The following is a 288,358-nucleotide window of genomic DNA, read 5'->3' on the forward strand; positions in this document are numbered from 1 at the left end:
TTTCTATTGCAATGAGCTAAATAGGCATGAATAAACATTCTATTTTTCAGGAGTATTTTGGGCAAGGGAATGAAGTAAAGATTAACTCTGAGCCCTATGAATAGACTTAATGAAAAAACAAGTCTTTCATGTTTCTAGTTCTGGTTTGAAAGTGATTAATTTCAAATAGATTTTTTTTTCTCTTGATGAAAGAAAGTGGGAGTGTGAAAGTCACACAGAAAAATATTTCTTGGCCTTGGAATCTAAAGGGATGAATATCTTCAAAGGCAGCCCATCAAATGGTAAATTTGCTAAAGTGAGATAATATCTTTTCCACTCATCTTGTATCCCTACTGCCCAGCAGAGTAGCTGGAGCATAATAAATATTTGACAAAAATTAGTTGTATGAGAAAGCCAAGTATTTACAACATGTCTTCCTTTTATTTTATGCACTATTATGAGGTCCCATTCAACAAGATGTGCAGTTTGCTGGATGTGTTAGAGGAGCTTCAAATACCTATGTTTGAATTTGCATGGGCTAAGTCCACATAGTATTCAGGGGCTGACCTCTGTCTTACTTTTTTCCCCATAAATCAACATTAGGTTAAGCATGCACAATATTGAGATTTTACTTTTAGTAAAACTTGTGCTAAAACTCTCCAATGTAAGGGTGCAGTCTGGTTCCATTGTTGAATGAGATTGTGGATAATCTATTCATTAGTACCATGCATCACTTAGGCAGAAATAAGCAAGAAAAAAAAACTGGATAATTTTATTTAACTTTTTATTTTGGAATAATGTTATATTTATAGCAAAATTGTAAAGATAATACAGAAAACTCCCATATACCCTTTAGCCAGCTTTCCCCAATGTTAACATTTTACATGACCACAGTATTTTTTGTCAAAACTAAGAATTTAGCATTAGTACAATGCTGTTGATTAAACTACAGACTTATTCAGATTTTACCATTTTTTTTTCACTGAAGTCCTTTATTTATCTGGGATTTAATCTAAATCCAGGGTAGTACATTTTATGTAGTCTCTATATCTTCTTGGGTTCCTATGATATGTGACTGTGTTTCAGTCTTTCCTTGCTGCGTTTTGTTTTTGTTTTGTTTTTGTTTAAGATCTTGACAGTTTTTTTTTTAATTTTTTTTTTTAACGTTTATTTATTTTTGAGACAGAGAGAAACAAAGCATGAACGGGGGAGGGTCAGAGAGAGGGAGACACAGAATCTGAAACAGGCTCCAGGCTCTGAGCTGTCAGCACAGAGCCTGACGCGGGGCTTGAACTCACGGACCGCGAGATCATGACCTGAGCCGAAGTCGGCCGCTTAACCGACTGAGCCTCCCAGGCGCCCCAAGATCTTGACAGTTTTGATGAACAATGATCAAGTATTTTGTAGAATTTCCGTCAATATGAGTTTGCTTGATCCATTTCATAATTAGACTGGAAGTAGGACTTTGGGAGAAGAATAATGCAGAGGTAAAGTGCCCTTCTCATTTGCTTCCTTTCAGGGAATGTAGGATATCAACATGACTCAGCACTAGTGATTTTACCCTTGATCACTTACCTAAAGGAGTGTCTGCCAGGTTGTCTTCACTCTAAGGTCCAGCCCACACTCAGTAGGATGAGAATTAAGCTCCACCTTCTGGAAGGGAAGTATGCTATTGGGAGTTCCTCTGGAACCCTATTTTTATACTTCTCTCCTATTTATATATGTTAATATGGAGTCAGGGATTTTTATTTTATTCTTTGGGTTATAGTAATTCAATACCATCATTATTGATTCTGCTGCTCATATTGTTCCAGCTTTGGCCATTAGAAGCTCTTTCCAGGTTGGCTCCTATCTCTTTCTGACATGACCCCATCTACCATTGCCCCTTGTTTTTTTACTACTTCCCTAATTTCTGGTTCTGTAAGATGCCCCAGGAACATCTTATATTTTCCTTACCTTAATCCTAGAATCAGCCATTCTCTAAGGAGCTCTGTTTTCTTTTCTTTTCTTTTCTTTTCTTTGCTTTTCTTTTTCTTTTTCTTTCTTTTTTTTTTTTTTGAGAACAGTATTTAGAAACCAAGATCTGGGTATGGATGTGCTTATTGGTTCTAGGCCCTATAAGTGGACAGAACTAAGAAAGATATGTGTGTGTGTGTGTGTGTGTGTGTATGCTATAAGCTATGTACACACAAATATATTTATTTTTATATATATTTTTTATTTACGTGTTTAAATAAATACTTTTTATTTAAAAAAAAAATATCTTTAAAGCTGCATACTGTCATTGTACACAATTTGAGTAAGTTTTAGCCACATCTAGCTATTATCAATTCTCAAGTCATGGGGGAATCCCTCCATTTCATCCTTAGGTTTCTTGCTTTTATCCTTATTACAGCAATAAATAAATACAAATGAAAAAGGAAAAAAAAAGCCAGAGCTAGTATAGTGTAAAAGTTCATGTATAGCACTTTATTCATGAGAGGATGAGAAAGTAATTAATTATTTTTAGTAATAACATCAATGTAATTTTCCCCCAGAGACCAATTTAATAGTATAATCCTCTCTTGTGATTTTATGGCTTTATAATTGGAAGAATTGTCCCTTTTTAGTTGTGTCAGTAGAGAGTGCCGACCAGGCAGTAAAAATATACTTTTTAAATCCATGTTTAAAATTATATCCAGTTTGAAAATAGCAATGTATTTGAACTTCTACTGAAAAATAATTTAGAAAAATCAAATCCTATATCTAGTGTCATGAATCCAGTATTATTGTGATGGTCATTTGTTTGAGCAATCTTGTGGCCTTGCAAGAACCTGTAAGAAAAATTAGTTAATTATTAGAATGGCTCTTAAAGCAATTTTATTTATTTTAATTTTTTCTAAAGTATATTTATTTATTTTGAGGGAGAGAGAGAGAGCGCACACAAGCTGGGGAAGGGCAGAGAGAGAGGGAAAGAAAGAGAATCTCAAGGTGGCTCTGCACTATCAGTACAGAACCTGATGCAAGGTTAGAATTCAGGAGCTGTGAGATTGTGACCTAAGCCAAAATCAAGAGTCTGATGGTTAACCAACTGAGCCACTTAGGCACCCCCTTAAAGCAATTTAAAACCATGCTTTAAATTCCAATAGGAATTTGCCTTTTTTTAAATCAACAGTATCTATCAAACTCAATTTTCTATATTTCTGATTAACTTAAATGTAATCCAATTGAGATAGTCTAGGAGAAATGTTATATTTTTTTAAAGTTTTTTAATGTTTTTATTTATTTTTGAGACAGAGAGAGGCAGAGCATGGGCAGGGGAGGAGCAGAGAGAGAGGGAGACACAGAATCCGAAGCCAGCTCCAGGCTCTGAGCTGTCAGCACAGAGCCCGACGTGGGGCACAAACTCACAGACTGTGAGATCAAGACCTGAGTGGAAGTTGGATGCTCACCTGACTGAGCCACCCAGGTGTCCCAAGAAATGTTATAACATTTTGCTGATGCACATGAAACTATCCTAATTCAATTTTAATGCTCTATAAGCAGAGATTGTCTTTGTAGAACAAGGGGGATAACTGATTAATACTTAACAGACTTCATTTGTATTAACTTAGATTAAGTTTGGATACATTCAAACCCATAGGCAAAGCAATTGATCCAGAATATCTGACACAGCTCTAACAGATTACGAGCAAAAACAATAACACTGATAATTTATGTTCTCTGTAATTAAATATAATCCTGTGAATGTCTTGGAAGCATACAGTGGGATGGTATGTGCTTGGATTTAGAGTTCTAACAGTGAACGGAAATGGAGGACTGGCCAGGATATGCTCGTCAGTTATATTTGGCTGGCTGAGACCACCAAATGTGTCCAGTATATCAGCTCTTACTGTAATATCGACTGACAACGCCTTAGCCACAGAAAATGCTGTGTTTGCAAGGCTAGAGATGGGAGAAGAAAGACTGATGTCAACTTGTCAATTTTCTTACTTTACAAAAACATAAATATAAACAAAGGATTCAACTGAATAAGACATGACTTTCCTATCATTGAAAAAAATGCAGTAACTTTTCTAGATTCTCTGAAAAAATCTGGATGAGTCTGGCTTTCTTTTCCCAATAAGGTTTTATTTTAGGTACAGATAAAGGGGAGGAGAATGAAAGGGAAGGGCAAGGAAATTGTTTAGCACAGGCCATGTGCCAGGTTCTAGACCATGTCCTTTACAGATCATTACCTCAGTAACTCCTCACGCACATTGCAATGTAGATATTTTGACTCCTTGACAAATGAGCAAATAAAGACTGAAGTTGAAAATGGAAGGCTACAGCCCATACAAGCTAGAATCAGTGCCTTAATACAGTAACTGTCTCTCTCCAAAGACTTTGCTCTGTGTACACTATCATACTATTGAGAAAAAAAAAATATTAGATGAGGAAAAATGTAAATAAGAAGGATATCTTCCACAAAAAGATGCCAAGTAATTAATGTTAAAGTCAAAGAGGAACAATCTTTTCCCAGTACTCTCTGGTTTGGCTTCTATGAGTAAGTATTAAATGCAGCCTCTAGGTCATGATTTTTATAACAAATGACATAATTAGATTCTCTCTCCATGGAAAATCTATGTGTAAATCAACTTCTTCAATCTTTATTGAGTTCATCACAAAGACTAGCATAGTTAGAATTCTGGAAAACAGTAAAAAAATGGTTTGCTGCTTGTGACACAACAAAATTAATTCAGTGAGGTGCAGATGTTGTATTCTTGTGTACACCAATTTAAAAATCAAGTAACAAGATCACATCACATAAATACACTGTATTTATTTACAGCAATGTCTAAAATAAAATTCACTCAATAAGTATTTATTGAGTGGCTACTAATGCATTGTTCTATATGCTGGAAACCAAATTCATTTCTTTATCTTACGGAACATATAATATCTTTTAGAGAGACAACAAATAAATATATAACATTATGTCAGATAGTAGTAGTGCTTTGAGAAAAATAAGCCGGTGTAAGAGGACAGAGTGACTGGAAGTCACTTTTCAGGCCATTGGTCAGAGTTTCCTCTGAGAAATTGATTTTGGACAAAGATCCTAAAAAAGTGAGGGGATGAGTATTTCCACATCTGGAGGAAGGTAATACCAGGCAGAGAGAATAGCAGGTGCAAGTGCCCTAAGAGTGGCATGTGTCTTGTGTGTTAAAGGTAAGGCAAAGAGATAATGTGGCTGGAAAAGAGTGAGCAAGAAGGAATATTGTAGGAGATACATTTGCAAGGAACATGTTTGTAGTATGTATGGCTGTGGTAAGAATTTGAGATTTTAAGTATGTTGGGAAACCACGAAGGTGCTTTGAGTAGGATATAATTGAGTAGGATATTAAAGATAATATGACTTATTATCTTTAAAAATTACATTTTGGCTACCATACTGGAAGCAATCAAGAGGAGGACAAGTGTGGAAGCACAGAAACTATCCAAGGAAGCTATTGTAGTAGTTAATATATGGTAATAATTTCCACCTGCCCCCAGTGAAACCCTAATCATGTGGAAATGAGTAATTAAATTCTCCAAATCCTTTCTTAATAAGTTCTTACAATTTTGAAATTACTTGCATTTTTGTTTTTAAATTTCCATAGATTTTACTCAGAATAGGGAGATTATCGAATACCAGCTGATAGTGAGATTTCCCAATGAATTTTCAAGGCATTTGCTAACCAAGTACTCTAAAGACTGTGACATTTTATATGCATGTTAAAAATCCTTGTGAAGAAATATGACAAAGAGAAAATGTGACATTTTTTGAGCCACCGGGAGCATAGCCTTTGCCTATAGGAAGTTGAAGGATCCCTTTTTTTCTTCTTAGCAGTCTTTAGTTCGTATGCTCCTCTCAGGGATGTTTCTGGCAAATGATTCTCAACTAGGTTACCAATATCCAGATGTAAAGCAATGTGACTTCTGGTATCTCAGGTACCTTCACAAGTCATTAGGTTTTATGGAGTAGCTTATAAATTATAAGTACTTGTATACATCCTAGTGATTTCAAGGGGATGTTGGCTTTGAATGCCAAAATTTCTGGTTATGCTGCTGACTATCAGTCTCAAGGTATACAAGGGCTTATGTTCTGTAGAGATGATAGAAAGACCCATGCTCAGAAAGAGTTGGCCTTGAGTGCCTAAGTCACCAGAGAGTGAGCCAGGACTCTGGATTAGACACTCCTTTCTTTTCAGTATTGTCATAAAAAATAAGAAGTGCCTGTGGATAAAATATGAAGAGGAAATGGGAAGAGAGATGTTGAACTACTACCAAGTTCAGATTTGCCTGTTCTGGGAGAAATTTTGTGATAATTACTCAAAATGTAGATACTGAGATAGCATGTTAGTAAAAATAAAACATAGAGATGATAGATAAGTAATAAATAAATACAAAATACAACTTGTGGCACTGTACATCTATGCAGGAAACAAAAAGAAATTCAGTGCTCCATGCATGCCACCAGGGAATTGAAGAGAGCCTAGAAAAGTTAATTAAGCTACAACTATCTAACTAGCAATGTCTCTGACTTTGCTTTAATGTTATTCCTCCTACCTGGCTTCAGATTGGTGCAGAGGCAGCTCATGAGGCCATCTTCTCCCAGTGTCACACATTTAAAGCAAACCAAAAGTCCCCTATCACCATCACCCTACCCTACTGTTTGTCTCAACATAACTCATGATTGTCACTTAGTCTGACCTAAGTCTGAAGGGTGAACAACCAATCCAAAAAGTAGTGCCTCATTCTTGACTGTCTTTTTCCTTTTAGCTTCTTCTTCTATATTCCCCCTAAGCCAGAGGAATGGAATTTTCTCTTACTTCTCTTGTCACCTAAATTGAGGCCCTCTTGACTAAAGAGTCATCATTAAGCCTTAATGGCAGTGAAGAGAGACAGATCTCGGCTTACCAACAAGCAGACCTACTACACCTATAATAGGCCTCTCTAGTTTCTTCCAATTTCCATGGGTTTATGTTTATAAGTCCCATCAGAGAAGCAATGGTGATCCTGTACCACTCTCCCAATTTTGGTGTGATCTGTTTGATCTAACATTTGTGTTGATAGATTCTGGGTACTGTCTCTGGAGTAGGGCATGCTTCACTATAATAAGAAAAATAAAAGAGACATCAAAATAAAGAACAAAGATTAACTTGCCTGCATGTGTTTCTTGCTATTTCAGTATCAAACTACAGCTGGTAGAACTATAGAGGTCAGAAGGCCGGCTAAATGTGTGCTCGCTGGGTCAATGCTGCAGAATAAATGTTTATTAAGTGTTTCTATCAATAGTATTTCCTTTGTACCTCATTTTTCTTTCATGAGACACCATGGCTGACTTAGAGTTCCATTGATTTTATACCTAAAAAAAGAGTAATTGGGTTATCTATGATTTTTGGCAGGGGGAACAGACAGTGGGTCAGAATTTGCTACTGAAGGGTAACATAATCTCACTTTGATTGGGTATTCCAAAAACACAAATAAAGTTAGTTTCTGGACTTCTAGTTCTAAACTCCTGAAGAATGGTCAGGTAGGGTGGGGTTGAAAGTCAGTGAGAAATGCATGAGGGAGAAAAGTATTGAATTTGAGGAGGCTCAATAAGTTCCACTATTTTTATTCATTAAAATTTTCTACCAATTGATAAATGAGGCCAAAAGTTAACTTTATACAAACAAAGGTGATAATGAAGAATGTGACTTAGCTCCTGATGGCATTAGGTTCTTACCCTCAAACGTGCATCCAATAACTTGCCTGCTGGGTCAGGCAGTGCTGACCAATATACGCTTCCATATGCGTACAGCATGAATGCCATACAACTCAAAGGAGCAGAGCTCTCTATTGGCAGCTTGGCTGGCAGCTTGGCTTCTGGGAAAAAGTACGGAAAATCTCCGCAAGCTCAGTTTCTTTCTCTAAAGTTATGCCTTCAGGTTCAGTTCTTCCTCCTTCTTTACTGCAACTCCCTTCACATGAAAGGAAATATTAGAAGCCTGGAAAAATTGTCCCCCACCCACTGTCAGTAACTGTTATTGAGTGATTCTATCCTTTTGTTGAAATTTTAACATTGAAGTTTAACTTATGAACCTTGCCCCATAAATATTATATATTAGGAGAGGGGAAAAAAAGGCCAGCTGGCGGTAGGTGAAAAGACAGAGAATGGAGGTAGATAAGACAAAGATAGATACAGTGTTAAGCTTGGATTCAGATATATGTTTTTCTTTGGTATTTCTAATAGCTAGCAGCATGACATATGGCCATTATGAAATCATAATTCTAAAGAAGAAAATTAATGTTGAAAAGAAAAAATGAAGAAGAAAATAAATTTTTTATTATATACTTTGAAATTTTTTCTCCTGAGTATGCAAGGACAATATTCTGGCATTACTTGCCTTCTTTGGGGGCAGAGCATAAATAAATCCTATGAACTGTAATCAAAGTGTGAGGAAATCTCTTCTTGCCAAAAATGAGTGAGGTATGAGAGATATCCCGATAACCAGCCATTGAGAATAGATTCCGTTTTCCTAAGGGGCAGTCCCAAACTGCCAGGAATTCTTTTCCACATTCTTCAAGTATAAGAATTCCCCACTTTTTTGGAAAGTTTTCAGTATGCCACTTCTTTTTTACAAAAGACCTACATTAGTACCTGTTTTTGCTAACTGAAAGAAATCTGAAGAAAAAATTCACTTTTACAAAAAAGGTACAAAGCTTAAAAGCTAAAATAGCATTCAGCCTTTGTTTTGCAGCGAGCCTTTACAGAAGCACCCCAGCAGCGAGAGCAGCACCCCAAGCTCCTTCCCAGGAACTACACCTAGCAGCTCAGCATCAGGCTGCCATAGCTTTGAACTGTGTCTGTTACCATCTGTGCTTAACCTCTATTTATTTTGTACATCCATTAGCAACATGTGTCCTAAGGTATCAGAAAAGCCCAAGAGAGGTTATTTTTTGAGTCTGGGAATGTTCAAAAATTTTTCAATATAAATTAATGGTAATTACTTCTTTGCTTTATGCCATTTCAGCTTATGAAAAGTTTCACAGGAATGCTCTACTTTGGGATAGTGGGGAAAACCTGTACTTAAAAATGTACAAATATACATATCCCAACATTTTATTTAGAAAATGTATTGATGTAGATATCACATAAGTTATATTAAACTCTCCTATTAACAGCTTTGTTCTTTATGCAATTCAATTGAAGAAATCTAAAGACTTTTTGGTTGTTCTGTTTTTTTTAAATAAAAGGGAAGTTTAAAAGAAGGAAAAAGTGGACTTATGCCATTATCTTGAACACATTTTAGAAAGTCTGGAGAACATAATGTTACTATTGAAACCATATATAAGACCAATGAAGCATAATAGCCCATTTGCTTCATAGTTTCTTAATTAGAGATGGATTAATTTTCAAGTAGTTATGGTCCATTTACCACTTAACATGACATTTCCTAGTTTGGGTTGTTTTTGTATCAAATTAAAGTTAAAGGAAAATATATTATTCTATGCAAATTTTGAATAAGAAAAATTATAGTAATTCATTGAAATAACAGATTCCATTGGAAATTACACTAATAATTTCTAGAGGATGAATAACAGATTGAAACCAGAGTCTGGTTTAGAGAATATGTTGAAGAGGAATAAAAAAGGAGTGACTTACACACATTATTTTATGGCTCATCTTTATGGCGTGACCCCTGGTTCATGGTGGATATATGGGTTAACTTGGCAAAAAAATGAGCAGACTCTGAAGGGCACCTTTAAGTCACAGCTTGATAACTATCCGACTACACAGGAATCCGACTACACATAAATCGTATGATTTATGACTTATGTTGGCTGAATTTTTGAACTCTCTGGGCGGGGGGGGACATGTTGTTACTAAGGAACTACAACTCCTTAACCTAAAGAAAAAGCCAAATAGATTTTATTTTTGGCTAATAAAGAATGCCTTGTGGATTTCAGTCAGATCACGTTACTCTTCTCTCCCTAATCATGACGGGACACCCGATTTACTCTGGCAAATATGGCTGTCCCCTCATTTAACTTGTGAAGAAAATGAATAACAATAAGACTAGATATAAGGACAATAAGATTAGAAGGCCGTCTCTTTCCTTCACCAAGTGTCTGTGTGTTTTTGAAATTCTTTTAATAGAATGAAAACTAATGTCATTGGAGGGAAAAAAACAAACTGGTTTATTTTTCTGTCCTTTGGATAAAAGTAATTGGCTTCCATTTTTACGGTCCAGTCAGCTGCATGGTATCAGTCTTTGTGGAGATACACTTCATACTGAACAGTTCTCCCAAATCAATGCCATAGGATTTAAATCTGAAATGTATGGTCTTGATTATTTACAAAGTTGCTTTATGTCTAAAAGAATTTGCACATGTGCACAAAGAATTTTCTAAAATCTTCACTTGGTTGTATGGATATGGAAGAATTTGTGAAAAAGCCATAATTTTGATATTATAAGCTCATTTTTATATTCTTGAATGTGAGCGTGATCCAGTTTCAATTTTCTGTGAATGCCTTCATTGAGTGTTTGCATTTAACCAGCTGATATGGCTGCTGTCGATTCCTTATTCACCTCCCCATGTACATTGGAAAAGGATATCCCCATGGATTGGAACATGGTTCTTCAGCCTCAAGTATGGGACTAACTGTGTTTCCTGTCATACTCCATCCGATTTGTTGATCTGCCTGGTTCCATCAAGATGACAATTAAAACTTCTGCTTCACTTATGTTTGGAGATGCCATTTCACACTGCCACCAAGTTATCAAAGTCCACATGCCCGACATATTAGGAAATGTGGTAAATGATGCAGACATTAGTTCTGCACAAATGTCAGTTTCCTGAAAATTCAGCCACATCACACCTCATGGCTTATCATCACTATCAGCCTTTGCTCCCAGCCGGCCTGTTCCAGAGTGTACCATTAATAAATGAGCTAATTCGGGCTATTTGACCCTCTCCATGAGTCAAGGATGAGGTCATAGATCAGCAAATCAAAAGCCCTCCCAGCGCCAATGCATACGTTGAGATGTAGTCTGCTTGCTATTACCCCAACAAACTTCTGAGCCACGAGTTCCTGATCTCTCTCAACTCCACATCAGAAGGCTTTTAGATTTAGTTTTGCCTGCACTATGCAGACAGTTTGTCTCCACCAACTTTCCCAGTGGGGAACTCTATTTTAAATACTACTGTGGATGGCCGGACCATTCGATGGGCCCCAGCTGAATACCAGAGCTTCTCCTTCCTGACTTAAACAATGCCCTGCCTCCATCAATAGACCTAGCTGCATCCCATTTAATTCTTCCCCTGCATCTAATCACCGGGAACTGGGGTCTAGTCAGTCTTGATATTTGTGTTTCTGCCTGGAAAGGAGTCCTAAAGAGAGGGGGCTTGAAATTCAGCCCTTAATTAATTTTCTCCTGCATTTCTGGAACTGTCTATTCTTTCACTAGCCCAGATCAGATCTCTACTGCCACTTTGGCCCCTACCTCACCATCTCTCTTCCCTCTACTTGTCCCTAAGCCGAGTTCATAGACTGATTCTGCTATGCCTTTGTTGAAACTTGATCAGATTTTTGGTCTTTACCCCAAGCTTCATGGTTCAACCATTTCTCTAAATCTCAGGATTCTCCCAACTGTTTTTACCATGAATGTAACTTTCCCATGGGCTTGAATGTGGTCTGCAGCTGTGTAGGCAATACCAACATTTTACTGGACACTTAAATAGGAAAAGAGCTACTTACTGCCACCCTGCCCTGACCTCTACACAGATCAATTTCCCTGACTAACTTCTGGGTGGGTCTCTTTCTTACCAGAAATTTCTCTGTCTGTGCCAAGGCACAGGAAATTATTGAGAAAGTAGGAAGACTAATCCTAAACTCTAGCTACTAGCTAGGGGCCTATTTTACTGCTAAGCCCATTTTCTGTGGGTTGGGCCTGATTCATTTCTCAACATTACTGTTTTTGAGGGACTCTTGGAATGGCTTACAGCTTGCCATTATAGGAGTTATCTGATAACCCCTATATCTTTCTATTCATTTCTTTTGTTAAAAAATTATTTATTTAAATTCAAGTTAGCTAACATACAGTGTAGTATTGGCTTCAGGAGTAGAACTTGGTGATTCATCACTTACATATAACACCCAGTGCTCATACCAAAAAAGTGCCCTTACCCCTTCCATTATCCCAGAATTTGATAAATTCCTCATACCCATTCTGGTCTGAATCTTCTATGTCATTGTTCAGACAAGCTTTCTGACATGACATCTTTGTTTGAGTCCTGAGCTTTGACAGTTTGTTTACTTCCCTGAATTTTGGTTAGTATCTCTTCCACCAATCACCAATTCCTGGATATAGTCTAACTCATTGCTTTTCCTAAACCCCACTATTGATTAGGTGAAATAAACTTAGAAGCACTTCTTCCTTCACAGTAGCAAACTGATTAGACATAGTAGATTTATTTTCATTAACAAAAATAGATGAGGTTAGCTAATACTATTCCTTTAATCTTATTTTATGGGGAACAAACTCTGCAAGAGGCAGCCAAATGATGGCTTTAAGAAATTCCAGAAAACTGCTACTACTCACAGCCTAGAAATTCCTAGCAAACCTAATACCATCAAGGGATATAACTATGATCACATAATTGCACAGCTCTCTTTTCAAGACTTTGTAATGTGTTTCCTAAATTGATATCATTTGGCAATAGCTATAAATTTATGACAAACCAAAAAGGTTACAATTATGAATTATGGGGTTTGTTCCTAAGGATCCCACAGAAAAACTGAGAACTCAGAACCCTTTTGAAGGAAATAGAATAATTTCAACCATCATTTTTTCCATATCTGAGACCAAATACATTGTCTGTCTTAAAACTATATAATAATGGTGTCTTAAGGCTTACTCAAATAGCCACAAAAACCTTTGAACAGATGCATAGTTCCAAATAGGCATTATAAACTATGACAGAAATGGAATTGATTTTTTTTTATTGGTAATGAATACTTTGTATAGGGTTGGTTTAAAAATGCTGTATAGACCACCCTACTAAAATAGGTCATCCAACCTGTTTTTCTGTTTTTTTTTTTCCCCATTATCAGGTTTATCACACATTGTAATTGTATATGTATTTCTTTGCATGTATGTTAGTTTTCTGTCTTCACCACTAGGTCATAACTTATGTGCTCCATGAGACTAGATATGATGACTATTTTATTCACCAGTATATGTTCAGCCCCTATGCCTGTTGCTATGTTAGGTGTTGAATAAATATTTGTTAAATACATTAGTACAAGCATTCAATAACTCTTGAATTGTGATGGATTTAAATGAGATTATATAAATACTCTCTGACATAATATAAAACAGAGATAACTAAATTGAAATAGATTCATGTATGATATATACATCTGTCATATATATACTGCATACAAATGAATAGGATCATAGAATATCTATGATATATAAATCATCTCTACACACACATATAGAAAACATTATTTCTACACATGTATTTCCCTATATATATATATATATATATATATATATATGAACAAGTAGAAATGATTTGGTAAATAATCCCTTGGTTTATTTACTTTTGGTAGTAAATAGATCTTGAGAATATTTTTAAAATCTGAAAATGTGCCAATAATACTTTATATAATATTTCCTCCCAAAATGAGAGGTCCATTACATTTGAGGTGTGATTCTTGGAAGGAAAATTTAAACACTGGAAAAAAAAGAATCATTCTGTGAACTGAATTATTCAAGACAAAATAGATTAAAATCTATCAGTAAATGCATTTAGTAGTATATTTACATTTTTAAAAATTAAAAGAACCAGTATAGAGTGCAGGAGGCTTGCCTAAATACCAGCATGGAGGTGGTATGTGGTAAGGAGAGACCTAAAAGTTTTAATTGACTTTTAAGTCAATGTGAATGTGAATATTATTGTGAATATTATTGTGATGATTGCAGTACACTAATGAACGAATGAGTGAATGAATAGAATTTTAGGTTGTGTTACAAAAGCACAATGTCCAGGACATGTCCAGCCATGCCTAGTGTATTCTGTTCAGTTCAGAGGATCACATTCTAAGAGACATGAGTAAATATGCACTTTTCCAGAGGCAAACACAGTGAGGATTGCAGGGAGCTTGAAAATGTCACTGGGAAGGAATGTTTGCTGGGTCCAGGGACATGGGCATGAGCATTGTCTTCAATTATCTGAAGGACTTACCCTGTAGGTCTAGGATTAGTATCGATAATAGTGCACCATAAAGTGTATCCAGAACCAGCTATGGAACCTAGAAAGTGACAGAATTTGGCACAACCCAAGGAAGAACTTTTTAGCAACATAAAGTATTGAAATGGCGTGCTTTAAAAAAAATTTTTTTTAATGTTTATTTACTTTTGAGAGAGAGACAGAGAATGAGCAGGGGAGGGGCAGAGAGAGAGGGAGACACAGAATCTGAAGCAGGTTGCAGGCTCTGAGCTGTCAGCACAGAGTCAGATGTGGGGCTAGAGCCCATGAACTGTGAGATCATAACCTGAGCCGAAGTTGGAAGCTCAACCAACTGAGCCACCCAGGCACCCTGAAGTGGAGTGCTCTTTAATATAAACTTCATGAGTTCTGAGATCTTTAAAGAGAGGGAAGTCAGGGAAGAAATTCATTTAATTACCTAAGATACTCTTTCAACTATAATGTTCTAAAATTGAAAAAACAGCTAACATAATGGACCTTTTAAGCTGTAAGTGGTTTCTATTAAAAGTCATGGGCTTCCTCGCTTAACCTCTGCTCATTTCATCTTATTACTTTAGTAATTTTCTCCCATCCACTGGAGCGTGTGAGTTTATCTTTCCTTTTACTGGGTTTACTGAAAGCATGAGCAATAATCTCAATGACCTATAATTTAAACAAGAGGGGAATTATGACTTTTAACAAAAAGGGTAACATGTTGACCTGAGGGAGGCTGTTGACACTCTCCATTGTTTACCAGGACTTCCCAACCTCCAACCTCTGCCTCACTTTATACAAGTCCGGCAAACTGCAACCTAATGTCAGAACTGGGCCAACAGAAAGAAAAATGGGCAATCCAACAGCTTGTGAGTCACCTATGATCCATTTTTCCAGGGACTAGGGTGATGGTGGTAGAGATCACTTATCTTTACTACACAATTAAACAGCTTTCACTCACAATAGCTCCTGGTCACAGAGTCAGTAAAAGTACACTTTCAGCAGCTAGCAACAAGATGGGGGTGCGAGTGGGGTAGTGAACGCTGGTGGAGGCATCTGTTGACTGGACTTCAGGCAGCAGGAGAGTGTGAGATTTGATGCTGTCCATGCAACCGTGGTTAGTTTCATACGGAAGCATGAGAGCAAATATAAAGAATGAAGATTTTATGTTTATATCCCCCAATGTCTCTCATAAGAAGTAAGGAAGAAATAAGACTTACTAAAAGCTGTAGATTTCACAGCACCACCTTCAGGATTTCAATTGAGTAAGTCAAGGACTGAGCTTGAGAAATCTGCCCTTTTAATAACTCCAGGCAAAGCCCAGACACTTAGGTCACAGACTTCACACTGAAAACAACTACTGGTTTAGGCAAAAATGACAAATTTGGTCCTTATATTTCTCAAGTGTATCTCTTGGAACTCAGAACCAGTTAGAGAAAAGCGCTATTGCAAAAATCAGTGTGGGGCTTGGGAGAGGGCATGTGCATTAAGCATTTGAAATATGCTTTGTAGACTACTATAGGTAACATAAATTTTTAGATACTGGGAAATAGTCAGAGAAAAGTAGGAAAAAAAGAATAGTATTGAATTCCAAACTTCGATAACAACAGAAAACAACTCAACAGTAGGCTAGAGCTACAGTTTGCTTTGGGGTTGAGTGTCAAACTTCTATGTAATAACTCACAGCAGGATGGACTGTGCAATTTGCTTTGGGGTTAACAACACCTATGAGCTGGAATGGGAGACCATTACCCTTGCTATTACACTGCCAGCCTTACCTGGACAAGGGGACACATTGCTATTCAAGCCATATACCACTCTAATGCCTCCAGTGAGCTTAGGAGGCAAAAGATATTAAGAGGAAAATGATCACATAATGTTTGATGCAGCTTCTCTGTGCCGATTGCCTCTGTAGATTTTGATGAAGTGTTTATTCACCTCCTCCCAACCATTCTTGGAATAGCCACATTCAATAATGCAAGATCACAAAGGTGATTTGCCTCCTGTTCTCCCCCCACCCCCATTTGAGTATAAACGAGAAGGGTGTTGATAGAATCATGGTCAGTAACCACTATCTTCTTCTTGTTGCTATGCTTCTGCTTTCAAGTCTGAGGAGAAAATCATATGAGCACTTCAGTGAAAACTTCAGCTTGAATCATGTCACTTGGGGTAATCTGGATACCAAGAAGCAAACAAAACAGACTGAATAAAAGCAGCCTGAAGTTCATCAGGTTTACTTTGCCTCCACCTGCTCTCAGAGAGACATAAATGTGCAATGCTTGACTGCAGTTTCATATTTACAGGAATGGATTGGAGACAGAAATCATCCTCAGCCCTTAATCCCAGGGAAACCAGAAAAACAACTTCTTATAAAGCTACTTAGGGTAGCAGATGTGGAGGTATGTTTTGGATCAGACACGGCCTAACAAATAACTTTTAAAAATGAAATATTTCACTAAACAGCTCAAAATGAGCACTAGAAATTTTATGAACTCTTTCTAAAAAAAAATTTTTTTAATGTTTCTTCATTTTTGAGAGATAGAGCAGAGTGTGAGCTGAGGAGGGGCAGAGAGAGAGAGAGATAGAATCAAAAGCAGGCTCCAGGCTCTGAGCTATCAGCACAGATCCCAACGTGGGGCTCAAACTTACTGACAGTGAAATCATGACCTGAGCCGAAGTCGGTTGCTTAACAGACTGAGCCACCCAGGTTCCCCTATGAACTCTTTCTAAAATAAAATACTAAGAATGGTGAGCATTTTGGGCATTGCCTCATTCATTCATTTCTTCTTCCTTCACTGTATAGGATTCCTCTGATGTTAATTGTGCTGGGAAGTTCTCTGTCTACCTAGGGAGGGGAGGAAACATGCACAGTGCCCTGCAGTGGGTATGTAGGAACCTGTAGTCCCAGGGCTGTTCCTTGTCAGCTGCAATCACTACTCTTCTACAAATGCACACAACTCACTGTTCCTTGTGGAAGACCTTTTGAGACACTCCTAAGTATGTACTCTTTCAGAGATGGTGGCCATTTTACAAATTTGGGGGATCTGAACTTTTTTATTTAATTTATCAGATTATTCTTTGGCTTCATTCATTCTTTCATTCTGTCTGTAATGTCCCACACTTTGGAATATATACATGCATTTTTAGCTCTGGTATTGTTTTCAATACCAATGTTAGAGTTTCTTACCTTTTACAAGAAAATAAATTGTTAGCTTTTAAAAAGCACCTCTATTTTTTCCTGAAATGAAAATGTTAGAAAACATTAAAGACATATTAATATCACTCTTAGAGCTTGATTGATTTTATAAAAGAGATAGAAATTAGACCACTCGGGGAATCAAAAGAACTTATTAATAGGTGAGTGGCATTTGAGTTGGGCTTTGAGAAGGGAGGTAGTATTCCCAGTATCATAGATGAGCAGACCCATAATGGCTTAGCAATAGATATTCTTAGAAATAATGAAATACGAAAAGAAGAAAATGAATTGCTTAAGAAGGATAAGGCAAACGAGTATTTTCATTAACAAATTTCCAGGATTGAACCAGTTCAACAGGGAATTAATTATTACCCCAGAAGCTTGTCATTTACACTTCTCTTACTTTATTCCCAAATTTCTCTAAAAATGAGAAAACAATTTTATTATCCATACCCTCAATTCCATTTCCATTCTACTGTAACTCTTGTCTCCCATTTCATGGGAATCTGCCCACTCAATAGACAAGTAAGTCCAAAGTCAGTAATATAATATGACAAAGTACAGTGTGCACAAAACCTTAGACAAATGATGCATGACTATTTCATTAAGCTTAAGGAAGCAAAGATCATTCCATTTCTCCCCACTGGAACAATAGCATAGGAAAACATTTGCCACCTTTTGCTACTCTAAAGGGTTTGGTCCCACTAATATCCTTGGCATGACGGGCATGTTTCTTTCCCACAGGAAGGCTGACTTCCAGTCAGCAATTCTGTTCTTTAGAAGAGGCTACTAGCTCACTTTGGAATGATCAGAATTTTCATTATGGATTGAAAAGTATCCTTTATCAATAAAGATTTTGGATTCTTGTCAAGACTATCCCAGGATTAGAATGACATTTCTCTTCATTGAGAGCTGCCTTACAAGAAACTCAGCAGGCAACTACCTTTGACAGAGTATATAAACATTGCTTTTTCTGTGTCTAATTTAAGATAACTTTTAGACCTCTTCTCTGGCCAATTGTTTAAAATTGTTCAAGATTGGAAGAAAACTTATAGAATAGTTTATTCAAGATATTCAAGCTTAAAATATGAATCTTTTAGTTTAATAAAAATTTCCAAGGAATTTTAATATTTAAAATAAAAATCAATGTTACTAGTATCACTTTCATTTATAAATCAATTTCTGTAATATTTTGCAAAGTCAGTAAAAACAGGAGACATTTTTGACAAAGTGAATATTTGATATTGCACAATTCTTTTCCACATGGCTCATTATAAAAGTATTTGTAGGGACATATATTTAAAGTCAAATTGGTGAAAATCTCAAGATTTATTTCTCGATTAAATACAAATGGCATGGCATGCTTTTTTATGAAGTCAATATAAAACAAGATAATCAATGAGTTGGTGGACTCGATATTATAATTAGAAAAAAACACATATTTAAACAGGTATATTGCTTTTTGTTTTCACTATTTTATATGTAGAGGGGTGTGTGTGTGTGTGTGTGTGTGTGTGTGTGTGGTTTTGCATGAAGCACATATGTGAAACCCTACAGTTATGTAGAATTTGGTTGGAAAGCATTTTACTTGTCCTATCAGAGAAAAAAGAAAAAGAAAGTAAGACCCAGAGAAGCATCTCATTCTAGGTCATTTCACAATCTACTGACAGTGAAGTAATTAGAATGTACATTGCCTGCCTCCCGTTGTGTTCTTCCAATTATTTCCCAATGCCTCTTTCCTCTTATTATTGTTGTTATTATTGGTATTGTTGGTGTTAATATTGTTATTATGGTAAAGCTGAAGCATCCAAGAAATAATATGATCATAAAACATTAGCACTGGAAGGGACTTTGGAGATAAACGCTAATATCATAATTTCCTAAGGTTGTAAGGTGAAGTGAGTTACCTGCCTAAAATCACATAAATTTTTAGCAGCAGGGACCTGAGATTTCTAACTTTCTTCTCAGTGGTTTTCCCTCTCTTTCTTATTGCTTCTTAGTTTAATAGGAGTGTTCTTGAGAAATAAGTTTAATGAAGAGGATTTATATCATCTGAAGCAATTGCACTTGATTTTTTAATAGTATTTAGTTCATTCTATCAAGAAACAATGCCATTTGTGGATCTGGTTAAATTTTAAATGCAACAATGAGAAGTTCCATTTTAAAACGTTTGAAAAATCCTTATCAGTTTATTCTGAGAAGTAAAAAGGAATATAACCATTGTCAAACATGTTCTCCAAATTGGACCTAGATTCTTACAACTTTTAGCCCAATTTCCTGTACACCTGTTGCTTAGAAGACCAGACATTATTTTAAATGCTAGACAAATGAATTATTGCTCTATAGACACAGATGAACAAACAGCACATCCATTTTCTGTGCTCCTGAACTTTAGGGTATCTATCCTCTCAATAGGAAAAATGCACACATATGTAAAGCATTTTCCATTGTACTTAAAGATGTTGGCTTTGTGACTCATCCAAGGCTTCAACTTTCTTTGAATTTACCCTGCAACCACCACAAGCACCTATTAAGTATCCCTCAGCACTACTGAATTTGCAGTCAAAGTGGAAATATGATGCCTTCTCTGGGTTTGAATACCAAAAGGAAAATTTCATAAAGAAAAAATAACATTCCAGTTTGGCTTCTTTAATGAAAGCAAGCGATGCATACTGAGTTTGTAATTAAAATACTTTCTGTCATTTTAGGGAACTTAAATGTTGAATGATGTCTGTGCTATATTTATATTCACTTTACTCCCCATTAATAATAAAGCATTTACAATTGGGAATGAGTGTGGCCATAACTTCTGCTTTGTCTCATTTGGGATTCCAGGATCTAAGGCTTTTCTCTCTGGCTCGCTGTGTGTCTTGTATTATAATTTCATTACTTTTCTGTCTGCTTTGAGAAAATATTTTATCAATAGTCTTGTTTTTGTTCATATATATATATAATATATATAATTTAATTTTTAGAAAGACACTAAAATGTACAAAGTATAGCAAATAGTTGGATTATCATGGTTTGGAGGCATTTAAAATTTTTAAAGATTACACTTTTTTTTTTTTTTTTGCATGTGACAGAAAGAGTTATAAAGTAAAGAGACTCAATTATGTATTTTCAGCTGCCACGTTGATTTGTCACTTTCAAACTAAGTTCCATGGAAGTCTGGGACATGAACCTCTCTAGTAATTTTTTTTAATGTTTATTTATTTATTTTGAGAGAAGGGAGGGGGTGGCAGAGAGCAAGAATCCCAAGGAGGCTGTGTCTTGTCAGCACAGAGCCCTATGCGGCAGATCATGACCTGAGCTGAAATCAAGAGTCAGACACTTAACCATGTAAGCCATTCAGGTGCCCCTAGATTTTTGAAAGAAATGACTGAAATTTTTCTACTTTGTCCACTTCCAGGTTTGTTACCCCTAGGGGTTAGTATTCTGATGCATGAAAAATACCCCCAAAGTTTTTGCAACTTCACAGTATTGAGCCTTCTGTACAAATAAAACATGAGCCACAACACAATATCCTACATAAGGTCTTGAACCTCAAAAGGAAGTGAAATGGCCTTCTTTTTCCTAATGTTTTCTCCTCTAAGTTAAGAGTGAGATTGTACATGCTTTGGAAAAAGAATGAAAACCTAAAACTGTATTCAGGAAAAAATTATATTTATATGTATATATCAGAATACTGCTTTTTCAACTCTACTGGTGGATTGTTACTTAAAACTGGTATATCAGTTAAACTGTATCCCAATTTTGTTATAAACATTTACTTGATAGTCTGTGTTGTTTTTCTTTAGTAAATACACCATTTACCTAAGTTCATCTGGATCTTTATTTATCCAAAATCAGATTTTGGGTTTTGTATACTGGGATTAAATAAAAATAAAAATGAACATTTCTTTGAATATATTTTGTAGTAAAGAATAAAAAAATTGGCATCTGCCATAATCTGATGCATTTTGTGATCATTCCCTTTCACATTACTTATTTCTGTAGTGTTTATACCTACTGGTTGAGGGTTGACATCAGGTGAAGGTTGGTGCTTTGGTTATAAATGTATTCCCAAATGTGGTTATACAAAAAATTAGAGAAGAAGGTTTTTTTTTAATCACACATTTTTTCCTATAAAATACGTAATACTTTATGTAAAAAAAAGTACCAACTAACTGCATTTCTTGCCTTACTACAGGTAGAACAGCAAACAGAGAAGCGAGAAAAAACCTACTTTCATTTTAAACTTCAAATGATATCAGTCTTTGTTAATTAACCTTTAATACTCACAGTGGTGATTCTAGGAGCTGCTGTAACTCACCTGGCCATTGGGAACCTGGAGGGATTGACCCACAACCCATAGTCAAGCTTCTTGGACATGACCAAGTCACTGTTTCAGAGGCAAGAAAATGTTTCCATCCCTATTATGGCCTCACTAGATGCACAAATAGTGGGTTTTTGATGACTTTTTTTTATAATTTTCTAATTGTATTTGAGGCAGTTTCAATGGTGGGACAGAATCACAACTTTCTAACTCTTTGGAGCATCTTCTTTATGCCCTGAAATATAGAGCAAGAAAGAAAACATTATTTCTGGACCAATAAGGAATTCAGGAATTTTGTGTACAATGCACAATTCTACCTTTGTTGCATTTATATCTTCTGTGGAAGGATATTTCTTGTTTAAGAATAATGATCATAGATTATAATTCTATTTATTTCCTATGAAAAGGAAGAAATGTCCCATGTCAAAGCTCAGTAGTCTGCTCCAATGAGGGCCCTCTGAGGATTTTCTGTAACAGCAAGAATCTCCTTGCCTTGGGGAACCTAATGCTCACTAACCCTGATGTCCCCGAATGAGGCTTCATCAAAGTATATGGACAAAGAAGTATGGACACTTCTTTTCATTGCCCAGTGCTTCCTGTTAGGAATAATTTATCTTGGAACACGGTACTGTGCCACCTCATGGCACTGATTAGTTCTTCACCTGTTGAGAATAGTTAGTAATTATTTTCAGTTGAGTACAAATGGCAGCGCTTGGCAGTCAACAGGGCTGATTATCCTAGCTCTGCCATCTACTAGACACATACTTGGGTTAGTCATTAAAACCCTCTAAACTTTCATATCCTCATCTTTAAAATGGACATAGTGCCTGCCTGTGGTACAATGAAGATGAATTAGGGCTCAGTGTTTCTCAAGCATTGCTTTTCATGAGAATCACTTGGTAGATTCTGATTCTGAAAATCTGGGGAGAAGCTTGGTATTCTGCATTTATCACAAGCTCACAGTTGACCCCCAACACTGCTGGTTCATGGATCACTCTTTGAGTGGTAATAAGATTATAAGTGAAGCCTGAATATACAAACAGATAATGGCCAACCATATATCAAACTAGAAGTGTGACCCAAATCTTCAACAATCTGCCCCAAAAAACCAGCTCCTTATCTTTAATAACCCATCCAGGAAGCTGGCCTATTTTAAGTCAAATCTGCAAGAAGTCAGACTGCTTTCTTTAGTAATAATTCAGGAAGCCAAACTATAACTTCTGTAGCAATCAGACTAGAATGGTCAGGACTTGATTAATAACAGACAGCTTTTCTAATTATTGTCCCCACTTCCAGGTTAAGACCTACCTAAGAAAGCCAAATATGCATCCCTAACCAATTACATAGGATACTTCACTTCTAGTTAGCCTGCCTAAAGCATCCCTATGCTAAAAGCCTCCATTCACAGCATACCTGATGCCTTCCCTATTTTCCACTATAAAGCTTTCCTATCCCTCTCCCTGCCTTCAAGTCTGCCAGAATGCAATTGATGGTGGTTGACTCCTTTGCTATTATAAGCTCTGAATAAATAGCCTTTGTTTATTCTCATTTGTTAGGTCTTTATTTCTACATACACAGCTTATGAAAGGTGCTGGTCATTTAGTGAGGGCCCAGTAAGTGGTAGCCTTAGGTCTCTAGAGGAGAGTGGATCTAGAGGCTTCTCTCCTCACCTCAGGAGAGCTTTTCATTCAGCTTTTTATCTCCTACTCCCTCCTTCCCTGCCCTGCCCCCGAAAGGCTGGTTTAGTGATATCATTGAAGTTCATAGACACCCTGCCTCATTCTTTCCATGGTACTATCTTCTGAATGGGAAAGACCTTGACTATTTGCTTTTGGGGGTGTTGGGGCAGTGCTTTATCTTCTCCCTTCATCTAGGTTGCACAGAAGTACAAAAAATCCCTAATAAACATATTTCACCCTCTGTCTAACAACTATGGTAATGGGCCGAGGGTATCTCTCACCCACCCAAGGGAAGGCCACATCATTTCTCATTAGTGAGCCCATCACTTCACTCTTCGTTGTCCTATCTGATATGTCTGGGCTCAAAGGTGGTAAAATGGTCATATTTAGGTTTTGGCTGAAAAAGAATGAGAGAAGCTTTCTTAAGCTTAAATCGTGTACTCTGTCCCAGGCTTTTAATAGCAGCTATATTTGAGTTTAGGTCATTTCTTAGCAAAACTTGGATGGCATTTTGCTTTACGTTACCATTTTCCTTGTATTTATATCTCCTTTGGGGACCTCACATGAGGAAATGGCTGGTACAAAGGTAGATTTAAGCTTTCTTGGCCATTGTCTCCCCAAAAGCATTATAATCTCATATATTTTCTTATACTGATCATTTAAAATATAACTAGATGAAAACATGATTACCCAAGAGGTATCTTGACTGAAGGAATATAGATATCTTCCAACAAGGAAGAGAAGGGAAAGGGTGACTAAGATTTCTAATAGTCCATGCTCAAATAAAAATTCCATGGCCCACATTGGCATTGAAAATTCTATTTGGCACAGTAAAAAGAACAGTATATAAGTGCTATGCAAAAGGAATATTTCAAACACAAATGTAACTGGAAATGGCTGCCAAGCATCTGAATTGTTAGAGTGTGTTTACCTTTAAACACTTTCACCAAAAAGGAGAAAATATATTTTAGAATTTTTATCTTTACTAAGAGTTTTCACCATGTACTTGAATAATTTAAGTTGCTATCTCAATAAACTTTTTAGTATACTTTTGTTATTTGATGCAGTCAAAAATGTATGATAGTTCAATGCTTTTTTTTTTTTTTTTTGATGAATGCTCTTCAAGTCACCCTACTTCCTGCACTGTGCCCTATGAAATAGAAGAGAGTCTGAAATATTCCTAAGGGGTATCTCTCTATTTTCTCAATAATATAATGAAATTTAAAAAATTCTACTAAAAGCCCTGGTATAGGTGAAAATTGGCACTTTTCAAAATACCATTTCTCAGGCTTTTCTGCAGCAGATTCTGATTTAGTAGATATGGAGTGGAGCCCTTGAAACTGTATTTTTAAAAGTTTTGTAAGTGCTTCTGATGCCTGCCAGATCTGGCTTCAGAGTTAAAATTAGATGGATGCCAACTGGCATGATTAAAATACTTCTGGATTGGAAAAGCCCACAGTCCTTTACAAAGCAGAGCAATTTGATTCAATTCGAAAACATTTATTCAGTGTCTACTCCGTGTCAGACACTTTGGTGTATGCTGCAGAACAAAAGTGAACATCACATAGTTCTTGTCCTCGATTGGCTCAGAGACTACAGATAGGGAAGGAGAGAGACAAACAGAGAGAAAGAGAGTGAGAAGGCGAGAAGAAGACATAAAGCGGGGAGGGAAAAGGAGAAAAAATGGGAGCGAGCAGGAATGAATTAACCTACCTGCAGTGTGGCAAAAAATAAAAATAAAAACAAATTCCATTGAAATTAACAGAGGAACAAGGAGGAAAGAAAAGGGAACTTTGGATCTGCCTTGAGGGGTTACAAGAAATACAGCAAAGGGTTCTCAACCAGTATTGAGTAGCGTGTGGGGGCAATTGCAGTTGTGGTTCTGTGGCTGTGACTGGCATTTAAACACCATGGGGTGTTCGTGCATAAGGCGTCCATAGCACTCCTGTGAAAAATCCTGCATTGACTGACAGAAGAGAAGTTAAGGTCTTGAAAATCAAAAGTGCTAGGAAATGTGAGATAAGAATGCTGGTTTCGATCACCATTGTGATACCCTTTATGACAAGAACAGTAACAGAAAAAGTAATTAATTTGTATGAAGGTTTTAGATGACAAATTTTGACTACTCTGATAATTGAATACCTATCACTGTCTCAAGTTGGAGATGTAGAACGGATACTAGCAACTGTGAAAATGCTAATATCGCATCAGTTTTTATTTGGAAGAAGCATAGAACAATGCATTAACTAATCGCTTTATTGCTTTAGCATCTACTATTTCATGAATAGGATAGAGTCCTCTTGAGAATGTCCTCAAAACTTCATCAATTTTCAAAGATTTTTTGCCTCCAAATCAATAGCATTTCTGAAATATGCTTTCTTTGCTCAGCTGTGCATGAAACTATTGTTTTTCTTTTGACTATAAACCCTATTTCCAGGATCTTTGAACAAAACAATTAACTGGTAGGTTTTCTAGTGACCTGGAAAATCATAATGTTAGGATCAGAACACTTGCAGCCGTCTACATGGTGAGAGTGTATATTGCATTAGAAACAGAGCTGAGAGAGCAAAAGGAAAGTGTTACCTACATATTTATTAAGAATAATTCGTAGGATATAGAGCAAGTCCTTTTAAAATGGCATCTGGAGAGGTTCTTGAATATCATTCCTTACATTCATCCTGAAAAGATTAATCTGTTTTCCTATATTCAACAAATTCTGTGTGCTTACAGTTGCCTTGGTACACTCACCTGAATGAAACTTGAAAGACTTTTAAAGAAAGAAGACTTTCTTATTTTTTAAGGTTTTACATAAACACTCCTACATAGAACTGAATAGTTTATATTAAGTATTTTGCAATTATTGACATCTTCCTATGATACTACATTAATATTATGACCACAGTATAAGAAAATTTTTCTCTATGATAGCACACAACCAACATGCCTATATTCTAATAAAATGACTGTAAGATCATTATCAAGACACTTAGTTAAAGTCAAAAATCATAGACATGGAATTAAGAACTCTAGGGTTTTGATTCTGAGCTAAGTGACCCATACTTCTCAGAAATGGGCCTCTTCCTCAATATTCCACTTAGATTCTCTAGCAGGGCACAGTCTAATATTAATCAAATATTTGTGCCCAAGTTTCACCAACAGCACAAACACCTATTACTTTAAGTCTTGTCTTACTGTGTTAGGACATTTTGAGCAGTGAATATGATGATGGGCATGACCCTAGGCCCATTGGTCTCACAGTCGATATGAGGCTGTCCATGGAGACTGACTAAAATAGTGTTATGAATACTGTTATGAATAAAATAAATTTGTTTGGAATTATTCACCATCTAAATCCTGACCCAGGGTCCAACTTTTAAAACAAAACCACCTTTCTTTTAGTCATTTAACATCTATTATAAACTTTGGAACATACCATTGTCTTCTCTGACCGTGCAAACCACTTAATTTGTAGAAGTTCTCTAGTCATTCCAAGACCAAGGACATGCCTTAAATCTTGGCTTGGCCAATTAGATCTGTACAAACAAAGATATCAAAGGCTGGGAGGAAACCATCTATCCAACCTTCATTCAGCCAAGGAAAGAGAGATCCAGGGGTTTAAACACAAACCAAAGTCATGTGACAGAATCAGGAGTAGAACTTGGAGACTCTTACTTCTTATTGTTATTTCTGCTAAGTCACAAAATTCCTCTCTGGTGTTGCAGACATCACCTCCAGATCTGACCTTTAGATGGGTAGTGGCTAACAGGAGTTAGGTTGAGACTGTACATGGGTCACTAAAGGTCATTCTCATTCATGTGGTATAACACAAAGAACACATTCTCCTGATGGAAGGTCAGAAGCATAACCATCCTGCATCAGTATCTTACTTGTTCTCAGCACATTTTGGGGTACAGAGAAGATATTAAGGTTTAAACTCTGAATTAATATATACACTTGAGGCCAAGATAATCATTCTGCCAACTATAGATATGTGGTATTAGGGAAAAGTATTTATTTTTTCTAATTCTCATTTTTCTTGACTATAAAACTGGGTCAATAATATTACTACTATGTGGGATTTTCAGGATTAATGAAATAAATGGCCTACCTTAAGTGTTTTATTAGTGAATTCTCCTGCTATTAATAATGAAGCTTTTCTCTAGGAAGTTCTTCATGGATTTTAGTATTAAGAATAGGAAACAGGGGCGCCTGGGTGGCTCAGTCGGTTAAGCGGCCGACTTCAGCTCAGGTCACGATCTCACGGTCTGTGAGTCCATGAGTTCGAGCCCCGCGTCGGGCTCTGGGCTGATGGCTCAGAGCCTGGAGCCTGCTTCCGATTCTGTGTCTCCCTCTCTCTCTGCCCCTCCCCCGTTCGTGCTCTGTCTCTCTCTGTCTCAAAAATAAATAAACGTTAAAAAAAAAAAATAAAAAAAAAAAGAATAGGAAACAGACTAAGAATCTTGGACATAATTTAGTTTAATATGTAACATTTCTTTCTAGGTAAACACACTAAGAAAAATACATAATTGTATACATAAGAATTAACTACCCTCAAATACACATAATTTCCTTCTTTTGTCGGGGAACTCGGACTCAGACATTTAACAATTTGTTTTATAACTATGTTTACATTATTTAATGATGTATTTGATATCAAAGCAATAAATCAAACTCTAAATGGAAGAAAAGCATACTTTATATTCTTTTAATGTATGAAATGCTTTCACTTATTCTCATCACTCAAAGAAGAATTTCAAAATTCATGAGTGCTTTGAGACTTTTTATACTGAACAAGAAATACCACTATCTTTTCCTTAGCTCATGCTTTTATTCATGCCACAAATTTTCATGGAGTTTCTTTTAATATGAATTTATAAAGCACAGTAAGTTATTTAATTTGTATGGATTACTTAATCATACAATGATTATTAAATGAACTAAACAATTACATTTTATCTTAATGAAAAACTATGTATAAGTACTTTTTCCATTTATCTTGCAAAATAGCTATGCAACACCATTAGAATCATAGCAAAGTATTAGTTCAAAGAATGCATAAATCATGCCTCTCTGTTTCCGTGGTCCATGGCTGAATGAATTTTTCATCAGCACATCTCTTTTTTAATGTGTGACGTTTCTTCATGATGACATGGAAATTAAAGATTTTCTAATTTGAGGATTATAGTTAAACATTTATCAAATGACATGAAAGTAAGCCTTTTTAAATTGTGCCAAAGGAGAGTGACAGTCCAATAGGGATTCTCTCAGGAAGACAATTCAGAGCCATTTTCCCTCTCATCACACTCTTGATTTTAGTCTGGCCCATAGATACATTGTGTAGCATAGAATTTAACACTGGCAGCTGGGATGGGAGACCAAATGTATTATCCAATGCATGAATAATGTGTGATATAATTGTGAGGGGATTTTTTTTTTTTGAAGAGTTGAAGCATATTGCAAGTGGGACAAGTTAGATCGGCCTAGTTTCATTTCACTTAAAATGTTGCATCTGAAAATTGAGAAAACATTTATTGAATGCCTCTTTTATGATAGGTACTGAACTCTTATACATACCAAGTTGCTTATGAGACATTCAAATCTAAATCTAAGAGGCCCATCTAGAATTTAGTAGGTCCAAAACTAAGCTGATTCTTTCCCACCCCATCATCCGACCTGCTTCTTTTCCTCTACTTCCTAAATGTACAGCCATAAACCTAGAGACCCAAGATAGGATCTATGTGTCATTGAAATTCCTTCCTCTAATTTACTTCCCTAACATAATTTATCACCAAATCCAATTGATTTAGTCTCTGAAAAGCTTCTTGAATTCATCCCCTACTTCACAGGACTCCTTGACTAATGTGACGCTTTATTTCTGTCCTGGACCATTTCAATAGTCTATGTACAGTCCAGTCTTTCTTCCTCTAGTCTCACCAAATCCCATTTTTCCCTGAGCACTGACACAAAGCAGCTTTCTAAAGTACAGATCTGAGCACAGTATCACAGCACTTCATACCTTTCTTTGGATCCCTATTGCCTATAAAACTTGAACTATGTCCAAATTTCACAGAGCCATTGCCTTGTCTCCTGCTACCATCTCCCTTTCTGTTTATGCCCTATGCTCCAGTCACCTTCTTTGTCTGCTAATTTGCCATGGGGCTTTCAGGTCTCTGTGCCCTTGACACTCCCCCTGCTTGGAAGTCCTTTTCATCGCGTATGAATGAAACAATCTACTAAATCCTCAAAAGCCAGTTTAAAGATTACTTCCTGAATAAAACCTTTCTTGATGTTTCTGTTTAGCTAATTTTTTTCTCTTCCCCCACCTCACTGCATTCTACACACATTATTGTGATAGCTCTTGCCATAATTGCAAATACTTTCTTATGTTTTCTATTAGTGACAGTGGCAAGAATTTTTTTTAATGTTTACTTATTTATTTTTAGAGAGAGAGAGAGAGAGAGATTGAGAGCAGGGGAGGGGTAGGGAGAGAGGGAGAGAGAAAATCCCAAGCAGGCTCCACACTGTCAGCACAGAGCCCGACGCAGGGCTCAGTCCCACAAACTGTGAGATCATGACCTGAGCCTAAATCAAGAGTTGGACTCTTGACTGACTGAACCACCCCAGCGCCTCCAACAAGAAGCCTCTAATGCTCCTCTTTCTCGCCTTCCTTCCTCATGGTTTCTAGATTCCCTAAAAACCTTGGATATTCCTTCATTGCTTATACTATAAAGTCCAGCTGGTGAGCATAGTATACTGAGCTTTTCACTCTCCATTTCCAGCCCCAATTCCATCACCCATGCCATTCACCCTACATTCTCATAGACAGTAAGTCACTTCTAAATGTACCATGGTAGCTTATACCTTGTTTATTTTTCCTTTTCTAAGAAATGTTTTTTTTCCTTCCTCTCCAGATGGTCTCTCTCTTATTATTATATGAAGGCTCACAAGATACACAAAATATCTACAAAGCCTTCCTTGCACTCTAGTGAGTTCATCTACTTTTGTCTTTCTACTTCCAGAAGATCTGAACAGGGCCATGTTGTCCTTAGAATCTTGTAATAGCCTAACTGGTCTCCTCCTTCCATACTTGTCAATCCTCAGCACAGTGACAATAGTGAGTCATTTAAATGGAATATCAGATCTTGTTAGTCCTCAACTCAAAACCCTTCACTGGGTCCCCATCTCATTCAGTCCTGACAAGGCCCTACATCTTATGGCCTGTGTCACTTCCCTGACCTCTCCTCATACTGTCAGCTGGCTGCCTTACCACCTGGCTGCCTTGCTCTTCATTGAACTCCTCAGACAAACTCCTGGCTCTGGGCATATGCACTTGCCTTTTTCTCTACCTGAAACGTTCTTCTCCAAATAATCACATGGCTTATATCTCCACCCCTTCATAAATATCAAACTGTCATTGAAACTTCTCAGCTTTCCTATTTGACACTGTACTTAAGTCTTTTCCTACCCTCATTTCCTATCCCCCTTCATTGCTCTTACTTTCTTCAGATCAAATATTTTCTATTTTATTTCTTGTTGCTTTTCCTGGAAAACAAGCTTCACAGAGCAGAAATTTTTTCCCCTATTGTGTTTTCTGAGATATCCCTAGAGCTTAGAACTATTTCTGGTTTACAATAAGTCTCAATTATATATGTTAAATAAATACACACATTCATGCTATAAAGTACTTGAATGGAGAGGTCATGTTTGACTCAATTCCATGATTCCATCTGGGAATGATCCTTGGCACATAATCATTAATCCACAAAAGTTTTTGATTAATAAACAAATGTATTTGCCAGCCCTTGGATACAATGTAGGAGAAGCTACTTAAACTTGCAGCAGTATATTTGCTAGATTACTTCCATCTAAATATAGTTAGATAAACAACTTAACCTAGGTGGAAAAATGGTCAGCTATTATTGGCTAGTGATTAGAGAGTTCCTCATTTATCTGAAAGATTATTGGAAGTCAATCCACTGTACATGTCAATGAGATTTGTTGTTGTTCCTTTTAACAACTTTATTCTTTTACATTGTTGAAAGACAATGTTGCTTTTCAACACTGGCTTTAAGGTAGAACATTGGGACATTACAGAAAATTCTGATGCCGCATATCCAGAGTCAGGAATTCTTATTCAATTAGTTGGGGTGCAACCTGCGCATGGTAGTTTTTAAATAGTCCCAGAGAAATGAGAATGAAGAGACAGAATCAGGGGCCACAGTTTAAAAGGGCTGTATCTTAGGCTAACTGGCCAGGTGTCAATGGTTGCCACATACCTTACTCTCACCACGACTGGTGAAGTTGAAATCGTATTTTACATAAACTCAACAGGAATCAATAAAAGCACATATGTAGTCATTTTTAACAAAGGAAAGCAGCTAACTTTTTTTTCTGATGTAAATGATAGATTACTTCATACTTTTAAAAGTTATTTTAGTGAGTTTATGGCTATATCCTGTGTAAAATACATTTTTCCTTTAGCTATTAAATTGTAAGTATGAATAGAGGAGAAAACTGGCATACAAATGGACAAATTCATTATTTTCTTCTGTAAAACTAAATCTTATGAAAGGTTCCCTTCTCTCTGTGAATCAAAGTCCTATGGATTAATTTATCATCAAAACTAGCATCAGCTTAAGGGAGAAACTTGAGAGTCAGCTTAAGAGAAAGAAATGAAATTTTCAAACTGGACATGAAATGATTTTAGACAGAATTTTTTGTCTGCTACTGATTCCTTCCTAACAGAACAGTGAGGAATTGATGGTGATGACATCCTAACTAACATAAAATAATCCCATTGGTATGTATAGTGACTTAAATTTGTCTTTCTAGGAAATCAAATAGTGATTACAATTTACTATGCATGTAGAGCAAATATAGAATATAGAATTAATTTTATACAAATACTTCAATTTCTGTATTTTTACACAGAATGAGTTGTATACCACACACACATTATTGTATATGTATGTATTATATATATATATATATGTTTATATTTATATATTATATATATGTAACATATCTATAAAGAGCACATAATCAGCAGTGCCTAACTTAGAGGGTAAGTTTTACCTACAGTTTATAGTAGCTGTGGCTCAAAGAATGGCATTTTTTTTTTCTTTTTGGTACTAAGTCATTGAAGAGACTTATAGAGACAATTGGGTTTATTTCCACAGTTACACGGTCTGTGTTTTTAGTAACACGTGGGCCTTTGCTTCCTTGTTGAAAATGAACCTTTCCCAAAGCCAGACTGTGTGGGATGTGTTGGAGAAAAAGTGACCCTCATGCTCATCACCCAGTGAATAATGACACCAGTGATGTTAATATTAGTGGCACTTGAAGGAATCATGGTCCATCATCATGCCTCCCTCACTGCCCAGTGAAACTATGTACCCACAGCTGCTGGGGAACTTCCAGTTTTACAGCACAATCTGAAACTAAGGTACATCCAAGTTGTAAAAAAAACTGAAATACTACACTGCTACATTCTATTACTAGGACAAATAAGTCTGGCATGTTTAAGTTCTGTAATCTGTGTTTAATTCACTCCTCTCAGGCCATTGTATTTAGGCCATTTTGGTCCTCACTTTTAGAAGATGAATTTTTGGTGCCTTTAGGTAGACAAACCTAGATGCTTCTTGTTTTCCTAACTTCCACCTCTGTCCATAACTCTCATAAGATAAATAAGTCCCTATGTCATGAATTTACTTGATTCTTAACAAACGAAACTCTTTATCTCTTCTGTCATGCTCTTAATTTCATTAGGACCCATCTCTATATACCAAGACAGATAAATAACATTGAATTTAACGAGAAACATAAATGTATATTCATGAAAGTTTATTTGTACATAGCTCAATACAGAATAAACTCCATTTGTTTTTGCCTTAACGTCATGAATTAGAGAGTTCAAATAGTTGAAATTCCATTTACTTACCCTGCCATTTTTCTTAGATGTTCATATTTAATCTTTGTCTTACCTTCTTCTTTTTTTTTTTTAAGCTTGTTAAAAATAAGGCTTTCTGAAGATAAATGTGGAAAAAAACCTCCTCACTTCTGTGACTTTCTTGCATCTTTGTTGTTTTATTTAAATTAACAAAAATTTTTCTTCCTTCCCTTCTCTTTTTTTGAAACCCCAAGTATTTGTTTGATTTAAATTATGTTTAAAGTTAATCAGTTTCAAGGAAAGACATTTAAGGTCTTGGAAGAAAACAATTTTTTTTTCTCCATTTGAGTCATCTTAACCTCTTCTCCCATCCCTCAAATAGAATTGAGGGTGTTTTTTCTGTAATAAAAGGATGCTTTTTTAAGGGATAAGACAATTTAGACAGAAATCAATAAGGTGTCCTGAAAAAAAAAAAAAAGCACAGGGCCTTAGAGTCAGACAGACCTGGCTGAGTAACCTGGGTAAGGACCTGGGTATTTCTGCACCTTATTTCTATTTTTTATAAAAGGTGAATAGTCCTATCTCATGCTTTCAGAATATTAAGTGTAATTAGAGAACATACAGAGTATGTATTATATTGTAGGTCTTTATTCAAAAAATAGGAATTCCATTTCATGTTGCCCCTTCCAATGAAAATGCCAACATTATTTTTATCTAAGATCTTGTTGATTCCTATACTTCTAAGTGACTGCTGTTATGTTAATAAATAACACAGGTTTAAGAAATACAGCTTGACTATTTAGTGTCATCAGTCGATGACTGCTTCAATGGAATAAATATTCAGTGACCTAAAGCTGTTAGGACAGCCAAAGCACCAAAGAATCCCATACAAGCAAAATTTCAGATCAAGGGCTTAATTTCTTATCAAAGCAAAACCCATTGATTCTTGGCCCTAGGCGAGAATATCTTCAGAACAAACAGCTCTATATTCAGTTAAGTTGCCAGTAGCAGTTATTTTGAATTGTCTTATACCACTTAACTGAAGACATTCAATTGTCACTGGTGGGGATGGGTGATTCTGAAAGCAAAGAAAGACCCCAAAGAAGAAACCTGTGTCAGATTTAGTGTCAGAAGGAAGTAGATAGAGTGTCTCCTGGACCTATTTTGAAGGGAACCAATCCAGATATATTATCTGTTTAAAAACAGTGTCTCAGCACTGTCAGTGTCTGGAGTTGCTCTAAAAACATAGAAGATTTGTCATAAAACCTGAAATAGAAGGTGTAGTCTCTGGCTGCAGAATGCACCCTGGCATGAGATGGCCATCTCAGCATCTGGTTAGTAAATTACCTCAGCAGAAAACACTCTCCTTTGTTGACAAATGGTCTAGCTGCTTTCTCAGTGAGACTGGAGGATGAGAAACTTCTGGAAACATAGTTTGTATTCAGTCCCTAAATATGGAAATATGGTGAAAAGTCCACTAGTCCAGGTGGAATCATGAACCAAATATTATTATAAACAACGACAATGCTTCTCTTCATTCTTTTCTTTAAAAGCATAACTGAGCTTCAGAACCCAAATTCTAAAAATGCTTTTGCTGCAGTTTATTAATATCAAAACCAATAAGAAAAAAATTTTGCATGGCATTCTTATTAAAATAAATTTAAACAATGAGATTTCTGAGTTGAACGATTGAGTATTTCAAGACGTATTTATCAAATAATACTATCTAAGGCCGAGGCAGTTCTTTGCCAAGGTAACAGTAAGAGAGAATTAACAATGACCTTTCCTTTTATTTGGACTATGTCAATATCAAAAACAAATACACTTTGGGAATGCAAGCTGGTGCAGCCACTCTGGAAAACAGTATGGAGGTTCCTCAAAAAACTAAAAATAGAACTACCCTACTATCCAGCAATTGCACTAGTAGGCATTTATCCACAGGATACAGGTGTGTTGTTTCGAAGGGATACATGCACCCCCATGTTTATAGCAGCACTATCAACAATAGCCAAAGTATGGAAAAAGCCAACATGTCCATCGATGGATGAATGGATAAAGATGTGATATATATATACAATGGAGTCTTACTCGGCAATCAAAAAGAATGAAATCTTGCTATTTGCAACTACGTGGATGGAACTGGAGGGTATTATGCTAAATGAAATTAGTCAGTCAGTCAGAGAAAGACAAAAATCATATGACTTCACTATTATGAGGACTTTAAGAGACAAAACAGATGAACATAAGGGAAGGGAAATAACAATAAGATAAAAACAGGGAGGGGGACAAAACAGAAGAGACTCAAATATGGAGAACAAACTGAGGGTTACTGGAGGGATTGTGGGAGGCGGGATGGGCTAAATGGGTAAGGGGCATTATGGAATCTACTCGTGAAATCATTGTTGCACTATATGCTAACTAATTTGGATGTAAATTTTAAAAAATAAAAAATAAAAAAAACCCAAATAAACTAAAAGTTGAAACAAAAAATTCATTTAACTAAACAATGTTAGAATTTGAAGAGAACTTTGATATTCTCTATTAAAACCTATTCATAATACAGACAAGAAATATAACATATGAGGTCCAAGCAGGATTAGAAACCATGAACTCCTCAAATTTTTGTCTTCTCGTGCTTCTTCCATCACATCAGATCTCATCTTCATGTTCAGTGAGCAGTAAAAGGATTTACATGACCAAAATACAAGGGGCATGCGGGAGATAGTAAGGCTAGAAAGGCAGGTGGTATAAAGTTGTCTATCCTTCAGTAAAGTAATAGGCTGAATAGTTGGGACTTTATTCATTGTGTAAGAGGGATTCTCTGGAAATAGTATGGCAGCTATATCAGAGGACTATCAGGAAGCCCATAGGACAACCTTACATCTGCATGTTTATGCTCTGCCCATAAAGCTCAGATAACAATTTGCCACCCATCTCACACACTATATGAGTAAATTCATCTTCTTCATAGTGCCCGGGTACCATGGCTATGAGAAGACCGCAAGAGGTATATACAGGGAAATCACACTCTCTAGAAGTAAATAGTATGATGTAACTGGAGAAGAAAAGGACACAGCATTATGCAAGCCTGTTTCTTTCTCCACTTAGTTCTCTTATGAAGACTGAGGTTCCTCCTCCTAAAACCCAGTACTCCTTGAAAAATGTGGTCAAAAGCCACAATTTCTGAAACAGTGTGGGAGCTAGCAGAGCTGCAACCATTCGTAACCTCTGGCAGGTCTTTTAGCTTGAATTTATTCATATATAGAAAGAGAAGAATATTAATTGCCTATATTAGTATTGTGGGTGCGCTTGGGTGGCTTATCGTTTGAGCATCCGACTTCGGCTCAGGTCATGATCTCATGGTTCATGAGTTCAAGCCCCACAACGGGCATGCTGCTCTCAGTACAGAGTCCACTTAGGATCTTCTGTCCCCCTCTCACTCTATCCCTTCCCAACTCGTGCTCTCTCTCTCTGTATATCTATATCGATATCGATATCGATATCGATATCGATATCGATATATAGTGGACCTCAGAAGGTGGTTGTGAAGTACCAATGGGACAATGTATGTGGAAGCACCTAGCCTGATTAGATTCACGACTTTCATTTTTTAATAAATCTTAAATTGGACGGGTCATTTTATTCTGAGAACTATGATGCAAATATCTGTTTAAGGGTCAACCATAGGTCAAATAAATAGAAAATCTTAAAAATCACTTCACCTAATCTAATATTTTATCATAAAATATTTAAACTAAAAAAAAATCAATTTGCTCTTTAAGAAAGTGATAGTGCAAGGAAGTGTTTAATATGGAAGAGCTCTTCATTGTGTTGTAATTCTTTCTCATCTCAGAACCTTAAATATATTACCAAGGAATTACAAAAAGATTACGTGGGACTTCTGGTTAGGATATAGAAAGTCACAGGAAATCATTGCTTTCATCCTAACAACCAGAAGAAGCTGGATAACCTTCAAAACCACAGAAGTCTTTTTTTTTTTTTTTTTTTTTATGATCCTTCAGAGAGCTGAAGATGCAGTGAAACCTAAATAAACTAATTTCCAGAAAGATGACAAGCCCTTCACAAGAGAGAAGAGTTCCACAGCTGTTTGCATTTCAGGCCAAGGAGCAGAAGAGGAGGTACCTACCATAAAAGCAGGTAAGGAGAAACCAGCTAAACTTTTAATGAACTTTTAATGGCTGTGCGTAGGCTGGCATGAGAGATTAGACTTCCAAAGAGCCTAAAAACCACAGAGCAAACCTGCAACCACCCACCAACTATTTCCCACTAGTCTTCACCTTGTGCTTGAAACTACTATGCCAAAAATCTGGGACGAGTCAGCAGAGCTGAGAGAGAGACTCTCTGAGGCACAGAGCCTCCTGTAAGTATAACACAGCACCCACTGGAGGGAAAGGGGACAATGTGCAGGAGAGCTGAGATGTGCAGGTCTCTCAGAAAACACACTGAGGCGGGAAGGAAGGAAAACCTTTGTGACATTCCATTTTTTCATAGCATGTAAAATAGCTGCCCTTGCAAGTCTGGGGAATGGGAAGAATAGAGTTGGAACCAGGGGTGACCCTGGATGTCAAAATCTTCTGCCCAGTTAATCAAAAAGTTGGCAGCTAAGCTATAAAGCAGAGGTATACTGTTCTTAGTACAAAGAGATGGTGGCTCAGTTCCAAAGACAAAGAAAACTCCTGAATTTAACCAGTGCTCAGATCCTAAGCCACGCTCAGAGGAAAATCTAGATCCTTCCTTAAAACATGTGAAGCCATTGACAAAAGTTGCCTCAGCCCAACTGTGTATCATACTGGTATAGTCTTTCACTCTAGAATCCAAATGAAAGAAGGGGGATAACCTTTTTTGGAAGTTAATATTACTTCAGGCTCTTCTATTCTTTTACACAAAATATCTTGCATACAATAAAAAATAGTGAGATATTAAAAAAGCAAGATAAGGAGTCCATGGTCAATAAAGAAAAAAAGTCAATAGAAATACACACAGAAATGGCCCAGATCAGACAGACACTTTAAAATAGCTAGGACAAAATTGCTGCAAAATATGTTGAAAAAGATATTATAAAAGGCAATCTATTGTACTTGAATATGGTAAGTGTTATAATAGACATAAGCAATATCACAACATATATGAATAATTGAACTGATAAAGAAACAAAGGCAATATTTGATTAAAGAAGCACCATTTTAGTCATATCTCATACTGTGTTTAGAAACCAAAGAAACAGAGAACAGCACTTCAAGAAGATGGAATAGAGAGTACAGAGACAGGCAGTTATGAAGTGGTATTGTGTAAAGCAGTGAGAATTTCCAACTCAAAGGAAAAGACAATTCTAGGGGTGGGGGCTGGACAGCTTCATGGATGTGTAACCTGTATATTCACATAGAGTCCTATACACCAAAGAACGCTTGCTTGGGTTAATGCTTTGTGGTGACCAAATCGAAATTCTTAAATATTTTACTTTATTTTATTTTATTTTATTATTTTAGAGAGAGAGAGAATGAGCATGGTAGAGAGACAGAGAGGAAAAGAGAGAGAGAATCTTAGAACGCTCCACACTCAGTGTGGAGCCAGATGTGGCTCTATCCCATTACCCTGGTATCATGACCTAACCCAAAATCAAGAGTCAGTATGCTCAACTGATTGAGCCACCCATGTGCCCCAAACATTTTTTTTAAATAATCTCTTCACTCAACATAGAGCTTGAACTCGCAACCCCGAGTTTAAGAGTCTCATACTCCACCAACTGAACCAGCCAGGCTCAGTCTTAATTAAGAATTAAGAAATTCTTAGTCTTTGAAAATAGAACATCACATTTTATTTTGCATTGAGACCTGCAAGTTATGTAGCCAGTCCTGAGAGGAGGGGGCCATCAGGAGAAGATAGTAAAGGGCTTTGAATATAGCATTGGACAAAGTAAAGTGATCACACATCACAGGCTCCCCAGAACAGGCCCAGTTTATACTTGTCTCATCCTAATTTTTCCTGTCACTTTATAGTGTTCTGATTTGAGCATACATTGTATGGCCATGCTGTGCTGCATGAAGGAACCTGGGAATATTTTTAAGCAGTGATGTGTTTTGAGTATATATGTTTTTCAAGTATACTTTATAGATTTCAGTGTGAAGAGCAAATTGAGTATGGGGGAAAAACCTCATTAGAGCAGTTAGGGAGCTTCTGTAAGCCACAAATAATGGTGACCTAAACCAAAGCAAGGGCTGAGGGGAAAGAAAGAAGTAGAAGATATCAGATTTGGTAAGTTTTTGGAAGTGAGCAGTAATGAAAAGAGAAGAATCAAGGATCACATCCAAGTTTCCAATTCGAAAGATCAATACAAAATGATGTTCTTATGCCAGGTTTGAAGGATAAAAGTACAAGTGATGATTAAACAAATGAGTATACTGGTCTGAAATTCAGACTAAAAGTCAAGACTGTAGGTATGGATTTGGCAAATGCATGAGGCCTATTTGTCCCCGGGTTTATTTGTGGCTATGGGTCCTCATCTTGTCAAACAGGAACTTGTTTATAAAGGGAATTACCCCCATTTCACATGACGGTGAAAAAAGTGGGGGGAGTCTTAAAATCTGTTTCAAACTCTCTCCAGTGTTGATGGCAAACGTAAGACATCATTTTCAAATGTAATCATTCGGTATCTCTACTATCTTGCTTTTTTCCTTCTTTCCATCTTCCTCTTTATTTTATTACAGAGGCATGTTATGTTGTCAATAAATATCTTGGCATGTTTTGGACTTTTTTCCCGCCTTTTTTTTCCCTGAGGTATGCTCCTTGCTGTTATTTTCTTATTTCTATTTTGATCTATAACCTACTGCTTTCATTTTAGGACAGTTCTTTGCCTTTAATTGTTTTCTTAGAATATTTTCTTATTTTTTCCTATTTAATTTATCAAAAAAATTTCCTTTTACTCATTTTAAAGAAAAAGAAAATGCTTTAAATGCTCCTTTAAATTTAAACTTCCAAGTTTAATTTTATTTTTTAATTCAAATTTTGTATTGAGATAATTGGATCTTCACATATAGTTATAAAAATGAATACAGAGATTTATCCAAGCTCAGATAGTTTCACTGGAGAATTTTACCAAACATTTAGAGAAAAATTAATAGAGGAGAGTTATGTCCATGGGATTAAGAGGATCTACAAAACAGCTAATGATGTTTAAATCAATCAACCAATCAATCAGTAAAAGAATGAATGCTTTCCTCCAAAAATCATTGGAGGTTGTCTGTTTTCACCACTTTCAATCAACATTGCACTGGAAATTCTACCCACTGCAAGTAAAAGAAATAAAAGTCCATACAGATTGTCTATGTGGAAAATCCCAAGGAATTTACAAGAAAAAAACCAAAACAAAACAAAACAAGAACTAATATATGAAGTCAGCAAGGTTCAATATTAGTTCTGGGAGGTTTTTTTTTTTTTTTTTTCTTTTGAGGTTTAAAATTATAAATCCAATTTCTTAATTGATTATAATGCTATTTAAATTGCATATTTAGATTTAGATTTTATCTTGGTTGAGTTTTAGTAGTTTGTAATCTACAAGGAATTAGTCAATTCCTTCTAAATTGTTGAATTTTTTAGTGTAAAGTTGTTCAGAGTATTTACTTATTATCTTTTTAATAGATGCTGAATCTGTAATGGTATACCATATTTAATTTCTTACGTTAATAATTTGTGTCTTCCTTCTTTACTTTTACATGTCTTGCTAGCAGTTTTTCAATTTTATTGATTTTTTTCAAAGAATGCGTTTTTTTAGTTGCACTTCTCTATTATTCCCTGTTTCAACTTCATTGATGTATTATTCTCTTTTCCTTATTACCAGAGGAAGGAAATTATCAGAGGGAGGAAATCCTCTGATTGTTTTGAGTTTATTTTGCTTTTCTTTTTCTAATTTCTTGATACAGCAATTCAGATTATTTATTTGAAATCTCTCCTCATTTCTAATCTAAATATTTATTGCTATAAATTTCCCTTTCAGCACAGGTTTAGTGGTAAACCACATATGTCGATATGCTGTGTTTTCAGTTTCATTCTGCGTATTTTTAAGCTTCCTCTGACCCATGGATTTTTAGGGGTGTTCCATGTGTTTAGAGATTTTCCTGTTGTCTGTTATTGATTTCTAGTTTCATTCTATTATGGCCAGAGAACATACTCTGTATTATTTCAATTATTTTAAATATGTTGAGCTTTTGGATATGGTCTGCCTTGATGAATGATCCATGGGCACGGAGTGTTTTCTGCTATTGCTAGGTGGGATATTCTCTACATATCCATTAGATCCTATTAGATAAGTATTTTGTACAGAACTTCTATATGCTTGTTTTCTATTAGTTCTATCAGTTGCTGAGAGGGGACATTGAAATCCCCAGCTATAATAGTGGATTCATCTATTTCTCCTTCCAGCTCTATCAGTTTTCCTTCATGTATTTTGAAAGTCCATTGTTTGGTGCATACACATTTAGTGTCATTATATCTTTCTGATGGGTTAATCCGTTTATTGTTATGTCCCTCACTGTCTCTTAAAATTTTCTTTGCTATGAGATGTACTTTATCAGATAGTAATATAACCATACATGCTTTTACTTGCTTAATATTTCCATCAATGTTTTTTCATCTTTTTAATTTCAATATAGTTATGTCATTGGATTTGTACAGCATACATTACAGACAGGTCATAGTATGTACCCATTCTATTGACCTCAGTCCTTTGATTGGTGTATTTGAAATATTTACCTTTAATGTAATTATTCTTATTTTAGGGCTTAAAACTTCTGTTATTTATTGTGCATTTGTTTCTTTAAGTTTTCATTTTTCTGTTTCTCTTTTCTTATGTTCTGATAGATTACTTCAAACTAAAGAATACATCTTGATTTATATATAGTGTTTTTGAGTGTGTCTCTTTGTACAGTTTCTGCAGTGATTGTTCTGGAAATGACAATGTATGCATGTGACTTATGCATGTATCAACATATGCATACATATGCATGTATCAATATTTTACCACTTCAAGTAAAGTGTGAGCACCTTAACAATTTTGCTTGCTCATCTCACAGTATCTCTTGACAGAATGGGGAAGTCTCAGGAATAGCACGGAAGACAAGTGCTGCTCCTTTCTGCTTATTACTAACAGGACTTCCAATCCATCTCCTTGCTGGTCATGTCAGCCTCACCTGATGTTGTCAGACAGATTTGTGCTTGACCTGGTAGAAAAAGGAGTCTAGCTGGGCTGTCTTCTTTTGGCAGGTTGAGCATTGGGAAATGCAAGGTCTGGGCAGCAGAAGGGTAGAGAAGGGTGTCACCATCCTATTCTTCTGGTCCTGGGATCCCAAGCCAGCTTACCTTCTGTAAGAGATTCAAGCAATCCGGGGACTGATCAAGAAAAAAGATATGACAGGATGGGCCATAACACACAACAAACTTTATTGGTGCTTGGATAGCGTTGCAATGAGAAGGGAATTCCCTCACAGCTTATGGTGAAGATGCCACTAACTAGAAGGGGAGGAAGGCAAGGGAACTCCCAGGGAAGTAGGGGTATTAAAGAGGGTGCTTATATGTCTGGGTGATGTCACTCAGAAGCACTGTGGAAGTCTCTGGGTCAAACAGCACCAAAGAGCAGCAGCAACTTAGAGCCTTACAACCATAAGGCCCTATCTTGTCAGTAACTGCTTTGGGTGAGGTTTGGTAGGGCATGCAAAGTAGGCAAGCTCTAAATGGCTAAAAATTGTTTACTTGACCTATTTTTAAAATAATTGGATGTATAAAAACTTGAGTTTGGCACTGGCCAACTTTTGAGCTAACAAGTCTTAGCCTGCAATGAAGAAACAGACAACCTAACCTTTGCCTCATTTATAGAACACCTCTTTCCCACCTTGCAGAGTATTCCTTTGGTTGCCTCTATCTCTCTCAGTTTTATTTAGGTATCATTCACATATCATGCAGTCAATCCACTTAAAATATATAATTCAGTATCTTTTAGTATATTCACAGAGTTGTTGCATCGATTACAACAATTTTAGAACATTTTCATTACTCCAAACAGAAACTCCAAGCTCATTAGCCATTCCCCACCAATCCCTTCCCTTGACCTGCCAGCTTCCATCAACCACTAGTCTACTTCTGTACTTCCTATGCCTATGCTGGAAACTTCAGATAAACAGAATAATACAATATGTGATCCTTGGTGACTGACTCCTTTCACTTAGCATGTTTTCAAGGTTCATTCATACTGTAGCAGTACTAATTTTTTTTTTATTTTCAGATAATATCCCATTGTATTCATAGATCATATTTTATTTATCCATTCATCATTTGATGGACACTGAAGTTTCTACTTTTCACTATTATGAATAATGCTTCTATGATATTTGTGTACAAGCTTTTGTGTGAACATACATTTTTTTCATTTCTTTGGATATATGCCTGGAAGTAGATTGCTGGTTTATATGGTAACTTATATTTAGTCATTTGTGGAAATGCCATATTAATTTTCTAAAAAGCTGCACCAATTTACATACTCACTACTACTGTAGTGAGAGTTACAATCTCTCCACATCCTTTGTTTTTTGTTTTTTTTTTTCCTTTTTGATTACAGCCATCCTACTGCATGTGAAGTGGTATCTCATTGTGGTTTTGATTTGCATTTCCCTAATGATTGGTGATGTTAGGCATCTTTTCATGTGCTTATTGACCATTTGCATATTTTTCTTGGAGAAATGTCTATTCAGATCCTTTGCCCATTTAAAACCTTTTTTTTTTAATGTTTATTTTTTGAGAGAAAAATAGAGAGAGCAGGGGAGGAGAAGATAGAGAGGAAGACACAGAATCCAAAGCAGTCTCCAGGACCTGAGCTGAAGTCGGATACTTAACCGACTGAGCCACCCAGGTGCCCCAATCCTTTGCCTATTTTTTAATTGTATTTTTATTATTGAGGATTCTTTGAATATTCTGGATACAAGTCCCTTATGAAGATTTTCTACATATAAAACCATGTCATCGGCAAACAGAGGTATAGCTTACTTCTTTCTTTCCAACCTGGATAGCTTTTCTTTCTTTTCTTGATTACTGGCTAGAGCCTCCAATGCAATTCTAATTTCCTTACCCAAGTCCATTTATCATCAGAAATACACCCCATGGTGTTTCACATGGTGTCTTATTTCCTGTGCATCTTGTTTAAATGCTTAGTTAGGGGCGCCTGGGTGGCGCAGTCGGTTAAGCGTCCGACTTCAGCCAGGTCACGATCTCACGGTCCGCGGTCCGTGAGTTCGAGCCCCGCGTCAGGCTCTGGGCTGATGGCTCGGAGCCTGGAGCCTGTTTCCGATTCTGTGTCTCCCTCTCTCTCTGCCCCTCCCCTGTTCATGCTCTGTCTCTCTCTGTCCCAAAAATAAATAAAACAAACAAACAAAAAAAAAAAAAAATAAATGCTTAGTTAATTTTATACCTTGAGATATGCTAACTTTCATGGATAATAGAAAATGCAATTTACTAAACGAAAGCTATGTAATATCACTGTTTTAGTTCTGAATGAATGTTTCACAAACATTCTTAAATTGTTCAGTTTGTGCATTTTCTATTAAATTTGCCTCGGCAAAAGTCTCCATGTGCATGAATATTAATTTTTACCCAATTGAAGAGATTAGAACAGGCTAATAACATCACCTTTTAAAATCATTTGAGTTTCCCTAAAAATGTCCTCTGTAAAATAAGAATGCAGTGCACTTGAATTTCCACAATCATATTTTGAAAAGGTCATATACTATTATTGGTTATAAAATTGATGAAACCACTGAATTCTTTATTGTATTACAAAGAAAGAGAAAAAATAATTTTGCCATGGTCCATATATGTCTCTGTGATACATAGCTCCATACATGAACATACATATTTAATGTTTATTGTGTACCTGCTATAACACCGTATGCAGTGAAGTGAAACATTCAAAAAGGTTAAAATACTCTGATTTTAAAGAATGAAGGGGCGCCTGGGTGGCGCAGTCGGTTAAGCGGCCGACTTCAGCCAGGTCACGATCTCGCGGTCCGTGAGTTCGAACCCTGCGTCAGGCTCTGGGCTGATGGCTCGGAGCCTGGAGCCTGTTTCCGATTCTGTGTCTCCCTCTCTCTCTGCCCCTCCCCCGTTCATGCTCTGTCTCTCTCTGTCCCAAAAATAAATAAAAAATGTTGGGAAAAAAAATTAAAAAAAAAAAAAAAAGAATGAAGAATCCCTCCATGTTAAAGGAGATCAAAACATGAAAATTAAATATACCATGTGATCTTGGACTGGATCCAGAATCAGAAAAAAAGTATTTGCTATAAGTATCACTATTGGGACAATGTTAAATTTCATGATTTTGGGAATTCTATTATGGTTATAAAAGTGAATGCAGTCAGGGGTAAAGGGGCAGAAAATTTGCAGTTTTCTTTTAAGTGGTTCAAATAACAACAATGCTGATGATACTTCTATCTCTCTGTATGTAATTATCTCTGTCTATATATAATAATTATCTCTGTCTCTATATTTGTATATAGAAACACAGATATAGATATAATGTGTAGGTAGAAGAAACAGAAAAAAAAAAAGAATGACATGGCAAATGTGACAAAATGCTAACAATCCATGAGGGTAAAGGACACACTGGAGTTCCTTGTCCTAATTCAACCTCCATAAATTTGAAATTATTTCAAAATCAAAAAGTTAATACATAAACTGTTTTTTTGCTGTCTTCAGGGAGTTTACAGTCCAGTTGGGGTTACAAGACCTACTATAAACATGAAGACTGTTCAAATTCAATTGGTTACAAGACAATACAAGAGATAATTCCACCAAATCAGTGACTGACATTAAGTCTCTACTACATGCCAGTCACTGTGCATGGCCTCAGACTGTGAGAATGAAAACACATAAACCTCTTCCTTTATTATCTTATAGCTCGGTAGGAGAGAGAGAGACTCCCAAACAAATATTTCTACCTGGGAGAAGAAATGTACTACTAGAAGTATCTGTATGCTCCAAAGGAAGAACCAGTTCTATCCAGGGGTGCTGTGGAAGCTTGAGGAAGAGGTGAATTATGTGCTGGCTCTGAAGGGAGTGGCAGTATCAGAATGGGCCTGCAGCGCTGCCCGTACAAGGAGGCAGTTGCCCTGTGCCCCAGCTGTTGACCTCAAAATTCACCACTCATCATGTTTCCAGAGGCCAAGCACCCACAGTGCTTGTACAGAAGGGAAACTCTGTACAGAAGGGAAACTGAGGGTGACTTTGGCCAAGGAGCCCCAGAAGACCTTACCAAGACTTTCATAGGCTGCCAGGCATCCAGGGTGCTTCCACCCAAATTTCCTTCCTTTCCCCAGACTTGTGCTGGAGTCTGATGAGGCTCCCAGCTTTGCCCGACCCCCTTCCTTATTTCCTTTTTCTCAGACATTTTCTTTAATGCAAATTTAAAATTTTAATTTATTTATTTATTCTTGAGAGAGAGAGAGAGAGAGAGAGAGAGAGAGAACATGTGAGCTGGGGAAGGGCAGACAGAAAGGGAGAGAGAGAGAATCCCAAGCAGGCTTTGCACTGTTGGCACAGAGCTTGACGTGGGACTCACCCACAAACTATGAGATCATGACTTAAGCCAAAATCAAGAGTCGATGCTTAACCGACTGAGCCACCCAGGTGCCCCCCTTCAATGCAAATTTAATAGCATCCTGGTCTCTGATTCTGGGAAAATTAACTTTGGTGGATAGGAGTCTTATGAAGTCAGCAACTAGGATAAAAGATGTTTCAATAGGTGGCAGAACATCATGCCGATGTTCTTCTGGCTGCTGTATGCACACCAGCGGGGAGAAAAGGAATCTTGCTATTCTTAAGAGCTGATATGAAGAGGACACATTTTCCACCTCTTGTGAACTTCAGATTATCCCCCTTTCCTCCTCATTTGGGAGCCCTCATCTTTTGGCAAACCATTTCTCTCACCACTCTGAATCTAAGCTTTTGACTAAAAAAGGAAGGGAGAGTTCTAGAAAATAAATGTTGGTTTTTCCTAGAGGATATGCAAAGATGACAATTACACTGTCATTCTCTGGAGTCTCCTATAGTAGCAACTACACAGCAAAATATACCAATAACTTCCACTGCCATAGAGGTTTGGGGGGAAGTTTGTGTACTTCTGACTTTAGACCTTCACTCGTCATTGACCAAGGCATAGAATCAGCCTTCTCTATGAATTCCTTTGGCTGAACAGTCAGGGCTTCTTTTATGTCCACTTCTTGGATGGGTTATGAAATTTCACAGCTAGTCTGTGATATGTCTTAGACAAACCTAAGGTCATTTTGAATCAATTTCTGAGACTATTTATTTCTCATCCTGGATTTGAACTTACATATATTTTTCCTATTGGTTATGTTTTCGTTACATTTACTGGAAATTTTTCTGAATTTTTTCCCTTTTATTTTATCATGTTTCTTGGTATCTAGAAGGTTTTTGATAAATTATTCTTTTCATTTATTTTATTTAAAAATAAATGCCTAAGGGCACCTGGGTGACTCAGCTGAGCGTCAGACTTCAGCTCAGGTCATGATCTCATGATTTGTAGGTTCGAGCCCTGCGTTGGTTCTATGCTGACAGCTCAGAGCCTGGAGCTGTTTCAGATTCTGTCTCCCTCCCTCTCCGCCCCTCCCTGACCCATGCTCTGTCTCTCTCTCTCTCTCTCTCTCTCTCTCTCAAAAAAATAAATATTAAAAAAAATTTTTTAAATGTGTGAGCCTAAATCACAGCCTGATAATCTTTTTTTTTTTTTTTTTTTTTTTTAATTTTTTTCAACGTTTTTTATTTATTTTTGGGACAGAGAGAGACAGAGCATGAACGGGGGAGGGGCAGAGAGAGAGGGAGACACAGAATCAGAAACAGGCTCCAGGCTCCGAGCCATCAGCCCAGAGCCTGACGCGGGGCTCGAACTCACGGACCGCGAGATCGTGACCTGGCTGAAGTCGGACGCTTAACCGACTGCGCCACCCAGGCGCCCCACAGCCTGATAATCTTAATAGCTTTGTATTATACATTTCAGTCCACACAAATTTTAAAATATAAATTATAAAGTAAGGCTCTGTTTTCCTCCCATATAATAATCACTTTCCCAGTACCCTTTAATAAATAATTTTTCCCCACCAATCTATGATCTCACCCTTATTATACATGAAAGTTGTATCTATGATAGGTGATTTTCTGATCTATTTATTCTGATAATCTTACCTAGCCATCAGTTCGCCTGCCAAAATTGTATTGTTTTGATTATCATGGATTGTATTGTACTTTGATATCTGGTAAGAACAGGGCACATTAGTTATTTTTATTTTTCAAAAAATTCTTCATTGTTCAAAACCTGCCCTCCTTTCCTGAATTTGAATTGAAATTTCTTGAAGCCCATAAATTACTTTGGAAAGAATTGACATCTTTACATTGACTAAGTTTTCCTGTCAAAAAATATAAAAATATCTTTATGAGCTTATCAGCAAAAGGTGATACTTTTTTTTATACATTTCAGTTTGGGTCAAGAGTAATGTTAAGTATTTTATGGGGCACCTGGATGGCACAGTCAGTTAAGTGTCCAACTCTTGAGTTTGAGCCTCACATTGGGCTCTGCACTGACAGTGCAGAGCCTGCTTGGGATTCTCTTTCTCCCTCTCTCTGCTTGTGCATGTGCTCGCTCTCTCTCTCTCTCTCTCTCTCAAAATAAGTAAATAAACATTTTAAAAAAGAGTAATGTCAAGTGATTTATATTTTTGTTGTTTCTGCATAAATGATAATCCCCTATTACATATTTACCTAGATATTGCTGATAGAGAAGAGATTTTTTTTCTAATCTTCTCATTTGACTGAACTCTTGTATTTGATTGAATATTTTGACTTGTTTCTCTCAGGTTTTCTTATCATACTTTTACACTATTGTGTACTAATAATTTTGTTCGCAAAGGGTCTATTTAGATAGTATCTTGCTTGTGTAATGTTTCTTCCCTTTTTTCCTTTTGTACATCTCTGGAGTTGTGTGTCTACTGTGTGTTCATGTTATGAAATTATTTTGAACTTTTGAATCACATGCCTGAAAATTGGTTTCTGTAGATTGAGAATGAATGACTTCCATGAGAGAAAATAAGACTATGCTTTCTTGTAAATATCTTCAGAAGCAATGGTGCATATTTCAAAGTCGTACAAAACAAATGATCTATTTTTTTCCATGTATATTGTGAGAACCCTCCATGAATCATGACTTACTCTTAATAATATATCAGAAATCTTTAGTGGGCTCTCTTATCAAACTTGCTACTAAGGAGACTACATGGAATCTTCTTGTATAGGGCTGGATGATTGCTGATTGGGGGCTCCTCTGTGCAGGTCACACTCCTTTAATGTCCGAAAGAGGCCATATGAAACTTCAGGGCACTTTGCTCTTGTGACAGCCATTGTCCTTTGTTGCTAAACAAAAAATCAGATTGCCTTCTTTAATCATGTTTTTTATAGACCTTTACTTCATTTGTTGGACAACTAATGAGAAGTAGGGAGTGACCATAGTTTTAGAGGTTGAAAAAAAGAAAACAACTTCACTTAATTTACAAAGAACTGAAATGTCACTGGAGTTTCTGAGATTCCTAATTTCTACAGAATTCTATTGTACCCAACTCCAGGGTTTTCATCCTCCTGGGAATCATAGAAAGTCTTCTCAATCTTTTATAGTTGTATTATACTGTATTTATTTTTTCTTCTTTCTTATGCATCATAAACACAAGCATTACTGAAGTCTATAAAGTTGTTGGCTTTACTGGAACTGAAAGCTGCTGAGTCATCACATGAATCCTAGTTGCCAAACTGAGAGCATTCATTCTGCACTTGAATAAATCCTACAGAGCTTCAGAGGCATATTTGAGAAAGTGTACCAATTTTTTTTTTCTTGAGGAACTTAATTTTTGTTTGTTTGTTTTACAATTATAATTTCATCTTTCTCAATTTTCTTGGGACATAGGGACTACACAGCCCAGGTTTTGTAAATGATAACATTGTACTTATCCAAAACCATCTAGAGTCAACGACGATGGTGAAAAATGTGTCCCGTATTTATTCCCACCGCCATGTAATGGCTCTCAATTATTCAATGGCTCTGAAGGGCTCACAGGTGCCCCCCAAAACTATAGCACACTTTTAACCAAAATTAAAAACTTTCAGTTCACCTCACGATACTAAATGGTTCTGAACTGTGAATCCCCTCTTACACATCTTGCCCTGAGAAACTACTGGTACTAATATGTGAGCTATCACTTCCCTCTTTGTGAGTGTCTTTCAGATGTAGCTAGAAAGTCATGCTTGTTAAATCTACTATGTCATTGCTGGGAAAAAGTCTATAGGCTTTGGTTAACTTAGAAGTATATTCATTCAACATTTATTGAATGCCTATGATGTTTAGATCTATGTACAAGAGAAGAGAAAAATGAATAACACAAAGACTTGACCTAATACATAGATCATTGTGTGCTTTTGTAGGCTGAGCAAAAATAATTTTTACAAAATAGCCCAGTGTGCAGAAGCTTGTTGTCCTCCATAGTCAAAACATGGGCTTTCAGGCCATGTATTAAAAAGCAAGTGAAATAGCACTGCCATGAAAGACCAAAGGACAATGGGGCTGTTCCAGAGACCTGTTTAGAAAAGTTGCTGTCTGGGCAGTTTTTGTTCAGTAGCTGCATGCATGGTTAATGACCCATGCAATCGTGGACCTTGACAAAGTAAACAATTTCTCAACAATATCTCCAAAAGACTAGACAGAATTGTTCAACTTCTGTAACTAAAAGTGGAATTTGAGGTGGTATAACATTATCTGAGTAGTATGAATTAAGACCTTCGAAAACTGTAGTTCCAATTTCTCAGTTATCTTTTGTAGAACACCCAAGGAGAAGGGCACATTCACATCTCAGGCTGTTCAACCTACAAAATAAGAGAACTAGTTGGCATGATACAATCCTATAAAGAATTCCATTCTGGAAAAGTAGTAATGAGATGAAAGAGACATAAAACAGCTGGCATGACACCGAAACTTTCCCTTGGCCACTGCTGCTCCCCACTCCAAACATGTCAAGCTCAGCACAACTCATGTGTACAAACCGTTCCTCAGAAATGGCCAAGCAACCTGCTAGCATGTGCATATCATTTAGTCACAGGTTCCCTTGAAAGAAAAACTTAAAATGATTGTAAGTATATTTCTTATTGCTTCCCTCATTCCTTTGCTCCCTTCCTTCCTTTTTCTCTGTTTTTATTCCTTCTCAGGCTTCTTTAGTATTATGTGTCAGGTATTGTCAGAGATGTTGAGGTGGTGGTTGGGGGCATCTGGTGAAATGTAGAAAAAAGGGAGAAAAGATAGTAAAAATGAATAAAAACCATTAAAACAATAAATAAGTTTTGGTCTTCTTCATCAAAGTTGAATCAGAAAGACAGATGCAAAACAAAACAAACAAAAAACCCTCAAAAGTGGACAAAGTAATAGTGCATAGAATGTGCCATGATAACTAGGCAGGTAAGCAACTGGATCACGAAGTTTTGTAAATCCTTGCCTGGATTGTGCAAAATGAGAAAATCTGATTCCACATTTGCTAGAATCCCACCCAATGTAACCATCTCCAGTATACTGGTTTTATTTGTTTATTTAATAAGTATTAGTACAGCACTTACATACAAGTCTTTCACTAAGAGCTTTGGAAATCACTGAGATTTGGAAGAAAGACCCCCAAATGTAGGGACACAGAATTAAAAGTAGGCAGAGGACAAACGGACACATAATCACCACCAAGACAAGGAAATATATAGGATGCCTATCTGGTGGGTGGTAAAATACAAGGTGCTTTGGAAGTTGTAAAGAGGAAGAAATCATTGTGTAATTTAGGAATGTAGAGCTGGGTATAGGAGTCTGCAGGGACACAAGGACGTGTACCTCGTCTTTCCCTGCCCCAACCATGTGCACTTGTCCCTCTCAGCATTCTCTGACCACGGTACTCACTGCCCCAGGTCTCTTCTGCAAAATGCGTCTTGCTCCTTTTAGTTTTCTTTGTGGCTGAACCCGAGTTTGCTTACTCTCACCAAAATTGTCTTGCAGACCAAGCAAATCCTCGCTGATATAAAAATGGAGGATAGTGAGTCAATATGTGAGAGCTGTGAGGTAATACATTTGCATTTTAATGGGCATTTTGGAGATAATGTCCCAAAGGAATGGTGAGAAATTTTCTGGGAACACCGCAGGCTGGTGGCAGAAATAGTTTGGGGTAAGTCGGTAGAGGTCTTTCAACTCTTACCACATTAGAAACCACTTTTTCTGCCATCATGCAGGGCTGTTCCTCTAAGTATATTTACCTTTTAAAAAACTAAGAAGACCAGCTGTAGAAGACTCTGTTATTTAACTGAAACCTAGTTGTGATACCACCCACAAAGAGCTCCACACAATTTCCCTTATGCACCCACAGTCTAGCCCTGGGGATTTGATGTCTTAGGAAAACCAAAAGTGACCTGTAATTACAAGCAAACATCACTATTTTTTATTTCGTGTTTACGCTAAATGTTTCTTCTACACTTTAAAAAGAACGATTGTATCATTAAAGCGATTCCTTTGGGTGGCTAGGACTTGATTTTCTCCCCCCATTTTTCAGATGGAAGTGACTTAAAGAGCCATGGGGCCCACTTGTCACATGCTCCTCCTAGAGCATGGGCGACCAGACTTAGGTCCAGATGTCACACACAATTGCTTTGATGCTCTACCACTCCTTCCCCATGGCCACCATCTCCTAAAAGTTTTAGATATCATATTTTGTTTAGTTTTTAAAATTAAGAAAATGGAGGCACCTGGGGGTCTCAGTCGGTTATGTGTCCAACTTCAGCTCAGCTCATGATCTCACGGTTCGTGGGTTCAAGCCCCATGTCGGGCTCTGTGCTAACAGCTCAGAGCCTGAAGCCTGTTTCAGATTCTGTCTCTGGCTCTTTCAGCCTCTCCCCTGCTGGTGCTCTGTCTCTCTCTCTCTGAAATAAATAAACATTAAAATAATTTTTTTTTAATTAAGAAAATGAAGCATAATTTTGTTTTGAATATTTAGAAGAATTTCACAATGCCTTTTGAGAACATTGCAGTGCTTGGTGTTGCAAAATCAAGGTGGGAGATAATTGACACACAGGTCAGATGAGGGATATAATTTTTTTTTCTTGCATGATTTTAAGCCTATAATAATTTCTTCTCAATTATTTCATATATCCTTATGCAGGGTCTGTTTCTAGATATAAAGCTATCATTAAAAATGATATGTGAGAGGTGCCTGGGTGGCTCGGTCAGTTAAGTGTCTGGTTCTTGGTTTCAGTTCAGGACATCTCATGGTCTGTGAGATCAAACCCCTCCTCCAGCTCTGCACTGGCAGTGAGGAGCCTGCTTAAGATTCTCTTTCTCCTTCTCTCTGCCCTGCCCCACTCTCTCTTTCTGTCTCAAATAAATAAACAAACATTTTTTAAAAAATGATATGTGAATGTTAAAGACCTATTTCATGCTTTCTTGTCTAAGCATTAACAGGCTGGAGAGAAAAAACAGGGATATATATATATTATATCTATATATCTATATCTATATCTATATCTATAGATTTATATATATATCTATAGATATAGATATAGATATAGATATAGATATAGATATATAAATATATAGATATATATAAATGTTTATTTATTTATTTTGAGAGGGAGTTTTGGGGAAGAGCAGAGAGAAAGGGAGAGAGAGAATCCCAAGCAGGCTTCAAGCTCAGTGCAGAGCTTGATGCAAAGCTCCATCTCATGACTGTGAGATCGTGACCTGAACCGAAATCAAGAGTCAGGTGCTTGACCAACTGCGCCACCCAGGCACCAGTGTGATATTTGTATTTGGAAATGTCAAACCTTTATTTGGAAGCCCATATGTGTCAGGTTTTAAACTTTTTTTTTTTTTAAACTCCCCTTACCCTCTACACAGACCGTTGAGACTGTTTAACTCTACAGATTTACACTTGTCCGTCAGTCTGCTGATGAAAGGATTAGGTCTGTCAGGATGGTTGGCCTCAGAAAGAGAGTACCTTGTCCTGACTGATGAAATCAGACACATTGTTGGCCGGCGTCCCATTATTTCCTCTAGCATTAGGAGTTGTTTCAGGCTGATTTTGCAGTTTTTTGTATACTTTACCAAAAAATGGAAAGAAAACCTGGGGTGTTATAAGAAAGTCTGAAAATTTTCCTGGATGAGAAAATTTTAGCATCAAATCATTAGTTAAAAAAAATCTTCCTGCATGTGGTCTAGGCTTTTTCTCCCCATTCTTCTCACCAGTCACTAGAATGTTGTTTAAGAAGAATAACTGGCTAGGCCATCAAAATGAGAATCAAGGTGGCATTTGTCTGACCTTTTTGGCAGGATATGCTGTCCTCACACATTAACTCTGCAATAACAGAATTTTGCGTTTCCCCCTTTTCCTGCCATGGAACAACCCCAAAGGAAAACTGAGAAAGATTCCACTTGGATAAGTCCTGAGTTAAGTATTTCAACTGGATAGGGCTCACTTCTCCTTCCTTGCTGTTCCTCAATTTTTTAATTTTATTTTGTCACAGTATAGTGAATAATGCCATATGATAATTAATTAAGATTCATCCATTTTTGCCAACTCACTTCTTTAGTCAATACATTGGGGACTTAAAAAGCTATCAAAATATAGTCAAATAAGCTTAGAACTCCAACTATCGGATTGAAACGTTAATCACTAATTGTTCAGTATATTCACACCGGCATCCACATGTGAACACACACACACACACACACACACGTGAAAATAGCAAATATAGAGTGAGCTGTAGAAAAATAATTTGTAGGAATTTTTTTAATGATAGAAAAAACGTGGCTGGAATGTTCAACACCAGATTAAGCTTTAAAATTAAGGAAGTTGAAATTGGAAATCATATAAAATTAATACTTTCACATTGCTTTCAAATTTATATAGTATACATAGTTTTTCATATTTAAAAGATTTAAATTATAAGCACAGAAATACCTCATCTGTGATGATCTAGGATCATAAACAAGTAAGATACAAGTTTTGATCTGTATTTAACATTACATCTTCATAAGAATATTTTTTTACAAATGGAGCAAGAAGAAACATCTATAAAAAGAAAATATTTTGGTATTCAAATTTTACAGCAGGCATTTGTTTAACTAAAAAAGGAAGAGAAAAGGGAAAAATAAAGGGATGGAAGAAGGACTCGAGAAAGAAGGGGAAAGAGAAAGAACTAAGAAGTGGAAGAAGAGGAAAAAGAGGAGGAAGCGGAGAAGGAGGAAAAGAAGGGGTTTGGGGAAGAGAAGGGGAGGAGGAGGAGCTAATGAAGGATTTTTCCAATCCTGTGCCGTGATGACCTTTCATAATTTGTCATTCATGGTATGTCATCCTGAGTTAAACTTGGCATCACAGTTTAGAGATATACAATTAAATACAAAACAAAACACAACAAAAATATTTTAGTGATTTGGTAAGTATTAAAATTCCTGGGCTATATTTTCTTCATTATGGAAATAATTCTGTGTGCCTTGGACATCCCCAAATAATTCAGCAATTTATGGATTTAATAAATAAGATAAAATCTGAATACTCTAAATGCTTCTCAGCCACAAGAAACATACTCTACCTTGGGTTTGAATATATGTGGAAATGTAGCCATGTAGCATTATTTATGGTGTTATATTTTTTAGGTTGTTAGGACATTATTAAAATCAGATCTGGAATTTTTAAGCTATATAATGCTTGCTATCTGTTGGTTTCAGGAAAAAAATAATCACTACTTTTTCCCATCTCATTTAAAATATAGTAGAGTCAAACTGCAGAAACTAAGCTAAACCAGAAATGCATTGTATAGCAGTCACCTTTTGCATTCGAGAAAAACTCTATTTTTTGCAGCCCTGAACAATTGTTAAAAAAGTCATGTGTTGCCTGTCAGGTCTCAGATGTAGATTCAGCTGAATACTTGCATTTAAAATAATTAGCTTAGATGGCATTCGTTTCCATACTAATGGGCCTTTAGTCCCATTAGCAAAGATCAGGTGGACAGTTTCAATTCAGCAAAAATCTTTCATTTATAAAATTAAACAAGAATTTCAAAAATATGAGGTGCCAGTGACCATCAAAAGTACACTTTGAAAGCAGTGGTGTTGGGCTACAGCCTGATTCTTCTGTTTGAAGCTATAATTATCCTAGTCATTGAGAAATGAAGATTCTTGTACTATCTATTCTGAAAGATGCATTGTAAGGACTGCTTAGTCCTGGTCAAATACGAAATTTAGATGAGCATAAAATAGACTTCTTTCTTAATTATGTAGATTTTCTGGTTAGTGACAAACCTTCAGAGGTGCAAAGATGCACTAAAATCTTTTTTATGTTTTTTTTTAAACCAATTATCTTTTCTTTATACCAATTCATTAAATTTGTATCTTAAATGTTTCCACTGTGTTGTGATTTCGAAAATAAATCTGGAGACTTATCATATCTTACTTGCAGACAAAAGTTTTTTTAAACACATTATTTCACTTAATTTTTCCCTAATAATATATTTGCACTTGATATTATTATTGATTAAAAGGTACTAAATTAACAAAAATATTTAGTTTCCTTAATTTAAACTGAGGTAACATTTAGTAATTCAGATAAGAGAATAAAATATGTGATGTAGAAAGAGGTTAATTAATAGTATTTTAACATTGGAAGGGACCTCAGAGGTCATTTAAGTTCTTTCTCAAATCAGGGAGCTTCACAACAGTAGGCCTAAGTTTATTCATCCCCTGGTTGCTTACTTTCAGGGATGGAGAACTCATTTCTTCATGAGACAAGCATTTACATTATTGAAACTGTTATCTATCTTCTTGCATCTCCTACCTATTGGTCATATTTTCCTTTTGAAACATTGGGGAAAATAAGTCTATTCCTCTCTACACATGATACCTCCCAATATTTAAAAATTCTATTCTGTTTGGGGCGCCTGGGTGGCTCAGTTGGTTGAGTGACCGACTTCAGCTCAGGTCATGATCTCACAGTCTGTGAGTTTGAGCCCCACATCGGGCTCTGTGCTGACAGCTCAGAGCCTGGAGCCTGCTTCCGATTCTGTGTCTTCCTCTCTCTCTGCCCCTCCCCCACTCATGCTCTGTCTCTCTCTGTCTCAGAAATAAATAAACCTTAAAAAAAATTCTATTCTGTTCTTAATTAGATCTTCCCTTCTCTAGTTTTCCAACCACTCTTTTATGGCACGATATTCAGACCAGATTCTAAACTATCCCACTTAAATTATTCTAAATTCTCTCTACTCTGTCCTGTACCATGACATCTAAGACTTCATTCGGTATTCTGGATGTTGTCTGACTAGGACCAAATACATTGATGGAGAACATCTCAATCTATTTGAGCAACATTTTCTCTCTCAATGCAACATATAAACATATAGTTGGCATATTGGAGAAAAGGGTTGGTGGTGGTGGCTGTTGTTCAGTGACATCATCTTTGGTTTGGTTGCTGCAGTCTGTGGTCAGCTAAAGCACTCTGATCTTTTTCAAGTCAATTGCTGTCAGACAGTCTCTTTCATTCTGTTTTGTGTGCTCCTTATTTTTGTTGCTATTGTTGTTTTTAATCTCCAAGCAGGAATTGAGTGTTGATCTTGTTAAAGTGGCAAAATTTTGATTCTGTCAAGGCCAGTTTGAATCTTAATTTTGTTCTCTTCTGTGTTAACTATCATGCATATGCTTGGAGCTCTGCCAGTTTGATAAATAAACCGTCTTTTTTTTCACAAAATCTGTGGATAGAAAGTTAGACATGACAGAATCAGGAAAAACCATAGAATTCTACATGTCCTTAGAAGTCTTGTGGCATATTATGAAAGATCCTTTTCTAGTCACTGATTAGCACACCTGAGTATGGTCATTCAAAGCTAAGCTATCACCTGTGAGGAACTTCATCAAATAGCTTTAAAATCAAGCAGCAGAGTGAAAGGTGATATAGACAGCATGGAGGTTAAGGGTACCAAGCTCAGGCCCCAAAGTGCCAGGGTTTGAACTTGGGCTCTGGCTCTTGCCAGTTATTTGAGCTTGCCTTTATTACTTACCTTCTCTGGATTCAATTTCCTCATCTCTAAAGAAGAGTGATGATGATAATGAAGAAGAAGAAAGAGGAGGAGTAGGTGGTGGAGTAGGAATAAGAGGAGGTTGAGAGGAATAAGAAACAAACCATACATAGGGTTGTTATAAGGATTAAATAAGTAAATATATCTAACATACTAAGGAAAATACCTGACATATAATAAACACAAAATTGTGACTAAAATTAACCTTACATTTCATAGCATTGTTTAGACCTATCAGCTTTTGTGAAACATACTCTTAGCAATCATTGATTTAATTTTTTCAAAAGTAGTAAACCTTAGGATTAATAATTTATTCCAAAAATTTATCTAAAATAAAAATTAAGCCTACTATTGATCATTTAAAATTTTTTTTAATGTTTATTTTTGAGAAAGAAAGACAGAGCACGAGTGGGGGAGGGGCAGAGAGAGAGGAAGACACAGAATCCCAAGCAGGTTCCAGGCTCTGAGTTGTCAGCACAGAGCCCCAATGTGGGGTTCAAACTCATGAACTGTGAGATCAGGACCTGAGCCAAAGTTGGACATTTAATCGACTGTGCCCACTCAGGAGCCCTGTTAATTTTAAAGACTTTTTTTTAAAGTTTATTTATTTTTGACAGGGAGAGAGAGGTAGAGCATGAGTGGGGGAGGGGCAGAAAGAGGGAGACACAGAATCTGAAGCAGGCTCCAGGCTCCAAGCTGTTAGCACAGAACCCGACGCGGGACTCGAAGTCACAGTCCGGACCGTGAGATCATGACCTGACCCGAAGTCTGACACTCAATTGACTGAGCCACCCAGGTGCCCCAGGAGCCCTGTTAATTTTAAAATGCAACTTTTCCATTTTTTTAGAGTACATAACATGATGTAAAAGTGTTTTATATATTTTTTTAAAGGCTTATAAGAAGATGAAAATTTTAAGTGATCTTATTCTTTTGTATATATTTGAGACTATATTAGTAAAATATATGATTTTAAATGTAAAAAAAGAAAGTATGCTTAATCTTGATTATAGTATATTAGAAAGAAAACTTCACTCTTTTTTAAAATTTTTTAATGTTTGTTTCTGAGAAAGAGAGAGAGAGAGAGAGAGAGAATGAGTGGGGGAGGGGCAGAGAGAGAGGGAGACACCGAATCGAAAACAGCCTCCAGGCTCTGAGCTATCAGCACAGAACCCGCCACTGGGCTTGAACTCATGAACTATGAGATCATGACCCGAGCTGAAGTCGGACACCCAACAGACTGAGCCACCCAGGCACCCCAACTTTACTGCTTCTTGAACACAACTATCTGGTATTAAAACTGAGACATGCATACCCAATAGTTTTAGATTTTTCAGTTTAAGATTATTATCTCCTTAATTCACATTATTTCACCATAATATTATCAATTCCAAAGTAACCTTTGCTTAAAAATACTGCCTGAATGAACTTTAGGAAGAAAGCTGGCATTGGAAAGCTTCTTTTGAAAGATTTATGAAAACCCCCAGCACTTCTGGGTAATTTTGTGAACAAGAAGAGTGCACTGTTCTTGTTGGAAAGTGCTTGGATTAAATGCAAGTAACAGATTACTTGGAGTCAAAACCAAAACTTTCTTATGTGGTATGAATTCAGCCTACAATGACAGAGGTCAGCAGAGGTCAGACTCAGCTGAGCAGACAGTTGCTCCTTTCTTGGAGTGTAGCAAGGAGGTACCGATCTCACACTCTATCTGTTGCTTTGTTGCTTGCTTTTGAAAGCCAGCAGAAGGTACCAGAATAGTTTTTTGCCTTCCTTTTTCCTCTTCTTCCCCAATCCAAGTAATCCAGATACCTAAAATGGCAATCCCCAAATCTCCAAACCTAAAATGATACCATGTATAAGTATTGTCATAATTTTGCTATCATTTATTTCTTGTGTGGAATGAATAGGGTACTTTGATATGCTCTTTACTTACCTCTTTGGTTGTCAAATGACTTATCTTAAAATGGTTATCTTGTGATAGCTTCATCTCAAATGTTTATGCTGTGATGACAGAGTTAAAGCCAAATACCATCTTCTTTTTATTTTTTATGTTTTAGAGAGAGAGAGAGAGAGAGAGAGAGCATGAGGGCAGAGGGAGGGAGAGGGAGAGAGAGAGAGAGAGAGAGAGAGAGAGAGAGAGAATCTTAAGCAGGCTCCATGCTCAGTACAGAGCCTGACGTGGGGCTCAATTCCATGACCCTGGGATTATGACCTGAGCTGAAATCAAGAGTTGGATGCACAACCCACTGAGCCACCCAGGCACCCCCAAATACCATCTTCTTAATCATTATTAACCAAGAAGAGCTATAGAGAACATTCATCTGTCAGATCTGCAGACTCTCAACCTTGGGTGGAAAGCTACAGAGGCATAGAGGTAGCTTACCAGCTAGTTTACGTTAAAACTGCCAACACTGATGCCTAGCTCTCAATTCTAAACTGCACAGGAATGTTAAAATTAAATTTCCATGACTACTGTATTTTCAATAGTGAATTTTCCTTATCTTAGTTCTCTATCATCTTGAACTCATTTCCCCTCATATTTGCAATTCAAATAGGTAGAATGAAGGGCACTGCAGGTATAATGAGATAAGGAATAGGGTGAATAGGAAAAGAATCTGTGGGTAGATATGACTATTGACTTTTAGCCATGTAATTGATTTAAAGACTAACAATAGAAGCCAAAAAACAAAAGTGTTTTCTTCAATAAAGTATCTGCTTTTATGTTAGAATTTATGGAATTCTTCACCTAGATATCTTTAGTGTAGTTGGTATTACTAGTCTTATCTTGATACGTCTTTCTTATACTGTGCTGAGGTAGGTCAAGGGCAATTCACAGGTGGGAACACATCAGAGCACTGTAAACAAAACTTAAAAATGAAAGTAAAGAGTATAAGTTTTGGACCCACATCTAGGCAGCCTCATGTGCATGCCTAACTCAGCCAGCTTCCTGGTGAGATTGAATAGTTCTTATCCTTATTAATAGTCTCAGCTTTTTTCCTTCTCTCTTTTCTCTCTAAAACAAGTATAAGTCCTACTTCTCAGGATCTTGATGAAGATTTAATTAACTGGCATATGTAAAATTTCTAAAATCACTAGATACTTCATAAATGTGTCTTGCCTTCCTCTGATGCCCTGATATTTTTGGTAAAGTTATACTGAATACTTATTAATTAAAATTACATTTTCATTTTATTACAGTGTATGCTAAACATTTAACCTTTGGTTTAGGAAGTATATATTTCATCTTACAATATGAAAATCTACATGAAACAAATGTTGCTGGTTCAGAGTTAATGCTGGGCACTTTCAAGCTGAGAGTAACAATTTTAATAATAATGAACTCTAAGATAAAAATTCCAAAACTATATTATCTCGGTTATGTGTATTTACACAGAAAGAAACCTTTTCTTTTCTTTTTTTTGTTTTTTTTTTTTTACATTTCCTACTGATAATGAGGGAAAACTACTTAAAATTCATATCAATAAGAAAATGCTATAATGAAAGTGTTAATAAAAACTAACAGTAGAATTAACAGTAGAATACGGTTGTGTATTTTTTTCTTTCACCAAAAGACATTTGATTTTTCATGTCAATACATTGACTTACTTTAAAATGGCTCAGAAAATAACAACTTAAACTACAATTATTTGAGGTTTAACTTAAAATTTGTTAGCTGAAATAAATACAAATCCCTTATTATAGTTGCATTATAACAATGTGTATGGTACCAAGAAAACATGATTTTTTTGTTTCTACTGAAAAATACATCCATCACATCTCAGATAATCCAATAAGTGCAACCAGATTGAAACATTGTCAGAACACCAAGATTTAAAATTAGAAATGGGAAAAACTAGTTTAGAAGTCATTGAATATCTTTAACCAAGGGTTGATGGAAAATAAGGAGGAGCACATGAAGTCCCAAATGATAAAATTACTATTTGTTCCTTTATAATTACTCCTCACTGGATGTCCTACCATTAAAGTAACTGGGATCCAAAGTATTACAGAATTATTTTGCATAAAATGAAAAGAATTTCATATCCATAAATTTGTCGAAAAGTCAGTAATGACTTTAATTTGGTTTAACAGATTCTTTTGTACATGGTGTGATAGAATTAACAGCTTTTTTCACTTTTGTCTTTTGGAGAAAAAAAGGAAAAGAAAACAGCATTCTTTTATTTTTTTAAATAATGATCTTAAGTGGTTGGTACCTAGAATAAAATGAGCCTAACTTACTTCTTACAAACAACTTCCCCGATAATTTCTTATGAAATTCAAATTACTGAAAAAGTTATTTAATGGAAGAAATGGGGTTTTGAAAACATTTAGAGCATTTTGAACATTATTTTTAAAGAAGTTGTTATCCTTTTGCTTAAATTCCAGTTCGTTTTTGGAGAGAAACACATTGATCTCTCAACCACACCATACTTGGAGTCTGTAGTTACAAACCCCTGTCCTTCACCCTGCTATACAACAGTTTAATCTTAATGAAATAGTTACATTTCATTAAGTAAAGCTTTATATCAATATTTTGGAACATGAGTTCCTTTTTCATGAAAATAATAGCCATTAAATTCCCAGTTTAGGTCAACAACCTCTCTGGAACCAGTGCTATATAGTAAGACTATAAACACCCAAGGCTGTAGAAGCTTCCTCAAGAGCAGAAATACAGGATGAAGGGATGCACTGGGAGGGTGGGGTCACAAGTGGCAAAGATGATGAAACAGAAACCAGATTCAGTAAAGCATTAGAGACAGTAATGCTGCCTAACAGTTAACAAATATTTACTCTCATAGGTACTACTTCTTATGACTCTATGTACTTTACATATACTAAAATATTTAATCATTATAAAATTCCTATGAAGAAGATGACATTACTGTGCCTATGGTCCAGGGGAGGAAACTGAGGCATATAGTAGTTAAAAAACTTACTCAAGTTTACATGTCTATAAAGTAGTAGGACTAGAATTCAGATCGCGATAGCCTGGTGCCAAAATTCCTGCTCTTAACCACTCCACCCTAATGCCTCTTGGCATTATAGCAAGTACCATGATCACAGTGTCTTCTCTCTTTCATCTCTCTAGAGTCACCAGAAGTATGCTGACCCACACCTCTGCAGTTTCTCAAGACAGCAGTCATTCCTCACTTGTTCTTAACTGGAGAACTTAAGGTATGTTTTTTTTTATGTGGGATGAGGGCAATTCTCTTTGTGCCAATTTCTGTGTAGGTCAAGTATGGAAGTAATCTCATATTAATATATACACATATACACACATATGCATACATACATGCATATATGTACATACATATACATGCGTGTACATATATGTATATGTATATAATGCATATATATGAAACACCTTAATAAAAATAGTATTATTTGGTGTTTACTATGTGTGAAACATATGACTTAAGTGGATAACCTTCTCTTAATAAATTGACTCAAAACTGTTTTATAAATACTTTTACCTTGTGTTATTCTTTCAATCACTTCAATTAGTCACAAGCTTTGCCATCTGAAAGTTACCATGTCAGATTTTGTGAATCCGTGTAATACGATGAATGTGGCCTAGTTTCTGCCTTCAAGAAGTCTACACTGTATTTCTCAAGATAAAACTTCTAAACAAATACATATTGGGCAGAAGGTAATGAGTTTTGTAAGAAATATACACATTAACTATTATAAGACTTTTATAGAATAGAGACATTCTTTCCACATAAAAATACAAAGCAAAGATTTCACAGAGATGATGAAATTTGATGTGGGCCCTAAGTAATTTTGGAAAGGATTTTGATGGACTTTGTATATAACCAGGACCTCTACTTTCAGAAACTTACTCCATGAATTTGAGCAAAAGAGTAACTTGCTAGAAGGATATTGAGAAGCAGTGATCTCTAGGAATGCTAGAGAATCATGCTACAGTGCAATACAGCCAGATGTAAGACCTCCCAATCATGCTTTGAGAATGAGCTCCTGTTCATGCCACAGTATACTACTGTCACAGCAACCTTGGGAACACTTTCTTGCTATAACAACCTCTGCCACCAGAGAAAATTCCTCCTGGTTCTTCTTTTTTGCATCGATATTCACAGATTAAAAAAGCAGGGACTATCACGAGTGTCCATATTCATGCTACAAAGGAAAAGAAGAGCAACTATCTGGCATCTTTCCAGTGAGAGGATGGCTGAGCACCTTGCCAAGATTCCCAGGGGGTTCAGATGTCCTATGATCTAAAGAGTGGCCACAGTTAGTCAAAGGTGGAGGGAGAATAGAAGAGTATTCCCTGAAGCACAAAAGGCATCAGAGAAAGCATCAATATAAAGCTGCCTGCAGTGTCGCCGGAGAAATGAGCATCATGTGGTATTTCTGCAGTGTAAGAGTCCATGGAAAGGGTTGGAAGAAGTGATGGGAAAGCAGAAAAGACTAGAATGGAAACTAGGTCAGATTATAGACCTTGTTAATTATCAAGCAAAGGAATTTAGTGTTTTTTTTAAAATCTGTAATGGGGAGTCATGGAGGCTTTGAGCGGGGGAGGGGGGAGATTTGGCTTGGCGCATGTAAGCCTTATTGAAAAAGAGAAATTTATTTGACACCTGGTTCTTTTTGATGCTAATTTCTGCTGTTAGGATTTGCTTTGTGAAATGCTTTAGTCTGAATTTCTAACAAGATAACTTGGAGATTTCATCTTCTTCCAATATGATTTTGATTTTGAATAATACATGAGAAAGAATGACATAAAATCATTTTCATATCCCATGTCTCATGAGATGTTTTAAAAAAGTCCTCATAGTAAGTGACATTTCAAAGAATTTGGCTGGTTTGAGTATTAGCAGATGCCCCCCACCCAAAGTATGACCTAAAAGGGCATTTCATCAACTGCTATAAATTATAGTTTTCATGGGTCTTTGGTCTCTTGGAAAATCACTTTGCTATTTCATTTTTTCTTTCTTCTCCTCTTCCCTTTTTTCTACCATTAAATTAAATTTGAATATGACCACTGTGCACTGTTGCTGAGCTTTAGTTTATTATCCATTTAAAACATCTGTTCTTCTTTAATTTATGTGTTATTTTACTTCATAAAAAGATTTTGGAGGGAAATATCCAAAGCAAGTCATATCTCAGGTTAGTAAAAAAAGAAACGGAGGGGACAGGTTAGAATGGGGACAAGAAGAAAACATGCTAAGCCCGAGGGAAAGGTAGTTTCTGTGATGCTGCTTCACATTGACGCAACTTGCTTGAATTTAAGGCAGAAAGAGAAACAGTGAAAGAGATTATCACCACAGTTGAGCTTCATAGTTTTGAAGGAACATTTTCTAAGCACTAAAATCTCAAATGTGTGACTTTATGCAAGGCACGTGGAGTGGTTTAAAGAGCAATCTCATCAACATTTTAAAAAATACAGAAGCAAATTTCACAGGATTAGTTATTGAAAGTTCATTTTTCCGTGATATTTAGAAATAAACAACTTCTAGATATTTGTAAACAAGATCAGTTCTGGGAAATGAATACATGTATGGAGATGTAATTTGAAAATATTTGTATGAAGGAAGCAAAAACGAGCCTGAGAAAATATGCTGTAGAGGGTCCATAGGTAAGATGTTAGCTTTTTCATTCCTTCCTTCCTTTTTCATTTCTGACTCTTATTCATTTCTTCTGTTAGTAGTTATACATTTATACTATTGGAACTATTTCTGATTAATAAGAAAACCATGGTGTCATTAACACATATGAAAGACTTAATCTATTGATCGTGGCCAAAGGAAAATGTTTTTAATCACAGACAAGTATTTTGGAGAGGAATTTCCTATCTCTTTAACTAGCTTATGATTACTTTTATCCCTTAATATACCACAGCACATGTGGTAGGCACTTATATTTTCGAAATAAATGACTATGTTTTAACTGTCATTAACCATAATATGTTTTTAAGTTTTGTCTATAGGATACTTTTCTCATTTGCTTCATCAGATCTAATTCAGTTATAAAATAGCTATAAATTAGAGTGGTCTAAATGTATTTTCTTGAGATTATCAAATAGGATGTTTTCCACATTAACAATCATGGCCCCACTTGATTTCACTTGATGCTAAAAGCACTGTTGCATTGATGGAGATTAAGTTGCTAGATGATAGAGTTCCTCAATAAGGACTCCTGTTAACTTTTACTTTCCTGTGGCAAAATGAACAAAGACAAACATGGAAATAGTAATTTGGCTGTACTTTTTCAAGAGAAAGATCATTTCCAAGGCTTAGATAAATGGCACATGTCACCAGTCCTATGCTATATTTAATGTTTAATTCCAAATGAAAGTTCATATCTTTCTAACTGTAAGCATTAGACCTATAACAAACCTCAATTATGATTATGTTGCCTTTTCATTGGTTTTTTTACTTCTTTGGATATTTTCTCTAAGTGACTTATTTCACTAACTTAAGCCCAGAGCAACTTCCTGTTTATAAAGAACTTAATGGAACAAAAATGGTCACTTAGGTTTAGGGATTTATTGTCTTAGGATGGTGACCAAATAAATTAAGCTTCAGTGGCATTGCAAAAGGAATTAATGTCCACTGAAGTTTTTAAAAATAGTTTACATATTTTAATCAAAGCAAGGTTCACTTTGAATTTAAACAATTTTAAATTAGTGCAAATTTAATTATACAATCCATATTGTAAAGACACTTAACTGACAGAACCACCCAGGTGTCCCTAGGTTTAACCCTTTTGTGTAGTGACAGTCCCTGGAATGTGCCTGTAGGGACTGTAGAAGATTATGTTGTTTATCTATTAAAATTTCCAACACTATCCTGTACCACTTTTAGGATTCTAAATACACATACACACACACACACTTATATTATATATAAATTATTATTATTATAAATTATACATAATATATTGTAATATATATTGCAAATATTAATATGCAATATATTATATGTTATATAATATATTTTATAATATATATTATATAAAAATATATATTATATAATAAAATATTTAAATATATTTTTAAATATATATATTTATATTTTTATATATTTTATATATATTTCACTGAAGTTTCCATTAGTGATCTCTCTACCAATATATATATATTGAAATTTGAAAGCTGGTCATGAAATGAAGCTTCATGTGGTCTGTTTACTAGCTCATAAAATACTAATGACTATCTTACACATAATAGTCTCTTAGTGTTTATGCATTTACTAGAGCCTGAGGCCTTTCTATGACATAGACTTTAAATACACAATTAGTTGAGACCATTCCAGTAAATAGAATCATTGTAATTGTTAACCTCTATACATTCTATGTATTCATGTGGACAGAGGACCATCACAGATTGGCACCTGAAAAGTGTTAACAGTAAAATTGCCTTTCATGTTGACTGTATCACCCTAAATATCCTTGTGTTTCTGCTGAAAATCCATCTCTTTAGAAGTGCTACTGTGTGTGTGTGTGTGTGTGTGTGTGTATTTAGAATCCTAAAAGTGGTACAGGATAGTGTTGGAAATTCTAACAGGTAACCAACAGGATCTTCTACAGTCCCTACAGGCACATTCCAGGGGCTGCCACGATATAAAAAGGTTAACCCTAGGGGCACCTGGGTGGCTCTGTTGGTTAAGTGTCGACTCTTTAAAAAAAAAATTAATGTTTATTTATTTTTGAGAGAGAGAGAGAGAGAGACAGAGTGTGAGCAGGAGAGGGGCAGAGAGAGAGGGAGACACAGAATCTGAAGTGGACTTCTGTCTGAGCTGTCAGCACAGAGCCCGATGTAAGTGTCTGACTCTTGATCTTGGCTTCGGTCATGATCTCACCATTTGTGGATTCGAGTCCTGCATCAGGCTCTGCACTGCCAGCATGGAGCCAGCTTGGGATTCTGTCTTTCTTCTCTCTGCCCCTACCCTGCTTGCTTTCACTGTCAAAATAGATAAATAACCTTTAAAAAAAGGATAATCCTAGAATAAGCTGGCCTAGATGCTTTAGCAGACAAAATTCAGGAGATGGGAGCTGAGTGTTTTCCAAGTAGTATTTCTGTTATGGTGTCCAAGAAACTGCTGGCCAGTTAGTAGTGGGAAGGAAATCAGAGTAGATATCTATCAGAAAATGTCCAGGAACAGTTAGGAAGGGAGGAGAATTAAACCAGGATGATTTCAATGTCAGGGTGGGTTTAGAGGGAATATCATCAAGGGGTATGACCTCCAAATTCAGAATTCAGGTTCTTACAAGGGCTAATAGGCCAGATGGACGATTAGGACTCTGAAGGCAAGGCTCTCAAAACCTGTTTTACCTGTTTTCAAAGTGGCCTGACCCAAGGTACCTGGTCTGGAGAGCCAGGTCAGACACCTGGGAAGCTGACAGTTTATGAGTGAAGAATGCAATTTTAAAACAATCTGTTCTTTGAATGCCTTCATGGGAGATGATTGATGGTTGCTTTACTGATTGTGGGGATCAGGTCATTCCTAGTTTCAGGGCTCCCTCTACTTTCAACTAATTATCAGCTCAATTGTGCCTTTCTTATAAAGATGGCATTCACCATTTTTCTCAAACAGAAGATAAGTGAGTTTAAACCATGTTTCCCTTTGGTAGAGTATAATGTTTCAGTGACAGCAAGGATTTTTTTTTAACGTTTATTTATTTTGAGAGAGAGTGCATGTGCACGACGGGAAGGAGGTGGGGAGGAAGAACAGAAAGAGAGGAGAGAGAATCCCAAGCAGGCTTTGCATTGTCAGCTCAGAGCTCGAAAAGGGCTGATCATGACCTGAGCTGAGACCAAGAGTTGGACGCTCAACTGACTGAGCCACCCAGGTGCCCCAGTAACATCAAGGATTTTTAATTTTCATTCCCATGAAAGATTTTCTCACTGAAGTTTCCGTTAGTGATCTCTCTACCAGTTATGTGCCTGCTCACCACTATTTATTTCTGCTGTACCTACGATATATTTTCCAGGCTCAACAACAAGTCCCATCTATGTCAGCTATGCCATTGCTACCAATTGCTCCACTAATGTGATGTCCAGAGTGACCACAATGCTGCTCTGCCAGGGTGGGCAGCTCTGCTAAAACCTAGAAAGTGCTGATGGAGCAGAGGGGAGACACTGCCATGAGTCAGGAGGAGGCAGCATGCATGGCTTTTTTTTGGATCTGCACTGTGCCATAATGCCATACCACCACCCTCTGCCACCACTGAGCTTGGGACACTACTCTGTTAGATATGCTTGTTCTGATACCACTAAGAGACTGTTTTGCAGACCCTAACTCTGTATGTCTTTCAAGTTTTATGCAAAGAGGTTCCTTCCTTTAAAAAAAATCCAATTTTACAGATGAAAAGTGTATAATTTGAGGAATTTGCCAATGGCCATATAATATAGAAGTGATAGAGATATGATTTACAACCAGCCATCTGAATTAAGAGTGTCTATGCTTGAACAATTATGCTACTTAGTTCCAGGTAATCTGTAACTGAACTGAGCTACTCCATGGAAGTTTCTTCTCTTACAATGATTTATTTCAGTCCCTCATTAAAATAGATTCCTATTAAACCAGACCCACTTTAAAATATCCAGAAATACCCAACGAGGGCTTGATTTCAATAATTCCAGTATACGAATATTGGAAAATATTTATTGCCACTCCATTTTGGGCCTCTGTCTATTGTGCATTCCTGCAAGAGGATCATACTTCCTGCCCTTTGATGTCTGTCTTTGTTCACGTGACCAGCTTTGGCCAATGAAATTTAATAGAATTTGTTTGAGCTATTTCACAGCAGAAGTTTGAAGAGTCATCTCTATTTTCTCTCTATTTCAAGACCAGAATGTACAGGTAGAATTTACAGCCTGGATCCCAGCATGAAAAAGATGTGGACCAGAGCTGAAATTGACTGAAAAAAGACATGAGGGAGGAAAGAAACTTTGATTTTGTAAGGACTTTGAGATTGTTTATCATCAAGCATAACTTAGCTTAAGTTGGCTGAGAGAGGAGTCAACACAATCTTAGATCCCTGGGAAGGTCACTTGCTGCCTAGGTCTCTTCTGGGTCTGATAAAGGATCATTCTTCAGAGAAACAATCATCCTCTCTCTGAAGATATGGCTTCATTCTTCATTCATTCATTACTCAGGTAAACGTAATAGGAAAGAGCAACTGACTTGGTTGTGGTACAGGGAAGTAGAGGAAGAAGTCAAAGGTGCCGTCCATGTTTGCATGAGATGTTCAATTACTAATTTGCCTTCTCCACCCTGCTCCTTCTTGGTCAAGTCCACCACAGTTGGATTTTCAATGATGTTGATTCATCCTTGAAAACTTCGTGTTAACAGATTTTTGACCATAAAGTATGTAAGAACTAGATAAACCTAGATCTGCAAATTGCTAGCTTTGTCATCTTAAGAATGTTAACTATCATTCAGACCCTCAAGATTTTCTTTTTTTTTTTTTTTTTTAATTTTTTTCAACGTTTATTTATTTTTGGGACAGAGAGAGACAGAGCATGAACGGGGGAGGGGCAGAGAGAGAGGGAGACACAGAATCGGAAACAGGCTCCAGGCTCTGAGCCATCAGCCCAGAGCCTGACGCGGGGCTCGAACTCACGGACCGCGAGATCGTGACCTGGCTGAAGTCGGACGCCCAACCGACTGCGCCACCCAGGCGCCCCCAGATCCTCAAGATTTTCAATGTGGACTACTGCAATAACCATTTTCCTTGTCTTCATTTCAGCTCCCTCTAGTCCCTCTCACTCTTGCCAAGTTTGTCTTTGTAAATAACATATCTGTTTATATCACTTACTTGCTTAACATCCTTCAATAAGTACTTATTGCCTACTAGACAAATCCTAAATTCTTTGACAAGGCACACAAAACTTCCATGAACTGGCCCCTACCTACACCTTCAATTTTATGTCTTGATGTTCCTTACCTGAACTTTGTGTTCTAGAAATGTTGAACTATTTGCATTTCCCTAGATGAGACCAGGGTTTTCTGTCTTCCATCTCCAAACCTCAATATATGCTGCCCCCTCTGGCTTGTCTGCCCATCCACTCAAAACTCTTGCCTTCCTGACCTTCAAGTCTGTAATCTCAGCCAGAACTGCTTCAAGCATGTGGAAAAACCTTTCTTATTTCCCATTAGTTAGTGTATATAGGATTGTGCTTTCTTAAACACGGGGGGGGGGGGGGGGGGATCCAAGATTTAAGTATGAGATTAGGGATGGCCTTTGCACAATGAAAAGAGGCAGTCTAGACTTCTCTTTTCAGACAAGTAATGTTCCATGAGGTTCAATTAAACTCCTTAGTGTCTTACATTTAGTAAAATATATTTCTCTAACTAACTTTGTGATGCATATTTCTATCAAAGACTTCAAGCAGAAGGGAGCTGATACTGTGACTGTTATAGACCTGGGATGAAGTCATTCTTAATGTCACCTAAACACACAATAAACTGTTTTGTAATTCATGATTTGCAGGCTTTCCCTCAATTGTAAACTGTGATGAGCTTCAAGATATTAAACAGGATCTTTTTTTCATCTTTGGAACTCTAGTGCCTAACTGATTATAGGTTATTTATAAATATTTTATTTTGATTTATCTCCAGAATAGAGTAAAAATCAGATTTGACTAATATTTACTGGATTCTGCTTACTAGACACACTGTATTAGGCACTTTGGCATGTTATTTTTACAGAATTTTTAGAAATTCTATTCTTATTTTTATTTTATAGCGAAAGAAACAGAATCTTTAGAGTATAAATTATACAAAATCACATAATAAAAAAAGAGCCAGAATTGGAACTCAGGCCTCTCTGGGTCTGTGTTTTGTTATTTTTACCATATTAGAGTCTGACTTTATTACTGAAAAAGACTACTCACACAAATACCTTATGACCTAATCTCTAAAAGGAAGAAAAAAATTAACAGTTCAAAGTATTTTTCAAGTTTTTTAAAATAAATTTGAAACATCAGATTTTCAAGTTAATGCTCAAATCATACATTCAAAGAAACCTCAAGAATTAAAACAGCCTCTCAGGAAATACTACTTGAATATTTATAAATTCCATGGCTGAGCCCCAAGCAGAAGGCAGGAGGACAGGATCATCACTTAATGGGCTGGCTCCTGCCTACACACTCAGCAGTAATTGTCCCTGTGGTATCAGCACAGGTAAAGCTCCCTAGCCTTCATTTTCACCATGGAGTAGCACTTGGTTACATGTCAGAAATCTAAAATACTCAAAAAGATACGTTAGCTCCCCCATTGCTCTCTTTCCATCTGTCCCTCGTGATTTCTGTATGCTTAGGAGGTGGCTTCCTACATGCGAACCTGAAAGCATTCATAGGTGACTGTCATTCAATATACCCTGAATGGGGGACCTCTGTGAGACCTCCTCAGTGCTCCAGTGTGTCTTGCTGTAGGCCTGAGAACCAAGTAGCCACAGACAACTCTGTCAGCAGTAAAGTCAGTCACTTGGGTCATGCTGCGCAAGGGGTTCGAGAGGATCAACACAAAAGAGCCTGGGCTGTAAAAGAAAGATACTGGCTTTGGGGTTTGACAGATTCAGCTTTTACCTCTGCACTGCCACCCATTCATTATGTGACTGTGAGGAAATGCCCAGAAGGCTCATTCCTAGACAAGATGGAGGCTCAGTGCACTGGAGACAACAGAAACACTGATTGTATCGCAGTATTGATTCACACATATTTTTCTCTGATGGAATTTTCATAGTAGGTAGAAGGTCTACCAACAAGGAAAAGATTACTTAGTGGTCTTTCCTAAAGGCAATGATTGAAGGTTAAAGGAACAGTGTCAAGAAGGGCAAGAATGTTGAAACTCATTAGGAAAAAAAAAAAAAAGAATAGAAGCTTAACATTTTGTGCTTTATAGGAAATCAAAGACTATAAACCAGGCACTATGACAATAAGACAGCAAAAGTCTTCATAAATTTTGTAGACTGTCCCAATTTGTTCATTTAGTTATTACTTTTTTACCTTCTCCATTATTATTCACATGTAAGCCTTTAAAATCTGAAAAGGAAGTGGAGAACACAAAAAGAAAGAGGGGAATCAGAAATGTTACATCTTACCATTTCAACACAGTCAGACTTGGAAGAAACATATCTTTTGCAATTGAGACATCTACAGAGAGGAGAAGAGAAGGGGATGAATTCCCCAAGACCCATGGAACAGAAAGAAAAGAAAGAAAAGGAACTAAGAAATAACGAGGCTCATGTGAGACAACCAGGCATTTCTCCTGGAGGATAACTTGCCATCTTTAAGCCTCAGTTCTCCCCTTTTTAAAATGGGAATAGTCACTGCTCTGTCACAGTGTTTCCTTGATGTTTATTGGATAACATATGTTGCACCTAGAATTTTTCCTGTCACATAATAATTCAGAGCAGAATTGGGTTTGGTACAGTTAGCAAATATTAGTCCCCTTCTCTACAGTAAGTGTTTATTTCTTTATTTGCTTATCTGTGGTGATATTTACTTATTTTAAAGCTCAGGTCCTAGTGGAGTCTTGTGACTTTGTCTTTCTTTCAAAGGAAGCACAGTAACTGGATGGACTGTCTCTGTGGATTTGCTCTTATATGACTCTTTCTCAAGACCTCATATACAGCCATATCCCTCAAGATTCTTAGTAAAGAAATGAAATTCTTTAAGAAGTACCTGTACCAGTCTCTCTCTTCTGCAAGACCAGTGCAAGGGGACAAATGGAAGCTCGTATATCTTATACCTAAACACTTAAATTCATAAACAGCCAAAAAATATTTTATAAATTATATTCTACTTTCTCCCCTTGAGAAAATATCCTCATAATAACAAAATGCATTAAGCAATGATTTTTACCTGATTAAAACTAATCAAAATACTTCAGACTACTGAATTTAATTTTTATTGCACATGTCTGAATGTCTTGTTGATGTACTAATATTCTAATGAGTAACTTCAAAAAGACAAACATAATCATAATTTATCATACATTTGTTCATAACATTTATTTTTATTGCCTTCATTTTAGCAAAATCACTAATTGTGCTGGTCAAAATCAAGATTTCTATATAATTTATGTTCTACTAATAGTAATGCCTAATTAGGCATCCATTACTAAATTTTAGATAATTTTGTTTAAAGAGCTTTAGTTTGGAGAATCTGCCTTGTTGAGACAGAAGCAACTAGATTTGTCAAAAGCCATACTTAAAGCTGTACTCAAATTTGAAATGAACAAAAAATTCTAGATATCACTTTAAGATATCACTTCAAAACACAATAATCAGGGTCATATGTGATAAATGGTTGGTAAGCAGAAGTGTTATGAGATATTTTGATTTCATCACATAACTTTCTATATTTGACTTCCATAAGTACTTAAAGCACTATCTCCATCCATACATAATCAGTATTACACTTCACATATGTTTTCAAGGTTTAATGTATACATAAATATATAAAAATACATGTACAAATGCATACATAAAATTTTAGAGTAACATGAATTATTTGATATCACAGATTTTTCTTAATTGCCATTTGTAAAATTATGCCAATTTGTGAGTATCTCTGGAGCAACAGATTAGAAAATAAAGCAAGAAATGGATGTTTGCCACTACTAGAAAAATACACTTCTTCATGCAAGAAACCACATTCATGCAGTTGAAAAGAAAGGATTTGACCAGTTAATGAATTTGTCTTTTCTCTTACTTGTGCGCTCTGCTCATCTTCTGCCCTGAAGCAGCGTCGGCATCTGAGGTTTTCAGTGACTCAACCCACAAACTTCCAGCTCATTCAGACACAGGTACTTGTCTGAATGGTGCTAGTCATAAGACGAGATATTTAGGGTTGTGGGTCATAGTATATTAGTACCGGTGCTGGGTCCTGAGTGACAGAGAACCCATGGGCATCTCAATAAATTTATTTTCTGTGTGTTTGTGATATGTGGGGCTTTCTACAGTAGTGATTCCAAGATAAGGATCCTGTGGAGAACAGTGTTATAGTGTTAATAAAGTGGTCAAATTAGCTCATTGAGGAAGTGATGGGGCCAAAAGTTATGAATAGATGGAGTGTGCCATGTGGCTATATGAAGGAAGAGAATTGGAGGCTGAGGGAATGGCCAGAGCAAAAGCTGTGAAGCTGGAAGTGTGACAGCTGTGTTGATGGTTTGGCATGGATTCCAGTATGGCTGAAGTTTATGTGAAAGAGAGTGGTAGGAGAGGGGAGGCCACTGGAGGGTTCAAATCAGAAGGTTGATAGGATTTTATTTATGTATGACATCAGCAGGCAGAGTCATCTTCCTAAAGCACAGCTCTGATCATCTCCCCTCTTCTCCAACCTTTAATAATTCCCTACTACTTAAAAAATAAATGTATAAATGTTCATTCTTTCTAGGCTACCTCTTAGTCCAGTCCATATGCATTGAGATTTTGTTAACTAACTATGTGGGAATGTGTTTCATTGTTCCAAAGAGTATATGAATCATGTTATTGTGTTTATTCCTTTAAAGGTAATTTGCCTTAGACACCATAAACTTGTATAATACCATTGCTGAGAAACAAGTATTATGCAGTTATTTCAATAGAAGTTGAGTGCTTGGAAAACACAAGACCATTAGTTATTTAACATACTGAGAGATGGTAGCTAAATGACATCCAAAGTGATAGAAAGTTTGTTTCTGGTGAGGAATAAAGTGCACAATTCAACTAACGGGAAAAATACCACAAAAGAACAAGGTTATAAAAACTCAAATTGTCAGAGGGAAAGAGCAAATATAGTATCAAAATAATGAGATAGTTCTTACAGGCAGCAATATCTATTTCCACCAAACTGAAAACTTTCAGCCAAATACAGCAAGATACTGTTAGAATTTTAGTATTTTTATGAATAGATGGTTTAAACTATTTTGGATGCATTAGCTGCCTAACATTTCAACTGAGAGATATTCTCTAACATTTCACTCAACATTAACACACTTAGAAGTAGAAACACCACTTTCACTTGGATGTGGTTATTGTGAAGGCTGAGAGAAAGAAGCATAACTGAATATGAAGTATAGAATAGGTAATCAACCATTGTTTAGTCTATTACTAGTCTATTAAGACAGTTCTGAGTAATGGTATACAGCAATTATTTATTTTCCCCATATAGCTTCCCATTATCTACATATTCTCTCTTGCCTTTTTCCCTTGTCCTTGTCCCCCAGAGCCTTCAGGGTTTTAACCCTTCTCCTCTCCCTGGGGTCTTGAGTCTCAGGGTCAATAATTTCCATTTGGAACTGGAGGTCCATGAGGAGAATGGGGATTGGATGGAACTGGTAATATTTCAGATCCTTCTGCATGAGAGTGAAATATTTACAAAACAAGCATATGTCTTCCTTGTTAATATTGACTAGCTATCATGGCATAATTACAATGTATAATTATGCTAATTAAGTCATCCTTGCTTTTCTCCATTGTAGTAAACAGATTCAGTTCTATTATTTTAGCATTGCACAGGTTGGGACTTTAGAAGGGATATAGAAAAGGACCCCACACCAGGATGAGAAGAAAAATGTATTCAACTACATGTCTTATTAAATGCCATAGTGATTACACAAAAAATAATTTGCAGTCCCTTTTGGGTAGAGAAAAAATAGCTATGAGAACTTACAGCCATTACTTTATATATTTTAATATGGCTTTAAAATATTCTAATTGGTAATATTGAAACCATCAAATTGACTAGAAGGTTATCTTCACTTTGTGTTTAAATGTAGCCTTTCCCTGAAATACATAGACGTTAAGAAATAGAAAATTGGGGCGCCTGGGTGGCTCAGACGGTTGAGCATCCGACTTCGGCTCAGGTCATGATCTCACAATTCTCAAGTTGTGGCCCCGGGTCGGTCTCTGTGCTGACAGCTCGGAGCCTGGAGCCTGCTTCCGATTCTGTGTCTCCCTCTTTCTCTGCCCCTCCCCTGCTCATGCTCTGTCTCTCTCTCTCTGTCTCAAAAATAAATAAAACATTAAAAAAAAAATAGAAAATAACTTCTAGTAATCACAAGGACTGAAGCAGTTCTGAATTGCTCACCACAAAGTCATCTTAAGAAAAACGACTTCTATGGAATTGCTTTAAGAATGTGAAATCACATACTGAAATAATTCACTCTTTTCCAAAGAAGAATATACTTTGTATTTTGTTTAACACACCATGGCGCTTTATATAAAGTGATGTACTAGGAAGATATGATGAAATGAGCAATGAAGCTAAAAGTAGGGCTCTTAGATTCTCCTCCCCTTGCTACCATCACTCTCCTCTACATCCTTCAGGTTGCAGGTCACTCTCAACACATCAGCTCCTTACACTGAAACTGAACAGGTTGGATTAAGGCATTGTTTTCTTGGGTTAGTATTTGGAAATTTAGGTTTCCACATAAGAGTCCCAGAATGGTGAATAGTGGGGTATGGGAGGAGTGGCAGGTTGAATAGTGGATTCAATCCCCATGTCAAAAAGGTAGCTCCACTTTATCTTTTTATTTTTGGACTTCAGTTATGATTTTTTTTTTTGGAAAAAAAAAATTCCCCATTAAAACTGCTTACAAACCACAATTCTCTTTAAACTTTAAATTTAGTTTACATCTGTCTTTATTAATTAGCATACAGTGTTGATGTGTGATAGACATAAACTTTGTGAAGGCAGAACAAGTGAAGGCAGGCAGTAAAAAACCATTTCAATATAAATGAAGAATGAGTCCTTTAAAATATAGTTTTTCTAAGAATTTTATTCCATAAAATGTTTTCATGATCAAATAAATTTAGAAAATGCTGTAAATCTCCTTGAGATTTGCAGTGTACATTAACTGATTAAAGACACTGGTAAGTCTTTTATATTTTGTTCAACCCAGAGTTCCCCGGTCTTATTAGATGACAGAACTTCATTTTAGCGTATCTGTTACTCATTTATGGAAACATGCTGCCATAGGGAAATAGAAGCGAGGCAGAAAGAAGATACTTTATTTTCCACTGTCTCTGTAGCCAATACTTGGTGAAATCATCCAGAACATTAGTGAGCTTTACATTCACTTATTTTCTGACATAGACGTCTTGGGTTCTTGCTACAGCATCTATGCCAAATACTGCCTGACATACTGACACAGAAGCTTCCAGTATTGGTTAAAGATGACTTAATGCAGAATCCACTATACAGGACTATAGATTGAAGAAATAATTGTGAGTTTCTTTTCATGTCATGTCTTTTTAATAATAGAAATGGAATCCATTTACAGACAGGAAAAATACTTAGTTGCCATAAGAATGATATGCGTTCCTTAATAAAGAAAAATCAACTGAAGTCTTCAGATAAGAAAATTCCACTAATTAGTGGTTTCACAAACTACTGATTGGTCTTCTGAACTTAAAAATATTAAATGCATTTAGCTATTAGTCTAATCGTGTGTTATTTTAATCAAGATTTTTCTTGCATCTGTAGTGAGCAACAGCATTATTTTTAAAAAAATTTTTTTAATGTTTATTTATTTTTGAGACAGACAGAGTCAGAGCATGAACAGGTGAAGGTCAGAGAGAGAGAGACACAGAATCTGAAGCAGGCTCCAGGTTCCGAGCTGTCAGCACAGAGCCTGACGCGGGGCTCGAACTCATGGACTATGAGATCATGACCTGAGCCAAAGTGGGATGCTTAACCAACTGAGCCACCCAGGTGCCCCACAACAGCATTATTTTATGTAAACTAACATAAATTACTGTGATTGTGAATTGAATTATTCTACTGTAGCAAAAGAGGTAGAAATGAATCAATTGCCAGTTCAAGAAATCACAAATGTTATCTCTTTGAAGTTCCACCATTTTGTCTAGTAGTAAATATCCAAACAAGAATAATATTTAAAAATATTAAAAATTTTAGATAAACTGTTCAGATTATAGGAAGAGATAGTAAAAGATATTAGATTTTTCCTATCATAACTTATGGAAGAAATTATTGTTTTTTCAAAAAAAAAATTTAACGTTTATTCATTTTTGAGAGATGGAGAGAGAGTGTGAGCTGGGGAGAGGCAGAGAGAGAGGGGACAGAGGATCCCAAGCAGGCTCCGTGCTGATAGCAGCAAGCCCAATGCAGGGCTCAAACTCATGAACCATAAGATTATAACCTGAGCTGAAGTCAGACACTCAGTCAACTGAGCCTCCCAGGTGATGCAAAAATTTTTAAATTGAGATGTAACATACACAAAGCTTAAGAATACACCTTAGTGAGTTCTTAAATATGGATGCACCTGAGAACCACCAATGAGATCAATACATAGAACATTTCCAGCACCCTACAAGCTTTCTTAGGGCCCATTCCTAGTGGATACCCATCTGCAGCACCACTAAGATAAAGATAACCATTATTCTGATTTCTTTCACCATGGATTAATTTTGCTTTTTCTTGAACTTCATATAAATGAAATCATGTAGTATGCCATATACACTTGATTTGTGTCTCACTTTGTCATACTGTTTGTGAGGTTCATTCACGTTTTTGGGTGGAGATATTATAAAAAATTTTTTAAACGGAATAAAAAAAAATGTAATGATGCAGACATTCCTGGACATGTCTTTTGTAGAACACATACACTTACGTCATAGGTAGACATGGGTGTGTAGTCTTAGTAAACAATGGCAAACAGTGGTTTTAGTGGATGCGGCATGTTTATTAGGAAAAAAGACCATGTGAATCAGTGTTATCCCATTTAAATGTTCTTAAGAACTCATATAGATTGAACCTCTTATATTAATTAATTGGAGAGGACCCAGGGAAAAAGTGACATGTTAAAATTCATGTAGCTCACAAATGCCATATCTTTATCTGATACTTTCATGTCTTGTTTTTTTTTTTAAGTTTATTTATTTATTTTGAGAGAGAGAGAGCATGGGAGGTGGGGGGAGGGTGGATGGAGAGGGGGAGAGAGAGAATCCTAAGCAAGCTCCACACATCAATGCAGAGGCTGATGTGGGGCTCAGACTCACAAATGGTGGGACTATGACCTGAGCCAAAATCAAGAGTCAGACTCTTAACTGGTGGAGCCATCCAGGTGCCCCTCACTTCTTGTTCACTCCTCTCCCCCAGCCACCATTCCTACACTCCTCCCCTTGAGCTGAAGCATGACACATAGATAGAATTTGAACTTTCGAGTCTGGCAAGTCTGGATTCAAATCCCTTTTCTGCAACCCTCCATCCCCAGTCTTGATCATCTCCCCTGTACCTGATACAACTTAACTTTCAAGTTCTTGTGAGAATTAAATGAGTTAATGTACGCAAAAAGCCTGAAGTATAACATGGTCTCAGATTTTTTTGTTCTTACTGCTTCTACATTCTTTTGCTTCCTGAAATATATCCTTAGGCATATTACTTAAAGATTTAGAGACTTTAATTATTTATTTTTTTTAAATAAGCCATAATTCTATCTCTTCTGCCAATTCCATATAACTCATATGAATATTAACTGATAATATAGTAAAAAAAAACAATTCTCTTACTTCATGCAATAAAGATTCACATTTGGGAAATAGAAACAGCTACATCCAGGGAGGAATTAAAAATTATATATCAACTGTGCATATTTTATTTAGTGTAAATTTAAATCTGTATTTATTTTTCAGTGTTTAATTTCAGGTCAGGACTTTTCCTTTGTCTAAGGGTCTACTTTGGAATCCAGACTTTGTTGTGTAGAAAATACCTATAGGGTGAGGTCAGTGATAATGTTGGAGTAGGGACATCTAGGGACTATCCCTCCCCAGAAACACCTAAGCACTTGTCAAAAACTGTAAAACTATCCTTACTGGAATGCAGGAAGATAGTCAAAAGTTTGGAGCAACTGAGAGGATACTTCACCAGGAGAAAGGTCACTGAAACAAGATAAGATGTTTTAACTAACCTAGATCTACCCCTTACCTTGGTGCACCAGCAATCTTGAAAATGACAGCCTATCCCTACTGTAAGCACTTGGTTCCAGAGGTAACAGAGTGAGTTTTGTTCCCAAGGAATTGTGCTTATCTGGTTTTGCCTAACCAGGAGTCTCCCTTTGTTTTGCTTAACTCAAAACTCTACAACACTGAACAGTAATAAAGTGCTCAAAAAACAATAAAAGCCAAATGAACAAGCCACTGCTGTCTAGTGTGAAAAATAATAGTAGAAATAAACAATAGATGTGCCAAAAGCCTGGAAGGAAAAGCTGAGTAGTGAGGTTTTGAGGGAGAATAGGAGGTTTGAAAAATTGCCACATATACAAAGGAACCTACAGTCCTACGTACATGCTCAGCATAGGACACATACTCAGAAAAGATCTGAGGAGCCCAAAAGCTTTCAACTGTATCTGACCTTTAGTATCAGTGCAAGCTGGAAGTGTAGACTAAGACAAAGTTGTAAATGGCCTGGAGAAGTATTTAGGGAATGCCACAACACAGAGTCAATATGAAAAGACTTAGAGTGTGATTTTTAAATTTCTTTTTTTCTTTTTTGTTTGCACATAATAAATGTTCACTTTTCAATAAAAGATTGTGAAGCATGCAAAGAAGCAAATATGGGCCATACACAGGAAAAAATAATTGAACAAAAATGGTCTTAAGTAAACCCATATATTGGATGTAGTTGACAAAGAGTTTATATCAACTCTCTTAAATATGCTAAATGCACATATAACTAAAGGGGTGGGAAAACAATGGCTCAGTAAACAAAGAATAATCAACAAAGGGAAATTATGAAATGGAATGTAATAGATTATGGAGAAGAAAACTACAATGGCTGAAATGAAAAATCACTAAAGGGGTTCAACAGCAGATTTGAGCAGGCAAATGAAAGAATTGGAAAAGTTTATGGTAGGTCAAAAGAAATTATTCAGTTTGAGGAGCAGAAAGAAAATAGGATAAAAAGCAAATAGAGTCTCAGAGGCTTGTATGACACTACCAACCATTAGAACATACACAAAGAGATATGAGAGATATAGGATCATAAAGAATACTTAGAGAAATTATGGTCAAAAACTTCTCACATTTGATGGAAAATGCATCTATGGAGCTCCATGGATACCAAGTAGGATAAGCTCAAAGTTATCTGCATAGAGATACATTATACTCAAACTGTTGAAAGCCAGAGAGGAAGAGAATCTTCAAAGCAGCAAGTGAGAAATAACTTATAATGTACAAGGTATCTTCAATAAGATCAACAGATAAATTCTTTCAAGAACTCATGGAGAACAGAAAATAATGGGATGACCTACTTAAAGTACTGACGGGGGGGAGGAACTGTCAGCCAAGAATTCTATACCCAGCAGAACTATCCTTCAAGAATGAAGAAGAAATTAAAATATTCCCATATAAACAAAAACTGAAAGAGTTAATTACTATCAGGCAAACCTTAATAGAAATGCAAAAGAGAGTCCTTCAGGCTGAAGTGAAAAGGATGCTAGGCATTAATTCAAAGCAATGCAAAGAAATCAAGAATACTGCTAAAGCTAAATATGTAGGTAAATATGAAACTAAGTATTATGGTATTTTGATTTGTAGCTCTTTCTTTTCCTGTGTTCTATAAAATGTCTATGCATAAAACAATAATTATAAATCTGTATTAGTGGATACATAATGTATAAAGATATAATCTGGGGCAATAACAATATAAGTGGGAAGGATGTGAATGTATGTGTCATAACAGAGTTTTTGTATATCATTAAAGCCAAATTAATCTCAAACTGGATTGTTAAAAAATTTAAGATGTTGGGGCGCCTGGGTGGCTCAGTTGGTTGAGTATCCGATTTCAGCTCAGGTCAGGATCTCGCAGTTTGTGAGTTCAAGCCCCATGTCAAGCTCTGTGCTGACAGCTCAGAGCCTGGAGCCTGTTTCAGATTCTGTGTCTCTCTCTCTCTGCCCCTTCTCTGCTCATGCTCTGTCTCTGTCTCTCAAAAATGAATAAATGTTAAAAAAAATTTTTTAATAAAAATAAAAGAAAAAAAACAAGTTTAAGATGCTAATTGTAATTCCCAAAGTAACCACTAAGAAAATTAATAATAAACAAAAAAGGAAATAAGGAAATCAGAATGAGACAGTACAAAAAAGTCACAATTAAGCACAAGAGAAGGAAGTATGGGGGAAATAAGAAACAATAAAAAAAGATACAGCATACAGAAAACAAATAACAAAATGGCAAGTTCTTCCCTGGTATTAATTACTTTAATTGTGTATGGATTAAAATCTCCAATTAACAAAACAAACCAAAAAAAAAACATGATCCATCTCTATGCTGTCTACATGCGACTCACTTTAGATCCAAAGACAAGAAAAGGCTGAAAGTAAAAAGGATCACAAAATAAATTCCATGCAAATAGAAATTTGCAAAATTCCATGCAAATAGTAACCAATAGAGAGCCACCCATCTATATAAATTTCAGACAAAATAGACTTTAAGAGAAAATTGTTGCAAGAGATTAAGAGGGACATTATGTATTGATAAAAAGTAACTTTATGAAGAAAATGTAATAATTATAAATATATATGCATCCAATTAAAAAAACCCAAAATATGTGAACCAACAATTGACAGAATTGGAAGGATAAACAGGCAATTCTATAATAACAGTTGCATACCTCAAAACCCTAATCTAAATAATGGATAGAACAACTAGACAGAAGACGAATGACAAAATAAGAGGATTTGAACAATGCATATACAGAACCCTCCACCCAACAACAGTAGAATATACATTCTCCTCATGTGTACATGGACCATTCTCAAGGATAGACAATATCTTAAGCCAGCAAACAAAATTCAATAAATTTTAAAAAGATTGTTATACACAGCATCTTCTCCTACTACATAGAATTAAATCAATAACAGAAGAAAAACTGGAAAATTCACAAATATGTGGAAATAAAATACAATCTAACAAAACCATTGGGGTCAAGAGGAAATCACAAGGAAGGTACCTTGAGAGGAACAAAAAAAAACAATACAACATACCAAAACTTAATGGAATGCAGGGAAAGCATTGCTCAGAGTAAAATTTATAGCTGTAAATGCCTGCAGAAAGAAGAATAAAAGATCTCAAATCAATAAAATAATTTTATACTGTTAGGAACTAGAAAAAGAGGAGCAAATTATACCTAAAACTAGCAGCAGGAAGGAAATAAGAAAGATTGGTGCATTACTCGGCAATCAAAATGAAATCTTGCCATTTGCAACAACATGGATGGAACTAGAGGGTACTATGCTAAGCGAAAATAGTCAGAGAAAGACAAATATCAAATTACTTCACTCATATGAGGACTTTAAGACACAGAACAGATGAACATAAGGGAAGGGAAGCAAAAATAATATAAAAACAGGGAGAAGGACAAAACATAAGAGACTCTTAAATATGGAGAATGAACAGAGGGTTACTGGAGGGGTTGTGGGAGTAGAGATGGGCTAAATGGGTAGGGGGCATTAGGGAATCTGCTCCTGAAATCATTGTTGCACTATATGCTAACTAATTTGGATGTAAATTTAAAAAAAATGAAATTTTTAAAAAAGGAAGATTGGTGAGGAGATATATATAATAGAGAGTAGAAAAATTATAGAGAATATTAAAGAAACCAAAATTTGGTTCTCTGAAAGATCAAGAAAATTGACAAATCTTTAGCTGGATCAACTAAGACAAAAAGAATGAAGGCACTGTTAACTAATAAAAAATGAAGGTTGGAACATTACTACAAACCTTACAGAAATAAAAGGAATTATAAAAAATACCATGAACAATTGTACATCAAAAATTTGTAACTTAGATGAAATGGACAAATTCCTAGAAACACATAAACTACCATAACTGACTCAAGAAGAAATAAAAGAATATTTCTTTTAAAAGAACATGAAAATACTTATAACAAGTGAAGAGATTGAAGCCATAATAGTAATAATAATAATAATAATTTAAATAAAAAGAAAACTCCCAAAAAAGAAAAGTCCGGAACAAGAGGGCTTTGCTGGTGAATTCTACCAAGCATTTAGACAAGAATTAACACAAATCATTCTCAAGCTCTTCCAAAAAATAGAGAAAGAAGGAATATTGAACATATTCCATGAGGCCAGTAGTATTATGATACCAAGAAGCAAATGTTCATGACCTTGCATTGAAAATTTTTCCTTAAATATGACACCAAAACATGAGCAATGGTTTCTCAACATGTTAAACATAGAATTACTATATGACCCAGTAATTCCTGTCCTAGAAAAAAACTCAAAAGAATTGGAAACAGGTACTAAAACAAAGAATTTGTACACAAGTGTTCATAGTAGCATTATTCACAATAGTTAAAAGGTGGAAATAATCCAAATGTACATCAGCAAGTGAATGCATAAACAAATGTGATATATCCATACTGTAAAATATTATTCAGCTATAAAAAAAGAATGAAGTACTGATACATGTTACACGTGGAAGAATCTTGAAAACATTATGCTAAATGAAAGAAGTCAACATATAATAGACCACATATTGTATGATTCTATATATATGAAAAATCTAGAATAGGCAAATGCACAGTGACAAAAAACAGATTATTGGTTGTTAGGGTCTGAGAGAAGGTAATGGGGAGTGACAACTTAATGGGTATAAAATTTCCATTGTTGGGTGATGAAAAATTCTAAAACTAGTAAAGATTGCACAACATTGTGAACACACTTAATGCCACTGAGTTGCATATTTTAGAATGGTTAAATTGGTAGATTTTATATGATGTGTATTCTACCAAAATAAAGAGACATGAAAAAAAAAAACCATGATGTATCACTATCAACTGGTAGTTTGTGTTTTGTAAAACAATGGGAAAAAATAGAGAAACTTGGGAGGCAATTTGGTAAATCATTTTCAATATTTTCCTTCCACCAATCTTTCACAATTGCTTTGTTCACACATAATTTGACTCAAAAATTGGAGCAAGCATATAAAACCATTGCAGTTAGTTTTTAATACAAGCAAAATCCTCTTTTTGCACTTTTATCTTATTCATTTTTATAGAATTTAATTAGAATATGTAATTATATATTAATATATATGTTAACACACTTATTTATAGAGATGAGACCAATAGTAGCTTGGAGAAGAAACACAACTAATTCTTTTTAAGTTTTTTTTTTTAATTTATTTTGAGAGAGAGAGAAAGAGAGCGTGCATGTGAGGAGAAGGGGTAGAGAGAGAGAGAGAGAGAATCCGAAGCAAACTCCGCACCAGGCATGGAGGCTTAATTCCCCACACGGTGAGATTATGACCTGAGCTGAAATCAAGAGTCAGAAGCTTACCCGACTGAGCCACCTAGTACCCCAAAACATAACTAATTATTTTTAAGTTAGTTATTAACACTAATTATTAATAAGGAGCCCAGCTTTCAGAAACAGAGGGAGTGAGTACATTGAGGAATATGCTACTAGCATGTTCTGGGCACCAGAGGCAGCCACCATTATATTTTTACAGAGAGGATCAAGAGTGTGGATAATTCAGGGGTCAGTTGAAAGAGCTCCAATTGTGGTTAATATATGTATAGTGAGCTTTGATTCACAAGACCTTTTTCTCATCTACTATGTGAACCTTAAGAATGCAAAGATCTTACCTACATCATTCATAAATGGGCCCGTGGTGCCTATAAATAGTGCTTGCACATAATCAGTTCTTAATAAATATCCATGACCAAGAAATGACTCAACAAAAGAGTTTTACTCTTTTAACAAGAGGGGATAAAAAGGATGTGAACGTGGTTGAAAATATATACTCTCTATGTAATATGCTTTATATTTCCCTTCATTTTTTAGCCCATATCTGCCTGTGGTATATACTTGTTTAGAACATGCGCTTTCAATCAACAGTGATTTGTAAAGAGCTGCACAGTTCTCTAAGAAAACCACAAGACAAAATGAATGGCACTTTTCATTATTTTATAAGTTGGATTCCAGGGCCAACATTTTACAGGGCAGTAATAAAATGAAAAGATGAAAATAGGACTTACACATTATCATATACGTGTATGTGCCAACTTGCTTTTGAATCTCAGCATTGTTTACAATTCTGTTAAGACTGAAAGCTGTAAAATGCAATTGATATGGGTATATATAATCTAGCTTACCAAAGGGTAAATGATATACTTATATTTAAAAGGAGTTTCCATTCTTATCCCTGCTTTCAGTTACTTCAACTTCTTTAAAAATGCTTGTTTTTCTTGAAATGTTTCTTGTGTGGTCTGACCAAGTGTAAACGGTCTTCAGGGAAAGTGAGGGAGGACAACCAAAATTACTTCAGCTATTTCCAAGTAAGGAAAACATATACTATGTGTGTCTTTTATTTTAATTAAATTAAGAAGAGATATTCCAGGTACCCTCAGCATTTTGAAAGTCATCCAGTGTGCCTCGCCTGGAGGCAGTGTGCATGGTGGAAAGAACAGGAGCCTGGAACCAAAATATCTTGATTTCAGTAAAAATGTTTGCCACTTTTTGCCCATAAGATCTTGGACAAATCCTTTTACCGTGTATGGCCTTGTTTTCCTCATTAGTAAATGTGGAAAATAATAATAGCCTTGTGAAAGTGGTAGTAAAACATTAGTCTGATATTTTTATGAAGGGAATATCAACCTTCGTTGTTATTTTGTAAAGTTCTCACATATGAACACGAGGATTGTGCTGACTTCATAAGAACACATACAATACTAATTTCAGTCTCCTTGTTCACCTCCACAAAATTTCACAGTTTTTGGTATGGTCCCATAGCCATTATTTTCCAAGCGCTGGTAAGTTCCCAGCGTTTTATGCTATGAATTATACAAAACTGTTAGCTTTATCTTCAGAATCTACCCGTATTTCAAATTAGTTAAACTACCTTACTCATAAATTTGCCACAGGTGGGGCAGCATTGCCTCAAGTTTAGGTCTGCCAATCTCTGATGCATCATTTACCCTTTACTTCTGGTTGTAGTTTTTTGCAAAAACTTCAGCCTACATGTAGGTTCTGGACTCACTGCAGTGTCTGGGAACCCCAATTTGCCTGAGCGCTGAGACAGAAAACCTTCCAGAGACTGATGCTCACTATTCATTTTCAGTTTTGCTTTCACTACCAGTTTTGCCACCGCCATCTACCATTTAGCTATGGCTGCAGCAATTCCCACATGCACAAAGACAAAAATGTGGTGGGTTAACCAAACTTCTATGTAAACATTTTGAATACAGATGGTCGCCAGCTTACAATGGTTCAACTTATGATTTTTCAACTTTATGATAATGCAAAAGTGATTCACATTCAGTAAACTGAACTTTGAATTTTAAATTTTCATCTTTTCTCAATACCGGTCAGCCCCTCAACCATGAGGGTAAACAACTGACATACTTCCAGCCATTCAGTTTCAGTACAGTATCCTATCAGTCATAGGAGTATTCAACTAATTTATTTATTACAAAATAAGTTTTGTGTTAGATGATTTTGCCCAACTGTAGACAGATGTGAGTGCTCTGGGCACATTTAAAGAGTAAGCTGAGCTATGATTAGTAGAATAGGTATATTAAATGCATTTTCAACTTATAATATTTTCAACTTACGATGGATTTATCAGGAGGCAACCCCACCCTAAGTCAAGGAAGATCTGTATAAAGAAGTTTCTTCTCACAGAAAGACCACAAGTATAGCCAAGTTTTACATAGAGAGAGTGGCTCTTAAAAAAATATATGAGCCTTATTTTACTTTCTCCACAAGAGGACAGCTCTCCTTTCCGCCTACATACTTTGACAGAGCGTGACCTCTTCACATCCCTATGACACACAGACGTCTACTCATTATGAGTCACGGTCTTCTACTGATGCCAAGAAAGAACTCCATAAAGTAACACCTTTTTAGAAAAAAAAAAAAAAAGCAGCAAAGTGGAATTTTCAGCAAATGATTTGACCTCATTTCCACAGGACTATTTAAATTCTTCATCGAAGTTGTTTGAGACATTACCATTTTGAAGAAAGTCATACCAAAACAACTGCATTATTGAAATGGACTGAGTTTTAAGGCTGAAATTCGCTTTTGAAGGGCAGAATAAATGAAAGGAACAGATTTCAGTCAGAACATAATCCAATATCCATAAATAAAGCACTACTCCAACCAACATTATGGAAACAGAACAAGAAGGAATTTTTACATTCAGAAAATATTCAGACTTTCTGCAGCAGTATTTTTCATAGGAATAGATGACAGTGAAGTTCAAAAGTGTGATTCTACAACACTTTGATTTGAGCACGTGATTACTTTCTCTGAAGTTTAAGATATGTTACATCTTCACAACTGAGCATGAGTTTTTATACACCTAAAATGGCTGACTTTAAAATGTCATGCTATTGAAAACTTCTTTCAGAATATCACCAGGGAAATTAAATATTTAACAGAAACTCTATGTTCCTATGAATACATTATGAGAGAGCCTCAAGCTCTTTCTTGTTTCTTGCAGGAGAAAGAGCGAGGGAAAAAGTTAGCTGGAGCCAGACAGTTCATTGCATCAAGAACACTCGACACACAGATAAAAGCACATCTTAAGTATCTTCTAACCATTTCTATAATTCTCCTTGGTTTATACAGATTAACTCTTTTGGTTTGCTGAATGATTCTTCAGTAGGCAATTTATTCGAAGAAATATGGATTTGTTTCCAAATCAGAGATAGAGTTACAGACACTTCAAATGAGATGGGGCCAATGGGTGACGCCAACCTCACACTCCATATGATTTTATTCTGGATAGTAATAAAATTGTGGTAAAAGGTAAGAAAGTTTATCAAGGGAAAACGCTGAGCTCAGATTTCTCTCAAAGGAGATCATCAGGCTTTAATACCTGAAGATATTTCACAACAATCTTAGAGCTAAACTTTTTTAAATTAAATACCTCAACTGGAAAAGAGAAGATTCTATCATTGGGGTTGTGAACTAAATAAATTTATTTTTTAAATTTAAAATCCAGATTAAGACTTTGTCAGATTAAGACACATCTCTATGAAGAATCACAGGGAAAAGAAGTATAAAGATAGGAGAAAGAGGAGGTAATTGAGAAAAAATATGCATGGTTTCTTTCATAAAGTAAATAAAATACAAATCGTTGCTTCATATAAGGAGAAAAACAAAGCAATGAAAATGAAACCTCTTTTACTGTGATTGTGAAGTTGAAAAAGACAAATTTGAGGATAGTAAAGTGTAAAAAAAATAATGACGGAATCCAGTGGCCAGTTATGGAAATGGCACTTACCCTGAAGGAATGTCTGGAAAAGTGTTTCCAGTGGAAGCTGGTGAATGGCTGTGCCCCTAGTGAAAATGAAAGTAGGGAGCTACAGCCAGCCAAGGGAGGAGCATCAGAGGGAACATTCCGCTGGCCAGGACAGATGATGAAAGCTGAGCAGCCACACTCAATGCCAGGTCTGGGACAGTCTGGAGAGAGAGGAAGCCGAGGTGGAGCCCGAGCCGGTAGGAAAAAAATATCCAAATCCCGAGTTATAAAAAGCAAAACCAGAAAGGTCACTTAGGTACCTTTTACTCTTTCGCTTATGGATATAATTGTGGAATATTAAAGTAATGCTTAGGAAAAGCATATCTTTGATGATGTGACCGCAACTAAGTTGGAGGGAGGAAAGTTACTCTGAGCAGTTCACTTACTCAAAGAACATCCACATAGAGCCTATTCTTTGCTAATACAAGATATGTTTCAGGAATACAAAGATGAAAAGAAAGTCGGGAAGAACAGGTTTCCATTAGGAGAGATGGGACCACCATTATCAAAGACCACAAAGAAATCAAAATCAAACTTAATAGTGTTCTTTGGATTTGGGAATTAGAAAGTGATGGGTGATTTTAGCATGAGCAGTTTTAGTGAATGGCAGAGACGGAAATATTGTAGTAAACTGAAAAATAATTTAGTTTTAGGTTTATAAAAATGAAGAAGTGTATGTGACTTTCCCATGTTCCTAGTAGAAAGGAAAGGAGGAAAACACAACACTGATAGAGGGGCTTTAGGGCCCAGATGGGTTGGATGTTATCATTGTCATATTGTTGTTTCAAAGGGAAATTGTAATTAAAATTGATTGCATTTTTAAATACATTATTTGGTTTATTCATATTAGAAAAGATAATTTAGACATGAAAAACACCTCAGAGATCACTCAACCCACTTTTTAATCTACTTTTTACATTTTATAGATGAAGAAACTAAGGACTTGAAAGTTGTGATTTTCTAGTTATTCATTTTAAAGGTTATACCAGTAGACATCATCTGTCCAATATTGAGAGAATAAAAACAAAATACAATGATTGCTTAGGACTTCCTCCTTCCTTCCTTCCTTCCTTCCTTCCTTCCTTCCTTCCTTCCCTACCTTTCTTCCTTCTTTCCCTCCTCTCAAATTTGAAAATTCCTTCTAATGCTATCCATTCTAAATAAAGTGTATGATTACAGCTATTATCCAGATAAATTAAGGTAGAAATATAAAAGCACAAAGTTTTATATAGTCATATGTTTAAACCATGTAACTATTACATTTTGTAATGATCTTATTATTGTCATACTTTTACGTTTTACTTTGCTTTTGTGGACTTGACATTCATATGTAACCATTCTTATAAAAAGCAACTTGCTTTAAAAATAAAACAAACAAAAACTGGATACCTTTCCTATATAATTTCTTAGCAACAATTTTAAAGCACTGTCATTAGAAACTGTAAATCTTATAGCTGGACTATTCATTTGAAATTAATGGTAAGCTATAAGAATGCTTCAACCCCTATAGTAAATAGTAGACATTTTGTAGTGCTGAAAGCTTTAGCCTTAAAAATATTTAGCGTTTAGAAGCAGACATGATGTGAATCTAGAAAAAAAATACAGGATTTAAAAACCTTATGTGACCTTCTGCTCTAATTGAGCCAAATACATAAATTACAGCACCATTGAATCTGAAGGAGGAAATGGCTTATTAGGTCATCTAGTATTTCCCTTGCTAAATTTGAACAGTTCCCTACAGCATATTTCCTAACACTGTAAGTCTGGTTTTGCAAAGTTTCACATGATAACACTTTTCACCACATCTTTAAAAAGCTATTAATCTAGTCAAGCTTCAACGGAGGTCTCAAATAATGGTGAACTAGAAGCTTTCTTTTCTTAACATGATTCCACCAGCTTCCTTACCTGGCACCCATCTCCAGCAGACCTCCCGCCTTTCTGTGTATTTGAATTGTAGGAAGCCAATCTGAGGGAAAAGTGGAAAAGTGGCAGAACTTTGCCAATATGAACCCCTTCTTCCCACTCCTTCTCCGTGTTTAGACACTAACAATGAAGTGTGCCCTTCGCACTGAAAATTACCTTGCCTTCTTCCTTTTTTCCATCTGTAGTGTTCCATGAAAGAAAGCTAGGAAACTCTAAAATTATATTTATCATCCTTTCGAGGTGGATTTTCTTTTATTGTTAGCAATGTGTTTTCACTGGTCTGTGTGGAAAGCAGAGACTCATTATTGCATTTCATTCAGAATGGATAGAAGATGACAAGCTGATAATTATCCATAGCTGATTTACCTTCTCTAAACTACTTGAGAGAGCAGAGAAAAACTTTAGGGTTCATACCTAGAGAGTGATAAGTCATTACATTTAATTCTAATTAACAACTGAGGTAGTCACTCTGAAAGTGAACTAAAAGGCAATTTTGGAAATCTGTGTCAACATTTGCCTAACTGTAAATGGTTATTTGGAAGGTTTTAAAAATACTTATCTTGATATATATGGGTTATTATGTGCTAGGACTGGCTTACACTGCAGAGTGTTAAATTGTCAGAAATTTTGTGAGCCAGTTATAGATACCAGTGATTAAATATTAAATTCTATAAACTAACAAATTGTATTGAAACAAAGATAATATATTCTAAAAATTCATCATATCTTAATTATTTTGCTACATTTTTAAGATATATTATTTTTTTAATGTTTATTTACTTTTGAGAGAGTTAGAGCATGAGTGGGGGAGGGGCAGACCCAGACTCTGAAGCAGGCTCCAGACTCTGAGCTGTCAGTGCAGAGCCTGATGCAGGGCTTGAACCCATGAACTATGAGATCATGACCTGAACCGAAGTCAGACACTCAACCGACTGAGCCACCCAGATGCTCCTATTTTGCTACATTTTAATGTTATCAATGCTCTTGAGATTATTTACATCTATTGCCTCGTTATGGTGGAGATACTATAAACTAGTGAGCTACTGAGCATCTCTTTCCAAGACTGTGTTTAATGATTTCATGTTTTTAGCTTGAAACCAATAAATGCTACAAAGCAGGGCTCTTTGGCCCCCCCAAAAGCTGGTTGTTGTGCATTTGCCCTCACACCACTATTTATAAGACTGTAAAATAACTTTATTAAAAAAAAACACTAAACACAGATAAGTAAGGAAAAGGGAAGGCATTGAATATTTATCAGCAATTTTATCAGTTGTATAATGTTATTTTTGTATATTCATTTTGATACCACTCCACCTTTTAGCTGAATTCTGTGATTGACTTATTTTACTAACATCCTTTATGCTAGAATATAAAATTTAAGACAATATAAGATAAGAAAATTAAAAATATAATTAAAATAAGGCTGATTATTAGAAACAAAGTTATGGTGGTCACTTTGTAACCTGAACAGATTAATTCTGGTAAGTGCCGATTTGGTTTCAAATTTTCTAGAAGCAAAATAAAAATGGAACTCAATTAATTATATTGTGCTTTTTATCTGAAGAGACATTTATTTTTCTTGCAACTGAATTCAAGGAGTGATGCATTTTATGGGTCATTATGAAATGGATATTAAATTAAATGTTTTTAATGTTGTAAACCTTTAGGGGCACTAGATTAAAACCCAGTATATAGGCTCCAAATATAGGTTCTTTGATTCAGTAAATTTATCAGCAGACTACAGCTAAATTGATTTTTTCCCTTGATATCTTTGATGTAAACCTAAAGTGTGATTTCTTTAATATATTGAAGATATTTCTCTGATAGAGCTTAAAAAACAGAAGCATGATTTTTTCGTCAATGTTTATTATCTTCTATGTGTTATAGACGTAAAGATTTTATGAAAAACATATGCTCCTGGCTTGTGAGACCTAAAGCATAAAGTGGGACATTTTTACTATTCTCCTAATTTATTGATTTAATCAAGTCCCCTCTCATTGAAACTTGCTCAAAGACATATAGTAAAGAGGTGATGTCTGACTTGCACCCAGCTACTCTCGCATCAGAAATTATCTGGTAGATGTTGTCAAGAGCTTCCTAGATCAAGTAGCCACATTATCTTTGCCAACTGAAAGGAGATCCATGTGCTGAAGATATCAGGTATATAAGTAGTAAACATGACATTTTTGACAGAAAATTTCATGTGGTAACCTAATTTTTGCTTAGATGGATAATCCAAGCTTCCTATGCATGGAAGACCTTGGTTGTATTTTAGAAAAATAACAAATATTCCTTTATAAAATGAGGCAAACTATCCCAGAGGCCATGCAACAGAAAGCCCAAAGACCAAATTAAGAATTTAATTTGAGTCACACGGGCACACACACACACACACACACACACACACACCTCAAGAACATAGATAATACTAAAATATAGTAAAATATGGGGCGAATGTTTTTAGATTCACAGATTTGTTGCTTTGATCCACCAAAATTTTGTGGTTTTTTTGCAAAATAAACTCATCTATACTGACTTATAGACTCTCCATTTGCCTTATAAAGTCAGAAAAAGTTTAATATAAAAATGTTATATCTAGCAAATGTAAAAAAATAAAATTGCATATCAGCCCCATTGTAAAAAAAAAGGCAATTTTTCAAATAAAATATTACTACATATTGTAGCAAAATAGTATTTTAAAAAGTGCTCATTTCAATAGTTCAAGGATAACTCATTATTAGAAATCAATGAGCATAACTTATTAAATCAAAGAACTAAAGAAAAAATTCCATAAATAATAACAAAAGATGCTATAAAGGCATTTAATAAATTCACCTAGAACTATAATATTCTAGAGCATCTGTAGAAGAAAACTACTGAAGCATGATAAAAATTTAGTGTGGCCCAAATCATGTGCATATTTAATTTATTCTCAAAGTTGGTTTCATATTCAGAAAAAAATACATAAAATAAGTCTAAACTACTTCCATTTTCAAGTGTCAAGAAAAAAACATCACAGGAAATTAAGATGTGAGTGCTCCACAAGATCCATATTTGAAAATAAAATGTGAAATCTGGAAATATTACTGTAAATGTCTGTTTTTCGGTGTGCATGGAGAAAATATTATTCTGGGAAACCATGAAAGCCAACTGACTTGTGTTACAGAATATTTTATATTAGAAGTACCAGTTCTGTGAACTAGTCCATGATATTTCTATTTCTGCCCAAGATAAATCTCAGCATAAAATTACTTTAGATTTTCATCAGGAATTACAGCTGCCCTACTGTGCAATTTCTGGGTAAATGCATCAGAGCTCAGCACCTGTCAAACTCCTCTAAGAATCTGGTCACATGCTACCAATTCCACGCATTGTATGCTTTACTAAAGATTTCACATGGGAGACAAAGGATGACCTTAATACTGTATATCCCTTAGCAAAGTATGTAAACAACCCCAAGGTTCTGTCAGTTCTAGGAAATGCTCTCCTGGTAGCGTGGCCAATGTCAGTGAAAGTTTTTTTGTTTTTTTTTTTACCTTAACTATAAATAGTTCTTCCACACTGAGCTTATGGGGCTGGTTTTTCTCAGTTGCATGATACAGAGCCTCTGCTTCTAAACCTGCATCGATAAGGCCAACAACATGATTATAAACACAACCAAGTGTCTTCCATTTAAAATGACCTACCTTGCTTGTAATGTTGGTCCAGACATCATTTTGATCACTAGAAGCCAGATTGGGTTCTCATTCTAAGGTCAAGGAGACATTATTTTAAAAGAAGATATTAAACTAAAGGGCTCTCCCAAGTGAGAATTTCAAAACTAAAAATTGCTTCACAGTTTTATTGTATAGTGTTAAAGCCTAGACAAAATTCACAGCCAGTCTTTGGTTCAGTCTTAATGCGGAATGTACACAGAGTTGGCTGAAGTACAAGGACACTTTTATCTACCCAATTAAAGCTGGGAACACATGAGGGTGTGTTTGCAGAGAAATTTTCTTTACTGATTTCTTGATTCTCTTTTCAGAGTCCTTCTGACTAACATTTTGAATTTGAACAAGTCAGCTTCTTCAAGCCTGAGTCTCACTGCCTAAAAAATAGAAATAATCTTCAAGAGATTGTTAAAATAAGTAGAAAAAATATGTATGAAGGCCTAGCACATAACAGATATCTAACTAAATGCCAAATATTTAATGATGATTATTAGACAAGGGTTATGAGTCCAACTCTTTTATCTTTTACTGAAAAGAAGTAACACCTGGAACAGGAACTCTAAGTTTGTTGCCATATCTTAAAAGTTTAGCAGTTTGCTGGAATGTAGTTAGCAACAAATATAAAACATAACAAAACAAAATAAAACAATAATAATCACTGTGCATTGAGTACCGAATGGATCCTGATTCTTTTATCATTACAGCTGGGACCTAATTCACTGGCTTTCATATGCTTCTAGTTGTGCTAACTAATTTTACAAAATTATCATTTAGTAGACAGGAAGCACCAGGGCACAAATTTCTTATGAAGGTCAGCTTGAGGTTAAATATTACAAACGAACTTCTGTTTCTGTGATGTGATTGTCCAATTAAATTCTTATAGGGAATCAAATCCAGATTCCTTAGCATGGCATAGGTAATCAACAAGGGATGAAAAAACACCGTGGGTACTCTTCTTTTTTTTTTTTTTTTTAATTTTTTAACGTTTATTTGTTTTTGAGACAGAGAGAGACAGAGCATGAACAGGGGAGGGACAGAGAGAGAGGGAGACACAGAATCGGAAACAGGCTCCAGGCTCCGAGCCATCAGCCCAGAGCCTGACGCGGGGCTCGAACTCACGGACCGTGAGATCGTGACCTGAGCTGAAGTCGGAGACTTAACCGACCAAGCCACCCAGGCGCCCCCGTGGTTACTCTTCTAATGTCATTTCCTGTCACTCTCTGACATACTACACCTTCCAGACATATGGAATTACTTAAAATTTCCTATATCTATGTCTTTATGCATTCATTTTTTTAAGAATTTATTTTTAGAACAGATTTAGATTTACAGAAAAATTGAGTAAATAGTACAGTTTCTATATACTCCATGCCTGATTTCACCTATTATTAATAAATAACATAAGTGTTACAATTAATGAACTGCTGTAGATACATTATTAACTAAAATCCGTCTTTCATTCAGATTTTCTTATTTTTTACTTAGTGTTCTCTTTTTACTCTAGGACCTCATCCAACATACCACACTACATTTAGTTGTCATGTTCCCTTACAGTCTTTTTGATAGTTACAGTTTCTCAGACTTCCCTGGTCTCTGATGGCCTTGATAGTTTTGAGGAGCACTGGTGAGGTATTTTGTAAAGTGTCCCTGCATTAGGATTTTTCTGATTTTTTTTTTTTTTTTAAATTTATAAGGCTGGTATTATATGGTTTAGGGAAGAAGTCCAGAGAAGTAAAGTGCCATTTTCATTACCTGAGCTCTCAGTTGGTCCCTCTGTCTTTTTGACATTTCCCCATCATTGTGTTTTATGTTATTGTTGGTGTTCTGTTTATTTGTTTGTTTTAGCACTTCTCACAGGATACTCCAGGTTCATCTTGTCTATTTCCTGCTCCAATCCTAGAATCAGACATTTCCCAAGGAGGCCTGATTCCTTTTTTTTTGAGAATTGTATTAGGAACCAAGATCTTGAAACTAAGTGTGCTTATTGCTAGTGGGATGTCCTTGCTTCTAGGCTCTTTCAGCTGACAAAGCAAAGATGTATGTGTGTGTACATTCCACTTTATTTTTTACTCATAAAAAAATGAAAACAAAAAAACAAACAAAATCTTACTACATAAACTTCAGACCCCAATTTGAGAATCCTTCTCTCTAGGAAAGCCTTACTGACGCAGCCATGAAAGTTGATTATCCCTTCCTCTGTGCCAAAAACTTGGCTATTATAGCAAGTATGTTGTAAATTTAAATGATTTTCATATTTTTTCTTCTACTAGATTTGACACTTTTTGTGTGTTTATTAAACCATAAACCTTATAAATGTGAGGGATGGAGTTTAAGAAGGTATTTCCCCAAAGCCAATTTAAATGTCTGGCACATAAAAACTTGTTGAATTAGTATATTAACCAACCACGTGTCCTTTTATGATAGCAACTTTATGAGGTTGATAAACTTTTCAAATAATGTAGATCATAAGTGTTTTGAGTATGTAAGTTTTTAAAAATGAATATGTCCGTGTAAGCACTAGTGCAGTAAAAACACAGAACATTTCCATCACCTCAGAAAGTTCTCTTATAACCCTTTCCAGTAAATACCAACTTTGTCTCAATGGACAACCATGATTAAGATGAAATTCCCTATACATTAGTGTCACCTGTTCTTGAACCTCATTAAATGGATTATGTAGTGGATACTTGGAGGCTGCCTTCCTCTGCTCAACATAAAGTTCTGATATTCTGTCATACATTTGCCTACAATTAAAATTTATTTTTTTTTCACTGTTGAGTAGAATTTTGTTGTATGATTATATCACAACTTGTTTAGCCATTTCCTGAGTAATAAACATATGACTTATTTTTATTTTATTTATATTTTTTGAGTGAAATAAGACTGTCTTTACGCTTTTTAAAAAATTTTTTATTTAAATTTCAGTTAATTAGCATACAATGTAATATTCGTTTCAGATATACAATTTATGATTCAACACTTACATACCTGTTTTTAGTCTTTGACCTATTATTAAAAAAGCTGCTATAGCATTCACAGACACATCTTTTTATTTCTCTTGGGAACAAACTAGAAGCAGAATTCTTGAGTCATGTGATGGGTGCACATTTAATTTCATAAGAAATTCCCAGCTTTCTAAAGTGCTAGTAACTGTCTGGTAACTGTCTTACATTCATATCAGCGATGAATGAATATTTTGGATTCTCTAAATCCTTGCCAATGTTTGATGTTTTCAGGCAATTTAATTTTAGTCATTTTAATGGAATGTTAAGGGAAGTTTTAATATTTATATTCCTATGATTAATAATGATGGACATTTTAGATAAGAAGTAAAAATGATGAGATACACTTTTAAAAATTGATCAAAAAATCAATTATTTTGATCAGTAATTAAATATATTTTTTATTAGTAGACATTCATTATCTATTCTGTATATAATTTCTTGTTTGCTATCCACAGGGTGAATATATTTTTAAGTCTATGGATTAATTTTTATTTTCTTATTAGTGTCCTATGGTGAACAAAAATTTTTAATTATTATGATTATTAATCAACATTTTGTCTTTTATGTTTTATTCTGTTGTATCTTGTTCAAGAATTCCTTGTTTACATTGAAGCTGTGAAGATGCTACCCTGCATTTATTCTAGAAACTTTGTTTCTGGCTTTTACATTTAGGCCTATCACCCACCCCAAATTAGTTTTTTGATTATAGAGAGAAGTAGGGTTAAAAGTTCATATTTTTTCATGTTCCTTCAGTTGTTTCAGCACTATTTGTTCAAAAAACTTCTTTTCCTCATTGAATAGCCTTGGAGCCTCTGTCAAACATTAACTGTTCATATATGTTTTGAATTATTTGAGCAGTTTAAGTGGTTCTATTCATCTGTCTACATATTTCTTTTTTTATCAAAAATATTTTTTAAAGATTTTTAAAATAAATTTGTAACATTTATTTATTTTGAGAGAGAGGGAGAACATGAGTGGGGTAGGGGCAGAAAGAGAGGGAGAGAGAATTCCAGGCAGGCTCCATGCTGACATAGCACAGAACCCTACGTGGGACTCAAACTCACAAACTGTGAGATCATGACCTGAGCCGAAGTAGAATACTTAACCCACTGAGCCACCCAGACGCCCCTGTCTATAGGTGTTTTTTAAAAATTTTGAGTATAGTTGACACACAATGTTACCTTAGTTTCAGGTGCACAACATGGGATTCAACTTCTCTATATGTTATGCTATGCTCACAACAATTGTACCTACCACCTGTTACCATTCAATACTATTACAATATCACTGACTAGATTTCCTAGGCTGAGATCTTACCATTTGCAACATCATGAATTGACCTAGAGGGTGTGAAACTAAGTGAAATGAGTCATACTGAGAAAGATAAATACCATATAATTTCACTAATACATGAAATCTAAAAAATAAGACAAATGAATAAACAAACAAAAGCAGAATCAAACCTATAAACACAAAGAAGAAACTAATAGTTGCCAGAGGAAGAGGTTGGGCAAAGTGGGTGAAGGGGTAGGGAGATAATAGACTTCCACTTATGGAATGAATCAGTCACAGGAATGTTTGTCTATATTTATAAAAATACCATAATTACTATAGCATAATAAATCTTTAAATGAGGTAATGTGTGTTCTCTCTACTCCTTCTTCAATATTGCTTTAACTATCACAGATCTTTTGTATTTCCACATACATTTTGAAATCACCTTGTCAATTTATTTAAAAAAAATGTTTGGGATTTAGATTGGATTGTATTGGTCTTAAGATCAATTTGGAGAGAATTGATACCATAATCAAAAGGCCTCTTCTGCATCACTAACATGACATATTTCTCAATTTAAGTCTTCCTTAATTTTTCTCTGTTTTTCTTAAGTTTGTAGAATAGAGAATTTGCACATCTTTGTTAAATTTATTCTTAAATATTTTAGGTTTCTGATGCTATTGTGAATGAAAATTTTAAATGAATTTTAATTTTGATTTTCCAACTCTTTGCTACTAACACCTACAAATATAATTATTTTTTTACATTTACCTTTATCTAGTAACTGCCAAATTGGTTGATTCTAGAGGTTATTTTTCATATATTCAGATTTTTAATGAACAATTACATCATCTATAAATAAATACAATTTTATTTATTTCCTTCCAATATTTATGCCATTCTCTTTTTCTTAGTTTATTTGATTTAGTAGTAAATGTTGACTGGAAGTAGACAGAAAAGAAATTTTTTGGTTTTTTCTTATAGTTCTTTTTTAAATTAAATGTTGGCTGCAGCTTTTCATGGGTAATTTCATATTGAGAAAATTTCTTTCTACCCCTAGTTTGCAAAGAACTTTATTTTTAATTGTAAATGAAAGTTTAATTTTATTGAATGCTTTTTATGTATCTATTTGGATGATCATATAGTTTTCCCCTTTATCTTTTATAAATTACTGATATTTTAAAAACCTTCCAATGAGGAGTAGATAAATCTCACTAGATCATGATACATTATAATTTTTATCCATTGCTGACTTTATTTGGCTAATATTTTAATAAGAATTTTTGTTCATGAGGGATTTTTAAAAATTTTTTCAACACATTTATTTTTGAGAGAGTGAGAGAGAGAAAGAGCATGAGGGGGGTAGGGCCAGAGAGATAGGAGACACAGAATCCAAATCAGCTCCTGGCTCTGAGTTGCCAGCACAGGGCCCTATGCTGTACTCACACCCACAAGCCGTGAGATTGTGACCTGAGCCAAAGGAAGATGCTTAGTTGACTGAGCCACCCAGGCGCCCCTGTTCATGAGGGATTTTTGATGGTACTTTTCATTTCTTATAATATCTTTGTCAGATTTTGTATTAGGGTAATTCTGTATTCATGAAGGATTTGTGATATGTTCTCTCTTCTTCCATTTTATGAAATGGTTGTGTAACTATTATTTATTTCCTAATAAAGAAGTCCTTGGTAGAAGTAATCTTTATGTTTTTTTCCCTTGTGGCACAGTTTTGAAAATCAATTCAGTTTCTTTACTGGATAGATATTGGGCACTTCAGATTTTCTGTATCTTCTTGAATCCATTTTGGTAAAAAATTTTTAAGGAGTTTATGCACAGATTTCTATATCTTTTTGTGTTAATTTTAGTAAGGTTCTGTTTTTTAAAGGATTTTATCTATTTTTCCAAGTTGGTAAATTTATTTTTATGTAGTTGTTTATAATATTCTTTTACTATACTTTTAATATCTTTAATATCAGCAGTGAGATTTTGATATAATAATTTAAGCCTCTCCCTTTATATTCACCATTTAATTATTTTTTATTGTATACTTGATATTTTGAATATGTTTTAGAGTAGTTAGAATTTGTTATCTTCTTTTTTTAATGTTTCCAGCTTTTATTTACACTCGTTAGTTAACGTATAGTATAATATTAGTATCAGGTGTAGAATTTAGTGATTCGTCACTTCTGTGCAACACCTAGTGCTGACCACAAGTGCTTTTCTTAATCCCCACCACCCATTTAGCCCATACCCCACCTACCTCCCCTCTAGTACCCTAGGTTGGTTCTCTATTGTTAAGTTATTGTTTGCCACCCTTTATGTTTTATGTTCTTTCCCCTATGTTCATCCGTTCTGTTTCTTAAATTCCACGTATGAGTGAAATCATATGGTATTTGTCTATTCTGAAGTATTTTTCTTAGCATCATATAACCTAGCTCCATCCACAACATTGCAAATGGCAAGATTTCATTCTTTTTTATGGCCGAGTAATATTCCATTTTATATACATACTACAATTTCTTTATCCATTCATCAGTCGATGGACATTTGGTCTCTTTCCATAATTTCCCATATTGTTGATAATGCTTTTTGAGGAACCTCCATACTGTTTTCCAGAGTGGCTGCACCAGTTTGCATTCCCACCAACAGTACACAAGTGTTGTTCTTTCTCCATATCCTTGCCAACATCTATTGTTTCCTGTGTTGTTAATTTTAGACATTCTGACAGGTATGAGGTGGTATTTCATTGTAATTTTGATTTGTATTTCCCTGATGATGAGTAATGTTGAGCATCTTTTCATATGTCTGTTAACCATCTATATGTCTTCTTTAGAAAAATGGCTATTTGTGTATTCTGCCCATTTCTTAACTGGATTATTTGTTTTTTTGTTTTGTTTTGGTTTTGGTTTTTGGTGTGTGTGTGTGTGTGTGTGTGTGTGTGTGTTGAGTTTGATAGGTTCTTTATAGATTTTGGATACTAACCCTTTATCAGATATGTCATTTGCAAATATCTTTTCCCATTCTGAATGGTACCTTTTAGTTTGGTTGATTGTTTCCTTCCCTGTGCAAAAGCTTTTTATCTTGATGAAGTCTCAGTAGTTCATTTTTGCTTTTGTTTCCCTTGCCTCTGGAGGTGTCTAGTAGGAAGTTGCTATGGCAAATGTCAAAGAGATTGCTGCCTGTATTCTCCTTTAGGATTTTGATGGTACCCTATGTCACATTTAAGTTTTTTATCCATTTTGAATTTATTTTTGTGTATGGTGTAAAAAAGTGGTCCAGTTTCATTGTTTTGCATTTTGCTGTCCAGTTTTCCCAATACCATTTGTTGAAGAGACTATTTTTTCTCCATTGGATATTCTTTCCTGCTTTGCCTAAGATTAGTTGACTATATATTTATGGTCCGTTTCTGGGTTTTTTATTCTGTTCCATTGATCTGTGTGTCTGTTTTGTACCAGTATCATACTGTCTTAATGACTACAGCTTTGTAATATAGCCTGAAGTCTGGAATTGTGATGCCTCCAGCTTTTCTTCTTATGAAGAGTATTGATTCTTGTTCTAGCAAACCGCGAAATTACAGCCTGATTACCTTAAACTATGAAGGACAGATTTTTTTTTTTCTTAGGATGAATCCTTTAGTTCTAATATGTTTTTTTCCTACAAGGTAGTCATTCTGGACTTTAATACGAATTCACAATTATTTACCAAGGCTAACAATGTAGGACTAAATCTCCAAACTCTAGTCTTTATTCTTCCTTGTTAGCCTTTAATTTTGCTTTTTAATAGGTTCCTCAGAGTTCCTTCCATCCCCACAAACTCGTTTCATTTCAGTCAAGACTTTCATGGGAGTTAACATGAAATGTTGAGGTCTTCCACTCTATGGCTGTCTTCTCTCCTGGTTATTCCTCCTCTATTTCAGGTTTTATTGGAAGCTCTAAAATCCATTCTTGAAAGCTTGAACCAGAAAGCCATGGCTCTCTTTTTGAGTTCTAGCCAAACTGTAGCACATGGACTGTGGACTGTACTCAGGAGAAAAGCTCTGTAAATGTGGAATTTACCCAGGACAGTTCTCTTCTTTGAAAAGTATAATCATCTTAAGTTTCTGCCTACTACTGGAAGTATTTTATTGTGACACGAATGTAAAGTATTCAAATAAATATAATATAAATATAATAAATTCAAATAAAATAAATACATTGTATTATTATATCCATTTACCCCATTCATTAGCAAAATGAGCATTTTGGAGTGGAAATTTTTAAAAATATAACTTTTTCTTGTAGAAAGCAAATTATTAAATTAATTCTGGCAACTAAAACAGAATTCCAACAAATTCAAAAGATGTAATATAAATTATTAGGAAGAATCAAACAGTTGTACAAAATAAGCTTTGAATGTGTTTCCCGTTTAGTCTGATTGTTAAATATTTAGCCATGATTAAAAATTATTTTTGCTAAAAAATATCCAAACTCTTGAGGAATCTTCATCCAATAAATGCAGAACTTGTTTGCCACCTAACATTACCTTTGGTCTCAAACTTATTTCCCTTGGTTTGTAAATGCAGGTATTCTTTATTTCCCTCCACATAAGGCTACAAAGTCATAACTTTGATGATATTTATATGTAAAATGTAGAGAGAAGTGTAATAGAACTTGAGAATACTGAGAGACCACTTGGACCTCAGCTAGGTCTTAACGGACATATATTGGTGGGAAGAGAAGCCCGGAATAAAGGAAATAATTTTTAGATGAGGGAGTTTAGCTTGGGCAAAAGTAGAGAGAGAGAAAAAGAATGTGGGGAAAATAAAATGAGTAATCTTGGCTAATTGTAGAGGGCCCATCGAGGGAAAGAAAGAGAGATACTACATTCTATGACTGAAAATATGTACAAGGTATGCATTGTGTATTTCACAAACTTTTTCACACACAAAAAAGCAATTCATATCTTTATCATACTTACTATTTTAAAAGTTTCTATTTATGAAAACTAATATTTAGGAGTGATCTTGTTGGAAAATAAATTAAAATTGTATCTTCTCTGAGCAAACAACTTTTGATAGCTAAGCTGAACTCTGACTGTGTGGGCTAGGTCAGTACTGGAACATTGGAATTTTATTTTCAGTGATCACACCAGATGCTTTACAAAATTAATCCAACTCATCAGAATCTCTAGGATGAACCATTAAATCAGTAAATGATGAGTAGGTGGGGCTTTCCTAATAGGCAATTTTTTTTGTCAACCATTTGATAGAATGTGTGGTAAATGGATGAAAGAATGGAGGTCTCAAAGGAATTTTAAAGATAGCTCTACAGACATAAGATGGCTCCAGTTATTGGGACATAGAATTAACAAAGTTGTAAATTTTTGTTACTTGAAATAGGCATACAATATTGAGGACATATTTTTAAATAATCTCAAAAAATGATTTGCTATTATGTCAATTTATTGTAATTTGAATATTCTCTTTTGAATAGTCAGTGTTAGTATAATAGATTTAATAGATTCAACATTAACATCAAAGGAAAGATAAAGTGTTCATGTTTAAAAATTCAACACTTCAATCCATTCAAATTAATATTTATTAAACACCTATGTTATATAAACCACTGGGTTTTTTTTTTATTTTGTAGATAAACAAAGATGGGAAACTTTGTGTTTATTCTCTTTGTGTAGTCTTTGTTTTCTCAATCTAATGATGAAGACAGAATGCTCGTTTTATTGAGTGATAGGCAGAATGTGATTAAGTGTCGTAAGAGGGCAAATAAAATGTTACGGGATCACAAACAGTAGTAAAAGTAGTGGTAGGAGAGGAATTGTGGAAAGAGAGCAGAGAGGAATTCTTTTGCTTTGGGTCAGGTTCTGTGCTAAACATTTTATACACATTATTTCATTGAATCTTATTAATAATTTTATGCTATAAGCATTATTATGTCTTTTTGTTAATGAAAAACCTTTTAAAATGAGGCTCAGTGGGGTTAAGTAACTTCTTAAAACACTTCTCCAACTGGAACGCTCACACACTCAGATTTTTCTGACTTTAGAAGGTCCTCTTAAACACTGCACTATACTGCCTCCTAGGGGAACGTTTCATGGAGATAGTGTAAATATAACCTCACATGAGGTAAAGATGAGGATAAGGGCGTTCTCCAAAGTCAAGAGTATGACACAGAACAGTGTTTGTCCAGAAAGTGCTAACAGTATAATAAGCTCAGAGTGTCATGTGCAAGACTTTGGGCAACAAGTATAACATACATGCTTTGCATACAGAATAAAGAATAAGACTAGACTGGCAGAACCTAAAGTACCAGGAAAGAAGCTTGGACTTTACTAGGTACATTGAGACTCCTTTCATATGGACAGAGCAGTATTAGAATTACCTTTTTGATGGACTTTAAGTAAGTCAGTATCTCCCCTTTTCTAGATCTCATATCCACATTTCTTTATGGTAATCACAGCATTTTCAGAATGTCTTGAAACAATTAGTCTTTTCAAATTTTCCAAAAATCACTTTGATAAACAGAAAGAAATGGACAAAGAAATTGTCATACTATTCAATTAAGAATCCTCAGCCATTGGTTCATATATGTGATCTGTTGAACATAGTTCATTCTATGTTAAAAATCTTTCTCACAATGAACTAAAGAAATAAAAACCTGCCTCAATGCCTTTCGCAGTAGCACAGTTCATCTTTTATTTGTGCAAATGTACAACTGATACATTGCTTGCTTTTCCAAGCCATATATGGATGGTTGAACAACTTTTTAGTTTTTCTGTTTTCAGATTTCTGTAGAAATCCCATCAGCCTCAGGTACTCTATCACATGCTAGTAGCAATAGTTTAATGCGATTGGTGACGCTCCAACTCCATTTTTGCTTTTCTTTAAAAAATAATAATGGAGAATAGAAATGTCATAGTTTTCCAGATGATTAAGTGCCAAACACTCCTGCACATTTCTGGTATCTAACATAGCTTGCTGATTGCTTTCAAGTCCTTTATGGAATTGTCTTTTTCCTGTCAGTCTGCCTTAGAATCATTAAATCTGAATTATATGTGACTTCTGAACTCATCCTGGTTCAACTCCATCATGTTAGACATAAGCAGTCTGATGGTAAGAAAGATGAAACAAATAACCATAACCTCCTAGTTGGTCAGTGCTCACCTGGAACTTGAACCTGGGTTCTCAAGTTACACTATGTTACAATTCTCTTCCAACCACCTGCTCTTCTTGCAGTTTGGGTCATGTTCTCACTATCAAATCTTTTATGCCATAAAAGTTTTTTTTTTTTTTTTTTTAATGAGATGTACTCTTTTTTTTTTTTTTAATGTTTATTATTTTGAGAGAGAGTGGGGGGAGGGGCAGAATGAGAGAGAGTGAGATAATCCCAAGCAGGCTCTGCGCTGTCAGTGCAGAGCCTGACACAGGGCTGGATCTCAGGAACCATGAGATCATGACCTGAGCCGATATCAAGTCTAACACTTAACCAGCTGAGCCACTGAGGCACTCCGGCCATAAAGGTTTGATGTTGCTTCCATATTTTAGTGTAAATGCTACAATGAACATAGGAGTGCATATGTGTTTTCAAGTTAGTGTTTTCATTTCCTTCAGTTAAAGACCTAGAAGTGCTGGATTGTATGTGGTACACACACACACACACACACACACACACCACATATACACACAGATACATATATACATATATACACAATGAATATTACCCAGCCATATAAAATAATGAAATCTTGTTGTTTGAGACAACATGGGTGGACCTAGAGGGTATTATGCTAAGTGAAATAAGTCAGACAGAGAAAGACAAATACCATCTGACTTCACTTATAAGGTGGAATCTAAAAAAAAATAAACAAACCAAACAAATAGAAACAGACTCATAGAAACAGAGAACTGATGGTTGCCAGAGGGGAAGGGGTGAGGAGGATGGACAAAATAGGTGAAAGGAATTAATAAGTACAGTCTTCCAATTATAAAATAAATAAAACACAGGGATGTATACAACATAGGGACTACAATCAATAATATTGTAACAAATTTGTATGGTGACAGATGGCAACTAGACTTATTATGGTGACCACTTCATAATGCATATAAATATCAAATCATTATGTTGTATACCTGACACTGAAACAACACACTGTTGTATGTCACTTATTTTTTAATTAAACATTCTTTTAAAATTTAAAAAAGGTTTGGGGACACCTGGGTGGCTCATTTGACTAAGCAACCAACTCTTGATTTTGGCTCAGATCATGATCTTATGGTTGGCAAGATCAAGCCCTGCGTCTGGCTCTTTGCTGACAGCTCACAACCTGCTTGGGATTCTCTCTCTCCCTCTCTTTGCCCCCTCCCTGCTCACACCTTCTTTCTCTCTCTCTCTCTTTCTAAAAATAAAGACACTTTAAAAAAAAAGGCATTGTTGTTGAAGGTATGAATTAAGTAAACCAGAAAATAGCTCATTCTGCCCAAGAAATTTTTTTGAAAAATTTTAACTTCCGGTAAAAATGTAACAATAAACATACACATACCTTTTACCTAGGGTCATCAATTCTCAATATTTACTCTTTCTTTCTTTCTCTTTCTTTCTTTCTTTCTTTCTTTCTTTCTTTCTTTCTTTTCTCTCCCTTTCTCCCTTTCTCTCTCCATCTCTACATACATATATACCCATATATGAGACATATACATATATTTATACATATACACATGTATATATGCACATATATATTCAAAAGTTTATATAAATATATTTTCTCTGACACTGACAAATGTTTCAGACATCATGAAAATTCACCTCTAGGTACTTTATTATGTTTTTCCTCCTCCCCCCTCTTCCCAAATTCTCTTACTTTACAATAATACAGTTATTACACTTATAAAATATAAACTGATACAATATTATTATTTACCATCTATATTCAAATATTGTTTTTATTCTAGTAATGTATCTTATATCTATTTCTTTTTCCTTCCAATTCAGTATCCAATCAAGGATCAACATTGCTTTAGTTATCATTTCTCTTTAGTCCTCTTGCATCTAGTAGAATTCTACATTTTTTTTTTCTAAAAGTCCTTCATGACATTGACATTTTTGAAGACTCTAAGCCATTTGTTTTGCTGTTTGGATTTGTCTGATTTTTTCCTCATGATTAGCATCAGGTTAAAGCTTTTTTGGCAGGAACATCACCGAAATGGTATTGCATCATTCTCAGTGCATTAGTTCAAGAAGTTCATCACTGGTTCACCTAGGTAAGGTGATGCGTAATTGACAAAAGTCTGTTAAGCAGTTAAATATTATCTAGATTCTAAGGTTGTTGTACAGCACCTATCAGATTGTCTACATGTTTCAGTTTTATACTCTGTATATATTAAAAATTTAAAACACTGGTTACATAGTGAAATATCCCATTTTTAGTATCTTATATTGTATCCTCAAGACTAAATTTTTTGAATCTTCACTTCCTTCATACCACAGATTAATATATTCTGAAGTTTGCAATTCATTATTTGTATGCTTCCGCTTCCTAACAAGAGATTTTTCAGTATTTCTTACATGCTTTCACTTGCTATTATGGTGGAAAGCATGTCCTTCAAGATCATTTCTTTGCATTACCATTTCTGCTAACCCAATAAAATTAAGTATCACTAAAGGGCTAATATCTTGACCATTGTTGCAGTCATGACATATTAGGATTCTCAACCCACTAATAATATGTTTTCATAAGTATAATATGCAGAATATGCATAATGAAGTAAGTTGTGTTCTGTTAATGTTGCATTAAACATTGAGAAATTCGTTAATAACATTATGTTAAAGTGTAAGTTTCTGATTAACAATAAGCATAGGCATTGAAAACACCAAGAAGTATTGCCTTCTTTTCAGAGTACAAATACAAGCACTTTGACATCTTCTGAAGTATTGCCATGGGGAATTAATTATCTCTTGTTGGTGTTATATTTTGACTTGTACTTAGTCTAACTGAATTATGTTTACTTGAATCTGATAACTTGAAGTTTTGATAAAAGACAGCTCTTTAAGATTACTTGCAATCTCCTTTCAATACCATGTTGCCTTAGATAACCTTGTTTGGCAGTGTTTCATTAGGAGTACCCGGCACCATTTGGACCAAAGGAAGTTATTCCAAAAAAATAAAGAAAGAAAGGCATCCCTAACAGCTTGGGTGTTTAATCTTGCATCACACTAATTCCTTTGCCAAGATGGCTATCTTTCATTCAGGCTGCTTGCCATTGTACATTTCATGTGTCAGATTGAATCCACTCTTCAAAACTGACACATTTTTCTTGATCTCAGAGATTGATCAACATTTTCAAATAGGATAAGAAATTAATACTTTTTTCAGAGTAATTTTTTTCTCTTTGTCCAGTAAAGTCTGGAACTCTAAAAAGGACTCATTTGTTAGTAAAATATGATAAATTCTGTCTTTATACTGTGACCAGAAAAATGAAAATACCATAATGGAAGTGTTTTTGCCTGTTGTTTCTAAGTAAAGGTTGCCAGTAATTTTTATTTATTGTAATTGTTATTATGATTATTATTATTACTGTTTTCTTCCATCATCCTATTTGCTAATATACCTCATTGAAGGAAGGGCATTAAGTAAGGCCATATGGGGAACCCACTCACTGTTGCATGCTTCTTGTAATGCATACATGTATCATTGGCAAATACAATGCCATCCCCAATAGTCACATTTCTGCATGGCTACCAGGGATGTTCTTCTGTGGGTGTTAATTAAGGAAGAATCACCACAACCACAGCTTCTTAACAACCTTGTCAGCTTCTAATAAAGTATTTCTAAAACATAATGTTCCCGTGTGATGTAACCCCATAAACGAATTGAAACAGTCTTAGAATAATTTAATTTCATAATTTGGAAGGGTTATTTAGTCTAATGCTTCTTAGACCTGAGAGATAATCAGAATCATCTGGGGAACTCTTTTAAAATACATATTATCCAACCTCAGACCCACTGAATCAATATCCCCAGGAACCTGTGTTTAATTTGTAAAATTTGTTAAGCCTTCTAAGTAAGTTAGGGATGACATAAGGTCTAGCTCAATGTGCACAACCTTTTTTTCACGTCATAGCTCACACAGAAAGTTATATTAATACGGCACATTTGGAAGAAGGGCTGGGGCACCTCCGGAGATCCAGGCTCCAACCAGTTGCACCCAGGCTGGAAGGAGCAATATCTCGGCCCATCTATAACACACCTTTGTATAACACACATCTATCTTTCTGACAAACCAGATTAGGTAACAGGAAACTTTAGCAGTAGAAAACAGACTAGAGGGGGCTTACTTGCACAGCAGCACCATCATTCAACTCTACAATTGCTTCTCTTTCTGTTTTGCCTTAAGAGAGAGAGAATGCTATTAAAAGGATCCAGAGAGATTTAGAGCTGATGAAGAGTGTTAGGAATGTGTACTTATTAGACTTCTTCCCTTAAACAGTGGTAGAAACAGAGTTCACATTTGCAAAATTTAAAAAAAAATAATTTATCTGATCTCCTTCTATATATTTGGATTCTGCTTTCCATTGAAGGGCTGCATTTTCAAACAGGGTCTCTCCACATAACCTCCAGATGGTCACTGGCAGCTCTTAATGGGACTAGAAAAGGAAAGAAAGGTGATGTCCATATTGAAGAGATGTTAGGTACACCACTGTGATGTTTGTACTGAATGGAGAATATGTTATTTCTCATCATTTGATACCAGTTTACGCAAAGCCATGTGGCTAATAAGGACAGATTAAAGCTGTCCTTGAGTTTCTAGATAACAAAATTGATTGGGGTCCTAGAACAGCAGTGGCTTACGGGAGGTTTCTCACTCAAAAGATTTACACTCTACTAACTCAACACTAACTCTAGTGTATTTCCAAGATTAGGTTACATGTATTATAATATTATTATAAATTTATTTGTGCTTTAAGTTTTGTTTATTTCATATAACATTGGTTCCTTAAGTGAGAACATTTTTATTATAGAAAAATAGAAATATTTGAGTATTTTAATATTATAGAAAAATATTTTATTATGATAAAATAGAAAACATGCCCCATGTTGTCTGATTTTATGGAACACAAGGCTGTAATTAACCCATCAATATTTTCCTTGTGGTTACTCACCCAAATTAAAAGTAATTAACAAATAGATGGAATACTGAGGTTTATGAAGACCACTTCTACAGACATGAATGTGAAGTAGCATTAGACATTACTTGACCTGACAAAGTCTTCAGTGGATAAATAATCGAGCTGCTTTTAAAGGAATCGTCATCGGGGCGCCTGGGTGGCTCAGTCGGTTAGGCGTCCGACTTCAACTCAGGTCACGATCTCACGTCTGTGAGTTCGAGCCCCGTGTTGGGCTCTGGGCTGATGGCTCAGAGCCTGGAGCCTGCTTCCGATTCTGTGTCTCCCTCTCTCTCTGCCCCTCCCCCATTCATGCTCTGTCTCTCTCTGTCTCAAAAATAAATAAACGTTAAAAAAAATTCTTTAAAAAAATAAATAAATAAAATAAAGGAATCGTCATCATAGGTCACCATGTCTGGAAGACGCCCCCAGAAGGAGACTCCTAAACTCACTAGGCCCTCTTCAAGGGCACAGCCTGTACACAGGAGTGAGAGCAAATCAGGGGACCCTTAATGAATCAGAATTGTCTGAGTTTGGTTTTTGCCATGATAATCCTGTACAGGACAGTACAGAACATAATTTGTATAAATATATCTAATAGAATAGAATACCTACGATGACTCACAATGCATAAACAAATTATTCTTGATTACTGAATTTAAGCTGTATTTTTAGAGACTTATAATATCAATATTTATGATGAATTCTAGTTTATTATTGTTACTTGAAGTATTTTTGCAAAGCATATATTAATTGAAAGTGTTCTGGGGCACCTGGGTGGCTCAGTCAATTGAGCATCCAACTTCAGCTTAGATCATGATCTTACAGGTTGTGGGTTTGAGCCCCTGCATCAAGCTCTGTGCTGACAGCTCAGAGCCTGGAGTCTGCTTCAGATGCTGTGTCTCCCTCTCTCTCTGCCCCTCCTCACTCATGCTCTTTCTCTCTCTCAAAAATAAACATACATTAAAAAAATTAAATTAAAAAAAAGAAAATGTTCTTATGGAAACCAACAAACACTAGTGAGCTCTGTTTTAAAATTTCACTCCTAAGCAAGCCCTCCTTTGGGTTTTGCCTGTGCCACTCCAGATTTACTAGGAAGATCCAGAATCCAATCCCAACAGAATGACTTTAGTTAAGCCATTACAGTTTTCTAAACTTCAGTTTCATCTTCTATAAAACGTGATCCATAATTATAATAACTATAATATTAACTGCATCACAGGATTGAAATAATAAAATTGTACATGACCTGATTCTTGTTTGGTACCATGTATAGCATGAATTTATTTTATATATTAACATTATAATAAACTATAAATATTCTTGAAATAAGGCCCCATCAGAAAAAATCATCAACATATATTTGAGGATATAAAAGACATCTTTATTTTATTTTAGTTTCATTAATACTTTAAACACAGCACTTTAGCAGTTGCAAGCATATCACAAATGCATTAATTTATGTTATTCTTCAAAAATCCCATGAGACAAACTACTCAGGAGACTGGAATAGATTAAGATTGAGTGATTTTCTCACAGTCATTAGGTTTTTACAAGTCACATGCTGCTATTACCGCATGGCTCTATCACCCAAGGTTCTATAGGTCCTACATTTGCTCTGAAATGAAGCAACACAGCTCCTAGAAAAGTATCATCAATGTTGTTCATCTAATAATATCATATTATATAATAATGTAAAGCTTCTCTATTAAATGTATTTTTTTTCTTAAGATGTGTTAAATAAATTAGATTTCCCTGGTTCATTTATTGTAATCTAGTCACATTTAGCATGAGAGTGGGCACCCTTGTTTTGTTCTTGATCTTAGAGGCAAAGTTTTCAGCCTTTCACCATTGAGTATGATATTAGTCATGTGGGCTTGTCATTTATAGCCTTTATTATGTTGAGGTATGTTCCTTCTATACTTAATTTGTTGAGAAGTTTTATTATGAATGAATGTTGAATTTTGTCAAATCCCTTTTCTGCATCTATTGAGATGATCATATAATTTTTATTTTTTATTCTATTAATATTATGAATCACATTTATTGATTTCCATATGTTGAACCATCCTTGCATTTCCATTATGAATACTACTTGATCATGGTCCATGATACTTTTAATATGCTGTTGAATTTGGCTTGCTAGTATTTGGTTGAGAATTTTTGCATCTATATTAATCATGGATATCGGCCTATAGTTTTCTTTTCTTTTCTTGTAGTGTCCTTATCTGGCTTTGGCACCAGAAAAATATTGGCTTCATAAAATGAGTTTGGGAGTGTTCCTTCCTCTCCAGTTTTTTGGAAAAGTCTGAGAAGGATTGGCATGAATTCTTCTGCAAATGCTTAATAAGATTGATCCGTGAAACCATCTGGTCCTGGGCTTTTCTTTGTTAGGAGAATTTTGATTACTGATTCAATCTTCTTACTCAGTTCTGTTTAAATTTTCTATTTCTTGATGATTCAGTTTGGGGAAGTTGTATTTTTCTAGGAATATTTTCATTTCTTCTAGGTTGTCCAGTCTATAGGTATAGAGTTGTTCATAGTAGTATCTCATGATCCTTTGCCTGTTGATCATGATGTTATTCATTTATTTTTCTCACCCAGAACACCTAAAACTCTGTATTAAAAACAAACAAGCAACACTAAAAACTTATATAAAGCCTGTCTTGGCTGTCAGTAAGGTAATGGAAACAAAGGTGGCCAGAAATTATAAGAAAGCATGATCCCCTAGGTGTAAACCAGTGTTATAATCTGCTATTGCTTGAGGCACCAGCCAACCCTAGAGGCTAGAATCTATGTTGTAAATTGTCAACTACAAAGAAGTGACAGGATACAAAGCTCTAGGAGGATGGAAGTTCAGATTCATGTCTTGAATTAAGACCCAGGGTTCCCAAAAGTGTGGAGCAATAGGAGCTTTTATGCCCGGTTGAGAAGAGTATAAATTCATGCATACATTTAAGAAAACTAACATTAACTAAAAAGCTGGTCATGTTTATATCCCACAATGGAGTATGATCCCTCTTAAATATTCACCTCAAGGAAAATCTTACTTATATGCATAATGGAGACATATAAAATAATGTCCATAGCCACATTGTAGTTTAACAGCCCCCCACTTGAAACACACCAAATATCCACCAGTGGTAAAACGGGTAAATAAATTGTCCTCTATTTAATGTGCTGCTCCTTTTTTTTATTAGTGTCAAATAAGCAGATATTGATTGATAGATGTCAGTAACAATAGCAGTCTTCCACCATACAGAAAATCATTACAAATTGTTTTTGTGAAATATATATTTAAAAAGTACAAGCAATTGTTTAGGTGTTACCACCTAGCACTTTTCAAGTGCTGATAAGGTGCCAAAATGCTTGTTAGTGTTCTGATTCTCTTTTCACATTCATGAAGGGATTCACATGTTGAGAAATGAGAATCAATGACATCTTCTTTCTCATCACAATCACCAATTCTCCTCCTACCCCTTGCCATAACAGCTCCTTGTAAGGATGACTTTTAAGTAAAAAATAAAGACAATTTAAAAACTTGGAAAAAATTTTAAAGCATTATGGACAGTTTTTAATGCAATTTTTCAGCAGGAAACCCCAAACATAAAGTAAATTACAAAGAAAACCATTATTAAGTAAATTTTTCTATGTAACAACATTTATACTTCTGATCTATTCATATCTCTCCTATAAATGACAATTTCTATAACATCATAGGATATAAACACATGTATTCTTAGCAGTGTAATATGCCACCATTTACACAGATATGACTGGGTGTTGTGTGTGTGTGTGTGCATGTGCGTGTGTGTGTGTGTGTGTGTGTGTGTGTTTATCACCAGGCTCCATAGCTTTCCTGCCTGTTCACTACATATCTTTCTCTATAACTGTTCTTTCTCCTCACAGGGTTTCTAGCTCCTACTTTTCACCATAAAGTTATCAATATCTTCTTGGGTTCACTTCCTTCTGTAAAGAACTTAGAATTTATAGCCCATCACATGAAACACACTCAAGTCAAGATATTTGCTTCATTAACTTACCCTATAGAATATCTATGATATTTGCCTGGCAAAATTACAAATCTATATCCATCTGATTCTCCTGTGATTCTGAACTCTGCTGAGAAATTCGTTCAACCATTTGAACCATTGAAAATAGCTGGTCTCCAACTCTGGGCCCTCAGTGCTGCTCAGTAATAATTTATATTTTCCTAGTGAGGTCTTTTTCAGTTTTCCACAGTGACAATTTCAGATCTCCCATTCTCCTCGCACCTCTGAGCCCATCACGTCCATTTCACTCAGAGCAGATGACCTCATCCCTTAATAGACAGAGACTGTAGAAGGCATCAGATTAGAAGTCTCTCAACTTCTTGCCATTAAAGCTATAAATTACCTCTACCTATCTACCTTCTTTACTTCTCTTTGAGCATTTTGCAAGGAAAGTAGCATGATTTCTCTTGTACAAATTGAACTTCGCTGTGCTCTGGCACCCAGCTTCTTCATCTATTTGGGCAAGTTAATCCAATCAATCACCAACTCTATGACTGCCACTCCTCCTTCTTGTATATCCAGATTTTTTGTTGTAATGGATCCTTCTCTTGAATATTTAAGGATAGGTTCCATTGTGTAATGGTGAGCACTCTGGACTGAATATTTAAGGATAATCATCTTTTAAAAGTAGCTCTTAATTTTCATTCTCAAATTCCTCCTCCAGGTAATGCCAACTTGGTCGTTCACTGAGAGTCATATTACTACATTCTTTGATTCCCCAGCTCTCACCTTTATCACCATTCTTTGGTATTCTATTCATCCTTTTCTTCCTCTCTCCATATCCTAACCATACACATTCTTGGAATGCTATTTTGGTTCCTTTCTTTCTCTCCACTCCATACTCTTTGCTTATGTGATCTCTTCTTTCAGGGCTTTAACAAGCATTTAAGTAGAGATTATGCCCAAATCCTCAACCTAAATGAAATCTGTACATCTTCTCTATCTGGAAGACCAAGAACACTTCAGTTCAGTCTGTCCATAACTTAATTTAATATCTGCACAAGCAAAGCTGAGTTTTCATTCTTTATCCTCACAGAATGGTATCACCCTCTAACCAATTATCCAGGCAAGAAATTGCTCTTCATCTCTACAGCCATTCACTAGTACAAGTTATTGTAATTTCCTTCCAGAATTATAGATAAAACCCCTGACTGGCTTTTATGCATCTAGTATTGCCATTCTTCAGATATTCATACTGAAGCCAGAGTAATCCTTCCAAAGAGTGCATCTACTCCCATCACTCCCCCATCTGAAACCTCTGTCTCCACACTGACCTCTAATATAATCCTAACTCATTTTCAGAGTTTACAAAGTCCTGAATGATGTGATTCAGGCAGCTTCCTCTCACATTACCTTCTCTTTATAGTCTATAATAAACTTTTAATTTTTCATTTCTAAGGTGTGTAATGTATCCCTTTACCTCTGAAGCTTTATAAGCTATTCTTCAGTGTGGAATAAGTTTTCCTCAGTGACCCACAGAAAACTAGCCTTCTCCTCTGAAAGCACATATTGCATTGTAGGATTACCTCTTTTCTTGCCTGTGCCTTCTGATAAAGGTCCTGGGACAAAAGCCAGGCAAAGCTTGTTTAACTCCATATCCCTAGCACCTACCAGAATCTCTGTCATATAGCTGGCCACTCAACCTACACTTGTAAAATGGAATCTAACCTGCCTGGTTCTTTCTATAACACCATATTTCTGAGTTTAAATATACATATTAGGTATTAAATAAATGATTATTAAATGGGTGCTTATTGAAAGTTCTTTTTCTAGACCAACTGTGACTGAAATAATCTCATTTCAGGTTACAGACATAATATTTTTCCTTAGCTAATTCAAACTCTGTCACGTGGCTCATAGGCTTTTCCTTCCTTATGTTAAAAAGAAAAGATATATACCTTGTCATGTCAAAATCTGCGTAATCAAATATATCCACTCTCCTCCTTTCTGGGATCTTCCTTTTTAAACTATATTCATTTGTTCATTCAGACTCTTTCTTCCGGTTACATTTTATGTTTTTGTTAATTTTACCTACATCCAAGTTGTACTTGCCAATTTACCCACATCCGTGTTATACCCCTGATTTAGATGATTAGAAAATAAAGGACCTGGATCAATCTAAAGAAGAGGAAAGGGACCAGAAAATCTAAAAATTGAGGTTTTCTTTACAATATTGTGAATTTCTTGAGGAAAAAGCTATGTCTTATATATTTCATATTCTTAAGACCCAACGATTGTCAAGCTTATATTAGTTGTTAAACAAATGTCTGTTGAATGACTATCGGTTTAATGTCCTTGAATTTAGACTAGTTTCTGTTGGGTGACCCTCATCAAGTTATATTTCAAATGAAAGGAAGATCAATTCATTTTAAAGTCTTTCTAAGTTCCAAAGTCTCAAATGCTATTATTTCAATTCTCTACAATATGACCTGCCCTGCTTTACAATTTAACATTTTCTCTTTGTAGAGCTCTGATGGAGGAAAAGGAATTGTTCATCAAACAAATGTTGGAGTAAAATGAATCTATTATAATTTAACCAGATATTAATTTCACAAACTCTTTTCCCACTGTAATTCAATCTTTGTGGGATGGGGTTAGTATATTAGAAGATGATGCTGGTGATGATGATTTGAACTGGCTTACTGATTGCAATGAGCTTGTGATTTTGTGGTATTTGGAGTAAAATTTAATTAACACATTTAGAAGCAAAAAAATTGAATACTAAAGTTTTTATATGTAATGTATGTGAAATACCGAAATCCTTAGTAAATATTAGAACTTAATTTGGAACACACTATTTTTCCACATACAATGTAACAATACAAGGGGGTCTAAATTATTGCATTTATTTTAGATAGACATTTGCTTTTTAGTCTATGCTGGTAGTAGAGCTATGTAACCATGGGAAGCACCTTCTCTTGTTGGCAGGGCAACAAAATCACCAAGATGCTAGTTTATAATTGTGAGCTTGAAGAAATGGTAGGGACATTCATATTCTGAGCAATCCCCAGGGTAACCATGGATAAATTGAATATACAGACATCCACAGAGTTGCTAGGTGTATTTGGTGGAAAATGCATCTTCATGTCGTTTCTATGGCAATCATAAATAAATCTAACTACTCTGAAATCAACAGAGCAGCTGCCCATACAAACACATATGTTCAACAAAATCTGGAGAGTTTCAGAATACATCAGTAGTTTGGTTCTAGGCAGGCTTGTTTACAATAAGAGAGTAAGTTATTTAGTAACATTCACTTCCTATGTCAACTCCTAAAGCATCATTTTAGATTTGACTTTGTTCATGTTCAATAAGGATTTTAAAGAGAGGACTGATGAAGTTAATCTCCAAGTAGAAGGACTGGCTGGCTCAATATTGTCTCCATTTACCAATCTAAGAAATGGGGGAGGAGGGGTGAGAAATGGATCCTTTGGGGAAAAAAAGGTAATTGGTCCAGCACTCATTTCATTCAACAACAAAACAACTATTTATTATTATTACTCTTGTTATTATCTTGTTAATATAAGACAAACTTTATGTTAATTACATTATAGCTTATTTATTCCTCACAACAACTCTATGAATTATGTGGTATTGTTACTCCATTTCATAGAGAAAAGATAGGCCCAGAGCAATTAAATGATTTGTCTAGGTCACACAGCTAGTTAGAGGAAAACTAGGATTTGAACACAAGCAAGCTTTTAGAATTTATGATTGAGAAAACTTTTCCAAGTGGTACATAAAAACTTAATGCTAGAAAAGAGAAGATTGTACCTTTGTTTACCTAAGACTAAAAAACAGTTGGCATAATGAAAAACAAAGTAAAGTTTAAAAAAAACCAATATATTGTAACAAATATTTGCAGCTCACAATGAAGTGTTTATTTTGATAATATATAGAATATTTGTAAGTCAATAAGAGAAATATCACATATCTAATGGAAAATAAGAATAGATATAAATGGACAGCACATAAAAAAGAAACACAATTAGTTCTTAAATATATGAAATAATGCAAATATCACTCTTAGTACAAGAAATGCAAATTAAAACTATGTAAAAATTTTTTCTCACCTAACAGACTGGCAAAGATCAAAAAGGAATAATAAAGTGGATTGACAAAGGTGTATGAAAAAGGCATTCATATATTGTTGGGAAGAATATGAATAGGTAAAACCATATGGTAAATAATCTGGCAATAACTATCAAAATTACAAATTCATGAACACTTTGACCCAGATATTTTCCTCTAGGAATTTATAGTGAACATATATATATTTGTACTTCCATTTCTCATTGCAGCAATAGAAAATACTGTGCACAGCATAAATGTCTATCAATGTGGAACTGGTTGAATAAATTGCTCTAAAGGCATACAATGGGATGGTATATCTAATACTTTGTAACCGTTAGTATCCCTATTCCTGGTGTTGCTTGGGACACTAAGGCTGGGTATTTACTTGACCTCATTCTGTTTTCTCCTCATTAATCACCTGATTTCCTGCCTCTCATGGGCTAAGAGTCCCATCTGTAACTCTAGTTCACTTGACCAGGCCTTGATATTCTGCCCATTTCTTTTCCTCAGAAGATACATGCTCTCCTAAGGTAAAGCCATCTCCATGGATGTGACAAAAGCATGCACACCAACTCAAAATGGTTTTCCAGCTGCAACACACCCCAGGCTAATCACTTGACAAATAGGACTATGGTGTCTTTTTAGGACACTGGGCACCATTAATCTCCAAATACTCCTTTTTTTTTTTTTTTCTTTCTGGATGCAAAGTCTTAATCCCTTTACATATATTGAATAGTACTAGATTTGTTCTTCAAGAGGATTATTTCAGTTTCCATTTAAATGTGCAAAAAATGTTGATTTCACATTCATGTGTTCAATAAACCTTTATTGCATACTTAAATATAGCATATATAAGGCATGATACTAAGTTGGGGGATGCAAAGAAAGAAGAATAGAATAGAGTAGAGTGAAGTGGAATGGAATAGAATGGAATGGAATGGAATAGAACAGAATGACCTAGCAGTCCAAGAAGGAGAAGGGATAGCACAGTATGTGCTATAATCGAAGTGTTCCAAGTCAGTGGAAAAGGGTGCTTAATTTAACCTAGCAGATGAGAGGTGGGGGCACCAAAGTCTTCAGAGAACAAGTGAAAGTTGAGCAGGGATTGGGAGCAGAAAGGTAAATGGATAAAAGAGAGAGATTAGAGTAGACTTTCTAAGATACTTTCATATAAATTACTTAACAGAATGTTTACAAGTCTGAGAGATTTCTTGTTGCTTAAAGTGCGCTAGCTGGTGACATATAGTAAATGTTATCTGCTTAGTTATTTTAGTCTTCAAGAGCATTCACATTGAAGCAAAATGAAACCTTTGTTCTTTTTAGAGCATAATAGAGTGTTTGTTGATATTGAGTTTTTGTTCTTTTTTTTTTAAACTGATGACAACCATGAATAAGTTCTCTCGCTGAAACTACATTATCAATTTTACGTAGACAGAAACGTAATTATTGAAGATGGATTTTAGCCAGGCCACCTGAATTAATAACCAGCCTAAATCTTCTTGCTCTGGGAGAGGGTAGAACAAAACTGTTTATTGACCACAAATGGTCATGACCTTTGCTATCTTCCGCACTCAAAATACCACAGGAGGAAATCATCTGAAACACTCTGACATTTAAACCAAGTGAGAAATACATGTATATGATTTATGAGGACAAGCTAACACTTCTCCTAACTTGCATTACTATTTTTTAGATACTATGATTAAAATATGCCTATTTAATATTTCCAGAAAAGTACTAATTTTTGTTCTTTAATCCACTTTGGTCCCATGAAAATTTACCTCGTTTTGGTTTTTATGTTTTTTTTTTTTTAATGACAGGTAGACATAAAAGAGAAAATGCCCAAATTCTCACTTTGCAGTCATGTATAGTGGCTATTCATACTTGGCTGGAGAAACGCATTCTCAGTAAGCATATTCACCCAATGGTCTATTCATAGCTTTGGTTATATTTGCTATTGCTAGAGCCAAAATGACCCAGATGAATATCCTCTAGCATTTTATTTAACTCTACTTTGATTGTAATGACAGAAATACAATTCAAAGTAACACAAATAATGAGGAAATTTATTCACCAAACCGTTATAATAACAAAGAATAGCTGGTCTTGGGGAAGTAGAAACCAGGAATTTGAATGCCATCAGGACTCTTCCTGGGTCTGTCATTTCTATTTTCCTTTGAGTTTCAGCTTTGTCATTCAGTCTGGCACCTCCATGTGACTGGGATATGGTCCACGGGTAGGAAAAAAACTATCCCTTAGTTTCATTTAGAAATATCCCAAGAAGGGCATTGATAAGCCGAAGTTAGCTCATAACTATCCACACATTGGGTCAGAAAACTAGGGCTGGAACTGACAGGGAGAAATCATTTCCAAACAGAAGGAGATGCTGTTGCCATGGGAAGCAAGAGTACTGAGCTGACAAAACTGTCAACAGTCTGTAGGAGTGAGACTTATTACACATTACAATTATATTTGTTCAAACTGTAAAAATAATTCTGTAGGATTATCTTTTTTCATTTTCATACACAAAAAAAGCAGTGAGGTTACAGAGTTGCTTGAGGACAGCTGTAACATTAAGGACAAAATTTGTTGATTTGTTATTTATTGAGGGATATTAACTCCTCTGCAAAGTATAATGGTGCATGTTAGTGTGAACACCAAGAAATTTTTGAAAACCATAAATTGTTTTCACATTTTTAGTCTTCTGGTAGTTATTATCTATGAAAGCAAACGAACTTGAAAATATACAGGAAAGAATAAAATCATTGGAGAAAAGACCTATTTTAAAACAAAACTCACTGTAATGAGTCATTCTTTGCCAAATTCCTTTCTAAAAAAATACGTCTTACAAATAAGTAAGTCAACGCTTTATTTGCTGGGAAAAACCAATTCACCATCCACTCATTTATAATTGAGTGAGTGTTTGTTGCATAATCATAAAGAGACATAATTTTAAAAAGTAGAAATTTTGCCAAGAGGGCATTTGGAGAAATATGGGCAATTGCAATTCAAAAGAGAATGAAACATACTTCCAGCTAGAAAGATTCAGGAAGACTTTGATGAATGAAGAATATCACAATATATTGTCCATGGTAATTTTTATTGTCATAAGTCTTCTTTTTATATCTAATATGAAGGAATTATCAGATTCCAAAATAGAGGGCAGACATGTGAGTATAATCTGTGCACCCAAGTCATCCTTGACTTGGCAAGGATCCATCCTTGACATTTCTGCTGTTCATATTTCTCTTTCCCTAACTTCTGTTTTTGAAGAATTGTCATTGGTGATTGAGAGAGGAGGGTGGAAATATTTTTTTGACATACTTGAAATATGTTCATTAGGTTGATTTAAAAACACATTTTCAGGTTCAATTCACACAAGCACATACAAGGATATAAATATGCATTATTCATTTGTGAAGTAGTTATTGAGAAAGTACCATATTCATTCATTCATTTATTCATTCAACAAATATTTAATGAGGATTTGAGAATATGTTAGTAAACAAGACAAATATATGAAAATAAAGTAAAGCATGGTCTTTACTTTAGCAACCAGAAGTTTTCAATTTAATTGGAAAAACAGGGCATATGCACAATAAATAATTATAGAATAGTATACACAGGTTTGGATGTGGAAATGAATTAGCTGAGTGCATGCAATTATGCAATTACAGGACTGTGAAACACAATTCATTATTTTAAAAACATATTTGATTACGAGTAGATGAATATTAAACTGGTACCCAAGAAAATATTCCTTCCAGTTAAACTCATCATCAGTATCTCTTGCCTGTTGTTGAAGCTTAACTGATGCAACTTAGTTCTTTCCTCCATGATTCTCTATCTCAGAAATCACTCAAATGTCCCAGCTAGACAGCAGAGCTCACTCTTAACACCTACTCTGCACATACCTCTTGTATCTCTAAGGCCTTATACTTGCTAAATTTTCCCCAAGTATCATTTTCTCCATTTTCGCAATCTTTCTTATCAACTTCTCTTATGACCTGTTATAAAGACTAGCGCAATATCTTTCTTACTGTTCTTGTATCCTTTCCAGCCATATTTCATCATTTCTTTACTAGGCAACCAACATGAGCTTAAAAAGCTGAAATCATACCTACACCCTTCTGCGACTTCCCTTTGCCCTTTGTATTGAGACCAAATTCTTTATCACAGTTAAAAATTCCCTTCGCCTGACCCCCTCTGGCTTACAACATTCTCCTCTTGCTGTCTTCACATTAGCTACATCTGGTTCCTCTCAGGTCCTAGAGTATCTGATACCACCCCTTGCCACTGGACTTTGCCAGGCAGTGCTCTCCAGATTTTCTTTACCCATCTCAGTTTACCCTGTCTGCTAAATCTCGCATAACTCTAATGCCTGCTCATCTTGTATATCTCAGGTTATTTCTTTTCCTCAGGAAAGTCTTCCTTGACTACTTCCCACCAAGAGTTGCTATGTACCTTTCTTCTAAGCTCTTATTATAATTTAAATTTGTTTCTTGTGATTATTTTATCAATATCTAACTGTTAGAATGTAAGATCTAATAAAGATAGGGACTACTTTTCTTGTTAACTTAGCAAGCATAGTGCTTCTTATACTGTTTGTTGAATTATTCGACAAAGCAGGAAAGAATATCCAATGGAAAAAAAACAAGTTGAGAAAACTGGACAGCAACATGCAGAGAATGAAACTGGACCACTTTTTTAACACCATACACACAAAAAAAGTCAAAATGGTTGAAAGACCTAAACACGAGACAAGAAACCAACATAATCCTCAAGGAGAACATGGGCAACAACCTCTTTGACATCGGCCATAGCAACCTCATACTAGACACACCTGCAGAGGCAAGGGAAACAAAAGCAAAAATGAACTATTGGGACTTCAGCATGATAAAAAGCTTCTGCACAGGGAAGGAAATAATCAACAAAACTAAAAGGCAACATTCAGAATGGGAGAAGATATTTGCAAATGTCATATCTGATAAAAGGTTAGTATCCAAAATCTATAAAGAACATATCAAACTCAACACCCCAAAACAAATAATCCAATTAATAAATGGGCAGAAGATGGGCACCTGGGTGACTCACTCAGTTGTGTCCAACTCTTGGTTTCAGCTAGGTCATGATCTCATGGTTTTTGGTTTCAAGCCCTGCGTGGGCTCTGCACTGAGCGTGGAACCTGCTTGGGATTCTTTCTCTCTCCCCCTCTCTCTCTGCCCCTTCCCCACTTGTGTTCTCTCTTTCTCTCTCTCTCAAAAAATAAACATTTAAAAAATGGGTAGAAAACATGAGTAGTCATTTTTCCAAAGAAGACATCCAGATGGCTAACAGACATGAAAAGATGTTCAACATCGCTTATCATCAGGGAAGTACAAATCAAAATTATAATGAAATATTACCTCACACCTGTAAGAATGGCTAAAAAAACAAATGTTGGCAAGGATGTGGAGAGAGGGGAGCCCTCTTACAATGTTAGTGGGAATGAAAACTGGTGTATCCACCCTGGAAAACAGTATGGAAGTTCCTCAAAAAGTTAAAAATAGAACTACCCTATGACTCAGAAATTGCACTACTAGGTATTTACCAAAAGGATACAAAAATATAGATTGGAAGGGGCACATGCACCCCAATGTTTATATCAGCATTATCAATAATAGTCAAACTCTGGTAAGAACCCAAATGTCCATCTACTGATAAAGAAGATGTAGTGCGTGCGTGTGTGCGTGCGTGCGTGTGTGTGGTGTGTGTGTGTGTGTGTGTGTGTGTGTGTGTGTGTATAATGGAATATTACTCAGTGATGAAAAAGGAATGAAATCTTGCCATTTGCAATTACGTGGATGGAGCTAGTATGTTATACTAAGTGAAATAAGTCAGTCAGAGACAAATACCATATGATTTAACTCATATGTGGAAGTTAAGAAACAAAACAGATAAACATATGGTAAGGAAAAAAAGAGAGGGAAGCAAATCATAAGAGTCTCTTAACTATAGAGAACAAACTGAGGGTTGATGGAGGGAGGTGGGTAGGGGATGGGCTAAATGGGTGATGGTATTAAGGAAGGCACCTGTTGGGATGATCACTGGGTATGTAAGTGATGAATCACTAAATTCTACTCCTGAAACCAATATTACACCATATGTTAACTTCTAGAATTCAAATAAAAATTTGAAACAAAAAGAATAAGTAAAAGGAAAACAAATGTCATTTTCTTTAAAGCTCTATTCCACCTTGCCATTTCCTGTATTGTAATGATATAGAATGCAAAAAATTATAACTTTTCTAAAAAATTGTGATACTGAATACATATGATTGAGATCTAGATTTATATTAAATGGGAAAATGATAACGTTTCAGTACTGTGGTTCTCTAGTGAAGAAGATATTTTATTTTCTCCAGTGTCTTTTCATTTACTTTGAAAAATATTTAATAAGATGTCAAACCACTACAACAAGTTGTATGTTACTTAAAATACATGATTTTCTACTTGCTAGAATGAATCCAAATAAGAATTTATGAATGACTAGACTCAAATAATCATACCATTTTTTCTTTTTGCTTGTAGAAACAAACTATGCATGATTTATTTTCAAAGATGTGTCACTTATCTTTAAACCTCTCAGAAGCTGGAAATAATTCTAGAAGTGCTAAATATTTATATGATTAAGACAAGTAGAATTGATTCCAATGATTCTATCTAATTCCAACTCCAAAATTCATGTTCCCTAGCTGCTGCTCCTTCCCAGGTGCTCTGTCATTATACTTATACTCATTCTATGTATGACCTCATGGACTTGGCCCTTCTTACAAGGACCCAAGTTCATATAAATTCCATTTCTCCTTAAGTCATGTAGATCAACTAATCTACTGTAATTTGGACAATGTAAAATCAATGTAAAGTCAATGATAATTGTTTCTTCACTTACACCTTTTAAGAACTCATTAGCACCACAAAATGGAGATTTTGGTAATTCTCTGGCCACAATAATTGCTATAGATTTTTAAAAGAGATATCCTAAAATACACAAACATACAAAAAAGTATCTCCTGGCTAGTCCAACCTAAGTGGTAGCATGGATCCCATCATTTGATGAAAGCAGTGTCAACGTTAAATTGTAAGAACATATGGGATGGAAAATGTTGTCCACACATTTTATATCCCCTCATATGCAAAATACAGTTATGTCTCTCTCTCAAGAATCTCAAAGTCTCATCCCATTATTGCATCAACTAAAAGTCCAACATCTCATCATATGAATCAGGATTAGTTACAGATGATAATTCTCAGGTACAGCTCCTTGGATAGTATTCTTAATCTAAAATCTACAATCCAATGAAACAAGTTATTTGCCCATAAACACCCTTTATACAATGGTGCAAAAGGAGTGAATAATTGCTGTAGTCAAGTCCATTCTAAAAAGAGAAAAAATGATATGCAAACAGAAGACATTGGCCATAACAATTCTGAAATCCAGCTGGTAACATGTTGCCACCTTCCTTTTTTTAATGTTTATTTGTGTGTGTGTGTGTGTGTGAGAGAGAGAGAGAGAGAGACAGAGAGAGAGAGAGAGACAGAGAGAGACAGAGAGAGAAAGAGAGAGAGACAGAGAAAGAATAGGCAGGGGGAGGGGCAGAGAGACAAGGGGATACACAGAATCTAAAACAGGCTCCAGGCTCTGAGCTGTCAGTGCAGAGCCTGATGCTGGGATTGAACCCATGAACTACTGTGGGTTCATGACCTGAGCTGGTCAGACCCTTCATCCACTGACCCACCCAGGTGCCCCACCATCTTCTTAAATATGGCTCAGTCCTACTTTCCTGAGGAGAGATCTCCATGGTCTTCAGCTCTACACTTGGTTCTTGTTGCCATCCTGAGCAATCCTTCCTTCTCCATGCAAAGTAGGTCTTCTCTGTAGCTAAGTTTTTCACAATGCTTCATTCCAATGGAAATTTGAGGTTCAGAATCTTTGTGTAATTTTGTATCCTCTCTGTACCATTCAGTCCAAATTGGAATATTTATTTTAAAATCTGTTTCTTTTGTATCAACTTATAATTCATTACACTAGAAGAAAGTCACACCCACAGATCTCTTCTATATCTTAGTCTCCCTGGGAAATTGCTGTATAACAATATGCTTAGAATTCTTTAAAAATCTCATTATTAAATAGAATCTATAAGACACCGAGACTTCTTAGTGGGGCTTTTAAATGTATGGAAGTTTCTATGAGGTATTTCCTTTGAAATTTCTGATATTCTAATAGAGAATTTTATAGCCCCTGTATTTGATATGTGCTCTGAAAATACTTCTTAATTTGAGGATGATTCTCATATAGAGTGGCTGCGAATGAGAAACAGTTTCATTTTTGAACTCAGAAGCTTCCAGTCTCTTTTGTTTTTTAAGTTTATTTATGTATTTTGAGGGAGACAGAGAGAGCATGAGCAAGGGAAGGACAGAGAGAGAGAGATAGAGAGAATCCCAAACAGGCTCTGCCAGGTCAGTGCAGAGTCCAATGTGGGGCTCAAACTCATGAAACTGTGAAATCATGGCCTGAGATGAAATCAAGAGTTGAATGCTTAACCAACTGAGCCACCCAGTCACCCCTACAGTCTCTTTATATTAACAGCTTATTATTTATTTCATTTCTCTTGTACTGTAATGGTAGGTAGCAAAATGAAGCCACATGTCATTTTCAATCTTCTGCTGGGAATTCTCCTAGCTAGATCATGGAGTTAGTTTTCTTCTTTCCACTTTACTGCAGAAATGGTGTTGCCAAACTTTCTACCTACATAGAGTTAGGTGCCCTTTCCTGCTGGTACTAATAACATTTCCCTTGCTTTCCTTTCCTAGCTCACCCCCAGCCTCCTCAAGTCTTCTTAGGCCTCCAGTGACACCCTCCTAAAAGACTTGTAGGCTTCTCTTAGCATCTCTTCAAAGTCCTCCCAGCTTCCACAAATCTCTTGATCTTAAAACCAACACTACAAGGTTTCTTTTTTTCTTTTTTATCATGACACTTTTATGTGACTCAAATTTGTTTTATTTTTTTCAGGTCTATTTCCATGATTTATCAATCTTCATGTAGACTAAAATCATATTCAAGTTCAAGATTTTCAAATTGGGCTATTCTTCTCTAGATCAAAGCATCAACTCTCTTGGCTGAACACCTGTGGTTTAGATTGGACTGATTTCTTCCTCTACCTTATAATCACTGCCTAAAACTTTATTGCTTCTCAGAAGTAAGTTTTTCTGTATAACACAAAACTAGGTTGGTCTTATCAGGGTTACTGTGCTTTCAATAACTCTATCAGAAAATGTATCTTGAGGTTTTACTATATGTTAAGCATTTTGTTTTAAGTCCTAGAGATAAATAGGCAAATAAAACAAAGTGTATTAGGTATGAATCATAATCTGCTGACGTAGGAAGGGAAAGCATACATTATACTTTTAAAAATTTTTATTAAAATTTATTTATAAATTCAATAAAAGCTCATTACATGTTAATATAAGTAATGTAGTTTATGAAAAATAACTGTTTTGCCAAACAAAAAAAACCAGAATACCATAGATTGGGTATCTTATGAACAACAAAATTTTATTTCTCAAAGTTCTGGATGATGGAAGTCCAAGGTCAAGGTGCTGGCAGATTTGGTGTCTGATAGGGATCTTTTTCCTAGTTCATAGAATGTAATCTTCTTACTGTGCCCACACATGATGTGAAAGGAAGAAAGCTCTCTGGGGTCTCTTTTATAAGGGTTCTAATTCCATTTATGAGGGCTGTGTCCTCATGACCTAATTACCTCCCAAAGGCCCACCTCCTAATACTATCACACCGGGGATTTGGTTTCAGCATATGAATTTTGGGGGAGACACAAAAAGTTGTTCTATAGAATTATGGTCCTGGCCCCCAAATTCATGTACTTCTCGTGTGCAAAGGCATTCATTCCATCCCAGCTGCCTCCAAAGTCTTAACTTATTCCAGCATCAATTTGAAAGTCTAAGTCCAAAATCTCATCTTTCATCTAAATTAGATACAGGTGAGGCTTGCAGGATGATTCATCATGAGGCAAATTCTTCATCTGCTGTGAGCCTATAAAACCAAACAAGTTACATGCTTCCAAAATACAGTGATAGGACAAAGCCGGCATAGACATCTCCATTCTAAAAATAGAAAAGAAGAAAAGAGTCACAGGTCCCAGCTAAGTCTAAAACTTAACAGGGAAAATTCCTTTAAAACTTAAAGCTTGAAAATAATCCTCTTTGGCTCCGTGCTCTGTCGTCCAGGCCACTGGGGTAGCAACATCACCTCAAAGGTTCAGGGGGCTTCCTTGTATTGGCTCTTGGCCTGGGTCCTGTCCCAAAGGTGGCTTTATTGGTCACAGCCCACACTGAAGTTCTTTGAGACAGCCTCATCCCTGAGGAACTACGAGGAGGCATGGGTCCCACCTTAACTGGAGAGGTAACACCACCCTTTGAGATTGTTCTGTGCCCTGGGTCCTTGTACTCTGTACACCTGCGGAGATGGCCCTGCACAGAGAATATCTCCCGGCTTCTGTTTAGGTGGCTTTGCCATACTAATCTCCTTATCAAATAGTCACTTGGCTACATTGTTAGTATTCTCATTTTTAGTAATATGGATAGACTGAGGATTTTCTAAATCTTTAAGTTCCAATTCCCTTTTGCTTAACAACTCTATCTCTAAATCATTTTCCTTTTCTTGCATTTTATTATAAGCAATCAGGAGAAGCCACTCCATATCTTCAATATTTTGCTTAGAAGTAACTCTATCTAAAGATTCCATTTCATCACTTGTAAGTTCTACCTTCTATAAAACACTGGAACATGAACACAAATCAACCAAGCTCTTTGCTAATTTCTTCCAGTTTCCAATAGCATGTCCCTCATTTCAGTCTGAGACCTCATCACTATGGCATTTACTGTCCATATTTCTGACATTCTGTTAATGACCATTAGGTATTCTCTAAGGAGTCTGAGGCTCTCTCCTCTTCTTGTTCATCTCTACAGTTCTTTTTTAATCTGAGCCCTAACCAGAATCACTTTTAAGATTCTGTTCTTGGCAATCTAAGCTTTTCCAACATGCACCTCAAAGCTCTTCCAGCTCCCAGTTCCATTACCCAATTCCATAGCTGCTTCCACATTTTTAAATATTTGTTACAGCAGTGACAAATACTTCTCAGTACTAATACTCAGTGTCACTTCTCAGTGACAAATACCTCTTGTCAGTACTGATTTTCATCTCAGTTCGTTCTGACAGCTATATATATATATATATATATATATATATATATATATATATATATCATGGCAGAGCCTGGGTGGCCAGTCGGTTAAGCACCTAACTCTTGGTTTTCATTCAGGTCATGATCTCATGGTCATGAGGTTGAGCCCCATGTTGCACTCTGTGTTGACAATGCAGAGTCTGCATGGGATTCTATCTCCCCTCCCCTCTCTGACCCTTCACAGCTCACTCATGCTCTCTCTCTGTATCTCTCCTAAAATAAATAAATAATAATTAAAAAAAAAAATACCATAGTCTGTGTGGCTCAAACAACAAATGTTTATTTCTCACAGTTCCAGAGGTTAGGAAGTACAAAATCAAGACACTGGCAGATCCAGTATCTAATGAAGACCTGTTTCCTGATTCATAGATGGCTGTCTTCTCATTGTAACTTCACATGGCAGAAGGTTGAGTGGATCTATCTCTGGAGTCTCTTTTATAAGGACTCTAATCCCATTAATGAGGGCTCCACCTTCATAATCACATCCCAAAGATAATCATCCCTCCAAATACATTGATTTGAAGTGGACACAAACAGTCTACAGGAGTGGGTTGTTTTATATATATATATATACACACTATATACAATATATAGTATATATATAGTATATATATATATATAGTATATATATATATATATATACACACACACTATATACTATATATAGTATACACTATATATATACACTATATATTTATATATTTATATACAGTGTATATATATACACTATATACTATATATACTATATGTATATATATATATATACACTATATACTATATATATATATACTATATATATATATAGTATATAGTGTATATATATTATAGTATATTATAGTATATATAGTATATATAGTATATATATTATATATATTATTTGAATTTTTTACATTGGAGATTTGTGTCTTCTATTGATTGATTATTTCATAATTTATTTATATCAATATGGATTCATAGATATTTATGCATTGATTATAATCCAATACTACTTAATTTTTTGATATTGCACAAATGTTTCAACTTTGACTATTGAAGGCTCTTTCATTCCTAATGAAAACCAAGAGTTGGTATTAGAAATTAAGATCTGGGTGTTAACAGAACTTGTTGCCTTCATTGCTTCTAGGCCTTATCTGTTATCATAGCAAAGAATTATATGTGTGTATACTAATCCATGTATATACACATATCCATAAATGTTTCTATATGTAACCATCCACATTGATATACTAACCTCAAAATTTCTTCGTATTGATGTCTCCAACTAATCCACTATTACATGCATCATTCTGGCCTCCTTGCTTTACATTTTTGCATATCTATGTAATGTCTGATTTAATTGAAGAAAGCTAGATTCTCAAACCTGTTTCAGCATTCAATTCACTGAGATATTGCTTACCATGAAGTCTTGAAAAACTATCCTTGTGTGAAAGGAATGAAAGTGAAAATGATAAACACCATGTCATTATTATAATGAAGAACTCTTGAAACCTGAGGGGATTTTGTGCACCCCCAGGGGTCTCCAGACCACATTTTTAAGATTTGCTGCCTCATACTGTTCATGCTTTTGTCACTCAGTGCAAGGTTGGCCCAAATCTTGCCTTATTTTCTTGTTTTTACAGGAAAAAATGCAAAGTTGTCTCTAAAAAGGATAGAGGGGCCTCTTGGTGGCACAGCCGGTTAAGCATCTGACTCTTGGTTTTGGCTCAGGTCATGATCTTGGGGTTTGTGAGTTTGATCCCCGTGTCACACTCTGTACTGACAACACAGAGCCTGCTTGGGATTTTCTGTTCCTTCTCTCTCTGTCCCTCCCCTGCTTTCTCTCTCACTCTCTCTCTCAAAATAAATAAATAACCTTAAAAAAGCAAAAAGGATAGAGCTAGATTTGGGATATTTGCTGACAATGTAAAGGGATGTATTTATTACATGTTTAAATCACCATGACTTCATTTACTTTTTAATCCAGCTTTTCCATTGCTAAAATGTAGAGAAATCAGGAACAAATTCTTGGAAGTAGTTGCTTGATATAGAATATTTGAATTTGCCTAAAACTTCATTCACTTGACTTTAGTACTTGACTGTTCCCATAGATTTTCATAATGGAATTTCCTCTGAAAGTGAAAACACTTGATTTTTAAAATGTCATTCTCAGAGAAGCTCTGTAGGCATATTATTGCTTTTTAGGATCTTGTTATTACCATCAATGGAAAAGGAAGTATGTAGAATGTTTTCAATCTGATCATATTTTAGTAGTGCCAGATATCTTATCTATCTTTATTTTCCCCAAAATTATGGGGAAGAAGATCTTGGCATTTATAGCATTTACTCTTGGTGATACCTATTCAGCAGTTCAATTGACTGATGGCAACTCATTATTGTCCATTTTCCTTTTGCAAACTGATTATAACAATGACATTTACAAAGAGAAGCTATGTCAATCACCAAAGTGCACCAAATTCTATGTGCATTTTGTAGAATTTAGACAAGCTGCACTTTAAGACTGAAACATTAAGAGACCTTCACATATTTTACAAAAGTGAATTGTCTATACTGGAGATGAAATAGCATTTAATAATTGTAAGGTATAGAATATATAGCCAGAGAAAATAATTTCCAGCTCTTAGATCTGCATTGTATGCATACTTAACTTGTTTCACAATATGTGAAAATATAGCATAAAGCTTTAGTTATTATCAAAACAGTTTAGAACTAATACATTAAATGTTTGATTACAAGGACAAAAAATACAGAAACATTCTTGGAATAAATTATTTCTATAAATATATATAAGAATAGGGTTACCCTTTTACCAAAACCAAAAAAGATGTTATAAGAAAATAAAACTACATCATGAAAAAAAATCTTGATAGGATACACACACACACACACACACACACAAGTATGTATCTCACATCATAACTGACCAAGTGGGAATTATCAGAGCAATGCAAGAAAAAAAAAACTCTCAGCAAGCTAGAAAGACAAATTTATTTTCTCAAACTATTAAGCAATATCTATGAAAAACCTACAGCTAACATCATAAGTAATAATGAAAGACAAACTGCTTTCCCTCTAACATTGGGAACAAGGCAAGGATATCTTAACCTTCAACCACTTCTCTTCAACAATATGTTGTTCAACAGTATGTATGTATTCACAGACTATATAATCAGGTATATAGAAAATTTTAAGGTATTTTCAAAAAATCACTGGCATCAATTAATTTAGCAAAGTTACAAAGTATGGAGTCAATATACAAAAATTAATCATAGTCTTTATGTTAAAAACAAGCATTTGGAAATAAAAACTTTTAAGTAAAACTATAAGAATCCTAGAGGAGAGCACAGACAGTAACCTCTTCGACATAGGTCATAGCAACTTCTTTCTAGATATATCTCCTGAGGGAAGGTAAATAAAAAGAAAAATAAATTATTGAGACTTCATCAAGATAAAAAACTTCTGCAGAGTGAAGGAAACAATCAAGAAAACTAAAAGGCAGTCTATGGAATGGGAGAAGATATTTGCAAATGATGTATCTAATACGTGGTTAGTATCCAAAATTTATAAAGAACTAATGAAACTGAATCCTAAAACCCAAATAATCCAATTAAAATGGGCAGAAGGCATGAACAGACATTTGTCCAAAGAAGACATACAGATGGCCACCAGATACATGAAAAGATGCTCAGTATCACTGAGCATCAGGGACATAAAATCAAAACTACAATGAGATAATCGCCTCATACCTGTCAGAATGGCTAAAATCAACAACACAAGAAACAATAGGTGTTGGTGAGAATGTGAAGAAAGGGGAACCCTTTTGCACTGATGGTGAGAACGCAAACTGGTGCAGCCACTCTGGAAAATGGTATAGAGGTTCCTGAAAAAGTTAAAAACAGAGGCACCTGGGTGACTCAGTTGGTTAAGTGTCCAACTTCGGCTCAGGTCATGATCTCTTGGTCTGTGAGCTTGAGTCCCACATCAGGCTCTGTGCCGGAGCCTGCTTCAGATCCTGTGTCTCCCTCTCTCTCTGCTTTCTCCCGCTTGTTCTCTCTCTCTCTCTCTCTCTCTCTCTCTCTCTCAAAAGTAAAATTAAAAACATTAAAAATAAATTAAAAATAAACAAATAAAAAACTACCCTACAATCCAGCATAGCACTACTAGGTATTTACCCAAAGAATACAAAAAATACTAATTCAAAGAAGTACATGCACCTCGAGGTTTTTTTTTAATATATGAAATTTATTGTCAAATTGGTTTCCATACAACACCCAGTGCTCATCCCAAAAGATGCACTCTTCAATACCCATCACCCACCCTCCCCTCCCTCCCAACCCCCATCAGCCCTCAGTTTGTTCTCATTTTTTAAGAGTCTCTTATGCTGTGGCTCTCTCCCACTCTAACCTCTCTCTTTTTTTTTTTCCTTCCCCTCCCCCATGGGTTCCTGTTAAGTTTCTCAGGATCCACATAAGAGTGAAAACATATGGTATCTGTCTTTCTCTGTATGGCTTATTTCACGCAGCCACTCTGGAAAACAGTGTGGAGGTTCCTCAAAAAATTAAAAATAGACCTATCCTATGACCCAGCAGTAGCACTGCTAGGAATTTACCCAAGGGATACAGGAGTACTGATGCATAGGAGCACTTGTACCCCAATGTTTATAGCAGCACTCTCAACAATAGCCAAATTATGGAAAGAGCCTAAACATCCATCAACTGATGAATGGATAAAGAAATTGTGGTTTATATGCACCTCGATGTTTAAAGCAGCATTATCTACAATAGCCAAAGTATGGAAAGAGCCCAAACGTCCATCAACTGATGAATGGGGAAAGAAGATGTGGTACACACACACACACACACACACACACACACTGGAATATTAACCATAAAAAAGAACAAAAGTTTGTCATTTACAATGACATGGATGGGGCTAGAGAGTATAACAAGTGAAATAACTTAATCAGATGAAGACAAATACCATAGGATTTCACTCATATGTGGAATGTAAGGAAAAAAAAAAAAGAGCAAAAGGAAAAAAAGAGAGAGGGGCAAACCAAGAAAGAGACTTAATTATAGAGTACAAACAGATGGTTACTAGAAAGGAGGTGGGTAGGGGATGGGTGAAATAGGTGATAGAGACTAAGGAGAGTACTCTTGTTGTAATGAGCACCAGGTGTTTGTATGGAAGTGTTGAATCACTATGTCGTACACCTGAAAATAATATTGCATTGTATGTTTTAACTAACTGGAATTTAATAAAAATTTTTAAAAACTGGTAGGCTCTTTTTTTGTAGAAACTGACAAACTGATTCTAAAATTTATACAGAAACATAAAGAACCTAAATAACCAAAAAAATTAAAACCTGAAGAAAGAACAATGTTGCAGTAATTTATACTCCTTATTTTAACATTTATTTTAAAATTACAGTAATGGAGGGGTGCCTGGGTGGCTCAGTCGGTTAAGTGTCCGACTTCAGCTCAGGGCATGATCTCGCCGTCCATGAGTTTGAGACCCACGTCGGGCTCTGTGCTGACAGCTCAGAGCCTGGAGCCTGTTTCAGATTCTGTGTCTCCCTCTCTCTCTGACCCTCCCTCTCTCTCTGACCTTCCCCCGCTCATGCTCTGTCTCTGTCTCAAAAATAAATAAACATTAAAAAAAATTAAAAAATAAAATTACAGTAATGGAGACAGTATAGTGTTAATATAAGAATGTTCAAAAATTTATTATCCAATATTTCTCCAGATGTTGTATCTGCCACATTCTTTCATTTCCTGCGAGGGTCCAAATATGGTCCTTGCGTTTCAATAGAAAGCTTCAGGTATTTACCAAGACCCTATAATTTGGAAGTGAATTCCAAACTCTCTCCTCAGCACTAGTCAGTTGTCATAATACCTGATTAGTTATTTTAGCATCTAGCTGTTACTTTTGGTTGGGTGCCTTGGAGACTTGCTACATCCATATGAATTCAGGAATCAGTATAGGATTTGATAGGATGTCTGTATGCAAAATTTGGGGCTCTCTCTCTTAGCTCTCTACTTTCCCTGCATTTCCTGCCTAATCTCCAGCTACTTTGGTGGCAGCCTGGAAATTTGACTTCTAACTCCTCAACCAAACAAGTCTTCTGATATCTGCTAGAGCTTTATTCTCTATGGAGTAAACAAAATAACTTTCTTCAGGTCAAAGCAGTTTTCATGTGGACTTCACTCACCGTGTTTGCCTTATCCATAGATTCTATTTTTAGTGATAACTAGATGTAAGCCATTGATGATTATATATATTTTTCATTTTTACAACTGTTATTAGTATCATCTGAAACTAGATACCTTGCCTTTACTAGAGCTACTATCTATATTATTTTTTTTTAAATAAACTTACATCAGTGACAATAACAGACCCATCTAATTGAAAATAGAGTACTGAAAGAGTTTCCAATCAGCAAATAGGCCAGTTTTCCAAATGTAAGAAGGAATGAAAAGGGTTAACACACATGAAGTTGTTGGCTAACAGGCTAGTGATATCAATTGGTTTGGATTAATTTACTGAAACGCTGACTCTAAGTAGTTGTTTTGGTTTATTGTCACATTAGGGATTTTCTCACCCTTCACAAATAAAATGTTTCTCTCATATTTGACTCATATTTTGGCAAGCCTGTTGCCAATAAAAATGTTTTTCAAGAAGCATAATTTTTCAATGTTCACAAAGTTCTATAGGCAAGTTTCCATGTAAGATCTGTCTCCATTAAGAATCACATAATGCATATAAACATGAGTTTAGGGGTAAGACCATAAATAATTGATAGGAAATGTAAGGAGTTCCTTCACTAATTAGTTATCATGCTTCTTGCAGTCAAAAGCAAATATCTAAATAAGAATCTTCACCATTGCACTCAAAGAAGACTCCTATTTTATCATCTGTTGAAGTGAGATTAACTCCCAGGTGAAAAATTTGTTGTGAGACTTTCATATTCTGTCTGGAACCTTAGCCCTGCAATTTAATTTTCTCTTTATGAGGGGATCGGCAACTGTTGTCAGAGCTCTAAATCACCAGAAAGAAGGGTCCCTAAGATATGCCACAATGGATATTCATGCATGAGTGCAGAGGTCCAAGTGTGAGGTAGAGTTGGTAAATACAAAGTAGCCATTATCTAAAGATAGCATTTGTCACAGTTTACATAAGATTGATGAAACTTCAGCTGTTCATATAAACAGATGGATGAAGACGAAGGTGGTGGCTAAACCATGTGTAAGTGCTCTTTTGATGCTATCAATGTTGATAAGAAGATCATAATCTATAGACACAAGATCAATATCTTATGAGAAGATAGAGAACTGAACTCTCACTGAAAATATGTATAGCCCAGAAGAATGATTATTATGGTCATATCTGGGGGGATTTGTGTTCCATTTCTAGTTCTGTTATTAACTGGTAAATTATTCACATGGCAAATTTTAACATCTTTCAGGATTTGAGCTTTTTTGATTAAATCTGAGCTTTTTATTAATATTTGAGACAGAGAGAGAGAGACAGAGTGTGAACAGGGGAGGGGCAGAGAGAGAGGAAGACACAGAATCTGAAGCAGGCTCTAGTCTTTGAGGTGTCAGCACAGAGCCCAACGCAGGGCTCGAACTCACAAACCACAAGATTGTGACTTGAGCCAAAGTTGGATGCTTAACCTACTGAGCCACCCAGGGACCTCAGGATTTGAGCTTTTTTTGTTATGTTTTGTTTTAGTAAGAGGAAGAAATTAGAATACAAGACAACTAAAACCTACTTAGCTCTATAATTTTATAAGTGCAAGAAACAGAAGAGATTAGGCATACAAGCAGCAGCCTCTTTGACCTCAGCAGCAACTTCTTACTAACCATGTCTCTGGGGGCAAGAGAAACAAAAGTAAAAATGAACTATTGGCACCTCATCGAGATAAAAAGCTTCTGCACAGCAAAGAAAACAATCAGAAAAACTAAAAGATAACTGATGGAATGGGAGAAGATATTGCAAATGACATATTGGATAAAGGGTTAGTATACAGAATCTATAGTGAACTTATCAAACTCAACACCCAAGAATCATATAATCCAGTGAAGAAATGGGAAGACATGAATAAAAACTTTTCCAAAGAAGACATCCAGATGGCTAACAGACGCATGAAAAGATGCTCAACAGCACTCATCATTGGGGAAATATAAATCAAAACCACAATGAGATACCAGCCCATGGCTAAAATTTAGCAACGCAGGAAACAACAGATGTTGGCAGGGATGTGGAGACACGGGAACCCTCTTGCACTGTTGGGGGGAATGCAAACTGATTCAGCCACTCCAGAAAACAGAATGGAGGTTCCTCAAAAAATTAAAAATAGAACTACCCTACAACCCAACAATTGCACTATTAGGTATTTATCCAAAGGATACAGACATGCTGATTCGAAGGGGCACATGCACCCCAATGTTTATAGCAGCACTATCAACAGTGGAATATTAATTACTTGGTGATCAAAAATAATGAGATCTTGTCATTTGAAACAATGTGGATGGAACTAGAGTGCATTATGCTAAGCAAAATAAGTCAGTCAGAGAAAGACAAATATCATGATTTCACTCATATGTAGATTTTAAAGAAAGAAAACAGATGAACATAGGGGAAGGGAATTAAAAATAAGATAAAAACAGAGAGGGAGGCAAATCATAAGTGACTCTTAAATACAGAGGACAAACTGAGGCTTTCTGGAGGGGAGATGGGTAGGAGGATGAGCTAAATGAGTCATGGGCATTAAGGAGGGCATTTGTTGGGATGGGCACTGGGTGTTATATGTAAATGATGAATCACTGGGTTCTACTCCTGAAACAAATACTACACTCTGTGTTAACTAACTTGAATTTAAATAAATTAATTTTAAAAATTGTATATGAAAAAAGAGAAGAAAAGTTTAGGCAAAAATAAATTGTCCCAGGAACTTTCTTCACCTTAGGTTTTGAGTATTGACAGCCTTTGAGTAAAAGGTGAAACAAAGTGAGGAGTGATCAAAAGGTCAACTAACGCTTCACTCAACTGGGTGAAAGAGTAAAAAGACCCCTCATGGATGTGATGAAAAGTTATTGACAATTTATTTTAGAAAAGTAGGCTTCTGATGTGAACTGGCTTGACTCTTAAAACAGCAATAGTATAAAGTTGTCTAAGAAAGATGACTGGTTCAGAGATTAATGGTTTCAAGCTGGTGTTGGTCCAATATACTCTTTATTATTTGCTGTTTATCAGTTAATTAATTAAGTCCACAAATTACAGGTACTTCTTGTTTTTAGAGGTTTTTAACACAAGGCTTAATTCATATACTCAAATATCTCAAAAATCTAAAGAGAAACATTTTAATACAATTATTCTTCAATACATATATTGCCTGATCTTTCTCATTTTTATAGGCAATGACAAATCGTCATTTGAGAGGTACATTGTTTTACTCATTTTAAGATCTTTGAAGTCAAAACGAGCCAAACAATACATGGTGCCTTAATATTGTGTCATAATTTATTTGGTGATATTTCTTCTTTCCTTCTTGGTGTTACATAAAATAATGATGCATTTTAATTAAAGTAGATGAAGTACAGCATATGCATCTTCTTTGGAATTCATTTTTTAAAATTAAAAACAATCTATATAATACATGGTATATTCTCATTCAGATATTAATTCTGAGAAATCTGGCTGGTAGGTTCCAATCTGTAAAATCTTGATCTTATGCTCCACCCCCCCCCCCCGCTGCCACCCCTATTACCATACAATGGCAAATGTCAGTGATCCCAGTGATTTACAGTGACTCCAGAAAGGGACCGGTGCCTCCATGATTCACCTTGGATCACTAGGTCCTTCTCAGAATGCTTAATGTTCCACCAAATGAGGTCTGAGAACCTTTGTAACTGAAAAGATGTTGCTAATATTTACAATAATTATAATTACTATTACCATAGAAATTAGTACTCTTTGAGGATCTAGTATACTGGTCATTATCATGGCACAACCACTGAGATTTTTTGTTTTATATTGCACAATAACTGCATAAAAGAAGTATTATTGAAGTCTCTACTTTATAAATGAGTGGATTAAGGTATAAATTGTTTAAGCACAGTTTTTCTAAAGTCCCAGAGTAAATAGTTGGTGGAACAGGATTTTAAACCAGGCTCTGCCCCTCAACACTGTGAACTTCCCCCAAAACACATACAGGAGAAAACAAAGAAGCACAAGCAATAAAATAATAGAACCAATAGAAAATAATGAACTATTAGACTATTTTTTCTATGAGGACATTTTTAACACAAGTTATTCAATCAATAATCCTTTTTGATTTAAAAAATAAACATAACTAAAAATGTGATTAAGGCCAGATCCAACTGACACGATGGGTTTACTACGTGAAGAAATCTATCTGAAGGAGAACTTACTGGAAACAAACCTGTAATCAATGAAGAAGACATGCATGCACCTTAGGACATGTCCCAATTATGAGTACTCTACTGGAGAAAGTAGACAAAGGACAAGGAGCCACCAATAAAGCTCATTACTTTAAGTTTGTGCTTAAAAGTCCTTTGCTTTCAGATCTTTCAATGATGTAAGACAAAGAATTTTCACTCAGATGGCATGAAATTGAAAGGAGGGAACTTAAAACAGACCACTTGTTCTGCCTGGAAGAGTGTCAAATACATGTTCCAATAACCTGTTTGCCTTTGTTTAAGATAGACTTTTTAAAAAGCTTTAACACACTGAAAGATACAGTGGGGCATCTCTTTTTGCCATTGGTCAAACGTATACATGAGTTAGGTTTTTTTTTTTTTTCCTTTTAAAGGTATGTTATTATTATTTGGATTTGAAAAGAAAACCATGAAGCTCTTGATATTTGAAACTGCTAAAAATAATCTGGTTTCCTCTGCCAGATGACAGAAAGGTCATATTTGGGACATAAACCTTACAATTATATGAAATTCAAAGTTTGTAAATGGAAGGGTCATTGTAATCAATGATAAATATTTATCCATGCAAAAGTATAGATTAATATGTGAAGTAGTCTTTCTCATTCTTTTTCAAATTTTTAAGTATACTGGACTTTAAAATGCAAATCCTTGCACTTTTGGCAAAAACAAATATTTTATATTATTTGTTAGTGTATTTTTACTTTCCAGTAAAAAAAAAAAAAAGGAAATTTGGTTTGTATGTGTAAAAGTCAAATGTACTCTTTACTCGTGAAGACATTACATATTAATGATTTCTTTTTGAAACTTCTAATGTATTTGATTTCTACCTTAAGGTAAAATAAAGAATTTCTAAAGATTTAAAAAATGTCTAGATTCCAACTAAGCTGAACTTGTATCATTCTTACTTTGCATTTAAATATCTGAATTTATTCTGAAATGTGTTGTCATGGGAGAAAGATATTATACTTAATAGTGTATCTATTTCTCTGTTTATTCACTATACCTTCATCACGCACAGTCCCATCCATACAGTAAACCATTACAACATTCTGAAGAATGTCAAAATCTTTTAAAATTTCTGTACGCTATATTTTGACAAAAAGATTTTATATGGTCCTGTGTTAAAGTGATAAATGTATGTTTCTGTCATTCCCATGTAAAAGTGAATTGTTTTTGATTTTTTTTATTGATGTATTCTGGGACCTCATTTCCCAGATTAAAAACTGCAAAGTATCACAAACTGTATGGGTCATCCCAGTAAAGACACCTTATCTAGTATGGCAACTGAAATTAGGGCTAACATTATAGGTTCATGATAGTCTAGCATCATTCACTTTGATCAGTGTGGTTTTTGCAGAAGACATGTTGGTGAATTTAACTGAGAAATGGTAGGGATCATCCTCTATGAATTCTTTAAGATTTTTAAAAATATTTTTTAAAGTTCATTTATTTTTGAGAGAGATAAGGAAGAAGCAGGAAATGGGCAGGGAGAGAGGGAGGGAGACACAGAATCTAAAGCAGGCTCCAGGCTCTGAGCTGCCAGCACAAAGCCCAATGCAGGGGTCCAGCTCACTAAACCATGAGATCATGGCCTGAGCTGAAGTCAGATGCTTAACTGACTGAGCCACGCAGGAACCCTGTGCATTCTTTAAGATTTTAATGATTCCTCTTGCAATTTTATTTTATTTTAACTGAAGGCTGGATTTGAATACAGGTAAAAGAACAAACATGAGTTTTCTCTTAGTTACAAAATATATGCACTTGGGATGATGAAAATGAATATAGAGTAGATCTGCTGAATCACTGAACTCACTATGAGATTGGACATATTAGTTATGAAAACCTTTAATTATGTAATCTATTTCTTCATGGAAACAGAACTGTATTTCTAGTACTTGGGCTGGGCTGAGATATGACCTGACCTGATGTAGAGGAGATAAAGCATTATTCCTTAGGTAAGTTCTTTGCAGGGTGTTCAGGCAAGCCAGAACTTCTCTAGAAAGGAGTCAGAGCTGCCTTTCTTGGTTAAGGGAATCCTGTGGGTGGAACATTCTCAGGATTCTCTAATGAAGCATTTTTTTCTCAGGTCTAAGAATTCCACTTTTTTGTTAGGGTCACAGGACATAAGACTAATATGCAAATATCAGCTGTATTTTTTCATATAATAATAAATAATTGGACATTAAAATAAAAACAGTACAATTTATAAATCAGCAATGAACATAAAATACTTAGATACAAATGTAACCAAATATGTGTGAGATCTATATGCTGAAAATTGCAAAACACTGATAAAAGATGAAAGGAGCTAATCAGAATTAGATATATCATGTTCAAGGATTGAAAGACTCAATATTGTTAGGATGCCAATTATCCCCAAACTGAACTATTGATACGGTGTAATCTCAACCATAATCTGAAAAAATTTTAATGTAAATTGAAAAAATTACTCTGATATTTATATGCGAAAACAAAGGAACATGAATTACTAATACATTTTGGAAAAATAGAACAAACTTGGAGGCCTCACACTCCCTGATTTTAAGACTTACTATAAATCTACAGTAATCAAGATTGTACAGTATTGGTGAAAGAAGAAACACAAAAATCAAAGAAACAGAATTAAGAATCCAGTAATAGACCCACATATGTATGGTCCTTTGATTTTTGACAAAGTTTCTAAAGGCAAGTCAATGGAGAAAGGATAGTCTTTTCAACAAATGGTGTTGGAACAACTGGTCATCCATTTGCAAAAAAAAAAACCTTGACTATAATTTGTATCATGTATAAAAACTCAAAATTGATTATGGAGCTAATATAAAATCTCAAACTATAAAACTTCAAGAGGAAAATATTATGATCACGGGTTAAACAAGTATTTCTTAGATACAACATCAAAGAATGATTCATAAAGAAAAATTGATCCAACAGAGCTCATCAAAATGAAGAATTTTTCTCTTCAAAGGATATTGTTAAGAGGATGAAAAGACATGCTATAAAGTGGGAGAAATGTCTTCAAACTACATATCGGGTACATTTTTGTATCCTATATACTATTTGATTCTTTTTATATGACATTCTGGAAAAGCAAATTGTGTAGGTACAGAAAACATATTAGTGTTTGTTCTTGGCTGGGGGTTAGGGGAGGGTTTGATTACTATGAGAAGTGGGAGATTTTGGGGGACTAATAATACATTTTTATGCCTTTTTCAAACCTTGAAAACTCAAAAACACTAATGGATATTTTATATCTAAATATGCTTATTAAAAAATAAAAACTACAAAAGATGGCAGGCCATTGGGCACTAACACAACCCTACACAAATTTTAACATATGTGTTCTCCACCTTTGACCTGTTCCTCTGGGGAGGTGCTTTGGTTAGCAGGTGCAATCTGAGCTTTAGGTGGAATACTGAAGGAATTTGCCATGATGTCTTGCAAGTCAGGGTTTTACTTCTGTGTCGCAAAGGGGCTGCAGACTACCTGGAGTTTTGCTTTGATTTCTCCTAGACAGACTGTACAAGTTTCCACCTGTGAATGTTGAAAAATCATGAGTCTCATTCATGGTTGCTGCAGTTTTCAAAGAGAGATGATATTATGAGCAACAATCATTTGGCGTTTTAATGAATTTTTTGGTTTTGAGCAGATATTTTTACTTAGCTACCAACAAACTACAGAGAAGAAATGAAAAAACAGTTTCCTGTAGAATTTACTAAACTAATTGAAATAAAATGCAGCAAATGTTAAAAGAGAGTGTAATGACCTAGAGAGTTATTCTTAGAAGTTGCCAGCCTTATATTCATCAGCATAAGCAAGTCCAGGGACAAGCAGTTAAATATAAAACAGTTCCAACTTTGTACCTCAAAGTAAAATAGATTTTTTTCTTGCTTTATTGAGATATTACTGACATATAATATTGTAAAAGTTTAAGGAATACAATGTAAGGATTCAAAACACACATGCACACACACTCACACACGCACACACACTCACACACACACACACACACACACACACACAGTATAATGACCACCACAATAAAGTTAGTTAACACATCCATCACTCCACACAAATACCTTTTTGTGTGTGAATGGTAAGAACATTTAAGATATACTGCCTTAGCAACTTTCAGGTATATAATACAGTATTGTTAACTATAGTCATCATGTTGAATATTAGATACCTTGAAAATATCATCTTATAACTGAAAGTTTATAACCTTTGAACAGAATCTCCCCATTTCCTCTTTCCTCCATCACCACGGCCCTTAGCAACTGCCATCCTACTGTTTCTGACTTTGGCTTCCTTTTAGATTCTAAATATAAGTGAGATCCTACAATATTTGTCTGGTTTATTTCACAGGCAAACAAATGTACTATAGGACATTTAGACCATCAAAACAAACTAACTAAAACTTGCAAAACTATGCTATAGAGAACAAACTGAGGGTTGCTGAGGGGAGGTGGGCAGGGAAATGGGATAAATGGGTGATGTATATTATGGAGGGCACTTGTAAGGAGCACTGGGTGTTATAAGTAAGTGATGAATCACTAAATTTTACTCCTAAAACTAATATAACACTTATGTTAACTAACTGAAATGTAAATAAAAGCTTTAAACTATAAGGGAAAAAAAACAATTTAGAATCAACTCTTATTTTAGTTTAGGAAAATACTCTTAAGTGATTATGCTTTTGTTCAATGAGAGCTTTTCAAAAGAGTTGTAACTCTCAGGGTACAGTTGATTTAATATTATTATAACTATATATCTATAATGTGAATATTATTAAAATAATTTTCAATGTGAGATATCTTTAAAGCTTTTTTGTTACTAATTCTGTCTCATAAAAAATCCAATCCTACTTCCTTAGGTATAAGGAATTAAGATGCAAAACAGGACCAACATTGGAGAAAGTCTAATATAAAGAATTGCATTCTAGTTGCAGATCTATTCAGTTCAATTAGGAGAGAAAAAGCATATTTTTGATAATTTTATCAGATAGCTCAGACTTATATTTTATTTTGCAAATGTGCAAGCAACCAATTTACTAGGAGTTTTATTAAAGGTTTGTTCTTTTTTCAACTATAAATCAGTCATCCTTGAAAGTTGGGGCTCATTTTACTACTGATGACATTTCATTTTAAAATACTAACTTGCAAATGATATTTTTCTCAAAATATCCTTTCTGGTGATATTCTATTTTCCTATTATCTCATTCTTTAGAAGATTAGTGATATTTGAAGGTCACCTTTTCAGGCCACGGAGCAGATCATGGGATAAATTTGCATTTGGACTGGTGAACTATTGCCTATGCAGATGATAAAAAGACAGAAGCTTGATAAAAACATCTTCACAAACCTAAGAAAGATAAAGGAATGGAAAAGAAAATGTCAGATTGGCATTTACATCTTAATTTTGAATACTTTAATTATCCTTTACTTCTCTCCAGCATGTCATTTTACATTTCCCATCATTAACCTCAACACAAAAGATATGAATCTGTTCTCCACGATATCTGTATGGGTTCATTTTCCTTCTGAAAGCAATTCGTTTGTAAATAGCTGTGTGGCATCTCAGAACTCCTGCTTGAAAGACCTATTATCATGTTTCCTTTTGATTTGGAATACACCATTTCTAACAGAAAATTCTGAATTTCGAATATATTTAAGGATGCAAAGATTTTATAATAGAGAAAATATATAAACTACATTTCAGATATTTTTATCTACAAGGTAACTTTAAGAAATTATATCCTCCTATTACGGTTTTTAAAGTAACAAAAATATGAATTAAATATGCTATTTCCAGCCATAGTAGCAGAGCACTTATACACTGTTTATGAGGTGCTCATAGATTAAGGTGTTTTTAAAAATATTTTGCTATGTTTTAATATTTTGATGATTTTTAAGTATTTTACATAATTAACCCATGTGAGGCAAAATCTGATAGAATTGCAAGGAGAAATAGACAAATCCATTATTATAGTTGAAGCCTCCAAAACGTGTCCATTAGTAACAGGTAGCTACGGTACAGTGAAAACCAGTGACCTGAACCATCAATCAACCTGATCTAGTTGACATTCCTATAATGCTCTGTCCAACAACAGTAGAATACAAATCCTTATCAGGTTGTCATGGAATAGTCACTAAGAAAGACCACATTCATGGACTTAAAATAAACCTTAAGCTTTTAAAATAGAAATCAAAATATCTTGTCAGTACTCAAGAGAATTGAATTAGAAATCTATAATGGGAAGATAACTGGAAAATCTCCAAATATTTGGACATTAAAAAATATATTACCAAATAATGCAGAGGTCAAAGAAGAAATTATAAGAGAAATTTGACAAATATTTTCAATTAAATGAAAATGAAATGTTGGAATGCTGTGACATCAGTTCTTAGAAGGAAATTTATAGTATTGAGTGCATATATATAGAAAATAAGGAAGTTCTAAAATCAATAACTGAAATTTCCATCTTAGGAAGACAGAGGATGAAAAGAAAATTAAGACTAAACCAAGAGAGAAAGAAATGATAAAAATTAGAGCCAAAAACCAATAAACCAAAAACACAATTCAAAGGATAAAAATAAACAAAACTAAAAGTTAGTTCTTGAAAACATCAGTAACATTGATAAATCCCTAACCAAGCTAAGTCAGAAAAAAAGAGAAAGGACACAAATTACCCATATCAGAAATGATAGCGGGGTCATTACTGCTGAGTGCATGAACATTAAAATAATAATAAAGGATACTATCAACAACTTTATGCCTACAAATTTGATAAATGACATGAAAATGAACCAATTCTTTGAAAGACATAAACTATTAAAGCCCTCACAAGGATAAATAGACAACTGGAATATCTACAGTAAGCGAGATGGTGTGGTATTGATAAAACATAGACGCACAGATCTATGGGCAGAATTGGGAGCCCAGTAATAGACCCACACAGATGTAGTCAACTGTTGGGTTTTTGTTTGTTTTTAACAAAAGCACAGACACAATTCAATGGAGAGAGGATCATCTTTTCAACAAATGGTGCTAGAATGTTGAAAATTCATATGTGAACATTTAATCTAAACATAGGTCATCCACCTTACACAAAATTAACTGAAATTGATTGTAGATCTAAAATGCAATACTATAAGACCTTTAGAAGAAAACATGGACAAAACTCTGTATTGCCTAGTTTTTGGTGATGTTGGACTAAAATTCAAAACTTCTGCTCTGTGAAAGATACTATTAGAGAATGAATAGTCAAGCCACAGACAGGGAAAAATATTTTCAAAATACATATCTGAAAGGACTTGGCACTCAAAATATACAAAAAAATTTCTTAAAACAATAAGAAAACAAAGTGAACAAATCAGACCATAGGCAAGGGATCTGGACAGACACTTCATCTAGAAAAATATACACATGACAAATAATCATATAGCACAATTTTCATCATAATTTACCAGTAGAGCATGGAAGTTAAAACAAGATATGACTACCACCTATTAGAATGTCTCAAATCCAAAACCTGATAGTACTGATTGCTGATAATGTTGAGGAGCAACACCTCTCATTTAATGCTAGTGAGAATGCAAAATGATATAGCCACTTTGGAAGACAGTTGGAAGTTCCGTACAAAGCTCAGCGTAATCTTATGTTATGATCCAGCATTCATGCCTCTAAGTATTTACTCGACTGATAGAAAAATTTATCTCCACACAAAATTTGCACATAAAAGTTTATAGCAGCTTTATTCAGAATTGCCCAAAACTGGAAACAATGAAGTTGCCCTTCATTTGGTGAATATATAGATAACCTGTGATACAGTCATATGATGAAATACTATTCAGTGATAAAAAGAGTGAGCTTATCAAACCAAGCAACAATGTGGATAAATCTTATGCATATTGCCAAATGAAAGAAGCCAGTCACAAAAGGCTAGGTACTAATATGAATCACTTTACATGACATTTTGGGAAAGGTAAAACTATAGACGGTAAATAAATCAGTGGTTGCTAAGGGGTTCTGTGGAAGGAGTAGTGTTGAATAAGTAAATCAGAAGGGCTCTTTAAAAAAAAAAACTATGAGATTATTCTGCATGGTACTGTAGTACTTCATAACATTAGGCATTTGTCAAAACCCATAGAACTTTACAGCATGAAGTGGACCCGAACATATGCAAAATTAAAAAAAAAAGGCAACTAGGTTGATGAATGAAATAACCTATTGAAGTGGATGTGGGGGAAAAAAGCATTGACCTAAGAAACTATGACAATGAATGGAGACTAAAGATGAAATATCTCTATATAAACATTTTACTCTAGTTGATAAAGTTTCTCCCCTTGGAGGAACATGTTTTCAATTTCTGAAATCACTGTGAATATTTATTTAAACATATATATATATATATATATATATATATATATATATATATATATTTAAACATATATATATATATATATATATATATATGAATTAAATTTTTAAGTAAATGAATAAGGGATGATGGGAGCTAGGTTTTCCCACTGACATTGGGAGATTTTAGACAAGCAAAGAGAGAAGGCTAGAATGATCCATTTGGTAATGGAGTAAAGTTGGACACATCAGTATAAAATCATGTTTTGGCTTAAAACGGATATGGATGGTACCATAGAGAAATGTTTATACATATATGTATATAGAGAGGTCAGTATAAATGCATATACTTCCTTGTTCTGTTAGCTGAAGAGGGCCTAGAAGAAATGATACCTCAGTAGCAGCAAGGAAATCCAAGCAACCACACACCTGAAAAGTGCCTAGACATAGTGACTCATTTTCAAAAAGTACAATATGGAAAGGGGAGTAAAGAGTAACTGTATCATAAGGAAACCTAACAAACAGTAACTACCTCAGCCAGGTGAGCAAGGTCAATATCAACAGTGATAAGTCATGTCAATAGTGTGTGTTCTTGAGGTAATGTGGTAAGAGAGGAACTTTAACTCTGTGGTCTTCCTCCTAAAATCCTATAACTTCAATATAATGATGAGACTACTGAGGGAAATTCTAAAGAATTTATAATGATCACTTCTCAAAATTGTCAAGATAGTAAAAAAAAAGCCCTAAAATTAATGTTGATTGTATTTTAAACTAATCACAGTTTCCTTTACTTAAAAGTATTGATTTGATTGTGAAACATTTATTAAGAACATTTAATGAGAAATATCAGAACTAAATTTCACAATATTTTAATTTTACACATTATATATCTTAGCTATAAATTACAAAGACAATTCAGATACTTTGCATATACTCATATTTTCAGTTAAGAAAAAAAAACAATAGTTAAGTTACTTGTTCTTGGATTTAAATTATGTGCAAAAAGATAATAGTGATTTAATAAATGATAGTTACTTCAGTCATATAATATTCTACCACTTTTAGAAAATTGGTACAATTTATGTACACTTTGTTACCTGCACTTAAGTGTGGACTTGATCAAGTAGTGAAAAATTGTAAGCTGCAATATATGAAAATCAAGTGGTTTTTTTTTTTTTCAATGTTTATTTTTGAGAGAGAGAGAATTGTGAGGCGGGGGCAGAGAGAGAGGGGCAGAGGATCAGAAGCAGGCTCTGTGCTGATGGCAGTGAGCCTGATGTGGGTCTCGAACTCATGAACTGTGAGATCATGACCGGAACCGAAGTCAGACACTCAACTGACTAAGCCACCCAGGTGCCCTAAAAATCAAGTTTATATAAGTTAAAAATTCAACTCTTCATATCTATAAAAGTTTTTCTCTGATTTAATTATCTTTTCAAATGCTTGAGAGATTATCAAAGTAGCACATGTAAGTAATTTAAAAGTGAAAGTTTACTTCAGATTCATAATGAAAAACAGCTGTTCAGTGTCACTTTCTTTATTCCTAAAGACCAGTTCCTTAGAAGTAAACAGTTTCAAATATTCTAGCTGCTCATTCTAGAATTTCTATCCATAAAATGTATATAATAGTATTTTTGGTCCATTAATTTAAACATTATTGATTTTGTATTATGTAAATATTGTGTCCTGTGTTGAACATCTACTGTCTTATGGACGTTTTCACTATTTTTCATTTTGTGTGTTCTTCGAGGGTTTGATACCTACTTATTTTAATTTGCTTGGATATATTTTTAATTAGAACCATACTATTTACTTTGATGACTTCCCATATAATTGCTCAATAGTGGAATTTCTCAGGTAATCAGTTTCATTTCAGATAGTTTTCTATCCTCTTGCTCAGATTTGATTCGCTTCATAGCTATGAGATCATGGGATTTTCACTATTACCCTAAAAAGTACTCATCTTTTTTGTTTCCAGTGCCTGTATGTTGAGTTATGTATTTTCCTTTTCCTCAGTTTGTTCCATTACTTTGGTGGAACATGCTATCAGGAAAAGGTGCATAAGAGGAAAAATTTTGTACACTGTGCACATGTGAAATAGTCTTTTTATTCTTGATTGTTTGGCTGGTAATAGAATCTAGGTTAGAGACTAAGTTTACTCTAAATTCTGAGGGCATCTTCAATTGTAATGGGTAATACCATTTTGGTGTCTGATCTCCTGTATAGGATTTGTTTTGTTCACCCATTTTTCTGACTCTTTGGATATTTTGTATGGCGTGATTTGCTAATTCTCTCTCCTATCGAATGTCATCTTTTCATCTTTTCATCTCATACATCACCCTTTTCTGAAGAAATAAGCATCTCCAATTTTTAAATCTATTTGGTTCTACAGCATAAATAGGCTTTGCTGCTTGTTAATATCCCTTTCCATGGTCATTTGGAATTCTGTTTGCTCAGTTGGGTTAAAAACCTCACCAGCTTCTTATTGCCTCCATATTAATGATGTATCTTTTCCTTTATTTGTCCCCTTTTTCTCTTTGTCCTTGTATAATTATAACTTTTCTCATCTAAACAATCTTAATAAGGGAGAAGACATACATGTATGCCTTTAACCTGCCACATTTAATTGCAAGTTTATTCAACTATTTTTAAATTTACTTCATTAACACAACTATTATAGGATATTCAGTTATGTCATTATTTTTATATCTCCTGTTAATTTGGTAGTTATTTTTCTGCTTTCCCCTCTACCTTTATTTTTTTTAATTTTATTTTAGAGGAATAGAGAGAGAGAGAAATCAGAGGAGAGGGGAAGAGGGAGAGAAAAAGGATCTTAAGCAGGCTCCACATTCAGCATGGAGCCCAATGTGGGGCTTGATTCTATGCCGCTGGGATCCTGACCTGAGCCAACATCAAGAGACGGATGCTCAACCAACTGAGCCACCCAGGTGCCCCTCCTATTATCTTTATTTTAAGCAATAAATTAGCTCCAAACTTGAGCCTTTGAAATATAAACAGTATGCTTATTAACATGTGTGACAGCAATCATTAATCTGGTAAGACCAAGCAATAAGCTATTTTGAAAAATTAACAATTTTAGAAAACCAAAGTTACTTTTCAAATTATCGAAAATTGCTTCATTAATTTTTGGTAGAAATCTTCCTAAATGCAGTGCTCATTTGCTTTCTATCTTAAACAGACTCTGTATACTAAATATTCTTTTGGCTATTGTTGCTAATCTTTATTTAATGAAAACTAGTTGATTTAATCAATAGGAAGAGTAACATTTCAGGTGCAGTTGAGATATGTAGTGAAGTTTGTTATGAATATACTCACAGATCACCATTACGTTGATATTTTTTCTCTTACCTTGCTGTCTACTGTTATAGCTATAACTCTTATTTTCCCCCTTTTTGCTCCTTTTTAAATACCTTCTGTCTACCAGAGTTTATCAGCTAAAAAAATCAAATAACAAATGTGTAGTCAAGACATTTATTTTACTAACAGTTGAAGTTTGTTTCTCTGGCACTAAGGGCTCGTGTCTCTAATGTAGTTAAATAAAACAGTAGGCTATATAACAGTTGTTTTCCTCAGAGATTTTTGTTGCTTATTTCTTCTGAGTTCCTTAGATGAGTTTGGGTTACTTATCGGTAGGATTTACCTTCATCTCTGTTTCTTGTCTGGATATTGTAGTTGTCAACATATCATCACTGAATTATTATATTGCGTTTATTAAATAAAATGTATTTATCATATTTCCTTATTTAAGTATTATAAGCAGTATTTCTCTTAGTGATCAAATAAAACACTTAAAATTAGTTAAGTAGTTTACTTAGTACTCACTACAAAATTTAGCCAAAAGCACAGATTGAGTTGTACTCCTATCTTGGCTGCACCTATACTGGCTAGTGAAAAACATTTAAACATTGTAAACATTGGTTTCCTCATTTTTAAAACAAAGATAATAATAATTTCTTCCATGCAGGGTTTGATTAAGATCAAATCACGTACGGTATGGCACCTTCCCTCACATGTGAAAACATCTCCATAACCATTAGCTGTTACTATACTAAAGTTTTGTACCAAGAATCTAAGTAGTTGCTGGTGATAAGCAAAACAGTTATAGTCAACGCCTTAATAGTATTATTTCTTCATTCTCTGTTTCAAAGTAGAAAGTGATAAATTAGAGTCTCTAATTAGTATAAAACGTGATTAATCCAAGGAAAGAGGATGGTGATAGGTGGTTTGCATACATACAGATTCAGATTTGCATTTTGGTTCTGCTACTGGCTAGCTGTACATTTTGGCAAGTTATTTAACTTTTCAAAGCCTGTTTCCTTCGATGTGAAATGATTATTTTTATTTTATTTTTTTGAGAAGATTTTTTTTAAAGTATGTTTGACACAGAACGTTGCATTCGTTTCTGTACAACATACTGGTTAGTTGCATTAGTTTCTGTACAACATACTATGTTCACCACAAGTGTAGCCACCATCCATCAGCATACAAGGCTATCACAGTATCATTGGCTGTATTTCCTATGCTGTGCCTTTCATCTCAAGACTTATTCCATAACTGGAGTCCTGTACCTCCCACTCCTCTACATCTATTTTGCCGCTCCCACTTGCCTCCATCCCCTCTGGTAACTATCAGTTATCATCTATATTTATGGGTCTGTTCCTACTTTTGGTTCTTCATTTGTTTCATTTTTTAGATTATGTATCATATATGTGAAATCATATTGTGTTTGTCTTTCGCTGTTTGATTCATTTCACTTAGCATAATTTTAATAGCACTTTCTTCACGGGATTGTCATGATGATTTTAGAAAAAGGTGGCCATACAATGAATAATACTGTATATTTCACAAGTAAGTGCATAATGCATGTAAGTATAATGGCATTAATATTTATCTCCATAACTAAATGCAAAATTTTATTTTTTTTCATTTTTTAAAAAATTTCTCTTTCTTGAGAGAGAGAGAGAGAGAGAGAGTGAGCATGAGCAGGGGAGGGGCAGAGAGAGAGAGAATCTCAAGCAGGCTCCGCACTGCCAGTGCAGAGCCCTAAGCAGAGCTCAAACCCATGAATGTGTGATAATGACTTAAGCCAAAATCAAGAGTACAATGCTTAACTGAGCCACCCAGGTGCCCCTAAAAGCAAATTTTTAATTAATGCCACTTATATTAATCACGATTTGTCATTTAAGAATTATACATAATTTGGAACGCCTGGGTGGCTCAGTCGAGTATCTGGCTTCAGCTCAGGTCCTAATCTCACAGTTCGAGCCCCACATTTGGCTCTGTGCTTACAGTGAGGAGCCTGCTTTCGATTCTCTCTCTGTCTCTGTCTCTCTGTCTCTCTCTCTCTCTGCCCCTCACCCACTTGCACCCTCTCTCTCTCTCTGTCAAAATAAATTAACTTAAAAAAAAGAATTATGCATATAAAAATCTGATTTGTACACACACTTTGTGAATAATACAGCAATAAATGTTTGTTATAATTATATCTGGCTTAAAAAATCACATCTTCTGAAAGCTGTCACTTTGTTTTTTGAATAACATTGAGGGATTCTGTGGTTAGCCACCAATTCAAGAAGTTTATCTTGTACCTCTGAGAAGAAAACTATTTAGTAATTTTAGTAAGATTCTGCTCTTGTTCTTTTGTCTGACACATAGATTTTGTTTTTATTTTTTTATAAGAAATGTAAAGATTCTCTATTTTACTCCTTCCATCCCATCTTTCCTGAGTATGGGTGTCCAAATTAGTCTCCAGGAACATACAATGATGTTGATGTAAACCTTTCTTTATTGCTATGAATCATAACAATCTATGTTTACCATTTAACTTTTGAGGGAACACGAGTCTCACTTTTACAAAATGAATGGTATGAAATTATTACTCTTTCTCTGAAAGTAAACATGTCCAACATTTATACGTAGTTTTCTACGGATATCAACACAAAAATATTCAATGTATTTAATTTTTTGAAGAAACTTAATCAGAATAATTATATCACATTTTGAAGGCCAAATAATTTGTTAATTGAATTTTTTACTTTTATAGCATATTTGTTGAGGCATTACATAGAAACATAATAGAAACAATCATATCCTTTATTTGTTGAATATTTCAATAGAATTTTACAATAGAAGAACGTATCTTTGAAAGTTCAAGCTATCATGACTTTCTGTGTCAAATAACATTATATGATTTAGTTGTGAGGAATCTAACAAAAAAACTAGAACTTAGTTATATGAGAATTTTAAAATGTGATGAAACTGAATTACAAAGATTTTTTTAAAAATTTCCCAAGGTCACAGTTATTATTTGTTGGACGCAGTCTGGGATATTTTTAAAACTTATATTATTGGAGTGGTATATTAATATAATTCATATAAGGGCATATATAAACATAAAACATTTTAGATTGACTCTGTTTTTGGTATGTAGAAATGAAAAACAAGAAAAACCATCTCTATTTTTGGAGTTTAATCTACATATTTATTTGCAGAAATAGGAAATGGTAATGTATAAGTTTATTCATTGTATCATTATTTGTAGTGGCAACACTGGGAAATAAACTGAATGTCTGTCATTTGAGGATTAGTTAAACAAATTACACCAAAAAGAAAGATATACAAAAGGAGTATGACATTTTCTACATATAGGAATATTGTTAAGTAATAAAAAGCAAGATACAAAATGATGTGTATAATAGACATGAGTTTTTGGTAAAATGGTGGGACATAATCTGTATTTATATTTGTATGTATATTCATAAAGACACTCTGGAAGTAAATAAAAGGGAGGGTAGGAACTAGTAACAATGTTTACCATTGGCAGTATTGAAGAACAGGGCTGGTTGATGGGGAACTGGGATGGAAGAGAGATTTTCACCTATATTTTGGGGTTGTTAACTATGGTCTCATATTGCTATTCAAAATTAAATCACCTTAAAATATAAAATGCTGTGAAAACTATTGTATCACAACCGATCATACTGGCAAAAAGAGGTCAAAATTTTTCAAAAAATAATTTGCAGTGATAGAAAGTGAAGAATGAGAGAAATTGGATATAAACAACCTTTTTCCTGTTCTAGTCACTTAAATGTCAGGGCCATGGAAGGGGAAGTAGAGGAATGGAACATGTTTTTTCCTGAAGTGACAAAGATTATTTAACTGGCTACCAGTGCATGGACTCTGGTAAGAGTGCAGAATGCCCACCTTCCATTTCTAGTGAGAATAAAATGAACATGAGGAAGTTAATCATTCTCCATAAAGCATGAGTACTTTCATCACTTTCCATGGACCGTGATTACAACTCCAGGTTCTAGTTAGTATCTTCTCATACATAATCTTAGATGACCTTAGACTATCATGCTCTCTTCTTTAGAATAATCCCTACTTCTTTTGCGAACTCTATATATGAATGTCTCATCACACCTTCCATGTATATATTACTCCCAAGTTGATTATTCTTAGCAGTACATAAAATTATCCTTGCCTCTGAACTTCAGAATTTTTGACTCCTCAAAATTCTTTTTTTATCTGCTAAAGTCATCAAGCAAGTGAACCTTGCTGTTTTGTCCTCTTATCTGTTCCAGCTCCCTTTTTTCCCCACTAAATTCTATTTTAAATACCCTTATTAAAGCATATCAAGGGTACAACCTTCTCAAAATTATCTCTCCTTTCTTGTAAAACATGTCATTCATTTGAAAAAAATCCCACTAGTTCTAACCTCTTAATGAGGCTTAATGATGAATCTGTGTCATATTGTTGATTCAGTGTAATGGCAGTGATATACTTACATAACAGATAAACCAAAGTTAACAGAAAAATTGTCTCTCTCCTCTAGTCTTATTTTTGCTATTTTACATTCAACTATGTGCTATTTTCAAGTGAGTAAATATAGAATATTACTATCTTCAATAGAATTTTCCAAATTCAGTAGAAAAAAATAATTTAAGAACATGTATTTTGGAAAAAAGATAAACTGAGTAGAGGAATGTCAATTGTTAACTTTAAATTGGGTCCCTGGGGGTGCCTGGGTGGCTCAGTCACTTAAGAATCCTACTCTTGATTTCAGCTCAGGCCATGATTTCATGGTTCATGAGATCAAGCCCAGCACTGGGCTCTGCTTTGACAGCACAGAGTCTGCTTGGGATTCTCTCTCTCCCCCTCTCTCTGCCCTTCCCCCACTCACGTTCTTTCCCTCTCTCTCAAAAAAAATAAATAAACTTATAAAAAATTTTATTTATTTTTATTTTTATATTTCTTAGGGTTTATTTATTTTTGAGAGAGAGAGAGTATGTAAGTGGAGGAGGGGCAGAGAGAGAGGGAGACATAGAACCTGAAGCAGGCTCCAGGCTCTGAGGTGTCAGCACAGAGCCCCAATACAGGGCTCAGACTCATGAACCATGATATCATGACCTGAGCTGAAGTAGGACATTTAACCAATTGAACCTCCCAGGTGCACCTTATAAAAAAATTTAAACAGGGTTGCTGAAGGCAAATAATTTAGAAGTAAAGGAGAAACTGAGAAACCATCGTATACTTATAGTAAAGACTTCCAATACCTCTATCCTCTGAGGCCAGGTTGTCTGCCTTATAGGTCTTATTAACAAGATCCTTTGGTCCTCCAGTAAATAGATTTCCTTAGGTGATACCAAGGAAATAGCCTCCTTATGCCAAATCCTGATCCATTGTTCAGTGTGCTACAATAAGGTTCCAGGGTATTACCAAAGCATGTTAAATACTGCAGAGATATGCAATGTGCACTTTGCTACACTGCAAAAACAATAAGGAAAACTCTTGACAGAGGTTGGATTTTATTAACAAAAGGAAATAACAATAGAAATTAAGCTCACTTTTTTTAAGTTCATTTATACTGGGACAATGATGACTACTTTAAAATTAACTAAAAATAGTCCTATTTATTAGATAGTATCACTTCAATATGACCAAAGTGACATTTAGTGTTAATTTGGAGCAAAAAGAATTTCAGATGAGTTTCAGCATTGAAGATATGCTCTATTGTTTCTGGCATATTAGGGTTTACCTTGTCAGTGTTCATTAGAAAGGAAGTTTATATCAACTCTGAAAATAACAATGGACTTCAGAAAGCATGTTATTATATTTCTAGAAATTTTCCAAAATGAATGCAAGTAATGAGTCTCCCAATAATTACAATGGAAAAGGGGCATCGCCATTGTAAAAGAGTCCTCACATATTGGTTGAGAATCCATTGTTAAGTACAGACAAACTGTTTATGGAAAGCATTTAAAAATTATTTTCTTCTAATGTGCCTTTGAAACTAATAATGTACCAGAGGTATCCAATGGTATAATAGAAATCAGCTTTAATTTAAATTTAAATTTAATTTAATCCAAGGCACTAGTTTATACTCTGAATGAAAATCCAGGCAAAGTCCATAAAGTCTTTGCTGTCCCTTAAGTAAAAGATAGTATTGGTTCAAAAAATTCAGATATCAGTTTTATTAATAATCAACTCTTGAAAATTCACTTAAAAATACTCTTTTTCCTCTCAATTTTATAGATAACTGAAATGGCAAAAGGGCGTATTTGGCATCTTCTCATTTTCCTTGCATAGGTTTCTCTTTGTTCTTCATCTTATCAACTGCAGGGGAAGGAATGATATCAGGAAAGTTCTTGTTTGACCAGCAACATCCAAGGTGGCACTGGCTTACTCACCTAGCACTTGGAGCTGTTTAAACTACTTCTTTTCAAGAGTATCTTCAAGGTCTCTTGAAAAAATTTTCTCTTAACTCAGCATCTTTTACCTGTAGATCCTTCTTTTGATGTAGACAAGTGGATCTTCTTTAGCTGGGTATTTATAGCTTGGTTCTTAGGTTCTGATAATCCAGAGCTTTTCCCTCGACATTAGTGTATTTCCCTATAGTTTCTAAGAACAACATACCAGTACGCTGTTGTATGTAGCCCATGTATAGACATTGGGAAATACTCAAATTTGCTCCAACAAATTCCAGAAGTCTCCAATGTAGCATCTCTTCTGTGTTCATCATCAAAAGATCCAGTCAGTCTTTGGCCATTTCAACTTGCCAGGTGAGTCAGACTGTTCACTGTGTCTGTAAAATTGTGAGGCCATATATTAAGCTCTCCAATTGGTTGCACTAAGCCCCACTGAAACCCTTTTCACAGGCTGATGAGAGGAAACCATTTCCTATATTACCTCTTAGAGTGAAGGTGGTGAGTGGTGGGACTTAAAAACCCACCAACTCTCTCCAGAACCTTCTCCTAACCTCCAATTCTGTCCTTATTTTCTTCAATCCTATTGTATAGGCTGGGAGTGGCCAGCAAAATGTCACATAACTAGCTGTCCTCCATCTCTTTTTCTAAGTCTTGCATGATGGCCTTTCACTTGTGGTATCTGTTGTCATGAAGCCTAACCTGAAAATGAGGCAATCATTTCTCCCTTTCTATATCCTGCTAACCTTGCTAGGCTTAGGGCCATGCAAATCAAATGCAGAGAGCTCTGATTTTGGTTCATGACTATAATTTCACAGGATAAAGTTGAAAACACAGTGTGATCCACCATAATTCCATATATCGCTGACTTGTTTTATAGAAATATCTGTGTAATATGTTTTTATCTGCTGATTATAAATTAACTGCAAAATATTTTAATATATAAAATACTTAAATACTCTAAGATAACTAGGTATATTAAATGAAAGAACACCTTTTTACTTTTGTAACTAGAAAGGTATTATAGGGAAGTAAGATAATGTGGCTTTTGAAGACTTTATCTGAAATCCATTCAAAATTGTTTTAAGGGATTTAGTTAGATTGTCCACCACTAAGCTAAGTGTTATTCTGAGCACAAATGAAAAATTGGCTTTCTGCCTTTCTTCCTTCTTGACTAACGTTGATGGAATGATAAAATGGTCAGCATCTGCCTGTTCTCCAGAACCTTATGTTACCATCAGGTTTGGGTCACAGTCACTTGGAGGTTATTATCACTGTTTCCAAGCCTAGATAAAGATCCAAAAATGTTTAAGGTACTCAAACATTTTTGAAGCTCCTACTAGAAGATGAAGGATTAATGTCAGGTAAGGATACCGCTTTAAAGGTACCTTATAGATAGGTAGTTGCACATTTTCAGAAAGTTAGAAGTAATATAATGAAAATCATTTGGGCAAACATTAGCTTGAATGCCAGATTCAGGATTTCAGTGGAATGCAAATCAACCAAGCCTGAAGTTTGATTGTTAAAATCATCAGTACTTGGGGGGAAACTCACTCTTCTAGAGACAAGAATGGAATAGGTCTGCCCATCCTCTTCCTGTAATCACTTTTTGTTGATCCTCCTTATTACTCAGCACAGAATTTCTCTTGATCTTGTATACAATTCTTTTTATGAATTTAACTACATTAATGTTTTCTCTACACCTACCACCTTCATTCCTAAACTTCATCTAGGCTTAACAAATCATGCACAGATACACGTCTCTGGAGCTTAATATACAAGAATGTAAGATCCCTCCCTTTGACAACTTTGGTCACTTCCTCAATTTATGAGATAGATAGATTTGGATGGGGTACTTAACCTATATCAGACTCATTTCCTTCAGCTATAAAATATGTATTTTTTTTTTGTTAATGAGACACTATGGGTGAAGTCCCTAATATAGTTATAACACATATTAGGGACTGAACAAATATGAAAGACTTTTTTTTTGCTCTCCATGAAAAAAAATGGTATTCCAGAGAAGACAGAAAGAACTTCCATCTCAGGAATCAATGCATGGTTGATGGAGAAGGTGTCACTTGCTCTGAAGCTTGGAGCATTAAGTACAAGTTGGACTTGTGAATAGGTAGGGAATGAAGCTCCCAGAAAAGGAAGTGCCATGAACAAAGGGAGTTAATGTCTTGGAAGTAAAAGGTATATAAGGAGTACACCTACATTTCAATTTGTAAAGAACATAATTAGCAGTAGAGACAATAATTAGAAGGCAGTGTTTAGGGTATTGAAATCCTCACTAAGGAATTTAGACCTAAAGTTATAAAGAACAAATAGCTTTTGAGGGGTTTTGTATAGGATGCTCAGTGGTGTGATTCATGAAGAAAAATCCAACAATAGTGTATTTAGGGTGTATTTAAAGTAACTGAGAAGGATGGATTTGGAAAGCTTTGGTGGAAATGGAGAAGCGGTGGCTGCTAGATATACAGTGAGGAAACATCAGAAATCTCACATACTGGGGCAACTGGGTGGTTCAGTAGTTTAAGCATCTCACTCTTGATTTTAGCTCAGGTCATGATCTCACAGATCCTGAGTTTCAGCCTCGCGTTGGCCCTGCATTAGTAATGCAGAGCCTGCTTGAGGATTCTCTCCCCCTCTCTCTCTGCCCCTCCCCTGCCAAGGTGCATGTGCGCACTCTCTCTCTCTCTCTCAAAATAAATAAATAAACTTAAAAAAAAAAAAAGAAATTTCATCTACCCACCAAGGAAACTAATGGGATAGCTATGCATAACATGGAAATTTAACAACAAATGACTAGTTTGTGGCTCTGCCCAGACAATATTTACTTTCCTTTTAGATGTTATGTTTAATAGTACATTGTAAATAGTTTATTATTTTTTATTGCATAAGAGGTGTACCAAAATTTTACATATAGTTATCTTTCAAAGAGACAAGTAGTCCTAGCTCTCATGTGTTTGGCGTTTAACCTTGATATTGCTTTGAGACATCATTGGCATTGTTATTTTTTATTCAACTTGATTTTTTATTTCATTTATTTAGTGTCTCTACGATAATATACTAACTTTAAAGGAATTCTGTATGACTCCCATAACACTGGACATTTAATACTTGATTTACTTTCACATATGTGAAAAAGTTTGCATTTGTCTTAACATGAATTTTCATAGGATACCTCAATTAAGACATAGAATTCTTTATTCTATCAACTGGATATGTGTTTCATTAACAATGAATATTAATTGACAATGGCCATTAAGAGTTTTCTCCACTGCAAACATTCCATTTTCTTGATAAAATTAAAGATGTGTTTTGACATTTTAAGAGTGAACTTTCACTCTTAGGTTGTATCTCTGTCTATATCTATATGAATGATACTGTATGAAAACCTACATTTCAGTTAAAAATGATAACACATGTCATATAATCCTTCTGAACTCTTTTATTATTTTTATTTTTTAATTATTTTATTTTTAATTATTTTATTCTTTGTTTATTTTTTATCTTAGCTTTATTTTTTCTTCCTGCTACAGTGTATTTTCTAGTGATATTTTGAACAAATACTGCATGAGGTAAACTTTTTAAATACTTATAGGTTGAAAATATCTTTACTCTTGATCTTGAAGTGATAATCGGAATGAGTCAGAATCATTGTGTTAATTTTTTTCTCAGTATTTCAAATACATTGTTCGATTGCTTTCTTATGTTCAAAATTCTTAATAAAACTATACCAGCAATCTGAAGGTCATTCCTTTGTGTATAATCTCTCTGGTAGCTTTCAGATTTCTATATCTCTGTGTTGAAAATTTTTAACAAGGTAGTCAAGTTTGGGCTTTCTTTAATTCAGAAATATTTGTGCATCATTTCAATCTGAAGAATCATGTCTTTCCTCAGACCTGAAATATTTTAGATGATTATGTGTATATAGTTCCTTTTTTCCAGGTTATCCATTTCTTACTTCTTGCCACTACTATTGATGAGTTTAGGAATTTCTAGTTCTATTCTCCACATCTCTTCACGTTTCTTTTACATTCATCATCTCCTTATCCTTTCGGTCAGCAATCTGAGGGAAATAGAACACTTGGCTTAAATGATCAGCTTAATAATATTTTCATTGGTAGTGTGCCATTTTGACACTATCTTATATATTAAGGTTTCCATAATAATATTTGTTTCAATAATATTCTGTATTTTCAGTAATGATATTTTCTGTAACCAAATATTCTTGATCAATTGAAAAAGTGTTTTATCTCTCTACAAATAGTCATACTTATTTTAAATTACTGTCTATCTTGTTCAAGTATCTCTATGTCTTGAATATAAGTTTTCCATTTGCTATACTCCCATATTGACTTGAGTTTCTTCAAGTATTTATTTGAATATAGTCAAATAACATCAATAGAATTCTGACAAAAACCCTGTTCCCTGAGATATCATTTAACAAACTGATTAAAGGAATTCAAGAAAATTATTTTTCATTTATCCCATTGAAAAAAATATTTGAGAAAATTTTATAGTGTAATAGTAATCAGCCAAAACAGAGAATTCAATATGGGGAAAGGCAAGGTGTAGAAAGAAATGAGAGAAAGCTCATTAGAATGCAGACTCCATGAGGACACACATATTTGTTGTGTTCATGGCTGCAGTCCAGCACCTAGAACAGTCATTTACAATGAGCATTCCATAATTATTTGATAGATAAATAGATACCTAATTATGTATGGGGTATGTCATTTAGTCTATGTAACATTTAATTGAATATAAATGGAGAATGCTAGATTTTCTGCTAATGTGATGTGTAATGTGAAAAATCACTACTATAGAACAGACAAAATATAAGAAAACCTTATGCCTTAGAGTTGGATAAAGTAGTAATAAATGTATTCTTAAATTCTAGCTAAAGGGGGGGGGGGTGGGAGCTGGATGGCTCAGTTGGTTAAGCATTCGACTCTTGATTTTGGCTCAGGTCATGATATCATGGTTCCTGAGTTTCAGCCCCACATCAGGCTGTTTAGGATTCTGTCCCTCTTTGCCTCTCTGTCTGTCCTTCCCCCACTTGCTCTCTATCTCTCTCTCAAAATGAAATAAAAATAAACTTGAAAACATTCTAACGTGAAAAGAGGGAAGAAGGTGTGAAATGAAGATTATTCAAAAAGTTTCTTCTTATTGAGATGTAAGGGAAAGCAGTAAGAAGGCTTAGTATCAGGTGAAAACAAAAGGTGGTATCTTGCTTTGATATAAAATAGAGTAAAATAGGGGTGCCCGGGTGGCTCAGTCAGTTAAGCCTCTTACTTTGGCTCAGGTCATGATCTCATGGCTCATGAGTTCAAGCTCTATGAGTTCAAGCCCTGCATGGGGCTCCGTGCTGACAGCTTGGAGCCTGGAGCCTGCTTCAGATTCTGCCTCTGTCTCTCTGCCCTTCCTCTGTTCTCTATCTCTCTCTCTCAAATATAAACATAAAAAACATTAGAAAAAATAGAATAAATAAAATAAAATCGAGTAAGATATGTTTTGTTATAAATTCTGAGGAAGGGGAAACAAACTCCTAAATTCACAATTGCAAAAGTAGAATGATCAAATAAGTAATAATGTAAAGACATATAAATATGATAAAGGAAAAAAAAAACTAAAATCAAGTAAATATTCCTCATACTGAAAGTAAATAGATTTTATCATTAGAAGATAGTATGCAAAATTGGATTGAAAAAACACTTATTTGTGCTATTTACAGAAACACTAGGGATAATGTAATTAAATGGATGAAAATAAAAGAATGAACAAAGAGAAATGAGGAAGTGCTTATAAAGTGGAAGTGGCAGCAGTCTGATTAATACCAAACAAGGTAGAATTGAAACAGCATATCATTATGTAATGATATGATTCTATGTGAAAGGCATCACGGTAAAAATCTGTAACATAGAAATTACAGCTAAATATATAAAGGAGAAACTGTTACAAATGCATAGAGAACAAGCAATATATATAGATATATAGAAGGACTTCAATTGTTCCAATTAGATACATCTAGCAGCCAAGATACAAGTGAGGATATAAGAAAGTGAATACTCATTCAACAAACACATATAGGTGTGTAAAACATTGCCTCTTTCAAAAAGAAAGTATATACAGTCTTCTCAGACTCTGGAACATTTGCGCAAATTTAATTAGCTGCATGGCCACAAAGAAAACATTAACAATATAGTCTTACAGCCAGCATTTTCTGGTTATGATCTAATACAATTGGAAATAAATAGTGTTGACCAAAATATATCACGTGTAGAAATTAAGAAACACACCACTAAACAAACCTTAAATCAATTAGGAAATCAAGAGAGAAAATCGTGCACAACATAGGAACAATTTACATTAAAACCTAAGGGACTAGACAACTCTATATTCAGGAGGAAAAAAATGTATAGCTTAAAATCCTTAATTATTATAGAAGGAAACAATTGTAAAGGCACAAAGTAGTAACTAAAATATTTAAAATAAAAAAATATATACCAGAAGATTAATTAGTGTTATAATCCAAAATTAATGAACTGGTAACTACACACACACACACACACACACACACACACACACACTTACCAAGTTGAGTAAGTCCAAAAGCTAGTTCTTTGAGAAGACCAATAAAATTAACACCCTATAAGCCTGATGATAGAAAATGGATAATACAAAACTAAGTAAACTATATAAAATTAGTATTAAGGAGGGATATACAGCTATAGCCATAAGAAACCTCATAGGATTTTTGAGATGATTATTAGATACTAGTCCATAGGAACACATTATAAAACCTTTGAGAAACATAAGATTGTTCTAGGAAATATAATTACTAAGTATTTCCAATTAAATTTAAATTTGAACAGTTTAATAATTATAGAAGACATTAGAAAACTGATTAAAATTCTGTAATCTAGAAGGGCACAGATTAGATGAAGGTCACAGCTAAACTTTAACATTATAAAAAATTCAATACTATTTGAAGAATTTCATGCCATGGGAAATAATGAAAAAGTCTCCAGTTTAGTGTATAATGTCACAATAACTTTCATACTAAAACCCAATTCAAGTAATATAAATAAAGAAAATTATGGAGAAATTTCATTTATGATCATTGAATCAAAATGTTTAAAGTAATTTATTACAACAGTAAACTATTATTAGCTACTAATTGCCTCTCACAACCTTGTTACCAGCTACTGGAAATTGTCAAGCTAAATATATAAAATTCATATATCTATTTTGTGAATAGTACCCCCTAGTGTTGTACAATACAAACCCTGTGAAATCTTATGAAGTGAGCCTGCCACATTAACACCTATTTCGAAAATCTATTTCAAATGGATAAAGAATTTACCGGTAAACATTAAACAGGAAAGTTCTACAAGTAAATCAAGGAGATCATGTGTAAAATTTGAGGATGCAGAAGAATTCTTAAACAAGACTGGAAATCTAAAAGCTTAAAAAAAAACAAAAACAACCAGAGGGGCACGTGGGTGGCTCAGACAGTTGAGCACTGGACTCGGTTTTGGTTCAGGTCATGATCTCACGGTTCATGGGTTGGAGCCCCGCATCGGGCTCTGCCATGAAGGTGTGGAGCCTACTTGGGATTCTCTCTCTCCCCTCTCTCTGCCACTCCCCAACTAGTGCTCTCTTTCTCTCTCTCTCTGTCTCTCTGTCTCTCTCAAAATAAATAAACTTAAAGAACAGCAACTAGAATTTAATTATTTATTATAAATTAAAGCTTTGTATGGTAAAATATTATAAATAATTTCAACATAATAAAATAGGTTTGAAAAAACACTTGTAAACCCAAATGAAAGAAAGATTTTATATCTAGAATATGCAAAAAGTTCTTAGGAATTGAAAAACAAAATCAACCCAGATAAAACTGGCAGCAATTATATAATTATAATTTATGGAAGAGTAAGCTCAAAAACTAAAGAAAAGAAAGTTAAAAAAGTTGATGCAAGCATGAAAAAAACCATGATATTTTTAATTTGCATTTTGCCAATTGATAATAAAATTATGAAACTCTATTATTTCATAGTCATCAAATTAGTAGCCTTTAGGAAGAATTATAATATCTATGTCATAATTGGGGGTGAAAAGTTTGGGGGAAAGGGAAGTTTCACATATGGCTGATGGAAATATAAAGTGTTATGGTCTTTTTGGAAGGCAATGTGACAATATCTCTTAATATTAAAAATAAGGTCTTGAAACACAGCATCCATTCCTAGGAATTCAGTCACATGGAAGCAAAAACATCAGTTAGTAAACAACAACAACAACAAACCTTTGTACAAACATACTTACCTTGTAATGGGTGAAGATATGTTAGGAAAAAGTGAATGCAATTCAGTATAGAAAGGAATAGTAAATTAAGGCACAGCTATTCCATGGAACATTTTGCATTTATTAAAAAAAAAAAGTAAATCAGTGCTGTACAAGCTAACTTAAAAGTATTTTCACAATGCATTACTAGGAGAAGATAAAATGAAGAAAAGTAGATGATGAAAAGTATATTAAACAATCTCATTGTGTAATTAGTAATCAAATCTCCTCTATCATTGCTAATTTGTATCCGAATGTGGAGGAAAATACAGAAAGAGAAAAATGAATTGTAAACATGAGTCACACCCTTGTGTTGGAGTGCAGAGAGGTCTGATGCAGGAAGTCATAGGAGCCACAGATGGAGGAAGACAGTGAAAAGTGGAGTACAAAAAATAAAGGTGGATGTATTGAATAATTAAAACGCAGAGGACGCATATTTCTTGAGAAGGAGAATATGTTTTCAAAACAGGTCCTAAAAAATTGGTTAGCTGTATTTTTTACAGTTACATATGTTCTTGTGGGATAAATGGACATTTTCTCAATATGTATCATTTTACTAAATCAAACTAAACTCACGGTTACAGTCTGGGACTTTATACATTAAAATCCATGGAGAATTATTCAAGTATTGGAAAAGGATCTTTACATACAACTATATTTTAGGGTACTATTGTAAGAAAAATAGCATCAAGCATGACCACCGAGGTCTTTCAGTACTCTTTCACTGACAGCCTTATTCAGTGGACCTTCCACGTGGTCCGAATGATGTGAAGATCTACTGAATGACAGGCATTTGCATTTCCAGTGATAAAAACACCTTTGCAATTGCATTTTGCAATTCTTTTGTTCTCATGAAGACATTAAAATATTCTGAATGAAATTCAATATTTTTTTTTCTTTAATTCCCTACTGGGGCACCTGGGTGGCTCTGTTGGTTAAGCATCTGACTCTTGATTTCAACTCAGGTCATGATCTTGAGGTTCGTGAGATTGAGCCCCATGTCGATGTGCTGATAGCTGATGGGCTGATAGTACAGAGCACTATCTGCTTGGGATTCTCTCTTTCCCTCTCTCTCTGTCCCTCCCCCACTTGTTCTCTCTCTCTCTCTCTCTCTTTCAAAACAAATAAATAAACATGAAAAAATCCTTACTTTTAAGGCAGCATCTACTGAATGCAGTGAACTAACAAAAATTTCTCTATTTCTCCAAAGAGGACCTCTTGTGTCACAACTGATCACATCAGCCAGTGAGTGAAGACTGTGATATTTCCACTAATAAAATTTTCGTAAATCAAATGCCTCTGGAGATGAAATAAGGCTACAATGCTAGAGTTATTACAATATCTCAAATAGCTTTCTGCTAACAGTCAGTCTACAGCAGAAAAGCCTCTTACTATGTTCCCTAGATTGGATTAATTCTCCAGGGCTATTCATATCTCAAACCTCAGTAAGAAAGAGTGTGTTTTCTTGGTAACTCCTGGTAGGAATTCCTTGGCTGCCATTCAAAAGGAGAGCCAAGCTGCGAAGACGCCCTGTTCAGTGAAACAAGCATCTACATCTGGACTTAGCTCATCAATAAATTACCAGAAGGAATATTTCCTTTCTGTCACTTGGGAGCCACATATGAATTCAGCTTATGCTTCTTGCTTGTTCGTGGTCAGGCTCAGGCCTATTGGAGAGCAGGGAAGGCCAGGCACAATGAGTCATTCAGGCCTGAGCACAAGGAAGGAAACGCTCTAGGGCCAAAATGCTATGTGGAGTCCCATTCAGAGCACCGCACATTTCCCTGAAACTTGCTTAGGAAAACATTCTAATGCTGTTTTTAGTGTGTTCTATTTGTCATCCTGAAACACAACACATTAGTTGCTTTGAACTCCTGGGCACTAAAAATATTTAAGTTACATAAGCAGATTGAGTGAAAGAAAGACTAAATGGAGCTTTTAACTCAACACACTCAAAAGCATCTCCTTATTGCCCTGACGAATAGTGAAGCTCTTGTAAGCGACTGTGGAAAGCTCTCCAGACAGCCAGCCCATATTGGACAGTGCAAAGCAGCAGCAAAACCAAGATAAACAGCCGCACATACTTTCTCCTGCTGGAATGAAAAGTGATGTTTTGCAAAAATACATACTCTTTTTCCTATTACTATTACAATTCTTGTATGACTTTTATGTCCAATTGTTGGCTCACTAGGACTTGCAAAATGTTTGAGAGTAGAAAGAAAACAAAAGGAAGAGTTATTGCGTTTGCTCCCTGTTCTGTCCCATACCCATTTGAAAAGCAGACACCATGTAAAAATAAAAGAAAAATATTCATATTTTCTCGTTCTTACATTTTTTTTGTCTTCATCTTGTATAGTTCTGGTGTCTTGATTCGTAATCTTGAATCTTTTAGGATGTGTCTCTATCCTCAATACCTTTGTGTAAGGCATCCACAGGATTTACAGTTTAGGATTGTACAGTTATTAGTGAATCTGGTTTTAATTTTTAAGATGTAGACTGCCTGTGTGTGTGATATATATGTGGAATAGATTACAGAAGAGTGATGAGGAAATCTTTATAGGAGCTCCTGTTATAAGCAAGCTTTATTATGCATATGAAAATAAGTTGAATATGAGGAAAAACAGAATAAATGGCATCATACATATTCACAATATAATTCTTTTTTGACATTACTGAAAATAAGTGTGAAATCCTTCAACACACACACACGTCCCAATAAAAAAGAGGTCAGTAACCTGAGTAACTGTTTCTTTGCAGTACCTACTGAAGGACTTTACTGGAAAAAAAAAGGGGGGGTGAAAGGCTTGGTGTAGTATTATAAGACTCATAAAAAGTCAAAAATAAAAGACACAATTTTTAAATTAAACTTTATTGCTTGATTTTTCATTTAGCATTTTGGGTCCAATGTACACAAAATTCAAAAGGAAGCATAATCAAACTTTATTTAAAAATCATATTTATATATAAGTAAATTAGACAAATATCTGTTACTTTGCTCTAAATATAAACACAACTTTACTCCACACTAGTTTCTGAAGGGAGGAACTCAAAATTTTCTTGCTCAAGGGGTGGGGGCAGAACCAAGGCTGTCAAATTAACCTGCATAGCAATAAAAAAAAAATGTATAACAGATATTTCTTAGAGGGAAATATTTTCTAAAGCCTCTCTATTTAAAGAATAATAAAAAACGAGATGGTATTAATTAGTGGCAAACACAGATGTGAAATAAAATGAGGAGGGGCACAGGATATAGGAAACTATTTGAACAATTTTAGCACTTGAAAATGTCAGACAATTTATTGAGGATTTATTCACTTGGTTTGGAAGGTCTTAGGGACTGGCTATAAAAACATCTAAGAACTGGTGCTATTTTAACTGAGTCAAACAGCAGTATGAGCACAGAATACTTTTTAGGTTATTTTATTACACTAGTAAGTGAGAGGGACAAATTAATTACTGTTCTTTTAACTCTAACCCACAGATATAAGACAAATAATTAGAAAGGAAGGCAAAAGATAAATTAGGAAAAAGTTCATTTTGGGAAAAAAAAAAGTAGACTCTCCTGTTTGTGCGCCTCAACCCCAGAGGAAGATCATACCCAGTTAACTTCTTTCAAATACCTGCTTTGATTTCAGGGAAATTTTGCATTAATTTGTGATCCTTTAGCTTTTAAAAGTCAAGCTAATATCAAAACTTTGAGATCTTAAGAGACAAGGAGCTAAGGTAATTTTTTTTAAATCGTTATGGACACATTTGAAATATTGAGTAATTTATAGGAATTGTTATTCAGCTAATTAAATACATTGACATCCAACCTCTAATCCAGGTTTTATGATGTATGTAACTACTTCTGCCTACAAAAAGACAGGCTAGCAAGCATACTGCAAATTGATGAATACCTAAAGCCTGTGTCACAGTTTCTAAATTCAAACCCGTTCCTACTTTTTAAAACTTCTTTGCCTTATTATCATTGCATTAGCTCATCCACCAAAGTCCATTTAAAGGAAACATGTTTTAAGACAAAGCCAACCTTTGCTTCAGAAAGCAGCCTTATTTTAAATGAAAGGTTTTGGGTTTTCCAATTCCTTTAACACTGTAACCCAGGAGAAGTCATTCCACATTATTGGGCATAGGATACAACACAAGTCAATATTATTTCCCTTATAAAAACCTGCAAGTGTTTATACAAACCCTTTATAAAATTCATTAATTACTCTTGTGGTGTTCTTGTAGACGCTGATGTTCCCCCCCTCCACCCTGTTCAGTGATGAGAGGGCAGACTCAGAGAAGGAAAGAAAATCCACATTTTGAAAAACAAAAATATTATTTTAGTTTTTTTCTCCCCTCTGGGTAATCTTGGATTATTACTGTGACTTACTACCTTTGTGCTGAATGTTGGTGTTTGCTCTGTGTGCAGAAAGTGAATCATCTCAATCTCTACATAGCTTCAAATTTCATCACAGTCATTTTGCACAGCTCAATAGGGTCTGTGCCATAAGAATTGTTAAACAATATTCAAATAAGGGGCGCCTGGGTGGCTCAGTAGGTTGAGTGACTGACTGTTGATTTCGGCTCAGGTCATGATCTCATGGTCATGAGACTGAACCCCACATCGGGCTCTGTGCTGGGCATAGAGCCTGTTTAAGATTCTCTCTCTCCCTTTGCCCCTCTCCCTCTCTCAAAGAGTAGTCAAATAAGACGTGTTTCAAATCCCACTTACACTTTCCTCTCAACATTTCAAACAAAATAAAATAAATAATGATGTTAAGGATCCTTTTAGAACTAATGATGCCTCTGATTCATTATGAATGTGTTTCACACTATGTCATAGAGTCCCAAACTATGAAGCTTTTCCATTCCCTTGTCCTGATTTTGGATTATTTTTTCGCTTGAGAGTGATTTAGAGAAAAATGAATTGTTGTAATCGAGTAACTTTATCCAGGTCACTGGAGCACCCTGCCTGCCTTCTTTCCTCTCCACAGCTTTCCCACCCACCACACACACACACGCTGGAATGCAGCTGTGAGCATCATTTTCCTTGTTCTAAAGAAATCATAAAAACAATTGGATAAGTGTGTGCAGTGGCCAACTTTCTCTTTCTTTTTCTTTTGGTAAACACTGTGGTTCCCAAGTCTTCATCTCCACTTCTAAAGGTTTTAGTCACTCTTGCTACAAACTGCTGCAGCCTGCCAGGGCAAAAACACAATCAGAAAAAGGGCAGCCTGCAAAGAAGAAAAAGGACAACTGTGTGACAATGACATATGTGAGAAGGTGATAAGATGATGCTTGTTTCAAAGAAGTTCATATGATTCGTTACTATTACTAGGATGTTGTAGGGAAAAATGAGACAAACCATTATAAAATGAAACACAGTTGGGCTTTTTTAGGGACAGACTATGGCTAGTTCCGATCACATCCTGTCAGCTGTCCCATGAGCCAGCTGAATTAAATGTAACTCAATGAGAAAACGGCAAAGCTCTTTGCCGTTAATGTAGACACCTGCTGGTTGCATAATTGTTTTAAACAGATCATCTTTTCCAACTTCTGACACATGAACTTAGTGTGATTCAATTTGAGGTACTCTAAGTGGATAATAAAAATTCTCAGACCTCTGTATCTGCAAAGAATATTTGCGTACAATATTCACAGACCCTGCTGAAACAATATTTCAGTACATTTTTAACTACACCCACCATAGCTAGAGCAACCTAAGGCAATAAATGTCATTTTACTTTGTGATCAGTATATTCAGAGTTACTACACAAAAAAGAAATGTGAATACAGTCTTTAAAGATAGTTAGCTAGAGGGGAGTCAGGCTGGCTCAGTCAGAAGAGCACTTGATTTCAGGGTTGTAAGCTCAAGTCCTATGTTGGGTGTGGATATTACTTAAATGAATAAAATATTTTTTTACTGTTTACTTATTTTTTAGAGAGAGAGAGAGAGCATGAGTGGGTGAAGGCCAGAGAGTGGGAGACAGAGGATTTGAAGAAGGCTCTGTGTTGAGGCCAGAGAGCCTGACACGGAGCTCAAACTCATGAACCATGAGATCATGACCTGAGCTGATGCTGGACGCTTAACTGACTGACAGCCACTCAAGCGCCCTAAATAAAATATTTTAAAAAATAAAGATATTGAGCTAGAAAGGGATCTGAAAGTGGAAAGGGCAGAAACTGAGCACAATAAAGAATAGATGCATAGACTATAAAGTAATTATATTATTATAACTCTCTCCAGATTATTGTAAAGATCTTCATCTTCTCAGAGGACAATTCACAAATCACCTTCTAAATTTTCTTACCTACTTCTATTTTTGTATACTTCTCCTGATAAGTTTTTCCCAGACATATATTTGAAGCAACTTGGTCTATTTATGTTCGAATATTACATCTAGATAAGGTAACCTCATTTTTAAAAAAACTCTAGATGATTTATTATATCATTCCAAAAAAAGACTTTACCTCTATAAAGTTTCACCTATACTCAAATATAACTTCTGAGATTTGTTTCATTTTTTAGACTCGAAAAATTAAGTGGGGTGGGGGGCACCTGGGTGGTTCAATAGATGAAGCATGTGACTCTTGATCTCAACTCAGGTCTTGATATCAGGATCGTGCATTCAAGTCCTGCATTGGGCTCTGTGCTGGGCATGAAGCCTACTAAATAGATGATAGACAGATGATCAATAGATGATACATGATGGATAATGTGGGGTGAGTCCTTCACAATACCTGATTGGTCAACCTGCTGGGGCTAAATGAATAACAAGAGTACAATGTACATCATTACATTTTAGAAGTGGTTTGTTTCCTATTCTTTGTGTCAATAATGGGATGAGAGAAAAATGGTTTGTAGACAGTATATGTCTAAAAGAAATGAAATAATCTAATCGTGAAAAAGAAGTGTTTTGAAACAATGTATGAAGAAGGCCTTCTTGATGGAGGATATACTTTGTTGATCAGAATGAATCAGGTTCCCAAACGCCACATTGTGTTTCTTTTCTGCATCTTATTTTTAGCTTCTAGAGAAAGGAAAATCTTTACTCCCTCTTAAAATGCAACACTTACACACTCAACACCCGTACTGTAAAGACTAACCTTAGAAATGATCAGAATATTTTAGATGTAGTTAGTGACTTTAATGTTTAAGCTACAAATCTCACCAGCATGACAAATGTAGATCAATGCTTCCTAAAATTGTGTGTCAAGTATGAGTTCTAATGGAAGTCATATTATATTTTACATATCCAATTAAATATTTTAAAAGGTAAGGTGTCCCAAATGTCAGCATGTGTAAAAAGCCAACTAAGTGACATAACTTTAACAGTAAGAAAGAGGATTGATTACGGAACAGCTTCTCTGTGTGTCTCTGATGCTTCATTCACACATTCAACAGAACAGTTATCCTGTTTTACAGATAAAGATATGGATGCTCAGAGATGCTAAGATATCAGAAGTCACATAGGCACTGACTGTCAAAGACAGGGTCAGAGCTAGTCTCATTCTTCTATTTCATGAAGTGAAAATTAGAGTGGTTTTTGAAAAATTTTGGAGTTGAATTAAATGCCAAGTCAGAATTTTAACTATTAAGCAGTCTGGTCATCTGAATAGTCATCTGGATCTGAATAAACACTCATCTTCATTATCTGGTTTTCTTTCCACTTTCCCCTATTTGATATACATACCAATAGATTTTAGCAGTTTTTGACTCTGCTGTTGTACATTTGTAAACCATCTTCAAGAGAATAAGACCTAAAACATCAAGGGCTCCTGCAACCTGCAAGATTAAAAGCCTGGTAGCAGCAGCTTTTTATCCCACTCTGCTTGAACCTGTCTATGCTGACTGAGCTAGCAGACTGTTTAAAGTTCCTGTGGCTTGGGCAAAAGCCAGTCTTTGCAGACACAGTTTCATAGAAGAGAGACTTTTTCCGCTTACAACTGGCCAAGTTTTAAATCCTTCAGTGGTTGAGTCTGATTAGGAAGGTAACATGGGGGAAGGTGGAATGGGGTGTGGGAGTTCATTTGTTGAGGAGAAGGTATGCTTTATTAAAAAAAAAAGAAGAAATTCTTCAGCTGCAGAAAGGCATAAAGGCACAGATATTTTGAGTTTATATCAGAGGCTAAAAAGATGGATTACTCTGTAGTCACAGCTGGTCTTTGGACTTAAAGCTGCCTGGACATAAAAAACTCAGTAACCCCCTTGGCACCTCAGTATCAGTGTGGCATTGCCATTTTTCTTACCTGGCTCTGAAAGCCTTTTCATTTCATTAATTCACTCATTCATTCACTCATGCATTCCCTCATTCTTCACATGTGCCTACTTCTGTAAACCACATACATCATTGTTCTCAAGTTCTAAGTTGAGCTCTCTAGGTCTGTCATGCTCTACTCTGTAATTATTCACTTTCAAAACTACTGAACTGCCTTTCTAATCCACTGAAGGCTAAAATAGAACAGCTTTTTAAGCATATTTGACATAACTTTTTTTCATTGTATTGTAGAGAAATATGGTATGATACATCTTCACTTCAAAAATACTGATGTAAATTTTTAATATTTTTGTTGCACTAAATAATGTTACAATTACTTTTGTGTTCATAGAAAGATACACAGTCACCAGTAACTATAGAGCAGGGACTCTTAACCAGGGGTAACTGTACTCCTCATTAAATGCACTTTGAGGGGTTTGTCAACAACTAAAATTGTGTAATTTCATATATGTGTGTGTACATATGTGTTATATGTATATAATATCTAGTAAAGACCTCTGATATTTTTATCCAATTCTCAAAACAGTCTAACACACACATACACACAAAACTGTGCATTATTTATACTTACATACTTTTAAAATCCACAATGAAATGAACTTTACTGCTAATTGGCAATGATTATGATCATCAGTTCAGGAAATGTTCTCCCCAAATCACTCTCTAAGCCTTTTTTTCTCTCACAAAACTATCAGTCACAAATCTTCAGATGTGCTATTGCACTCCAGTTTATAGGAGACAAATTTTAAAAACCAACCCCAGATAAACAAACCCTAAAATACTTCACTTGATCCTATTTTCTTAACCAAATCCTGTGCTTTGCTTTCCTTCCAAATTTAAATTCTTCAGCAAAATTCCACAATCATCTTTATACCATTCATGAATTATTTAATCTCAATCTCTGTGATCTGAGTCCTACCTAAATCCAACAAAAAACTGTTATGGAATTTTGCTTTCATTACTAAGTTAGTTCACCATACAGACTGTGAAAAAGCTATGGAGGTCTAAGAGATGAAGACAGCAGAGAAGAATGAAGGAAATGGCTTGTTGAGATCACATTTGTAAGTCAATTTACATCCTCTGAATCCATGTTGTTTGCTCTATTGCCAACTCTCTCATCCATCCTTTGATAACATCATATTTTTCTGCATTACTGTAACTTCTTATTCATCTTTTTCCAATTCCTGCTTTCATGCTTTAATTCTCCATGATAGGTAATGTCATATATTTCTTTGAATCTGTCAAGTGACAATGTTTATCCACCTTTCATTCATTCACCATCACTCATTTATGCAAGATTTCTCCTCACCACCTTATAATTCATTTAAAGAAAACCATTTAAAGAAAAAGTACTTTTTTCACAAATTAACTGCTCTTTCTCTTCTTCCAAGATTAACTAAAAATTTAGAATGTCAACACTAGGTGTCATTTCTTTAAAACTTCAGTTTTAATTTTAAGTTTTATGCTCCTCTGAGGCAGCGAACTAGAAAGTGATGTCTATGGATATGGAGGAAAAAGAAATTGTAATCATTTTCATGTTTAGATATAACGGCTTATCTTGGGGAGATTCATTGAGTCTATTTTATTCACTATTCTCTAAGCATATCTTAAAATTTTTCCATTCTTGGAGCACCTGGGTGGCACAGTCGGTTAAGCATCTGACTTTGGCCTAGATCGTGATCTCATGGTTCATGAGTTCCAGCCCTGTATGGGGGGCTCTCTGCTGTCAGGCCAGAGCCCTCTTCAGATCTTCTGTCTCCTTTTTTCTCTGCCCCTTCCCCAGCGGATCAGCGCTTGCTCGATCTTGATAGTTAAAATGTTTGTTGTTATTTTTCCTTTCATATTTTTAATTATTTAATGGACTACTTCTTAGTTTTCCATTTTAATTTCTCTATTGATTCCTTTGATATGCCTGCCTATGTTTATTATTATATTACTTCGGGTAATATAAATAAACCTATAACCGTATAATTCAATTGTCCTGTCCCCATCAGTTGGGTTATATTTGCATATATTATATATGAACATATATTATGATCTCGATAATACAATTTTGTTTTTAATTTTTTTGCTTAAAGAGACAATTTTACTTATTTAATAAAAATTAATATAAGAAAAGTTATAACCTTTTATATTTATTAATATATTTGCCACTTGCTGGGCTATTTATGTCTTTCCATTGATTTCAATTGTCATCTACTGACCATTCCCTTCAGCCCAAAGAATTCCTTTAGCATTACTTATTGTGAAGTTGTGTGCTGGTGTCATTCTCTCATCTTTTATTTTTCTAAATATACCTTTATTTCACTCTTAGTTTTGGAAGATCTTGTTTGCTGGATATAGAATTCTAGTTGACAGGTTAGTTTGGTTATTTATTTGTGTTTGGCACTTAAAAATATGTTTCTATTTTCATTTGGACTCCACTATTTTTATTGAAAAATTTACCATAATTAGTGTTTTTGTTCCCTACATAGCTTTGTATCCTTAGCTGCTTTTTAATTTTTTAAATTAAGTTTTTTTTTATTTACCTTGAGAGAGCGAGAGAGAGAGAGAGAACACAACTGGGGGAAGGGCAGAGAAGAAGGAGAGACAGAATACCAAGCAGACTCAGCGCCATCAGTGCAGGGCCTAATGCGGTGCTTGAACTCACGAACCCTGCGATTGTGACCTGAGATCAAGAGTCGCTTAGCTGACTGTGCCACCCAGGCGCCCCTATCCCTAGCTGCTTTTTAAACTTTGTTTTTATGTTTGGTTTTTAGCCACTGACTTTTATAATACTTTTTCTTTTCTTCAGGTAAAATTCTCATAATAAAAAATTAGACATTTTGAAGTGAACAGTTCAGTGGCATTTAGTACAGTCTGTGCACCCATCACCTTCATCTAGTTCTAAAACAGTCATCACCCCAGAAGGAAACTCCATACCAATTAAACAGTTATTCTCCCTTTCCTCCCTCCCTCAGTGCCTACCAATCACCAATCTGCATTTTATCTCTATGGATTTACCTATGTTGGACATTTCATGTAAATGAAATTATACCTTAAGTGACCTAGCATCTTTCACTTAGCAAAATGTGCATGTATATTGTAGCAAGTATCAGCTCTTCATTCCTCTTTATAGCTGTATATACCAGTTTATGTATCCGTTCATCTAATGATGGACATTTAAACTGTTTCCACATTTGGCTACTGTGAATAGTGCTGCTATGAACATACTTGTGCATGTATTTGTTGAGTATCTGGTTTAATTTTGGGGATATACATCTAGAAGTGGAATTTTAGGCCATATGGTAACTCTGTGTTTAACTTTTTTGAGGAACTGAAAAATTATTTTCCACAGTGTCTGAACCATGTTATATTCCCACCAGCAATATACATGGGTTCAATTTCTCTACAACAGTTATTTTCTTATTATTATTATACCCGTAATAGGAGGTATGGAGTGATACCTTACTGTGGCATTTGATTTGCATTTTCCTAACAATTAATGGTCTTAAGCAAAATATTACTTTTGCTGCCTTATATCTACATTTTCCCTCTGTTATTCTAATAAAGCATATGTTACATGTTTTGAAATTGTCCATGCAGTTTTTTTGTGTGTTTTCATTCTTTTTTTTCTCTTTGCATTTCAGTTTTGGAAGTTTATACTGACGTATCTTCAAGCTCATTGATTCTTTCTTCACCAGTGTCCAGTCTATTGATGAATCCATCAAAGGCATGTTTTAATTTATGTTACAGTCTTTTTGATTACTAGCATTTCCTTTGATTCTTTCTTAGTTTTCTATATTTTTCCATTGGAGCCCTTAACATATTAATCGCAGCTATTTTAAATTCCTAGTTTGATAATTGCAACATCTCTGTCATATTTGAATCTGATTATAATATTTGTTTTGTCTTTTCAGCCTGTGTTTTTCTTGTCTTTTATTATGGCTTATATTGAAAGCCATACACAATATATTGAAAAATAGGTCTAGAGTTAAATAGGCTTTTAGTGTAAGGTTTTATGTGATTCTGACTAGGAGTCCAGCTGTGTTTAATGTTTGTTGTGGCTATAGTTGCCAGAGGCTCAAATGCTAGTGTTCTTGATTTTGTCTCATTTGTTGCCTTTGGGTTTTCCTATTAATCCCTCCTTAAGTAAACGTTGATCCTTGCAATTCTTTCAGCTATAATCCACTGTTATCACATTAAGCCCTGTTCATGTGGGGGGAAGCTGTGTGAGTGAGTGGGAAGTATTCTGTATTTCTGTGATTAAGTCTCAGTCTTTAGTGGACCTATGTCCCTGGGCTGCAATCATCAGAATTGTTTCTTAGCTTCTGTTATCCTTGCCTGCCCCCAGGTGAGACAAGAAGTCTGGAGGGAGTTAGAGATGGGTAACTTCCTTTCCCCCATAATAAATAAGGCTATTGTAAAGCTACTTCTCTTAGAATATTGGTTTTCCTTATGGTGAATTCTTTGGGAATATCTCAGAAAGGTTAGTTTTCTCCTCCCTCTGACAGAAACACAAGGAATTTTTTTCTTATTTCTTCACTATGAAAAGTGGGTGAGGTTTCCACAGGCACAACTCATGAAAGTCTTAGGACCCTTTAAGACTGAAGCCCCAAGAGTTTCCCACTCTTATACTAGTGTACATTCTGCTTCTAGCAATTTGACAAAATAATCACTTAAGTTTATCTAACAGCAATGGTTCCAGCGGCTTCTGTTTCTGATAGACTGATCTCGACTATGATTTTCTATATTCATCTTCAGATTTGGAGTGGTAGTTTGATCTAAGAACATCAATCTTCTAATGGGTCCAAAAAAAGGAATTGACTTTCAGTTTGTTCAGCGTTTTTTCTTGTTGTAACATGGAAGTAATGACTTCCAAGCTCTCTACATGCCAGAACTGAAACTAGGAATCCTCAAAACTTATTTATGACAAAACTTTTGGAAAAATAAAGACAGAACGATTTCCTTAATTTGATAATCAGCACTACAAAAAAATCTACAATTTACATTACACTTAATAGTGAAAGACTGCGTATTACCTGAGATAGAAATACAATAAGAAATATCTTCCCTCACCACCCTTATACAACATAATTATAGAAGCAACAGTCAGTGTAATAACATAATAAAAGAAAATTGAAAGCATACATATCTGAAGGGAAGAAATAAAACTGTCCCTATATGCAGATTTCACGATTGTCTACGTAGATAAACCCAAAGAATCTATTAAGAAAAATTCTTAAAACTAATAAATGAGTACATCAAAGCCACAGGATACATGACAGACATAAAAAAGTTGTATTTCTATGGAGTACCTGGGTGGTTCAGTCAGTTAAGTGTCCAATTTTGGTTCAGGTCATGATCTCTCAGTTCACGAGTTTGAGCCTCACATGGGGATCTGTGCTAACAGCTCAGAGCCTCAATCCTGCTACAGATTCTATGTCTTCCTCTCTCTCTGCCCCTCCTCCATTTGCTCTGTTCTCTCTCTCTCTCAAAAATAAATAAACATTTTTAAAAAAGAGTTGTATTTCAATAGACTAACAATAGAGCACACAGATACTAAAATCAAATGTGCAATACCATTTACAATTGCTCAAAAATAAAAACACCCGACTGTGAATGTAGTAAACCATATACAAGACTTGTATGCTGACAACAATACAATACTGATGAAAAAAAATCAAAGATTTAAATTAATGGAGAGATCTACCATGTACATGAATTAGAAGACTCACTATAGTAAAAAATGTCAAGAGAACTATCTAGAACAAAAGCAAAAGAACTTTCAAGACTCAATAGTAAGTAAAACAAACAAACATTCCAAATAGAAAATGGGAAAATACATGACCAGACTTCACCAAAGAAGATATACAGATGGAAAATGAACACATTAAAATATGTTTAATATCATTAGTCTTTGGGAAAATGTAAGGTAAACCACAATGATATATCACTAGATGTCTATCAGAATATCTAAAATAAAAATAAAGACAACACCAAATGCTGGCAAGGATGCAGAAAAATTGGATCATTCATATACTGCTAATGGGAAGGTAAAATGGTACAGACACTCTGGAAAACCACTTCACAGTTACTCAGAAAACTAAACATGCATGACCTTAAACCCATAAATTACATTGCTGAGTTATGTTCACATAAAAACCTGTACACAAATGTTTATAGCAGCTTTATTAACATTTGTAATAGCCCAAACCTGTAAACACATGTTTTCAAATAGTGAATGATTACACAAAATGTAGTTCATACATACCATTGAGTACTAATCAGCAATAAAAAAAAAGAATGAATTATTGACATATGTACAACCTGGATTAATCTCTAGATAATTATGCAGAGTGAAAAAGCCAAACCCAAAGGTACTTTTCCATTTACAAATCATTTTTTCAGTGACAAAATTATAGAAATGGATACCAGGTCTGTGGTCACCAGGGGAAGGTATGTGTGATTATAAAGGAGAACAAGAGGAATCCTAGTGGTTATTGAAATGTTATGTATCTTCCCCATATCAATGTCAATATCCTGATTGTGATATTGTGCTATAGATTTTTGAAATGTGATCAGTGGAGAAAACTGCGTAAAGATACCCAGGATTTTTCTGTAGTATTTCTTACAACTGTATGTGAATACACAATTATCTCAAGATAAAAGATTTAATTTAAAAATTAATTTAAAAAGAATTCAGACTGCTGCATGGAGAAATGACTGCAGGATGGGAGGGGGAGACAACAAGAAGGCAGTTCTATCAGAAGGTAAGTATAGTAATTCAGGAAGGAGATGATGGCAACATGACTATGGGTCATAACAGAAGAAATGAAGAGTGCTACATAGATTCAAGATATAGTTTGTTGTTGAGCCAGCAGACCTGCTGTGTGTATGGATACTGAAGGTGACAAAAAATAAGGATTAAAGCATGACCCAGAATTGCAGAATGAGAATCAGTGAGATGCTAGATGGGAAATATAAGCTGAGTGAAAAGGAATTAAAAGAGGAATGCAGTCAGGTGATAATGGAGAGGTTACCATACATGTCCTGGAAGTCTACTCAAAATATAGAGTGGAAATAATTAGTTAATAAAGATTGGAGTTATTTCAATGGTGTTTCGGAATTAATAATATAATAGATGGAGCATTTCGGGACCATCAGGAGTGGGTGGCTAAGATGGCACGGGAATGAAAGTTATTGAGGATGAGAAGATCACAGACAAAACCCAGAAACCACCTTCAGCAGAGGAAGAATAGAGCTCTGAATACTGAGCTTGCTCAAAATCTTTTGGAAGTAGTCTGAGTATGAACCCTATAAATAAATTAATTGACCAAATAGTGGATAGCTTGTAATTTCATTGCTCTTATTTTCATTCCCTAGTTTTAGAAAAAGGTCTGTCTCAAAAAGAAATTAAGATGCATTATGTTATCAGATCCAGATCCTATATCAACCAGGTCCAGGTTGGAACTTTTGTTAATAAACCTTAAGTGGGGAGGGGATAGGCACTTCAGCCAGAGTCTAACTGTGGAGTGGATAGAATCCATTTATCACACAACAACACAGCTGGGTTTTATCTTAGAACAAAACAGTTCCTTTGAGATCAGTTTCCAAAGGCTTTGTGTTTGGCAACCTGAAAACTTTAATTTAGGGCAGAATCTTACATTCTTAGAGAAAACAAAAACAAAAACAAGGCCAGACGCCTTAATCTGAGGTTCAACTCTGTAGAAGGAGCATGTGGTCTAGTAAGTTAAATAGTCTGTTCCTGACTACAGTATTTACCCCACAATATGGTTTTTTTCTCCCCTAAGACAGAATAAAAGCTGTTCTGCGTCCAATTGTTCAGAATACAGGAGCATGGAAACTAGGTGTGGTGACCTACAGAGGGAGGACAGGCCATGGTCAAATAACAAGACAGTAGCAAATACTCGGTTGAAACTATGTGAAATTAAATCTAACTTGTATATGAGGCATAATATAGTTTTAGTCATCTAATAATTAAGCTGAGGTTTCATGTATGAGATATCAGATTCAGGCTGATTCCTTCATTTATAATTGAAATATTCCAAATGATCATCTAGCTACCTTGTAATTTTGTGTGACTATGATTTGACTCTGGCTAATGGTGTACATATTTGGTATATTTAATTTCTAATAAGTATCCTTAAAAAATCTTTTTTCTGTTTTTCTTCTGCTGTATGACCCCTACTATCTCTACATAGACCTATAAGGATTAAAAGCAGCTGTCTTGGACAAGTTGCCTTGAGACCATGCCTAGTGGAACAAAAAGATGGAGCCTGGCTTGTTGACACTATAGAGTGCTATTTCTGCCCTGGGCAACTTATTTGCCAAATAAATACAGTCAGGCTACATTGTTTAAGCTACTGTTATCTTGAGTTTTCTCTTAGTCAAAGGTGACATTAACCTTAAGAGATACTCTAGCAGGAAGTTCTAATTGTAGAGTTCTCTGCCTTCTGTGGTACCCATTTAATTCCAAGGCAAACTTGACACCATTATCTTGTCAATTCTAAAATTCAGGCTCTTCCAATGAAACATAGAATGCAGAAATGGACCCACAAATGTATGGCCAATTAATCTTCAACAGCAAGAAAGAATATCCAATGGGAAAAAGATAGTCTCTTCAGTAAATGGTATTGGGAAAACTTGACAGCCACATGCAGAAAAATAAACACTTTCTTACACCACAAACTCAAAATGGTTGAAAGACCTACATGTAAGACAGGAAACCATAAAAATCCTAGAGGAGAAAACAGGCAACAACCTCTTTGACCTTGGCCGCAACAACTTCTTACTTGACATGTCTCTGGAGGCAAGGGAAACAAAAGCCAAAATGAACTATTGGGACCTCATCAAGATCAAAACCTTCTGCACAGTAAAGGAAACAATCAGCGAAACTAAAAGGCAACTGATGGGAGGGGAGAAGATATTTGCAAATGACATATCAGATAAATGGTTAGTATACAAAATCTGTAAGGAACTCATCAAACTCAACACCCAATAAAACAAATAATCCAGTGAAAAAATGGGCAGAAGACATGAATAGACACTTTTCCAGAGAAGACATCCAGATGGTTAACAGACACATGAAAAAATTCTCAACATCACCCATCATCAGGTAAATAAAAATCAAAACCATAATGACATATCACCTCAGACCTGTTTGATGGTAAAATTAACAACACAGGAAATAGTAGATGTTGGCAAGGATATGGAGAAAGTAGAACACTTTTGCACTGCTGGTGGGAATGCAAACTGGCACAGCCACTCTAGAAAACAGGATGGATTTTCCTCAAAAAATTAAAAATAGAACAGTCTATAATCCAGCAATTACACTACTAGGTAATTATCCAAGAGACACAAAAATGCTGACTTGAAGGGATACATGCGCCCCAATGTTAATAACAGTACTATCAATAATACCCAAATTATGGAAAGAGCCCAAATGTCCATCAATTGATAAATGGATAAAGAAGATGTGGTATATATATATATATATATATATATATATATATACACAATGGACTATTATTCAGCAATAAAAAGTAATGAAATCTTACCATTTGCAATGATGTGGATGATACTAGAATGTATTATGCTAAGTGAAATAGTCAGAGAACGATAAATACTATATGATTTCACTCACATGTGGAATTTAAGAAACAAAACAGATGGGCATAGGGAGAAGGAAAGAAAAAAATAAAACCAGAGAGGGAGACAAACCATAAGAGATTCTTAAATACAGAGAACAATCTGAGGGTTGCTGGTGGGGTTTTGGGTGGGGAAATGGGCTAAATGGGGGATGGGCATTAAGGAGGGCATTTGTTGGGATGAGAACTGGGTATTATATGTAAGTGATGAATTACTAAATTCTACTCCTGAAACCATTATTACACTATATGTTAACTAACTTGGATTTAAATAAAATTTAAAAAGGATTTAATAAAGAGAAAAAAAATAGAAACTTCCATATAAAGAAAACAAGAACACTCCCAACACTTTTTATCAGTCACAGTTACATTCATTCTACCTCATAGAATCTTCCAGTAGAGTCAAGCATCAATCTTTGTGAGGCTCAAATTCCAGGAAACACTGTCTGCAGGTCCATGATGAACCCATGGATGCCCATATGATGGCTTGAAGGAGTGGGGAGACTCCTGCTATTTCCTCTCTGATGAGGAAGCAACTAGTTATATATAGCACTCTTTTTTTGACTGAATACCCAACAAAGAAAGCTCACACTTTCATCTTCATCAATTTCTAGAAATTCATCAATTTCTAGGCTTATTTGGTCAGAAGCTGGGTAGGAGACTAAGGGTAGCAGAACTGGTGTTCTTTTCTCTTAGCAAGTGATGCATGAGTAATCAATCACCTCTGTTCAGGTTTGGATACCTGTTGCCTGTTGTTCTCATCTCCAGGGTCTCAGCTTATACCCTGAGGTTATGTAGATAGTCTCTGAATATTCTAAGAAAAATAGGACCAAAATCAAGACCTTTTGATGTCAGATTTAGACCACTTTCCACAATGTTTCTGATATCAGATGACTGTCACTGAGAAATAACATTAACAGAATGATCTACAGAATGGCCTTCAAACTCCATGTAGTGAGAAACTGAGATCATGAAATTTCACTTGGATTTCCAAGATCAAGTGGGAGAATACAAGCAACTTTTTCTTGCTTAATAAATGTACCAAGACTGGTTTTGCTGTTCTCATCATATTTTAGGAACTTAGTGATGAAACATCCCAGAAGTTTGTGAAGAAATGTGATCTAGGTAGAGATATCATTATGGGAGGCACTGTTTGGTCTGTTTCCTGGATTTCTTCTGAGTAGCATTCTGAAGTTCCCATCAGGCCTGCCATATAAGGGCTCTGGCATTTTATAACAAATATATCCAGACTAGTCCTTCCATATTTTCAGGACTTCTATGATACCCAAAGGTAGTTTCTCCAACTTTATATTTGCGTCATAGGATTTATGTTTTTTCTTTTATATAAACTGCTATAAATTATTTAGTAATAACATTTCATGTATCTTAGGAAAAACTTCAGAGTAACAAAAACATCAGAAGTAGTTAGTCATTTTTCAATCACGAAAATTTGACTTTGACAGATTTTAATAAGAATATATTCAACTATTCTCATTTTATTTTACTTGATTAAGAAAAACTACTTAAAATTTTATGTGTTGTGTTTATTAGATAACTTATGCAAATTTAAACAAAACAAATTTTTCTAATCTTAGTCCATTTCTACACTGAAGTATTATGGACCAATTTCATAACCATATTATGATTTAAATGTGAAGCTGATGTCACTAAATTTTTAGAATATTCTGGAGGTGAATGTGAGGTGTCTAGCAAGAAAGAGAAAACAAAAAACAGAAATGGATTTAAATACTGAAATGCACAAGAAGGGACGAAATTCGGCCATATGAACAGCATTTCCTACTATTGTCAGCTTTGTATATGAATTCTGTAATGAGAGTTATGTGAAAGAAAATAGGTCAGTAATCAAATAATACAGACATTATGAATAGATTAGATATTATACATACTTAAAGGATGAAAGCAGTGTGTGTCATCCTAAGGTTTAGCAATAGTAGAACACCATTCACAAGATGCTGTCTTAGTCTTTGGAGCCTTGCATTTCAATAGATAAGTGATGGGAGGGGAAGGGGACACTCAGGTGGTCTCTTGGCAACATAAAAAGAGCCCAAATGCCCTTTGTAGCAGAGACACATCTGGATTTCAGTAGCCCTATCCCAAAGCTACACTATTATAGTACAACTTGTATGTATTTACACTTCAAGCCATTCCAAACCAATAAACAGCCTTGCAGCCACCAACCGAAATTGCAAAGTTGTTATTAAGAAGGGTTGCTCAAAATCTTTCATGTTTGTTCCTGATCAGTTCTGTTCTCATCCCCAGTTCTCAGCCATAACATCAAACTATTGAACTTCTGGATTTTCCCAAAGACCCTGATTTGAATTGCCTCATGCCATGCCCTTTGCTGCCCCATGATGTTTCAAATAGGAACTTTCATTGTACTTCTGATCACAGGAAACTTAAACAAGGATATTAACCATTTGACAGTGCCCTGGCCAGGGCAAATTAATCCTACCTCCACCTCCTACCCTCCCATACTTTAACCTGTTGGAAAATGACTGCTTAGGATTTACTTGAGGATACTCATTATTGGGGTTCAATATACATATTTGTATATTGTTTTCTAATGCAAATTTTATCAAGAGACACATGTTGATGTTTCTGGCACTGTGTTGAAAACACACACAAACATTTGGAAATATTTCATGTCCTATAAATTCAACGGGAAACAAATTAACTTGCCATAATTATAGATAAATAATTCTTTGGATAGTTTGTTATGCTATAATATGGGATAATTATGCATTAGTGCATCAGCCCTAAATGATAGTCATAACAGCCTGCCTTAACACATGACAAGCTGACAAATTTGTACTTAAAAAATGTTAAATTATTAAAATATTAAAATTATATGTATATTAAATTATATATAAATTATAAAAATATTAAAATATTAAACATTAGAGTTATCCTTTTATGAAACTTATAATGTCATTCTTTAAAAAATTTTTTTTAATGTTTATTTATTTTTGAGAGAGAGAAAGAGAGGAAGAGCGTGAGTAGGGGAGGGGCAGAGAGAAAGGGAGACACAGCATCTGAAGCAGGCTCCAGGTTCTGAGCTGTCAGCACAGAACCCCACACAGGGCTTGAACTCACAAACCACAAGATCAGGCCTGAGCCAAAGTCAGCCGCTTAACCGACTGAGCCACCCAGATGCCCCAAAACTTATAATGTTATCTTGATGGTAAGTTTAGCATTCTTAAATAGGAGAAATATTGCTAATTTTCCAATTTAGTTTTCTTTATACAAACACTAGAAAGAGTCATGGTAGGCATGGGTGTGGAAAGAAAGGATAAACTAGCTACTACTCTCTTCCCAAAGGTTGGGAGTATGATAGAATTTTTGGTAAATATATATAATTGAAATAACATTTTCTTTCTAATGTACATAATATATTAACATATTAACATTTGACTCATATCCCAAATGGACAGACTACACCAAAGAAATATCCAATCACTGTTCTAAAGTAGGTTACTCTCAAGTGAGGGAAGTGGAATGGTGTATATAAAATCAAGAAACAGGGTAACTAGTCACTTTTACAAGTAAGTAACTTAACCAAATGCTGCAACAACTTTGAGCTAAGTTATAATGGGAGATTCTCTGGTATTGCAAGCCCACAGTTAGGGCTTTGGATTTAGTTTGAAAGACATATATTTTCACTTGCAAAGTGACTCCATCTCCAAAGAAAGACATAAGTTAAAAAAAATCACTTATGTAAGAAAGTGGTCCAGGTTCATTCTTCTGCATGTCTCTGTCCAGTTTTCCCAGCACCACTTGCTAAAGAGACTCTCTTTATTCCATTGGATGTTCTTTCCTGCTTTGTCAAAGATGAGTTGCCCATACGTTTGTGGGTCCATTTCTGGGTTCTCTATTCTGTTCCATTGATCTGAGTGTCTGTTCTTGTGCCAGTACCATACTGTCTTGATGATTACAGCTTTGTAGTATAGCTTGAAGTCTGGGATTGTGATGCCTCCTGCTTTGGTTTTCTTTTTCAAGATTGCTTTGTCTCTTCAGGGTCTTTTCTGGTTCCATCCAATTTTTGGATTATTTGTTCTAGCTCTGTGAAGAATGCTGGTGTTACTTTGATAGGGATTGAATTGAATATGTAGATTGCTTTGGGTAGTATCGACATTTTAACAATATTTCTTCTTCCTATCCAGGAACATGGAATCTTTATCCATTTCTTCGTGTCTTCTTAAATTTCTTGCATCAGCTTTCTATAGTTTTCAGTGTATAGATTTTTCACCTGTTTGGTTAGATTTATTCCTAGGTATTTTATGGTTTTTGGTGCAACTGTAAATGGGATCGATTCCTTGATTTCTCTTTCTGTCACTTCATTGTTGGGGTATAGTAATGCAACCAATTTCTGTGTGTTGATTTTATATCCTGCAACTTTGCTGAATTCATGAATCAGTTATAGCAGTTTTTGGTGGAATCTTTTGGGTTTTCCATATAGAGTATCATGTCATCTGCGAAGAGTGAAAATTTGACCTCCTCCTGGCCAATTTGGATACCTTTTATTTCTTTGTGTGGTCTGATTGCAGAAGCTAAGACTTCCAATACTATGTTGAATAACAGTGGTGAGAGTGGACATCCCTGTCTTGCTCCTGACCTTAGGGGGAAAGATGTCAGTTTTTTCCCATTGAGGATGATATTAGCATTGGGTCATTCATATATGACTTTTATGATCTCGAGGTATGCTCCTTCTATCCCTACTTTCTTGACGGTTTTTATCAAGAAAGGATGCTGTATTTTGTCAAATGCTTTCTCTGCATCTATTGAGAGGATCATATCGTTCTTGTCCTTTCTTTTACTGATGTGGTGAATCACGTTAATTGTTTTGCGGATATTGAACCAGCCCTGCATCCCAGGTATAAATCCCACTTGGTCGTGGTGAATAATTTTTTTAATGTATTGTTGGATCCGGTTGGCTAATATCTTGTTGAGGATCTTTACATCCATGTTCATCAGGGAAATTGGTCTATAGTTCTCCTTTTTAGTGGGGTCTCTGTCTGGTTTTGGAATGAAGGTAATGCTGGCTTCATAGAAAGAGTTTGGAAGTTTTCCTTCCATTTCTATTTTTTGGAACAGCTTCAAGAGAATAGGTGTTAACTCTTCCTTGAATGTTTGGTAGATTTTCCCTGGAAAGCCATCTGGCCCTGGACTCTTGTTTTTTGCAGATTTTTTATAACTAATTCGATTTCCTCACTGGTTATGGGTCTGTTCAAATTTTCTATTTCTTCCTGTTTCAGTTTTGGTAGTATATATGTTTCTAGGATTTGTTCATTTCTTCCAGATTTCCCATTTAATTGGCATATAATTGCTCATAATATTCTCTTATTATTGTCTTTATATCTGTTGTGTTGGTTGTGATTTCTCCTCTTTCATTCTTGATTTTACTTATTTGGGTCCTTTCCTTTTTCTTCTTGATCAAACTGGCTAGTGGTTTATCAATTTTGTTAATTCTTTCAAAGAACCAGCTTCTGGTTTCTCGACCACTTTCTAACACCATACACAAAAATAAACTCAAAATGGATGAAAGACCTCAATGTAAGACAGGAAGCCATCAAAATTCTCTAGAAGAAAGCAGGCAAAAACCTCTTTGATCTTGTCCGCAGCAATTTCTTACTCAACATGTCTCCCGAGGCAAGGGAAACAAAAGCAAAATTGAGCTACTGGGACCTCATCAAAATAAAAAGCTTCTGCACAGCAAAGGAAATAATGAGCAAATCTAAAAGGCAGCCTACAGAATGGAAGAAGAGATTGGCAAATGACATATCAGATAAAGGATTAGTATCCAAAATCTACAAAGAACTTATCAAACTCAACACCCAAAAAACAAATAATCCAGTGAAGAAATGGGCAAAAGACATGAATAGACACTTCTTCAAAGAAGACATCCAGATGGCCAACTGACACATGAAAAAATGCTCCACATCACTCATCATCAGGGAAATACAAATCAAAACCACAATGAGATACCACCTGACACCTGTCAGAATGGGTAACATTAACAACTCAGGCAGCAACAGATGTTGGTGAGGATGTGGAGAAAGAGGATCTCTTTTGCATTGTTGGTAGGAATGCAAGCTGGTGCAGCCACTCTGGAAAACAGTATGGAAGTTCCTTAAAAAACTAAAAATAGAACTACCCTATGACCCAGCAATTGCACTACTAGGCATTTATCCAAGGGATACAGGTGTGCTGTTTCAAAGGGACACATGCAACCGCATGTTTATAGCAGCACTATCAACGATAGCCAAAGTATGCAAAGAGCCCAAATGTCCATCGATGGATGAATGGATAAAGAAGATGTGGTATATATATATATATATATATACACACACAATGGAGTATTACTCGGCAATCAAAAAGAATGAAATCTTGCCATTTGCAACTACGTGGATGGAACTGGAGGGTATTATGCTAAGTGAAATTAGTCAGTCAGAGAAAAACAAAAATCATATGACTTCACTCATATGAAGACTTTAGAGACAAAACAGATGAACATAAGGGAAGGGAAACAAAAATAATATAAAAACAGGGAGGAGGACAAAACAAAAGAGACTCATAAATATGGAGAACAAACTGAAGGTTGGTGGAGGGGTTGTGGGAGGGGGGAAGGGCTAAATGGGTAAGGGGCATTTAAGGAATCTACTCCTGAAATCACTGCTTCACTATATAGTAACTAATTTGGATGTAAATTTTAAAAAATAAAAAATAAAGTTAAATTACCAAAAAATCACTTATAAGTATAAAAAATAAGAGGAAAAGAATCAATTGTTGGCTTATTTTTCTTATAGATACTCCCTCTTAAGAAACTGAATAAAAATGAAAATACACTGGCAAGAGCTGAACCAATGTGAGTATGTGTTCTTGAATGACTTTGACCTTGGTCAAGTGGAATGACTTCTTTGATACTTAGGCTTCTTATCTGTTAAAAGAGAAAATGGCTCTGATTTAATGAACTGATATTTAATAAAATGTCCTACAATAGCTAAGAAATACCAGATATTTCTCTTCCCTCTCCGCATACCTCCATTGTATCAATACTTGTTTATATGTTGGTCTTCTCTGCTAGACAACACGCGTGCCTGGAGATCAGAAGTGTTGCATTGTATAAACATCTGAAGAGACTGTGTAATTTCTGGCACATAAGAAGAACTTAATAAATACTAGTTTGTTAAGTTAGTGATTCATATAGCACAGAAGTTAAAATTTCACAAAAGGCAATATGTAAAATTTCACGAAAGACAATACAAAAGAGTCATATTTCACATTTGTTAAAAGTAGTAAAGCAAAATACCTATTCAACTGCATATATGCTAATTTTATGAAATTAAATCTTTTTTTTTAAGTTAGTTAATATAAAACTATAGTTGAACTCTATATTTTTTTTTCATGGTATTTCTAAGAATTTGTTCAAGAGGGGTGTTTTCAGTGGTGGGCACATAAAGATAACAACCTTTTGGATCTCCTAGTAGTTTTTATACTGTTAATCTTACTCAATGATATACATATAAAAAGGCAAATGACAATAGCATAAGCAGCATTATTTTAGACATCTCTGTGCCTTGCAACTGGCCCAAGTAAGAAGATATCACTGTGAGAGTAAGAATGATTCACATATTTAGACAAATAAATAATTCTCAGTTACATATATATTATTTATATAGATTTTAAAATACAACGAAGGGATTCCTGGGTGACTCAGTTGGTTGAGTGTCTGATTCTTGATTTCAGATCAAGTGATGATCTCAGGGTTATGAGATCCCATAACCATATATTGAGCCCCACATCAGGCTCCGCACCTAGTGTTAAGATTTTCTCTCTCCCTCTGCCACTCTCCACTGCTTATGCTCTATCTCTCTAAAATTAAAAAAATAAATATCATGAAGAAAAATACATGAACATCCTTATGATGGGAACAATTTGAGCAGAAAGTAAACAGGAATGTGTACAAGCAGACCTCTGTCATCTCAGCTCCTAGGATTTGAGTTGAAGTCACACCTGCCTGTGATATAATCCAGTTCGTGTACAAATCTAAGAAATCATACACATAATTATAAAAATAATTTGAAAGAAGATAACTATGAAGCATCTTAAAAGAGTATTAGCTCAAGAGAAGAGAATTTAACATTCAAGAAATATTTTTATTGTTTAGTGATATCTATGTGAAGTTCTAATTCCTAGGAATACAATAGTAAATAAAATAGCTAGGTTCTCTGCCATAATTTGTCTCAGATTGTAGGACCCAAAATCTCTAGATCATTGAAAGATTCTTTTGTCTATGGGTTACGTGTTATGAAAGAAAAACAAGCACAGGTTTAAAAGAATGAGAGGGAGAATAAAAAAAAAAAAAGGAATGCTTGGGATAAAAAGCAGACAGCTGGGTTCAAAACTTTGATGGTAAATGTGATAATTGGAAATCTAGGGGAACCCAATAAATATCACCCTTCTCTTCCTGACTTCAAAGCCAACTGAAGGCTAACACAAACAAGCAAACAGATGAGGAGCCATTATATTAGCTTCATTAAAGATAAAAGAGAGCACTACTTGTATCTGCAATTTAGTAAACTTACTAACAATGAAAGACACTAATAATCCAACTAAAATGATCCAACCAGGGTTTTGCCTGGAACTAAAGGAGTTCTTGGGATATGGGACATTGAATACCACGACTAGCATTCAACCGAGCTGAGCTGTACTTTCAGGTGCATGGTGCATGGATGCTCCTGTGACCACCTTAGGGTGGGGGTTTGAAAGTATCACTGTTCTTCATAACATAGCTTCCCTTTGAAGAATCTCAGCTGAGTATAATCCTCTGAGGCAGGATGTTCTGGGAAAGAGTTTAGTCTCTGATCAAGTTTTCTTATCAGGTAGCATATAATACATCCACTCTTTATGACAACTTATTGTGTATGTATGGGTTTTTTTTTTTTTTTTTTTGTAGAATAACTTTTTGTTCATATAATATAAACTTTCATTTAGAATAAGATATTTACTCTTTTTAACCTGATTCTTGTCTGTTTCTCCCCTCCTCTCCACTAGGCTGAAGGTCCCGCAGAGAGGGATCATAACTGGTCACCATTGATTACCATGGTATCCGGCATGGAACAGGCACCTAATAAATATGTGTTAATAACACGTGAATGAAATAATATATAGAACTGAATCATACAGGGAAGGACTGTGGATGAAAATTCATTACTTCATCAAGTCAATTTTGACCAGGACTTAGACTCTGGGTCAGCTGGTATGTTCTAGTTATTCCCCAGACTCAACTAAAACCTGGGATTACAAGAAATGCTCCAATTTTACTGTTATTTTTGTTCCACTATTCAGGAAGGGGCAGAATCTAAATCTCTACTAGTTTTGTTCACCAAGCTATACAAAAAAGAAGAAATGAAATATTTGGCACACTAATTGTCCTCTGTAAGAGATATTTTTTGGTTATAAAATGGAAATAAAATCAGTAGGATAGTATGTTAAATAATACAATTAAAGTAATTAGCCCAATGCTGGGCAAGATAAATGCCTAATAAGCAATTCGTGTTATTAATAAAAGCAGCAAACAATTTGACTTGAATGACTTTTTTTTTAAGTTTCTACTGCAAAATGTGAGAGTCTCCAAGTTTATAGAGGTTGTATTATACTTTTTCAGAGATTTTTGATGCATTCATCCATACATTCAAAAATCTTTATTGAATATTTATACATGATAATCCCTTTTATTTTTCTTGGCACTGGAGAGAACAATGATCAAAGAAGACAGAATTGCTGCCCTCAAGGACCTATTAACCTAATGACTCCTGACTTAATATAAATTTTGCATCTTAAATAGTAAAGAGAAGATCACAGGAAAAGCTATAATAACTACAAATGTAACAATTTAAACAAGGAGGATGAACTAAAGAAAATAGCCAACAAATTTTAATAAACTGATTGATAGCATGATGGAAGTTTGAGGTTCACAACAGTAGAAACTACATAAAGGTGAGGACAGTGCTTTTAAAATATGCATGTACAATAAAGTCCTTTTATAAAGTGTTCATACTCTTTCTATACCATTAACATTTGTGCATTTACTTTTAAGTGTTCTGTTCAAGTAAGGGATGTGAGCTAGAAAAATATCAGCATGGTAGAACCTAGGTCTCAACCAAACTCTTCTGTAAATCAAAGTGTACTGTTAGCTAAGCTATACATTTTGCCTGAACATCGATGCCTGAACATCAATTTTCTCTTAAATAAAAAGAGGAAATTCATTTAAGCTATAAAATTTAGTTTCCAAATCAGGGACATAATGTATAATTCAACATTGTTTTAATCACCCCACAGAGGAGGAATGGACCCTCATTCCCAAACTTGGTTCAGCTTTTCAGCCCGATGAAGCCACTCTTGAGCCAAGAGGGTACTGAAAGGTTTATTATTCACAAAGTGGGCATTTCTGGGGACAGTGTGCTTGTCTCTCAGGCTTGAAAATGGCTGAGAGGGCAGAAAGGAGAAACTTGTTTGGGGTTTTATGGTAGTTACAGGGTGGGGCTAGAAGGACAATTCCCTTGTGGACCAACATTTCAAAGTTTGAATTTCTCACGTGTGCCAAAGCAGGGAGCACCTGGACTTCCTTAACTTGCTCAGGTGTGGGGCAATATGGCAATACTTGAAAGCTGTTAGCAGTCAGACATCAAAAAATGGAGTCGGATTCTTTATTACAAGCCTACAGACCACAGACTTCTCTTCATCAACGCCAAACCTAGCCACCTTCTAGACTTCTTCCTGAGGTTATTGAAATTTATTCATAGAGTGTTGCTGAACCCTCAGGCCCTTAACAACCTAATGATTTATTCACTTCATGCTTTTTATTTAAAAAAATGGCGGTACAGCTGATTCATTAAGGTATATGTTTAGGTGTCCTGTTCTTGAATTTATGTGTTACACTTGAAGGTCCAAAAATATAAAACATATACACAACTACTTAAAAATGGGTTAGCTCAGCTGAAAAGTCAGCAACTTTTGACAGTGGTTAGCATTGCAAAAGCTCTCTCTGCCTGATAAGACATGGTTAAAAATATTTTTTATTTTTTAAAAATAATTTTTTTATTTTTTAAAAAATTGTAATTTTCTTAAATTTAAAAATATTTCTAATATTTTGAAAATAAAACTCCTTGTATAGACATAGAAATCAGGCCACTTTGTATGCTGAGACTCTCCCTTGCACGTGGCATACTCAGAGGCACATGTTCTCTAGAAACAGATAATCATAAACATCTGTCTTTTCAGTGGTATTTTTTTCACGATAATACATGAAGAGACTATTCCATGGAGTTCTATGGATAAAGAAATGAATTTTTACATGCATTGTTGGAATCCTTGGTTTAATAAAAGCTTAGCGAAGTGTGGAAAATATGTAAAATATGTTGATTTACTATCTCTTAGAGAATTTCTAAGGAAGTATTCATAAACTTGACTGCCTTTAAAAACAAAATGAAATCCTTCTATAAGTCTATAGTTTGATATATTCCCACTTAACTTTTTTCTTCTTTTTTTAGGCACATCATGGCTGTGAGCCTAATTCACTTATTAAGAGGCCTATTGAAAACAAACTGTGGGTATTCTGATACTTACGTCGGAAGTTCTAAAGTCTTCTTGTATGGAGACTAAAAATTTGACTGTTAGCCCACAGGGATGTGCTAAGAACAATTCTACTCAGATAGAAACAACCAGAGATTTGCCCAGTCTGTGGGTGTGAGCCACACAACAAGAGTTTCTCAGAGCTATAGTTCCAGGCTCAGGAGCATTCAGGTCAACAGGCCACACAGTTTTCCACAATCTGGAGATTACGGTTTTTTTTCTCATAGAAACCCAGAAATTGAGTTCTCATAAGTCCTGTCATCTATATTGTCAAATGTATTCAGACAATTGACACAATGTGCTGACTACAGGTTTTAACTAAACACAAAGAACGCATCCACATTTGTGTCTGAAAAATTATTTCCAGCTGTCTTTTTAAAAACTGGCCAGTACTTGATATTCCTGTTCTTAGAATTTCTTAAACCAGTGTATTACATTCATTACCTCAGGATAATCGAATGTCTTAAATGGGATTTCAATTACTTTGACGGTTAATATTTTTACAGTATTTCTCATCTTGTTATATTCATTAAGAGTTTAAGGTGATATAACAAAGGATACATTCAATAAAATTGCCAATATAAAAATACTATGAGGGGGAAAATATCAAACACTTAGGTCAACATAGTTATTGTAATTGACACTAAGTGTGTCTCTGAGTTCTCTGGCAGTTAGAGCTAAAGTGAAATATTTTAAATTTAATTGTTTGAATAAGCAAATTTGTTTCAGTAATCAGTATAGAAGATAATTTACTTAGAAATGAATTTTATCCTTATAAAGTATAGTTTCTATAGTTACAACTCTCTATATAATATATGTATAAATATATATTTGTATATATAAAGTGAAATATATTATAATACATTATATTGGTTTTATAAATAGAACTACTGAACAATTATTATTGTTACTGAACTATTATTTTAACCCTTAAGAATATTATGCCAAACATAGCCTGAAGGTATATTTTCATGAAGGCATTTCTGTGAAGATATGGGAAAAGAGCAGACAGGTCATTGGTTAGGGTACTGACATATACACATATACATATACATATACATATACACATACATATACATATACATACAAATACATATACACATATATACAGACTCTGTGTTCTACAGTGATGGAGGACTATAGATCATACTACTCACATTAGAGATTGGTCCTCTGGATTAGGGTCTCCTGGATGCTTTAAAAATGTAGTTTGCTACATTTTGATTTAGAATCTCTCAGGACAGAACCCTCCACTTGACATTTTGGGGTCATTTTTAGATTAAATTATATGTTACAACAGTAAAATTAACTTTTTTAGTGGAAAGTTCTGGGAGTATTGACAAATAAAATCCACGTATTAAGCAAGTACTTCAGGTGATTCTTTTATCCATTAAATTTGATCACCATTGATTCCATCATTGGTTCTCAAACTTCACTGTGCATCGGAATCACAGGGAGGCTTATTAATACACAACCCTGGGATGCCTGGGTGGCTCAGTCGGTTAAGGGTCTAACTCTTGGTTTCGGCTCAGGTCATGATCTCGCGGTTCGTAGACTGACAGCTGCAGGAGCCTTCTTGGGATTTTCTCCCTCTTACTCGCCCCCCACTAGCCCTCTATCTCTGTCTCTCAAAATAAATAAATAAATAAACATTAAAAAAAAAATAAGACACAACCCTGCTGTTGTCCACCCCCATTACTTTTTTTTTTTTTTTTTTTTTAAGGTTATTTAGTTTGAGAGAGAATCCCGAGCAGACTCTACACTGTCAGTGAAGAGCTCTATGCAGGGCTCAAACTCATGAACCATGAGATCACGACCTGAGCCAAAATTGAGTCAGACGCTTAACTGACTAAGCCACCCAGGCACTCTCTCCACCCCCATCATTTCTGATTAAGCAGCTCTGGGAAAGGGGCTGCAAATTTGCATTTTGGACAGGTTCCAGGTGCTGCAACTGCTGCTGCTGCTTCTTGAGGAGCCGCACTGAGAACCACTGGCTGAGAGCAATAGTTCTGAACCTTCGCTGTACATCACAGTCACCCAGGGGATTTTGCCAAAAAACGTGGATACCTAAGCTGAAAGAAACTCTTTAGAGATCCTGACTTCATTGGTCTGTAGTAGATCTCAGACATACAGCTTTACATGAACTCCTCTGGCGATGTTAATACGCAGCCAAGGCCAAGAACCACTGTCATAGTGGAAAAAAATGGATATCATTCCTTTTAGTCAGTTTGTCCAGAGTATACATTGGCTGGACTTTTGAGAAGAACCAAAGAGTACTGATAACGCCTGTTACAAGGTATTGCATTGAAAGTGTTCATTTTAGTATATTTATTTTAAAAAATCTTACTGCCTCCATTATATTGAGAAGGTAATTAAAACATAATGCTATTAATTGAAACTCCAAAGAATATAAAATTAATAAGCGGAGGCATTTCTCTCTGTTTCTATAACCCATAGTTCATGATTCATACTTTGAATATCAGGCAGTCCTGGGGGAAAATTATATTTTCTTGTAAAAACCAAGGATTTGACTTGTCTTATTCCCCATATGCCAGTTTTACAATGTCGTGGACTGCTAACGTACCTCTGAGGAAAACTTTGGATCTATTCAAGCACTGATAAAATACTAGTTTTCACTCCACAGTTATTCACCATTAATCTTGAGAGAAATTATTCGAGCTGGAAAATATGGAAGAGGAGATGTTATAATTCAACCATCTGGGCCATAGTATTGCTCCAGTGGGATAACTGATTTTGAATAATATTGCATTCAGATGAGCAGGCCAAGGAGTAACGACTCCCTAATAGCTAGGAGCAAAGTCTGAGCTGTTCTCTGGGGTAGCTTCTTCAGTGGAAGAACAAGCTCTTAGGATCTGTTCTTTCCAACATTACTTTTTTGGTGACAAGATAAAAACATTAACATGTGAAAAATTCACAGCCTCTTTCCCTTTTCCCAAACATTACGCATTTTATTTATTTCCCCTCCACTTACTCTTAATTCACATGCCCACACCGATGTTAGTTCTACCTTAACTACTTTATTTTAATTATACAAACCAAAGTAAATTTAGAGGGCAAATGGAGGTAATCTATTGGGAGAGGAGAGATTGCAGCAGGGTAGACACACACACACACACACACACACACACACACACAGGAGAAATAAAACTGCCTTGGGCCTATTGTTTGCATTAATGGCCTTGATTCTTCTCTACTATCTACATTACAAGGAGGCTCATTGCATTTAACTCTTCCACTCTGAATTTTCATTCTTCCAGGTGACATGTTCTGGCCAAAAAGATGTTACAATATGTAATGAAAACAGAGACTTGAAAAGTGCAATTAGCTTAATATTTCTTGCCTTCTCTCATCACCATGCAAAGAACATGTCTGAGTGAAACTGTTAAAGGATGAGACACATGTAACAAACCCAAATGCCCTCAGCCATACCAATCCAGATCATTCTAGATCAATCAATAGCCAGCTAATTCCAGCATGTGAATAAGCCTGGCCAAGCTCAGCAGAGCTGCCTCATTGACCTATAAGGGATGACAGATGCATAGGTGAACCCAGCACAAATCAAATGAAGCCTTCAGTTTTGTGAGCTAAAAAGGGTTTATTGTTTATATGCCTGGGGTTTGCTGTGTTGCTTTGCAACATTATCATAACAATAGATATCTGATACACAGCTTGAGCATCTAAATTTAAGGCAATTTAAGGGGAGATAGACCAGAGTTGGGGAAAGGTTTTGGGCTGTTATTAGAGAGAGAACAGGCAAAAGAAAGTGATTTTCAAAAAAATTTGATGTGTGTTTTAAATGAAATACCCCTGAGCATTAAAACTTTAATTAAATTTTACATTTCTTTCCAGTTAATTTTGATTGTCCTATTTGAATTGTATTGAATATAACTTACACTGAGCCTGGCCTCACTATTACAAGAAGCAGACCAAAACTTATGGGTTATATTTCATACAAGTTTATGGAACAAGAAAAATATTCAGGAAACTTCAGTCCAGGTTAAGGCTATAGTCAAGATACTTGGAATACCTAGGAACTAGGCATATCATCATCATCTATTGGCTTCAAATCCTGTTATAGATTACTCCAGAAAGAGAAGCAGAATGATATGAGAATGCACGTTAGAAAAATCTATTTGTGCTTAATGAATTGGAATAATAGAACTCTAAATTACTCATAGAATATTTAATGAAATAATCTAAAATGAGAATAAATCTGCTGGATTCTCAGGTCTTTAAGTCAAAACAATATTTGTAAAGTATTTGTAAGTAGGTTGCTGCTAATGAAAAAAGCATACCAGTTGATATTCTATAAGTATCATAATTAGCTCTCATTTGAACTGAGATATTTAATAAGTATTTGGAAAAATTATGCAAAATGATCCCAATGATTTTGACAAATAGAAACAGTTTTCTAGGGAGAAAGTTTTCCAAAAGTTTTTTTAAAAGAAATAAAGGGAAGGTGTGCCTGGGTAACTCAGTCAGTTAAGCATCCAACTCAGGTCATAATCTCACGGTTCAGAGGATCATGCTCCGCAGTGGGCTCTGTGCTGATAGCGTGGAGCCTGCTTGGGATTCTCTCTCTTTCACTTGGCCCCTCTCCCCAACTCGTTCTCTCTCTCTCTCAAAATAAGTAAACATTTTTCAAAAAAAAGAAATAAAGGGAAAATCATTGCCATTTTCACCTTTCAAGCTGAAACAAGATGAACTCAGGTCTGAGAGATGTAATTGGCACCATAGCCAAGCACTGATGAATGGGAGAATAAGTTATATACTATTTCTTAAAGATAATTTGACAATTATTAAAAATTAATCAGCAATGATTAAATAAATATGGTACATCCATATTATGAAATATGCTTTAGAATTCAGATCATGACTTTAAATAAATTTAATGAATAGCAAAAACTAACAATATAGAATTAAGGACAAAGAGAAATTAAAAAAAACACCTACAAAAAAATAAATTAAAAAGTAAAAAAAAATAAAAAACACCTACCATATGAATTGTATGACATAAATATATATAAATTTGACAGTTTTACATTTACTTTTATTATTTTTATTTTTTATTAATTAAATCAATCTAATTCTAATCCTCACTTCCTGTGACGGCAATAAATTCTAGATCTCCTGTTTTGCATGGCTCCTTCCTCCTTCCTTGGTTCAGATTCCAATGCCAATCACCTTAAAACTTGTGGGAAAATAAGAAGAGTCGCTTGCAATCAAAACATAATGACCATTATCAGTATTCTTATTAAATAATGATACTGTCAATTACTGTATCTGACAATGTGGTCTAGACAGGCTGTGTAGATGATTTTCTCTCATCTGACCACAGGTTAACCTTTCAACCCTCACCATTTCTGTTAAGTCCATAGCCTTAGTAGCAAATTTGTACAGTCATTTATGTAACCATCTTTTTACAAGGTCTTGTCAGCTCTGTGTTGTAGAGACACTGGGATACAAAACTATAGGGGACATTTTCGCTCTCTGTGCTATGTATATAGAAACTCCTGGAATGATACAATATAGCAGATCTGTCCATGCTACTCTGTGTGAATAGGGCAGAGTCTCTACCTTTCCAAGAAACCAGAAACTCTAGTCTTTCTCTCCCAATACTGGGGAAGTGATTCTCCAGCGATGTGTCAATTCCTCTGCCCTCTTAAAACAATAGCATCAAATCACCTCTTCTTTGAGGAAATCTGACCAAATCCTTTGGTGGACAAAAAGCTTTCAGAACAAAGCCATGCTCTGGGTCTATCTGCATGTGTGTGCAGAAGGTTGTCTCTAGAACAATCTTCCCCTACTTGGCCAGAACACACATTTAGAAAGAAGTGCTATCAGTACATCTAAGTAAATGTAGCCTCACAACTCAAGACTACAAGGTCTAATCTTTCTTCCTTTTAGGGAGTTGGGGAAAATACCTTGGTATGTATGTGTATATATATGTGTATATATATACTTATACGTATATATATGTGTGTGTGTATATATATATATATATATATATATATATATCACAGCTTTTTAAACAATTTAAAACAATTTTTAAACATTTGACATTAAGTAAATGACATGGCACTATGGTCATCTACATATTTTATATTTAGGGGAAAAAATCCCTCAAATATTCAGAGAAAAATGCTAATTAACATGAAGAAGTTTAAAGTTTTTTTTAATCTTAAAAAAAAATTTATTTTATCTTTTTTTTTTTGTTTTATTTTTTGAGAGACAGAGACAGAGTGATAGTTGGGGAGGGGCAGATAGAGAGGGATACACAGAATCTGAAACAGGCTCCAGGCTCTGAGCTGTCAGCACAGAGCCTGACACAGGGCTTGAACCCATGAACCATGAGATCATGACCTAAGCTGAAGTCAGACACTTAACCGACTCAGCCACCCAGGTGCCCCTAAAGTTTTTTTTTAGACAGATAATAACAATACAGGACAAAGTAGACATTTTAGGTGTAAATAGAGAAAAAAAGTTCTGGGAGTTAGAATTATCTGTAAAGTGAGGACCAATGATTCCAAATTTACTGTGATTCGAAAATATCCAGAATATCCAGTCCAGAAATATATCTACATGTATGCCATCAATGAATTTTACTGACAAAGACCCAAAATCTATTGAATGAGGAAAGTCTTATCAACAAACAGCATTGTGAAAAATTGATAAATGAATGGAAAATTAACCTCAACTTCAAACTTCTCGCTACACACAGAAATTAAGTTGAAATGGATCATAGACTTAAACATAAAAGTTAAACCTATAAAACTTATTGAATGCATCATAAAAAAATTTGTCCTATTAGAAAAAGCAAACAATTCTTGAAACATAAAAGGCATTAGTCGTGAACAAAATTGATCATTTGGTAGGCATAATAATGGTTTCCAAATATGTCCATGCCTTAAGCTCCAGAATCTGTGAATATTACCTTACATGTGAAAAGGTACTTTGCAGATGTGATAAAGAATAGAGACCTTGAGTAGGGAAATTATCTGGTAGGCCCAATCGAACAAGAGTGCTTAAAAGCAACTGGGTCAAAAAAGAGTGAGACAGAAGGAGGAAAGAGACATTCACAGTGTTAGAGGGACTCAATCCATCATTTCTGGCTCTGAAGATGGAGGAAGGAGTCATGAGCCAAAGAATGAAGGAAATCTTTGGAATCTGGGAACCACCTTTGGTGAGCAGCCAACAAGAAAATAGGATCCCAGTCCTTACAATTGCAAGGAACTGAATCCTGCCAACAATGCTAATGAACAAGGATCAGATCTCTCCCCTGGAGCCCCCAGCAAGGAATGTAGCCTGCTGACCTCTTGGTTTTAGCTCTTTGAGACCCATGTTAGATTTATAGAACTTTAAAATTATATATTTGTGTTGTTGAAACTGCTAAGTTTGTTACAGCAGCAATTGAATGTAAATGTAGATGAATTAGACTTCATCAACATGGCAGAGGATGGGCTAAATGGGGGATGGGAACTAAGGAGGGCACTTGTGATGAGCACTGAATGTTGTATGTAAGTGATGGACCACTAAATTCTACTCCTGAAACTACATTACACTACATGTTAACTAACTATAATTTAAGTAAAAACTTGAAACAAACAAAAGTGTTAAACTTCTGCTAATCAGAAGTCACCATTAAGAAGATGAAAAGGCAAATCACAGTCTAGGAGAAAATATTTACAATACATATATCTAACAAAAAACTTTGATCTGAAATATAGAAAAACTCCAACAAATCAATATCAAAAAAGAAAAACAACTACATTTTAGAATTTATATTCAGGGGCGCCTGTTGGGCCCAGTAGGTTAAGTGTCTGAATTCAGTTCAGGTCAGAACCTCATGGTTTGTGAGTTTGAGCCCTACATCAGACTCTGTGCTGACAGCTCAGAACCTGGAGCCTGCTTCAGATTCTGTGTGTCCCTCTCTCTCTCTGCCCCTCCCCCGTTCACATTCTGTCTCTCTCTGACTCAAAAATAAACATTAAAAAAATTAAATTTATTTTCATTATTTTATTTTATTTTTTATCTTTAGTTTCAAGTGTAAAATACAATGATTCAACAACTCTATACATTACTTAGTGCTCATCATGATAATGTACTCTTTTTTTTAAGTTTATTTATTTTGAGAGAGAGACCCTACACCAGTGAGGGGTTAGGGGGCAGGCAGAGAAAGAGAGACAGGGAGAGAATACCAAACAGGAATTCTTTGTCAGCACAGAGCCTGAAGCAGGGCTTGATCCCATGAACTGTGGTATCATGACCTGAACCAAAATCAAGAGTTGGACACCTAATGGACTGAACCACCCAGGTGCGTCATGATACTTAATCCCATTCACCTATTTCACTCATGTTCCCACCTACCACCCCTCTGGTAACCACCATCTTGTTCTCTATATTTGAGTCTAAATTTCTTAATTTGTCTCTTTTTTCTTTGTTTTGTTTTTTAAATTCCACATGAGTGAAATCATGTGATATGTGTCTTTCTCTGGCTTATTTCATTATACCCTCTAGACCCATCCACATTGTTGCAAATGGCAAGATTTCATGCTTTTTTATGGCTGAGTAATATCCCTTTATATATATACCACATCTTCTTTATCCATTCATCTACTGATGGACACTTCCATATCTTGACTATTGTAAATAGTGCTCTAATAAACATAGGGGTGCATGTATCTTTTTGAATTAGTACAACCACAGTTTTTTCACTGGGCAAAGAACTTGAACAGACATTTATTAAAATAACAGATGCAAAGACCAATAAGACAAAGTTGACCTTTATTCATCAAGGAAATTAACACAACATATAATACTATTTCATACCAACAAAATGACTAAAATTAAGAAGACTGACACTGACAAGTATTGTCAAGAATGCAGAGAAACTAGAACTCTTGCACATTACAGATACCAGAATAAAAATGTACAACCACTTTTGAAAGAAGTTTGTCATTTTCTTAAAAAATTAAACATATGCCTCCCCAGAAAACCCTTGACTATATAGTTACCCAAGAAAAATGAAAATATATATTAAAAAAGAAAAACTTGTTCATGAATGTTCATATCAGCTTTATTTGTAAGTGCCTACTACTTGAAACAACTCAAATGTTCATCAGCAAAAGAACAGATAAACAGGGGTGCCTGGATAGCTCAGATGGTTGAACGTCTGACATTGGTTCAGGTCATGATCTCACGATTCACAAGTTCGAGCCTCTGTGCTGACAGCTCAGAGCCTGGAGCCTGCTTCAGATTCTGGGTCTCCCTCTCTCCCTATGCCCCTCCCCAACTTGTGTGCTCTCTCTCTCTCTCTCTGTCTGTCTCTCAAAAATAAATAAAAACATTTAAAAAAATTAACAGATAAACAAAGTATGGTCACATAATAAAATATTATTTAGCAATAAAAAAGAATGAATAGTAGTTCAACAAGAGTTAAATGGGTAAATTTCAAAGTATTATGTCATACACACATTATGTCATATATATTATGTCAAGACACAAAAGAGTACAAAATGATTCCATTTATAATATATGGAATATATATTATTCCATTTATTATATATATATATATATACATATATACACATACATATATAGTCAGATAATAGAAATCAGAAGAGGGATTGCCCATGTGAGTGACTGGAAAGATCAACAAGGAAGCTTTCTGGGATGATAAAAATGTTGTATATCTTGTTTGGAGTTGTGGTTACATGATTTTATGTATTTATCATAACTTGAATCATAGTTTTAAAATGTGTGCATTTCACTGTATATAATTTTACCCAAATTCTGGAAACTTTGACAAGGAGTATGTATATATTAGAAGTGGAATAGGTCAGACATTTTGAACTTATGAAATACTTAGGAGAAAATTTGTTGAAAATTATTCATTCAACAAACCTTTGTATTAAGAAAATATTATTAGATTCAACAAAAGCAATGACAGGTCATCATGGACACTTCAAATTATATAGTTCAAGAAACAGAACAAAACAAAAAAGGTTATGGCACAATTATTTTGAGATATACTTTAAGGGTAATAGTTATAAAATTCAACAAGATGAACATAGAGACAACTTCCCCTGTCCACTGTTTTATTACCAATCTCTTTAGAAAACATACAACAAATCAAGACCACATTGAGATACAACTTCATACTGCTCAGAGTGGCTAAAACTAACAACTCAGGAAACAACAGATGTTGGCAAGGATGTGGAGAAAGGAGAACTCTCTTGCATTGTTGGTGGGAATGCAAACTGGTGCAGCCACTCTAGAAAACAGTATGGTGGTTCCTCAAAAAATAAAAAATAGAGCTATCCTACGACCTAGCAATTGCACTACTGGGAATTTATCCAAAGGATACAGGAGTGTTGATTCGTAGGGGTACATGTACCCCAATGTTTATAGCAGTGCTATCAACAGTAGCTAAATTATGGAAACAGCCCAAATGTCCATCAACTGATGAATGGATAAAGAAGATGTGGTTTATATGTACAATGGAATGCTACTTGGCAAAGAAAAAGAATGAAATCATGCCATTTGCAACAACATGGATGGAACTGGAGAGTATTACGTTAAGTGAAATAAGTCAGAGAAAGACAGATGATCACTCATATGCAGAATTTGAGAAACCTAATAAAAGACCATAGGGGAAAGGAAGGAAAAACAAGTTACAAACAGAAAGGGAGGGAAACCATAAGAGACTTTTAAATACAGAGAACAAACAGGGTTGATGGGGGTGGGAGGTTGAGGGGGTAGGGGAGGTGGGTGATGGGCATTGAGGAGGGTACTTGTTGGGATGAGCACTGGGTGTTGTACGTAAGTAATGAATCACAGAAATCTACTCCTGAAGCCAAGATTACACAGTATGTTAGCTAACTTGACAATAAATAAAATCCATCCATCCATACATACATACATACAACAAAAAAGAGAGACTAATTTGTCTTATTTACAGTGTATTGTCACCACCTATTAAATTCTTTTCACATATGGGGTGCCTGGGTGGCTCAGTTGGTTAAGTGTCCAACTTCGGCTCAGGTCATGATCTCACAGTACGTGGGTTCAAGCCCTGTGTTGGGCTCTGTGCTGATGGCTCAGAGCCTGGAGCCTGGCTTGGATTCTGGGTTTCCCTCTCTCTCTCTGCCCCTCCCCTGCTTGCACACTCTCTCTCTCTCTCTCAAAAATAAATAAACATTAAAAAAATTGTGTTTTAAGAAGAAAATTCTTTTCACATGATATGCTTCAAATTGTCTAATAAATAAATATAAATAAATAAAATATTCTGTTTCAGAAATGTATGTTGGTGAGGCAACAATAAGGCTTTCAGTGTCCTAAGAGCTGGAATATATTTTGTCCTATATTTTGCTTATGCAGGTCTCATTGTGGAGTTATATGTCACATTTCATTTAAAAACAGAGAGGGAGGCAAACCATAAGAGACTCTTAAATACAGAGTACAAACTGAGGATTGATGAGGGGCTGAGGGAGAGGGCAAAATGGGTGATGGGCACTGAGGAGGGCACTTGTTGGGATGAGCATTGAGCATTGTATGCAAGCAATGAATCATGGGAAACTACCCTCGAAGCCAAGAGCACACTGTATACACTGTATGTTAGCTAACTTGACAATAAATTATATTTAAAAAGTAAAATAAAAAAATAAAATATTTTAATGTTAACATTTAAAAAATAGTTTTCTTTGTATCATAAAAGTAATATTATTGCACAAAATTCAGGCATATTGGAAAGTCTAAAAGGGAAAGAAAAAAATTTATCTAGTAGTCAGTCCAGAAATAACCACTGTAAATACTTTTGTTACATATTTACCAAGGCTTTATCTATGCATAGAAATATATTTATATACAATCATAGTAAATGACCATATGTATTTATACTGTTTATAACTTTCATCATACTGTGAAATTCCATGTTAAAAATGATAGATAAGGAATGGCAATTGAAGCATTTAAAAATATTTAATGGCTACATAGCATTCTTTGTAAGAAAATGTCACAATTTATAAACAATTCTTTGATTATATATTACATTCTCCTTTTATTGTTATATTGCTATTCTATATAATACTGTGATGCATAATACTTTATAGACTACTATGTTACTAAAGACTGAGAATAATCAAGAAACATTTTTGTGAAGAGTTCAGAAAAATTGAAGAACATGATAAAATGATCTCAATTGTTGAAGCATCTTGGGGGATAACTATACACATGTGAATGCGTGTGTGAGAGGGGAGGACTCAGAACTTACAGTGAGTGCATTAAGAATCTTCTCTTCCTGTAGTTTTACTTTTTTGTGTGTAGGGGGGAGGACAAGGGAGAAGTATTAAAAATGAACATTACAGAGTTCCCCAGTGGAGAAAAAGAAGGTTCCAAAAATACTGTATCCAACTTCAGAAGTTTGTTCATGAGGCAAAATATTGGTTTGGCCTTGCTGAAAGCATGAAGCTATGTAAACGGCATCCATGCTAAGCCCTTCAGCTTCATTAAGCACTAGTTGGTAGAGTTGGTTACCTCCCAGTCAAAGACAGCCTTCTTTGGTCACTATCCAGCATCCACTTCTTGAGCCCTTTCAAAGAGCAGAATCAGTGGGGATAATTATGCTGGTCAGAAGAGAAGACTTATTAATGTTGCCAAGTATATGGAATAACATTCTGTGGTGAGTGATTAAGGAAAATAAAACATAAGAATCTTGAGACATTTCTCTTTGAGATTTTATACAGATTAGAGGCATCACTTCCTGTCCCTTTGATTCTCAAATGCCCTGATAAAGGAGCTATGGCAGTGTAGCTCTATATTCCACAGTATGCCATTTCCCTAAAATAGTCACTGGTATATTTATGGCATGTTGTTTTCTTCATAATTAGCATATATTTCATATTGATGTGCTTCTCCAGAGATTTAATAATTTAAAAGAGCACCATATCCACATTTCTACTTAGCCATTCATAGTCATATTATCTGATTTCCCCATTTTACATTAACCCAAGAAACTTCTAATTAAACAAGAAGAAAAGTCAAAATATTTGTATCATATAGACAGTTCTTCTGATTTTTCTTAGAACCACAGTTAATAAACTTAAACCAATGTTATCAAGCCAAAGCCTACTTGTTTTATAATTCAATGTTTTCAATCAGTGTGCAGTTTTCCCCAAATTCACTTAGCATATAAATATTTTTCTAGTTACTTTTTTATTTATCATAACACTTTTTGAACTATAATCCCAATTTTTAAAAAAATCCCTCATATCTTTTTAGACAATTTCTAAGAATAAATTATAGACTGATACAAACCTAAATTTGTCTAAGTGGACAGGCAAAGAAAATAACTATCAAATATGGTAATAAGTATAATATTTTATGTTATAAAATAACATTAAAAATTTTTTTATTGTTTATTATTTTTGAGAGAGAGAGACAGAGATAAAGAGCAAGCAGGGAAGGGGCAGAGAGAGAGGGAGACACAGAATTGGAAGCAGGCTCCAGGCTCTGAGCACTCAGGACAGAGCCCAATGCAGGGCTCGAACTCGTAGCAAGATCATGACCTAAGCTGTAGTCAGCCACCCAACGAACTGAGCCACCCCGGTGCCCCTAAACCAACATTTTTAAAGACAAAGATAAGACAACTTGTGTCACAGAAAACGATGCAGTTTTTTGGTCACTTAAAATTAATTTTATTAAAAATTTTTTTTTTTCATTTCTTATTCTATTTTTTTAATATAATTTATTATAAAGTTGGCTAATATACAGTGTATACAGTGTGCTGTTGGTTTTGGGTGTGACACAGTTTAACAATATAACTTTGAATAATCATTACATCAAAATATTTCTTGGGGCGCCTGGGTGGCTCAGTCTGTTGAGCGTCCGACTTTGGCTCAGGTCACGATCTTACAGTCCGTGAGTTCGAGCCCCGCATCAGGCTCTGGGCTGATGGCTCAGAGCCTGGAGCCTGCTTCCAATTCTGTGTCTCCCTCTCTCTGCGCCCCTCCCCCATTCATGCTCTGTCTCTCTCTGTCTCAAAAATAAATAAATGTTAAAAAAAATTAAAAAAATATTTCTTATTGCTGTACTGTAACTCTAGGATCTTCTCTGTGTCATCTTGTTTACATTTTCCCACTCCTCTACACCTATGTAAACATAAATGATTAAGTCTGCCCCTCAATATCTAGAATAAATAGTATAATTTGAATTGATAGAAATTCTCATGTTGCAGTTAGTGAGTTTATCTTTTATAAGGTATTTTCAGGTATTTATTGCTTCAAATTAAAAAAGGATTGTGAATTAAACATCTATGTTTCTGATATATATACTCTCATTTTGTTTAAATAGTTGCCTTTTGTTTAGGAATTTCTTAGAATAATGACTTGTTGGCAGAACTGTAGAAGATAGGAGCTGTGATGCACTACTGTTGGGAATAAAGGCTTGTGTGACCATTCTAGAGAGCACTCTTTGGGAACTTAATTGAATATGTATATACCACTTAACTCAGAAATTCTGCTCCTGGGTACAGACTCAAACAAATTCTCAAATAGGTACCTAAGTAGACACATGGTGGAATGTTCACTGCCACATCGTATTTGATGTCAAGGATTTGGAGGCAACCAATCCTCTCTCTGTCATCAGAAGGCTGTATAAGTAAAGTATCATGGATACAATGTGGAGAATTATGAAGAAGCTCATGTCAATGAACTAAATGTAATCATAAAAATAAAAAATATGGATGTATCATTTTTAAATGTAATGTCAATTAATAAAAGAAAATGAAGAATGAGATATAAAACATGACCTAATTTCTATAAATTAAAAATATATCTATACAAAATAAACATACCAAATTTTCAAGAACACAAATAAAAATCCTATCTATTAAGTATATTAGAATAACTGACTCTAAGTGGAAAATTTTTATATGCATATTCTATTTAATATCTACATGTATGTAAGCATATACACACAAATGCATATGTTTTTCAACCTCAGAAGGAAGAATAAAGTTAAAGATGAAAAGCTCTATACTTGAAATCCCAATTCAATAATAACAAAATGAACTAAATGAATCAATGATTAATAGAAATGATTAAAACTAAGAAAGGATGTAGTATAATTTAGTCATTTTTGAGAACCATTCTATCTCAGCTGGGTTTTATGCAGTTGCTGACCCAAATCCCTCAAAATTCCAAACAAACCAATGAAAAGTGAAAGGTTAAAACCTTAAAAAACTTTCTTTAATACACATATGCCAATCTAAAGATAATCATATTTTGACATGTGTGGTTTCTAAAAGAAATTTTCCACACTATAGCTTTTTTCCCAATGTCTTTTTCTTTCTTCAGAGACATAGATGGTTAAAGCAAAATATGAAAAAATAAAATTTTCTGAGGGAGAGACACCAGTAGGTTCTCTATGAACCAGTAAATATGGATAAAAGGTGCTAGTGTTACCTCATCGCTCCCTCTGTTAGCCGTGAGTGATGTAGAGATGGATGCCAGAGAAAAGTCCAATAAATTTGGGAATGTGAATAACATAGCTCATTGTTTCTCTTAGCAGTGAAGACATCCTCTTTGAATTAGTGGAATAATCTGAAGCCAAGTTTCCCTCCACTGTAATAAGATATAATTATGTTGACATGGAATTAACTCTATTACAGGACATTTACTAATAGTAAAAAAAAATAGGGTAGATTATGGGACTATTAACCCCCACTGACCTAAGTCCCTACCAAACTGCCCCTTAGGATCTGTAGTAGGCAATTATTCAATGGCCCCCTTCCAAAGATGTCCAAGTCCAAATCTCTCGAATTTGTGGTTATTATAGGCTACATGGGAAAGAGGAAATTAAATTGCAATTGAGATTAAGGTTGCTAACTAGCTGACCTTATGATAAGGAGTGATCCAGGATTATCAGAGTAGGCCCAATGTAATTACCCGGTTCGTTCAAATTGAAAGAAGAAGGAAGAAGAGAATCAGAGAAAGATATGTGACTGTGGAAGCCAGGTCAGAGAGATGCTATGTTGCTGGTTTTGAAGATAGAAAAGCATTAAGAATTAAGAAATATAGACAACCTCTAGACACTAGAAAAGGCAAGTTAAATGGATTCTCCTTTAAAGACTCCCCATGGGAACACAACCCTACCAACAATTTTAGCCAGTGAGATCCATGAAGGACTTCTAACTACAGAACTAGAAGATAACAAATTGCATTCAATATTGAGGCAGTATGCTCCAATTAAAAGTCAGAGATAAGCACAATAGATAAAATAAGCAAGACCCAACCATATTTCACCTACAAGGGAAGTATTTTAAATATAAACACACAGATGGATAAAAGTAAAAGAATGGGAAAATATGTTCCATTTAAGCAATAAGCATACGAAAGCCAGAGATGGTATATGAATCACATAAAAAAGACTTCAATATGAGGAGTATTACCAAAGATAATGAGACATTTCATAATGCTAAAGGGAAAACTTTATAAGTAAGACATAAAGATCATAAATAAGTACACATCTGATTATAGAGCATTGAAATGCTTGAAACAATATTTGAAGAATTAAAAGAGAAAACAGGTAATTCCATAATCATGGGGGTAGATATTGATACTTTTCACTCACCAGTTTATAAAGCTAGAACCAGAGTAGTAAGACAGAAGAATTGAATATCATTTTCTACTAACCGTAAGTGAGATATTTATAAAACATACTGCTAGCAACTGCAAAATAGATATCCATTCAAATGCACATAGTACATTTAACACGATAGACCATACACGGGGCAATTAAAAAAAAACAGTCTTGATGAATTTAGAAGGATTACATTCATACAGAACATGTTCAATAACTACAAAAATTAGAAATTAAAATTGCTTTAGAAGTTAATAACAATAAGATATTTAGAACTACACAGATTTGCAAATTAAAAATAAAAACACACATACCTAAATAATGCACGTGTAGGAGGAGGAAGTTAGAAAATATTGTTAGTGAATGAAAATTACAGCACAACACATCACCATTTGTGAGAGGCTGCTAAGCTGCATGCAGAGGAAAACCTATAGCTTTAAATGTTTTTATAGAAAATAGTAGAAATCTAAAATCAATGATCATGAGTCCTCCACAAGAAGCTAGAAAAGAAAAAGAACAAATGAAAGGCAAGAAGAAGGAAAATCAAGTCAAGAGCCCAAATCAACAAAATAAAAACACAGACAGATAATAGAGAAAATAAACCAAAATTGAATTCGTTGGAAAGATCAACAAACTCAGTAAATCTTCCCCTAGGACAGATCAAGATAAAGAAGGGAGGGCATAAATCACATTACCACAAATCAAAGAGTTCATCACTATAGATCCTACAGAGAGAAAAGGAAGTAAGAGAATGTTATTAACAACCTTATGCCAACAAATTCAACAGCATACAATACATGGAATTCCTGAAGTGACATGCAATGCTAAAGCACACTTGAGAAGAAGAAATATATGTTGCATCAACCAATTTCAACTGCTCAGTGACATTCTCCTACAGTGAGCGAGAATGCAAAGGGCTGATCCTGTGAAGGGTCTGTATGAAGCTGTCAAGGGTTCAGAAGGTAAGTACCAGGAGTTGTGAAGTCCTGGTTGGGGTGTTGGCAGCATCCAGACTGGATTGCTGGATACAGTGTGGGAAAGTCTGTTCTGCAGGGACATGTTCCAAGGCATCCTCTCTGAGCTGCCCTCTCTGGGGGGAAAGTATCTTGACAGGTCCTCAGGTGATTCACTAAGGTGTGTTGGGTGTCCAGCACCCAAAAATGTAGAAGACAGTGTTTCACCTGTTAGGGAATTGTCTATTTTCCAAGGAGAAAGTAGCAAAAAGTAGGACCATAGAATATTGTATACTGTAGCAGTGCTGGGACAATTGATGCTCAATGAATCCCACATAAAACAGTGTCATCTCTCTTAGTTCTACATTTTAATATCTAAGATACACTAAGAGTTCAATACCAGACCTCTTCCCATATAACAAAATGACTTAAATTGCAAGAGAAATGACTGTTTCTAGAGTTTATATCATGTACCCAAGTATTGTGCCAGGAACATCATTTATTGTCTATTCCTTATAAAAAGCCAGTAAGGGGTATATTTCATTATTTTCAATTTCTAGAGAGGAAAAAAAGGCTCAAAGAATTATAAACTTGCAAAGTCCAATGTAGCTGGTGTTGGGGTCAGTTGAGAGGGCTGTCTGATCCGGAGCTCACACATTGTACCACTCTGCAGTGTGTGAAATGCATCCAAACTTTAGAGGAAACAAAGGTTTCTTCACAAAGGTGAGCATTTCTGGCATCTGGTTAAGCCCAGAAACAATTACTAACCTGGACTTTCTTATGATGAAGTCATGTGATCCAAGCAACCATTCTTTTTAATAGCTTATTATGTACAAATTCTGTACTTAGTAAATATTTTTCTCTTTAAGAAATAAAGAAAAAGAAGAAATATATAACCTTAAGAACTGTATATTATATATATTAAGAATCTTCCCGCAAATAAAGCTCTGGGCTAAAATGACTTTACTGTAAACTCTACCAAATATTTAAGGAAGACATGAAGGTATTGCACACTTTCTTCTATAAAACAGGAGAAGTAGGGGGGCTTGACTGACACAGTTGGTGGAGTGTGTGACTCTTGATCTTGGGGTTGTGAGTTTGAGCTCCACACTGGGTATAGAGATTACTTAAAAATAAAATCTTTAAAAAAAGAAGAAAGAAAACAAGAGAAGTAAAAATCCTCTCAACTCATTCTATGAGGCCATTATTCTGATACCTTAACCATACCGAGGTATTATAAGAAAATAAAATTGCAGACCAATATATTTCATAAACATAGAAACGAAAATCCTTCAAAAACATTAGCAGATTAAATTCAGTATACAAAAACAGTAATTCATAATGACAAACAGGAATTATTCCAGGAATGCAAGATTAGTTTGTCATTTAAAACTAATTGATACATTGGGGTGCCTGAGTGGCTCAGTCAGTTAAGTATCTGACTTCGGCTCAGGTCACAATCCCACCATCTGTTGAGTTCAAGACCCTAACTGGGCTCTGTGCTGACAGCTCAGAGCCTGGAGCCGGCTTCAAATTCTGTGTCTCCCTCTCTCTCTGCCCCTCCCCCGCCCCTCTCAAAAGTAAATACCAATTAAAAAAGTTTTTTAAACTCACTGATACAATTCACTGAATTAACAGAATAAAGGAAGAAAAACTGTATGACCATCTAAATAGATGTAGAAAAAGCATCTGACAAAACTCAACATCCATTTATAATAAATGTCTCAACAAACCAGGAATAGAAGTGAACTTTTTCAACCTAAAAAGTGGACCTTTATGAAAAAAAGTATGGCAAATAGCATACATAAATGTGAAATGATGTACCCTTCCTTCCTAAGGTTGGGAAGAAGGCAAGGGTGTCTACACACTCACTTCTTTGCTATTATACATCATTCTAGTGGTTTCTAGATATTATAATAAGACAAGAAAAAACATAACTGACATACTGCTCAGGAAAGAGGTGGTAAAACTGAACTTAGTGAGGTCATGGGAAATAAATTTAAATTTCAAAGGGGCAATTTAATTTTTTATATACTAGCAGTAAATATTTAGAAATTAAACGTCCCATGTGTAATAGAGCCAAAAACAAAATACTTAAAAATATATGGGGCAAGTGTCTAAAATACATGCAAAACTTTCACACTGAAAATATTGCTGGGAAAAACTAAAGATGCAAACACAGAGAGAAATATACAATGTTATATACTGGAGAATAATATTAAGTTTTTATTTGAATTCCAGGGGTTTTTTAGTTAAATTCCAGTTAGTTAACATATAGTGTAATATTTAGTTTCAGGTGTGCAATAGATGTGATTCAACACTTCCGTACAACACCCAGTGCTCATCACAACAAATGCCTTCCTTAGTCTCCATCACCTTAGTCCCCATCACCATCCTCCTGTCCACCTCCCCTCTGGTAACTATCAGTTTGTTCTCTGTAGGTAAGAATCTGTTTCTTCATTTACCTCTCTTTCTATCACTTTCTTTTTTGAGGGGGAAACAATATTTTTAGAATTTCACTTTTTCCAAATGTATTTAAAATTTTTTTTAACGTTTATTTATTTTTGAGACAGAGGGAGACACAGAATCTGAAACAGGCTCCAGGCTCCGAGCTGTCAGCACAGAGCCCGACGCAGGGCTCGAACTCACAGACCACGAGATCATGACCTGAGCCGAAGTCGGCCGCTCAACCGACTGAGCCACCCAGGCGCCCCTCCAAATGTATTTTAAAATTAAATTAATTCCATAAAAATTCTAGCATTTTATATAAATTGACAATGGACCTAAAATTTATATGGAAATGGCTTAAATGTAAATGGCTTAAAATAGACAAAGCAATTTTAAAACACAGTAGAATTCTTACACTACTTGAATTGACATCTCCTATGAAACTTCAGCAATGTATACAGTGATATAGGTGAAATGATAGATCAGTGGAATAGAATAGAGTATAAAAAAAGATACCGACACATATGGCCAATTGATTTTTCACAAAAGGGCCCAGGCACTTCAATGGCAAAAGGAGCCTTCAAAAAATTGCAGGAATACCTGGATATCCATAGACTTTTAATTGTACCACACACAAACACAATACTTGAAATGGGTCAAAAATTTAAATGTAAACCCTAAAAAATATTAAAATCTGAAAAAAAGGTAAAATTGAACCTTATCAAAATGTCAAGGTTTTTTTCTTACAGCCACCAATAAGGAAACAATAAAGTGTTTCATAGGAGAGAAAATATTTGTAAATTATATCTGACAAAAGATTTGTATCCAAAACATATAAAGCAAAACTTGTAATGCAATATTAAGACAAATCACCTTATCAAAAAATAGGTAAAATATCTCAAAGACGTCCCACAAAGAGAAGGTGTAAGAATAGACAGTAAAGATGTTTTAAAAATGTTCAACATCATTGGACAACCCTATGATATGGCTAAATTTAGAAAGACTGACAAAACAAGCATTTGTGAAGATGTGGAGTAACTGGAAATCTTTTATACTCTGGCTGGATGTCAAGTTATCAGTTCCTTAGAAAAGTTAAACATATGACTGACCCATCCATTCCACTTCTAGGTATTCATCCAAGAAAAATGAAAACATGTTATCTATGAAGGTTTGCAGAAACATACACAGTATCTTTATTTATTATAGGCTAACCTTGGAAACAACCCAAATGTCTATCAATAGATGAATGTATAAACACAATTTGGCATGCCCATATAAGGGAATCCTGTTCAGCAATAAAAAGGAATGAAGTAAATCCAATAACATAGATAACATAGATAAATATTAAAATAAATGTGCTGAGTAAGAGAAGCCAGACAAAAAACAGCACATTCTGTATGATTTCACTTTTAAAAAATGAAAATCAATTTATATCAACAAAAGGCAGATCAGCTCTATTGAGTCAGGATGAAAGAAGGAAAGGATTGCAAATGGAGTGAATAGAATATTTTCAGGGAGATGGAAATATTCTGTATTATGATTTTAGTGTTGGTCTCACGGGTGTATATGACTCAAAATTATGAATTATAGATTTTAAATAGATGCAATTTATTAGTCCTCAATAAAGTTGATAAGAGGAAAAAAATAAAAAAATTAACAGTTGCAGCAAATATAATCCAAGAAACTGAAGACAAATCTGTAAGAATATATTAATTGAAACAATGAAAATGGTCTCACTTCCCAGGATACTGTTTATTCAGAGAAAGGCCTCTGATCCCCCTGGAAAGGGGTACATAACAAGTTAGATGAAAACTGAGCCATAGGTGTGCTGCAATCCACAGCACCCTCCACCTTTTTCCAGTATGAATCTTTTTTACCGTTCCTATAATAGTCATCCAAGAACTCAGCATTCTCTTCAAGGAACTTGCTCCCTATTCAGCAAATGAGTTTGTTTCTTAACTCACTCAGAAAATTAAGACCATCAAGTATGAACCTCCTTTAAAATTCTTCAAATGGAATTAAAAGGTCTCCATTATTTGGTATGGCTTACCTCTCCAGCATTATTTGAGTCTCACTCTAGCCTCCTATTACTGTTCTCTCAACAACAATATCTCCATGCCTCGGTTACCCTCTTCTCTTCCTTCTTCTCGTTATCTCTGGTGAATAACTGCACATATTTCAAAACTCCCATTTCAGAGGTTTTTCTATGCAGTCTTTCTAATTTCTGAGCTGGAATTCATCACTCTCTATAAGGTGATCCCATTGCAATATAGACAGATTCTATCATTGAATCTATATTCAATTATATTATTCTCTTTTTATTTTTCCTGATGTATCATGAGAGCACAGGACAGATTATTTCATGCTTATCCTGTAACTTGAACAGTGCCTGGTATATTTTAAGAGTTCAATATACATTTGTAAAAGAAATTAATGACTTCAGTAACTTGAAGTTTAATATATATATATATATATATATATATATATATGTATATTTATAATCTAATTTAAGTCTCACACAACCATTTGAGCTCTTCTCAGTCACCAGGGAATCCAGGGACCTGAACCCAAGCCAGATTCCAGAAGATCTAGGTATACAATGAGATGGGATTAGTCCATGGGCCATTGAGTGTGCTGGGGAGTGTCATCAAATAAGCATGACTGCCTACTGACCTGTGAGCTGGACCCAGGCACTGAGAGGCTCCTCATGCCATCCCCTGTCCTTGGACTGTGAATTCCACTTGCCTTTCTTACTCAGAGGCTGCTTCAAAGACATAGCCTGGAGATAGTGATGTGATATTGAGAACACATGCATAGTAAAGTGATTGAATCCAGTTAAGGCTTTTTTATAAATTTTTAAGATTTGGCAAGCAGGTGCAGGTATCCATTCCTCTTACTGCTACCCAAGGCAAGTCTCATCTGTAAGTTTCCTTTGTTTATTAAAACTTCCACTTAAAAATCTTGAGTGGCCTGCCTCTTCCTTTGGTCTCTCCCTGCCCATATGGGGGCCAGTTACACTTGGGAAGTTCTGGAGGAGATTACAAACCAACAGAGAATCTATGAAAGCATGCAGGAACAGACATGCCATTATGAACCAGGCAGAGCATCCATATGTAACATAACTAGTAGAACAGAGACATCAGAACAACAGCAGTGATTTCAGAAGGGCAACTTATGAGCCAGACCTAAGCTGGTAGGCTATGCCCCACATGCCTTTGACAGAACAAAGTGGCCTTGAAAACAGGTGGTATTGAAGTAGTTATATATTCTTTAAAAGCTTGGGTGGCAATCTTATGGGACAGCAATTACACATGAAAAACTTATAAAACTGAATTACCCAAGGTTCCACAAGTGAAAAGAGGCAGAGCCAGAACTTGAAGCAATGCTTATGATATCAAGTTTATGATTTTCCTCCTACTAATTAATAATGCCTTGCTTCAAGGAAAGAGACTTGTGTACACCTTGCACTGAAGACAAAAGGAGAAACAAAGCAATAGATGCAGATCCAGGAGAGCATGCTTTTATATAACTAAAGGGATAAGAACATTTCAATTACGATTGAACAAGTGTCAAGTGCTATAAAGAAGACTAAGAATGTGTCACTGAGTTACAATTTCAACAGTGACAAATGATAGGACATCTATTTTTTACATCCATCTGTAAGCATGGTACTTCCCCAGGTGCACATATACATAACTCAAGTCAAAAATGTACTTTTATCCCTAATTGATACGTAAAACTAAAGGACCCTTGCAGACAAGCATCCTTCTTTATCAAGATCGCATTAACATTCTTTACATTCCCTGTACACCTACACTGGGACTCACATTTCCACCCCCAGAGGGTTTTCCTCTCAGGAACACTGCTTCCAGTGGCTTTATAGGTTATTATTGTGGTGATGCCTTTGGTTAAAGTATGTTGTCCTCATGAGATCCCTAGCTACAGAATTTGGGCCTTTTCCAGGCAAATAAATTTTGCCTGTGAGAATTGCGGACCACCTCATAGAATTTACTTCTCTTCTCTTGCTGGAAGAAAAATACTGAGTTATCAGGACTCTCTTCTGATTATTCTTGGATTCTTGAAATCTTGTTATGTCTAGGATACTACCTATACCACACTGAAGGTATTGTAAGGCTATGGGATATCTTCAGAGTGGCACATTCTTTGCTTTAGGTGACTATTCCCTGTTGACTGGGGGAAGGGGATGCATGAAAATATTAACATATTTCATATTTATATCAGATGGCTATGTCAGATTCTTTTAGATGTTATGGAACGAAGACTCTCAAATGGAGAGTTAGAGTGCCATCTTTTACTCTGTGTTGGATAAAAATACCAGATACGACCCAGTATCGGGAATTCTGGTGGTACCTTGGCAACTCTAGAAGCAATCTTGCCAGTACTTTCAACCACTACACTGATCCAACTACTTCCTAATTAAAAGTCATTTTTCATGATTAAATCATATTAAACTGTTGATATTTTACTGTATTAAACCCATAAAAGCAGGTATTTCATATATTTTGGCAGAATACCACTGCTACTGCTAGCAGCTTTCTGCTTTCTCCTCTTTGCTTCATGCTTTCTCCTTGTTTATTATTCTGATTGTCTTCCAACTTCTCATTTGTTGTAACTTCTGCTTATTGATTTCTCTGTGTCTTGTAGCTCATGGGACAGTAAGTCATTTGTCTCTGTTTATTAATGACATATCTTGCAATAAATGATTTTTGGCATACTTGATCATACTTTTTAAAAAAAATTTTTTAATGGTTATTTATTTCTGAGACAGAGAGAGACAGAGCATGAGCGGGGGAGGGGCAGAGAGAGAGGGAGACACAGAATCCGATGCAGGCTCCAGGCTCTGAGCCGTCAGCACAGAGGCGGGTGCAGGGCTCGAACTCACAAACCCTGAGATCATGACCTGAGCTGAAGTCGGCCGCTAAACTGACTGAGCCACCCAGGCGCCCCTAATTGATCATACTTGAGGTAGAGCACACTCTTTGGGTAGAGCTCTCATAGCAGGCCATTCCGTATTCCCTATCCAGCCTATAGGTGCATTGCCTCTCGGACTGGTGCCATTCCTGTTTACTAGTACAACATTTGATTGCCTATGAAGCATAAGCAGGTATGAAGGGGAGCATTGAAAGTAGCAGGCATTAGAGTTGGTTACTCTTTTTTTTTAAGCTCTTTTTATAGTTGGAGAAAAATATATCCTCATTTCTCAAGGTCTCAAACCACATTTCTCCAGAGGTAGTCATATTACTTTGATTCCTTTTTTCCCCTTCTCTACGAATCAATGGGGCACGTAGTCAAATGACCCCATTAAAAACACATGAAATAAAGAACCCTTGACAATCTGCTAGGCCATAGACTCAATTATGATTTATCTCTTCACAAACATATATTTTAAAGATGACTTACACATTTCCCTTTAATTTTCTTCTTCCCCAAATGGGGTTTTCCTACATTGAAGTTTTATCCCAATCAGTCCTCAGATATTTAAGATCAATAATATATATTTAAATAATCTTTGAAAACTTTATCCACACTGAAGCAGTTTAGAATGGCCATCAGCTTTTCTTTGCTTTAACACAAACGATAGGTCAAGCAGTCTCCAACTGAACCATGTCTAAATAAGTCTGGCTCTCTCCCCTCATTGTTACTGCTTGGCAGGCTGAAGGCCCCAAGGTCAGGTCATGGCCCCATCTTTCCAGAGTATGATGGAGCCTGAAGTCCGGCTTTTCCTTCACTCCCTTCCAGACTGTTTCGTTGCTTTTTCTTCCTCAATGTGGCCAGATGGACTTTTTTATATCCTCTACTCAGCACTGTTTGGATTCGGGTTTTCAAGATGAATCCAAGTTTAACCTCTCAATGTTACAGAATCTTTCCAAGGAAAAATTTTTCCAACCACTTTTGTGCATTTAAAATGTCTAAATAATTGTATTTAAAAAAAATAATTGCTTCATCCAAACTTCCTCCTAGCTTCATATCTGTATCTAGTGGACATGACATAGCACACACAGAGGCAGAATTCTCCATGGATTCAACTCATGCTTAGTTAAAATGAAAGAAAAGTCAATTAGAAGAATATATTTTATATAAGAAACACACGGAGGCAATTGGGGGAAAACAGAACAAAGAATTATTTTCTCATGATTTACTTTTATCAATTATGGTACAAAATCTTGGCACTCTTTTTTTTTTTTCAATTCTAAGCAAAGTGAGTAGACTTCATCCTTTTTCTGCTTCATACCTAGAGATAGGGCATCTGATCTATGTGACATGCTACATCTATAAAGTAGTTCACTAGGATTATCCTACAGATTTAACAGACTGCAAGTTATATGCAATTTCAAATGTTAACTGCAAGTTGACCCTGTTTTGTTCCACTGTTTGCATGCCTAACGGTTAGAATTGAGACTCTTTTTATAGGTGAAGAACATTAAAATCTTAAGTGACTATTAAGGGTATTAGGGTAAGGAGAGGGGGACACCGAGTCTGCAGTACACAATTTGTGGTTCCCTGTCTAATTTTTTTTTCATGGAACTTCATCAACATGGACCTTGGATGGGGCCCTATGGATTGCCTTTATTTAGAGTATACGAGAAGTGAAAATTTACTTCTTTCTTGCCCAAACAACTAGATTTGAACAAATCTCAAACTACCTCTAAGAGGGAAGCATTGTGTTTTTTTTAGCATCCTGAAGGTATCTGTTAAATTTTGAGTGCCTTTATCCTACTCTTTTGAAATCTGAGCTGAAGGAAAGCATCAACTTTGTTTATTTTGGTTACTTATGTTTATTATTTAAACTTAGCATGTTGATAGTTCCAGGGAGATTTGGATTTTAGATATTATTTCCAATGGTGGATTGAAAGACATTATTCCTTAATAAAATAATTTAATAAATCAGAAACTAGGTAGTAGAAATGTCTGAAGACAGAGGTCTCCTGCCAAAACACTAAGCCTGTTAGGATATATGCTCTCCAGAATGGCAGAACCCCTTCATTTTTGGATTGACACACATTCATTAAAAATAAATTAATGTTCCCATCTGGTCTGACTCATTTGATGAGAACAAGAAGTTCCTCTAAAAGTACAAATAGGCATGGGGTTGGATTTGTACAATCTTCCTAGCTAAAGACCGCAGATATAATTCTGATGTGTAACTAAAATATTCTGAGCAGAACATCAGCACTCCCACTTATGTGTGAAGATATTTATTGCCCTGGATTATGCCAAAGATCAATTGAATTTTTTTTCTTTAACAGCTTTCTCTTAATCAATTTTCAAAACTAACTTCTGTTCCAAGATCAAGTGTTATATTATTAAGGGATGGATAAAGGTGTTCTGTGTTCATTCTGACTCATTTTTACAAAAGTAGTGGTGGAATTCATAAATAACTTAATTAAAATGTAAATTCCTTCAGCAGGGTTCTTGAAACAAGTAGCTCTGAACTTCCTCCATTCTTTAAGCCCTCTGGGGGTTGCATGTTACAATCTATAGTCAGAAAAGGGAGAAGGTAATGAAGAAAGAAAGAAAAAGAAAAAGAAAAAAAAATATATACATACATATATATATATGTATGTATATATATATCTCCATACATACATATATATATATATATATATATATATATGTATGTATATATATATCTCTAAAGCTCCCAATAACCATAGTAGACTTGAAATACTGTAAATCAAGTTTATTTATTATTCTCTTTTAGGCGAGGAAAAGATTATCTTGATTTTTATGTCAGGCAATCAAAATTCTCTTTCACTTCTCAAGTTCTTAAATTACTTTCTATTCCCATTTTAATCTCTTTGGCCTTCATAAAATACAGTTGTCTTGGCAGAATTAATATAAAGTTATTTTTGGTTTTTTTAAGCACTTAATTCAGGAGTCACGTTTTCAAAAACATATATAACATAATGCATTAACTTGACACTCTATGCATAAATTCAGCCTTACACATAAAAGTATCTTGATTATTGTTATGAACAATCTCAAATTGGCATGTAAAGTGAGATTTCCATTGAGTCAATGTTTTTAATTCTCTCTGTCAGCATATTTCAAGGGAAAAAGTTCATGAATGATAAGCCAAAGAGATTTGCCAATTCTGACAATGTATTTTTCTTCTTTCATAGAAGAACTAGGAAAAGAATTGTATACTTGTATGAGTTATTTTTTTGAAACCTGATAATATCTTTTTCTGAGAAAGACCATATGCAGCAACCACAAAGACATGTGTGAAAGGAAGTGAGTGTGTGTTATCAAGAAAAAAAATGTAGACAATATAGACAAATTACCTTTCAAATGTAATTTTATCCAAGTACATAAAAGAAATTTTTTACCCTGTTATGAATTTGAAAAATAGATTTAAACTTGGTTTCAATTAGTACTGATTCTTGGGGGGTGGGATAGTAAGTTCAAGATTTCTAATAATCTCTCATTCTGAGGATCAAGAATTTTATCATAAGAAATCAGAGCCAAGTTATAATCTATAAAGAAAATAGTCTTATTTAGTTTTGGCTCCAGGTTTTCTTCACTAAAGAGAGCCAACATTTCCTTCCAAGGGACTTCTAGGATACAACAGACCTAATGTTTTATAACGTGGCTACATGTCTATATGTACAGTTTAAAATCCATGAAAATGTTGCTTTTAAGTCAGGGTCCCTGAAATGGACTTAAGGAAAGAATGTGATTACAGATGTTTGGCTGGCTGCTTAGTCGGGGTCTTCTAGGGGTAATACTTTAATTGAATAACACCAACTAAGGTCTAGTCTTCCACTTAAGACATTTAGAAACTCAATTTGGTAAGTACATTCTGAGATAATCAGTCTCTCTTGGACTGGTTCATGTGAATCCAATTCATAAGAGACTTAGGAGTTATATTTAGTCTCCTTCTCTGTGCTCTAGGCACTCTGGACTTTGTCCTGCCAAATATAATCCCACCTCACAGCTTTTAAACTATATCTTCCCTATGTCTGAAATTCTCAATCTTTGTATCTCTGTTTCGTTTGGTCTCAGTTGAAACATTACTGCCACAGATGGCAGAGAAATGCCATCTGACTACCCTATCCAGCATAACCTCTCCCTGGATTCTTTGTTCTTCTAACTTACTTTACTTTTCTACATAGCACTTAGTCGTACGAGAAATATTACTTATTTAAATTTTCTTCCAAATTAACCTCCCTTCCCATTAGGATATACATCTCATAAGGATACTTTTGTCTTTTTCCCCTGCCTGCCCCAACACTAAGAAAAACAGAAAGCTGATGCTCAATATATTTACAGGCAGGAAGAGGAACTAGGCATAACCTTTGATTTTTCCCTGTTTCTGTCCATAAAAACAACACAGTAACTAAGATAGCAAAACATAAGCTCACACACAGCATATGTAAGTTAAAAAGTGACCTTACCACAAATTTCAAAATATGAGTAGTCATATGCAGGTACAAATCCTATGTGATATGAGCAGCTATTGAAAGAAACCAAGGGAAGGCAAAGGGACTTCTGCAGTCCTTAAAGCTGGAGAACCTAGAAACTGCCAACAGATACCTGTTCATTATTTATTGACTCTGTGTGCAAAGTCCAGTAAGCCAATAGAACCCAAAACTGGGAGGGGATACCGGAGGCTCCGATGTAAGGGTACAAGGAGACCTCTGGAAAGCTAGATTGTTCTAAGCTAAAAGAACATTAGAAAATAATCAAAGAATTTATGCTGGCTAAATTTATGTGCTAATCTGACTAGGCCATGATGTGTCCAAATATTTGGTCAGATATTATTCTGAGTGTTTCTGTGACGGTGTTTTTGGATGCAATTAACATTTAAATCAGTAGACTGAATAAACCACACTGCCCTCCCTAAGGTGAGTGGGCCTCATCCAAATATTTGAGGGCCTGAAAAAGAGAATATTCTTCCTGCCTAACTGCCTTCAAACAGTGGGTCTGAAGGGAAACAGTGGGTCTTCCTGAATCTCCAGTTTACCAGCTGCAGACTGGGAACTACATCATCAGTTCTCCTGGGTTTCCAGTTTGCACTTCATCCTGAAGTTCTTGGGACTTGTCAGCCTCCATAATAATGTAAACCAATTCCTTACAATATCTCTCTTTAGCTAGATAATAGATAGATGATAGATAACACAAATCTCCTATTCTGTTTTTCTAGAGAATTCTGACAAATATAATCCTCTTCAGAACAGAGTCTAACTGAAGAATAAAATTTAAATTGAGACCGAAGACATTCTAGAGACAAGAGAAAGAGAAGCTCCACATGGAATTGCTATAAGAGGGTAAATTATAAAGATAAGTTCAAAGAGGCAAATGTAACAACTGAAAAACCAACCCTAGAACCCTATAGCTACAAAAGATATTTTGGTCTACTATCTTTTTTTTAGTGTTTATTTATTTATTTATTTATTTACTTATTTATTTTTGCATTAGGCAGTGGTATCTTTTTTTTTTAAATATAATTTATCGTCAAGTTGGCTCACATACAACGTATACAGTGTACTCTTGGTTTGGGGGGTAGATTCCCATGATTCATCACTTACATACAATACCCAGTGCTCATCCCAACAAATGCCCTCCTCAATGCCATCAGCTATGTTCCCCTCTCCCTTGCCCCTCCCCCATCAGCCTTCAGTTTGTTCTCTGTATTTAAGAGGCTCTTATAGTTTGCCTCCCTCTCTGTCTGTTTGTAACTATTTTTTCCCCTTCCCTTTCCCCATGGTCCTCTGTTAAGTTTCTCAAGTTCTACATATGAGTGAAAATATATGATATCTGTCTTTCTCTAACTGACTTATTTCACTTAGCATAATATCCTCCAGTTCCATCCATGTTGCTGCAAATGTCAGGATTTCATTCTTTCTCATTGCCAAGTAGTATTCCATTATATATATAAACCACATCTTCTTTACCCATTCATCAGTTGATGGACATTTAGGCTCTTTCCATAATTTGGCTATTGTTGAAAGCGCTGCTATGAACATGGAAAACCAGAAGGACTCCACCAAAAAGCTGCTAGAACTGATACATGAATTCAGCAAAGTGGTAGGGTACAAAACCAATGTACAGAAATTGGTTGCATTTCTATACACCAATAACGAAGAAAGAAAGAGAAATCAAGAAATCAATCCCATTTACAATTTCACCAAGAACCATAAATACCTAGGAATAAATTTAATCAAAGATGTAAAAGATCTGTATGATGAAAACTATAGAAAACTTATGAAGGAAATTGAAAAACACACAGAGAAATGGAAAAACATTCCATGTTCATGGATTGGAAGAACAAATATTGCTAAAATGTCAATACTACACAAAGCAGTCTACACATTCAATGCAAATCAATCAAAATTGCACCAGCAATCTTCTCAAAGCTAGAACAAACAATCCTAAAATTTGTATGGAACCACAAAAGACCCTGAATAGCCAAAGTAATGTTGAAAAAGAAAACCAAAGCGGGAGGCATCACAATTCCTGACTTTAGTCTCTACTACAAAGCTGTAACCCTCAAGACAGTATGGTATTGGCACAAAAATACATAGACCAATGGAATAGAATAGAGAACCCAGAATTGGACCAACAGCTGTATGGCCAACTAGTCTTTGACAAAGCAGGAAAGAGTATCCAATGGAAAAAGGACAGTCTCTAGCAAATGGTGCTGGGAGAACTGGACAGCAACATGCAGAAGAATTAAACTAGACTACTTTCTTACACCATACACAAAAATAGCTCAAAATGGATGAAAGAACTAAATGTGAGGCAGGAAAACATCAAAATCCTAGAGGAGAAAGCCGGCAACAACCTCTTTGACTTCAGCTGCAGCAATTTCTTGCTCAACACATCTCCAAAGGCAAGGGAATTAAAAGCAAAAATGAGGTCTTGGGACCTCATCAAGATAAAACCTTCTGCACTGCAAAGGAAACAATCCATAAAACTAAAAGGCAACCAACGGAATGGGAAAAGATATTTGCATATGACATATCAGATAAAGGGTTAGTATCCAAAATCTATAAAGAACTTATCAAACTCAACACCCAAAAACCAAATAATCCAGTGAAGAAATGGGCAGAAAGCATGAATAGACACTTTTCCAAAGAAGACATCCAGATGGCCAACAGACACATGAAACAATGCTCAACATCACTCATCATCAGGTAAATACAAATCAAAACCACACTGAGATACCACCTCACACCGGTCAGAGTGGCTAAAATTAACAACTCAGGAAACAACAGATGCTGGCATGGATGTGGAGAAACGGGAACCCTCTTGCACTGTTGGTGGGAATGCAAACTAGTGCAGCTGCTCTGGAAAATAGTGTGGAGATTCCTCGAAAAATTAAAAATAGAACTACCCTACAACCCAGCAATAGCACTACTAGGAATTTATCTAAAGGATACAGGAGTGCTGATTCATAGGAGCACATGTACCCCAATGTTTATAATGTGCATTTATTTTTGAGAGAGAGAGAGAGAGAGAGAGAGACTGCAAGCAGGGGAGGGGCAGAGAGAGAGAGGGAGACACAGAATCTGAAGCAGGCTCCAGGCTCTGAGCTATCAGCACAGAGCCAAACATGGGGCTCAAACTCATGAACAGTGAGATCATGACCTGAGCTGAGGTCAGACAGTTAACCAACTGAGCCACCCAGGCCCCCCCATTATCTTTTTTTAAGATCACAGGAAGACACATTTTAAATATAAGCAACACAAGATGGTAACAAATCATATATGAAGCTATTATAATAAAAAGTGCTATTATAATTTTAAAAAACTATCTCTACACAAAACAAAGATAGAAAGATATGCCCACAAAAGGAAAAAAAAAAAAGCCTATAATCTTGTATTTTAGGAAAAAATAAGAGATAATTAAGAAAGGCTAAAATAAATTAAGACAGTTATATAAGAGGTAAAATAAAAGCATAAATCAGAAGCAGAAAATTTTAGGAATGAGACAACTATACTAAAAGTAGATTTGAAAAAGGAGCTCACAAATCTTAGGAGAAAATTTTTTTAAAAAAGAAAAATATTCTGTCAGAAATGAAAACCAAATTAGAGGAAATGTAAGAGTAAAAACATACCATGAATAATATTATAGGAGAAGGATGAATATTTAAAACAAACAAAGAAAGGGGCACCTGGGTGGCTCAGTTGGTTAAGCATCCGACTTCAGCTCAGGTCATCTCTGGGTCTGTGAGTTTGAACCCCACATTGGGATCTGTGCTGACAGCTCAGAGCCTGGAGCCTGCCTCGGATTCTGTGTCTCCCTCTCTCTCTGCCCTTCCCCCTCCACTTTGTACTCTGCCTGTCTCTCTCAAAAATAAACATTAAAAAATTTTTTTGAAAAAACATATTCTCACAAAATAGCAATTCCCAAAGAGAAAATGTAATGTTAAGAACAAATACAAAATTTTATATTAAAAAAAAAAATGAATGACCTGAAATGCACAAATTCCTTGATATGCCAATTACAAAAGGAAATTCAAGAAGAAATAGATGTCCATGGCTCTCCACCTATTAAAGACATTGAACTTGTGGTTAAAAATCTTCTCACAAAGAAAACTTAATGAATGGTAGCAAACATTTAAGGAATAAATATTACCAATTCCATAGGAAATCTTTCAAAAATTTCAAAAGGAGAGAATACTTCTTAACTTATTCACTGAGGTCAAGATTACTCTGAAGCCAAAACCATACAAAGACATTACAAAAAAAGAAAACTACAGTTCAACATTCCTCATGAACAAAGACACAAAAATTCTAAACAAAATGTTAGCCAAACTGAATCCAACAGTACATGAAAAGGACAGGGGTTTATTCCAGGCATGCAAAGTGTTTTAACACTTAAAAATCAATCAGTATAACTCAACATATTCATAAATTAAGAAAGAAAACCATATAAAAATTTCAGTAGATGCAGAAGAAGCATTTGACAAACCTAACATACATTCTTGATACAATTCTCAGCAAACTATGGGTAAAAGGGAGTGTCCTCAACCTGATAAACCTGATAAAGGGCATATAAAAAACCCAGTGGTGGGGCGCCTGGGTGGCGCAGTCGGTTAAGCGTCCGACTTCAGCCAGGTCACAATCTCGCGGTCCGTGAGTTCGAGCCCCCCGTCGGGCTCTGGGCTGATGGCTGGGAGCCTGGAGCCTGTTTCCGATTCTGTGTCTCCCTCTCTCTGCCCCTCCCCCGTTCATGCTCTGTTTGTCTCTCTCTGTCCCAGAAATAAATAAAAAACGTTGGAAAAAAAAATTAAAAAAAAAACCAAACAAAAAAAAACAAAAAAAAAACCCAGTGGCACTTAATGATGAGAAAATGAATACTGTTTCCTCCTAAGATCAATATGGCAAGTATGCCTGCTGTGACCATTTATTAACATATGTATATGTATATATATGTTAAAGAAGTTAAAAAAAAAAGAGAGAGAGAAGTAAGAGGTGTCTCTATTAGAAAAAGAGGTAAATTGCTTATATTCACAGAAAATAGGCTCATCTATATAAGACAACTGATGCAATCTACTAAAAAAAGCTACTAGAACTACTTAGAAAGTTTATCTGGATTGTAAAGTATATACATTATGTATATGTACATACATATACACATATACACACACACACAAATATCAAGTGTATTTCTATATAACAACTAACAACTGGGAATTGAAATAAATAAAACAGTGTCATTTTCAGTTGCCTCAAAATATGAAGTATTTAGGGATAAATCTGGCAAAAGTACAGGACATTTGCATTGAAAACTATAAAACACTGAGAAAAAATAAAGAGCTAAATACATGGAGACAGATACTCATATTTATGAGTTGGAAAGCTCAAATATTGTTAAAATGTCAATTTTTCTTAAATTGGTCTATAGATTCAACACAATTGTGATAAAATTTAAATAGATTTTCTTACAGAAATTGAACACTGTGTCTAAAAATCCTTTGGAAATGCAAAGGGCCTAGAGTAGCTAAACTAACTTTGAAAAAGAACAAAACTGGAAGGCTAATGTAAATAAACAGATCAACAGAATGAAGGACATAGAAATATATCATGAGATAATGGACAACTGACTTTTGACAATGGTGCAAAGGCAATTCATTGAAAAAATTATAGCATTTTCAACAATGATGCTGGAAAAACTGGAAATCCATGCAGAACAATGAACTCTGACACATACTTTGTACCATGTACAGAAACTTAATCAAAATAATCATAGATCTAAATATAAAACTAAAAACACTGAGATGCCTGACAGTCAGCTGAGCATCTGACTTTGGCTTCTGTCAGGATCTCATGGTTTGTGGGTTCAAGCCCCACATTGGGCTTTGCACTGACAGTGTGGAGCCTGCTTCGGATTCTCTCTCCCTCACTCTCTGCTCCTCCCCTGCTCACGCTTGCTCTCTCTCATTCTCTTTCTCTCTTTCTCAAGAATAAATAAACATTAAAAAAAGTATTTTTTAAAAAACTAAAAATATAAAAGTTCTAGAAAAAAAACAGAAGATAAAATCTTCATGATCCTGGGTTAGGAAAAATGTCTTAATTATAGTAAAAATGCAATCCATAAAATAATTTGATCAGTTAACTTCATCAACATAATAAAACATGTTCCTATTTAAGTTGCACTGTCATGTCACAAAAATGAAAATATGAACCATAGAATACAAGAACAATTTTGTGAATCATGTATCTGCTAAAGGATATGTATCCAGAATATTTGGGAACTCTCAAACTGTAATGGAAAAAAAACAAACAACCCAATCAAAAATGGCTAAAGATTTGAATACGTCAACAAATAAGATACACAGATGGCAAATAAGTTCATGAAAAGATATTCAGCAACAGCCAAAAACCAGAAACAACCCCAATGCCTATTGAGAGATAAATGGATAAACATACTGGGGCATCGCCATAGAATGGATAATATATGACAATAAATAACAATAAACTATTGGTGCATGCAACAATGAAGATAAATCTCAAAATAATTATGCTGGAAAAAAAGCATGCTGCCATGGTTGTCTAGATATGGGAATAAGGAAGGATTGGCAGGAGGGATAACAGACACAAACTTTTGGGATTAATGAATGTATTCACTATTCACTACACTCTTACTAACTCTTCCTTTATCTTTTTGTATAGTTGCAGAGATTGAAATGTTGTTTGATTCTATATTATTTAATAGTGACTATATTCAACAATGAGCTTATATAATTCCTGAACGTTTAACAATCTACTTTTGACACTAGTTTGAGCAAGCTCTAGCATACCACTGTAACTGACCCTCCAAAAAGAGGTAGATCCAGATGGTTTCACAGTAGAATTCTAACAAAACATCAAAGGTCCAATATTGCATAAAATTTTCCAAAGTATAAAAACGAAGGAAAACTTTCAAATTCTTTTTAGAACAAGTGAAACATTGATATATAATTCTGATAGAGATAGTATAAAAATTAAATTAAAAACTAATGCCACTTATGAATATCAATGAAAAAGTACTAAATGAAATAATTATGAACATAACCCAAAGGCATATTAACAAAATGATAAATCAGACATTTCAAGGATGTACAACTGGTTCAATATTAGGAAATCCATTAATACATAATAATAATAAATCTACAAAGACAAATTATATATATATCCCCAGGGATGCTGAAAAAAACTTGGCCCAAATTCAACACCCATTCCTAATAAAAACACTCCAGTAAATAAAAATTGTTAAATGTCCTGGAAAGACAGATAAAGCACAACCATCAAAAAATGAGAGATGAATGGGGAGAGTACATAGAAAACAGAATAAACTTGCATGTCTTTAGGATCTAAGACTTCAGTGTAAAAGAAGAGAAATATACATATAACATCAAAAACATAAAAATTCTAATCCTCATTTTGAATTGGAAATATCAGTATAAATTAGATATGTTTTCCCTTAAAAAATACCTATTTATTATTTCTGAACACTGAGCATATCTAGACTAATCTTAAAGCAATAAGCATCCCAAGAACCTATATTTGGGGATCTCAAAATCATCCTCTAATAAAGATAAAATGTTCTTTTCAGAAATGGTGGATTCTAGACTTAATGGAGGAAATACAGAAGGTTAAACATGGAATATCTCATCAGAGTAGAAAATAAGGACTCAGAAACCATGATAAGACCCAAAGTAACTGAAGTTGGGACAATTAGATCACTAATAAGGATAAATGAAACACAGTGAACATATCAAATATATTTATTTCCATGAGTTCACAGGGATGTCCCCCCAAAAGACATTTTGATGGGTACTAGCAAGTGAAAATTATTATTTTGAAAATGACAGAAAGCATGATTTGAAAAGTTGATCAAGGGGAAAGAAAACATCACATATAGTTATGCATTTATTGTATCTTTTATTTATCATCTGTATCTCAGAGTAACCAAATAGTGATGAAGGGATGCTTCTATTTTATAGAAGTTTTCCAGTTACTCATTAGAAAAAGGAATGATAAAATTAGAATATGTTGATGACACTGTATTGTATAATTAAAATTTGCTGAGAGTAAAGAGTAAGAACTTCAATGTTCTCACACACAACACAAAAAAGGCAAATATGTGAAATGATGGATGTCAGTTAATTCAATAATGGGAATCCTTTCAGAATGTACACATATATTAAATCATTATGTTGTACACTTTTAATATCTTACAATTTTATTTTTAAATTATATCTCAATAAAGATAGAAAAAATATCAATTTTCAAGCCTTTGCAAACCCTAATGAATTAATGAAATGCATAATCATCAATGACTGCTGATATCACAGACAGAAATCCAGACATCATACATTTACTGATGAATATACACATACCTATAAAGTAGCCTTGCAAAAGTTGAACAAAAACAAAACTGAATTTGGGTCTGATCAGGCCTTTTTATATCAGTCTGAGTCTAAACAAGATACAGAAACCATATAGTAATTTGGACAGGAAAAGTGTTTTTTTTTTTAAATGTTTATTTATTTTGAGAGGGAGAGAACATGCACACAAGTGAGGGAGGGGCAGAGAGATGGAGAGAGAACATTAAGCACCCTCCATGCTGTCAGCGATGAGCTGGATGGGGGGCTTAATCTCACAGAGAGACCATGACCTGAGCCGAAATCAACTTAACTGACTGAACCATCCAGGTACCTCAGGAAAAGTTTAATATAAAGAAACATTAACTACTTCAGGATTGGTACAATAAGGGATTCCATAGTGTGGAGTAAAGAGAATTCTAAATAATATAGGAGTGGCAGTAGGGAGTTGCCACTGGCCCAAGGGCTGAAACAGAACACTCAAGAATCTTGAAATCAGGGAAAGACTACCAACCAGTAATGAGATCTAAATCTCATGGGAGAGGGTGTAGTCAAGAAACACTGAATAGCAGATTCACTGAAGTGCCACATGGAGGGATTTGCTGAGAATCTCAGAAGAAATTGCCCAAGAGGAGACTCACCCTGGAGAAATTCACTGGAAAAACTTTCTTCGAGGTAGTTGAGAAATTCCTCCCACAAGAAGGTGCTTATCCTGGAACTTCCTGCAAAAGTACCCAAAGGGGTGCCAGGGAAGTTGTCCACAGAAGGTGCCTTGTGATGCTGGCCACCTCGCACTACACAAGAGCCAAAAGAGCATACCAGAGCCAGGAGGCAGAATTCCTTTCTTCCTCTAGAATCCCTACTGATAGAGCTGAATATCATGCCCACTTGTAAGAGAAAATATTTTCCAATATCATAAGCAAGGTAATGACAGGTGGATTTGGAACTGAGGAGCAATATAGATTGATAACTGGAAAACTTTTTTTTATTAGTTTTTTTGTTTTTTTGGTTTTTTTGAGAGAGAGAGAGAAAGAAAGTGAGCAGGGGAGGGGCAGAGAGAGAGGGAGAGAGAAAGAATCCCAAGCAGGCTCCATACCCAGGCTGGAGCCAGACACAGGGCTCAATCTCACAATCCTGAGATCATGACCTGAGCTGAAACCAAGCGTTGGACACTTAACTGATTGAGCCACTAGGTTCCCCCAAAGGGGTGTTTTAGTTAACTTAGACAGCGATAACAAAATACTGCAGACAAGGTAGCTTAAACAACAGGTAACTATTTTCTCACAGTTCTGGGGGCTGGAAGTTCAAGATCAAGGTGCCATCAGGGTTAGTGTCTAGTGAAGGTCTTCCTGGCTTGCAGACAGCTGACTTCTCCCTGTGTCCTTATGTGACTTTTCTTCTGTGTGTAGATGGAGAGACAAAGAGAGAGAGAGAAAGAGAAAGATATCTATGGGGTCTCTTCCTCTTCTTATAAGGACAGCAGTTCTATCAGATTAAGGCCCTACCCTCATCGCCTTATTTAATTTTTATGATTTCTTTATAGGCCCTATCCCCAAATATAGTCATATTGGGAGTTAGAGCTCCAAAATATGATTTTGGGGAGTGCACAGTACAGTCCTCAACAAGATGCAAAGCAACATGTTTATCTCATGGGTATATAATCAGAAAATTTTAAACAAAGAGCGAAGGGAAGTCTATTGATTAAAAATAAATCAACATATGCAACTAAAAAAAGCTATTTTCGCAAATGTGAACACTTACTAGATATTTGATGACAATAGTTAATGTTTTCAGAAGTGAAAATGCTAATGGATAGTGGCTTTTTACAGTTCTCCTGTTTTGATGTTTTATGTGTTGAAATATTTACATATAAACTGATAAAATGTCTTGGATTTACTTCAGCATAAATCAATGGAGAAAGGAAACAGATGAGGGTAGAGATTAATTAAGATTGACATAAGTTAATAACTGCTGATGCTGGGTGACAGGAGAGCTCATTAACTTATCTCTTCACTTTTGTGTAAGTTTAACATTTTCCAAAATAAAAAGTAAAAATAACAGCAAGTATGCCTATAAATAGAAAGACTAAAAATTGTAAAAGAATACTATATTCAACTCTGTCAATTTGTTTATAAATATGTGTATATCTTAGAAGAATATAAATTAAGAATATAAATTATTGATTATCTTCAGAATTGGAAAATTGAAATAAACCAACTGAAATATTAATTATTAAAACAAATTGCTAAACTCCCTTCCAAAAATATGCCACAACTACATGGCTTTGCAGGAAATTTCTTCCAAGCTACCAAAGGCCAGAACATTTCACAGTGTACAAATTTTAGAACTTCTATATCATGCTGGCCAATAAAGTCCACAACTTGGTATCACCTTGCACTGAAAGTTATTCGAAAGGACAGACCATATTTGAACGTTAAAAAACAAAATCAATAATAGCATTAAGGAGAGAAAGTAGTGGTGCTATCAACAGTTTGAATTTTTGAGAACTTTCTTGTGATACAGACAAGATGACATTGGAAAGACAAAGGAACATAAGAGTGGAGGAACCTCCTAACTATCACAAATTAAGAAGGGGCTTTTGAATAATACAGAGCTCCTGAATAGTAGCATGTGCATTAGTCCAGGAAGGCAGGAAATTAATTTAAGGAGTTCAAGAGCCCTGGGTCTGACTTTGCCTTTGGACTCTACTGTTTATGGTGACTATCTATCGACTATAGCTACGGCCTAGGTAACAGTAGATAGAAATCTGCAGTGATCATTGACGGAAGCAAAGCAATGATGATACTGATTTACACTGGTTATTCCTAAAAATCATTTTGAAAAACTAAATTAGGCTGAGAATAACTGTGAGTGAAAATAGGCACTTAAAAGGAGGCTTCCAATTTTCGCTACCAGAATGACCAAGGGCAACCACCAATTCTTTGAAGAGAGAGAACTGTCATGTAATATCCAAATTCCACTTTATAGTAATTAAAAATTCATGAATATATTTATACCTAAATTATTCATATAAACAAAATGTATTAATCATATCATGGGCTCTTTTCTGTTAACTCTTTTGCCATGTTCATAAATCCTAGCTTCAATAAATGTTCTAGGCAGGTCCTGAGAACAGATACTTTACACTCATATATGTTTAGACTTTTATGTTGTTTCAAATCAATTCCAAACATCTGATCTCAACCTTTTAGGGCTCACCTTGCTTTTCTATACTTTGTGACCCTCTATCTCCATTCTCTCCTAGTTTCCTGCTACCAGTCACTCTGTGCTTGCCTGAATTTGTGTCACATTTCCACTTATTTTTCTAACTTAAATGCAGAAGTCATTTCCAATATATGCACCATGGTTGTAAGTAAAGTTACTACTAGTCTCTAGCCTCTGTCCTGTGAGAGTCTGTTCCTTGCAAAATCACCACAGCATGGGGGATTGTGGAGGAAATGCAATAAATACTTTATAATTGTGATGATGGAATGTAATGTCAAAAGCCTTAGCACTATCATTTCTAGGATATTTATTTATTTATTTATTTATTTTAATGTTTATTTTTGAGAGAGAAAGAGTGTTGAATGGGGAAGGGGCGGAGGGGGTGGGGGGGGACAGAGGATCTGAAGCAGGCTCCACGCTGACAGCTAAGAGCCTAATGCCAGTCCTGTACTCAACCTGAGATCATGACCTGAGCCAAATTGGGTGCTCAACCGACTGAGCATCCCATGTACCCCTAGAATCTTTAGGTGCATGTGCTGCATCTTATGAATGTATCTTACCATTTGAAAAAGACAAGTCTTCCTTAAAGAACAGCTGTTGCAGGATTCACTTGTCCTTTAAACCACATTCGAAGAAGTGAATGAATCCTATGAGATTCTCTCTGATCTCGACACCTGGTGAAGAATACTGACAGCGCTTAAGATCTCTATTATCAAGACCAAAGAATGGACGAAAGTGTACACCTCTTATATCATTGCTTTAACTTTTACCTTAAAAAGAGAATTGAAAAACCTTACACAGGAGTTTGTAGTTTGCATTTCTCTAAACTGACGTCTGCTTAATAAGGCCAAGACTGGCACACTCCTCACCGAGTGGTCAGTGTCTCCTCCCTAATGGTACAGACTGTGTGGCGCTATGAAGCATAAAATTATCAACAAGGGGATTTCTGGTGCTTTTACTTGACTAAGAAAACAGTTTATAAAATAATATTAAGAATATTATGAACTTACTTAAAACTAGAAGGACCATATATCTCAGTTCTCCCAAGGAAATAACAATTTTGATTTATTGTTCAGAGTGATTTACTTCTAGTGTCTTCTTTCAGTGTCAAAAATATTCCTATGTGGGAGATAAATTATATGGTTCCACCATCTGAAACCCCTGGCCTCCCAGAGTAGCATCCATTTCATCCTCAAACCAGATAAAAGAGAAATGTAACCAGAGACGCAGCTCTTTGCAAAAGCAACTGTGGGCTGCCAGCTACAAAAACATCAGGTTTTGCTCTTGATCTACTTATACAGTAAACAACAAATTTTTAAAAAATGTATGAAGAAAATAACTGGACATGATATCAACAAATTAAGTTAAATTATTAAAATATAACCACTTGCTATTAACCAGAATAATCTTTCATACATAATAAGTGATAAGGAAGGATGACAAATAGAACATACATAATATTTTCAAAAATTTAAACACAAATAAAACTGTGGAATATAGTTCAGAAAAGAGAAATAGTATTAATGCAGTAGAATTAGAGGTTTACATAATATTCCTTTATAATCTTGTATAATTCTATTGCATTAGTCATTGGGAAAACAAGAGAAGAAAAGTACAGAAAAAAATAGAATATAATCTATCTACATAGAGATAAAGTTACGACAGTATTGGAGAACAACTTCCAGTCAGTTATAAGGTGACAATCTTTTTTATTTTAACCACCATTAAAGTTTTTATACTATCAGTTATTGGCTAAGATTCACACTGTTTTTTCTCATTTTTGGGATTTCCATTTACCTCATCCTACCTGAAAATATATTCCCTTTACATGGGTTGATATGTATCTATTTACAATTAATTTTGATAATCAATGGCTTCATGACTAAGAAGAACAGAAAAGTTTGTTCTTTGTGGGAAAACGTGCCTCTGGGTAGGATATTTTGGATATCTTTCCAGCTGACATATAATAGTAATATGCATGACCTTTTTAAAGATGGAAAATATATACATGAAAAGTAATACTTTTTTTTATATACAAAAGAAAGTTGTGGAAAGGAAAGGGAGACTTTAAAATCAGCAGTCCTGACACTGGGTCTCCATTGTTACATGAGTAGTGTTACCTTAGGTAAGTCCTTCACTACTTCGAGGGGTAATGAGGAACAAATGTGATAATACATCAGAAAGCATTTGTAAAGTGTAAAGTTTACACATGTTGATATCGTGCACATCATTATTACAGAAACATTGAAAAAATTGAGTATAGAGTAAGATGGATGTAATAGTATTGACATGTGTTTAAATACAAACTAAAACGAAACAAAACAAGAACTACACGCAATGATAACAGAAAGAGGAAAAGGGAAGTAACTGGGATTATTTCAGAACATACCAAAGTTTTCTTTGGAATTATAGAGTAAAGTGATGTACACTGGCTCCAAATAATAGATTATAGAAAACTTTAAGTCATTCTTTGTGAATAAAAATGATATCCTTTTTTTTTCACAGTAATGCATAATAAGTCAGTACTTTTAAACTATTTTGAATTTCCTCAAAAATAAGGTGCTAAAGATATTTGCTACCTCATAAATCTAACACAGAAAATTTCTGAGATTCCACCATGGTTGAAATTGTGGTTAGCTATAAATTGAGAGAAAAAATATTTTCAAGTGACAAAAAGAATCAAATAGCACGATAAGCACTGAATTCAAAAAGAACTAGGGGCGCCTGAGTGGCTCAGTCACTTAAGCGTCTGACTCTTGATTTCAGCTTAGGTCATGATCTCACGGTTTGTGAGTTTGAGCCCTGTATTGGGTTTAGTACTAACAGTGTGGAACCTGCTTGTGATTCTCTCCCTCTCTCTCTCTGCCCCTCCCCCACTCTCTCTTTCTGTCTCTAAATAAATAAATAAATAAATAAACTTTAAAGAAAGAATTAAAAAAAAAGAAAGAACTAAAAAGACAGGTTATCTAGCCATTGGAATTGGACTCTTATGTAAGACCAAATGTGACAGTTTAGATCACTCAACTTCAGTGCTAAAGTTGGCAGAATAATTCTTGTGTGAAGTAGAGGTGGGAAAGAATTCAATTTGGTACATAAAGTATAAATACCAAAGATTTTTTTCAAACAAAATATTTTCATATACTAATAAAGTCACTTTTAATGTATAAAGCTTATAGAACTTCCAAGTGCCTCATTTTGGAAAAAGTCCTGAAGAAACCAACATCAAGCATAAAATATTAGTAACTATTGCTGTTTCTGTCGATTAAACAGCTCAAGACTCAGTGAAAAGAATAAGGCAATGAGAGCACTCAATGCATTTCTAGAAATTGTCAGTGTTCCCACTATTCCAATGATCACTTTGAACCTTAAGAGTTGAGTTCCATTAAAAAAAAAAAAAATCGATAAACTGAATGGTCCTTTACCAAAACCCACTACACAACATCAAGCTCCTTTGCTGAAGGATTTCACCTTAATGTGTGAAATTAATCCTTGTTCTGGAGCAACAGGTTGGGTGCCTTAAAAGCTTACTTGTTTCCTTGAGTCGTGCCTTGCAACCCAGATGAGTTTAGTATTTCAGAAGCAGACACTAGGGGAAGCGCTGAACCTGCCAATTCTGTAACAGATACCGGCGTGTCGTCACGTCTCACAAAGACCACCTTTGTGGACCGCATTCTTTTCCCATCAGGCCGTGCAGCGCTGACCTGTGGTGTGTTTTTAGTTTCCAAAGAATGCTGATCCTCTCTAAAAGATCTACTGAAAACTGAGTGTTGAAGCACAAATGAAAAGTGAAAAGTGCCATTTAGCACACAACATAATTATTTCATGGCCTACTGCAAGTTAGCAAAGGCACGTTTCAGCTTTTAAGATGTGAAAGCCAGACCATGCTGTATCATAATATTTTGTCTGTTTTCTGGAAACAGCTTTAAATCCCCCTTTTCCTGGGTTGGTGGCTGCTGAGAAGGAAGGGAGAAGGGAATGATATTTTCATGTGGAATAGCTTTTTAAAGACTGAGTAATAAAACCTTGATTAAGTGAACAAACATTGAATTCAATATCTGCAATAGCCAGATCCTTTCAAAAGAAACTAGCTTAACCTCAGGAAATAGCATAAGCAATCATAGCTATTAAATTCACTTTGTACTAAAATTTAATCCATCCAAGTGCACCAGTAAAGTCAATACCATGAATAGCCATACAGTGTGGAAATGTATACACATACTAATTTTTAATACCACATAGGTTTAATTTTATACACATTCTATATAGTGCATGCTAAGTGGAAGAGAAAGTAAGTTTATATGACTTCCAATTCTCACCAAGATTCCTTCAATAAATTAATCTTGATGGTGGCATAAAAGATGCCATTTTTCTAGAAACATTCTAAGGATCTATAAACTAGTGTCCTTGGTCCTAATAATTGAGAATAACTTCTTTTTAAAAAATTTTTTAATGTTTAGTTTTGAGAGCGAGAGAGATTGTGCGGGGGGGGGGGGGGGGAGGGGCAGAGAGAGAGAGGGAGGCACAGAATCCGAAGCAGGCTCCAGGCTCTAAGCGGTCAGCACAGAGCCGGACGCAGGGCTCGAACTCATGAACCATGAGATCATGACCTGAGCCGAAGTCGGACGCTCAACTGACTGAGCCACCCAGGTGCCCCGAGAATAACTTCTAATTAGAGAAAAGAGAAAAGATAAAAAGGAATTACATCTTTTCCCAGGAAAATTCTAAATGTTTGCAATAGGAGCTCTTACGGGAAAGGATTTTCCCTTTGACTCACCACCACACACCACTATACCACAAATAAATTTTGAGATAAGGTAATTTGCTTCTCTGCCCAGATATCAGGTAACAGAAGAAAAAATAAACAGCTCCTTTCCTACTTTCAGTGGATTAAATTTTTTTTTATTTTTCCAGAACTATTAACAAATGACACTCTTGTGATTACATATTTTCCCACCTGTGTCTGCAACAGCTGAACTGGAACAGTATGTTTACTGACCACAGTATAATGACTGCTGTCTAGAACCTTCTTGATACATGTTATTTGAATGAACCAAGACTTTACTGAATTTCAGAATAGCTTGTTAGCTTTTATCAGTGTGAAATGTAGAGATCACAATATCATAGAGAGGCGGGAATATTTGCAACATTTATGTTATATACCTCAACTCAGACTTTTGCCCTACTCCCAGCACCAGCCATTTCCCAGTGCTGTTTTTTCTTTACAGTCAATCCTCGTAGCTTGTTGAGAAAGACTTTCATTGAGAAAGTGATAAAAAGCATCCCCAAATATTTTTATTCTGTAATTCTTTACTAAGTGCCCACTATATACCAAGCACTGTGTCTGGCAATATGAATAAAAACTCAAGGATAATATTTGATACTATTTGACAAATTAGCTCTTGTTTACTATAACACCATGAAATCATTTAAGGAATAATTTTTTGTTGATTTTTCTACCATATGTTAGATGTCAATTCTCACAGTAACTATGAATTAAGTGTTATTATCATTTCCCACTTTCAGATGAGGATACTAATGCACAGAGGAATTAAGAAATTTGCCCAAAGTCATACAGATAGTTCCACAGACAACATTTGGACCACGGTAGCCTGGCTCTGAAGAAGGGCTCTTAACCACTAAATTACGCAGCAAAGTCTTGCTGGGTATGATGAGAAAGGAAAGCCTTGCAATATTATATGATTTGTGTTAGAAGTATCTTTTTAGACTGTAATATAGCTCTTTCTGTGGGTTAGCCAAAAGTTTTATGTAAAACAATCACATATTTGCTGAACCACTCCAAAGAAATATATCCATTTGATAAAGACTTTTTCTCCGAATTATCAGTTGAACATTATTCATTTATAGACCTTCAACAAATCGTACCACTTACACAAACAGTAATTAGTTTTAATTTCCCTTTGTCCACCTAAAATAAAAGTGGAGTAATTGATATCTTGGTACTGAGAATTTCATTCTACCTAACAGCAAGTTCAGCACTTTACATGAAAGGGTATTTGATAATTGTCAAGAATCTTAAAATTCTGATGACCTGTGCCTGAAAACGTTGTTTTATGAATTGAATTTCCTGTAACATGTTTTACAAATAAATTCTGGGTCTTAGATTTTGATGATGCTTATTACTGTTTGGCTTTAGTCTTCTTGCCCTAAGAAGAAGATTTTAAGATTATAAATACAAAGAGCTCCACAGCTCTTTTTACTGTAAGTGAAATGACATCTGGTTAAGTGGATTCAGTGTTTTAAGAAATGCCTCTCAGTCATAGACTTTCTTTTATGTCCTAACTTGGGCTTTGTTCTCTATCAAAATGCTTCATTGTTCTACACTCTGTTGCCCTCCTTCTTTTCGTATGTATTTTGAAGGCTTTCTCCTTCCACTGTAAATATTTAAAATGTGTTTTTAATGGTTCATGCTTTGGTTTATCAAATATGTATGAAGGATCTATTATGTGCTGGTACTGTTTATGTGTTGGAAATACGAAGGTGAATTGCATTTGGCATTAGTTTTAGATTGCTTACATTGCATAATAATGCTCAATTTATACCAAGGAAAGTGTGCGCAGTATATATGTCTAAACTATAATGTTCACAATAAAAGGAAAACCTCTGAACCTAGCATCCAACCCAAGAACCAGAATACCATCAGAATTACAAAAATCTACAGGTTTGTTCCCAATTCCATTCCCTCTGCTTCCGTTCAAGAGGCAACTACCACTTGAACTTGTTGTTTTCATTCCCTTTCTTTTCTCCTGACCCTTACCGTTTTTTCTCCTCTCTTTTAAGAGTTTTAATATGGGTGCATATATCTACTTTCACTGTTCTGTAATATTTTATTCTTTAAAAAGATACAATTTTATTTATGTATCTACAATTAAGGAAACTTTGGTTTATTTTCAAATTTTGCTATTATGAATAATAATGCAATAGACATTCTTGTATATGTTCTTTAATTCAGGCTTTAGAATCTCTTGTACACACTCTGTAGTGAAATTGCTAGGGATGATAATAGGAAGATCCATGTTTTCAACATGCTATCAATATATATACCAAATTAAACTCCCATCAGAATTTCATAAGAGTCTCCATTGATCCTATGTTGGAAATTACCATGCTTCTTAAGTTTTACCCAACTAGTCTGTGCTAAATAATGTTACAATGTTAAAACATGATTTCTAATGAAATTTAATATATTATGTGTCTGGATCATTTCTATTGACTCTTCTATGAAATACTGCTTCATATAATTTGTTCCCTTTAAAATTTTTTTCCACTTTAACATAAGCATTAAAGATTTTGGTCCATTAAAAAATAATTTTGATGTATGGCATGAGGTAGAAAGCCCATTTCATTTATTTTTAAAATAATATACCATAAATAAGCTTCATTTATTTACAGATCTATTTATTTCCAAGTGCCCTTCAAAGTCACCTCTCTTATATGTCCAACTTAGGTCTGTTTCTGATACATCTTTTTCATTCTGTCGGTACTTGTCTGTTCCTGTGCCAATGCCACATGGCCTCAATGAGCTTTATAACATATTCTTACTTTTCTTTTTTCAGGAGTAGCTATATTATTATTAGTCCTCAAAAATCCCATTGGAAGTAGATTAAATCTATTGATCATTGGAGAAAATGACATCTTTATGATATGGAATTTTCTTTCTTATGAAAACATTATCTATAATGTCTTTTAATAAAATGTTACACTTTTTCATGTATACATGCTTTGCTGTGTTCATGCTTAGGCGTCATATTATTTCTTTTTAAATTGGTTTTGGTAAGTGATATTTTTATAAGAATATAACCTCGAATAAATCAAGCTTTTTACATATTTCAAATCTTTTAAAAAGTTCTCTAATTTTAATTGAACTATCAAAAATTGTAAGATGTGTGTGTTATCATCTCCCACTTCCATGGATATTTGCAAGTTCTTCCCTAGAATTTATGTAAACTTTTGCCTTCTACATTTTGAAGCTTTATTATTTAGTGCATTCTAGTAATCTTTCTGTAAACTGAAAGTTTCCATTCTTGATAATGATTGTAATTAATATTAGAAGTTATTTAGCAAGAGTCAGTTAATATTTACATCAGAGCTGTATTTATTACTCAGTCAATGAAACCTGACTAAGCATTGTTACATGGAAGCACTAGTATTTGGCTGGGTATAGTTTTTATTCGGTTCGGTTGTACTGAATCTTTACATTTAGTTTTCCCCAAATGTAATCATTTGCTTTACTTCCTACTGGAAACATTCAGTAAATAATAAGAATGAAAATAAATTCCCAGTATATAGCCTAAAATTAAAAAAAAGAAAGGTTTTCTATTTAATATTCATTTAATTAAGATCCTAACTACACAGGACACACCCATCATGTTCTTCAGCCCATTGCTATGTCCTTATCAGTGATTCCTACATAAACCTGTATGTTCACTTGTATCTCTTGATTCTAATTTCTTGTCTTTATCCCCAAAGGCACCAACTTTAGTAAATTTAATACACATCTTACAATTTATCTGCCTGTCATTTATTTTCATAGTTGTTATTCTGGAACAAATAATGTATGTTTTGTGTCAATGGAATTCTCATAACTGGTATAGCACTACAAATAACATTCTCTTTCACATTTTTCCTTAACATTCTTCTTTATGTTTAGTCATGTTGCTCTTATTTACATGATTCTTTTGACTGCTTTGTATTAGTGCATATTGTAAATTTACAATATATTTACTATAATGATCCTTAGTGGCACTTAGGCTATCTCTAATTCTTTGCTTTCAAAACCCACTGAGTTTAGAACAATCTCATTCTTGTCTCTTTGGAGACCAGTGTGAATACTTCTCTGGGCTATGTATCCAACAGAGAATTGCTGGATGGTACACATATTATACATACTGTAATATATACTAAATATATACTAATATATGCTAAAATATATATGTGCATATACATATTATATATATTTCATATTTATATATTTTGTATTTTGCATATATTTTACATATATATACATATATCATACATTTTATATATATATTTCACATAGGTATATATTCCCATATCCTTACAACTCTTAATGTTATCTGGTTTTCTAACTTTTGTCAACATTAAGGATATAAAGTGGTATTTCACTGAATTACCTTGTGCTCTTGTGACTACTAGTTAAGATGTGTATCTTTCAAAAAACAAAAAGATATATATCTTTCCCATGTGCATATTTACCATTTAGGTTTCCCCTCTTGTAAATTGATGTTCATATTCTTTGCTAGTATTTTTATTAATTTGATTTTTTTCCACTTTTAACAGATTAGCAGTTTTTTCCTATGTTTCAGCTATTAATCTTTTGCAATTGTTGATGTTGTAAATACCCCCTGCCAACCTGACAATTTACTTTCCTTTTGTTCCTACTGAATGGCCTTTTGGAGTATTTAAAAACCATGATGATATTCCCCTCTGTTTTGTTCCATTAGATTTTTTGGTTTTAACCTTTTATAGTTGGATATTAAATAAGTTGGAGATTTTAATTTTAATGTATGCATATGTGATATAGAAATTCTGAAATTTTTCCCATATGGTGAATCAACTTTCTCAATGCAATAATCTAAAGCTACTTTTTAATATAGATTTGTGGTGTTACTTCTGCTATATACCAAGTAAGACTCACTATTCTCTTCTATTTGTTATAGTGTCTTGGGATCAATAACACACTTTTAATAACTATGGCTTTATAATATATCTTAATATTCATAAAATATGTCTGCCCTTTTTTATTTCATAATCCCTCAAAAGGAAATTAATATTTTTATGTTCATGACCATGATAAAGTTCCTCATGTTAATGTCTTTTATTATATTCTTTAAAGATTGTTGTAATAGTTATCCTACTTTCTATTATTTTTATTTTTATTTTTATTATTTTTATAGTTGATTATTATTAGTATAAAGAAAAATTCCTTACTTTTTTTTTTTTAATAAATGTTGATTGTGTCTTGTTAACTTAGCCAAGTACATTATTCACTTCAATAGTTTGTTCATTTTCCTGGGTTTCAATTTAAATGATCATATCATCTTCAAAAAATAAACTTTATAAATGGCATATACAATAGATATAAATAAGATAATCAGTTGTTTAGAAAATTTATGACAGCGTGTTGCCAATGGTCAGTGTTCAGGAAGAATTCTGAGAAAAATCATGACTTAAATAAAAGTACAGAGTAAATATGAAGGTTTAATTGGAGTTTGGGATTTCATAATGCCAAGATTATTACAGTACCCTGCATTATTCTTTGTATGTACTTTCTTATTAGCATCATGATAAAAATAAATATCATACCGCCAGTTAAATTTTATACTGGTTGTTTATGGTTCCATTCTATAAGGGTCTTGATAATTAATGTGTTAGTTCCTTGGGGAAGATGAAAAAGTTCTTTGGTGAAAATATCGTCATACATGTGCAAAATGTTAAATTGTGAAAACTTGTCTATAATTTTCTAACACACACATGCCTATACTCCCCAAAACTAATTCCTTTCAGACAATTCCCACAGCAATTTTTCAAGCTGTCACTGTCTTCTTGGAACTAATTTTATGAACAGAGATTAGTCCTTTTCAAAGTTAGAATTGGATATCTCCCCCAAATAAAAGTTGTTCTTTTATCTGTAAAAGGAAAATAAGTAATGTAGGTGATACGCTTGCATTATCCCATATAAAATTGTTATGCTGAACAAATTCATCAGAGAGAAAATGTTTTTAACAAAAGCAAAACAGAGTAATAATTGGAGGTTTGTGAAAAATAGCCAATTGGCTAATTTCTTTCTTTGCTTTGGATGTTGTAAATGGTAATACTGTCCCACCCAAATAAAACTTGATATGAAAAAAATGATCATGTTTGGGATAAATGTAAGACACTGAACCATATGCTCTAATTTTAAAAAAGAAAAGAATATGTCACTATACTTAGCTAATTTTCAATTATAAATGAACTTAAATAATGTTATTTGTTCAATTTAACAAGATATCTATTAGTATTTGTGTAATAAGTTTGCAGCTAGGTCCTACATATATTTCTAAACATAATATCAAAATGATGCTATTTAAATATTATATTTAAATGTAATGTTTCTGAATTGATTTTAATTCATTAGACTTTGTTTAGAAATGAGAAGGAAGCAAGTATCAGGATACATAAATAGTTTCTAGCAAAACTGTTTATCAATTATATTCAGCAAGATTCACTATTCCAATATTAAACCATTCATATAGTCAATAAATATTCACTAAGCACGTCTATGTGATCATTGTCCTAAGCAAAGGAGACATAATATTTAAAAAGAGATTGACAAAGTTTTGAATGAAGATTATAATCTAGTGAGAGAAACCTATAATAATTAAATTTATAAGCAACTGAAGAAATAGTTTAAGTAAAATATGATGGGTATTGAGAAGAATGCAATGTGCAGTGGGAGCGCATTAAAGGGAGCTCTACCTCAACCTGAAGACGTTAGGAGGGGCCATAGTAAGTCTTCCAGAGGAATTGACACACAGACTGAGACAGATATTTAACATAGGCTGGTGAATGGGAAGGAAGAGAGAGGAGGGTGAAAAATATTCTGGGCACACATGGGGATTGCCTGTTGAAAGACATTGCAGTGAGACAGAGCTGACACAGCTGAAGAGCTGAATGAGTTCCCTATGGCTACAGTTTGACAAAAGGAAGGGTAATGCCCAGAGAACAGTGTAAAGACAAAACCACTGGTTAAGTGATGAAAGGTCTCATAATATCCCGTGAGTATACATGTAATTTTAGGCAGTCTGGGGGATTTGAGACAACAAAGTGTCATGACCATAGTTTAATTTCAGGAAGATCATACTGGCACCATTCAATGAGTGAATTAGAGAAAGCCAAAATGGCAGCCAGGGAATCTAGTAAAAGACTATTTTAATCATGATGGTCTACGAGGGACAATCAACAGGACTCCATGATCAATTACGAATAGGGCAAGAAAGTAGAAGAAGTCAACAATAGCTCTCAGGTTCCTGATCTTAGAACTGAGTGAAACATGATACCATTCACTGAAGTGAGGAATACAGAGGAGGGGGAATGAGGGCAATTTAGTTCTGGACAAATTTAATGTATCTAGAAGACATTCATGTGAACATGTCCACTAGGAAGCTATAGTCTGGAACTTAGGAGAGAGAGCTGAGCAGAAAATAAGACTTTGTGAGTTATCCATGTATATTTGACAATCGAAGATATGTGAGAATTTGAGATATACTGGGGACTAGAATGAGAAATGACACCAGGGCACCCCCTATAGTATTGCAGTGTTTAAAAACATAGTAATGTAGGGGTGCCTGGGTGGCTCAGTTGAATGAGTGTCCAGCTCTTGATTTTAGCTCAGGTCATGATCTCATCATTGGTGAGATCCAGCCCCGCACATTAGGCTCTCTGCTGACAGCACAGAACCTGCTTGAGATTCTCTCTCTCCTCTTTCTGCCCCTTCCCATGCTCATATTCTGTCTCTTTCTCTCAAAACAAATAAAATAAACATTTAAAATGTAGTAATGTACAAAGAACTCCAACTCATATCAAATGGTAACATTTCCTGAGAAATAGTGAACTTTATTAAAATGAGCTATCAAAATAAAAAGACAAGAATATGAATGAACATGGTACCTAAATATATTTCAACTCTGAAAATCTTTCTATATGTACTGAAAAAACTGTCCCAAATGTTATATAAACAAACTCATAACTTGACTTTTGTTTCAAGCTCCTAAAAAAAATCATTGAAAAAAATGTCTTCCATACCACGTTACTTTCAAGCAAAACAATTTACCATGCAGAGCAGGGTCTCTCAAATTTATGTTAAATATATTTGCTATGATTTCACCAATATTAATTTGCTAAAGACAGTTGTTAAATATACGAGACCAGGTTAAATAGGAGTTTCATTTTCTTACGTTTAGATCATTTATCTTCTTACAGTTGTTTTTTAATTAAAATAAATTATTAAATAATACTTAAAATCAATTGAGAGAAACCTAGTTTACAAGTACAAAAGTAAAACAAAGGCTAACATTTAAAGCAAGAAGGAATTTAAAACATTTGGTTTGGGAAAGAAGCTTAGAAAATTGACCCTCTGAGATACACTTTAACACCTAGCTATAAGTCTGAAGTGGATTTGTCTATGATAAACAATCCTAACAATAATCCATCTTGAAAATCATTGAAAGACAGCTTACTGGTGAGCATATCATACCTCCTTTTATAGCCTGAGGATGGAGTTGAACTAAATTACAATCAATAAAACACCTGTAAACTTGTGTATTTTAATCTTTTCTGAAAGCAAATGGAAATGAAGATACATACATATATATTGAGGGGCTTTGGAAAAACAGATATATGCCAGGGCAGATGAGGGGAAACCTAAATTCCAATTTACTATATTCTGGCAAGACAATTATTATTTAAATGATAAATATTGTTTTATATAATTTTCATTAGCTCATCTATTTACCTCTGTCGATTATTTTTCTGTTCTATCTCCTAGGGATAAACATGGGTGAGTTATAATTAATTTTCTGATCTTTTCCTCAAGCACTTCCTCTGAATTAAATACTTAACCTTTTGTCAACTTGGGACAATAGTTGTTTAACAAATGTTAATTTACTGTCTCTCCAACCTCAGTTTAGTTATGCAAATAAATACAAAAGGCTTAAACTAATCGTGCTTCCCAGTTTAGGTCAGGGAATTTTGGTTCCTTGTTTTAACATCAACAAAAAGGTGTGTTGCTAAAAGATACTCCCACTGAAATAAAGGACAGCAGGTTTCTGAGAAGGCACTGGGAGCCCTAAAGTGACCTGAGGACAAAATATATCTGGCATTTGGCTATCCCAGAGAGCTATTTCCACCTACTTTTAAAGCTCTGAGCCAGACCATACTTACTTACATTCTTAATTAATGCCTTTGTGTTTTCCCTACAGCTGTCTGTACAACACAGCTTTGGGGCCCTCTGTTCCTTGGCAGGAATATGGCCTTTATGAAGAAAGTCAACTTCAGCATGCTCTGAAGGCAACACAAACGTCAACTTCATAGGGGATGCACTGCCAACCAAATCAAAGGCTTTAAAAGAAATTTAGCCATGATATTGGCTCTGCCAATGCTTCCCACATCCCTGTCTCACAGAGTGCATTGATTCTCCACAGATTCTTCACTATTGGCCTAAATAAAGAGCTCATGAGGAGGCAGAAGCTGTGAACCATCTCAACAGCCCAAAAAGACTTTCATCCCAAGAGGGGATAAATCCAGCCCATGTAGTGTCACATAACTGAACATGTGTGTGAACATACTATATTTTGCTTAACCAGGAAGGAATTATCAAAAGGTAGTGTATATTCTACATTTAGTAAATATGAATATATGATTAATTTGATGTTTAAATTGTATTCTCCATATATAGCATGATTTTATAGATTCCTTGGTAGTGTCCAGCTACATATATTACCAGATTTTGTGTCAGTATATCAACAGACAGCTAAAATGCCTCTCTGATAGTTATTAGGGATCTCCTGGAAGTGAAATATTAATAAAAGAAGTGTTTTGTCTCTACGACACGGCCATAATAAGCAGCGTTTGGGGGAGCATCACAAGAAGCATCCTGCTTCTTCCCTATATTTTATCCCACAATACCACAACTTTCAAATCTAAACACCAATTGCTTTTCTCTACTCCTGGAAAGGGCAGGAATTACACTGCTATGTTATAAAACTTTGTACCAATTTATATAAAAATAAATTAAAATCAAAGAAAAAGTCTAATTGGCACCTACAATGAGATCTAACATTGTACTAGTACATTGTGCTTCTTGTTTCCCAAATATTTTATTCATTTATACTTCAGCAGTAAGCCCAATTGTGTCCAATGTCTAGGGATTAGAAGTAGGTTGTAAACCCTTATTAATTCCCAGGGGACATGATATTGAATCAAACATTTCATCTACATGATGTTTTTTGAACTTTATTTAGAGGCATGCAGTGCATTACAAAGGATAAAATTTGTCTTGGTGTGAGAGAAACTGTCTCTGAAACTATAAGATCTGACATTTTACTTCTAACTTTTTCTTTGATCTCTTTGCTTTTTGCAGAAGTAACACTGTCCTTAAGGAATGAGAGTTGGGTTTTTTTGGTCTGTTTGGGGTGTGTGTGTGTGTGTGTTTTGCTTAGCACTTTATACTTACCTAGTTCAGAAGGCTTAGAGGAGATGGTAAGTAGGAGCACTTAGATTCCTAATTTGGCCTAACAGGATATCAGAACATAAATAGAAAAAAGATACATTTAAACATTTTCAGAGTTACATATTTTGTAGATTTGGTTAAATATAAAACAACTATCTACCAGGTATAAACATTCAAAGGCACAAACAAAAACATAGAGAAAAATTAGGATAATGATAAATTAGGCAATATAGTTCAGGAGATCAAAAATATATATGTATATTTAGGTATATATTAAAACTTCATATTTCACCCATACAAATGATAGTTGCACCATACGTACTCCTTCCTCTCTGTAATTTATATATGTTCTACTAACTGAATAGTAGTAGTTTTTTGCTTTTTGTTTTTTTAGAGAGAGAAAGATCCCGAGTAGGGGAGAGGAGCAAAGGGAGGAAGAGATGGAATCTTAAGCAGGCTCCATGCTCAGCGTGGAGCCCATCATGGGGCTTGATCCCATAGCCTTGGGATCATGACCTGAGCCAAAATTAAGAGGTGGACACCCAACTGACTGAGACACTCAGGTGCCCCTGAACAGTAGTAGTTCTTGCTCTGAGTTGTTCTGATGGTTCCAAATTTTGTTTCCAAAAATATGTCAGTGAACCTTAGTCCTTAATCTATTATAAAATTGATTAATTAGAGCTTATATTAAAAAAATACTTTCTTAAAGTGGGTTTACTGCAATTATCCATTCTATCTATGCTTTTGATCACCATACTTTATATTTTACAACCCTTACTCAGAAGACTATGGGATACTTTATATACCAAATAATTACTTCTTACAGCAATTTTTAATGGTTGGAAAATATACGCTTTTGAACTGGAAAATTAAAAACATAAATCCAGCCCCATTATTTAATAACGAAATGCCATCAGGAAATGTTACTATTTAATCTGTTTAGGTCTATTTGCTCATGTGTTAAAGGGGTTGTAGAGAATAAAGGGAGCAATACTACATATTGATACTGTCTCCACAACATTAATTCTGCCTATTCCTAGGTGTCCTGCCATATGCCCTTGGAAGTGATGCTGAGTCGGCCATCAATTTGAGGAATGGAAATCTTGTTTCTCTGTCAGTATTATGGCTTTCAATAACCTCTTCCCAAACTAATCTGCATATGGTTCTCCTTCCTTTAACTACAGATATTGGTTCAAGTGATTCAATTCAGGCCACATAGATATAGGTGGAAATTTTCTGGAAGCTGTGGGTGAAAAAAAAATGGCAGTGGACAGATTTCTCTTTGCATTTTTCTTCCACATGTTGGGGTACACAAGTGTGAAACCTGGAAGTGTTGCAGCCATTTTGCCACCATGAAGTGTCAACTTTATGCTAACATTGACACTATGGGGCAAGCAGAGAAACAAAGAGAAATTGTGTCTTTAGTGTCATCATTTGAGTCACAAAAATCAAACCAACCCCAAAGACTGTCCTAATTTCTACACTTTTAAAGTGTGCTTAAAGACTTTCATTTGCTTTTTTTTTTTTTTGCTTTTGCTCTTACTATTGTTTTTGCTATTGTTTTCCTACTTTCAACAGGGAGAGGAGTAACTGCTAAAAAGGGATGTCTGCACCAAGATGTACTTTACTTATTTTCCAAATTTTGGAAGGCAATGTGTTTCATTTTGCATTCTGAAAAAAAAAGTGTTTTTTTTTTTTGGTTCTGTTTTATTTTAATACTGTCCTTATTGTGTGTTCTCCCATGTCCTCTCTCTACTTTGCCCCATCTTGTTTGCTGCCCTAGAAGACTCACCTTTTTGGAACATATTAGGTGTACCTGGGTGGTGCCTGGGTGGCTCAGTCAGTTAAGCATCTGACTCTTGATTTCGGCTCAGGTCATGATCTCACGGTTAATGAGTTTGAGCACTGTATGGGGCTCTGCACTGACAGTGCAGATCCTGCTTGGGATTCTTTGTCTCTCTCTCTCTCTGCCCCTCCTGCACACTATCTCTCTCAAAATAAATAAATAAACTTAAAAAAAAATTCACCCACATTCCCTGGCTTCTGTTGGGTTTAGAAAGGCCAGCAGGAGATTAAAGGAAGGGAGAAGGTCAGGGTATTTTTTGCTCTGGGCTTCCCCCACTAAGCATTTGCAGTGAGCTGAACGTGTCCTTCCACTGAAGACCACGGAGGAGTCTACAAAACTATCTGCTTCAGAGACCCAAGAACTCTGTGCTTCCCTTGTTCCCTTGTCCTAGGAGTGGTAAAAACTTAGATGCTATTATGCTGTATTACTGGGCTTCTTCTGTTCTACAAACTTGATATATTTGCAAATGAATCCCATGTGAGTGTGCCTCAAATTATCTCTTTGAGTATATCATCTGGTTCTCATTGGAGTCCTGACTGATATGTGATTCAAATCCGATAACATAGTATTAACAGAACTATTCTGTGGTCTGTCTGTTCTACCCAAGTCCATAACATTAGAGTGGAGGTCTTTTTGGTAAAATTCTTTGTGTGACATAATCAAGTTCTCTTTCATTAAAGAGAGAAGCTGTTATGATGCATTTCAAACTACCACCAGATTAGGTTGATTTTGTCTTTTCATCAAATTTGATGGTCCTCCTCAGCTGTGCTCATATTGAATATATGCCAAAAATTGGCCATTATAGCTACTCAATAAGCATTCGATAATAACGGAACATATTTTCAGGGCTACACATTATGTGAACAACTATGTCATTGTGGAGAAAATCCTGGGATATAAGCCGCTTTGTATCAAGGCTTGCAAAGATGTGAAAAGAATTATCTCATGCTATGAGGATTTCAATAATGGCTTTAAATTATAGCAAGTTGGTACAGTCCTGGTCCTAATGCAGTAGGAATAGAAGACCCAAAACTGCATTCCACCTTCTAAATAGAGCAATTACTTTCAGTCCCCTGAGGCTGTTGGTACATGAGCTCTAAACAACCTGATTTTGCATGCACATAACTTAATGTGGCAGTCCAGAAATTATAGAAATGCCTAATTCCACTATGGCTTATCAGGGTGTGAGTGATCAGGGGGGATTCGTTTTAAATGCTTGTTTTTTAGACTTAAAATGACCATTAATCGCTACCGATCTGAATGGACATCCTAAATCCACATTACTTTTCTTTATACTATAAACTTCCTTGGTAAAACATTTCTTTTGTCTATCTTGTGAATAATTACAAACACAATCAAATCTTTCTGTTTCTCATTTGACAGCTTATGTATGTGTACACACATGGATTTCGTGTTATGAGAACTGCGATTATCACTTGTCCAAAATTTTCTAACTCGGATGATTAATAAGGCACTTGAGATGTGATTTCATTTAGGTTTTACTAAGCATGACAGTGTAACTGTGATTCTTATCCAAAGTATTTCTTCTTCTCTAAACTGGAAATAAAGCAAAATAATAAAAAGAGTAAGAGTATTTGATGACAAAGTTGTGATAGGGGTAGGAAAGAAGAAAGAAAACTGGTAAAGTTCCACAATTCTTCTAATCTGAACTATTAGAGGAAATTTGAGGAGGAAAAGGTTTAGGAATAAAGTACTCTATTATCCTTAATATTTGAAAATCTTTACTACTGTCACTGCAATAATTAGGCCCATTTTTGTTCCTCATACCCCTTCTACCTCTAATTTATTTCTCCAAGGATTCAGAAACTAAGGAAGGGAGATCAAATGGCAAGAATTTCCATGAGGAGATCAAAACAATGGTGACTGGTCTGGTCCCTTCTGTGTGCAGTTACAGCCAGATTATTTTCTAGAGGAATTGAATTTTCCTTAAATATCAATGATAAACTGACTCAAGTGTGGGTTTGAGCTCAGTAAATATTAATTCAAAATTCTCATAAGCCATTTTAAAATTACTTAATTTATCACTTTTTTACAAATCAAATGGAGACTAGGAAGAAGTTATTTTTAAAATTCTACATATGATGTATTTCAACCCATTTTAAAATAAATTAAGCTTCATGTCATTAAATGATTTAGTCATTTAATCCATAATAATGTAGTCTATATATATAAAGTATATAAATTAAATTAGTATCTTACATTCTACATCAAAGCTATTCATCTAATAGTGTAAAATATTTTATAACACCTAATGGTATAAAATATTTTACATATGCTGCCAAAAGCTATTTTAATAAAAATTTTTTAATATGCATTATATACTAATTTAGGTATATTTATAAATATTTTTACTTTTATATAATGAAAGCTAATCAAATACAGTTATTATTTTTAAGAACTTACTATGTGTGCTTTTTCTCTATTAGTACTGAGATGGTATTTAGGCCCAAGAAAACATCAGTGATTGACATTTTTCATAGTTTAAATTAAAATTCCCTCTGTTAAGTGCAATCCCCCCCCCCAAATAAAAGAAAATATTTGTCAAACCTAACTTTATAAACCTTTAATAAATCTCTTACTAAATCTCTTTAAACACATCTAGAAATCAAACACTTAGAGATAACATGTAATAGCACTTTGCTGAATAATGTCTTTTTTAAAAAGTCTGGGTAAGGATTTTAAGAGCTTCAGTATAATAATTAAAGTAATTATATGCATGAATTAAAATGTACTAGTATTCACAAATATAATATGTTGAAATGTTAATTTACTGATTTAAACTAACTGAATCTACTTTCAATTGTTAGCCATTTTAGCAGCCTGTAAAAGCTTAAAAAGCAATTTTAATAAAAAAGTATCACTATTTGTTATTTAATTCACAAAATTTTCAAAGATTGAAATATTGTGCGCTTCATTTATTGTGTGGAAAGGGTAGAAGAAACGCTTTTCTCTGTTTTGAATCTCTAAAGTTTATGTTCAGCCTGCAATCGTGGAGTCTTTATTTAAAAATCTAAAAATTTAAAAATGCATGATCATGAGTAAATAAATAGATACAATTAGCTGGTACAAATTGGTAAAGATAATAATTTATGATATATTCAATGAATCATAGAAAGTTTTTATTTTTCCCTGATCTATAATTTTATCTGATACCATAATTCAATTCTGATACATTGCATAGGATGTACCAACAATCATGTTGATAAACAAATAATCTCCAGGACTTCCTTGGGTGACCTTTTTGATGGTAAAAGTCACAACACATTAACTGACACTTCCAACTACACCAAGGTTTGTGGAGACAGTGGCTTCTGTGCCCAAGCGGGTTGCAAATAAATTTCAAATGAAACCTGGCATGACCCTGAAGGAATTCTAACCTTACACTGTTGTGATAGTTTACCAAGATGGCTTCAGAGTAGAGTAACTTTACACAGCACATTAAAAAAAAAGTGTATATAGGGGCGCCTGGGTGGCTTGGTCGGTTAAGCGTCCGACTTCGGCTCAGGTCATGATCTCAGGGTCCGTGAGTTCGAGCCCCGCGTCGGGCTCTATGCTGACAGCTCAGAGCCTGGAGCCTGTTTCAGATTCTGTGTCTCCCTCTCTCTCTGCCCCTCCCTTGTTCATGCTCTGTCTCTCTCTGTCTCAAAAATAAAAAAAAATTAAAAAAATGTTTAAAAAAATTAAAAAAAATAAAAAAATAAAAAAAGTGTACACACACACACAGTTAGCAATCAACAGCATGGGTGGGTGCAAAAAAAAAATTCTACATTAAAACCTTTGTTGGAATGTTCTACACTTCCCACAGAATAGGAAATAAAATAACCTTTTATACAATGAATCACAGTGACACTCCTCGAGTTTTTTGCCCATACACATTGTCCAAAACATGTCTTCTTTGTAGCAGCTAGGCCCTGGCAGCACTGTGCTTGGCTGAGTTCACAAATCTGTTGTAACCTGTAGCTTCCCTGTCACTTTTCTGGCTCTTCTTTCCTGCTAAGCTTTGTTTCCTGGCAGTAATTAAAACCTTCTGCTACTGCCATAGCTATTGCTGCTGCTGGAACTGCCATAGCCACCTTGGTTTCGTGGTTTGGCAAAATATTGGCCTCCACCACCACAGGGACCAGAGCTTCTCCCTCCAAAATTTCCTCCTTTCAATGGGTCCCAAATTTGAAGTTTGATTGTTGTCATTACCAAAATTATTATGGCTTCTGCCACCTCCAAAGTTGCTTCCATCATTACCAAATCCATTATGGTCATCCCTACTGCCACCAAAGCCACCTTGTCCACCGAAACTGAAGTTTCCTCCATGACCAAAGTTGTCATTCACATCAAAAACACCTCCATGACCCATCATCAAAGTTTCTAGAACCACTTTGACCTCTTCAGCTGGATGAAGCACTGGCCATATCTTGCTTAGATACAGCTCTCCTTACTTCACTGTTGCAGCCATTCACAGTATGGTATTTTTGAATGACAGCCTTGTCTATGGAGTCACGGTCATCAAATGTTACAAAAGCAAAGCCTCTATTTTTGATGCTGCCTCAGTCAGTCATGATTTCAATCACTTCAATTTTCTCATATTGTTCAAAATCATCTCTTAGATGTTCTTCAGTGTCTTCTCTAATGCCACCAACAAAAGTCTTTTTCACAGTTAAGTGGGCACCAGGTCTTTGAGAATCTTCTCTCGAGACAGCCCTCTTTGGTTCTACAACTCTTCCACCCACCTTCTGTGGCCTTGCATTCATGGCTGCATCCATCTCCACCGCAGTGGCACGCATCACAAACCCAAAGGCTCTGAGCCGCTTGCTGTTTGGATCTCTCATTTTACCACATCATCCATAAGACTTCCCCATTGCTCAAAATGGCCCCCCCAGACTCTCATTCATTGTTTCAAAGTTCAAACCTCCAATGAAGAACTTCGGCAACTGTTCAGACTCTTTAGGAGACTCTGACTTAGTCATGACAGCAGTGGGAGGAGACACTTTAACAATGCTTACTCTGCAGCGTCCGTGGGCAGAAAGCGAATCGTAGAAAGTTATTAAAGTGAACTTCAAGACTATGATGATGGAACGTCTGATGCCAAGATTCTAATGGGTCAGATATTGGTGTTGATAGTGTTTAAAACTTTGAAAGCCAAATTTGAGCATTTTGAGAAAAGAAAGACTTTGAAAGTTTGCAACATAGGCTGTACGGCAACATATTCCTAAAAAGTCTGAAAAATCTATATAATTCACTTATTCACTTTCCTCCAAATATCTGCTAAATACAAACATTTCCTCTTCAATATTTCAACATGTGCTAAAATCACCTGTGGCTATAAAACTCTTTACTGCATAAGCCTTCCAAGCTTGGACATTATCTAATTTAGAATATCATTCTTTATCTTTGCCTTCCTGAAATTGTGATTCATTGTCTATTTGTCAGCACTCTGCAAATTAAACGGAATAAGCTAAATCATTCAGTTTCTACATTTTCTTCCAGCCTAACAATTTTCAATTTCTTTCAACACATTTCATGTGGTACTTTTTTGAGTCCCTCGATCTTCCAGCTATCTGTTTCTGGAAAAGATCGTCATATCAACTTTCGTGTTACAATATGTTACCCCAAACTGCAGGTATGACCTGACCTGACAAGAATAAGATCATCATTTTTTATGAAAAACATTTCATTATGTAAAACAAACATTAGTGTAGGCTGCAGTGGCATGTTTACTAGGCACTGAGGGACAAGAAATATAGTGTGAACGTTACCAATTATTTCTAAAAAGTAGAGTGACACAAAATATGAACTAATAATATGAACTAATCAGATAAAGCAGAGCTCCTCTCGTTTTTTTCTTCTTTAAGATTTTATTTTTTAGAGCAGTTTTAGGTTCACGGTAAAATTGAGAGGAAGGTACAGAGATTTCTCATATGCCCACCCACATACATGCACAGTCTCCCCCATTATCAACATCCCCCAGCAGAGTACATTTGTTACAACCGATGAGCCTACACTGACACATCATAATCATCCAAAGCTCATAGTTTACATGGGGTTCATTCTTTTTTTGTTCTTTACTGTCTTTTTAAATTTATTTTTGAGAGAGAGAGAGACAGACAGACAGAACATGAGTAGGGGAGAGGCAGAGAGAGGGATACACAGAATCTGAAGCAGGCTCCAGGCTCTGAGCTGTCAGCACAGAGCCCAAAGTGGGGCTGGAAACCATGAACCATGAGATCATGACCTTAGCTGAAGTCAGACACTTAACTGACTGAACCACCCAGGCGCCCCTCATTGGCTTCCTTCTTAATGTTGTATATCCTAGGGGTTTAGACAAATGCATTATGACACGCACTCAGTCATAATTTCTTTTATGTGTACATATATTTTGTCTATTATAAACTACTAATAATACTAAAAATTTTATTTCTTTTAAAAATATTCTTGTTGAATATTAACTTTCACTCAAGTATATAATTGAGGGGTTCCTGGGTGTCTCAGTCAGTTGAGTCTCCCACTCTTGATTTTGGCTCAGATCATGATCTCACAGTTCGTGGAATCCAGCCCCCCATTGGGCTTTGCTCTAACAGAGTGGAGCCTGCTTGGGATTCTCTCTTTCTCTCTCTCTCTCTGCTTCCCCTCCCCACCCCCGTTTGTGTGCACATATGTGCACACACACTCTCTCTCTTTCAAAATGAATAAACGCTTTTAAAAAAGAATATAATAATGGAAATATCACTTTCATATTCAATAAAATATTTGATCCTTTTAACACATTGTTGGAAAGATAGGAAGGACATTGTCTTTGACCAAGAAAGAAATTTTTGTTAATAAATGTGAGGATACTGATTTCAAGTCTTAGACCTCCAAACCACATTGCCTTCCCAGAAGGGCCATTAACTACAAAGGCTTTACTTCTCTTGAGTGGTCAGTTTATTTGAAATAAAACCAACATCACCATATTTGCATGCCATAGGGTCACCATATTTCCTTTTAGAATTTCTTCTCAGTTCATCAGTTAATCTGAGGTCACAAGATATTACCTTCCTATTAGATATATCATTTTAGATATATACCTATTTTAGGTATATCATTAGATATCATTTTTAGATATCTATTAGAGCATACCTATTAGATATATCATTAGATATCATTTTTTAGGAAAAAATTTAAGTTCTCTGAATAAGAAATGTATTTGGATGCAAAACTGTATGAAAGTGAAGTTTATTTGTTTTGTTTGTTTTAAAATGTGTACTTTTTATTCCCAACTATCAAAAGCCAAAGATGTTTGGTATTTTTTCTTCCTCCTATCTCTGCCATAAATGCCACTTTCCTATACGAGAAGAGGAAGAGAATATATTTAGAAGTGTCTCTGTGTATCCTTTGTTTTATATTCAAGTTGCCTTGAGAACTCATCTATTAGGTCTGCTATTAGAATCACAAGTCTGAAAAGACACAATTGTGTTCAATATTAGGATTAACCTTGCACTAATACTAGGCTGGAAATCAAAAATGTTCTCTAGTAATCATATAGTTTTTTAATTTCATCACTTTTGCAAAACCCCTTTCTACCTTGTGATTCCAAATGTGAAAGGTCAAGATGGGCCATATCCTCCCACCAGTGATGATGCTTTTGCTACATCTTCATTGAGTACTTCGAACCTTTAGCAAACATTTGACAAGATTAAAACACAAGATTTTTCCTTTGATCTTTCATACATGTTCAAGCCAATGTGAGCTCTGATTTTGTTCAGAGTTATTTCCTCACTTTATTCAAAACTCTTCAATGATTCACGTATCCCACAAAACAAACTCAGAATTCCTTAGTCTCACATGTGAAGTTTTGACTATCAGTACAGAAACTGCTTTCTCATTTTTATTTCCAACCACAAGAGCCCTATTCATTGGGCACACTGAATCGCGCTCCATTTTCCAAACATACTTTCCACTTTGCTATCTTTGAGCCTTTGTTTGTGTCATTCCTTCTATGAGGGATGGAATTCCCTCCCTCTTCTCTTCCAGTCAATATCCTACCTTGACCTTGCTTGGAATGCTACCATGGATCTTGAAGTGTGTGTTGATGTTTGAGAATTTGGGAAATATGTCACTTGGAGAAAGTCTGAGTTTTTGACTTGTATTGCCGGCTGGCAACAAGGGTGCATTTCCTAACTTGCCAACAAGATAGTTTAGACTGAATTTTTTTTCATTTTAAAAATGACACAGTTTCATCTGAAAGAAGGGCTCAATAGAAGTGGAAAATAATGGGGAAATATTGTTTTATTTTAAGCATAATTTGTCACTCTCACATCATCCCATCTTTAATACTTTGCTGGATTGATTAGCAGGTGAAATCACAAATTTGTTGAAACATTCCACTTTCCTTCTGGAAAATCCAGTTCTGTGAGTAGTTTCAGCAAGTATTTACAATTCCCACTGGAACGTGGAGACAATCCTTCTTTAATGTTGCCACTCATCATCATCAACTTCATATTAATGAACAACATTTTTACCATGGATATCATTTCATTTTCATTTTAATGAAATTAAAATGAACTTTACAATTTAATTTTAATTCAACAAATTGAACTTTACAAATAAAGTCTGCATTAAAAATGAGCCATCTAATGAACTGAATAGAAGACCAGATGCCTGGAGGCCCTTAAGTCACCAGAGTATTGGAATCAAGATGCATTTCATGGGGCACATATTTACCACATGTTACTGTAAAGTCCATTGAGTATTGAAAGCAACAAATTTTGTGTGGTTTTACTTAGTGCTCATATCACACTGATTGATGGTCTAAAAACAATCTTTGGACTTGGTTTACTAATACCAAATACAAGCTTTGGACTTGGTTTACTAATACCAAATTATTATTATAAATTCTGTTGACTTTATGAATGGTTTAACAACCATTCATTTTGTAGAATAATCAATCAGGTGTTTAGGGCTATAAAGTATAAATAAATTCCCAAATGATGTAGAGAGTGAGCTAGATTTGTAACAAACAAAAATGCCTTCTAACACATGATTGTTCTATTTATGTAGTACATTTGTGTCATTTATTAGGGTCAAAGCAGTTTATTATGGTTTACAAATCTTCAGAAACCATGAATGGTATGAGTGTTGACATGCGAAAGCTTGGATGCATTCTAGCATTGTGTATATTTAAGTGTGATTACTATTTAACCGCACTGTAAAAATAATGCAAATGCCTTGCAATCTCCTTTCCCCTTTTTGCTTAAAATATTTCATATTTCAAAGCCTACCTTTTTAATTCTTTTTTTAAATTTTTTTAATGTTTATTTATTTTTGAGACAGAGAGAGACAGAGCATGAACGGGGGAGGGGCAGAGCGAGAGGGAGACACAGAATCAGAAGCATGCTCCAGGCTCTGAGCCATCAGCCCAGAGCCTGACGTGGGGCTCGAACTCACAGACCATGAGATCGTGACCTGAGCTGAAGTCGGACGCTTAACCGACTGAGCCACCCAGGCGCCCCTTTAATTCTTAACTACTAGCACATACTTGTTTCAACAAGGCCTAGCATATTCTTGCAATTTAACAATTAAACTTTCAGTGGTGTCAACCTTTTGTCTTATTGCTTTTTTTGTCCTATTCATTACATCTTTTGTTTGTTTTATAGAGCATTTTTTAATTGTGTGCTTTTTAATAACTTTTTTAACAGTAATATACAAAACCTTTAATAAGTGATAAGGTAAGAGCCTTAACCAGTCACTCTGTATTCATTAACTAGTCCCCAGAAGCCATAGCTATTCCAATCATTGCCATTAAAAGCCAATATAGTTGACCAGGTATGTTCTGGTTGCATATCATCTATATCACCCATGTTCTGAAGTGGATGCTCTATTTGTATTTGGGTGTCTAGAAACACAATGACAATAGAATAAGTCCCCTAATGTCTCTCAAAGAATATAAACTTTTTTTTTTTTTTTTGGAACCAAAGTGTAAAGGAATCACTTGGTGATTTATTGTCTACTTCTCATTCATTTATTAATTCAGATGGATTTTCAGGCTCAACTGCATTATAAAGATAGCATGTATAATTTGGAAGACATCATTTTCCATTTTCCATCAGCTTGTGCCCTGTTTATAGTCTTCCATTGTCTGGCCTATGAAAGTACTGTCATATGATGACTCAGAGTACGTGGATGGAACTGGAGGGTATTATGCTAAGTGAAATTAGTCAGTCAGAGAAAGACAAAAATCATGACTTCACTCATATGAGGACTTTAAGAGAAAAAACAGACAAACATAAGGGAAAGGAAACAAAAATAGTATAAAAACAGGGAAGGGGACAAAACATAAGAGACTCATAAACACGGAGAACAAACTGAGGGTTGCTGGAGGGGTTGTGGGAGCGGGGATGGGCTAAATGGGTAAGGGGCACTAAGGAATCTACTCCTGAAATCATTTTTGCACTATATACTAACTACTTTGGATGTAAATTTAAAAAAAAAGAGTCAGAAAATCAGGGTCCCAGACCCAGCTTAGCTACTAACAAACATTGCATTCTCAAGATTAATCATGTCTTTTGGACCTCTGTTTCCTTTCTTGCAAAACCTAGGATTTCAAATTACCTATCTGTAAATATTCAAGTGACTTTAATTCTTTGATTGAAAATATGTTTGAAATAAAGGCAGATATTTCTAGATGTGACATACAGACTTTGTTCCATTATGAAAAAAGAAGCATTCATTTTTAATGCTAGTTTAGTCATGTGCTGAAATCTCAAGACTTCAATTGACTTCAAGCTCATATTCATCAAATCCTGTGTTCACTGGAGATTATAAGCCTTACCTTTTCCTTGCTGTTTAGCTATTAACGTTTCTGTTCTACCAGACAGTAAAAGGCAGTGGGATAATCCAAGACACACTGAGCAGTTGTAAAGAATTTCTCTTCATTTCTCTCAATAGAATTTTAACTTCATTTTTCATTTGATCATTTACCTTGTGTTGATCTGAAGTTTTTCCCACCACTGAAAATATAATCATCTAAGTATATATATATATACATAAATATATATATAATATTAATAATTTTCCAAGAGACATTCCTGAGGAAACAAATAGTTGAAAATAATTTAGTATATTATACTAAATTAATTACATGAAAATAATCCTACAAATTACTTAAGTTTTACCTGATCATTTGTTTGCATCCGGTCATTTGTGTAGGCTACAAAGGTGTTACTGAGCACTTTGGGGCAGAGTTCTCAAACTCAATTTTGAAAACTAGACTAATTTGGAGAACCTTGAAAAAAATACCAATAGCTGGGCTCTACCTCATAACACTTGGCTAAGAATTTCTTCTTTTTTTTAAATTAAAATTTTTTTAATATTATTTATTTTTGAGAGACACAGGGAGACAAAGTGAGAGTGGGGGAGGGGCAGAGAGTGAGGGAGACACAGGATTGGAGGCAGGCTCCAGTCTCTGAGCTGTCAGTACAGCCCCACCTGGGGCTCGAACCCACAGACCGTGAGATCATGCCCTGAGCCGAAGTCTGACACTCAACCGATTGAGCCACCCAGGCACCCCATCTTCCTTTTTTTTTCTTTTTTCTATTTGAGAGAAAGTGAGAGAGCACAGAGGAGAGGGGAAGAGGTAGAGAAAGAATCTTAAGCAGACTCCAAATGGGGTTTGATCCCATGACTCTGGGATCAAGATCTGAGCCAAAATCAAGAATGAGATGTTCGAGGACACCTGGGTGGCTCACTTGGTTGAATGTCTGATTTCGGTTCAGGTCATAATCTCCCGGTTTGTGGGTTCGAGCCCTGTGGTGCGCTCTGTGCTGACAGCTCAGAGCCTTGAGCCTGCTTCAGATTCTGTGTCTCCCTCTCTCTGCCCCTCCCCTGCTCCTGCTCTGTCTCTCAATAATAAATTAAAAAAAAATTTTTATAAGAGTGAGATGTTCAACTGACTGAGCCACCCAGTGGTCCCCAGAAATTCTTGAAACATTACGTTAGGGATAACAATGTATATGTAAAATAAAAATGTCATTTATTTGAACTACTACATGATAAGAGACATTAAAGCAGTCATTCCCAGACCATACTGCATATTAGAATCATCTGGGAAATCTTTAGAAACTGTTGATACCTGCATTGCTTCCCACATATTCTGATTTAATAAGTTTGAGGTTCAGCATTGGCACTGGGTTTTTAAAACCATTTAATACTCCTGTGAAACAAAGTCCAGAAACCACCACATTGAGAGAATGCCTTTTTTTATATCAATATGTTTTGCTATTTTATAATAATTACATATTAAAAGTGTGAAAGTATAAAACATAAACTCTTCAGATGGGCATCTTGGTGGCTCAGTCGGTTGAGTGTCTGACTTCAGCTTAGGTCATGATCTCACTGTTCACGAGTTTGAGTCCCACATAGGCTTGCTGCTGTCAGTGCAGAGTCCACTTGGGATCCTCTGTCTCCCTCTCTCTGCCCCTCCCCTTCTTGTGCTCTCTCAAAAATGAATAAACATTAACTAAATATTAAAAAATAAAAATAAAACAGAACTATTCAGAGATCTCTGAAAAGAAGCAGAAATAGAAGATATTCAGAATGGAGTATTCCAGGTTTAGGAGACTCAAGTATTGCTCCAGATATGCTGCACAAAATACCATTTCTCCATAAATCTATTTTTTCAATATATATGGCATTGTGTTGTATGTGTGTATGTGTGTGTGTGTGTGTGTGTGTGTGTGTGTGTTTTACCTTTTCAACACATTTGTGACGTAAATTATTCATAAAATTGGAAATATTGGGAGCTGTCAATGTTAAAAACAGACATACTGCCTAATTTTTATTGCCAATTCATCTGGATTATTATTTTCACTTGCTTGATTTGAAATTTTAAGGATAGATTCAGATTAGCTAACGCCAATGGATGTTCCTTTTCAAAAAATGTGTTGGCTTATTTTTTTTAACAATTCCAATGCTATTCAGTAATGGACAAAACAGATTTTTTTCATTGGTCTTCTCCGTTGGTAATTTTCAATAGGTAGATAGCATAAAGTCTTGCTATGTATTTTTGGAATTGTTTTGGAAGATTATCTGCACTTTGGGAGGTTTTATTTTATTATGTTTTGATTTATTTTGTTTAGGAGAATCTATATTGGGCATGCAAAAAAAATGTAGTTATTTGTGTGAACTACATTCCTCTTGGTGAAACTAGATCTCTATTATTGACATTAAAACTAAATCTTTCCAGTGATTAAGCAGGGTGGATGAAACTGGGAAAGCAGTGATCATTAGATAATCATTGAAGATTGCCTGTAAAATCGCTTGGGCAAAGAGACACTTCAGTGTCACTTGGCAGTGGGCATGGCTGAGAATACATATCAAAAAAGCACAGGCATGTCATCAGTAAAACAGACACTAAGGAGGGTGTGGATCTTTAATACCATTGATACTTTGAAAATAACAATTTTTTCCTAATATTAGTAAGAACCTAAATGCCATCTCTGATGTCTTAGGAGGCTGTAATGATTTATTTTTGCTATGGTCTATAGACTAGAAAGCAGAGTAAGAGTTACAAATTTATAAACTGAAGGAAGATGGCAGCCTCTGTAAGAGCCTGGTACCTTGTCCCTTACCCCTCCCCACTGCTCACCTAATCATGGCTGATTATTAGAGCCTGAAGGAAATATCATATATGAGATTCGCTGCAGATAGCTGAGACCTTTAAAATAAATCTTGGTAGATAGCACATAGAAAAGCCCCAAGTACTTTAAAAGTCTTATACTGCCAATGGAATCTGAAACAAAGTTCATGAACAGAAGCATTACACTAATATTATGTGGGAGGAAGGGAGTGATTTGATCTGTGTGACAATGTATTTGGAGCATGGATGAGGTGCTACTCTTGTGGATTTGTGGTGACTAGCTCTTAGTAGAAATGGAAACATTGGAGAAGAATTATATTTGTCGGCTGAGAATAACCTATACATTTGTACCTGAGAGTAGAGTAGCCTCAACACAACTTCCTAAACTAATGACCTTAAATCTCTGAAGAAGAAACTCTCATTCTAGTTTCTACCATTTCTCCATCCAATGCTAGCCACAAGACACCAATAAGTTTACCTCCATGTTGAGAGGTTTCAAACATACTAACATGAGTTTGCAGAGAAATTTATGGTCCATGGAAGCTCTTAGTTCATTTGTCCTGCTATGAAGTATTTCACTGATTGAAATATAATCGTATACCACAATATATCCTTTTTGTGTGTGCACTTAGTTTTTTGGTTTTGTTTTGTTTTGTTTTGATTTTTGGCTATTACAAAGAATGCTGCTATTAATGTCCTCATATAGGTCTCCTTGTGTTTCTGTGAAAGAGTTTCTTTCAGGCAAATTCTTAGAAATGGAATGGCTGGAATATATATTATGCATATATTCATCTATACTAGATATTTATAAATTGTATTTCAAAGTGGTACCAATTTTAACTTCAACTAGCAGTTTATGAGAGTTTACATTGTTTCATATCCTTTCTGCTATTTTATTGCCAGACTTTTCAATGTTTGCCCCTATATGGCTGTGGTTTTAATTTTCGTTTCTTTGATTACTAGGTTAGATAGTTGAGCTTTCTTTGTGTGTCATAATTTTTATTGCTTCTTATTTGTCTCTCCATCCTCCCAAAGGTTTATATATATTTTCCCTGACAATACTCCTGTGTATGTAAACTAAAATAAACAGAAAATCATATAGGCTTCATGTGATTGTGCCTTCTAATTGCCTTTAAAATCCCACTGTTCCCTACTTCTTTAGTAACAGAACCTTATATTTCTGTCTAAGTCTCCTTTATAAACTGAATGTAGCTATGAGTTCTGATCAATGAAATATAAGCTGACATGTTAAATGGAACTTCCAGAATGTTTACTTAAACAGTAAGGGGTTTTCTCTTAATTTCTAGTCAATATGCAATAACTAGTAACAGACTAGCTTTCCAAACATAGACAACTAGAAAATTCAATTAAATAACTAAGCATCTGTTTGTAGACATTAGATAAGAGGCACCATAGAATTATAACCCCAGAAAGAATGAAAAGAAGGAAAGTCCAACAATTGTCCCAGCTTTCTATCTGAGAGTACGATCTAGATATTAGTGTGGAAAGGAAAAATTCGGAGATCAGCTATCTCACTGAGTTGAGAAAATAGAAATTGTTGGTATCTGAAATTTGTAGAGCATAATTCTAGAGAGGAGTGAAATATAAAAAAAAATAACTTCAGAAACCTGCATGGAGTTTTCTTTGAGTCATTGGCTGAATATTAAATTTCATAGGGTGATACACCACAACACCAGGCAAAAAACAATTACTGGGGATTGTAAATGGAACAACTTAGAAATAAAAGGCTATTTAGCAACTGAAAGCTGCAGACTTCCAATACATAAGAAAATTGATAAATCTCAAAACCATTACATGAAAAAGAAATCAGATACAAAATAATACATACTGTATGATTTCATTTGTATGAAATTCTAGAATAGTCAGTACTATCCTATACTAATAAAAATCAGATCAGCATTTGTTTTGAACTGGGCTTCAAGTAGCTAAGTGGTGTGGCATGAGAGAACTCTTTGGAGTGATGGAAATGTTTGAAATTTTGTACTAGTGCTCATACAGATAAATTCATTGACCTGAAAACTTAAAATAGGTGCATTTTATTTTATGAAATTTATACCTTAATAAGGTTGATTTCATAAAAGAAAAAAGTTACATTTTCATCTCCTTTTTCAACTTGTTTCTTGGAATGATAATCTGATAACTGGAGCTTTAGCAGCTACACTGGACGAGGACAAGATCTGTCTCCTAGGGGATACTAGAGAAATGCATGAAAGACTTCCAGTCTCTGAAATGATACATACTCATGATAGGTATACATGAGTCATGTATATCTAGATGAGATATACACATCTAGACAGAGAGATCACTGGACTTTTCATCTCCCATTTCTTTTACATGGGAGAAAAATGAACACTACTGTTTTAAGCTATTATTTTTCTGTATTATATTCCTTGAAGCTAAGCCTGACTGTAAATAATACATACTGCTTATGGGCAGAAAGAGTATTTGACTTAAGAAAATTAAACCCATGTTTTAATTTACTACCTACAATGCTAGAATCTAAATGAGCAAAACTTATAGACCTCAGTGAAGAAAAACAGTGCAATAGTGCAAGCAGTCTACACCCAGAGTAGTCCCATTTTGGAGCTGAAGAAAGATTTTGTTAACATAGAAGGACTCAGAATGGATGTCACCTCTGTCCCCTACATGAGGAAAATCATTAGGAAACTATTCTAATTAAACTAAATCAGGAAAAATTTCCAATATAGAAAAGACAAAGATCATACTAAATAATGATGAACAATAAATCTAGAAAAAATGACAGATTGATGTATATGAATGTAATCATAATAGTACAACTGAGGATTTGTAAAATGTGTTAAATAAAGATCTCACACATGCGCACGCACACACACACACACACACACACACACTAAAGTAAGGGAAGAAACACTAACTTAGACTAAAAGTCCTAAAGTTTTTGCAATTAAACATCATTGGGAAAATCAAAGCCTTATAAAAGTTCCATCTCAATGGTGAAAAGAGAAGAAAGTAAGTAAATCAGCCTCATAAAGAAGGATATTCTTTACATTTAATGGTAGAAAAATACAGACTTAATATTCCTTTAAAGATAGAATGATAAATAGTAGTCAAATAGAGGTACATGATGGAACTTATAAATTAGTGAGGATGTAATTAAAAAGAAACTTGTTCAATCAAATATATTTTTAAAAAAATCTAATTAAAAATTTGTAGTAGAAGATATTGAGGTAATGGGAAAATTATAATGAATATGAATGAGTTCATTTTCTTAACAAAAAGCAAATACTTCAAAATATCTAGCTAGGGTTTGTAAAAGAAAGGTGGCCAAATTGTAGTCTTTATAGATGGGATATGCACAGCTAGAAAGAGAGATCACTTAATTGTACATTGATTAGGCTGTTTCTATGAATTTCTGAATTAATCCTTAACACTAAAATATCCTCACTTTTCATTTTGAATTTAAAATTCTACTTGCCTATCTTCATTCTTATATATCCTCCTCAGACTACTATTTTATATGTCTATTTTAATATTTCTCTATTGTGGTTAAGAGACATTTCTGTCTACAGATTGTGACCTCCTGAAAGAAGGCATTATATATTATAATAACTCAATAAATATTCTATTATTAAGAAAGCTTATCTCTGTCCTTATTCCAAACCCTTTGTGTAATTGCTTTTGTCATATTTCCATCATTCAGAGGGCTTCACATCCTGTTTTGCTGAAAAGAATGTGACCTCAGAGATTGTTGAATAAAATAGAACTTAATATATAGAACATTTTCAACTATAGAAAAGTGTGTTGAGAAACATAAACTAGAAAATGAGACAACAAAAGGGTCAACAAAAATAGCATGCATATAAAGTTCTAAACCTCACCTTCTTATTTCATAGGCAGGTCTTTTTGTTTGTTTGTTTAAAGATTGTTTTGTTTTTAAGTAATCTCTACACCAAAGTGGGGCTTAAAATCACAACCCTGAGATCAAGAGTCACAGGCTCCACTGATTGAGCCAATCGGGTGCCCCAGCTCTTTTGTTTTTAATTAACATATGTTCTCTCTTATTTGGCCACATATTTAGCAAAATTAACTCTCTTTTTCCAGCTCACAGTAGATTTGGAGCAGCATAGTACAAACGTGCTAATGGATGAGAGATTTTAAAAGTAGTTACCAGGTACACATGCAGTGAAAAAAAACTGTTCATTGCATAAATGTGAGAGAAAAGAAAAAGAAAATTATACAAAACAGATTTAAGAATCATAGAGGCAAAATGTCTTAGAAGTCTAATAGTCCCTTTGGACATCTTTCCATTGAAGTACAAACAATAAGAACATATTTTTAATGATGGCATTGATGCTTTAAAGTGTACAAAGTGTTCCCACAATCCATTTGTTGTAGAGAGCATGTAATGCATGCAGTTTTTAAATGCTTCTATTAAAATACAAAAAGGAAGAAAGTTGATTGATTATATTATTCACCTAGATGAACACCTCATTCTATAGCAAAACCCAAATGATGCTTCATTTTATTTTATGTTCTTTTAAATATGGATGATTTGTATTTATTTCCTCTCATTCTTTGAACATCACTGAAAAATAGGTAAAGAAATGATTTCTATTGCATAGGTGATGATATATAAGTTTGCAAACAACACAGATTCCCACACAAGTAATCTGGATAATAATCTTGAAAAAAATATAACTCTAAATATTTTGCCCTCATCCATCAAAGGGTTTTGATCTATTTTTCACATACTTGTAGTTAAGAAAGTTGAGGCTTTGCAACTTCATGAGAACCCTCAGGTTACCCTGACTGCTTTCAACATTATCAAGAACCATTTTTTTTGTGAGGGAGAAGCAAATGGCACAATGTTACCAGCCCTGGACCAAGATCATGAATTCTTAAACCACTTAACAAAAAATTGCAATGTCAATGTCAACCCAGCCCATCTCAAATATCTCCTCCCATCCACTTCAATATAAAATTGATCTTCGGGGCGCCTGGGTGGCTCAGTCGGTTAAGTGTCCGACTTCAGCTTAGGTCACGATCTCGCGGTCTGTGAGTTCGAGCCCCGCGTCAGGCTCTGGGCTGATGGCTCAGAGCCTGGAGCCTGCTTCCGGTTCTGTGTCTCCCTCTCTCTCTGCCCCTCCCCCGTTCATGCTCTGTCTCTCTCTGTCTCAAAAATAAATAAACTTAAAAAAAAAATTTAAAATTGATCATCACTGATCATCATCAGCACCTCAAAAATTCATTGGCATGTTTACTTTTATTTTTAAATTATGTTTTATTTAATTTACTCTGTTGTTACAGGTGCACAATTATGAATCACTGGAATTCACAACTCAGTTGAGTGTGATGTGGAGAACAAAGGCAAGAGTAAAAAATATATATATTTCCTTACAACCTATTGCCCACTGGTAAGTCCTTGAGATGTTGGTAAGTGCCTAGTCCTTCCTCTAGGAACTCAACTGCCTCCATGTTAATAGTTTGCTAAAGGCAAAGGCAATTTCAACATTAGCCCAGCCTCCAGAATCCTGTAAGTCTCCTTTAACATATAAAAGTTCCCTTGGAAACTTCCTTTATCTCTACTCCCCAAGCTATGTTAGCCGTCATCTTCCAAACATATGGTCCACTGATATATATCTGAAGGGTCTCATGACTGAAGTTTTACTAGACAGTAGTAAATGACCTTATCCTAACAACAGCTAGCCCCTCAAGGTCCCGGAAACCTTGTTTCCAAATTCCATAGAGACTTATGCTATCCCTAACTCCCTCCCAACTTGAAAGTATATAATAGGCCACTCCTCACACAACCCCAGGGCAGCTCTCTGTGCCTATGGGTCCTGTCCCTATGCTTTAATAAAATCACCCTTTTTGCATGGAAGATGCCTCAAGAATTATTTCTTAAACATTGGCTCTGAACCCCAACATTTTTCACATCAAGTGCAGCAGTTCTTCCAGAGAATATGCTTTATTTGGGCTGTAATACAGGCTAGGACATCCTTAAACCTCCCTGTAGGACTAGAGAGAAATAATGGAGTAGTGAATAGAGGTAAAGAATATACCCAAGTGGGCAGATACAGCTTATGTCTTGCAAAGGTTGAATGGTCTGGACTTTGTTCAATACCCCCCATGTATTACTCCCCCATGTAATGGTATTCTCAAAACAGGTTCTTCAAACATCAGAGAGGGAGAGGTGGACCAATAGCCTAGAGCATGGAAAAGCATGTAAGACATTTGTAAGAGCGCCTGAAATATATTTTGATTGCATTTACTGATGTATTTGTAAAACTTAGTGTTTTTCTCCCCACATGGTACATTGTTTAGTGAATCTGTCTGCAAAAATAGAAATGTCTTCACCTGCTAATCTCCAAAGTAAATATGATCAAATTAAAGCTCAAAAGATGCCTTTGTGGATACTACATAACAGCAGAGTTGGTTTAGATATTTATTTAAATGGCCATTGCCAAAAGGTGAAAAGTAACACTGAAACTATTCTCATTAGATTGAAAGTTATCAAGACCCACTGAAGAATTATTTCTCTTAAAATGTGTTTGCTCCTTTCTTCTTAATACTTTCTGGAATGGTGCAAAATACAAACTAGATCTCAGAAATATTTTTTGTGTAGGTGGATTAATTTGATTGCATAATAATTTCCTGATGTGATGGCTTACTCTTGTGGTCATTACATAAATACTGTTTGAGAGTGATGAGTGAGGACTTACTGGGGTCATATTTGGATCCTACCCAAAGTGGAAGCAAACATTGGGCCTTCTGTTTCCAACTCGGTAAAAATGTTGGAAGTTTTTTTTTTTTTTCACAAAGCGTCACACATGGATAAAGTAGAGTAGAGATAAAAGTAATTTTCTAAATAAGGATATGATCCAGGTGCCCACATCAGAAACTTCAGGACTGACTAAGGACTAGTCAGTCTTGGCAAAATTTTGCAAGTGACTCAGATGCACTGCCATGATTGAGGACTACTCTGGGATGAAGCCTGTTCAAGATTAAAGTGGAAAGGAACATAATACTTAATGAGAGTTGAATGGGTTATTTCACTCATTCATGTTTGCACTACAACATATCTAAAACGTGTACTATCAAAGGAGCATGGGGTCCACTAATATTAGGTAAAGCAAGAATATTCTTCCACAGAGGCATTGAATGGTTCTTTTTCGATTTCCTTCCTGTTCATATTTATGTCTAGCTCTGAGCATTTACTTCTAAATTTTAATTATCATTGGTCAGTCTGATAAAGGTTATAGAATTCTCCTGAAGAAAATGTATTAAAATGTTCCCTAGTAAACTGTCACCCAATGTTGTATGGTTTGGGATGCTCTATTTACATTATGAAAGCAATAAATTAAAAAAAAAACAGCAACAATGACAAAAATATAGAATTGGAATTTGGAATAAAGCCTTACTACAGCACTTAGAGACTTGCTATATAAATCATTTTCCACTTGTTTTTAGTGAAATCACAAGTGTTCAGATCCAGTATCATTGGTCAATTGTAGCACACATGTTCAAGATGCTAATTATGTTTGCATTTATAATAATGCTTCTTAATAGCATGGAATTACTCAGAAGAAATAAACTGATCACACAGGAATACAGTTGCTTCCTTAAACATCTTTCAAATGAGATTTTTTAAGATCATACTGTACAGCAATTATTTAGTAGTAATACTCACATGTACACATCATTTTATTAGTAGATCATATTTGGAGCATAAAAATAGTTACAAAATTATGTTCTCATTTTTTATGTGAAATAATAATCTAAATAGTCTCTAATAGTACAATACCATATATCTTCCTAATATATTTCAGTTTATTTTTCAGGTAAATTTACATGCAGTCGTGAGAACAGGAGAGCATGAAAACTTATTTTCCCTGTTCTCATGAGTTTCTCTGCTCAGAATATGCAGGTCATGATTGTGTAGGTTTCAGTCATCAAATTTTTCTCAGGACAGGGCTCCACAAAGATTTCTATTTTGCTGTGAATAAAGCTAATTTTTTTTATGTTTTGGTTACTTGAATTATGTGTAGACAGCTGTCATAAAAAATCAAGTAAACACTTAAAAGTGTTAAGGTAACATAAATCCAAGATTACTATTCAAAGTCATAATACAAGTGTTCCTGATGTGTTTGGTCAAGGGAAGTCTCAAATGTGTGTTTAATAAAGCCTATTCAGCCTTCATTCATGATTTGAACTTGAAGTAACAATTAAGGATTGATACAAACCTTCAAAAACAATGCAATTTAAGAAGATAACGTAATTCTTAACCTTTTTCAGCATTTGAAAATAAATAGTAGTTACAGATTTTTAATTGCAACAAATGCTAGTAAAACCTGGAACAATGTTAGTTTCTTATACTATAAGCCTAGTTTAAATTAAATGGTACTGGAGGGTATCACAAATAATTGACCTTCAGGGCAAAACAAACAAGCCATTTCCTTTTGATGATAATATTGTAATAATAAAGACAAAATTTCCATGTTAATTCTTCAAAGAAAACCTGTCTTATTATTTCACAAAATTATAGAGAGAGAAAAATAAGTTTTCCTCTACCCTTCTAGGTTTTTGGCTGAAACCTCCATGTAATAAAAGACGGATTAACTGGAAAAAAACAAACGGAAATTTAGTAACATGTATACTTCCTGTCAGGGAGGAAGACCTTCCTCTGCCCTTTGGTCCTTCTAGCTGGACTTAGAATCAAATTGACATAAGACAGGTTAATAGCAGAAAATCAAATTTAATAGGTATACATACCTGGAATCCACACAGACATGAAATTAACAGTGAGGCAGCATGAACCTTATACGATCCAAGGAAAGGGATAGGGGCCTAAGGACACAAAAGGGAGAAAACTCATTAGCAAGAAAGTGAAAGGAGATGTTTGGGGAAAACAAGATTGCTCTATTATTCAGATGAGTTCCTTCAGTACAGGGGGCCTGTTAATATTTCTCTTCCTGTTGCAGGCTCTCCTTTCCAATGTAAATTTAGGCAGTTATGGGGGTGGCAGAGCACCTTTCCTGCATCTGCTGAGTTTTTATTACATTTTTTTTTAAAAGAGAGAGTTGGGAGAGGAGCAGAGAGACAGAGAATCTTTTTTTTTTTTTTTAAGTTTATTTATTTTGAGAGAGAGAAGACTGAGAGCATGGGGGAGGAGCAGTGAGAAAGGGAGAGACAGAGATAGAGAGAGAGAGAGAGAGACAGAGAGAATCCCAAGCAGTCTGCATTGTCAGTGCAGAGCCTGACATGGGGCTCCATCTCACAAACTTTCAGCTCTTGACCTGAGCCAAAAGTCAAGAGTCAGATGCTTAACTGACTGAGACCCCCCAAGAGCCCTGGTTTTCATTACTTTAAATTTGAAATAATCTTTATGCTAAAGTGACACATTTTTGGGGTGTCTTCTCCTGTATCCCTTTATTGCTGTATATATGGGAGATACCCAGAGAAGCTGAGTAACTCTTCAAAATGTACCGAGCCAGCACCTTAAATACTATCTCTAGCTAAAGCCAAAAGTAAGATTTTGGGGGATGGGAAGCCAGTTTTGGGACATTTTCAGGCAAAGCACAGTAAACCAGGGTATGACTGTTAAGAAGATTTAGTTTCTACCTTTTCCAATGATAACATTTTCTGGAGATTTAGTCATCCTCTTCTTCCTGGTACAGGGAGAGAGACACTCTCAGAAATGGAGATTTCCCTTCTAAATGTAAATGTCTCTTACAAAAGGGTAATGCAGAGGCCACTTTGAGGCAAACTGGCTTGAGTGATGGAATGTGGAAAGGGCCCACAGGGACCACCTGGCTGAATACAGACAGGCCCAACAGGTGACCCACCTCAAAATATCCATAGGCCCTAAATAACCAATGGGCTACTTATAACTAGGCACAGTTACCAAAAAAGGGAACATTCTAGAGGTGGCTACCTCTTCATCTTTCCCCTTTAAATAAAGCCCCCATCCACTACCTCCTTGCAGACAGCCTTTCCTTTGTAGTCCTGCCTGCTCCTCCGTTGTGATGTATTCAATAAACTTCTCCTTAGTTCTCCTTAGTCCTTCTCCTTAGTTCTGCCTCAGGGGAATCCTTTCACTACCTGCAGCACCAGCTCCCACAAGACCATCACCCCACATTTAGGGATCCCCATCCAATTGGACAGATCCTCTATTTAGACACCACAGGTAACTTCTGCTTAGTTTTCAGAGCTTCTCCCTATGTCTGCTCTTTCTTAAAAATAATTTGCCTAAAACAATCCTTATGTCATAGAGGCCTACTTTGGGATGACAAATTGTTTTCCTTAAGAAGAGCTTTCATTCTTGGAGGTACTGGTGTCCTATTATTTTTAGTCATCTTAATTACATTAAAATGATCCTTCCTGCCTATGTCATTTAGTAAATAATAACCTGACAGAGTATAAATTTATGGTGGAAGTCACTTTCAGGCAAACAGGGTTGAGCAATGGAATGTAGACAGGGCCATGGTGATCATCTGGCTGAATACAGACAGGTCCACCAGGCGACCCACCTCAGCATATCCATTGGCCCTAAATGATCAATGGGGTACTTAACAACCAGGCACAGTTACCAAAAAAGGGAAAATTCCATAGGTCACCATACTTCTTCATCTTCCCTCCTTAAAATCAGCCCCTTCTAATCGCCTTCTTACAGACAGCCCCTCCTCTGCTGTCCTGTCTGCTGCTCCCTTGGTGTGTATTCCGTAAACCTCTATCTCCTTTGTTCTCCCCGAGGTGAATTCTTTCACCACCCATGCTACCAACTTCCACTGGATCATCGCCCCACATTTGGTGGCCCCCATCTGATCCAGATACACCCCATTTAGGTACTACATTTATGAAACTGTTAAATTGAAAGAACTCTCATCTCAGCATTTGTAAATGATGTTCCTTAAATTTATTTATATTTCAAAGCATAATGGAACATATATTTTCAATTTCATGGTTACATAACTATCATGTGTACACACATGAAAACATGTGTGACACTAAAGACACTAAAACTTATAGTTACATATGATTAAGAAATGGATTATCTTGAATTATCTGATAATTCCATTACTTTAATATATATATATATATATATATATATATATTTATTATTTTTTTTTTTTAATGCTTATTTACGTTTTGAGAGACAGAGACAGAGTGTGAGTAGGGTAGGGGCAGATAGAGAGGGAGACACAGAATCCAAAGCGGGCCCCAGGCTCTGAGCTGTCAGCACAGAGCCCGATGCAGGGCTCAAACTCATGAACCTTGAGATCATGACCTGAGCTGAAGTTGGATGCTTAACCAACTGAGCCACCCAGGCACCCCAAATAATTCCATTACTTTAGATGGTCTTTTAAAAGTTTGGTCATATAATTTTCCATAGTTTTTTCTAAGTATGTACTACAATAAAATTATATATAGATCATGACAGTTGCTGGAAGAGTAAGTGAAGTCAAGAGAAGGTTTTTGAGATTGAATAAATAATAGCACAGTTGGTGGAATAGCTCCGTGCTGAAAAAAATGGACAATGTTGATAAGAATTGCTAGAGAGATACTGAAATGGCTTCAAAGCACAAAGTTGAACAAAAACCCAAATGGCTGCCCTAATATTTCAGCGAAACTCAATTTTAAAGTAACCTTTTTCCTCCTTCCATAAACCTCTCCTACCTTTTGTTTCAGGAACCGGATACCACCCTATCACATGAGGAAGGAAGCTGGCAGCACATACACAATTCCTGTCAAAACTGGTTAGACCCCGTATTTCTCTGTAAACCCCCCAGCCCCTTTCTCAGGGTGGGCTTGCAGTTTTTTGAAGCCTTATTCACTGCAGCCTACTTTGCCAAGCAATTCCTGTCAAAACTGGTTAGATCCTGTATTTCTCTATAAAACCCCCAGCCTCTTTCTCAGGGTGGGCTTGCGGTTTTTTGAATGAAGGCTTATTGACTGCAGCCTCTTTTGCCAAGCAAAGTATTAAATTATCTTCCTTCCTTATATCCAGACTCTGTCTTTGCATTACATATTTCGGCTCCGGAGCACAGAGCTTGGTTTTCAACAAAAGTATCTCAAATATGTAATAGCAGAGAGGATCAGGTATCCAAGGGCAAAACATGGACACATTAACTACACTTTGAAGAAGGAAGGCAAAATTGGGGGGTACAGAATATTAGATGGGTGGATGTGCTGGTAGAAGTTTATGGAAGCCCTTTTCTGATTGTTTCGGATTGCACAGTAGTTTAGGAAGCAAGATCATAAGCAACTACTGAATGAGAGGGAGAACATGCTGAAATTGTAATGAGAAAAGTCTGTGATATTGAAAAGAGCTGGAGAAGAACAGACTAAGATAATAATTTCTGGGCAGCTCTATGAGCTCATTTGAGGTTTGTGGCCATGAAGTGAAAAGCAGCATGGGTTGTGTCATTTTCTGTAGTCCTGGTCACTTTGTGGGTGGGGAACAGGTGAAAAGAGAAATTCAGTTGGTCGTGTGTTTACTCATCAAGTGTATGAAGCAAGGAAGGGGCGAGGAAGGTGAGAACTTATCATGAAATGATTGTAATGATTGATTATGGATGTTAAGTTGGGTAAGGGGGAAGCAGAGACGGTGCAAAAGTCTGCTTGGACTCTTCCTGACTTGATCTAGACCACTTTAAAAAGAAAACTCTTAGATGAAGCATCAGTGCTTCCAGAGTAGGTCTAAACCAATCCTGGTGCAAATGAGGTCTCTCAGAGAAGTGCTTTCCTTGCCACAGGCTCTAAATTACCCTGTCAAGGCCCCGTGGAAAATAGTTCAAATGACCCCTGGAAATCAAATGGTTGCTTCACTTTCCTTATTGTTTATCAATTCAGTGACAGGAACATTATGGATACTCAAGCGTTTCCCAAAAGAAAGGAATCTTCTCTATCTCCAACAAAATCAGAGAAGTGTTGGGATAGATACACAGGTCTATTAACGTAATTCCAGACTTCATCCTCAAAATGTATGGGTAGTTTATCCCTCACCTCTACAGTAAACCTATGGCCCAGTTGGTCTGGGCATTTCCCAGTATACACCTATTATCCTGTCATCCTCAGGTTAAAGCTTCCCTTTACTCTAAGTGTTCCAGTTCAAATAATGAATATATCTAATCAGTCACCAAGATTTGGCAATGAGGGCCAATTTAACACTAATATTTCCTATAATTTCTATCATTTGAAACTAGATAAAAACCCAGAGTACAGGTTTAATTTATATGTAAAACTAAAATAAAATTAACATAGCAATAAATCTGTGGCATTTATTTATGCTCTTCCCATAAGCACAGCTACTAGCTATATATGCCCTTTAAAAATTTAACAAAAACAAAATGAATGTTTAAAATATTAAATATAGGAAATGTATTGCCTTTACAATAAAAAGTTATCATGGCTGCGTTTTATTTTCATATGAAACTAATGCTAGGCCACTGGATTTGGATGTAATGAAAAAATATTTTAACACATTTAAATGGAAAAAAGTCTTGACTATTAAAATTTTTATATCAAAAGATCATAAGACTTTTGCAAGAAATAAAGCATTTCTCAATAAAGTGCTTTGTTTTGTTTTGTTTTAATATGTGATACCCAGTAAGCTCCACTTAAAAAATACAAAAATGAGTAAAAATAATAACACATAAGTACCTTCATTCTTAACATGACAGATAAATATGATTCCCTTTGCTTGGCTCAGTTTTCCCCCAAATCCATTCAAGTACATGAATCACAGATGTTCCCATGGCAAGTCCTTAGAGATGTGAACACAGGGTATAAACAAATATTTAAAAATAACTTGAGTAACAGACAGAAAAAATTAAACGTGAAAAATGTTAATACAGTTTTAAGATTAGCAACAACCCTTGGGGAAGTAGGGTGAGCATCTTATTGAAATCATAGAGTGTAGGAGGGTGCAAGTTCACAGTATGTCATTTCTGAATGTGGGAGAAGAGAAGCTATGAGGACCTCACTTGGCAGATGACAAACGTCCTCTAGGCTTTTCTAGGTGAAAGCCTGCCAAACATGAAATTTCTGCATAAAACTGTCAACTGATCTGTGGCACCATTGTATTGCTACAGATTTCAGGAGAGATAGCCAAAAGAATGAAGCTAAAACACATGCAAAAAGATTAAAACCAGTTTTGAGTGTTTGGGAGCAAAGGAGGACAGGAATCTACAAATAGAATTTAAAATATATTGAGGAAGAGGATACAAAACTTATATTGGAAGTAATAATTACTTGACTCCAAGTGACATAACAAAATTCAGCTCTACTTGCTATCTTTTATTCATGAATATTTAAAAATTATTAGAGCTGAAGGGGATACTGGGTAAGTCAGCAAAGAGGTAGAACTATTCCACCTTTCAGTAACTCCAGCAACTTCTGGGTGATGAGGTGTGTGGTAAGACCAGTCAGTTTCATAGGCATGAACCCATTGCTGGGCTTTTTTTTGTTATGTAATTTTCTCGATCAGGAACAGTGCTATGGAGACTTCCATAAGAGTGATTAAGGTGCTCTGTGAGTCTATAGATGCCTGTGCTTACACAAGTATTATAGGCAAGGAAGGTAAATCCTATCCATAATGTAATTAACTAGGTAGCTAGATGGCCACTCTGAGGAATGGTGCCATAAGAGAGGTTCCATGTGGGTCCCTGCTATTAATAGGTTAGGCATTGAGCAGCAATATTAGTCAGGTCAGACTTGATAAGGAGAATCGAACATTGATGAACCTACTCGTAGCTTTTACTCCTATCTCCATGGCTATTTTTCCTTCCATGGATTCGTTAGCCAAGAACTGGAAAGAAAGTGACACATCCACAGAGTCTGTTAGTTTGTTAGAATTAGGTCTGTCGGTTAGAATTAAGATTCGCCTCTGTTGTGGATCCTTTTGAATGATATTCACATTAGACACAACTATATTCATAATCTGTACTCATTTTTCAAAGTCCATCCACATACCTCTTACCCAGAGTTCTTTGTAACCAGTCTTCCAATCCTATTCCTTCTGAGTCACCACCCATCCATCCAAGCCATTAACAACTGGTGATAGATCTCTGTAGACCCATATTTCTGATCATCTCTCACTCCAGGTAAAGTGGACAACCAAATGTTCTGCTTGAGGTTATGCCCATTTGGTAAGATTTTCTTTTACCACTGTCTCTTAGTGTTACCTTTGAGTGGAGCTGTACTGCTATGACTTTCCCCTTTTAGGTTATAATAGCATATTGCATAGACTTAGTTGTTCACTGGACTCAAGATATTGTTTTTGTTTTCTTCAGTTAACCAGTTGTAAGGAACATAGCAATGGATCATAGGTACAGTCTGAAAGACAGAAGGTGATATAAGATGAATCAGTGTCAAAAGAATCTGAGTCTTCTGATACAACTTATACTTTTTGGACCTGATTGAGCTCAGTCTCCAATATACCATTTCCACTTGATGATGGATTGATACTACATACACCCAAACTATAGCTAAGTGGGGCAGATGACAATTAGTAACAGTAATCTCAGATCCCATGCTGACCTGAGTCTTTTCCAAGTCCCAATAGCAAGCCAGAAACTGTTCCCCAAAATGAAGTTAGCTAACTGCAGTGAAATGCACTGAATTGCTCCAAAATTCTAGAGGTTTGTGCTGTGATTCTCCTTTTGGTGATGACAGAGATTTCATTCAGCATACCCATTGCTATGAACATTCTAAGTATTGTTGGATTGGCAAGATCAAAAATCCAAGTATTAGAGCAACTTTTACTAAAGCCTTAACTTCCTGCAAAGCTTTCTTTTGTTCTACTCCTCTGTGGAAACTGGTAGTCTTACAGAGGAGTCTTGATTCATCGAAGTAGCAGTGTTGAATGTGGTAAATATATGTTTCCTCCCAAATCCAGAAAAGCATATCAAGTACCATAACACTTTTTTTCAAGGTAGATTGTGTGAAGTACACCAATTTGGTTTTCACTTTGGAGGGATATTTCAACATATTCAAGACATATACCCTCCCCCCCACAACACTAGAAATATTATTGAGCTGGAGAGCCCCTAAACTTTGGTGCAGTTTGTTTCCCACTGTTTAGTTTGGATATGTTTTATTAAGGCATCTAAAGTACTTGCACTTCTTATTCATAGGATCCAACCAACATAATGAAGTTAATAAAAAGGCCTAATGTAAAATTTTGTGGACTGTCAAAGATTCAGAGCTAGTGTGTGGTACGACCTAAAAGATCTGGGTATTTCCTTTTTCTTAGTTCACTGTCACTCTATTGTGGCCTCAGGTCCCTTTGGAGAAGGCCTGGAATGTTTACTATATGTACTTGCAATGATAGTGCAGGGTTTTTCCTCAAAGGAACTCAATTTCCTCTTCATTCAAAAAGCTCTGGGTCCAAAAATTTATATGGCTGTGAGTCTCCATTGTTAAGCTCAAGTCAGATTCTTGGCTACCTGATACAGAGTGGTTTTTTTTATTTTTATTTTTTTCTATTATACAGATCATACAATGCTCTAGTTGAATGACCATTTATGTTGTTTCCAAGGACACCAGAACAATTTGCCACTGTCAGAAATCCCTGAAAACCAAGAAATTCTTATTACTGATATATCCTTTTGGCTCTTTATGGTATATATGTTAACCTTATCTTTGGCAATTAATTGTTGTCATTTGCTATCATACTCTTGGTCCCCACTAACAACCACTAGTGGTTTGTTAGGAAATATTTAACAACTACATTGCTAGCACAAGAAGGAAAGGAAGGAAGGAAGGAAGGAAGGGAGGAAGGAAGGAAGGTTATGGGAGAAAGAAAGGAAGGAAACTGTCTGTGGCATTTGCTGATTTTGGGGGTGTAAATAATACCACTACGGCTGACTTCAAGTTACCAATGTGATATCACTGAACATAAAGTTGGGAAGAGATATAGTATATAGTATTTTGTATTTCCTCCACATACACATACTAATCATAATCTCATGGGCTTTTCCAATTTTGATATAAATTACTGAGGAATAAGGAAACGATGGAGAATAAAGAATCAATACATCATTTGGCACAATGAATCAAAAATTTTTTATAATCAGTTTTAATGCTAACTCCATGTGGGTGCTTGCATTTTAGAAATATATGTAATGATAAGATTAGTGAACCAATTTTAACATTCATATGGAGCCCTCTTAATATTGAGAGAAGTTATCAGAGTCAAAATTTTATGTGAGCAATTTTGCTAAATAAAATAAATATAAGTCATTTATACAACTCTTTTTAAAATTGAAGTAAAGCCAGATCCAAACTGATTTTGAAACTCCAAATCACAATGCTTACAATGACTTTAAACTTCAATACCAGACATTACTATCCTATCTGATTTTTCTGAAATTTTAGACAGAACTATTATAAACTGGAATACTGCTTGCTTAATGGGATCTTCTTGTATTGTCTATCTACAATCCTCCAAATTTATCTTTGTGATTCTAGATGTTATGATTTTTAAATATAGATTACTTACTAGTCGGCTATGATGTTGTTACATAATGGATTATTCACTTCCCTCCCCAGTAAAACAAGTAAATTAAACAACTGGTAATTTCCACCTGCAAGGTTGGTGTGAAGCACATCTCTTTAACTTCCTTAGGTTACTACACATATTTTTCTTCCCTATTTTTGTGTTGACACATCTAATATTTGGTTACTATCTATTTTACCTTCTTATAAAATTAAGTAGTCTTTGTCTCTTGGACTAAACCATTTCAACGTAATACTACAGGATGTAAAAGGTTATAAAATAGGGAGACTGCCAGTCCGTGTGAACATTCAGTGGGGTGGTACAATAATCT

General features: G+C 35.2%; 1 long non-coding RNA gene and 1 pseudogene across 1 annotated transcript; one reads left to right on the forward strand and one right to left on the reverse strand.

Annotated features, from left to right (window-relative positions):
* Positions 1-51,161: 51,161 nt before the first annotated feature.
* On the forward strand, positions 51,162-197,101 carry LOC109263342 (uncharacterized). Its single transcript, XR_002078171.2, has 4 exons — positions 51,162-51,535; positions 63,577-63,662; positions 193,853-193,911; positions 196,101-197,101. It is a non-coding gene; the product is annotated as an uncharacterized LOC109263342 (long non-coding RNA).
* A 63,553-nt stretch (positions 197,102-260,654) lies between these two features.
* On the reverse strand, positions 260,655-261,917 carry LOC128777680 (heterogeneous nuclear ribonucleoprotein A1-like; annotated as a pseudogene).
* Positions 261,918-288,358: the final 26,441 nt, after the last annotated feature.

This window comes from Panthera pardus, unplaced genomic scaffold, assembly GCF_024362965.1.
Source record: "Panthera pardus isolate Hobbes unplaced genomic scaffold, ASM2436296v1 HiC_scaffold_17, whole genome shotgun sequence".
NCBI classification, from domain to species: domain Eukaryota; kingdom Metazoa; phylum Chordata; class Mammalia; order Carnivora; family Felidae; genus Panthera; species Panthera pardus.